Raw genomic sequence first — 288,358 nt, forward strand, 5'->3', positions numbered from 1 at the left:
TTAAAGCTTGCCCCCGTGCTGCCCCATATATGCATACGGCTGGTGTTAAATATAAACCTTCCAAATTGCACTAAAGCCTCTATCATAAGAAGAAGCGGGGACAGCATTTACTTTCCCTACTCGCCTCCTTCAGTATTTGCATCTGTTACTAAAGTGTATGTATGTGTGGTCTCCACAATTTAGTTCGTTCTCCAGAATTGGTTAGAAAGCTGGTGCTGCTTCTGACCGTTTTTGGTACTTCCCCATTTTTTCTGAAAACACCTGTATCTGACTTTTTCCTGTAAGGCCGAGTGTAATTGAGACCCAGAATAACAACCCCTCAGGGAACGATGAGAAGTCTGATCATTGACTGATATCTTTAGAAGTTGGGGATTGGGGAAAACAGAAGCAGTGGTAGATCTTACAAAGAATCCTTTTCAAGGACCAGAAAACCCAAGCAACAACATGGCTGGTGGTAACCATTCCAATCTTGGATGTAAATGTTTCTGGAGATGATCAGTAATATGCACTATATGAGCAGCCTTACGTAGACACTTGACCATCACATCCAATGTATGGGCAGAAGAATGCAGAGACCCCCATGTTTGGCTGTTTCCAAGGAAGGGTACTAATATTGCTGAAGCAAAGATATTTTAGAAAATTGTCCACTTCCACCATCAGTTTGGTGACGACCCTTTTCAGTTCCATCCTGACCGTGCCCCTGTCCATGAAGACAGCTCCATAAAGACATGACTTGACGAGGTTGGTGTGGAGGAACCTGAATGGCCTGCATAGAGCTATGACCTTAACCCTACTGAACACTTTTGGGATGCTCTGGAACATTGATTGTGAGCTAGGTCCTCTAACCCAATATCTTTACCTCACAAATGTTCTTTTGGCTGAATGGGTTCAAATTACCAAAAACATATGCCAAAATCTTTCAGAAAGCCTTCAAAGAAAACTGGAACCTGTTGTAATGAGGGGATGGATGCTGCTCAGACCAACCCAGAGAGTCCAGTGTATGAGATGGCCTCAGCCAGTGCTCTGGCCATGCCCCCTGACATGTTTTGCCCTGCCCAACGGGGATTGGTAACTGGCAAGGTTAATCTGTTGCTTTCCAGCTTGGAGTGGCGCCATATGTCTTCTCTGCAGTTTGGAAGCTCTTGTAACCGCAAAGGCAGTCCAACTTCATATTGATATAAAAAGAAATGTCTTTATGGCGCAAATAGTGTAGGGGTAACCTCCTTATAGTAGAGAAAAAACTTTGGAATGCATAACCATGGGTCCAATAAACCAGACTTTATCAGGTCTGTCAGGGGTTGACTTCAGTATGCTTTCTTTAACAAGCTGCAGCTCCTCTAGGGAGATGACATAAATCTCTAAATCAAGACATTAAAATACACACAGCAGAGTGTGGCATTAAACATTTATTGTATGATAAAAACAAATTTGCAACTCATATGAAGTAAGTTTGTGAAGGCATATAGAGCATAAGAAATCAGACATCCAGGGAATCCTGTAGCAGAGGCATCCAGTCCAGTGATTGTGCAGCACTGCTGTCAATTGGGTAGGCATAGGAAGCTCAGATCACTTCCTGGTCAGGAGGAGACTCTCTAGAGCAGTGGTCTTCAAACTTTTTAAACAAAGGGCCAGTTTACTGTCCTTCAAACTTTAGGGGGGCCAGACTGTGGCCATTGGGAGTAGAAAATGTCCTGGCGTCAGTGGAAGTAAACAATGCCCCATTGTTGGTATTGGAGGGAGGAATAGTGCCCCATCTTTGCTTTCAATAAGAAAAATAGTGTCCCATCATTTTCAATAGGAGGAATAGTGCCCCAGCATTGGTGTCAATGGAAAGAATAGTGCCCCACCATTGGTGTCAATGGAAGGAATAGTGCTCCATCGATTGTATCAATGGGAGAAATAGTGCCCCATCATTGGTATCATTGGGGGGAAAAAGTGTCCCACAATTAGTATCAATGGGAGAAATAGTGCCCCATCCTTGGTATCAATGGGAGAAATAGTGCCCCATCATTGGTGTCAGTGGGAAAAATAATGCCCCATCGTTAGTATCAATGGAAGGAATTGTGCCCCATCGTTAGTATCAATGGAAGGAATAGTGCCCCATCGTTAGTATCAATGGAAGGAATAGTGCCCCATGATTGGTGGCAATGGAAGGAATAGTGCCCCATCGTTGGCGTCAATGGAAGGAATAGTGCCCCATCGTTGGCGTCCATGGGAGAAATAGTGCCCCATCGTTGGCTTCCATGGGAGAAATAGTGCCCCATCGTTGGCTTCCATGGGAGAAATAGTGCCCCATCGTTGGCTTCCATGGGAGAAATCGTGCCCCATCGTTGGCTTCCATGGGAGAAATCGTGCCCCATCGTTGGCTTCCATGGGAGAAATCGTGCCCCATCGTTGGCTTCCATTAGAGAAATCGTGCCCCATCGTTGGCTTCCATGGGAGAAATCGTGCCCCATCGTTGGCTTCCATGGGAGAAATCGTGCCCCATCCTTGGCTTCCATGGGAGAAATCGTGCCCCATCCTTGGCTTCCATGGGAGAAATCGTGCCCCATCCTTGGCTTCCATGGGAGAAATCGTGCCCCATCCTTGGCTTCCATGGGAGAAATCGTGCCCCATCCTTGGCTTCCATGGGAGAAATCGTGCCCCATCCTTGGCTTCCATGGGAGAAATCGTGCCCCATCCTTGGCTTCCATGGGAGAAATCGTGCCCCATCCTTGGCTTCCATGGGAGAAATCGTGCCCCATCCTTGGCTTCCATGGGAGAAATCGTGCCCCATCCTTGGCTTCCATGGGAGAAATCGTGCCCCATCCTTGGCTTCCATGGGAGAAATCGTGCCCCATCATTGGCTTCCATGGGAGAAATCGTGCCCCATCATTGGCTTCCATGGGAGAAATCGTGCCCCATCATTGGCTTCCATGGGAGAAATCGTGCCCCATCATTGGCTTCCATGGGAGAAATCGTGCCCCATCATTGGTTTCCATGGGAGAAATCGTGCCCCATCATTGGTTTCCATGGGAGAAATTGTGCCCCATCATTGGTTTCCATGGGAGAAATTGTGCCCCATCATTGGTTTCCATGGGAGAAATTGTGCCCCATCATTGGTTTCCATGGGAGAAATCGTGCCCCATCATTGGTTTCCATGGGAGAAATCGTGCCCCATCATTATTGTCAATGGGAAGAATGGGGCCTCATCATCGGTGTCAGTGGGATGAATCGTGCCACATCAATGGGAGAACTAGTGCCCCATCATTCGTATCAATGAAAGGAATAGTGCCCCATCGTTGGTGTCAATAGGAGGAATGGTGCCCCATTGTCAATGTCAGTGGGAGAAACTGTGGCACACTGTTGCTTGCAATGGGAGGAATAATGCCTCGAGGGCTGGATAAAAGCAAGCAAAGGGCCACATCTGGCTCCTGGGCCGCAGTTTGGAGACCACTGCTCTAGAGGAACCCAATGAATGATGTCAGGGGATGTCCTGGGGGCGTGGCTATGCGGTTCAAGGCATTCTTTTCTCAAAGTGCTGCACAGTCCTTGGACTGGATGCTTCTGCTACAGGGTTCCCTGGATGTCCTGAATTTGTATGCTCTACACACCTTCACAGACTTGCCAACTTGTTTTTATCATACAAATGTTTTATTGCTGCACTTAGATTGCGCCCTCCACTGTGTGTTTGTACAACTTCATATAAATGCCCATGGTATCAGAATGGGATGTCCAAAATGCTCTTATAGGTGTGGTAGGCAAATGTCCACTTTTTGCCATATAGTAAGGTCCAAAATCAGAACTGATCAACTGAGTGTAAAAAAAATGTATCTTGTATGGTTGATTTCCTTGTGTATCGAAAGACAACTTTTTCTCTTCACACCCTACAATAGCTGGTCACATGGAACATTATGTGGGCCTCAGCGGATCACAACTGAAGTCAAGTGAGAAGTATCTTTGGTCCTCCACAGATATGGGATGGTTTATATACAAAAATGTGAGGGCCGTTATTAGCGCTTTAATTGTGTTCTAGGTTTACACGTCCTAAATTTTAAAGCTGAACTCCTGGCAAGCATTTGAATATACAGTTCAAGTACATAGACGGGAATGAGGCTTAGTAATTCTGTACAGGCAGTCTTGAGATCTCAACACCTCTGCCAGACATTATAGCCAGATCTCTGACTACCAGTGAAACAGTAGCAACATCGTTCGGTCAAGAACACACAAGCAGCCCACTGAAAGAGCAGCAAACTGCTCACTCATGTGCACTACAGCAGAGTCTGATTGGCTCCTATTGCTGGCTCTCCCTCTCCAAGTCTTAATGCTGCTGTACAGGGGATTACAGGAAGCAAATGTCAAAATTCATTCAGGTACTTTCACTAGCATTTAAACCTACATTTCTCTATTGCTCACTGAGGAACACTGCCCAAAGATCATTACTAATGAGTTATGGTGCCCCTGCAGGAGGAGCATGCTAGGTGCAAGTAAAAAAGCAACTAAGTGGATAACACCTTCTAGTGGCCAAACCTCTAACTGCCATGTATTGTCTGGCTCTGGTTCATCTCAAGGAGACTGCCTTGCGCTCATTGGATTAGGATATGGATATGATTGGAGCCATAAGGATGAACCTGAATGCAACCTGTTCCTTTAAGGAAGACTGATTCCTTGATGGTCATGATGGATGACCCATGTGATATCACCTTCCACTTTTTCCAGATTGATCAGTCAGACTATTCTTCAGGCCTGTGCTCTCAATCATAAGGAGTGTTTATTTTATACATCACTACCTTCATATTTGTCATATTTTTTTTAATATATATATTTGCCCAGAATTCAGTTTTAAAGCATCCGTGACCTGATAGGAAATGTTGGCTAATAATATCACCACTCCATTATTTTACCTCTCAATTCCTTTTGACAAATTTTTACATTGCACTTTTTTTTTTTTAATCGAATTTTAAATTCATGACACTCTGGCTTTAAAGGTTTTTGTATTTTTCGTTTATAAAAAAAACAACAAAAAAACACATTTAATGTCTGTAACTGTATATTTTTTGTACAATTTATATTACGTTGTGTCCTTCTTTGTGACCTCATTTTACAGAGGCTTAAAGGGATTTTAATTCCATTCAAGGTCTGTTTACTTGCAAATGAACAAAAATGCCTCCAGTGGTTTAAACCTTAATGTCTGTAAAATAATAATGAAAAAAAGAAAGAAATTAAGTTTATCAATAAATTGTTAAAAAAAAAGGATTACGTTAATGATTTGAAGACCATAAATCTCATAGGCGCTTTTAGAACTTGAGTGTTTTTTCATTTCGATGGCCAGAATAAATTAATATTCTGGCCAATGAAATGAACGCCCAAGTGCTTGACGTGCCTGAACACTTTCCAAAACGCAGCCTAGGTGTGTTTTTTAAGCTGCTTTGCTCCTGGCAGGAGAAAAGCGTTTAGACTCCATTCACACTTGTGTGACTTTGAACACATAGTCGCATGACGATTCGCAGCCCATATACACTATATTGCCAAAAGTATCGGGACACCCCTCCAAATCATTGGATTCAGGTGTTCCAATCACCTTCATGGCCACAGGTGTATACAATCATCACCTAGGTATGCAGACTGCTTCTACAAACATTTGTGAAATAATGGGTCACTCTCGAGGTCAGTGATTCAAGGGTGGTACCGTGATAGGTTGCCACCTGTGCAATACGTCCATCCGTGACATTTCCTGGCTACTAAATATTCCACGCTCAACTGTTAGTGGGATTATAACAAAGTGGAAGCAACTGTGAACAACAGCAACTCAGCCACCAAGTGGTAGGCCACGTAAAATGACAGAGCGGGGTCAGCGCATGCTGAAGCGCACAGTGCACAGAAGTCACCAACTGTCTGCAGAGTCAATAGCTAAAGACCTCCAAACTTCATGTGGCCTTCAGATTAGCACAACAACAGTGTGTAGAGAGCTTCATGGAATGGGTTTCCATGGCCGAGCAGCTGCATCCAAGCCTTACATCACAAAGTGCAATGCAAAGTGTCGGATGCAGTGGTGTAAAGCACGTCGCCACTGGACTCTAGAGCAGTGGAGACGTGTTCTCTGGAGTGATTAATCACACTTCTTTGTCTGGCAATTCGATGGACGTGTCTGGGTTTGGCGGTGGCCAGGAGAACGGTACTTACCTGACTGCATTGTGCCAAGTGTAAAGCTTGGTGGAGGGGCATTATGGTGTGAGGTTGTTTTTTAGGGGTTGGACTTGGCCCCTTAGTTCCAGTGAAGGGAACTCTTAAGGTGTCAGCATACCAAGACATTTTGGGCAATTTCATGCTCCCAACTTTGTGGGAACAATTTGGGGATGGCCCCTTCCTGTTCCAACATGACTGCACACCAGTGCACAAAGCAAGGTCCATAAAGACATGGAGGAGCGAGTTTGGGGTGGAGGAACTTGACTGGCCTGCACAGAGTCCTGACCTCAACCCTGTAGAACACCTTTAGGATGAATTAGAGTGGAGACTGCAAGCCAGGCCTTCTCATCCGACATCAGTGCCTGACCTCACAAATGTGCTTCTGGAAGAATGGTCAAACCTTCCCATAGACACCCTCCTAAACCTTGTGGACGGCCTTCCCAGAAGAGTTGAAGCTGTTATAGCTGCAAAGGGCGGACAACTCAGTATTGAACCCTACGGACTAAGACTGCAATGCAGTAAAGTTCATGTGTGTGTAAAGGCAGGCGTCCCAATAATTTGGCAACAGTATATTTCAGTGTAAACTGTTTAAATCTATGCAACTTGAGCAAAACTTCACCCCAAACGGGAAGTTCCACTGTGCCTCCTAATTCCCCCTTCCTCTGTCAAAATTGTCATATTATTTTGGAGGGGGTGGGGGGGAGGAGCGGGTACCTAGATTTGACAGGTACCTGCTCCCAATTCTGCTCTGACCTAGGCCATCAAAGCTGAAGTTTGCGCCCCCCCCACCCATCTCTCTGCAGCCTCTTGGGACACATCACAGGTCCCAAGAGACTGCAGGACCTTTAACAAGGCTTGCTCATGCACAGTAGCCAGCTGGCTGTGAAGTCACAGTTGGCTGCCCACAGTTAAGAGGCCAGGGACTGAACAAATCTGGTTGATTATGCACCGTGCTGGATCCCTGAACAGGTGAGTGGCTGTTTTTTTTTTTTTTTTTTTTTTGCAAGTACAGTTTTTTTTAGCTGCTGACTTTTAATTTTCACACAGCAGACTGAAGAACAGCTTTAAAGTTGCAGCAGTGGTTCACACTGAATGCGACTTTGAAATCGTGCTACTTCAGCTAAAGCAGTGCAATTTTAAAGCTGCTAGTCTGTGCGATTTCATGTGTGGCTTGCCTACTTCTGTACGACTTCATGCACAGATGTCAATGCAAGTCGCACATGAAATCGGCAAAAATAGTGCAGGAACCTTTTTTAAAATCAATTTTGGGATAGGATATGCTGCTACTAAGAGGCAACAACCCTATATATACTGCTCAAAAAAATTAAAGGAACACTTTGAAAACACACCAGATCTAAATTAGAAAAAATCTCCTGCTGAATCTCTATACTGATATGGACTGGGTAATGTGTTAGGTTAGGAGCGTAAGGATGGAATGAAATGAAATTATCAACATACAGAGGACTGAATTCAAAGACATCCCGAAAATCAAAGTGAAAAAATGATGCAGTAGGCTAGTCCATTTTGCTGAAATTTCATTGCAGCAACTCAAAATGGTCCTCAGTAGTTTGTATGGCCCCCACGTGCTTGTATGCATGCCTGACAACGTCGGGGCATGCTCCTGATCAGACGACGGATGGTGTCCTGGGGTATTTCCTCCCAGATCTGGACCAGGGCATCACTGAGCTCCTGGACATTCTGAGGTGCAACCTGGCGGTGTCGGACAGAAACATATCCCAGAAGTGTTCTATTGGATTTAGGTCAGGTAAGTGTGGAGGCCATTCAATGGTATCAATTCCTTCATCTTCCAGGAACTGCCTGCATACTCTCTCTCACCACATGAGGCCGGGTATTGTCGCGCACCAGGAGGAGCCCAGGACCCACTGCACCAGCGTAGGGTCTGACAACGGGTCCACGGATTTCATCCCGATACCTATAGGCAGTCAGGGTGCCATTGCCTAGCCTGTAGAGGTCTGTGTATCCCTCCATGGATATGCCTCCCCAGACCATCACTGACCCACCACCAAAACGGTCATGCTGAACGATGTTACAGGCAACAGAATATTCTCCACGGCTTCTCCAGACCTTTTCACATCTATCACGTGCTCAGGGTGAACCTGCCCTCATCTGTGAAAAGCACAGGGTGCCAGTGGCGGACCTGCTAATTCTGGTGTTCAATGGCAAATGCCAATTGAGCTCTATGGGGCCGGGCAGTGAGCACAGGGCCCACTAGAGGACGTCGGGCCCTCAGGCCACCCTCATGGAGTCTGTTTCTGATTGTTTGGTCAAAGACATTCACTCCAGTGGCCTGCTGGAGGTCATTTTGTAGGGCTCTGGCAGTGCTCATCCTGTTCCTCCTTGCACAAAGGAGCAGATACCGGTCCTGCTGATGGGTTAAGGGACCTTCTATGGCCATGTCCAGCTGTCCTAGAGTAACTGCCTGTCTCCTGGAATCTCCTCCATGCTCTGGAGACTGGCAATGGCAAGTATTGATGTGCCATCCTGGAGGAGTTGGACTGCCTGTGCAACCTCTGTAGGGTCCAGGTATCGCCTCATGCTACCAATAGTGACACTGACCCTAGCCAAATGCAAAACTATTTATTTCAGGTACTTATATAGCACCGTCAATTTATGCAGCGCTTTACATATATATTGTACATTTACATCAGTCCCTAACCCTCAAGGGGTGTACAATCTAAGGTCCCTAACTTACATTCATACATACACATACTAGGGCCAATTTAGACAGGATCCAATTAACCTACCAGCATGTCTTTGGAGTGTGGGAGGAAACCGGAGTACCCAGAGGCAACCCACGCAGGCACAGAGAGACCATGCAAAATCCAGGCAGGAGGTGCTGTGGCTGGGATTTGACCCAATGACCCTAGTACTGCCAGGCGGAAGTGTTAACTATTTAGCCACTGTGCTGCCCAAAACATGTGAAAAACCATCAGAAAAGATGAGTAGGGAAAAAAATGTCAGTGGCCTCCACCTGTAAAACTATTCCTGTTTTGGGGGTCGTCTCACTGTTGCCCATATAGTGCATCTGTTGTTAATTTCATTAATACCAAAGCAGCTGAAACTGATTAAAAACCCCCTCTGCTACTTAACTGACCAGATCAATATCCCAGGAGTTTAACTTGATGCTATACTGATTAAAAAGTGTTCCTTTAATTTTTTTTAGTAGTGTATATGTAACGTATGTGGTGGTGGAGCCTGAAGCGCTGGGGAAGGCCTCTCTTACAGCTCTGGCTCGGGAGCCCTGGTAAAGTGACAGCACCGGAGGTACTAGTGGCAGGTACTAGTGTGCATCGGGAACGCAGAGATAGCAGAACTGCTACCCCCAGGCTGAAGGACTGGAGCCAGGGAAGAGTGCAGACTGGCTTGGCACTGGAGCAGGATGGCAGCGAGACATGGTCAGACAGTCCAGGTCGGCAACTGGCGAGCAGATCGGGTTCAGACGGCAGTCAGGAGACAGGCCAACAGCAGGAAGGATGAACAGAAGGAGCAGGCAGAGTGTAGTCCAGAGACAAGCCAGGGGTTGGTACAGGTGGCCGTCAACCAGAGTCAGAGGCAGACCAAGTCGGCAACAGAAGATCAATCAGGAACAGATAGCAGGAACACAATAGACCAAACGGCACTGATCCACTGCACTAGTGTAGTTTACATGGCCCTCCTAGCACCAATGTGCGCTTGTGCATGCGCACCCATGATCTGGCCATGGTCAGAGTTCCCCAATCCTGGGTGTGTGTACACGGATATTCCTTTCCTGACAATATATACAACAATCAAGAATACCCTGGACGGAGTGGGACATTTGAAGCTACATCAATAAACATTTTTTGTAAATATAAAAATTCCAAGATATTTAACTGCTTAAGGACCGCCCTATAGCAGATATACTGCACCAGGGCAGCAGCTGTGCGCAGAATCACGTATATATACTTGATTTTGAATTTCCAGGTAGGGGGTGCGCACAAGCCCTACCCGCGCCGCCATTTGCGGCTGCGGATGTCAATCACCGGGTCCCGGCTGGTAATTACCGGCTGGCTCCCTGTTATTACCGAGCATCTCCAATGGCGAAGAAGATTGTTTTGTTTACAAACAATCTTCCGCTCTGTCAGATCGAGCACATTGCTCGGGATGGCTGTGCACAGTACAGCCATCCCGATCAGTGTGCTTACAGTGAAGAACACCCACCCCCTAGTAAAAAAACATTCAGCACACAGTTAACCCTTTTATTGCCCCTGACATTAGCCCCTTCCTGCCCAGTGCCATTAGTACAGTGTCAGTGCTTTTTATTAGCACTGATTACTGTATTTGTGTCACTGGGGATGTCAGTGACACTTACGTCAGTTCCCCCCCAGTGTCAGAATGTCTTCTGCAGTCCCGCTATAAATCGCTGATCGCCACCATTACTAGTAGAAAAAAAAAATTCCAGTATATACCGCCATTTGTAAACGCTATAACTTTCACATAAACCAATTAATTTACACATATTGGGATCTTTTTTTTTAGCATAGACATGGAGCAGAAGAAATTTTGGCCTAAATTTATGATGAAATTTGATTTAAAACATTTTTTTTACTGGACATGTTTATTAGCAAAAAGTCCAAAATATTGTTTTTTTTCTCAAAATTGTTGGTCTTATAGTGCAAAAAATAAAAAGTGCACAGGTGATCAAATACCACCGAAAGAAATCTGTTTGTGGGGAAAAAGAGGACGTAAATGTCATTTGGGTGCAGCGTTGCATGACCGTGCAATTGTCAGTTAAAGTAACGCAGCGCGGTAACGCAAACAATGACCTGGTCATGAAGGGGGGTAAATCCTCAGAAGGGCAAGTGGTTAAAACAGAAGATTAAAAATAGCAGTTAAAAGAACCAGGGACATCCAAAAATGCAGCTACAAACAATATTTATACATATGCATTACTACACAGCAGGGGCGGACTGATCATTTGGAAACTCGGGCACTGCCCAAGGGCCTGGGGTCAGTAGGGGGCCCCATGAGATGCTCCTGGTACCTTTTTCATAGGCTGTTTTGAGTTTGGGCAAGGACACAGGGGCCCCATGATCCCCTATTGTCCGGGGGCCCCATGAGTTGTCAGTCCGCCCCTGCTTTGGAGTCGCACAAGTGTAAATGGAGCCTAAATCAATGGACTTCGTTTCGCACATGTGTTCCCTATATCGACCAATCAGAAGCCATCTGTCATTTTGCACAGATGTGTGAGTTTAATGTGAGAACACAGACCCTTTCTTATATATTTTCTCCATTTGCCTGTTTCTCTTTGATGTCCCTTTCATTGTCCAGGTTCCAGAAGGTGGCATAACAAGACAACAGAACGCCCGGCGCTGTATTACTGCGAGCCTTCCATTACTGAGTCTTATCTGCCGCCTCTCCAGACTCATGAATCATGGATATAATTGGTGTGCAGTTCATTTAAAGGGAGATCATTCTCCGAACGGCGTTGTTTGTTAAGCGGGAGGGATGGGAAAACAGATTTGTGAAAGGTGCAGAATTGGAAAATTAATGAACGCCGGAATGTTTGGCTCCTTCATCTCATTGAAATGCAGCTCAAAACTCCGAGAGATCACATGACCCGGAATTATCAATACCTCCTCCTAATGAATTGTGTAGCCCTGGAGGAAGGGCTGCCTTGGTCAGAGCATCTTCTCTCCAAATGTCATTTTTGTAGAACATTTTTTTTTTTCATTAACACCTTGCCCTCCAGAGGATTCCCCCCCCCCCCCCCTCTTCCTGACCGGACCGTTTTTTGCATTGCGGCGCTGTGTTAATTTAACTGACAATTGAGCGGTCATGCAACCATTCACCCAAATTAAATTTACGCTCTTTTTTTCCCCACAAATTGAGCTTTATTTCGGTGGTATTTGATCGTCGGTGCGGTTTTTATTTTTTGCGCTATAAAAAAAAAAAAGCGACAATTTTGAGAAAAAAAAACAATATGTTTGACTTTTTGCTATTAACCATTTGAATACCGGGCAATTTTACCCCTTCCTGCCCAGGCCATTTTCCAGGTTTCAGCGCTCTCACACTTTGAATGACAATTGCGCGGTCATACAACATTGTACCCAAACTAAAATTTTATCATTTTCTTCACACAACTAGAGCTTTCTTTTGGTGGTATTTAATCATCGCTGGGGTTATTTTTTGCTAAATTAACAAAAAAGACCAAAAATTTTGAAAAAAAAAACCACGTTTTTCTTTGTTCCTGTTATAAAAGTTTGCAAATAAATAATTGTTCTTCATAAATTTAGGCCGAGATGTATTCTGCTACATGTCTTTGGTGAAAATAACCCAAATTAGGATGTATTATTTAGTTTGTAGGAAAGTTATAGAGTTCACAAACTATGGTATAGATCTGAAAATTGATCAATCCTGAAGTACTGACAGCCAATCTCATTTCTTGAGGTCCCAGAATGTCAGAACAGTACAGATATCCCCCAAATGACCACTTTTTGCAGAGTAGACAGTCCGACGTACTTCATAAGAGGCATGGCGAGTTTTTTGAAGTTGTATTTTTTTTGTCATAATTTTTTGGAAAATGAAAAAATGCAAAAAATTATTTTCACTATTCTTTTTTATATACTGTCACCAGTGCAGTACACCGTCATCATATAACTGGCATGGCGGTGATCAGGGACACTGACTGGTGACAGTATGAAAAAAATATATATATATTTTTTTTAATTTTTTTTTTTTTATTATTTTTAATTTTTTATTACTTTTTTTTCTTTTTTTTAAGATTTTTTTTCATATTTCACTATGTCCAAAGTAGTACTATGTTACCATAGTAACATTGTATTACTTTGGGGAAGTGATCAGTATTTGTTTTTTTTTTTTTACACAATTTGCTTATAGCAAAGAATTACTTTGCTATAAGTAAGCATTTACCTGAATGACATCGATTCATTCAGGGTTTTTTTTTTTTTTTTTTTTTGTGCTTAGCTGTGATTTGGCCACAGCTAATCACATGACATGTGCATGTGATTAGCTGTGACCATTCACAGCTAGGCAGTAGTATACAATGGATGGCATGAATGAAGCCATCCATTGTATACAACTGTCATGTGACCTGCTGTGATTGGTCACAGCAGGTCACATGGTACCGGCAACGGGAGCCGGTACTCAGATCTGTCATCGGCCGTGTCCGAGGTACACGGCCGGTGACAGATCGCTCTGCAAGCGCGAAAAGTGTGCATGTGCGGGAGGACGCCACTTGGCGTTCAACCCGGAAATCCAATACATTTTTCCGGCCGCCTTTTGGCTATTCGCTGGGCGTGTATTGGTTAAACATGTCCAGTAAAAAAATTTAAAAAATCAAATTTCGTCATAAATTTAGGCCAAAATGTATTCTGCTCCATGTATTTGTTAAAAAAAAAATCCCAATACGTGTAAATTAATTGATTTACGTGAAAGCTATAATGTTTTCAAATGGCGGTATAGATACTGGAATTTGTTTAAAATTTTTTATTTTTAGTAGTGATGGCGGAGATCAGCGACTTATAGCAAGGCTGCGGCGGGCATTCTGACACTGGGGGGAACTAACTTGGTGTCACTGACATCCCCAGTGACACAAAAAAAAAGCACTGACACTGTACTAATGGTACTGAGCAGGAAGGGGTTAACATCTGGGGACATCAAAGGGTTAACTGTGTGCTGTGTGTGTGTGCTTTACTGTAATCACACTGCTTTCCAAAGCAGTGTGCAGGAGCTGAGAGGGAGGAGAACTGTATTGTATACATACAGTTCTCCCCGTCAGAGATGCTCGGAAATCACTGGGTGCCAGCGAGTAATCAGCATCCGGGACCCGGTGACTGACAGCTGCGGCTGCGAATGGCGGCGCCTCCTACCCGGGAGTGCAAAATCACGTATATATACACATGATTTTGTGCACCCATGCTGCCCTGTAGCAGTACTGTATATCTTCTATAGTGTGGTTGGGAAGCAGTTAAAGAGAGCCTGCTACCAACTTAAAAAAATTGCAGCTAAAAGCACCAAAAAATTAAAGGTAAAACAATTTTTCATAGTTTGTAGTTTTTCGCTTCAGACAGCTTAAAGTGTTACTAAACCCACAACAGTAAAATCAGTCTGTATATGCAGACTGTGTCCTTGCCCAAACTCAAAAAAGCCTATGAAAAAGGTACCAGGGGCATCTCATGGGGCCCCCTACTGACCCCGGGCCCTCGGGCAGTGCCCGAGTTTACAAATGGTCAGTCCGCCCCTGGGGTGAACTTATCCTTTTAAACACATTTTTATCCACTTGCAATGTACTTTTGAACTTGCTGGAGAATTTCAGCACCCCAAGAAAAGCCAATTCCCAGACACTATCACCTCCTCCCTTTTTTTTTTTTTGAAGGTCGTGACCCTCGTCCGTTCTTAATTGCAGTCTATGCTGACCCAGCTCCTCCGCCCCTCTCCTCTCTACATATTTTCTGTAGCAGCCAAAGAAGGTGAAACACATCACATGCATGAGCTCCTCTGTGTTGGTAAATGGTGATGCCACCCTCTGCCTGCACTGACTGGAGCAATTGGACACATTTACAAATCCGGTAAGACATCCTGAATACATTTTTATGTGTCTCTTTGGCGGGAGTCCTGCTTCATTTTTTTTGCCCAAAACTTAATGGAAGATTATTTTTCTTTTCCTAGCAGAGCATGCAAGAACAAAGAGCGAGCAGAAGTAAATAACATTGGATTTTACATATTTATGACGACTTGTGTGTCTCGCCTGCAGTTTCCCGCTAACTACCGTCAAGGAGGATTTGTTGGGTATTTAATCTTCAGGAAAAGAAGGTGCAGCTTGGAGATAACCGATATTAGGATATTCTGATATTCACTCCCATCGGGGATCCGGCAAGATGGGATGGGGGGGGGGGGCGCTCTGTACAAAGGGGTGGACATGAAATGTCTCTCGCCCAGAGCAGTCACTTTATTACAAATCATTCTTCCTGGGCAGGATTGAAAGTAAATCTAGCTGGACTTTTTTTTTTTTTTTTTTTTTAAAGCATATCCATGTAAATGTAAAATTTAATACCAACAAAAACCTTTTCAATAGTTTAGAAATGTGAAACTTCCGTGGGCTGATGATGTACCAACTGTCCCCTGGATCAATGACATCCATGGGCTGCTCCGAAAGTCGTCACTTGCAGCAACATCCCCCCTTATTAATAATGTGTATTTATAAAAAAAAAATGCAGAACCTGAATGTTCATTCATTCTGTGAGAATGGAGACAAAGTCGAATACTATAAGGATCCTGCACTACTTTTCTGCAACTTTGGTGTAATTTGAGAGCCATATGTTAAATGTTAAATCACAAAAGTCCTAAGCAAGTCGCAAGGAAATCACAAGCAAGTCGCAAGTAAGTTGAATGGCTTTGGGGTTGCAGCAGGGTGAACCTAGCCTTAAAGCGGGCCCCTCTACGTTGGTGGTACACCGGGGCCCAATTGCTAGTGCAACCTTTGCGACCCTGGTAGTTCTGCCACTGATCCATGGTCACCCTCAGGGGAAGCAAAGGAAAGATGGGAAAGTGGGCTCCATCTAGTGACCATAATGTGGTAATTTCACAAGCCACTCTTTGTATATGAGAGCATCACATTTACCCTGTAGAGGAAAGAGAAGAACATTTAGGACCCTCACACTGGAATGTGTTGCGGGAAAATTGCGTCCTCCACCGCCTTCTAATCGCACTGCCTTTGTGATCTGCAGTGGGTGTCAATACAATGTTAATGACACCCCAAACGCAGATGGCAAATGCAGTGTGTTTTCCCACATCAAATCACATTTTACAAAAGTACCATGCGATGCAGTTGCAGTGATTTTCAAAAAGTAGTGCATGCACTACTTTTGATGTGGTGTGGTGCAATTTCAGCCCATTCAAAATGAACAGGCTGAAATCGCACGGCACAGAACTGCATGTGAATCGCCATCTTTCCTGGACTGATGGGTGTCCCCCTTCTCTCATAGGAAGAGAAGGAGAGTGGACGTCATCAAGTGGCCATAATGTGGCATTTTTCCACGTCATTCTATTTTTTATGGACAGAAAAGTGGAAATTAAAGTGTATGCTCACATTACAACTAAAGTTCCCCCATCCTCTATCCCAAACCCCCTGAATACACAAAGCTGGTCTGCCCTGACCCCCCCATCCCTCCCAAGTTTGTATGTACCTACTGCAATGATTACGATCTCCCACAATGTTTTGGATTTGAATGGGACACACCCATATAGTAGGAACTGTACTTTAAAGTGGCTGTAAACCCTTCCATATATCCAGTGAAGTGACTGGCCTCAGGTGATACCCAGAGATGAAGCAAATCCTCCTACTTAAGTTGTACCTCTTTATCTGCAGTCTTCTCTTCTCTACAGCCATTCAAAGTCCAGAATGTAAAAGCTTGTCTGAGATTTCAGAAAACGGGCTGGTGCACTGAAGTTACACTCGGCAGAGCTTAGTGAGGAGAGCTCTGAGACCTGATTGGAGGGAAAGGATACCCCCCCCCTCCACACAAGAACAGAGCTGAGGCTGTCAGTCACAGGCTGTGTGCTGGAGCTCCCTCTCCTGTCAACTTTTTTACTCTTGGTGTTAGGAAAACTTGTTAGAAGTGACTCCTGCTGATAGCAGAGGAATGAGGCAGCAGACAGACAGACATGTCCTTTAGTGCTCTAGATTGAAACAAGTACACACTATAGAGGGATATACATTTTTCTTATTTTATGCCTGAGGTTTACAACCACTTTAACCGCCTCCCACACACCATATAAGGAAATGGCGGGAGGGTGGCGGTTCTCTTGTTGTGGGAGGACGTCATATGACACAGGGGGCGCGCACGATCGGTGGCGTGCTGTGTCCCTGGGACAAAGCGGATCACTGATCGCTGTAAAGAGCCAATGACGTATCAGCCGTGCCCAATAACAGCTGATCGCATGTAAATAGGAAATGCTGGTTATCGGCAGTCCTCTCCTCAGTCTGACAGAGTGAGAAGAGGAGAGCCGGTAATCGGCATTCCTCAGAGGGGACATCTACACTGATCATAAGGGCACTGATGATCAGTGCCAACTGTCAGTGCCCATGAGTACACATCAATGCCACATACCAGTGCCCATCAGTACACATCAATGCCACATATCAGTGCCCATCAGTACATATCAATGCCACATACCAGTGCCCATCAGTACACATCAATGCCACATACCAGTGCCCATCAGTACACATCAATGCCACATATCAGTGCCCATCAGTACACATCAATGCCACATATCAGTGCCCATCAGTACACATCAATGCCACATATCAGTGCCCATCAGTACACATCAATGCCACATATCAGTGCCCATCAGTACATATCAATGCCATATACCAGTGCCCATCAGTACACATCAATGCCACATACCAGTGCCCATCAGTACACATCAATGCCACATACCAGTGCCCATCAGTACATATCAATGCCACATATCCGTGCCCATCAGTACACATCAATGCCACATATCAGTGCCCATCAGTACACATCAATGCCACATATCAGTGCCCATCAGTACACATCAATGCCACATACCAGTTCCCATCAGTACACATCAATGCCACATATCCGTGCCCATCAGTACACATCAATGCCACATATCCGTGCCCATCAGTACACATCAATGCCACATACCAGTGCCCATCAGAGCTGCCTTTTTGTGCTATCAGTACCAGTCAGTTCTGCCTATCAGTGCCAGTCACTGCTGCCTATCAATGTTCGCCAGTGCCGACTATCAGTGTTCGCCAGTGCCGCCTATCACTGCCCATCAGTGCTGCCTCATTAGCGCACATCAGTGAAGGAGAAAAATTACTTATTTACAAAATTTTATAACAGAAACTAAGAAAAAAATTTCTTTTTCAAAATTTTCAGTTTTTTTAGTTTGTTTAGCAAAAAATAAATGAACCCAGGGGTGATTAAATACCACCAAAAGAAAGCTCTATCTGTCTCAAAAAAAAAAAAAATTTAGTTTGGGTACAGTGTTGCATGACCGCGCAATTGTCATTCAAATTGCGACAGCGCTGAAAGTTGAAAATTGATCTGGGCTGCCCAGTAGGCTAGTAGTTAAAGCACACTGGTTGCATTGCCCTGTGGGGGTTTTTCTTTTTTTTTTATAATACATATAGAGAGGTGTTTCTGGACTTTTATATTAGGGATAAGACTTAACAATTGTTCCCCTTTGGGGGTTGAGATGTGGACATATGTTACAGTGCTCTGTTCTAGAGAGCCTTTTGTTCCATCTTGCTCCAAGTCTGGAAGGGACAACTGGAATGTGCCGTCAGCTAGACAATTCCCACGTGCGGCTGTTTCCTAAAAACCTGGACTGACTCTCCCTTCAGTTGATTTGCCAACACCAAGAATAGCTACCAGAAATAGTTGGAAGAAGTGTTAGTAATACGATTGGAATAAATCTGCTGTTACAACATTTGTGGAATAGTATTGGACACAGCTGTGTAATAGTGCTGCTGTTAGGCAGTGTTCTGGGAGCACTTTTATCAGGAGGAATTACTACTCCTTAAGGCGCTAATAAACCCAAAACCAAAATATATTGTAGACTACCAGGGCTGGATCTAGCCTATCTGGTCTGGGGGTGCAGTAAAAAAAAACTCAGGGGGCATATTGTCAACACTGTGGGTGAGTCACTGACAGTCTGTCATACAGTGTCACGTCCTGGGAAACACTACTATGTATTAGGCTGATATAGAACCTGTCCCCTTATATCAGATGTCCCTATCAGAGGAGTCCTTGTCAGAGTCCCCCTTTACATTGGGTTCCCATCAGAGTGCCGCCTTACATCAGAGTCCCTATCAGAGTGCTCCCTTACATCAGTGTCCCTAATAGAGTGCCCCCTTACATCAGGGACCCCATCAGAGTGCCTCCTCTTACATCACGGTCCCTATCAGAGTGCCCCCTTACATCAGGGTCCCTAATAGAATGCCCTTTACATCAGGGTCCCCATCAGAGTGCCCTCTCTTAAATCAGGGTCCCTATCAGAATGCCCTCTTAAATTAGGTGTCCCCAACAGAGTGCCCCCTTACATGAGGTGTCCCCAACAGAGTGCCCCTTACATCAGGTGTCCCCAACAGAGTGCACCCTTACATGAGGTGTCCCCAACAGAGTGCCCCCTTACATGAGGTGTCCCCAACAGAGTGCCCCTTACATCAGGTGCCCCCAACAGAGTGCATCCTTACATCAGGGTCCCTATCAGAGTGCCCCCTTACATTAGGTGTCCCCAACAGAGTGCACCCTTACATCAGGGTCCCTATCAGAGTGCCCCCTTACATTAGGTGACTCCAACAGAGTGCCCCCTTACATCAGAGTACCCAATCAGATTGTCCCCTTAAATCAGGTGTCCCATCAGAGTGCCCCATTACATCAATTGTCCCCAACAGAGTGCCCCCTTGTGTATGATCAGTTAGTCTCATCAGAGTGCCCCTTTAAATCAGAGTCACCCCTTACATCAGGTGTCCCATCAGAGTCCCCCCTTACATCAGGTGTCCCATCAGAGTCCCCCCTTACATCAGGTGTCCCTATCAGAGTGCCCCCTTACATCAGGTGTCCCATCAGAGTCCCCCCTTACATCAGGTGTCCCATCAGAGTCCCCCCTTACATCAGGTGTTCCTATCAGAGTGCCCCCTTACATCAGGTGTCCCCATCAGAGTGCCCCCTTACATCAGGTGTTCCCATCAGAATGCCCCCTTACATCAGGTATCCCTATCAGTGTGCCTCCTTTTATCAACTGCATCAGACTGGCTCATGGATCAGTGGATGCACTGTCAGAGACCTGGGGGGGCACAGATAAAATCTGGATGGGCACAGCCCACCCCAGCACCCCCCTAGATCTGGCCCTGTATGTTGCCAATCCTAAAATGTAGTGGATGCATTAGTTTTCTTTTTTTAGGCTTCAGTAATCCAGTAGCACACAGCTTGTCTTTATGTTGGTACACATGGGCCGAATAGCATCCAGTATCAGCCGGTTCAATACAAACCGGCCAACATTCAGCCTGTGTCAACAGCAGCCTGTCTGACAGAAGGTGGTCTAACGAATGGCTTTTATCAATGGCTGTGAGCACTGATCTGGGAAGTGTGGGGGGGCAGTCCCCCTGTCAGAACACAATAGCTCAGTGAGGGAGATTGACGCTCTAACATTGCTTAGGTAGTATGGCGATCTCTTCGTTTTTTTTCATTCAGCCGGTTGAGTTAAACAAAGAAAAATTCCTCCTGCGTACCTGCACTTGGGTGGCTCCTCTACCGATGGAGGAGCTATAGAGTCACCCTTGGACAGCAGCAATATCTGGAGAGGGTAGTTTTTTATCGATCTATTAAAGCATTAGAATCGGAAGTATTGCCTGTTGGCTGTGTATTTCATTGTATCATTTCTCTCGCTTTCACCACGAGTGCTCTGCTTTTCTTGGTTTTATCCATATCACATCACACTCCTGGTCATTGGAGTGGCTGTGGGACACCCCCCCCCCCTCTTTTTTTGCCTTGCTTTACCTAATGTTGGTTGTGGGATTTAGCGCCTAGTGTTTTTTTTATTTTGCTCTAGTAACCAGTACACATTGAATTGTCAGCGCTCTGCTTACTGTGCATGAGCACCTAGGAGGCATTGTATTCATCCTATCTCTGCCCTCATCTGGCCCCCTCCAGCCCTGCAGCTCCCCTTTGGCTTTCCTGTGACTTCCCTCAGATACCTGGAGATTCTATCCTGGGAGTCAGCTGTACAACAAGTCACTCGCCTAGGCGCCTTACAAGAATGAACAGCGAAAGTAACAAGAATAAGGTATTTACTGGCACCAAATGAATGTTTTACTTTCCATAGTTCACACATCAAGGGAAGAAGATTTAACAGCAATAAAGGTAAAAAAATGACTGAAGGTGCGCTTTAAATTCCATACAAGGTCCATGTGAGTGGAAGCCAACCTACCAATGTGTTTTTGGAGAGCATGACCAGTAAGAAACCTACACATACTTGGGTGACTATAAAATGTTCAACTAAAAACAGCTGGTGGAAACAGGATCTAAACATACAAGACCACCACTGTGGGCAGCACAGTGGCTGAATGGTTAGCACTTCCGCCTGGCAGTACTAGGGTCGCTGGTTCAAATCCCAACCATGGCACCACCTGCCTGGAGTTTGCATGTTCTCCCTGTGCCTGCATGGGTTTCCTCCAGGTACTTGGGCTTCATCCCACACTCCAAAGACATGCTGGTAGGTGAATTGGCTCCTGTCTAAATTGGCCCTAATATGTGTATGTATGAATGTAAGTTAGGGACCTTAGATTGTACACCCCTTGAGGGTTAGGGACTGATGTGAATATACAATATATGTGTGTAAATTGATGGCAATATATAAGTACCTGAAATAAATAAATAAACAATGCTAACTACCAAGCCACCATGCTGCTTGACCAGTGCCAGGACAATGTCATCCAGCACCTGAGGCTAAGATGCCAAATTGCACCCCCCTCCCATTGTTCACAATGTGCAAGCTTAAGGGATCCTACACCCAGCAGTTACTCACTTGTCAAAATCTCTGTCACTGTCCCTACTCAGCTTTGTAACAGAAGGAAGGCCCACTCCCATAGCAAACCACTGTGCCCACCCACATGGAAGAAAAAATATTCTTCCCAAATATATTGACATACAGTATATTTGAAATGCTAAAATTTTGGCCATATTCAATATATTTCAAAATATATTTTAATAAATATATCTATATATATATCTATATATATATAGATATATATATATATATATGGTAGATATATATATATAGATATACACACACACACATATACATATATATATACTGCATGTTGAAATGCATTTTTATTACAAAATATATGATAAATATTTTTAAAAATACATTTCTAATATACTGTATGTCATTAAAAATACAAATCTACATTTTTGGAATGCATTTACAAATAAATGTAAAAATATATGTTAAAATTACTTTTTTATATGTAAAAAAAAAATCTGAAGAATATATTTTTAAAAATATATTTTTTTAAAATATATTCTTCAGATTTTTATTTAACATATAAAAAAGTCATTGTAACATATATTTTTACATATCTTTGTAAATGTAGATTTGTATTTTTAGACATACAGTATATTTGAAATGTATTTTTAAAAATATTTTTCATATACTTTGTAATAAAAATGCATGTGTGTGTGTATATATATATATATATTTATATATATATATATGTATGTATATGTGTGTGTGTGTATATATATATATATATATGTATGTACAGTATATATGTGTGTATATATATATATATATATATATATATATATATATGTGTGTATGTATATTTGTGTGTGTATATATATATATATATATATATACATATATAATTAGATATATTGAATATGGCCAAAACTGTAGCATTTCAAATATATTTGGGAGGAATATTTAAAAAATATATTTCAAATATATTTTTCTTCTATATGGGCAGGGCAGCTTCCCCTCCCGGCCACCCCTTGTCGCGGCCCTGTGTTTGACTTGATTGGTGGCTATGAGCAATACATACAGTTCGTATTTAACGCAGTAAATATTGCTTATTCCAGAGCTCACTGGCTGGTGATTGAAAATCTTGACTCTCCTTGACAAAGCTCAGGAGACATTGCAGCCGAATAGTGTTGCATAGTTATGATGGATGTCAGGTCGGCTGACAAACTGAATGATTATGATTCATGTATTGTCACTAAGCTATCGCTTGTTATTTCCTTTACATAGGTCAGGGAAGTAATGTGCTTGATTGAGAGCAGGTAATGTGATTTGTGCTGAGAGAGGAAAAGCGGAACACTTAATATCTTTGTCCTCGTATCAGCAGCGACCTCCATCATCTTACATTCATTTACGTGGCTCTGATTCTTTCCAGCGCTAGGACGTATGAGATAAAGACATAATGACTGCGAGTTATAGACACTGACAGATCGTTAGGCCAATGATCTTTCATTGCAGGCTTGTTCAATAAGGCAACATGCAGAACTGATATCCTTAATCAGCCAATCAGAATTAGTCTTTCAATTATCGGATTTTGGTCAATTGAAATCTAGTTGCTGTTTCTAACTATTCACCAAATCATTGCTTGTTTTCAAAGGTTTGTTGGCCAAGTCTACACTCACCGGCCACTTTATTAGGTCCACCTAGGTCCACATGGCAGCAACTCATTTAGGCATCTAGATGTGGTGAAGACTAGCGATGGGCTTGATGTTCGAGTCAAATGTAAGTTCAACTTGAAGATCGGCCATTCATTTTTCATGAACACATGAACAGTAAGCGCGCCCCACAATGCACTGCACTATCACAGTGCCTTGTGATTGGCCAAAGTAATGCACATGACCATAGGTCAGGTGCAATGCTTTGACCTATCACAGCACAATTGGATGCAGAACCATACAGAGCAGTGTGCAGGAGCTGACAGGGGAGAGATCTGTATTGTTTACATACAGGACTTTTCCCCGTTAGAAATCCTTGGAGATCTTTGGATGCTGGTGGGGAATCACCGGCCAGGACCTGGTGATTGACAGGCAAGGCCACGAATTGCGGCGCAGATAGGGCCCTTACCCGGAACTGCAAAATTACGTACAGTGAAGGAAATAAGTATTTGATCCCCTGCTGATTTTGAATGTTTGCCCACTCACAAATAAATGATCAGTCTAAAAATTAAATGGTAGGTGTATTGTAACACTGAGAGACAGAAGAAATTCAAAAGAAATGCATGTCTAACAAATGATGCTCTGATTTGCATGTTCATGAGGGAAATAAATATTTGATCCCCTTCACAAAACATGATTTAGTACTTGGTGGCAAATCCCTTGTTGGCAATCACAGAGGTCAGATGTTTCCTGTAGTTGGCCTCCAGGCTTGCACACATCTCAGGAGGGATTTTGGCCCACTCCTCATGGCAGATCCTCTCCAAGTCCCATAGACTTGCACTGAGTTCGAAGTTCGTGTTCGAACGCTTGACCGCGGACTGAACATGGAGGTGTTGGACCCATCACTAGTGAAGACGACTTGCTGAAGTTCAAACCGAGCATCAGAATGAGGAAGAAAGGGTATTTAAGAGACTTTAAACATGTAATGGTTGTTGATGCCAGACGGGCTGGTCTGAGTATTTCAAAAACTGCTGATCTACTGGGATTTTCATGCACAACCATCTCTAGGGTTTACAGAGAATGGTCCGAAAAAGGGAAAATATCCAGTGAGTGGAAGATGTGTGGAAGAAAATGCCTTGATGATATCAGAGGTCAGAGGAAAATGGGCAGACTGGTTGCTGCGACATTCAGATGGCAGGGTCAGAATTTGGTGTAAACTTGAAAACATGGATCCATCCTGCCTTGTATCAACGGTTCAGGCTGGTGGTGTAATGGTGTGGGGGAGATTTTCTTGGCACTAGCAAGGTGTACCTAATAAAGTGACCGGTGAGTGTATATATCACAGAGAATTATCAAGAAAGGTGCAAGTAGGGATACAGCTAAACTACAACATAATCATACACGTGAATATGCTGTGGGGGTGTAGGATTATACTAAAAAGTCCATAGGTCCAGAGCTGTCCGTGGCAGCTCATCAATGAGACTGAAGTCATCTCTGCAATATATAAAGGAAACAGTAGAGGTCGCCAACTAAATGCAGTGTATAGGAAAAGACTTTATTAAAAATCACAAGTGGCAACTTTCAAGATTCCTAGCTCCTGAAAAAACACTGAAAAAAACAAACTGGGTGGACTATATGCTTTTATCTTTATGCATCTTGTAAGTTGCCACTTGTGATTTTTAACAAACTATTTTCCTATACACTGCACTTAGTTGTTGTCCTCTGCTGTTTCCTTTGTTGACCAAGTTTAAGAAAGATTATTATTCTCATTATTCTTTGGTTGTTCATAATTTTCCCAATACAAGCAGGCAGTTATTGATTATTATTATCAGCTTGAAAGCAGGTCCAACCCGACCTGGGCACAGTGTGACCTCCTTGGGCACCACAGATCGACATAACACTTGTCTGTGTGAATCTCCACTCCAGCGGCGGACTGACAACTCATGGGGCCCCCGGGCAATAGGGGATCATGGGGCCCCTGTGTCCTTGCCCAAACTCAAAAAAGCCTATGAAAAAGGTACCAGGGACATCTCATGGGGCCCCCTTCTGACCCTGGGCCCTCGGGCAGCGCCTGAGTTTCCAAATGGTCAGTCCGCCCCTGCTCCAAGTGTATAACTTGCAGTTTAGCCATCATGTCATGCTTGCCATAAATTCCCAGCAGAACCAGATTCCTAATGGATAGGCCTTAAATGAAGGAGACATCAGTCTGTTGTGTTTTCAAAACTTTACTTTAGAATTTTGTGAGGGGGACTTGCTATTGACCGAGGTTTGGCGCCAACTGGTACCAGTCCCTGCCCTGCTTCTTCTTGCTAGAACAACAACCTACCTATTTGGCTCCCTATACCATATTGTGCCCCATTCCATGACAGAAGCCTTCACACAACATTCCCAGCTATTTACTTTTATATACCCAAAGGAAGGAATGTCCACACATAGATAAGACTGCACTTTATTGAAAAATGGCACCAAACAGTCACATCACATCGACATACATTTTGGACTCACTTCATGGTATATTGTCAATCACATTTATTGGACGGTCTGCAGAAGTCATATGTGAAAGCATATCTAGCACTTTAGGCAGTCATCTTCCCTCTGACAGTTTCCCTCTCCCTCTCTCCTTCTCCCTCGCTCTCTCTCTCAGCACCACTATGTTGGGGACATCTCCCTGTATACTACAGTGCTGAAAAAAATTGAAGGAACACTTTTTAAAGCATTGTATAGCATCAAGTCAATTAAACTCCTGGGATATTGATCTAATCAGTTGAGTAGCAGAGGGGGTTGTTAATCAGTTTCAGATGCTTTGGTATTAATGAAATTAACAACAGGTGCACTAGATGGGCAACAATGAGACAACCCCCAAAACAGGAGTGGCTTTACAGGTGGAGGCCACTAACACTTTTTTCCCTATTCATCTTTTCTGACTGTTTTTCTCTAGTTTTTCATTTGGCTAGGGTCAGTGTCACTACTGGTAGCATGAGTCGATACCTTGACCCTACAGAGGTTGCACAGGCAGTATAACTCCTCCAGGATGGCACATCAGTACGTGCCATTGCCAGAAGGTTTGCTGTGTCTCCCAACACCGTCTCAAGAGCATGGAAGAGATTCCAGGAGACAGGCAATTACTTTATGAGAGCTGTGTTTTCAAATGTGTTCCTTTAATTTTTTTGAGCAGTGTATATCTGCAGCATTCTGTTCTATTCAAACCAAGATTCACAAGGCTCCTTCTATAGCATACCAGTCTCTCCTTTCAAGTTCCACTCCAGCCAGATATGTTCCTTACAGTTACTCTCCTGATCCCAGAGATTAGTACTCACTCAGAGGTCTCTGACTTTAAGCATCAAACTCACAACTGTTCAACTCACAACTTAGTTTTTCCAGAGACAGAAGTGCTGAAGCTGCTCCAACAGAACTCGGCACACCTCTCTTGGGACTTAGCTATGGGGACTACATCTGCATAGGTATGGGGTACTTGGCAACCATGCCCCATCTTCCCTAAGACTCCTCCACACCTGGCTTATATGTGGGTCCTGACCCAACCATGATATCACTACAGGAAGGACTTCTCTAAAAAGAGGGCCATCACTTGCTTGTAACTCTCCCTTTTACCATGCTATTTTAGGACAGAATCCCTTTAAAAGTAGGCCAGGTGGACAAAGCTCTTTGGAACACCAGCCTGTGTCCCCTTTAGCTAGACCCGCAGCTGACTCCCTAGCACCAGAGGATGCTAAACAGCACAAAGTCTCTAAGATCCTTCAGGGATGTCTGTACTCACAAGGCCCAAGAACAGTTGGATACCATCCTCTGTGATACCAGACCACATCTGCAGTAGACGGCCCCTCAGTCAGCATATCAGAACCCTGAAGGTCAGGTCAGACATACTCCTAAACTATTTGCCTTCGTTGCCTTGTGTTTGCTCCTTCTAGCAATATTTTCCAGCATTCACCAATGTTTTAATTCTCCTTTTTTGAAGTCATAGTAACATTCATCATATATGTAACTTGACCAGTGTTACATCACACATCCAAAGTCTTGGTCGTTTTCAACAGGTGAGTCAACAATTTTGTTACTGATTTCTTATGGAGACTTGTTGCACTCGATCATTTGTACTGCAAATGTTTAGGCTTGAATCTTCATTTGTTTTTTTATGCCAAAGTTAACTTCTGCCAGAAATCTAATCAGATCTTGCAAAAGATGAGGGCTAATGTGAACGAATGGGAGCCAAATGTACCTGGATGTGACTAAAAATTGTTTTAATGCCCCTATCGCCTGAATTTACTGTAACAAGCAGAATTACTGTAGCAAAAAGAACGACTTGAACCGAGTAGAAGTAAACACTAAATCAGGTAGAAGTTTCTCTGAGCATGGTAGAAATACTCCCTATACTGTATATGTTGGCAGTATTCTTTGAGCCTGTTGGAAGTACCATCTGAGCCTGGTAGGAGTACCCCCTGTGTACATTGGAAGTACCCTCTGAATCTGTTGGAAGTACCATCTTAGTCTGGTAGAAGTACCCCCTGTGTACATTGGAAGTACCCTCTGAGTCTGTTGGAAGTACCATCAGAGCCTGGTAGAAGTACCCCCTGTGTACATTTTAAATATCCTCTGCGCCTGTTAGAAGTGCCATGTGAGCCAGTAGAAGTCCCCCTGTGTACACTAAAAATACCCCCTGAGCCTGTTACAAGTACCATGGGATCCTAGTACTAGTACCTCCTGTGTACATTGGAAGTACCCTCCAAACCTCTGGAAAGTAAGCCATGTGCATGTTAGCAGTACCACCTGAGCCTGCAAGAATTACACCCTTGTATGGTAGAAGTACCACCTTGTAGAAGTGTAGGGTTGGGAGGTGCTTGTTGTAATTCCCAAGTGCATGTTAGAAGTACCATCTGAGCCTGTTATAAATACCCTAGTATGTTGGAAGTACCACCTGGTAGAAGTGTGAGGTTGGGACACAAAAGCGACTTTTCTAATTCCCACAACTGGCCACTAGATGTCACCATAATTGGGGGTAAAAGCCTTTAGTGAAGGATAGGCAGTGTAAGTGCCTAAGTAGGCACTAGAGGTCCCCAGATTGGTGAGTGGGGTGTACCATAGATAGCTAGGAAGATTCAGTCCTGCCATTGGCAGGAGTCCACATGAACAGAGCATCGGTTGGTCATGGGAAGCAGTGCAAGGACCAAGGCAACAAAAATGTTATCTTTGAAGACCTAGATTCTTTGAGTGTCCCCCTAAGGGGTACATTATGTAGGAGATGTGCAAGACTTATGGGACTACTTAGATCCCTTTAGTATGGGATGTAGGACTTGGGCAAACCCCTAAAGGTAAGGTCTGCTAATCGATTCAGCTCTCATCTCTGCTCTGATGGGACATCACCATTTGGGATGAATTAGAGCGTAAATAGGTATATCAGCTGTGCACCAGTAAAAAGGTTAAAAGATTGCCAATACAGGGACTCCTACTTCTCTTAACCTCAAAATGGGAACGTCTTTTGGAAACAAAACTTGTGATGGGTAAGGCTGCTATTGGGGTAAGGCCTGAGCAAAGTATGGATCAGAATACTGTGGGTGCTGGGAGCTGTGTATGTTAGAAGAAACCCCAGAGTCTGGTAGACGTACCCCCTTGGGTTGACATACCACTGGTTGGTGAATCCTCATGTAAACTAGACTGCAAGAACAACCAACATAACTGATCACCACCATGACCACAATCATTATATCATTTTCATATTCAGGCTAGATCCGTCCATTTATCGCACTGGGCACTGGTGTTACTTATTGCTAACCTCTGTTTATTCATTCTGAGCCACTGACTGCTCATTTATCAGCAATATTTGCATGCAATCACCCTGGAGTCACACATTAGTCCATCAGTAATACAAATACATCTAAAAATCTGCTATAACAATATTAATGACCCCATTAGTAATTCATTTTATGGAGCAAACATTGTGTGGCCCTTCCAGCTCTGTCAACAAATCTCAGAGCTTTGTATCAGAGAATAAAATCCATATTTTACACTTTCATCATGAATATGTTTCCTTTTCCTGCGCAGCACATATGTAATGCTAACAATCAGTTTAATAATATGGATAAGGATAGATAGATAGATAGATAGAGAGATAGATAGATAGATAGATAGATAGATAGATAGATAGATAGATAGAATGATTGACTGGAATAGATAGATAGATAGATAGATAGATAGATAGATAGATAGATAGATAGATAGATAGATAGATAGAATGATTGATTGGAATAAATAGATAGATACAGTCATGGCCGAAATTGTTGGCACCCTTGATATTTTTCCTGAAAATCAAGTATTTCACACAAAAAAGGTATTGCATTAACACATGTTTTGCTATACACATGTTTATTCCCTTTGTATGTATTGGAACAAATATAAAACAGAGGCAGAAAAGCAAATATGACATAATGTCACACAAAACCCCAAAAATGGGCTGGACAAAAGTATTGGCACCCTTAACTTAATATTTGGTTGCACACCCTTTGGAAAACATAACTGAAATCAGTCGCTTCCTATAACCATCAATAAGCTTCTGACACCTCTCACCCGGAATTTTGGACCACTCTTCCTTTGCAAACAGCTCCAGGTCTCTCTTATTGGAAGGACACCTTTTCCCAACAGCAATTTTAAGATCTCTCCACAGGTGTTCAATGGGATTTAGATCTGGGCTCATTGCTGGCCACTTCAGAACTCTCCAGCGCTTCTTTGCCATCCATTTCTGAGTGCTTTTTGACGTATGTTTGGGGTCATTGTCCTGCTGGAAGACCCAGGATCTTGGACGCAAACCCAGCTTTCTGACACTGGGCCCTACAGTGCGACCCAAAATCCTTTGGTAATCCTCAGATTTCATGATGCCTTGCACACAGTCAAGGCACCCAGTGCCAGAGGCAGCAAAACAACCCCAAAACATCATTGAACCTCCACCATATTTTACCGTAGGTACTGTGTTTTGTTCTTTGTAGGCCTCATTCCGTTTTCGGTAAACAGTAGAATGATGTGCTTTACCGAAAAGCTCTATCTTGGTCTCATCTGTCCACAAGACGTTTTCCCAGAAGGCTTTTGGCTTACTCAAGTACATTTTGGCAAACTGTAGTCTTGCTTTTTTATGTCTCTGTGTCAGCAGTGGGGTCCTCCTGGGTCTCCTGCCATAGCGTTTCATTTCATTTAAATGTCGACGGATAGTTCGCGCTGACACTGATGCTCCCTGAGCCTGCAGGACAGCTTGAATGTCTTTGGAACATGTTTGGGGCTGCTTATCCACCATCCGGACTATTCTGCGTTGCAATCTTTCATCAATTTTCCTCATCCGTCCACGACCAGGGAGATTAGCTACAGTGCCATGGGTTGCAAACTTCTTGATAATGTTGCGCACTGTGGACAAAGGCAAATCTAGTTCTCTGGAGATGGACTTGTAACCTTGAGATTGTTGATATTTTGCCACAATTTTGGTTCTCAGGTCCTCAGACAGTTCTCGTCTCCTCTTTCTGTTGTCCATGCTTAGTGTGGCACAGACAGACACACAATGCAAAGGTTAAGTGAACGTCTCTCCTTTTTATCTGCTTTCAGGTGTGATTTCTATATTGCCCACACCTGTTACTTGCCCCAGGTGAGTTTACAGGAGCATCACATGCTTGTAACATTCTTATTTATCCGCAGTTGTGAAAGGGTGCCAATACTTTTGTCCAGCCCATTTTTGGAGGTTTGTGTGACATTATGTCGAATTTGCTTTCTTTCCTCCCTTTTTTTGTTTTGTCCCAATACACACAAAGGGAATAAACATGTGTATAGCAAAACATGTGTTAATGCAATACGTTTCGTGAGAAATACATGATTTCCTGGAGAAATATCAAGGGTGCCAACAATTTCGGCCATGACTGTAGATAGCAGTGGCATAACAATAACCACAACAGTCCATGCGGCTGTTCTGGGGCCTGGGGGTAGGAGGGGGCCCTGTTAAGGAAGCCCCTTAGGCCAATTGAACACAGCAAATCTGTGTTCATATGAAACTAAAACATATCCTGTATTGTATATTTAACCATTTTCTTCCCCCTAAAAATCTCTGAATGACTGGGGGGGGGGGGCAGGAAGGATCAACGATCATATGACTACTGTGATTAGCTGTCACAGTGGTCACATGATTGGGAACCTGTCCTGCCAACCACCGATCTTTAACCTCCCTAGCGGTCTGATTATGTCAGTATTTCTGTGCTCAAAGTGGTACATTGTTTTCAATGGAAATATGTTGTTTTTTTATTGTAGACCTGTAATTTTTAGGAATAACTCACTGAAATCTGTCCGAACAAGAGTCTAGTAAACATCCCGGATATGATAAAACTTGAAACACAAAATCATAAATTATAATATAATAATAATACATTTAATTCAATAATGTAATCAAACCAAAAACACTGGAATTTGAAATATAGCGCCAAGTTTGCACATCACTGAGCAAAGTCGCATAATCGTTTTCAGTGTCTGATGAGGAATTTCCCCCACAAATCATTATCACTCAATTCTGCAAGTGGTTCTGATTTACTATCGCTGTTCTCTAGCCGGTCTAAAACCACTTTTGACCTAAAGGGAGGCTTTTTGGACTCCATGGCCGTTTCTCAGTTTCCAGGCAGAAAGAACAGTAAAAATGCAGGCAGGGCGCCGGACAAAGCACTCGGGACAAAATGTATGTGAAATGGTTTGATACAGGAATGTAATACTCAGATTTTAGTGTACTGAGTGAATGTCAAATTTTAAAATTTTTTAAATTCCCGCCGGTTCCGTCCCCCGTACATCCCAATGCTTGCATGGAATGGAACCCAGAAGATGGATGCCGGCATCGGCCAGAGGAGATGGCCGGGGATGCTGCAGGGGGGACATCGTCGGAGCGCAGGACAAGGTAAGTGCTGGAGGGATCCCGGAGCAACGCTGCAGTGTATTTCTGAGTGTAGCTCGGGGTCACCACTTCTGGTACTGAAAGTTAACCCCAAATACCGCCAGGGAGGTTAATGGGGACCGAGTGCTGTCAGCGTGACCTATGCTGCCCTGTGACGCATATGTGCAGGTTGTGGGTGTGCCGCCGCACATACAGTATGTGTTATGGATTGCAGAGGATGCTGCTGATATTGACCTTGGGAGAGAGTGTAGATTTATTGCCTTCAGAACTTTTGGTCATCCCAGCCAGCACTGAAATTATCTATTTCCTAATTGATGATTTTAGGTTTGTTGTGCCCATTGTCAGTGCTGTATAAACTGTATGGAGCATTATCTACATATAGCATACAGCACTGTTTTCTGGCAATAGTATGGGGACGTCCCGTTCACAGAAAGAAATTGAGTTGAGCTGCTCAGCCATTCACGGTAAGCTTGGTATTTTTTTTTTATCAATAAATCCAAGGTTTCCTGTGATTGGCCGAGGGGGAAAGGCAGGCAGATGACATCACAATCTCCACATCAGCCAACTGATAATTGCATACCTCCCAACTGTCCCTGATTTGGATAAAAGTCCCTCTGTCCCTCTTTCCTCCTCATTTGTCCCTCATTTTGGTCTGATCTATATAGTTGTATTTAAAATGCACTAAACCTTTTATCCAGTTTCTAAATTGCTGCATTTGTAAACTTCAAAAGCCAATATAAAGGAATAGTAGTGGTAAAAAAAAGCACTTGTTTGTTTAACTTATCCTTTTTTTTGTATAATTCTCATTTAAGGGGGTGTGGCAGGGAATGTGTTTTATTTTATGCCTGCATACATTTGCTAATAGGTGTCCCTCATTCCTATCTGAAAAAGTTGGGAGGTATGATAATTGTATGGGTGTAGCCAGGTGATTGGTTACAAATGGAGATCGAGAGGAACACTGGCTGCAGCTGCTCTCTGTAGTTGCTGCTCTGTGGTGCTGAACTGGTTAACAGCTATATCAGCAAGAGGAGGGAGCTGCTGAGCAGGAGAAGTTCAGGAGATAGGCAGCACTGCACTATGGGAACTGTAGTCTGGAGGAGAGAGAATCGACTGTAATCCAGTGTTAGGTGCCTGGATTTGTACAGTTTGGATAGTATGGCTGTGTTTCTCTGCTTAACAGGGAGGCAGTTTGGTAAATTCAGAGTGGCATTAACAGGGTGCTGCAATTGATTAGTCAGGTCTGCTTATGATGCTCTGGAGTTGTTGGAGTTGTTCTTGATCTTCACGTGCCTACTGGAAGCTATGAGAGCCTTCCAGGACATAGGGAGGAACTAGGCAAATGAACAGCACGAATATGGATACAGGCATGGCCAATTGCAGGGGAGGGTGGCCCCATTGCATGCTGGGAGCAGTATTTACAGAATCTCATGGAAGTGAGTCCACCCCTCACATTTTTGAAAATTTTATTATATCTTTTCATGTGACAACACTGAAGAAATGACACTTTGCTACAATGTGACGTAGTCAGTGTACAGCTTGTATAACATGTAAATTTTTGTCCCCTCAAAATAACTCAACACACCGCCATTAATGTCTAAACCGCTGGCAACAAAAGTGAGTCCACCCCTAAGTGACAATGTCCAAATTGGGCCCCAAGTGTCAATATTTTGTGTGACCACCATTATTTTCCAGCACTGCCTTAACCCTCTGGGGCATGGAGTTCACCAGAGCTTCACAGGTTGCCACTAGAGCAGGGGCAGACTGACCATTTGGAATCTCTGGCACTGCACGAGGGCCCGGGGTCAGTAGGGGGCCCCATGAGATGCCCCTGGTACCTTTTTCATAGGCTTTTTTGAGTTTGGGCAAGGACACAGGGGCCCCATGATCCCCTATTCTATTGCCTGGGGGCCCCATGAGTTGTCAGTCCGCCCCTGCTCCTGTCTAAATTGGACCTAGTATGTGTATGTAAGTTAGGGACCTTAGATTGTACACCCCTTGAGGGTTAGGGACTGATGTGAATGTACAAAATATATGTACAGTCCTGGCGCTATATAAGTACCTGTAATGAATTTTTGGGACTGTCAATAACTAAGACGTCTGATTTGCAGTTCATCGTTTGGTCGCCTGCGTTGTAGCCAGCAGAGCTGCGCCGTGTCTGGGAGAAGCCATGATGATGATGATGATGAGTTGGCAGGCGGCCAGCCTAGTGAAGCAGCTTATATTACAGCCTGGGCCAGCTTCACTCACATCAGGGCTGACATCAGACGAATGTTGGAAAGTCTCTGCTTCCTGCACAGAGTTCACCAGCTCAGCCTGAAAGTTTTTTTTTTTTTTTTTTTCTTCCCTTCCTCTCTCCCCAGCTGTCTTGTTTATGTAGATCTGGACTTCCTCTGCCTCCCTCCACATAGAAGAGAGCAGCATTCAGTCCCTGCCGATGGGAAGGAGACCCTCTGCCGGGATACGAGGACCCTGATTATCCCCGGACTGGATCCATGATCATCTGAAAACCGCTAACAAGTGAGTTGATGCGACACAATACGTAACGTCTTCAGGGAAAGTTTAGTAAGTGCAGCTAAGGCTGACCATAGACCTGATGTGTCACCAAAAATGCCCCATCCTTGGATGACGGGTGCAATGCTGGGCTTGCTGTGCAGTTGGTGGGTAGGTGCAGCATTGCACTTTCCATGGAAAAGGTAACTGTTGCCTATCCGTTAGACACTTTCTTGGTGCCGTAATGATCTCTTCCAGGATCGTTCCGGGATGGCTACATGGCAGGAGATGCTCGCATCAGCTGCTTGTTTTTTTAAAGTTGAACTCCAGACCAGGAGCGAACTGACAACTCATGGGGCCCCCGGGCAATAGGGGATCATGGGGCCCCTGTGTCCTTGCCCAAACTCAAAAAAGCCTATGAAAAAGGTACCAGGGGCATCTCATGGTGCCCCCTACTGACCCCGGGCCCTCGGGCAGTGCCCGAGTTTCCAAATGGTCAGTCCGCCCCTGCTCCAGACACACAAAAAATGTCATTTATCTATATTCCTCAATAGTCACAGAGGATAAAAATTCACTTTGTGCACCAAATCCCCTTGCAAACCCAGATATTACCTTGTAAAAGTGGCAGTGACATCATCACTGTCATAGCTCCCAACTGTCCCTGATTTCGAGGGACTGTCCCTCATTTGGAACAAAGTCCCTCTGTCCCGCTTTCCTCCTCATGTGTCCCTCCTTTTGGTCTGTTTTATATAGTTGTATATAAAATGCACTATTTATCTATCAAAAAAAGGATTTTACAGTGCTAAACCTTTCATCCAATTTCCAAATTGCGGCATTTAAGTATTTCAAAAGCCAATATAAAGGAATAGTATCAGTCAAAAAACTACTTGTTGGTTTCACCAACATTTTTTGTGTGTGTACTTCTCCTTTAAGGGGGGCGTGTCCTATGCCTACAAACTTTTGCCAATAGGTGTCCCTGGTTCCCATCTAAGAAAGTTGGGAGGTGTGATCACTGTGCTGCTCATAGCCAGTGCAGAGAGCTGAGCTGTGGGAGGGCCCAGAAAGCCCACCCACTACAGGCTGCCTGCAGAAAACTACGGGAGGGGGCGGAGACAAGACCAGTCACTCTGCACAATTTGAGAGAGTAGCAGTGAGTGGTCTTTGTTACAGGAATCTCCTGCACCAAGGCAAAGTTTCACACTGGATTACTACACAGATCTATAGGAGCTCTTACAAGCAGGGCCCTCCGATTCCTCCTGTATTCAATTGTATTGTAACTGTAATGTCTGCCCTCATGCTGTAAAGCGTTGCACAAACTGTTGGCGCTATATAAATCCTGTGATAGGTAGACAGAAAGCAAAGGATAAAAATCCACTTTGTGCACCAAATCCCCTTGCAAACCCAGATATTACCTTTTAAAAGTGGCAGTGATATCATCACTGTCATAGCTCCCAACTGTCCCTGATTTTGAGGGACTGTCCCTCATTTGGAACAAAGTCCCTCTGTCCCTCTTTTCTCCTCATTTGTCCCTCCTTTTGGTCTGTTTTATATAGTTGTATATAAAATGCACTATTTATCTATCAAAAAAAGTATTTTACAGTGCTAAACCTTTCATCCAATTTCTAAATTGCTGCATTTGGATATTTGCAAAGCAAATATAAAGGAATAGTATCAGTCAAAAAACTACTTGTTGCTTTAACCAACATTTTTTGTTTGTGTACGTCTCCTTTAAGGGGGGTCGTGTCCTATGCCTACATACGCTTGCCAATAGGTGTCCCTCGTTCCCAATCTCAGAAAGTTGGGAGCAGGTACGGACTGACCATTTGAGCACTCAGGCACTGCCCGAGGGCCCGGGGTCAGTAGGGGGCCCCATGAAAGGCCCCTGGTACCTTTTATAGGCTTTTTTTGGGTGTGCTTTGAGTGTGGGCAAGGAAACAGGAGCCCCATGATCCCCTATTGCCCGTGGGCCCCATGAGTTGTCAGCCCGCCCCTGGTTGGGAGGTGTGATCACTGTGCTGCTCATAGCCTGTGCAGAGAGCTGAGCTGTAGGAGGGGCTCAGAAAGCCCACCCACTACAGGCTGCCTGCAGAAAACTACAGGAGGGGGCGGAGACAAGACCAGTCACCCTGCACAAGGAGAGAGGGCAGCAGTGAGCGGTCTGTATAACAGGAAGCTCCTGCACCAAGGCAAAGTTTCACACTGGATTACTACACAGATCTATAGGAGCTCTTACAAGCAGGACCCTCCGATTCCTCCTGTATTGAATTGTATTGTAACTGTACTGTCTGCCCTCATGCTGTAAAGCGCTGTGCAAACTGTTGGCGCAATATAAATAAATAACAAATAATGAATAAATAATAATAATAGATACACAGAAAGTGAAGGATAAAAATCCACTTTGTATTTATCAAATCCCCTTGCAAACCCAGATATTGCCTTGTAAAAGTGGCAGTGACATCATCCCTCTGCTACACATGTGCAGACAGGTGTGGGAGGGGCCAGGTAAGTCTGCCCACTGCAGGAAACTACAGGAGATGCGGAGACAAGACCAGTCACCCTGCACAAAGAGAGAGATCAGTGGTGTTCAGTCTTTATTACAGGAAGCGCCTGCACAGAGGGGATGTCTCACTCTGGATTACTGCACAGATCTGGAAGAAATACACAAATCACACCAAGGGGTGTATTTATTAAAAAAAAATGAGCTTAGTGTTCATCTATTGAGGCTGTATGTAAATTTGTTCTGTGCAAATGGGGCAATATCGAATGTTCCCAGGCTATAACCTCTGCAGCTTGAATGTGTGAACGCAGAAAATCGCTCATTATGGCCACTAGTTGGCACTGAGGAGCATACTTATTTCCTATGACAGTCAGCACCATCTGGTGGCTATAATGCAGTACAGCCTCTAGTTGGTGCTGACTATGAAATAGGTTTGTTCCTCAGCACCATCTAGTGGCCATACTGTGCTATTTTCCACATTCATACATTTGAATGGCAGAGGATATAGCCTGACATTCAATTTTGCCTCATTCACACAGAAGGAATTCACATGAAGTTTTGATGATGAAGTTTTTTTTTTATAAATATACTCTATATGCCTCTTATATTTAGGATTATTTGCTCTTCCTGGAGTTCAGCTTTTACAAGTTTTACATGGCACACCTCAGCTATTGTAGAACTACAGGTTGCAGCATGTCTAGCTGCCTCAAGGCTGCCAAGGCTCGCTGGACATTTTAGTTGGATAACAAATGTGAAGTTGATATATTTGATCTTCCAGAGGTGGTTAATGGATGATGAATCAGCAACGTAGGTCAGCTTTCATAGAACCGATCGCAATAAACTCAAAGCGACATAGTGCCCTGCTATGAAAGTGGCTCTAAAGCCTGCATTTTTTTTTTACCTTCATGTATTCTGTGTATGAAGGTAAAAAAAACCTCTGTGTGCAACATCCCCCCCCCCCCCTTAATACTTACCTGAGCTCAATTTCAATCCAGTGCTGTTCACAAAAGCAGCTGCTCTCTCAGCTCTCTCTCTCCTCATTGGCTGAAAGACAGCAGCAGGATCCATTGGCTCCCACTGTTGTCAATCTCAACCACTGAGGAAGGAGCAGGGGCGTGGCCAAGCCGCACTCTGCGTGTCAATGGACACACAGAGCGGGGCTCAGGAGCAAGCTTGCATGAGCGCCACCATAGCAAGGGGGCACTCAGCAGGGGGGGAGGAGCCAGACCCAAGAAGAACCGGGACCCAAGAAGAAGAGGAGGATCGGGGCTGCTTTGTGCAAAACCATTACACAGAACAGGTAAGTATAACATGTTTGTTATTTAAAAAATTATAATGTTTACTTCAACAACCTCCCGCTCGCCGTATAGGGAGATGATGGACAGGCGGGAGCTCTCTTGTTCTGGGAGGACGTCATATGATGTCCTCTCACTGTAGCTACGCATGCACGCCCATGGCGTGGTGATCAGTGGTGTGATGTGTCCCTGCGACACAGTGGATCACCGATCGTGGTAAAGAGCCGATGATGTAGGCTCTATCCTGTGATCAGCTGTGTCCAATCACAGCTGATCGCATGTAAACAGGAAATGCCGGTTATCAGCAGTCCTCTCCTCACACTGACAGCTTGTGAGGAGAGCCAGTAAGCTGCATTTCTCAGAGGGGACATCTACACTGAAAATCAGTGACTGATTATCAGTGCAGCCCCATCAGTGCTGCCTTTCAGTGCCCATCAATGCCAAATGTCAGTGTCCATCAATGCCACATATCAGTGCCCATCAGAGCTGCCTTTCAGTGCCCATTAGTGATGCCTGTCAATGCCCACCAGTGCCACCTATCAGTGCCCCCTCATCAGTGCAGTCTATCAGTACCCATCTGTGCCACCTATCAGTGCCCAACACTGCCACCTATCAGTGCCACCTATCCGTGCCAATCAGTGCCCATCAGTGCCACATATCAGTGCCTATCAGTGCTGCCTTTCAGTGCCCATCAGTGCCACATATCAGTGCCCATCAGTGCTGCCTTTCAGTGCCCATTAGTGATGCCTGTCAGTGCTCATTGTTGCTGCCTATAAGTGCCTCCTCATCAGTGCAGTCTATCAGTACCTATCAGTGCCACCTATCAGTATCAATCAGGGCTACCTATAAATGCCAGTCAGTGCCAGTCAGTGATGCCTATTAGTGCCCGTCAGTGCTGCCTATCAGTGCCACATATCAGTGCCCATAAGTGCTGCCTTTCAATGCCCATCAATGATGAAAAATTACTTATTTACTAAATTTTATAACAGAAACAAATAAAAAAAAATTTTTATTTTTTTTTCAAAATTTTGTCTTTTTTAGTTTGTTTAGCAAAAAATAAAAATCCAGTGTTGATTAAATGCCACCAAAAGAAAGTTCTATCTGTCTCAAAAAAAATATAAATATTTCATATGGGTAGAGTGTTGCATGACAGCGCAATTGTAATTCAAAGTGCGACAGTGCCGAAAGCTGAAAATTGGCCTGGACAGGAAGGGGGTGAAAGTGCCCGGTAGACAAATGGTAAAAATCACGTTAAATATGCTACATGCCAAATGTAGAGATTATGGTGTCCGTTTATGACACACAGAATAGCTGAGATTCAGAGGATCGCAGCTATTCTCTGGTCATTCACAGTTTATGACACTCAGGAGATCAGCGGAGAACATGTTCAGCCCTTCACTGGAGATCTGTGTTCTCCCTGCAGATTCTCCAGCCCAGAGCTGGAGAATCAGAGGAACTGCAAACTAAGCAGAGATAATTTACCTCTGTTTAGTAAACTGATCTTTTACTGTAATCTCGCGAGATTGTAGTAAAATCAGCCGTTTTCCACCGTTTGTAGACCGTTCTCCAGCGTTTGGAGACTGTTCTCCCTTCGTTCGGAGAACTGCTTCATAAAAGGCATTCAGAGAATGCCGGAGAACTGAGCAGCGATTCATTACCGCTGGTTCATAAACGGACACCTATCTTAGTGAAAGCCACATGGCAAAACAATCAGCTAAGCCTCAGATATGGACAGATGAATTTGTGGGCAAACCTAAAAAGTCCAACTTTGGGAAAAATAAAAGTCCTCCTTTGCAGTAGAGCTGCCTCTGCACTGCAAGGGTTAAATGCTTGTTTATGTCTAGGGGGGCTGGGTAAAGCAGTTTTACCTACCTGATCCTCTGCTCCCGCAGGCTCCTCCATGCTGTCCCTGCAGCCTCTTCTCCCCTACACTCCGGTGGTCCCATGCCTCTGATGTCATTAAGACGGATGTAGGGCCCATGTCCCTGCACTGGATGTGAAAACATTGAGATGCAGTCTACTGCTGGAGCATGGTGGGGGGGGGGGCATCTGCCCGGGGGGGAGCGAAGGATTGAGTAAGTAAAATTGCTTTTATTGTCCCCAGGGGCGGACTGAGAACTCATGGGGCCCCCGGGCAATAGGGGATTATGGGACCCCTGTGTCCTTGCCCAAACTCAAAAAAGCCTATGAAAAAGGTACCAGGGGCATCTCATGGGGCCCCCTAGTGTGCCTGAGTTTCCAAATAGTCAGTCTGCCCCTGATTGTCCCTTAGACATTAACATGCATTTACCTGGACTCGGGCTTAAAGTTTGGTCCTGCCCAGGGTTGTGCCGCCCATGAGGACAATGGAGACAAGTACCTCAGGCGGCACCCATGAAGGTACGGTGTGGAAGGAAGGGGTGGGGGGTCCCTGTGGCCAGAGAGTCCATACTGGTTACTCCATCTTCAGTGTAGCTTAGTAAGATCACACCTGTTAGCTCACGTGTTATTACTATGTACATTACAGGGCATTGCAGGGCTATTCATTATGAATGGCATCCCACTGCAATTCACCAACCTTCAGTCATGGCCAAAAATAATGGCACCCCTGCATTTCTGTCAGATAATGCACCACTTCACCCAGAAAATTGTTGCAGTTACTAATGTTTCAGCATTCTCACGTTTATTTCTTTTGTTTGTATTGGTATGACACAAAAAAGTGGAGAAGCAAAAAGCCAAATCTGACACATTCCGCGCAAAACCCCAAAAATGGACTGGACAACATTATTGGCACCCTCAATTTAATATTTGGTAGCACACCCCTTGGAAAAAATAACTGAAATCAATGGCTTCCTATCACCATCAATGAGTTTCTTCCACCTCTCTACTGGAATTTGGACCACTCTTCTTTTGCCAACTGCTCCAGGTCTCTCAGATTGGAAGGGTTCCTTTTCCCAACTGCTGTTTTGAGATCGCTCCACAGGTGCGCTATGGGATTGAGATCTGAACTCATTGCTGGCCAGATCAGTACTTTCCAGCGCTTTGTATGAAACCATTTCTGGGTTCTTTTTGATGTGTGCTTTGGGTCATTGTCCTCCTGTAAGACCCATGACCTCTGACGGAGATCCAACTTTCTGACACTGGGCCCTACATTGTACTCCAGAATTGTTTGGTAGTCTTCAGATTTCATAATGCCAAGCACACGGTCAATACATCCAGTGCCTGAAGCAGCAAAGCAACCCCAAAACATCAGTAACCCCCCACCATGTGACTGTATTCTTTTCTTTAAAGGCCTCATTTCTTTTTCTGAAAACAGTAGAATGATGGACTTTACCAAAAAGCTGCCATTTTGTTTCATCTGTCCACAGAACATTCTCCCAAAAGGATTTTGGCTTCTTCAGGTAAGTTTTGGCAAACTCCAGTCTGGCTTTTTTTTGTTTGAGTTTCAGCTGTAGGGTCCTCCTGGGTCTCCTATCATAGTGTCCCTTTTCATTCAGATGGTGACGTATAGTGCGAGATGACACAGTTGTACCCTGTGCCTGAAGGTCAGCTTGAATATGTCTGGAAGTTGATCGAGATTCTTTATCCACCATTTGAAAAATCCTTTGTTACGATTTATGATAAATTTTTCTCTTTCGTCCACATCCAGGTAGATTAGCTACAGTGCCATGGACTGTAAACTTCCTGACAATGTTGCGCACAGCGGACACAGGAACATTAAGATCTCTGGAGATGGAGTTGTAACCTTGAGGTTGTCCATGCTTTTCCATAATTCTTATTCTCAAATCCTCAGACAATTCTTTGCTGCTCAGTCTCTTCTCCATGCTCCATGTGACACACAGAGACACACAACAGAAAGGTTGAGTCAATTTTTCACCATTTTAATTGGTTGCCAGAGTGATTTCTATATTGTCAGCACCTGGTAATTGATACAGATGAGTTTAATTACAAATTACAGGAGCATCACAAACTTGGAATGCAATTATTTCCTACTATTTTGAGAAGGTGCCAATAGTTTTGTCCAGTCCATTTCTAGAGTTTTGGATGGAATGTGTCAGATTTGGCTTTTTGTTTCTCCACTTTTTTGCGTCATACCAATACAAACAAAATAAATAAACATGGGAATGCTGAAACATTTGTAATTGCAACAATTTTTTCGGGAGAAGTGGTGCATTATCTGACAGAAATGCAGGGGTGCCAATGTTTTTGGCCATGACTGTACATTGCCTTAACATTTTTGGTGGTCAGAAAATGCCTCCTTCATCAGGGCCTATGATCAAATGATTTTGTATACTGGATTGGATAAAGATACTTAAAGATACTTAAAGTGGACATTCAACCCTATCCTTACAGCAGAACGTAAGGCACAATTGTTTTTTTTCATTTTGAAAAGAGTAAGGGAGGGTTATAACCCCTGTCAGGTTTATTTTTACCATTTGTGTTTCATTGGAGAGATTTCCCTTCACTTCCTGTCCCATAGCTAAAACAGGAATTGAGAGGAAATCCCTCCAAAGTGAGGGAATCCCTGGTTGTCACCAGAACTAGTGTGTCCATTGAAAGATTTCCCTTCTCTTCCAAAATATGGGATGTTATTTCACTTTGATTCAAAGTTTTAACAGTAAACAGGACAAAAAGAGAGGGTGAATCTCTCTAATGGGGTCACGGAGAGCGATAAAATCTGACAGGGGTTCTAATTCCTCTCCACTCTACCCAAAACTAAAAAAATAATTGCCTTCAGTTATATTTCAAGATCCTCTCGCTTGCCCACTACCACCTCTCCCCCTTCCTTAGACAATTGCAATTTTTTTTAAAGGGAAATACCTTTTTTAAAATCTCTTTTACTTTATTTTCGCAATCCTCGCCTAGGTGAGGCGTAATCGGTCCCTGGGCATGTACAGAAATGTCTTGGGTCTTTGACAGTAATCTGATGGAGCTCCTGCATTGTGTAGACCTTGTGAACTGCCTCCTTGGATGTAGATATCTCAGGAGGCAGTTTGCAAGATTTTGCGCATTTACTAACACACTGCGAGAAGCCCTCCATATTACTGCCAAAGACCATTTCTGCGCATTTGCTGGAAATCCAGTTAATGCACAGAATGCCGCAAGTCTCTTTGCCACATCCCATAACCCACCGATGACCTGCAACATGTCTGCTCAAATCTCTATTCAAGCTGGAGATGCTGGAGAAGATCGATGTAATGAGAACTGGGCCTGTGAGCAAAACAACTCTGGACTTCATGTAATAGTTAGTATGTTTTTTTATATTTTATACAGGGAAATGTGATAATATTAAATTATTTTTGATAGGTAGGGTGGAGCTCCTTTGAAAATTTTGATAGATATGGTGGAGTTCCTCTGGATATTTTTATAAGTAGGGTGGAGTTCCTCAAATTTCTTTTTTATAGGTAAGGTGGAGGTTTTCTGGATATTTTGATAGGTAGGGTGGAGGTCCTCTGGATATTTTGATAGGTAGGGTAGAGTTCCCCTGGATATTTTGATAGGTAGGGTGGATTATTTTGATAGGTAGGGTGGAGGTCCTCTGGATATTTTGATAGGTAGGGGGGTGTTCCTCTGGATATTTGCTAGGTAGGGTGGATTATTTTGATAGGTAGGGGGAATTCCTCTAAATATTTTTGATAGGTAGGGTGGAGGTCCTCTGGATATTTTGATAGGTAGGGTAGAGTTCCCCCGGATATTGTGATAGGTAGGGTGGATTATTTTGATAGATAGGGTGGAGTTCCTTTGGATATTTTGATAGGTAGGGTGGAGTTCCTCTGGATATTTGCTAGATAGGGTGGATTTTTTTGGTAGGGAGGGGAAATTCCTCTAAATTTTTTTTGATAGGTAGGTTGGAGGTCCTCTGGATATTTTGATAGGCAGGGTGGAGGTCCTCTGGATATTTCGATAGGTAGATTAGAGGGATATTTTGATAGGTAGGGTGGATTCTTTTGATAGGGTGGAGTTCCTCTAAATATTTTTGATATATAGGGTGGTGTTCTTCTGGATATTTTGATAATTAGGGTGGAGTTCCTCTCAATATTTTGATAGGTAGGGTGGAGTTCCAGTTGTGGATTCACAGTTGTTGAAGAGGGTGAGTAATAAAACATACATTACTAATGTAGAATAGATGTCCATCCCACTTTTAACCACTAACTGCTTAAACATTGGATATTTTGATCGGTAGGATGGAGTTCCTCTGGATATTTTGATAGGTAGGATGGAGTTCCTCTCAATATTTTGATAGGTAGGGTGGAGTTCCAGTTGCGGATTCACAGTTGTTGAAGAGGGTGAGTAATAAAACATACATTACTAATGTAGAATAGATGTCCATCCCACTTTTAAACACTAACTGCTTAACCATTTACCCTTCAAGCCATCCTCATGAAAATAAGAAACCACGCCAAGATGTTGGAGTAAAATGGCCATAGCAGCCTTTCATTAACAAAATTCAAATCGACATAACATTAACATAATTCCCTAAAACAGAAAAATACCAGAGCTCGATGGTTTTTGAGGGCAATGAAACAAACAGCTTTCACTGTGGACACCTTCAGTTATACTAGGCCCCCAGCAACAACACACTGGCTCAGAGACAATCATCCCCATCTGCAGCGACTTCCATTTTTCTATTCCGAGTTAACCATCGTTAACAGGAATGCACCCGGTAAATCCCGAACCATTGTATTAGGCTTGAATTTTACCTCCTCCAAAGACCAACAATCCCCAAGCTGCCATGACGACTGTGGCACCGAACCAATATCCAGGCGGGAGGGAAGGAAACTTCTTCTTCATCCGCTGGAGACCACTGACCTGCCCAGGTCACATCCCTGCCTGTAAACAAGCCACACCTTGCCATGACTCCCACCCCCACCAATCAGGTAAGGTAACTTCCTTTGAACAATGCCCCAGCGTTCCTTAACCCCTCACCTCCTGTACTGTCCCCTATACCCACTGTCATGTATGCCCTACGCTTATTTTTTGATTTTTTTTCCTTTTGCTTTGGGCCTTACTGTTTGTCTGCAGCTGGTTAAAACAGCAAAGGCTTGGCACACATCCAGTCCAGTATCATTCATTCATAAGCTCAGACGAAGGGGACTTTCTCTGACCCCGGAAACACATTGGCTCTGTGGAAAACTCTTTTATTTCATTTTGGAAAAAATCTCTGGACAATTAGATTTTTTTTGTGGAAAGCTTCAATCTCAGTTAGAGCGAATCTCCCGAATGGGGCACAGACAGCACTAAAAACCTGACAGCAGCTCTAACCCCTTGGTATCCAAATCTTAAAAAAAACTCAAAAACGTTTTCCCTTTAATATGACAATAATAACTTAAAAAGTATCTAGATCCAAAACTGTCAGATTTTTATAGCAGTCTGTGTCTTCACTCTTTATATTTTTTTCCTAGTGACCATTGTCATTAGGGTCACTGCTGCTCTCCTCTTGTGACGGGTGACTGGTCTGGTCTCCGCCCCTCCTGTTGTTTTCTGCAGGCATCCTGTAGTGTGTGGGGCCTGTTTGGCTCCTCCCACAGCTCTGCTTCATGTACAGGCTATGTACTGCATACTAATGATGTTGCTGCCTATTTTACAAGGTAACATGGAAGAAAAATATATTTTAAATATGTTTTAAAAATATTCTTCCCAAATATATTGACATATATTTGAAATACGACAATTGTGACCGTATGCAATATATTAAGAAAAAATAAAAAATTATATATATATATATTTATTATGTGTTTTTTATATATTACAAAATATGTGAAAAATATTTTAAAAAATATATATTTTTTTAATATATTCTTCAGATTTTTTTTAACATAAAAAAAGTTATTGTAACATATATTTTTACATATATTTGTAAATGCTTTCCAAAAATGTAGATTCAAAGTATTTTTAAAGACATACAGTATATTTGGAAATGTATTTTTAAAAACACTTTTTTCATATATTTTGTAATATATAAAAAACGCATTTCAGCATAGTATACTCTTTATTTCAGGTACTTATATAGTGCCGTCCATTTACACAGTGCTTTACATATATATTGTAAATTCACATCAGTCCCTAACCCTCAAGGGGCGTACAATATAAGGTCCCTAACTCACATCAATACATACACATACTAGGGCCAATTTTCACACGATCCAGTTAACCTACCAGCATGTCTTTGGGGTGTGGGAGGAAACCGGAGTACCTGGAGGAAACCCACGCAGGCACAGGGAGAACATGCAAACTCCAGGCAGGAGGTGCCGTGGCTGGGATTTGAACCAATGACCCGAGTACTGCCAGATGGAAGTGCTAACCATTTAGCTATACTAATATATATATATATATATATATATATATATATATATATATATATCAAAATTGTAGTATTTCAAGTATATGTCAATATATTTGGGAAGCATATTTTGAAAATATATTTAAAATATATTTTTCTTCCATGTGGGAATATCTGGGTATGCAAAAGGTATTTGATGTACACAAAATGGATTTATATATATTGAGGCTATTTAGAAATATAGGAAAGTTTTTGTGCCAAGAAATGAAGCTCTGAAGTCTATTCATACTAGTAATACACTTTCCCATTTCTTCTGATAAAACAAGAAACTTTGGATGCAGATTTCTAGTAATATCTTACTAAGTATCAGTAGGTGGCTGGCTGACCTGCATACTATATTGGGATGAGAAGTGAGTGGTGGGGGGTCGATGTACACTCTACACTATACAGATGGATGGTGACTAACCTGCTGGATAATCCCGGGCCGTACGGTGGATGGTAGATGTACAGTAGGTGGGAGGTAGATGAATAAGGGGCACTAAGTACTGGGAGGTAGATTAGGCGATGGAGATCCCAGAAGGCAGGAGGTAGATATGAATACATGATGATAGAAGACTCCCTCTGCTGTCAGCATCTCTACATACAACTTTCAGGTTTGTTTCTGCAAGTTCCAGTCTGAAAAAAAAAAATCCAAATTACATGAACACACAACCACCAACAAAAAATGAAGGGATCCTGCCAGCTGAAACTGATATTTTGGTTTTGGACAAGAGAGACTCTTTGCTTGGGCAGGAATCCGAAAGGCAAGGATATCCTGGCTGGGAACCCATACAAATAGGTTGTGGGTGCGTCAGCTTAATAGCTTACACCTCTAAGGCTACGACTATTTGCATGGCAAGATTATTGCGCCTCTAAAAAGCCATCTGTGCTCAAATCGCTTTTCAGAGGCATTCGACAGGCAATAAGGAGGCAATACAGTATGTCACTTCCTTACCGTCTGTTTTAACCCTGTAAATGCCACACCACAGAGCTGCAAACGTGATGTGACCCTGTTCACTTGAATAGGTCACATTTGGCAGCAGTACTGCCTGCTGAATGCAATGGGGGATCACTTTTGTAACAGAATGTAATCATCCCTGTCTGCTGCCTTTTGAAACTTAAGAGGGGAGTGGTAAAAATGCAGCTCAATGGCGTGATTTTACTGCCCCTAACTGCAAGCGTTAAGGAGCCCTAACTGAATTATTAATTATGCGCAGATGCACCTGTTACATGCTGATATAAAAGATGCCATTTAATGCATCTAAAGAGCAGGGCCCTCTGATCCCTCTTGTATTAATCTGCATTGTAATTGTACTGTCTGCCCATATGTAGTACAGCACTGCGTAAACTGTTGGTGCTATATAAGTCCTGTATAATAATAATATTAATAATAATAATATTGCAGCTCTATAATCAAGAATAAATCATTAAAGTGGTATTAATGGTTCACATTTTTTTTAAAATAACAAACATGCTCTATGTAATAGTTTTGCACAAAACAGCCCCAATCCTCTTCTTCTCGGGTCTCCCGCCGGTACTCCTGGCTCATGACCAGTGCCCCCCAGTAGCAAGCTGCTTGCTATGTGGGTACTGGTGTGTGCTTGCTCTTGAAGCACATTGAGCCACGGCTTGGCCTTGCCCCTGCTCTCTCTTTATTGGCTCAGTGGCTGTGATTGACAGCAGTTGGAGCCACTGACTCCCGCTGTTGTCTCAGCCAATGAGGAGAGGGAGTCTTGGGACAACCGAGGCTCTTGTGCACAGCTCTGGATTGAGGGGGGGGGGCTCTCAGGTAAATATTAGGGGCACTGAAAAATAAAGGGGCCCTAACTGAAAAAACTACTGGGACTTTTTAGGTACCATACCAACAACAGTACATACAAATATTATAAAAAGTGCCACTTACCCTTCAGAGGATCACCTATCATCTGTTCTACCCTGATCCAATTGAGAGGACATCTTAACCCATATTTATATGCGCATTTAAGTGCGCATCTGGTGAGTGCGCAATTTTACTATTACCATCTGCACAAGCACCGGAATATATTTGAAGCTGGCACCTTCAGAGCACTATTGTCACTTTTGGAACATTTTGAATTTTTGATCGTTTATCTATGAATTCTATTATTTTTATCACAAAGGCACCTTGTTAGATGTATTCTTTTTAGTGCTGCACTATGTTGTTTTATTCTGATTTACAGGTTTTATTTGGTTACCTATTGTGCATAGCTGCTACTTGTAGTGCGCTCACATACCATTTACCTTTTGAAAGAAAGAGTATTGGTTGGTTCCATCATACAATGCATGCATCAGCTATATTGGTCACCACTGGGAACTCTATGGGAACCTAATCTCGATCCATTATGACAGGATTGGCAAATCTTTTTTGACCATATGCTATATATTTTCTTCAATCTTAGATGGAATGGTCCTTCCCTAATTGAGTGAACACGGCCTTCCTTTGCTGTGTGAATTAAAAAACAAAACAAAACAGTGATGTACATCAGATTTCCCTGAGGAAGCAGGCTTTTGTCCTGCGAAACGCGTCGGCGATACTTAGGAGCTGTTTATATTAAAGAATTCTATACATTTTGTTCTTCGTATGTACTGTATCTGGAATCCTGGAGATATTTATACCAAGCTTGATGCTTGTAATGCCACAACATGCAATGGTTTACTGTGTTTTTATAAAAAAAAGAGCCAGTTATAGCTCAACGTTTGTACTACAATCATGTCCAGGGGCGGACTGACAACTCATGGGCCCCTGGGCAATAGGGGGATCAAGGGGCCCCTGTGTCCTCACCCACACCCAAAAAAGCTTATGAAAAAGCCAATGAAAAGGTACCAGGGGCATCTCATGGGGCCCCCTACTGACCCCTGGGCCCTCGGCAGTGCCCGAGTGCTCTAATGGTCAGTCCGCCCCTGATCATTTAACATTGTATAATAAAGTTCTGATTTTAGTTAGGGTCTCTCTGTTTTTCAGTATCTTTATAATAAGGGACATGGTACCAGTAAAATCCAGTAGCAAGGTAGAGACCACTAGATATATGGGTCTCCTTCCCTTTTTTTCCTAGTATTAGGGGGCGCTGTGGGGGGGACAACACACAGGGTTTTTACCTTTAATTTATAGAATACCTGAAGATAACCTTCTGCCTTTACAACCATTTAATATATTGCTTTAAATGCAATCAGTGTAATTGACTGAGTTTGACCCGGTATTAGCCTCTTGCAGTCTCTCTACAGCTACAGCTTAGACTTGGAGTGGGAGAAGCAGCACAAGGAGCCAATCGGTTGCCTTGCAGGATTCCTGTGCTAACAAGGTGCAAGTTGATAGGAGGAGAGAGCAAAGTGACAGAGAGATGAGCTCATTAGTCTGCTGCTTTTCTTTTCACTGTTCTGTCACAGGCTTGGGAAAAGACAAGACCTGTAAGTGTTACTTAAAGCGGAGCTCCACCTAAAAGGGGAAGTTCTGCTTTAAGCCTTTGTCCCACGCTTCCCATTCAGGATTGGCACCTTTGGGGGGCGGGGGTACCCGAATTTGACAGGTACACTCTCCCACTTCCGCTACGATTGCCTAGGCGATTGGAAGCAGAAGTTGTTCTCCCCCCTCCCTCCCCGTAGTCTTCTGGGACACAAAGCGCAGCACTTCTTGCGCATGCGCAGTGGGTACCCGGCTGTGAAGCCGCAAGCTGTCACAGCCGGGTGCCCACACTGAAGATGTCGGTGCCAGGGAGAGAAGATGGCCGGTGAAACCAGCCCTGGTGAGGACACCGCTGGACTGAGGGACAGGTAAGTGGCTGTATTTTAAAAGTCCGCAGCTACAGTAATTGTAGCTGCTGATTTTTTTTTTCCAGGTAGCACTCCGCTTTAAAGTATATGTGAACAGTGACCTTTTAAAACAACCCATTCAGTCTAAAAAAGAAATGAACGGCAAAACATTTATGTATAGGTATAAAAAACAGTATAAATACTTTTTTCTCCTTTTTAAAGGTGATCACATACCCTTTGTTCTTGGCTGCATAAGAGCTGAGGGGAAGAGAAACAGCAGCACACTGATCTTCCTAGTGAATGGCTGTAAAGGTGGGGTGGGGCATGTCAGGAAAGGTGGAACTCCGCTTTAAAGTATATGTGAACTATCACCTTGTAAAACAACCCATTCATTCTAAAAAAGAAATTCACGGCAAAACATTTATGTACAGGTATAAAAAACATTATAAATACCTTTTCCTCCTTTTTAAAGGTGATCACATACCCTCTGTTCTTGGCTGCATAAGAGCTTAAGGGAAGCGAAACAGCATCACACTGATCTTCCCGGTGAATGGCTGTAAAGGTGGGGTGGGGCTAGGGGCGGACTGACAACTCATGGGGCCCGTCGGGCAATAGGGGATCATGGGGTCCCTGTGTCCTTGCCCACACTCAAAGCATACCCAAAAAAGCCTATAAAAAAGGTAACAGGGGCATTTCATGGGGCCCCCTACTGACCCTGGGCCCTCGGGCAGTGCCCGAGTGCTCGAATGGTCAGTCCGCCCCTGGGTGGGGCATGTCAGGACAAGTCTGACACTTGAGGAGAGCAGGCTGAGTTTCTAGCAGAACTAGAGAACTGACCACGCTGTGCTCTCATGCCTAGTGTGGTCGGTTTATAATAGGAAAGCAGAGGGACTGGCAGGAACACCAGGGGTTTCATGCAAAGGAAGCAATACAAAGAGAACAGGAGACTCTTTCATACAAGTACATGGTACAGCAGGGATATATCAGGAATATGAAATTTTGGGTTTATTCAGTCTGTGTCTTCAACTGCTGGACTGAAGTTCAGCTTAATGCTAAAGATTTCCTCTTTATGTTATGTGGGCAGCACAGTGGCTAAATGGTTAGCACTTCCGCCTGGCAGTACTAGGGTCGTTAGTTCAAATCCTAACCCCAGCACCACCTGCCTGGAGTTTGCATGTTCTCCCTGTGACTGCGTGGGTTTCCTCCGGGTACTCCGGTTTCCTCCCACAGTCCAAAGACATGCTGGTAGGTTAATTGGATCCTATCTAAATTGGCCCTAATATGTGTATATATGAATGTGAGTTAGGGACCTTAGACTGTACACCCCTTGAGGGTTAGGGACTGATGTGAATGTACAATATATATGTAGAGCGCTGCGTAAATTGATGGCACTATATAAGTACCATAAATAATATATTGTATTTTTTTCATAAACTCCGATACAATTCAAACACCAGATAGAGTAACACATTCTACTTGTGATATTTACTTCTAAATGATACATCTTCATCTAAAACACCTTGTAGGAGCCATCGTGTATCAAGGAAGTCATTTGAATGACAAAACCGCATCATTATGGTCTTCACTGTCAGTGTAGCACAGTATAGCTTCTGTCTGGGGATGGCCGGTGGGGCCGATGATGTATTTTTATTACAGGAAGTCATTTTCTTCATAGGGATGTGCTGAAAGTCATTGCTGTGATTATTGTTGTGTTCTCGTCTGGATGCCTGGACTGCGCTTCTCTCAACACGTTCTTATAATACAGGGCAAGTCATTGCACCGGGAACCGGCAACAACATTCCCCCCAGATTTCCGGGCTTTATTCCTCTTAGTCGGCTTGCTTTCAAATGTCAAATTAATTTCAGTGTAAGTGGCCATTAACAAGCCTATGTTGTTCATTTAGGGCTCATCAACGTGGCTGTAAAAATACTGTAATTTATCAGCCGGGATACGTTTAGACTCGCAGTTGGTGGGGCAGGCCGGACTGGGGCCAGACATAGGCCCGGACTGGGACCAGGAATAGGCCCGGACTGGGACCAGACATAGGCCCGGACTGGGACCAGACATAGGCCCGGACTGGGACCAGAAATAGGCCAGGACTGGGACCAGAAATAGGCCCGGACTGGGACCAGAAATAGGCCCGGACTGGGACCAGAAATAGGCCTGGACTGGGACCGGAAATAGGCCCGGACTGGGACCAGAAATAGGCCCGGGCATTTTGGACTGGGCAACCCCAAGCCTGGGGACCCTTTCCTCGGAGTCTGGTGGCGGAATGACAGGGTCTGCTCACAAGAGCAACCTTTGCGACACTGGTAGTTGCTGCACTAGTGTCAGTAGGCTTTTATTTTGATTAAATTGTTTACAATTTTATATTTTATTATTTTTTTACTTTTTTTTGTAGGAGAGAAAGAAGGAAGGAGGGGAGGAGGGGAGGAGGGAAAGAAGGAAGGAGGGGAGGAGGGAAAGAAGGGAGGAGGGGAGGAGGGAAAGAAGGGAGGAGGGGAGGAGGGAAAGAAGGGAGGAGGGGAAGAAGGAAGGAAGGAAGGAGGCAAAGAAGGAAGGAGGGAAAGAAGGAAGGAGGGGAGGAGGGGAAGAAGGAAGGAAGGAAGGAGGGAAAGAAGGAAGGAGGGGAGGAGGGGAGGAAGGAAGGAGGGGAGGAGGGAAAGAAGGAAGGAGGGAAAGAAGGAAGGAGGGGAGGAAGGAAGGAGGGGAGGAGGGAAAGAAGGAAGGAGGGGAGGAGGGAAAGAGGGGAGGAGGGAAGGAAGGAAGGAGGGGAGGAGGGAAAGCAGGAAGGAGGGGAGGAGGGAAAGAAGGAAGAAGGGGAGGAGGGAAAGAAGGAAGGAGGGGAGGAGGTAAAGAAGGAAGGAGGGGAGGAGGGAAAGAAGGAAGGAGGGAAAGAAGGAAGGAGGGGAGGAGGGAAAGAAGGAAGGAGGGAAAGAAGGAAGGAGGGGAGGAGGGAAGGAGGGGAGGAGGGAAGGAAGGAAGGAGGGTAAGAAGGAAGCAGGGGAGGAGGGAAGGAAGGAAGGAGGGTAAGAAGGAAGGAGGGGAGGAGGGAAGGAAGGAAGGAGGGAAAGAAGGAAGGAGGGAAAGAAGGAAGGAGGGAAGGAGGGAAAGAAGGAAGGAGGGGAGGAGGGAAGGAAGGAAGGAGGGAAAGAAGGAAGGAGGGAAAGAAGGAAGGAGGGAAGGAGGGAAAGAAGGAAGGAGGGAAGGAGGGAAAGAAGGAAGAAGGGGAGGAGGGAAAGAAGGAAGAAGGGGAGGAGGGAAAGAAGGAAGGAGGGGAGGAAGGAAGGAGGGGAGGAGGGAAAGAAGGAAGGAGGGGAGGAGGGAAAGAAGGAAGGAGGGGAGGAGGGAAAGAAGGAAGAAGGGGAGGAGGGAAAGAAGGAAGGAGGGGAGGAGGGAAAGAAGGAAGAAGGGGAGGAGGGAAAGAAGGAAGGAGGGGAGGAAGGAAGGAGGGGAGGAGGGAAAGAAGGAAGGAGGGGAGGAGGGAAAGATGGAAGAAGGGGAGGAGGGAAAGAAGGAAGGAGGGAAAGAAGGGAGAAGGGGAGGAGGGAAAGAAGGAAGGAGGGAAGGAAGGAAGGAGGGGAGGAGGGAAAGAAGGAAGGAGGGAAAGAAGGAAGGAGGGGAGGAGGGAAAGAAGGAGGGGAAGAGGGAAAGAAGGAAGGAGGGAAAGAAGGAAGGAGGGGGGGAGGGAAAGAAGAAAGGAGGCAAGGAGGGAAAGCAGAAAGGAGGGAAGGAAGGAAGGAGGGGAGGAGGGAAAGCAAGAAGGAGGGAAGAAAGGAAGGAGGGGAGGAGGGAAAGAAGGAAGGAAAGAAGGATGGAGGAGAGGAGGGAAAGAAGGAAGGAGGGAAGGAGGAAAGAAGGAAGGAAGGAAAGAAGGAAGGAGGGGAGGAGGGAAAGAAGGAAGGAAGGGAGAGGAAGAAGGGAAGATGGGAAAGAAGGAAGGAAGGGAGGCGGGAAAGAGGGAAGAGGGGAAAGGGAAAAGAGGAGGGGAGGAGGGAAGAAGAAACCGAAGGAGGGAGGAGGGGAAGGAAGGAGGGAAAGAAGGAGATGAGAGAGTAGGAGATGGGAGGGAGGGCAAGAAGTAAGGAGGAAGGAAGGACGAGGGAAAGAGGGAAAGAAGGAAGAGAGGAGGAGGCAAAGAAGGAAGGAGGGAAAGAAGGAAGGATGGGAAAGAAGGGATTGATGGGAGGAGACAGAAGGAGGGAAAAAAGAGGGAAAGAAGGAACGAAAAGAAAGAAGGAAGGATGGGAGGAGGGAGGGAAGGAGGGGAAGACTGAAAAGAAGGAAGATGGAAAGACAAGGGAGGTTCCCGCCTGCTTCCCCTCCCTCCGTCCGTCAGTTGTCTTCGGTGCCTTCGTCAAGAAGGAAGATGGGAAAGAAGGAAGGAGGGGAAGAAAGAAGAAAGGAAGGAAACAGGAGACGGGGAGAGAGAAAGAGAGAAGTAAAGAAAGAAAGAAAGAGAAGGGGAGAGAGAAGACCACAAGGCTGCCGGGGAGTGTGGGCAGGGCAGGCACAGGAGGAGAGGGTGTGAGGAGGAGGGGCAGCTTTTTCTATCCTCCCCCATCTATGATGGGCGGGGAACTGTCAACACTGGGGATAGAATATGCTGACATATGCTCCACAGCAGCCGCGGGGGGGACCAGCGGCAGCGCAGCAGGAGATGAGAGGGGGGGGCCACCATGTGGGAGCATACAGGAGTCTATGCCATGCAGGAGATGATAGGAGGGGCAGCCAGGTGGCACATAGAAGAACCGAGAAATGCACAGTCCAGTTACTCTATGTCCCGCCTGGCTGCCCCTTCTATCCAGGTGGCCCCAGCAAATGTCTGGTGTGCCCTATGGCCAGTTTGGGCCTGGGCAGCAGAGTGTTACAAATGTGCAGTTGAGCCTCATTTTTAGCACCCTCAACTGCCTCCCCTCCTGAGCAGCAATGTTGCTATTGCAATGCTTCACTTGTGGCTGCGCCAAAATCTGCCAAATATATTGTGAATGGCGGGTGGCCAAATGCGACCCATTCAAGTGAATGGGGAAGTGCCACCAATGCCCCACAAATTGCATGCAATGCTTGTTGTTGTGGTGCATTCGTTCGGCGTAAATGGAGTTAACACAACCTGCCAGTTGCCTCTGAAAAGCAATCCAAACACAGATCATGTTTCAGAGGAGTGGCAGGTTTAGGCGCACGTCTAAATGTAGCATAACTTTTTTATTTATATGTAGATGTATTGTTTCCATTGGGTTCATGCACACAGCTGTGTAATGATCGGTGATCTTGCTCTGCATTGAGCTGCATGTGGGCCTTATTTTAGGCTCTACACTTTTAAGCATTTGTGATAATGTCTACATGTGTACAGCGCAAATGTACTGGAGTTAGAGACATTACATTTCTGGAAATTTTGAAGCCATGAGAAAAAAAAACTAAATAAATATATTATTTATCATTGTAAAATAACATATTCCACACTACTTTTCTTTTCAGTTTTTTTGGGAAAAACCCCCCAAAAAACAGGTTTGGAAAAAACCCTGTTTTTTCCCCAAATGTTTTGAATTTTCCAGGCCATCCCATTTCTAATTGGAGTACCAGACCTGCCTACATCCTAGTTAAAGAAGATCGCTTTCCTGAGAAGCCACCTGTGTCCTAGCAACAGAGAATGCTAGGTGGCTTTTTTGAGAAGCCACCTGAGTCTCTGCAAACGTAGGACCATAGGGGCAGAAGCTGCTTGAGTACTAGCAATGAAGGATGCTAGGCAGCTTCCTTCAGAAGCCCCATGCATCCTAGCGACAGACAGACGCTAGGCAGCTTCCTTGGGAAGCCGCCGGTGTCCTGGCAACAGAAGGACACACTAATCATCTGTGTCCTAGAAACAGAGGGATGCAGCAGCCTTCTGTGTCCTAGCAACAGAGGGACGCAATAGCTGTCTGTGTCCTAGCAACAGTGGGACACAATAGTGGTGTGTGTCCTAGTAACAAAGGATGCTAGCTAGCTTCTTTAACAAGCCACGTGTGCCCTAACAGTAGAAGCGATGATAAACCACTTGTGTGGAAGTAGGTATGAAAAATTGAAGTACAACAGCGCTAGGTGTCTAGTAATTATTCAAATAAAAGAGTGTATGGATTATAAAGATAATTAGTTAAGCTGCTGGCATAGGAAGTAAACCTCAAAAAACTTCGGATAATATGTCATAAAATATGCAGCGCTCATAAACAGGTCTCATGGTCCACATAGACCTAATAGCATACAATTGCTCTAAATTAAGTATACCATTAAATATAAAGCATATATAACTCGTGACTTCTGTGGTGCATCCAGGGTTGGGAAACCGGATAAAAGTTTGTGACTCTTGTGTTGAACAAGCTGAAAGAAGTTTGCACTAACCAGATATCTCAGCACATGGAGCATGGAGTAATTAAGACCTACTCCTGGTACTCTGAAAGGAAGCCACTGGAAGGGATGATGTCATCTGGTCTCTCGCCACTAGATGTCATGTTCCCAGGACAGCAGGACGATGATTCCAGAAATATACATCAGCCAATATAGAGATGAATCCAGCAAGCCAGCCAGCAACACACAGAAGACCAAGAGGAACCAGGCACCTTCAAAAAGCCCAGGCTCCAAAATAAAGGTCACAGGAACAAGGGGCAGCTAAAAGATATGTCCAGACAGTGGGGGGGCACCTCCATGACGCGTTTCGTGTCACACACACACACGTTTGAAAACGTGTGTGTGACATGAAACGCGTCAAGTAGGTGTCCCCCTACTGTCTGGACATATCTTTTAGCTGCCCCTTGTTCCTGTGACCTTTATTTTGGAGCCTGGGCTTTTTGAAGGTGCCTGGTTCCTCTTGGTCTCCTGTGTGTTGCTGGCTGGCTTGCTGGATTCATCTCTATATTGGCTGATGTATATTTCTGGAATCATCGTCCTGCTGTCCTGGGAACATGACATCTAGTGGCGAGAGACCAGATGACATCATCCCTTCCAGTGGCTTCCTTTCAGAGTACCAGGAGTAGGTCTTAATTACTCCATGCTCCATGTGCTGAGATATCTGGTTAGTGCAAACTTCTTTCAGCTTGTTCAACACAAGAGTCACGAACTTTTTTCCGGTTTCCCAACCCTGGATGCACCACAGAAGTCACGAGTTATATATGCTTTATATTTAATGGTATACTTAATTTAGAGCAATTGTATGCTATTAGGTCTATGTGGACCATGAGACCTGTTTATGAGCGCTGCATATTTTATGACACTTGTGTGGAAGGACCAAGCAGCTTCCCAATGGAAAGATCAAGCGGCTTCCCAATGAAAGGACAAAGTGGCTTCCCAAAAGAAGGACCAAGCGGTTTCCCAATGGAAGGACCAAGTGGCTTTCCAATGGAAAGACCAAGCTGCTTCCCAAGGGAAGGACCAAGCTGCTTCCCAATGGAAGGACCAAGCTGCTTCCCAATGGAAGGACCAAGCTGCTTCCCAATGGAAGGACCAAGTGGCTTTCCAATGGAAGGACCAAGTGGCTTCCCAAAGGAAGGACTGAGCAGTTTTCCAATGGCAAGACCAAACGGCTTTCCAATGGCAGAAGTAAGCGGCTTTCCAATGGAAGGACCAAGTGGCTCTCCAATGGAAGGACCAAGCGGCTTCCCAAAGGAACGACCAAGCGGCTTCCCAAAGGAACGACCAAGCGGCTTCCCAATGGAAGGACCATCCTTGAGAAGCCACCTACATCAAAGCGACAGTAGAATGCTAAGCAGCTTCTGCCACCTGGGTCCTAGCAATGGAGTGGTCACCGAGGATCTCACAAGGAGGCAGAAAGACACAATAAAAAAAACAGTTTCATGAACAATAGATGACAAGGCCATTAAGCAGGAGATGTGTATGGATTATTTTCGGAGAATAAGGATGTGGTTTAATATCAGCGAGGAGCAAGATGTTTCTTTACAGGTCTGGCATGTCATATGGCGTGTACCCAGAAGCCTTTTCTCCTCTCGGAGAGGTTTATTTGCAATGTAAACAGAGGGAAGTGATTGGTTGCTGTAAGCAGTGCAGATGCTTTTCAGGTCATACATTAGAGCCATATGTTCTCAGCTCCTCTCTCCTTCCAGAACAAAGAACAAAGCCCGGTCTGGGCAGGTTTAGGAACGTCATCTGGAGCGCTGGGTGTGAAGGTGACACAACAGCTGGAAACAATTAAGCTGATTTATGCTGGCGGTGGGACAGAACACACTCCAGATTTCAGCTGTCATTTTTCTAAAGTCTATTGGAAAATGAAAGTAAGGATCTCATTGGCTGCTGTGGGCAACACAAACAGTTTTGTTTACTCGTTTGTATATCCGCCCAAATGAATTGCATCAGGAATGAAAAGAGAGCCCCAGTTTGGGCAAACATCGCCAATAAATGTACAAAACATCACTGGCATTTCTTTGTTATGAACATGAGCATTGGGAGTAGTTGCACTGAAGTTGACAAGACTCTGCACACCTATTGATTTGTATATTTTGTGTCTGGGTGTGTCCACTATTGGACAGGATAGTGGGAAATGGTTAATGCAGAAACATTAGACCGATTTATCGCTGGTCATTTTCGGCTGACACGTGGATGGCCCCCACTTACCGTGGTTATAAGATCAGGAGATTGCCACAATGCATAATCATGAATGGGCCCTAAAGGAAAATAAAGGTTACCGCTTTCCCGCCGCCCTATAGCAGATATACTGCTACAGGGCAGTAGGGGTGCGCAAAATCATGTATGTATGTATGTATATATATATATATATATATAAACATACACCCAGGGGCTGACTGACAACTCATGGGGCCCCTGGGTAACAGGGAATCATGGGGCCCCTGTGTCCTTGCCCAAACTCAAAAAGCTTATGAAAAAGGTACCAGGGGCATCTCATGGGGCCCCATACTGAGCCCGGGCCCTCGGGCAATGGCCGAGTTTCCAAATGGTCAGTCTGCTGTTGCATACACCTGATTTTGCATTTCCGGGTAGGGGGCACGCGCCCTGCCCGAGCCGCTATTCACGGCCTCGGCTGTTGATCACCGAGTACCAGCCGGTGAGTACTCGCCGACACTCGGTGGTCAAGGAGCATTACCAACAGAGGGAGAGAGCTGTATGTAAACAATACAGTTCTCTCCCCTGTCAGCTCCTGCACACTGCTTTGTATGGCTCTGCATAGCACAGCCATACAAAGCAGTGTGCTTACAGTGTAAAGCACACACACGGAACACCATAAAACAGCAGTTAACCCTTTGATCGTCCCTCATGTTAACCCCTTCCTGCCCAGTGCCATTAGTACAGTGTCAGTGCTTTTTATTAGCACTGATCACTGTATTGATGTCAATAGGGATGTCATTGACACCAAGTCAGTTCCCCCCCAGTGTCAGAATGCCTGCCGCAGTCCCGCTATAAGTCGCTGATCGCTGCCATTACTAGGAAAAAAAAAAAAAATTTCAGTATCTATATCGCTATTTGCAAACGCTATACCTTTCACGTAAACCAATTAATTTACACATATTGGGATTTTTTTTATAGTAAAGACATGGAGCAGAATACATTTTGGCCTAAATTTATGACGAAATTTGATTTTTTTAAAAAAAATTTTACTGAACATGTTTAGCAGCAAAAAGTAAAACATATTTGTCACTTTTTTTTTTTTAGTGTAAAAAATAAAAAACGTACAGATGATTAAATACCACCAAAAGAATGCGCTATTCCTTGGAAAAAAAGTTCACTTATGTACAGCGTTGCATGACCGTGCAATTGTCAGTTAAAGTAACGTAGCGCCGTAATGCAAAAAAATGGCCTGGTCAGGAAGAAAGTCCCTGTTGAACCAGCTGAATTTTGATACATGTATGGCCACCTTAAGAGTAATTCCTCATTTGCTGGGAAAAAAACAGTCCCCTCTGAGTGATCTATGTATGTTGCTGGGATTTCATCAAACTTTGTTGCAGATTTCTACCTTTTTGTTGCTGTTTGTTTCACCATTTTCTTTACAAACTTATTCTGAATGGGAGGATCTAGTTCATTATAATCACCTGGTGCACTCTCGGTGTTCTGATGAGAAAAGCTGCAGGGTCAGCATCCCTTTAGAAGTATTTAATATTTGGGGAGTTTCTCTCCAAAACTGAAATTCCTGTTGCAGGAGGGTGCCTAAAATGCGACATTGGTGTCAGTGGGAGGAATTGTGCCCCCTCATTGGTGTTATTGGGCCCTATTGTTGGTGTCATTGGGTGGAACTGTGCCCCATCGTTGGTGTCATTGGGAGGAATTGTGCCCCATCATTGGTGTCATTGGGAGGAATTGCGCTGCTTCATTGGTGTTGTTGGGAGGAATTGTGCCCCATCATTGGTGTTATTGGGCCCTATCGTTGGTGTCATTGGGTGGAACTGTGCCCCATCATTGGTGTCATTGGGAGGAATTGCGCCACTTCATTGGTGTCATTGGGAGGAATTGCGCCACTTCACTGGTGTCAGTGGGAGGAATTGTGCCCCCCCATTGGTGTTAGTGGACCCTATTGTTGGTGTCATTGGGAGGAATTGTGCCCCATCATTGGTGTCATTGAGAGGAATTGTGCCTCATCATTGGTGTCATTGGGAGGAATTGTGCCCCATCATTATTGTTATTGGGCCCTATCAATGGTGTCATTGGGTGGAACTGTGTCCTATCGTTGGTGTCATTGGGAGGAACTGCGCCTCTTCATTGGTGTCAGTGGGAGGAATTGTGCCCCCTCATTGGTGTTATTGGACCCTATTGTTGGTGTCATTGGGTGGGACTGTGCCCCATCGTTGGTGTCATTGGGAGGAATTGCGCCACTTCATTGGTGTCATTGGGAGGAATTGCGCCACTTCATTGGTGTCAGTGGGAGGAATTGTGCCCCCTCATTGGTGTTATTGGACCCTATTGTTGGTGTCATTGGGTAGAACTGTGCCCCATCATTGGTGTCATTGGGAGGAATTGCGCCACTTCATTGGTGTCATTGGGAGGAATTGCGCCACTTCATTGGTATCAGTGGGAGGAATTGTGCCCCATCATTGGTGTCATTGAGAGGAATTGTGCCCCATCATTGGTGTCATTGGGAGGAATTGTGCCCCATCATTATTGTTATTGGGCCCTATCAATGGTGTCATTGGGTGGAACTGTGTCCTATTGTTGGTGTCATTGGGAGGAACTGCGCCTCTTCATTGGTGTCAGTGGCAGGAATTGTGCCTCCTCATTGGTGTTATTGGACCCTATTGTTGGTGTCATTGGGTGGAACTGTGCCCCATCGTTGGTGTTATTGGGAGGAATTGTGCCCCATCATTGGTGTCATTGGGAGGAATTGCGCCGCTTCATTGGTGTCGTTGGGAGAAATTGTGCCCCATCATTGGTGTTACTGGGCCCTATCGTTGGTGTCATTAGGTAGAACTGTGCCCCATCATTGGTGTCATTGGGAGGAATTGCGCCACTTCATTGGTGTCATTGGGAGGAATTGCGCCACTTCATTGGTGTCAGTGGGAGGAATTGTGCCCCCTCATTGGTGTTATTGGACCCTATTGTTGGTGTCATTGGGTAGAACTGTGCCCCATCATTGGTGTCATTGGGAGGAATTGCGCCACTTCATTGGTGTCATTGGGAGGAATTGCGCCACTTCATTGGTATCAGTGGGAGGAATTGTGCCCCATCATTGGTGTCATTGAGAGGAATTGTGCCCCATCATTGGTGTCATTGGGAGGAATTGTGCCCCATCATTATTGTTATTGGGCCCTATCAATGGTGTCATTGGGTGGAACTGTGTCCTATTGTTGGTGTCATTGGGAGGAACTGCGCCTCTTCATTGGTGTCAGTGGCAGGAATTGTGCCCCCTCATTGGTGTTATTGGACCCTATTGTTGGTGTCATTGGGTGGAACTGTGCCCCATCGTTGGTGTTATTGGGAGGAATTGGGCCCCATCATTGGTGTCATTGAGAGGAATTGCACTGGTTCGTTGGTATCGTTGGGAGGAATTGTGCCCCATTGTTGGTGTTATTGGGCCCTATTGTTGGTGTCACTGGGAGGAATTGTGCCCCATCATTGGTGTCATTGGGAGGAATTGTGCCCCATCATTGGTGTTATTGGGTCCTATCGTTGGTGTCATTGGGTGGAACTGTGTCCCATCGTTGGTGTCATTGAGAGGAACTGCGCCTCTTCATTGGTGTCATTGGGAGGAATTGCACCTTTTTATTGGTGTCAGTAGAGGGAATAATGCCTCATTGTTGGTGTCATTGGATGAAGTAGTGCTCCAAGGGCCAGATAGAAGCAAGCATCCGGGCCACAGTTTGGAGACCACTGCTTTAGAACAAAGTCGTGAGTGTCACTGCCAGTATGAATGAGGCCTTACCAGGCTGTCCTCAGATTATTTTTGCTCCACTATTGATTTATTTATTTGTACATTTGCCCATTTGCCATGCAATAGATAATTTTAGCCCAAGAGATCTGTAAAAAAAAATAAAAAAACAAAACAAAGCAAAACTGTGCATGCTCCAGAAATTAAAAGCGAAATAATAGATCTTTTTTAATTGTAACAGATGACTTTAATAACGCGGGTTCCGGCCGAGGTGTTTTATGTTGGCTTGTTGTGCAGAGTTGTATTGTATTGGATATGTTAATTGGAATCCGTCACACAAAGGTCCCTGGACAAATGTAAAAAGAGAATTCTGCTGTGTAAGCGCCACTCCCGTTATTCACTCCAAAGGTCATGTGACAGTCACGGTGCGCCGCAGATCTGCACAGGCTATTGTGTTCTATTGTGCCTGCATCTTCTTTATGAAATATTGATGCCGTGATCTGAACGGAGCAGAAGAACGACTTACGCCGGCGAAGTGTGCGCTTCTTCTGTGTTTGGTACAAATGGGATCGTTCTTAAATGACAGGCAAGAGTGAAAGTAGGGGAGAATGTCACCAGCACACCGAGGATCACCAATATGGGTCCAAACGGTTTAATGAACGATCATATAGTTCAAGAGTTAAAGTAGAACTCTGGCCTGGGTTCACATACACCCTGTTCCAAATTATTATGCAAATGATATTTTTCTCATTTCCCTAAATAATTGATGTAAATAACAGTCAGCATAATTCTCATGTTATCAACTATTAAGAGTACAATTCACATTTTATTGAACAAATCTCCGAATGATAACAGGATTTTTGTTAAACATAAAACACTTACAATGCACTGTTCCAAATTATTTCGCACAGTAAGTTTCAAAACACTTTATAGGTTGTAAAGAACTGAAAATTGTCATTTGTTGTGTTTGCAGCATATTTACTGAAATCAAAAGCTATTTCAATCAAACTTTTAACAACATTTTAACTTTTTAAACATTTGAGCAGGTCACGTTACATTGTAACATAGGACCCCTTATTTGATAGCAGCTTCACAAGTCTTGCATCCATTGAACTTGTGAGGTTTTGGATAGTTTCTGCTTGAATTTGTTTGCAAGATGTCAGAATAGCCTCCCAGAGCTGCTGTTTGGATGTAAACTGCCTCCCACCCTCATAGATCTTTTGCTTGAGGATGCTCCAAAGGTTCTCAATAGGATTGAGGTCAAGGGAGGATGGAGGCCACACCATGACTTTCTCTCCTTTTATCCCCATAGCAGCCATTGATGCAGAGGTATTCTTTGCAGCATGAGATGGTGCATTGTCATGTATGAAGATGATTTTATTACGGAAAGCATAGTTCTTCCTTCTGTACCAGGGAAGAAAGTGGTCAGTCATAAACTTCACATATTTTGCAGAGGTCATCTTTACACCTTCGGGGACCCTAAAGGGGCCAACCAGCTCTGTTCCCATGATTCCGACCCAAAACATGACTCCACCACCGCCTTGCTGACGTCGCAGCCTTGTTGGAATAGGGTGGCCGTCCACCAACCATCCACTACTCTATCCATCTGGACCATCCAGGGTTGCACGGCACTCATCAGTGAACAGGACTGTTTGAAAAGTAGTCTTCGTGTATTTTTCTGCCCAATGCAGCCATTTCTGCTTGTGAGCATTGGTTATTGCTGGCCGAATAGAAGGTTTACGCACAGTTGCAAGAGTCTGGAGGACTCTACACCTTGATGTCCGTGGGACTCCAGAGGCACCAGCAGCTTCAAATACCTGTTTGCTGCTATGTAATGGTATTTTAGCAGCTGCTCTCTTGATCCGATGCATGGATCTGGCAGAAATCTTCCTCAATGTGCCTTTATCTGCACAAAACCGTCTGTGCTCTGAATCAGCCACAAATCTCTTAATAGTGCAATGATCACACTTAAGTGTTCGTGAAATATCGAATGTTTTCATACCTCGTCCAAGGCATTGAACTATTTCACTCTTTTCAGCAGCAGAGAGATCCTTTTTCTTCTCCATATTGCTTGAAAATGGTGCTCTGCTTAATAATGTGGAACATCCTCCTTTAGTAGTTTTTCCTTAAATTGGGCTCACCGGCCAATCTAATTATCACAGGTGTCCGAGATTGTATTCAGTGATCAAAAGAGACCTGACACACAATGCCATCCATGAGTTACACTGAAAAACAAAATATTTAATCTTTGTGACACTTAAATAGAATTTGCATAATAATTTGGAACACGGTGTATATGCGGTGTGGCATATCGCATGTGATTCGCACAGGAACCGCACCGCATTTCACATGTGATTTGTGTGCGGTGCGATCGGAGCCATACATTTTGTATGGCTCTAATCGCGCCGCACCCGCACCAGAAAGGTTCAGGACCCTTCTTTTGGTCCGCACTAGAATCGGATTGCATGGGTGTTCTGTCTCTCCAATCTATGCATTGAAAGTGTGATTTCTGTAACTTACAGTTGTGATGAGATAGCGATAACTCCAATCTTAGTTGAATAACACAGCCAGCGACTCGATCCAGACGACACCTTGTAGATCTTGTGATGTTTATTCCATAAACTGAGAGAATCTTACAACAATGAACATCGGATAGGTCAAAAGATCATAATGTGATCTGCTTCCATAAGACATGAGGCTAGAAGCTGAAATGCATTACTGGGAAATGAATAAAAGGGTGGAGCTATTTATACAGCATGAACTAAACCAAAGGAAAGGGAGGAGCAGAGACAAAATACAAAAAACACTTAAAGGCATATGACAGTCATGTGAAACATGACAATGGGTATTCCCATCTATGCGATCCGATTCTGCACATTGCATCGCGTTTTGCAGACCGTTCTCGGGGTGTTCTTAGCTTAACATACACACCCACAGCGGTTCGCATGAATGGGGTGCGATTCTGATGCGGTGCGGAATTCACACAGAAAACGCCACATCAGTGTGAAACCGGGGCTAAAGGTTTTACTATCCCGTGTTTTCTGCTATCTGTATCCACCATTAAATCCTCATTTACACTTGGCAATATGGAATTGCTGGCAGAAATGCCTTGATTCCAGCCATGATGCCAAATGGTGGTAAAAGAGGTGGCCCGCATTTTAGTGTCATGATACTTAATGGTACCCCAAACGTGGTGCAATTTTGTTGCAATTGTTGCACGACAGAACGTGTGAAATCATGGCAATAAGCACCTTTAAAAGTCGTGCAAAGCTTGTCACTTAAAAGCTTCTTTTGGGTGACAACCGCGTAGAGAGCAACCCATTGGGATGAAAGGGTTGCCCTATGCGTGCCATGTGAAAACGTATGTAAATGACGCTTATGAAATCGCGATCGGGAATGCTTGTTCTTGCTATTTAATGGGGCTTAAGAGATTTTATATTACTTTCTTTCCTTTTTAACAACTGTCCATGTGGAGAGGTGAATCATTTTCTCAAGGGGCCTCATGAGAAAGTGGAAGGCTGACTTTAAAGTGTTACTAAACCCACAACAGTAAAATCAGTAAAGTAAGCATGCTTGTTATACTCACTGTGGAACCTAATGGGTTAACCCTCTGTATTGTGTAAAAAGGATGTTTGATCCTGTCTTCTCTGCTCCTCCTCTTGTTCAAATGTCCATGGCCCAACCACACCACTAAAGCTCATGGTGCTGATCCAAGGCAGAGCCATCCAGGGCCATTCCAGCATTCTGAAGGAGACATGCTCCACCTCTCGCATGCAGTCCAGATCTGCTTCACCTCCTGTCCTGTGCCATGCTGTTACTGTAAAGATTGTAAGGTACAGGAGGACTGAGGACTCTGATGTCAAGTGGGGGGGAATCTGATGTGTGATTGGGGGGCTTCTGATTTACAGTTAGTTCTTGGTGCATTTTTATTCATTCATTATTTATCGTATTAATTTATAAAACTGATTTTTTGGAGGGCCCATGAAGATTTGTAGAATATTGTAAAATATATAGGCCTCTGCTGAGTGAATGACTCACTTGGGGCGGGATGTAAACATCAGCAGCGAGCAGGCAGCGGTGGCAGTGCAGGCACAGAGTGACCTTGACCTTCAGTCCTGATAGAATTCAGACAATTATGAATGGCCTAGGGCTGAGGTCATTCTGCGTCTGAAACACTTGAGTGACGCTATCGTGTTGCGTTTTTGCACTTTTGTAAATAGTGTTTTTGGAGCTGCACCATTTATTTGAAAGGGCCTCCCTCCTCTCCAAAAATGGGCTAAAGAAGCTCATGTGTCGAATTTTGACCTTGAGCCAAGCGCATTTTTTGCACTGTGCGTTTTTCATGCATATTATATTAAACACCCGTGTTTGGGTTCCCAGTAGGAAATAATGGTACCGCAACCGCGTCGCACATTTGCAGAAATGCTAGTCATTTCTATGCCCGAGTGTGAATAGGGCTTCAAGGGGTGATGTGAATATCAGCAATGTGTGGGCAGCAGCAGCAGTGCAGAGTGACTGCACATAGAACATATCTCAACTCGTACAGACAGAAGTACATACTGTATATGTCTGTATGAGTGGAGGTACAGTTCGGAGACCTTTTGCACAGGATCTTGCTGCCAGCAGTGCATGGCCATGGGCAGGAGGCCTAATTGAAGGGTGAGCCCCCTTGCTGCCAGCAGTGCATGGCCATGGGCAGGAGGCCTAATTGAAGGGTGAGCCCCCTTGCTGACAGCAGTGCATGGCCATGGGCAGGAGGCATAAATAAAGGGTGAAACCCCTTGCTGCCAGCAGTGCATAGCCATGGGCAGGAGGCCTAATTGAATGGTGATCCCCCTTGCTGCCAGCAATGCATGGCCATGGGCAGGAGGCCCAATTGAAGGGTGAGCCCCCTAGCTGCCAGCAGTGCATGGCCATGGGCAAGAGGCCTAAATGACGGGTGAAGCCCCTTGCTGCCAGCAGTGCATAGTCATGGGCAGGAGGCATAATTGAAGGGTGAGCCCCCTTGCTGCCAGCAGTGCATGGCCAAGGGCAGGAGGCCTAATTAAAGGGTGAGCCCCCTTGATGCCAACAGTGCATGGCCATGGGCAGGAGGCCTAATTGAAGGGTGAGCCCCCTTCCTGCCAGCAATGCATGGCCATGGGCAGGAGATCTAATTGAAGGGTGAGCCCCCTTGCTGCCAGCAGTGAATGGCCATGGGCAAGAGGCCTAATTGAAGGCTGAGCTCCCTTGCTGCCAGCAGTGCATGGCCATGGGCAAGAGGCCTAATTGAAGGCTGAGCTCCCTAGCTGCCAACAGTGCATGGCCATAGGCAGGAGGCCTAATTGAAGGGTGAGCCCCTTTGATGCCAGGGGTGCATGGCCATGGGCAGGAGGCCTAATTGAAAGGTGAGCCCCCTTGCTGCCAGCGGTGCATGGCCATGGACAGGAGACTAATTGAAGGGTGAGCCTTCTTGTTGCCAGTGGTGCATGGCCATGGGAAGGAAGCCTAATTGAAGGGTGAGCCCCCTTGCTTCCAGCAGTGCATGGCCATGGGCAGGAGGCCTAATTGAAGGGTGAGCCCCCTTGATGCCAGCAGTGCATGGCCATGGTCAGGAGGCCTAATTGAAGGGTGAGCCCCCTTGATGCCAGCAGTGCATGGCCTAGGCAGGAGGCCTAATTGAAGGGTGAGCCCCCTTGATGCCAGCAGTCCATGGCCATGGGCAGGAGGCCTAATTGAAGGATAAGCCCCCTTTTTCTTTACATAAAGTCCCATGCACAAAATGTACAGACGTATTCTTGTAAGATAGCAAATGAGGCATGCAATTACCATGAAATGGTTGTCAGCCATGTCATTTTCGCATGACAAAGCCATTTGTTTTTTATTTTGTGCCGACAAAAATGGATGTTGAATTTACAGCTGCTTGGATTGTTGGTTTATACCTGTTACAGGAGTTGTAGTACCCAATGCACAGTAGAGAAAAGCTCGGATTTTGTTTCTTGCCATAGAAGTCTGCGGTTGGCTGCTGGTTTCTATGGAATGTCACGTTGGCGCAGCATTCCATGTCTTAGCAGCTTTGTTTCTCATGGCTTTAGGCAATTCTGAACATTTCCAATGGACAAAAAGGATACTCTGAAGCTACCTGACGAAAAGCCATTCATTTCAGCACTACAGTCAAGCAGCAGATAGGGTTGTATTTTCCTTAAAGGGGAACCATCATCATCAGAAAAAAAAAGCTTGCTAAATGTTCACACAGCACTGTCCCCCTAACAATCTAAGCAATAGAAGTTTAATAAAATGAATATTTATTTTTTGTAATTGCTGGCTGTAGCTCCACCCCCCGAAGCCTAAAAACATGGACATTCCCATGGGGAGGAGCTATAGCCAATAGTAAGCCCCACCCCCACTCCATTCTGCAGGGTTGTATCTCCTCATCTCTCTTGTTTAGTTCACACAGAGTATGGACTTGCATAGCACACTTGTCTGAGACAGCTGAGTGCAGTACCTGGCTTGTGCTGTTGTCAGCTTGTGTTTTTGTGAATGAAAGCCCTTTTCTCTAGCTGCATGATGGCTTACTGGTTAGAACTTATACCTTGCATCACTAGGGCCCCCGGTTGAAAGCTCAGGCACGACACGGCATAGAGTTTGCACACTTGTATGGGTTTCCTCCCACACTCCAAAGACATGGTGCAGTGGCGTAACTAGAACCTTCAGGGAAGAAACCATGTAGGGCCCCCCTGACCTTCGGCCGTGGCCCATGCCTCTGAGTCCTGTGGCAGAATGCCAGGGCCCAGTCGCAAGTGCAACCTTTGTGACCCTGGTAGCTTCGCCACTGGTGTGAGTCAATTTTGGGTTTTTTTAACACATATTTATTTATTTTTTTCAATTTTTTAGGAGCCACATTAGGGGGCTTAAGTGAGATATCGGGGGTCTAGAAAGACCTCTGATGTTCCACCTATGAGACAGAGAAAGGAGATTAAGGACACAGCCTTCAATCTCTATCTCTGTAGCCTCAGCTGCACTGAATGAATGGACAGGAATAGTTCTGTACAGAGCTTCCTCTCCATTCACAAACTGATACAGAGCAAACACACCGTATGGATCACTGACTCTCCATTCAGAAAAAGAAGGGGCCAGTAAATTACACATTTCCTTGCTCTCCATCCTGACACATCCCACAACGGGGTGGGGGTAGGAAAGAGATGGATAGGAAGAGCAGCGGGTTGGGCTGCATATAGAGGAACCGATCTCTTCATGTTCCTCCTGCAGCCGCTGAATGTCGGCTTCTCCTCCTTTCCCCCTGCAGCATGGGGCCAGTTGCAAATTGCTACCCCTGTGACCCCTGTAGGTACACTCCTGTCCAGGGGTAGACTGACAACTCATGGGGCAATAGGGGATCATGGGGCCCCTGTGTCCTTGCCCACACTCAAAAAAGCCTATAAAAAAGGTACCAGGGGCATTTCAAGGGGCCCCCTACTGACTCTGGGCCCTCGGGCAGTGCCTGAGTGCTCGAATGGTCAGTCCGCCCCTGCTCTTGTCATGATGGTAGGTTAATTGACCTTAGCATGTGTATGCATGCATGTGGGGTAGGGGCCTTAGATTGTAAGCTCCTTGAAGGCAGAGACCGATGTATATGCAGGCCGCAGACCCAAGGTACCCAGTGAGGCAGAGTCTACACACAGTTCTTGATTGTTGTAATGATCTGGTATATTGCATACAGTATATAGGTTAACAGTAATGAATGATGACAGCTCTTGTAGGCACTGATATATAGCAATGCAGCAATTGTAATTTCACAGTATTACCAGGTTTGGGGTCTGTAGGCCCTATGGACGGCTTCTGCTGTAGGGGTAGCAGATTGCAGTGCAGTGGATGGCACTGTATAGCTGCTAAGGAGAGCCCCATGTGGTTTTTCCAGATGCGATTTCCTCTCTGCAGGTGTATTCCTTGTTCTGACCCTACTCACCAAAATCCTCTCCCTGTGCTAATCACTTTTCTTAGCCAGCGGGGTCTCTATCCCTGACTTACCACTCACTCCAGGCATGCCCATAGCTCAATGACACTGGAGACCCTAAATAAAATGTTCTCAGTCAAGATGACCGACTGAGGTCTTCAGAAGATGCAGCTTCGAATCGGATGGCTGACTTCTCTGAGACCCTGACGCATCCACAAGGGGACAATTCCCCGAACAGACTCCACTCCATCTGTAATAATGGCGCAGTACCACCTAAAGGATGGAGGACAAACCTGCATGTGCCCCCAGTTGTGGAAAATGTATAGCGCTGGGTAAATTTTCAGTCCGAATATAAATAATTTCTAAGAACAGTTTTGCTCCTTACTAAGACTTTGTACCTTTTGACTACTTTATCCATAAAAAATACTAAAATAATTCAGGCGGTGGACAACCTGAAGTAGGAGTTATCTCAATTTTGTGGGTATCGTATTGTGCGCTACTGAAAACACTATAAATATGAAGGACTGGAGAGCGGAGAGATTTAATGAAGTGTGCGTCTACCGGGAGCATTGACGGCTCACAAACGAGGGGGATGTATTAATCCATGCATATTGGGTAATGCGAAGCTCCACACAAAGCTTGGCAGTACTTTATAGCCCAAAGCCCTGAGATGACCTTCCCACTGGTACAGCCTTTATGGCTGATTTAGCTTTCTGATAAAACTCATGTTCCTCCTGCCATTTTATGAAGCTCTGCTGTTGTGTGATTCACGGTCACAGCTGGAGAACTTCAGTATCCACGGGGCTGAACATTTTTACTGGAAGACTGGAGTGCATGCAGATTAAATGCTTGTGTAAGTTTTCAACCACTTTTTTTTTCTCAGAGCCTTGTTTATAACAGATGCTCATAATGTTCCGATTTGTTAAATGCCTAAAGTTTTATTTTCTTCTTTGCATTCATGCATAAAAACACACTTCCAAAGAAAGGTGGACAAATATAGGCATAGAATCTCATGACGATGTATGTTTTTGGGTCGAATGAATATATATATATATATATATATATATATATATATATATATATACACACACACACATATATACACATATACACATACATACATATATATACACATATATATATGCAATTTTTTTAACATTTTATATATTTGTTATATATATATTTTATTAAATTATTTTATATGTTTATTTTATTATTTTGATATATTTACTTTATTTATTTTATATACAGTATTTATTTTTTCATGCCGCGGTACTATTTTCTTTTTCTTTTTATGATAAGTTCATGCCCAACTCTGTTTGTTTGTTTTTTTGCAAATTTAGGAGTTGCTGTTTGTTTAGGCTACAAGGATTCCCTTGTATTAGTTGTGGTTTTATGGTTATTCTGTGTTTATTTGATTAAACTGTGCATAGCATAGCAAAGATTCTTTCCAAGACCAGTAAATAATAAAAATGCAGGCAGGAGGTATCCACCAATTTAAAGTGATATTAAATCCAAAAATATACATTTATTATATTGCAGCTTACCAAGTTTTAGATGTGGTGGTTTCTTTTTAGATTTTTTTCCTTTTTTTTTCACCTGGTGATCTGGCCAGTAAGTTTGTTATCTTTTCAACTTCCTATAACTGATTAAGCCACCCAGCAAAAGTAGCAGTCAGAGAGTTGAGAGAAACCATTTACCGCTGAGAGGGGTGCTTAAAATGATCAGCTTTTATTTATTTATTTATGTAAAACCTTTATTCCAAAAAGAAAATGCTGCTTATAAAGTGTTAATTGGAGTTCGGCTTTAATTTGTTAGTCACGTCTATATAATTAATCTGCGAGTGCATGTAACACTATCACTGACTCTGTTGCTCTTCTAACCATTGTGGAGACATCCTAAGACAGAAAATATGTTACTGGCAGGATCACCAGGTGAAAAAAAAGGGGAAAAATCCTAAAAAAGAAAACCAATGCAGCCAACACATTTAGCCCGGGTTCACATATGTGCGGTGCGGTATATCGCATGTGATTCTCACAGAAACCGCACCATATTCCTGCACAAATCCCATGCGATTTGTGTGTGGTGCAATTGGAGTCATACGGTTTATATGGCTCTATTCACACTGCACCCGCACCAAAATGTGCAGGACCCTTTTTTGGGTCCGCACTAGAATCGGATCGCATAGGTATTCACACCTATGTGATCCAATTGTGCACATCACACCGCTTTTTGCGGTGTTGTTAACTTAAAATACACACCTGCAGGGGTTCGCATGTATGGGGTGTGATTCTGATGCGGTGCGGAATTCACACTGAAAACACTGCAAATTCCACATTGCATCAGTGTGAACCAGGACATACAGTGAGGAACAGAAGTATTTGAACACCCTGCGATTTTCCAAGTTCTCCCACTTAGAAATCATGGAGGGGTCTGACATTCACATTGTAGGTGCATTCCCACTCTGAGAGACAGAATTAAAAAAACAAATTCAGGAAATCACATTGTATGATTATTAAAGAATTTATTTGTCTTGCACTGCTGAACATAAGTATTTGAACACCTAAGAAACAGCAAGAATTCTGGCTCTCAAAGACCTGTTACTGTGCCTTTAAAAAGTCTACCTCTACTTCACTCATTCATCTAACTTAGTAGCACCTGTCTGAGCTCTTTAAAGACACCTGTCCACCCCACAGTCAGTCAGAAGCCAACTACTACCATGGGCAAGACCAAAGAGCTGTCAAAAGACACCAGAGACAAAATTGTGGACCTCCACAAGGCTGGAAAGGGCTACGGAGTAATTGCCAAGCAGTTTGGTGAAAATAGCTTAACTGTGGGAGCAATTGTTAGAAAATGGAAGAGGCTAAAGACGACTGTCAGTCTCCCTCGGACTGGGGCTCCATGCAAGATCTCACCTCGTGGGGTATCACTGATGATAAGAAAGGTGAGGAATCAGCCCAGAACTACAAGGGAGGAGCTGGTCAATGACATGAAGAGAGCTGGGACCACAGTTTCAAAGGTCACTGTCGGTAGAACACTACGCCGTCATGGTTTCAAACCATGCATTGCACGGAAGGTCCCCTGCTCAAGTCATCACATGTCCAGGCCCATCTGAAGTCTGCCAATGACCATCTGGATGATCCAGAGGAGGCATGGGAGAAAGTCATGTGGTCAGATGAGACCAATGTAGAACTTTTTGGTCTAAACTTCACTCGTCGTGTTTGGAGGAAAAAGAAGGATGAGTTGCATCCCAAGAACACCATCCCTACTGTGAAGCATGTGGGTGGCAACATCATGCTTTGGGGGTGCTTTTCTGCGAAGGGGACAAGATGACTGCACTGTATTAAGGAGAGGATGAAAGGGGCCATTTATTGTGAGATTTTGAGCAACAACCTCCTTCCCTCAGTCAGAGCATTGAAGACAGGTCATGGCTGGGTCTTCCAACATGACAAAGACCCGAAGCACACAGCCAGGATAACCAAGGAGTGGCTCCGTAAGAAGCATATCAAGGTTCTGGAGTGGCCTAGCCAGTCTCCAGACCTAAATCCAATAGAACATCTTTGGAGGGAGCTGAAATTCCATGTTGCTCAGCGACAGCCCCGAAACCGGACAGATCTAGAGGAGATCTGTGTGGAGGAGTGGGCCAAAATGCCTGTTGCAGTGCAAACCTGGTCAAGAACTACAGGAAACGTCTGACCTCTGTAATTGCAAACAAAGGTTTCTGTACCAAATATTAACACTGATTTTCTCAGGTGTTCAAATACTTATGTTCAGCAGTGCAAGACAAATACATTCTTTAAAAATCATACAATGTGATTTCCTGAATTTTTTTTTAAATTCTGTCTCTCAGAGTGGGAATGCACCTGCAATGTGAATTTCAGACCCCTCCATGATTTCTAAGAGGGAGAACTTGCAAAATCGCAGGGTGTTCAAATACTACTGTTCCTTACTGTAAGGATTGGTAAACTGCAACTGTGCAGTACATTTTTATTTTCTATTTTATTGGACAGTGAGTGCCATATAGTAATAACAGTGAAGAAGTCGTATATTCGAGGGTTTCTGGCTTTTTTGTAAAGCATAATATTGTATTTCAAAGGATGCCATATGTACTTTCTGAGACCCAGTCTACATGGCTTGGCAAAATAATGAAGGAGGAATGGAGTGGGGGTGGAGCAGTGGCATGGATAATCACAGCACATGTAGTGCACCACGGCAAATGGTGGTTGCAACCTAACCTAAGGGTGAACTACTCATTTAGTCTAGGTGACGGTGAGAGCACTATTTCTTTCTTGTTCATCTACTTTCCTAGCAAATGGCATTCCCCACTTCTCTGGCAGTGGGCTGTCTCTTGGCACCCCCATGTCCACTGTAGGGCTATGGTCCCTTCATTGGTGTTGATGAGATCAACATCAAATCGCTGGCGCCTAGGGAAGAAGGGGCTGTGGGGAGCAAAGGATCAGGTAAGGAAGACTATTGTACCCAGTCCCCTAGGCGCAGTTAACCCTTGCAGTGTGGGCACAGACCTGTTTAGCTTTCCTGGGGTTCAGCTTCAAATAAAACCTGAGCCTACTCTGCTTTGGGTCAAGAGTGCATAACACACAGAGTGGAGGGGTCAGGAGGGAATGTGTCAGGAGCATGTAATGCACAGTTCAAGGGTCAGAAGTGTGTAACGCACAGAGTGCAGGGGTCAGAAATAGGTAATGCACAGAGTGGAGGGGTGAGGAGTAAGTAATGCACAGTTTGGGGGCGGGGTCTAGAGTGCATAATGCAGAGAATGCAGGGGTCAGGAGTGTATAATGCACAGAGTGCAGGGGCCATGAGTAAGTAACTCACAGAGTGTGAGGTCAGGAGCAGGTAACACGCAGAGTGCACGGTAATGGAGTGTGCAATGCACAGAGTGCACGGTAATGGAGTGTGCAATGCACAGAGTGCACGGTAAAGGAGTGTGCAATGCACAGAGTGCACGGTAAAGGAGTGTGCAATGCACAGAGTGCATGGTAAAGGAGTGTGCAATGCGCAGAGTGCACGGTAAAGGAGTGTGCAATGCGCAGAGTGCACGGTAAAGGAGTGTGCAATGCGCAGAGTGCACGGTAAAGGAGTGTGTAATGCACAAAGTGCGGGGATCAGGAGTGTGTAATGCACAAAGTGCGGGGATCAGGGGTGTGTAATGCACAAAGTGCAGGGGTCAGAAATAGGTAATGCACAGAGTTGAGGGGTGAGGAGTAAGTAATGCACAGAGTACAGGCAGCTTAAGCAGCTTGTGGACTAGCAACCAGGGATGCTAGGCAGCATGAGCTGCCAGTGTCCATTTCCTAAATATGGAACAAACTGTGTCCTGTATAGAATGAATATAAAATAAGTGGAAATCCTAACAGCATTCCACAAAACTCACAGGCAGTGTCAACTTACCAAGAAGACTCAAAAGTAGAATCTGATATAGTTTATTTCAGATGGGTACATTACAAAGTATGTTTTTCAGGGTTTTTCTTGCAGGTGAAAGGACATTCCTATCTAAAAGCCTCCTGGAGCCCCTTACATAGCAGAGGTAATATTAAACTATCGCTGGAGCATGGGGAGGCTGGGAGTTTTAAACTAGGGGCTGTAATAACTTACACCAATTAGGAGGGGTTAAACAAAGGTACCCAATGCACACAACTCACTATTGCCCTCTGTGACTCATTCCCTCCATAGGTTGCAGTGTCTTCCAGCTGCTCTACTGTGGATGTGTTACAATGCACTGCTGCCAGCAGAAAGGTTAGCAGGATATGAGTGATTGTGATTGATAGGAGAGCTGTGTGAACAACGATAAATGGACAATGATGAGTGAAACATATATCTCTGGCTTCAATGGTAAAGTAGGGTACACACTATGAAAAAAATCAGAAGAAACATTTCGTACGAGGAACCATCATTTAATTTTCATATAGTGTGCACACAACTTCAGACTTTCAAAATGAAAATTTCCAAAGGGACAAACTCCAAAATTTTTCTCGTACATGAACTGAGGATTTTTGTATAATGCGCAGTTTTTTTATGGTTTTCATACGAGAAAATTGGATACGAACAACTGCGCATAACCGAAAACAATAAACAACAATAAGAAGCCTTTGCCGTTCGATTTTTCATCCAAATAGTACCATCATCGGCTTTGGCCTGTTGTCGACAATTGGATGATTGTTTGTCCGATTTTCTTATAGTGTGTACTGGGCTTAACACAGAGCAATCTGTTGACTATGTCTTCTTATTTTCCATACACCACCCCTTAAAGAGAAGCTGGGCTTTGCTCATTAATGTTCCCCTCTCCAGCAGAATATACACATCTTTCCTTCACATTTTAGTCACTAGGAGCAAAGAAAGAATGTTCTTCACAGGTCATGTGAGAGGTAGATGAGTGAGAGTCATGCTTCTGGATCCTGGTTACATTCTAATGGGGGGGGGGGGAGGGGGGGACTAGAGAAAAATGCATTAAAGCAAAAGCACAGGTTTGCTCTATGGATAGATGTTGTAAAGTGTTTGGTGTTGGTTGGTTTATCCCAGTAATCACTGTATTGATTGTCTGTTAATTAATGAAATCTTGGAGCTGTAATGGGATTAGTGTTGGTCAGAAATGAACGGGAGGGGGGGTTGGGGTGTATGTATGTATCTGTTAATTAACATGATAGTGTCTGTTTACCACAGACAAATGTGCAACTTTGAGACACCCAATAGCAACCAATTAGAAATAAACGTTTATGTATTGCCTTATGTTATTGCAGTGGAACTCAACTTACACTATAAAAAAATTGCTAGCCGGTAGCATTTTATGGCAGGAGAGGCTCTGTATATCTCTTAAAACGTGTGCAAAAATGTCATAGAACTTGGGCAATTTCGGTCCAGTCCTGTTCTACAAATGGAGCCTGAATGGTGTAATTGCCATACACATGTTTGATCATCCATGGCCAACCAATAACTGAAGACAGAAGACTTCAGAACTGGAGGAAGACAAGGAGAAGATGGTGGCATAGAGTGGCAAGGGGGTGCATGGACCTGTCATTGCTGGAGGAGGGTACACTGGGAAAAACAAGAGGGAAAGTCAAGCTTTGATACAGGTATACTTTAAACTTCCCCTGCTTAAACTGCAAGTACACCTTACTTGAGTTATGGGGGCCAGTCTGGCCCTTCTTCTGTAGGCCATGCCGTAAATTTAGGCTAGGACTATGCTACCTCATGACCAGTCCTGAGATGGCCCACAAACTGGTCTAATGTCAGAGGATTTGGTGCAGTTCCATTGGCCAGGTTCCAATAAGAACATATCTGGAGGAAATCTGTGTGGACAATTACAACGGGCTAGGCCAGCAATGGGCAAACTACGGCCCGCGGGCCATATACGGCCCGGCGGACCTTTTAATCCGGCCCGCGGAGCGTGATACTGTCAGGATGGCTGTCAGGATGTGTGTAGGCGGGGCAGCAAGACAAACGTGAGGGGAGCTAGGCTCCTCTCACAATCCGCCCTGAAGACCGGAACGGCGCGGGAACACGGCGAGAGGAACGCGCAGAGCAAAGGTAAGTAAATTGACACAGGGGGGACTTAATATGGGGGATGAATTAATATGGGGAATGAATTACTATATGGGGGATGAATTACTATGGGGGATGAATTACTATGGGGGATGAATTACTATATGGGGGATTAATTACTATGGGGGATGAATTACTATATGGGGGATGAATTACTATATGGGAGATGAATTACTATGGGGGATGAATTACTATATGGGGGATTAATTACTATGGGGGATGAATTACTATGGGGGATGAATTACTATATGGGGGATGAATTACTATGGGGGATGAATTACTATGGGGGATGAATTACTATATGGGGGATTAATTACTATGCTTACTATGGGGGAATATTACTATACTTACTATGGATGACACATACACATCATTCATCTACTCTTGGTCCGGCCCCCGGGTCCAATATATGAACCCATTGCGGCCCTCAAGTCAAAAAGTTTGCCCACCCCTGGGCTAGGCACACATGTGAATTAGAGTGCCCCCCTCACAATCAGCTAAAGGAGTTATTTTTGTGGCACATTAAAAAAAAGTATACTTTTTAAGTTTGGATAAAGTTGGGGGTGGGGGTTAAACCACGTTTTTAATTGCTGTGTTCTTGTTAGGGAGCTGTTCCTTACCTGCCTGTACTGGTGACACCTTCCTACACCTTGATCCACAGGTGTCAACAGGACAGAAGGTGAGCGGACATCCCCCCAATGGGGACAAAAACAGTAATATAAAGTTATCAAAGTTTTTAACTGTTGCCCACATACACACTAGAGTTGATTTACTAAAGGCAAATCAACTGTTCACCATGCAAGGGAAGCTGCACTTTGCAAGGGAATTATACTCTTAGCATAGTGAATGAGAAGACACTCTGCTGACTTCCATCATCCAATCATGTGCAAGCAAAAATTTTTTTTTTTTCCTTGCATGTGCTTGGGCATTCATTGCAAAGTGAATTTTCACCATGTTCACCAAGCTCTGGGAAAAATTCTCTTGTAAAGTGCAATTTCCCTTGCCAAGGAACAGCCTCTTTGTCTTTAGTAAATCAGCTACAAAGCATTTCTGGTTTGTATTTCTTTTGGAGAAATATCCCTTCACTTTCTGCCTTGGTAGAGCGTCTAATATTTTGGTTGGAGAAGAGCTTTAAAAAAATTAAAATATCCAGGGTCGTAGAATTTACATCACATTTGAATTTAAATGAAATCCAAAAAACTAGACTGGCCTTTTGATCTATATCAGCGGCCTCCAAACTGCTGCCTGCAGGCCAGATGCAGCCCTTTGCTTGCTTTTATCCAGCCCTTGGGCACTGTTATTCCCACTGATACAAGGCACTATTCCTTTCATTGACACCAACAACAAGGCATAATTCCTGCCATTGACACCAACAGTGGAGCATAATACCTCCTACTGACACCAACAACAGGACACTGTTCCTTGCACTGACACCCAAGGATGGAGCATGATACACTGATACCTCCATCTATCACAAACAATGGGGCACTATTCCTCCCACTGACACCAATGTTGGGGCACCATTCCTCCCACTGACACCAATGTTGGGGCACCATTCCTCCCACTGAGACCAACAATGAGGTACTAGTCCTTCCACTGACAACAATGACGTGGCCTTTTTCTTCCTACTAACCACAGGTGGTATAATTGTTTTTTTCTCCCACTGACTCCGGGACATTTTGTACTCCCATTGGGCACAGTCTGGCCCCCCTAAAGTCTGATGGACAGTATATTGACCCTTCGTTTAGAAAGTTTGGAGTCCCCCATTCTATATAGATAAAAAAAAACTCTTCTTTGGTCTTAGCCTTTCATTCATAGTGTCACGATAAGAAAATTCATATGATGAGAGAACTGTTACTTGGAAGCTGAAAAACTTGTTCTGTGTCTTAGAAGTACGGTGATGAACATAGTGTTCTACACTACATTGCCTAAACAACTTTCCTTCCTCTTCTCTTGTAAGTGGAATGCAAATTATTATCCCTGCCCTCATTTCTCAGCCCTGTTTAGCTGTTTTGCTATTTTTGGAAACATTTCCAGTGTGCAGAATTTCAGCCAGTTCTGTACTTGTCGTGTCACTTGATTATTTTTTTTTCCGTATAAAAAAAAAAGCTATCTTAATAAATTATAGCAAGGTAGCAAGCCAATGGATGAGTTTTGGAACTGGTCTGGTCCTCTTGCATAACTTGGCTCAGACTTCATTATACACCAAATTATTGAAATGTTCCCACAATAGTTTTTCTTCTCCCTTCCAGAGAAAGAGGAATGTGCTGACAGAGAGAGACTGTTAGCTGCTGTTTGCATTGTGTTATTAAAGGGTCAGTCCACCCAAAAGTGATATTTTTAGATATAGGTTGAGTCTGGTGGTCTGAGTTAGCTTCTGGCTTCTAAAATGATTTGGAAACTCTAACAGTGACATCTCCCTGCCATAGTTAATCAATCTGTTCCTTTCTCTTGGGAGTTTTATGTGTTTCTGGCCACATTTGCATCTTTGAAGAACCTCTAAACAATCTAACAGGGAGAATGTATTATTTATGGTAACAGTGTGCAAACCTGAAAACCTCAACTTGGCTATCTGACCCCATGAGATACAAGAAATTGCCCATGGTTTACTCTCAGTTTTGGGTGCATTGATCCTCTAAGACAGGGGTTTCCAAACTTTTTAAACAAAGGGCCAGTTTATTGTTCTGCAGACTTTAGGGAGCCTGAACTGTGGCCAGCAGGAGTGGACATTTTCCTAGCATCAGTGGGAGTAAACGTCACCGCATTTGGTATATGGTGCAGGAATAGTGCCCAATTGGTGGTATCATTGGGAGAATAGTGTCCCATTGTTGGTGTCAATGGGAAAAATGGTGCCCCATTGCTGATGTCAGTTGGCGGAATAGTGTCTCGTATCAGTGGGAGACTTGTGCCCCAGGGGCCAGATAAAGGCATCAAAGGGCCGCAGTTTGGAGACTACTGTTCTAAGGATTTCTAGATTAAATGCATTTGTTCAAAACAGACATTTGTAAATTTCTATATTTTTTTTAAAGGTTAAAGTGAATGTTCACTACTGTTCCTAAAACCGGCCATAGATGTATTGAATCTCAGCCAGCTCAACAGGGACTGGCCAAGATTTGATCCATCTATGGGCAGGTTGATTGTACCAAAGTCAATTCACTGAGCAACTTGGGTACAACCAGCATGTGGGATTTTTAGCATGCAATTATTACCGGCAGCTATAGCTGCAAGCAGCAATCCCTGTGTTTTCCTGGTAGGGACTTCTCCCTGCTAGGAGAACACAGTAGCTCAGTGGGAGGGATTCCCCCATTAAGACTAACAGTGTTGATGGGGGAATTGAGTGATTGCTGCAGGATGGTTGCAGGAAAGAAAATCGTATAATCTATAGCCAGCTTCACTGTTGACTTTTAACAAACAGGTGCTTACCAACCTGTGGAGTGCAATACTGCCTTCCTCGAAGCTCATTCTTCACCTGGCTTTCAATCCCCAGTACTATCATCTTGGATGTTGGAGCCATCTGTGACTTCCTGGTGTCTCAAAGCTGGCTCCCCCTGCACATGCGCAAGATCAAAAGACTGGTTTGCGGCCTCTTGGGACACATGATGAGACAGAAGGCTGTGGGCAGGGGAAGGGAAGGCCAAGCTGATGTCATCCTACCCTAGGCAAGGATTGAGGAAGTGGGAGTGGGCACCTGCCAAAAATGTACCTGCTCCATAAAAAAAAACCACTGCAAATCTGTTAGAGGCTGAGGGGATGGGGAAGAAGTTAAAGTCAGCTTTGAAAGATACTTAGTCTAAAATAATACCCCCACCAAATCTTGCTACCTTAAATTCAGAAATGGTAACCTAAACATAAAAAAAGACTTTTTTTACATGTACAAACTGGTTTTCTAGGCTTCCATTGGAGCTGCCCAAGTGACAAAATGCCAAAGCATTCATCACATGATCTCTGCTGTGGGTGAAAACCAGGTATTAGATAGACCTGGTGTTTGGGTAGCTCTCTCAAAAGATAGCCTCCATCTCTTGTATTTTATATACTGTAGGTTCAGATAGCCAGCAAATAAGTTAATCTGTCTATTTACAGCATACTTTTGTTTGGCTTGTGTCTATTTTTCTGTCTTGTAGAGGAAATCAGTATGGATCTTTCAAATTAAACAGTTTGTTTCCTGTTCATATGGGATGTAATAAATCTCCATGTGAGAAGAATTGTAGGAAAGAAAGTTTTGTCCTGTAAGCTGAAACTTCTCAGAGTAAACAGGAAAATTAAGGTTATCAATTAGGATATAGGACCGACTATAAAACATTACCCGGGTTTTGGATTTTTTAAAATGATTTATTGTGTTTATTGTCCACCATTTGACCTTGCAATAAACCCCTTGGATTAAGAAACAGTACAATTGTGTGTCCCCTGTGCTCCCATGCATAGTGGTGCTGCTTCTCAACACTTTGTTTATGGTTTCAGCTGTGGACTCCCTTTTTTGGGTGGCACCCATGTAAGAAGGCCCCCTAGACTCTGCATTGTTAAGCCATTCCGCAGAGCTATAGTGGGCCTCTCATTCAACAGCTTTGCCAAAGCACCATCACGTATCACCGGTTCCCAGTACAGTCACTTGTTAGATGTCTTCTCAGGCTCTAGGTCTGGATAGAGGTACTACACACTTTCTACAGAGCCATCTTTATCATGGTGGTCCAGATACAATTAACATTCAGTCATGACTACAGTTGGGGCCAGTGTGATACAGGTAACCAAGCATTTTAAATGGTGCCCTGGGGAACCTAACCGGTCATATTTTCCAACTGACCCATGTAATTACTCACCACCACGTCTATCCCCTAACCAACTGCTTAAAGGATGGACCCAGCCTGAATGTTAGTGAATCTTCTTGGAGTTTTACTGCCCTGTCCAACTGCCTGCAGCCTTCAAGCAATTGCACGTACTCTGTCAGCATTTGATTATACTCAGTATTTCATGAAGGCAAACTGGCTTTTTTGAATTCTTTTACTGTGCAAGATTCCTTTATAAATAGTAAGAATGTGGTACAAAACTCATGCATAATTCTGTTCAACTAGTAATGTACTGTCCCAAATCTCGTGTCCAGGGGCGGACTGACTATTTGGAAACTCGGGCACTGCCCGAGGGCCCGGGGTCAGTAGGGGGCCCCATGAGATGCCCCTGGTACCTTTTTCATAGGCTTTTTTGAGTTTGGGCAAGGACACAGGGGCCCCATGATCCCCTATTGCCCGGGGGGCCCCATGAGTTGTCAGTCCGCCCCTGCTCGTGTCACATTAGTCTAATATATATGGATAGAGCCCAGAGTTATGCAAGAACAATTCACAGTTTGTACAGTTGAGCTCAAAAGTTTGCATCCCTTGGCAGAAATCATGAAATTTTGGCATTGATACTGAAAATATGACTGATCATACCAAAAAAATGTCTTTTTTTTTAAGCATAGTGATCATAAGAAGCCAGTTTTATAGCATAGTTGTTTGGCTCCTTTTTAAATTATAATGATAACAGAAATCACCCAAATGGCCATGATCAAAGGTTTCCATCCCCTGGAATGTTTGGCCTTGGTACAGACACACAAGGTGACACAGACAGGTTCAAACAGCAATTAAAAGGTTAATTTCCCATATCTGTGGGTTTTTAAATTGCAAATAGTATCTGTGTAAATAGTCAATGAGTTTGTTAGCTCTCACGTGGATGCACTGAGCAGGCTCGATACTGAGCCATGGGGTGCAGAAAAGAACTGTAAACAGACCTGCGTAACAAGGTAATGGAACTTTATACAGATAGAAAAGGATATAAAAAGATATCCAAACCCTTGAATATGCCAGTCAGTGCTGTTCAATCAAGCCAAGGTCAGGTAGACCATGAAAGATTGCAGCCACAACTGCTAGAAGAATTATTCAGGATACTAAGAAAAACCCACAGGCAACCTCAAGAGAAATACAGGCTGCTCTGGAAAAAGACAGTGTAGTTGTTTCAAGGAGCACAATACGACGATACTTGAATACAAATTAGCTACATGGCTGAGTTGCCAGAAATAAGCCTTTACTGCACCAATGCCAAAAAAATGCCTGGTTGCAATATGTCCGAAAACACCTTGAGACGCCTCACCGGGCTTTTTTTTGCCACACTCTGTAAACTCTAGAGACTGCAGTTCATGAAAATCCCACAAGGTCAGCAGTTTGTGAGGCCACATCTGGCACCAACAGTCATTTTATAACCAAAATCGCTTAGTAAATCATGCAATATCCCCATTATAATGTTTGGTTGAACAACATCCGATCCTCTTGAACATGTGTACATACATCATGTACAGACACAAAGCCACAAGAAGCGTTCTTTGGCTTTTTGGGTTAACAGGCAAATGTCTTCCAATAAAGTACTCAGTGTACACAACAATGTTGATCCTACATGTCTGACCATTAAGGGCCTTTACATTTCCCAATATTTCTATAATTTATAAGAAGATCCACTTATGTCTATGTAGATGTAGTTGTTTGGCCACCTGAGCAGACACATCTAATTAGTTCCGTAGTTTGGAGAAAATCAGATCTAATAAGAGTTTGTTTTGTGTGGGATTTGAAAGCATTTTTCTGCTTTTCTGTGTGCTGTACCTGGGGAAACAAAGGCAGTCATACATTAATTACGCTACAAAACACCATGGAAACTTTGCTCGTCTCACTCCTACTGATTCCACAAAATGTCCTCATAGAGCTGAAGTCATTTTATAGCTAATTAACATGGCACCATTTTGAGAGGAGCAGTATGCGGCAGTGGCAAAATAATTGGACAGTGTTCCTGTTATAAATGAACTCTAAATGGATTAGTAAAGCAGATCGTACTTGCATAGTACCTTTGCTTCTCCAGTTCTCATTACAATGAACCTGAATTGCCTTCAAGATTTTGGATTTAACAACAACAAGTTATTCAGTGTGCGCTGTTAGGATTACAAGACATACTTTTTGATGTTGAGCTTTAAAATGGAAAGCGTTCACACCATGATCAGTGGCATAGTTACAAATGAATGGCCCCAGTGCCAGTTTGGGACCAAGTCTTCCTGTTTACTGACTGCTATCCCCCTCCCGCTTTCTGTCTTACATTATTAATACAGTAACATATCGGGCTTTGCGCAGTCATGCAACCAGCTAATCCTGCAGACACGATAAAGGAAGCCTCTTGCACCATTGTAGAGTGCAGGGACCCCTCCAGTGGTGTATTTAGGTTTCCTGCTGCCCTAGGCAACACAAAAATTGGCTACCCCCCCACAGAGAGACCCGTACACCGACCAACACCCCCCTCCCCCATGAAGAGAGCCTGACTTCAACCAACAACTCAGCCCCCCCACCCCCACCTGAGAGAGCCTTCCACTGCCACCGCCCCCCATACACTGGCACCCCCCCACCCCAGCAAGAGATAAGACACCTTCACAGCTCAGGACATCCCCTGTATGCAGATACACCATCAAGCATATTGCAGCCTCTCTCAGATCCCACCTGGTGTGTGTCCCTTCTTCCATTCCCTCTTTCGGGGGATGGCACTTCCCCCCCTGAAAAATTCTGCTGCCCACTTGAAAAATGCCACACTAGGCAAATACCTTGTTTGCCTTGTGGTAAATACACCCCTAGACCCCTCATTGTGCATTCCTGTGCTTGGTAATGTAATGAATGAAGACCAGGGAAGTCATGGGGAAGAGGCCATGTGCATTTTTGGGCCCAGGCACTTTGCAGCTCTGCAGATCTCTCCCTCCTAGGTGCACTCTGCTATATAAAATGAATGGTAAGATGGTAATTTTTGTTTCACATGTAGAAATCCTTACCTTTCCTCAGTGTATCTTAAAGTATTGCTCTGTGGCCAACATTTGGTATATCAGACAGTATATCTTGGTCCTGATCTGGGTAACAGTTCCAATGGTGGAGTACTATGCCTAGTTTTGATACATAAAAAGAGCAATAGTTCTTCTATCTCTGGTGTCACTATGGCTCAAAGTATGATTTGCCCTATTGTCCAACTTGGGGCTTGAGGGGCGCATGCTGTCTTTTGGTACTTGTTGTGTATTACTTGAACCCCAGGAACCAGTAGTGAGATCAGATGAAATTATCTCTAACAGTCTCAAGTAACATGTCCCCAGGCCTTGACTATCTGTTATAACATGTCTGAAGTCTCCAACCACACCTGTAGCAATCCACAGTCTCTGACTATCTCCTGAAGAATGTCAACAGTCTCTTCTGCGCTATAGCACTATATGACCTGAATATTAAGTGCGGCCCTTTAGTGATCTCCCCTATAATCTTGTAATTTAATCACAACTGGTGCAATGGAAGTGGAACCTTCTAACAGAACCCCTCTGTCTCCCTCTTTGACCATTGAGACTTTGTCTTACATTATTAACACAGTAACATACCGGGCTTTGTGCAGTCACGCAACCAGCTAATCCTGCAGACAGAAAGGAAGCCTCTTGCACCATTGTAGAGTGCAGGGACCTCTCATTGTGCATTCTTGTGCTTGGTAATGTGATGAATGAAGACCAGGGAAGTCATGGGGAAGAAGCCATGTGCATTGTTTGGCCCAGGCACTTTGCAGCTCTGCAGATCTCTCCCTTCTAGGTGCATTCTGCTATATAAATCTTAAATTGGATGGTAAGATGGTAAGTTTTGTTTCACATGTAGAAATCCTTACCTATCCTCAGTGTATCTTAAAGTATTGCTCCTTAGCCAACATTTGGTATATCAGACAGTAAATCTTGGTCCTGATCTGGGTAACAGTTCCAATGGTAGAGTATGACTAGTTTCGGTACATAAAAAAAGCAATAGTTCTTCTATCTCTGGTGTCACTATGGCTCAAAGTATGATTTGCCCCATTGTCCAACTTGGGGCTTGAGGGGAGCATGCTAACTTTTGGTACTTCATATTTATTGGACCCCAGGAACCAGTAGTGAGATGGAAGTGGAACCTTCTAATATCACCAGAACCCCTCTGTCTCCCTCTTTGACAATTGAGACTGCATCTCTGTTTCATGCCTATTGAGCTTTTGATTGAAGAAATCTGTACAGGAAATACCAAAGAGAATTGCCCGTGGTGCTCATCTACAACCAAAGGTTCACAAACCCCAGAGGAAAATAACCAAAAGGTGATTGAATGGGATCTGGAGGATAGACTAAATGTTTCAAATGATACAAATAGAAATATGATACAGGTTGTCATTAGACTACCAGCTCTGTAGTCAAAAGGTAACAGTTTATCTGAATGAATCAAAATAAGTCAAATCCCGGAAGCGTAGCAACAACTAGACAAGAAACACTAGTGCAGAATGAAGCTTGGCTGCCGCCTCACATCAGGCTTGGGAACCAAAATCTGCAAAAATCAAAACGACGGAGGGGTGCAAAGCAGCCACATAGTGTAGTAAGTCAGTTTATTTAAAAAAAAAAAAATTAAAATATATAGTATAAAAACAATCATGTATGCACTCACAAGAAAAGGGGAGTCTTTTACAGTCACGATATTGATGATGTCATAATTATCTGGCAGGGCATTCAAAACACCATCATGGATTTCTGGGAACTGTAGTCCTTAATGGGGCATAGTGCAATAGCTAAGCAGTAAATCGCAGGGCCAGAGTTTCTTGCAGCCCAGCGACCAGGGGGTGCAGATCCATCACTGGGTATGCCAGAGAGGACAGACCTGTTGCTGGTTTCTGAACATAGCACCAGTGAGACTAAGTCACTAAGAGATGGCTTGCTGAGCTGGGGCTGGACCTGAAAGGACCCGTTACCGTGAGTGTCTACAGCAAGACAGAACCAGCGAGGACCAGAGCGGAGAGGCTGAGCCTTGTGATGATTTGCTTGTGAGAACTGAGTCATTGGGTCCCAGTTACCTAAAGACAGCAGACCGCTAAATGATCTGGACCGGATTCCTGTGCACCCGGAGGGGTGAGCTGAATCATCTGTGTGTATCTCAAGATTGACACAGTTAATGTAATAAAGACTGCTCCTTACTTAGCAGCTCATCGTCCATCTATTGCACACTGTTAAAGGGAAAGCTTCATGTGCACCGCCTTACAGTAGGTCCCCATTATCAGCTGGCTGAACATTTCATTCTAGGCGCGTATCACTACAGAATGCACTCCAGGACACTTTTTTTGAATTGGTTATTACAGAGTTACGGTGAAACTTCCTTTACTGATGTTATATACCACAATGTTTATGTGGTCCTGCATTAATGCTGTGGAAACCATGTGAGTTTGGTTTAGCTTTATTATGGTCTAACCTAATTGCGATACTTTTATTCAATTTAGTTAACTGAACGTATTTTAGCATGATCTTTGCCCATTTATTGGTTTGTGCTTCATGTTACCTTGCCTTGCCTTAATACACACATTATATCCACCACCAAGTTGCTTGTGACCTATTTTCTGTGTACTGTTATAGAGTGGGGACATACTAACGCTTAAGTTACACAGGTGTGACCAGCCTTCAACTTACAACTAGGTGTGTCAATAGAGACCGAGGAGTTTAGCGAGTCGTGGCAGAACAGAGAACCCACCATACCAAGCAGCACCTGTGGGGGAGGGGGTAAGCGCTACATAGTTATTAGTGTCGTTATATTCCCTGTGCTGTTAGTTTGCCTCACCTTGTGATGATGGGCTCAAATGTTGTGGCTGCAGTTTGTACTTCAATGGACAATTAATTCCCCTATGTCCAGGGGCGGACTGACAACTCATGGGGCCCCTGGGCAATAGGGGATCATGGGGCCCCTGTGTCCTCACCCAAACCCAAAAAAAGCCTATGAAAAAGCAAATGAAAGGTACCAGGGGAATCTCATGGGGCCCCCTACTGAGCCCGGGCCCACGGGCAGTGTCCGAGTGCTCAAATGGTTAGTCCGCCCCTGCCTACGTCCATTTATTTATTCACTTCCACTAAAGGGACAGACAACCGTTTGTTCTGGGTTAGAGCGTCCAGCGAATGCTTTACCATCCGCTGTCTGTCTCATCAGAAATGTTAGAGTGCTAATGTAATTAAAAAAAAAAAACATTTTTCAGCTGCATGGTCATCTCCCTATGTGTCTACTATTTGCTTCATCTGTTTGTATCTGTGTCAGATCTAATTCCTATGTAGCTCTCACCTTCAGAACAGTAGACTGAGAGACCCAGGGATTGTGGAATATATAGTTTCTTCAAAGGAAGTGTCAGTTCTCAGACCACAGACAGGGGCCATGCATTAACCTGTGCAGTGCTATGCCACATGCCTCATGTTTGAACACAAAACAGAAAACTCTGACACTGGAATGTGAAGATGTATTCTACTATAGGTTGTGTGTAAAGGGCAACAAATGAGACCATGAAATTACATCAATGCAAATGCAAATCCTATCAATGCAAATCCTATGCAGATGAAAAACACAAGGTGCAGGTAGGTTTATAATGTCTTTGGGCTCTTTCACATGGGTGGCTGAGAGGGTTGGTAAAAACAGGTGGCTGAGCTGTGGTTTTTCTGCCCACCCAATTCTGACAATACAGCCTGACACTTCTGTACGCATGCTGTGGTTGTGACAAAGAAAAAAAAAGCAGGAGTCAGGAGGTGACAGTAAACATTTGTCAGCTGCTTCTATACTGCCCACTGAGGCTTGCTTTTTAGAGGGCAGTAAGCTTACTGCCTGTCTAAAAGAACCCTTTAAAACACATTGATGAGCAATACCAGACAGCACTAGGCAAACACAACCAATCAAGCAAAAGTGTTTACCAGGGCAGTTCATATGGGTTAGCGGCAATCACTGCTGTTTGCATACAATTATATAATAAATGCTGACCTAATAAGGCATTTAAAGCCCAACTCCAGCAAAAAAAGTTCCCCAGTGGGGCTGTACACATACTGCACTGGTCAACTACTTGTTTTGTCCAGGGAAGAGTAGAAAGCAGTATACTCACCTGATCCTCCACTGACAACCGGTGCTCCCCTACGATCCAGCAGTGGACTGTTCCTGACATCCTCACGTCCAGAGCAAGTCTATGGGCTGATGACATCAGGAACAGTCCACCGCACGAGACTGCTGGACTATGGGGGTGGGGGCAGGAGCCACAGGGAAAGATCGGAGGATTATGTAAGCATATCTCTGTTCTGCAATCTCTTAGACAAAAAATAGCCGGTAAACGGTGCAGTGTGGGCACTGCATGGAAAAACTTTTTTTCTTTTTTGCTCAGAGTTGGGCTTTAGATGATTAACGACGACTTGAACCTGCAGTGACACCCAAAACGATTTCAGTTCAGTATAGGCAGCTTAGCAAAAAGATGAATTCCGCTATGGGTTGACGCATATTACTTTCTTGAAAGCAGAGTTTCTCCAGTTCCTAAAGTCCAGGATACCATCTTAGATATCTCTTGTGCTCATTATCAGTTAATAATTCCATTCCTAAGTATCTAGTACATTAGTGACGTCTCTGCAGCGGGCTTAACAGCTTTTGCCGCTAGCCAACTAATTTTTATACCCTCATTGTGTAGTCAGGCTCCCAGGAAAACTTCATCACTTCTCGCTCTTCTCTTTCTTATTTTCAAATGCTGTGCTATTAGCTGAATAGGCTCCAGACATACGTAATCCAGTAAAATGCTCAGTACTTTATGTCTGCCACTGTTTTGTAATAGCTCAAGGCTGAAGTTTAACTTCAGAAACTATTATCATTGACAGCAGAATGTGCTCTTCTAGGCTCAGGACTCACACCAACCTATTAATTCCCCCTGAAACATTGAATACAATTGTTCCAGTTGTGGGCTTAGGTCTAGATTTACGGGGAGTCGCATTAACTGATGCTGTGGTTATTATTTTCAAGGCTTTTAGGTATTTATTTCAACTTTATACAAAAAAAAAAAAAAAATAATAGAATGGTAGTATAAAGTTCTCTGAATAGAAAAAGAAATCTGATACAAGATAATACAGCTTACTGGCTGAGCCATAATTAAAGCTGAACTCCAGAATAAACAAATATTGTTTTAATGCAAAATTCAGGTGTAATCCTCCTTAACCCCAGCTTCACACCTAAGCGGTTTTTGAGGTGTTTTGCAGAACCGCGGTAGAGTCCATTTAAAATGATTTCCTACGGGACAGGTTCACATCTCCGCGCTTTCACCCGGTGCCAGGGGCGGACTGACCATTTGGGAACTCGGGCACTGCCCAAGGGCCCGGGAGCAGTAGGGGGCCCCATGAGATGCCCCTGATACCTTTCATAGGCTTTTTTGGGTGTGGTTTGAGTGTGGGCAAGGACACAGGGGCCCCATGATCTCTTATTGCCCGGGGGCCCCATGAGTTGTCAGTCCGCCCCTGTCCGGTGCGTTTTTTGGAAAGTGTCAGGGAATTTTTTTGAACGCAAAAAGTTGCATATTTCGTTCTATAGACTTCAATGGAAACACTGCAGGAAAAGCATGCAGTGCGGTTTTAAAATGTTGATGTGGTTTTGATGTGTTTTGAGGAGTAAACCCCCAAAAACCACAAAATGCATCAAAAACGCTTAAAAAAAGTAGGTGCAAAAACCCAAAATGCAGCGCAAAATGCAGTGCAGAAATGGGTCAAACGCAAACTGCATAGGTGTGAACCTAATGAGGAAAGAACAAAGAGAGGGCGCACAGGCCTAGTGCATTACCATAAAAAATATTTAATAAGAAATAAAACAGGTGTTGTACTCACAAACGAGAATAAAGTCAAGGCACGTCATAAAAGAACAGCTGGGTCAACACCGCGCTGAGTAAAAGTCCGTAATGGGGAATGTAGACATCCAATAGGCTGACGCGTTTCGAGGACTTGCCTCTTACTTGCCTCTTCCTCAGAGCCACTAGGTGTGAACCTAGCCTGAGGCTCCATTCACACCTATGCAGTTTGCTTTTTGTCCATTTTGCAGTTCGTTTAGCATTTTTCTGCATGCGTTTTTGTCGTGTTTGTGCTGCGATTTGTATCTTGTTCAGCTCTTTTTTTTTTTTTTTTAACCACTTCCCGACCGGCCGTTGCATATAAACGGCCGGACGGTGGCACTGCAGGGTCGGGTGGCCGTTTATAAATGGCCTCCCCGCACCCTGCTTGTGCGCGCTCCCTGGGAGCGCGCAGCACTGCGATCCGGTGCCCGCTGTGTCCTCCGGACACAGTGAAACACCGATCGTCGGACGGGACCTCTGTACGAGGTCCCGATCATGTGATCACTAATTGGCCAATCAGTGATCACATGCAAAGTAGTAAGCAAGATGTCACTTGTGACATCATTGCTTACTATGTGTGAAATCTGTGAATGATCACAGAGGTCACATGGTACAAGGCTATTCACAAAAGCCTTGTACCATGTGACAAGCTGTGACCAATCACAGCTCACTCAGTACTTCTCAATGAGTGCAAGAATGCAGAGAGAAAGAGAAATGATTGCTTTTACATCCTATATGGGCGTAAAAGCAATCAGTGTAAAAAAAAAAAAAAAATCTTCATCACCCCCCACAAGTAATACAGTGTCACCATGGTGACACTGTACTGCTAGGGTGACAGTATGTATAAAAAAAAAAAAAAAATAATATAAAAAAATAAAATAAAAATGTAAAAAAAAATGTTTAAAAATTATAATTTTTGGTTATAAACTAATTTGGATTTTTTTTTTTTTTACAAAAAAAGATAACAGAATCAATTTTGGCTAAGATTTATGGTGAAATATTATTTATTTGCAAAATTTTATTAAAAAAACAATTTTTTAAAAATTTTTTGGACATTTCATTTACATAGCAAAAAAAAAAATACAAATCCCAGTGGTGAATAAATACCACCAAAATAAAGCTTTATCTGTCTCAAAAAAATGGTAAAAAATTCATTTGGGTACAGTGTTGCATGACTGCGCAATTGTCATTCAAAGTGTGATAGCGCTAAAAGCTGAAAATTGCCCTGGTCAGGAAGAGGGTGAAAGTGTCCGGTCTGGAAGTGGTTAAAGGGAATAGTTTTTTTGCTGGGCAGAATAAAAATACAAAATGCGTCAAAATTGCAGAAAAAACACACTACCATGCATTTCAGCAGATTCTCCATTGAATTCTATTGTAGCAAAAACACTGCTTTTTGCTTTTAAAAAAGTCCCGACCCTTTCCAAAAAACACAGCAGCTCAAAAAAGCATAGATAGAACGTGTCCCATGGAAAACCATGTTAAATAGACTGTAGTGAGTTTCAGCAAAAAGCACTAAAATTCGCATTGGTGTGAACGGAGCCTGATTCTTGGTGTGCTTTTTGTATTTCTGCCAGATCTGTGCAGTAATCCAATGTGAAACTTCTGTGCAGGAGCTTCCTGTAATAAAGACCGATCACTGCTGCTCTCTCTCCTTGTGCAGGGTGACTGGTCTGGTCTCCGCCCCCTCCTGTAGTTTTCTGCAGGCATCCTGTAGTAGGTGGAGCTTGATGGACCTCTCCCACAGCTCTGCTCTCTGCACTGGCTATGAATGGCACAGTGAAGACATCACTGCTTCTTTTACAAGCTAAAATCTGGGTTTGCAAAGGCATTTGGTGCACACAAAGTGGATTTCTATACTTGAGGAATAATGAGGAATCTATTTGAATAAATGCTTTTGTGCTTGTGGTTCAACGTTAGGATATTTGAGTTTGTCATGTGGTTTTGTTGGGTTTTTCTTCTTTTTACTAAGTATGTACACTTATGGACTCATTGTTGTGTGAAAGTTATATACAGCATCCCGGTCGTTTTATCTGCCTTTGCTTCCCGATTGCTGTTGGTGACTTGGCAACTAGCTGCAAAGAACCTGGAAGGGATGTGTATAAGGCTAGATCCACACCTATGCAGGTTGCGTTTGATCCGTTTCTGCATTGTGTTTGTGTTTTTGATGCTTTTGGCATTTTAAAAAAAATTGTAAACATTTTTCTTGTTGCTAGGCAGATTTAAAACGCAAAATGCATCAAATATGTGGCAAAACTGCACAACATTTCTGCAGCGTTTCCATTGAAATCTATAGAACCAAAAATGCAACTTTTTGCGTTCAAAAAAGTCCCCGACCGTTTCTAAAAAAAAACACACCGGGTGAAAATGCTGAGATGTGAACTCGTCCCGTAGGAAATCATGTTAAATGGGCTGCAGTGCGTTTCTGAAAAATGCTGCGGAAAACGCTTAGGTGTGAACTTAGGGTTATGTAGCCTCTGGTTTCAGGTGTTGTCAGGAAATAAGCTATAAAATGTAACCTGGGCTGGTGAGACTCCTGATGTCTAATTAAAGAGAACCTGTCATTAAGAAATTACTGCATATCATACAAGAGACATTTTGTCTCCTATATCAGGGCTTAAAATTTTAAGTCGTGAGCTACTAGCCAGGCTTTAGAGTTGCTCGCCACCAACAAACACACACAAACAGAGACACCTGTACACACACACACAGACATGTCCATACACACACAATACACACACACACAGAAACATGTACACACACGCACATAGACACGTGTATACACACACAGGCACGTACAGACGCGCATACAGACAGATACATGTACATACACAGAAATACACACAGACACATGTACGTACATACACACACATGTACACACACAGATACATGTACATACATGCAGACACATGTACAGATACACACATGTACATACACACAGACACATGTACAATTGTACATGCAGACACACAAACACACACATATGTACACACACACACACCCTATAAAAAGTTGCAGTACTTTGTTGTTCACTCACAGAGCCGGGTACTGCACTATAGGGGGAGGCAGAGAGCACAGCACACACTCTTTGCTTTGCTTTCACTGCGCTCAGCTATTGAGCAGTCTGATGGCTCCCAGTGCTAATGACAGATCCAGCCTGAGCTCCGAGCCTGTTCAACAAGACGGTCCTGAGGGACACACTCGCCCCCACCATAATTTCCACTCGCCATTGGCGAGCAGGCAAGTGGAAATTTCAAGCCCTGTCCTATGTGATATAAATAAATGTGAAAGGTTAGTGAAAAAAAATTTAAAAAAAAGAAGTTACACCCAAGTGCTTAACCCCCACCCCCCCAAAAAAAAGGTTTTGCCTGTCCTGCCCCTGTACATGCACATATGTGTGTAAACACACCCATCAGGGCGCCTGCTCTGCTGTTCTACATTCCCAGCTAGTTGGCTGGCCCTTGGGGTACTCTTTTACAACATAGGACTGCTGGTCCTGCATTGTATGAGAAGATGTCAGAGAGCTGCAAATGCTCAGACAGTGAATGGAAGTCGTATTAGAAGAGGAAGACTGTGAGAGCGAGGAATAAGTATTAGGCCTCATGTACACTGCTGTTCCTGAACAGAAGTTTAGAAGCTTTTGGTATTTTTTTTTTGCCAAAGCCCCTGAAATCAACTCAATAAAAGCCTTTATGTCAATGCACACATAGACCTTTATCAGAGTTTAGCAGTAGCAGCAGTGTTTAGGGGCAGTTAAAAGTCCCTCTCCTGAACGCAGAAGAATCGCGTTCAGAAGAGAAACGTTTTGGCCAAAAAAAGCAAAACATGGGAAAAATGCATGTAAAAACACCTAAGCGCAAGCTGCATTTAGCGCTTGGGCATTTATTTAAATGGCAAGTACTCTGGTCAATAAAAAGAAAAAATGTCCAATCACGAAACGCAGGTAAACGCAGTACTGCGTTTACACGCATTTTTGTCGCATTTAGCATTTTTCAGCTGCCGGGAGAGCTTGGTGTCCAAGGAAGCTTAGTGTACATGTAGCCTTATTCATCATTCTCTGGGCAAAATAAGCAGTTAACCCTTGCATTGGGGAGGGGGACTTAGTAGAAGTGCAACGGTAAATCTTTTTTTCCTGTAGTTCAGCTTTAAAGTGGATGTAAAACCAAAATTTTTTTTGGATAGAGTGGGGGAAGGGTCAGAACCAGGGGCAGACTGACCATTTGGAAACTCGGGCACTGACCGAGGGCCTGGGGTCAGTAGGGGGCCCCATGAGATGCCCCTTGTACCTTTTTCATAGGCTTTTTTGAGTTTGGGCAAGGACACAGGGGCCCCATGGTCCCCTATTGTCCGGGGGCCCCATGAGTTGTCAGTCCGCCCCTGGTCAGAACCTCTTTTAGTTACTGTCTGTATCCCCACTTGGGAAATTCATCCTTTCTATACGTAGTGCTACCCCTGCAGGTGATGCTGGAATTAAGTTGGTTCTTTAACAAAATTTGTCCATCCACAGTCTTTACATGTACAGCTGGGGGACATAGATAAACTGCAGCTCAGGAGATTGGGCTCTACCCAAGATTTCCAGTAGAAGCAAGGCCATGGGCTTGATCCAGGGAAGAGGGAGTAGTTTAGCTGCCAATCAAAAATGCCTTAGGGCTTAGCAGCACCCCGGAAGCACAGAGTTCCCCTTCCTTCAGGGAAGAACTGATCTCTCTAGGCTCCTGGCTTTTTACCTGCCTCCCACCCACCATCTGGGCACACCTCCACAAGGATTGGCTGGGACAAGGTAAGAGCCCAGCCTGGGCATTTGAATTTCCTGCCCTGAGTTCTGGAATTGCAGATCCTCTGACTACAGAGAAAGGCGTGCTAAATTTCCCTAGCGTCCCTTGACTAGGATACTGTATGTTCAGGTGACCGTTTTCTCTGGTACAGAAGTTATAAGAAATCCAAAATTATTGAGTTGTCACTAGAACAGGAGGTAAGAAAAAAACCTCCCAATATGCAAGGCCATTTTTTGTTTTTTTGTGGAGTCCAGCTTTAAAGTATGTTTTTGTTTTTATTTTTTTCAGTAGAGTGGGGAAGGGTCAGAATCTCCTTTTAGGTTGCAGTTTGTATCCCCACTGGGAAGACTCACCCCCCCCCCCTTATATGTTCTGATGACCATTTTCTCCAGTACTGAAAATTATAGGAAATCCATAATTATCGAATCACAAGACAAATAGAAATTTTCCAATATAGACACTTGTTTTGATCATCAAACTGGTCTTTATATAAACTAGAAGCTCCTAAAACTTGTGGGTATGTGCAGCTAGGTGCAGCATCAGTAAACACACTGATTCCGGATGCAAATAAATTGTAATGTAGACTTGGATTGAAGAAACATCCCAAATATACAAACAGCCCAGTGGGAAGGCACCAAACTTGGAAACACTCACAGTTCCATATAACTTATAGAGTGGAGCTGGTTCTGATGCACCGACAGCGTCTGTCTCCATGGGCGGAATGCAGCCTGGCCAATCTGAGCTCAATGGCGAGGATTCCATTGCAGGATGGCGTGTCCCTAATCATCCAGAACCTTTCCTTACTGCTATTCACTTTCCCTAATAGACAGGTATTCTGTCCCTAAACTGTCCACTTGCAGAAATGCGACAACTGCAGTGAGCCAGGGCTGTTTGTAAGCTTTGCACTCACTAAACATAGCCATCAGAATCACATGGGACAACGACATCCAACCGGATCACTTCCCAGTGACCCAGAAAACCATAGAGGAAGAAGTTCCGCCATACTTCCTCTACCTCTGCAATGCTGCTGCAGTTTGTGTACCACCTACAGTGGAGAAAAGAGACTGCAACTACATGCAGACTGATTTGTATCTACTTCTATACCAGAAGTCTCAATATGTAGCTGGGTGGAGATGCTTTAATGATAGCATATGTAGGGTTTTCCAGCACATAGTTTGATTACAGCAAAATTTACCTTTCAAAGGACATTGATGGGAGCTAAAGCCATCTGCAGATGGCTGGCATTTAAATTAACATATTTATTACTTTTAATTACGGCGATTGCTGCTAGGGTCTGGTTTTTACTTGGGTTAAGTTTGGCAGAGTTCCACGCTTGCCAGTGCCGATTCCATCGGGGCTTCAACATTCAAGCTCCAGGCTTTCCTGGATCCTAACAAGCTCTGAACTCTAGCCTCAGGTGGCTTCAGAAATGATAAGTCCTTCTCCAAAACTATTCTGTTCCACTACTTTTCCAAAGTCTCTGCAGTTGCTGAAGAATACAAAAGAAAAGATGTGACTTCTTTCTTGATACCTTTACTTTGATATAAATATACCAGTTCACATTCATCTTTAAGTGTAAGAATATGATACATTTAGATCATACAGGATAATAAGTCTACGTGACAAAAACTTTGTGCTCTTCATGTTTCTCATTTTCAGAAATTGCACAGATAAAAGTGGTATATTCAGAATGGTAACAATTGGAAATGGAATATGTTCGCATAGAAGGGTTTCATGAAACTATAAAACTAGGATAATCAACTCTAGAACCAAGTAAGAATATTCATTCAAATATAAACTTACTCCATCTATTCAGGCATTTTGTGCCAATACATTTATTTTGCTACTAGGAAAATTATTTTCACACTTTCCCATGCTATTTTAGTGTATGATAGGTCTGTAAAAGTGTGCACAGGAACAGCTGGAGAGTGTCAACAATAATGTCAAACTCCACTTCAGCCTGGTTTTGGCTCCAAGCCATGGAGTGATCTCACAGGCCATATTTGTTGGACTTTTTTTTTATACATATGAGTGCATCTAGAGAATCACTTTAAATATGATGCCAAGGTGTTATGAGACTGTCTATGTCAGCCTTTTTCAACCTTATTATCCCCAAGGAACAATTGAAACAATTTCCAAGTCTAGAAGAACCCCTGCTAAATTCAATTCATAAAGGGTCAGTGGGGAAAATGCATCTTACATTGGTGGTTATTGGGAAGAACTCCAGTGGTCAAATGCCACCCTTTCAGACAACTAAACAGATCATTGGCGTCATATTGCTGCCGATTTTGAATGGTGTTGGCCCCAGAACTATGCAGGCACTATCAAATGGTAGGTAGATCAGTCACAACTCAAGAAACCCCTAGAGACCTCTGGAGGAACCCTAGGGTGCCAGGGATCCCTGGCCGAAAATGGCTGATCTAGGAAAAATTAGGTCCATGTCATCTTGGGGAGAGATTCCCACTTCTAAAACTGTATGTTCATCTGATAGTAATGCAATTGCGGGGTTAGCAAAGAATAAGAGCACCCATACCTCCAATGTAGACGACTGGCTAAAATCTAAGATTCACCAACGAGGTGACTCCATTGCTCCCAAGTACTGGAAACTGGGAACCATGGCACACCAGAGTCTATCCTTTCATAGAAAGGGGTCTAGGTAATATAGTAATGGGGACCCACAAAACCCATATAAAGTGTCTCTAAACCAGGGGTCTCCAAGCTTTCTAAATAAAGGGGCAGTTTACTGTCCTTCAAACTTTAGGAGGGTTGGACTGTGGCCAGCAGGAGTAGAAAATGTCTTGGTGTCAGTTGGAGCAAACAGAGCTCCATTGTTGGTGTCAGTGGGAGGAATAGTGCCCCATCATTGGTATTCGTGGGAGTTATAGAGTACCATCATTTTTGTCAGTGGGAGGAATAGTGCCCCATTGTCTGTGTCAGTGGCAGGAACTATCCCCCACTGTTGCTGACAGTGGGGGGAATAATAGCTCAAGGGGCAGATAACAGCAAGCAAAAGGCCACACCCAGCCCCTGGACCGCAGTTTGGAGACCACTGCTCTAAATTCTTAGCATACCTGAACTAAAATATCAGTTGTTATTTTTGTATAGCTAGTGTACGGCTTTAAACTGGACTTACACTAAAAAAATGAAGATTTGCTTTGTTATATGGAGGATTCAAAATGGTAATTGTTCATAAACAGTACTTTGAAAATGTTACCTTTAATGCCTCATGAAAAATGGCAGTGCACTTCCTAGTATGTGAGGGTGCCTAGGCACTACTGTGCCTAAAGTCTAATAGCTGTATATCTAAAGTCTAAGTCACTGCTGCCTCCGACCACTAGCCTTATGAGATTTGGAGTGAGATTTGGTGATGTCGCTGAGGTGGTGCTCAGTGTTCTTCATGCTGAAGGCTCTGACTTGAGGAAGCAAAACCCTGCCTGTACCAAGATGGCCACCTCCAAAATGTGACACGGTGCAGAAAAAGGCATGGCAAGTCAGTAATTAGGGAAAGATTACCTACAGGGAGACTTTAGGCAATATTGGTGACTAGTTATATGCCCTCTGCTTGCCTTTAAGTTCCTCTTTAAAGTGGACATTCACCCAGAAGGGAGAGTGCAGTGCATCTTCTTGAGTCCCCTAGCCTTTAACACCTTTGCAGACTTTTGTTTTTTTTTTGTGTGACACATCACAGGAGGCTTCAGAACCTCAAGTCTCATGAGCTTAATGCAAGTGCACCTGTGAGACATCAGGCAGTCTGCAGTTTGCGTTTCCTCCCAAATCCAAGATGGCAGCACTGGAGAGCTAAAGCGTAATTAAAAATTGGCTGCAATAGGAAAAGATGTTCCCTGGAGAAGAAACACTTAGGAGGGATATGATAGTGATATACAAATATCTTAATGGTGATTCCAACACTGGGAGTAAACTTTTCAGTCTCAGGTCACTCAACAAGACATGTGGCAACTTAATGAACGTGGATAAAAAACTGTTTAACCTTAAACTGCGTTGGAGGTTCTTTACTGTTAGAGCGGCAAAGATGTAGAAATCCTTTCCATAATTGGAAGGAAGTGTCACTAAGTTAAAAAAAAAAATTGTAGATGTGCATCATATTGAACACAATATACAAGGATATGGGAAGTGATACAGACAGAGCTACACACATACCAACACTGGTGGAACTAGATAGACCCAAAAAGTTTTTTTAAAATTCTCCTTATTCATTTTTGTTAATAAGAGATAATACAAAACAAAGCCTTTTGGGCATACCCAGGCTTAACAATTACATAGAAAAAGACAAAACAAAAAAAAAGGTTTAAATAATATTAAATTCAAGTGCTCGGCAACCTAAGCATTTATGGTAAATATGGCTCACCAATATTTATCATAGTAGAAAATGTAGGCAGTAGGCTCATTCCACCCGAAAGGTAATGTACCAAATACAATATTAGGACATTTAGGATACAATATAGATCACACAGTAGTGTTGCTTGAGGGGGTTGTCACGGAAGAATCAACCCATATATCCCAAATTTTGGAGAACTGTTTGGGGCAACCCCTAGACTCGTAGGTACATTTGTACAATGCTCAAAAAAATTAAAGGAACTCTTTGAAAACACATCAGATACTGATATGGATTGGGTAAAGTATTAGGAATGTAAGGATGCCCCATTGTTTGATGGATATGAAAATGATCAACCTACAGAGGACTGCATTCAAAGACACCCCAAAAAACAAAGTGAAAAAATGATGCAGCAGGCTAGTCCATTTTGCTGATATTTTAATGCAGCAACTCAAAATGGTACTCAGTAGTTTGTATGGTGCTTGTATGCATGCCTGACAACGTCGGGGCATGCTCTTAATGAGACGATAGATGGTGTCCTGGGGTGTTTCCTTCCAGATCTGGACCAGGGTATCACTGAGTTCCTGGACAGTCTGAGGTGCAACCTGGCATCGTCGGATGGACTGAAACATGATATCCCAAAGGTGTTCTATTGTATTTAGGTCAGGCGAGCGTGGGGGCCATTTAATGGTATCCATTCCTTCATCCTCCAGGAACTGCCTGCATACTCTCACCACATGGGGTCGGGCATTGTCGTGCACCAGAAGAAACCCAGGACCCACTGCACCAGCGTAGGGTCTGACAATGGGTCCAAGGATTTCATCCTGATACCTAATGGCAGTCAGGGTGCCATTGTCTAGCCTGTAGAGGTCTGTGCATCCCTCCATGGATATGCCTCCCGAGACTATCACTGACCCACCACCAAAACAGTCATGCTGAACAATGTTACAGGCAGCATAATGTTCTCCACGGCTTCTTCTGACCCTTTCACATCTGTCACATGTGCTCAGGGTGAACCTGCTCTTATCTGTGAAAAGCACAGGGTGCCAGTGGCGGACCTTCCAATTCTGGTGTTCAATGGCAAATGTCAATCGAGCTCTATGGTGCCAGGCAGTGAGCACAGGACCCACTAGAGGCCACCCTCATGAAGTCTGTTTCTTATTGTTTGGTCAGAGACATTCACTCCAGTGGCCTGCTGGAGGTCATTTTGTAGGGCTCTGGCAGTGCTCACCCTGTTCCTCCTTGCACAAAGGAGCAGATACCTGTCCTGCTGATGGCTTAAGGATCTTCTACGGCCTTGTCCAGCTCTCCCGGTGTAACTGCCTGTCTCCTGGAATCTCCTCCATGCTCTTGAGACTGTGTTGGGAGACACAGCAAATCTTCTGGCAATGGCACGTATTGATGTGCCATCCTGGAGGAGTTGGACTGCCTATGCAACCTCTGTAGGGTCCAGGAATCGCCTCATGCTACCAGTAGTGACACTGACCCTAGCCAAATGCAAAACTAGTGAAAAACAGTCAGAAAAGATGAGTAGAGTAAAAAAATGTCAGTGGCCTCCACCTGTAAAACCATTCCTGTTTTGGGGGTCGTCTCATTGTTGCCCATCTAGTGCACTTGTTGTTAATTTCATTAACACCAAAACAGCTGAAACTGATTAACAACCCCCTCTGCTACTTAACTGACCAGATCAAAATACCAGCAGTTTAATTGACTTAATACTATACTCTGATTAAAAAGTGTTCCTTTAATTATTTGAGCAGTATATAATGGGATAGCTGAATTGATCAGATTTTTTCCAGAAGTCAAGTGTGGGGACAAATGGCGACTTAAGTAATATGGCTTTGCAAGTGTCAGGAATGGACTGGCCAGCAATGGTGGGACTCACCTGCCTTTTGATCTGCAGTACCAGGGCTGGCCAGCGGGTGCTCCCAGCAATCAGAGACTCAACCTTTCAGCCAGCTAACACCTGGAACTGATGATACTGGTGTATTTAAGGGATGGCCAGACTTGCAGACTCTGCCTTGGTGTTGTGTTTGTCCTGGGCCCTGTATCTGTCCTGCATCCTGTTTCTGTTCCTTTGCTACCTGTTCTGATCCCTGGCTTGTGACCCTGACCATCCCTCTGCCTGACCCTCTGTACTACGCTGCTTGCTACCTGTTCTGATCCCTGGCTTGTGACCGTGACCATCCCTCTGCCTGACCCTCTGTACTACGCTGCTTGCTACCTGCTGAACCTGGCCTGTGACCCCGACCATTCTCCGCTTGCTCCCCCTGTACCTACCTGCCCAATTGATATTGACCCGGCCTGCCTGACGACGCTTGCTTGTATGTACTGTTATCTGTGGGTGGTTGGTTGGGTTTGTTTGCACTGTATTATGTTTAGTATTGCACTGCGTTTATGTTTGTATTGTTAGTGTTAATAAATTACATTGTTAATCACATATCTGAAGTCTGCGTTTCCCTGCTTCAGTCACACACCTCTGGTCATACCTGGGAGCCCTGACAGCAAGCATAGAATAATAATAACCTATCAATGTTCTCATAACTCTGGACATGGCTAATAAATGGACAAGACTTAAAATGCAAACATCCACCATTAATGGCACAGATATCCGTGTACATTTAAGAATACACTCAGATACATAATTCTAATAGGACTGGACCATTGGACACTGCCAACAGATATGTGTAAATGTTGCTGGATCTTCGGAGCAATGCCAGCATGTGGCGGGGAGGTTAGGGTAGATCGAAGTTATTCTTTAAGTTCTTTGTCTTATGTAATTTGCTCTAAAGGTAAGTAGGCAAAACATAAGAGACTGCATCTATTTCATTCATTTGTGTAAACTGGGTTCTGCGTTACGCTGTGAAGACATTGCAGCCCCATGTTGGTCTGATTGCCATTTATATTGCTGGTTTGGCAAAATTTAGAGGTACTCATACCACTAAAGTAAATGATTGTACATATTTCAACCCAACATTCAGCAATGGGTGGTATTACATGTAAAATGAGAGACCATGGCTGTTGGATCCTGGAAGCTGGGATCCAGAAACGCCAGGGTCTACCTTGTCTTAGGGAGGTCTAGGTAGTCTAGTAATGGGTTCACCAAGAACATGAAAATACCATTCAAGCTTTGGTTGAACTGGTGTCTTTATTCAGCCTTACCAACTATGTAACTAGCTTTATGAACATAATCTTTCCAATCGGCTTTCATGCTTCTATAACCTGTGTATTGTATTAAGATTTTTTTTTTCTTAGGGCTTTACCTTTTAGTCCATTTTTAACATTTAAAACTGCACACCATTGAATTGGATCAAACTCAACCAATGTAATTTGTTTCAAAAGGAATTAAACTAAACATAAGAAAGGGACTAAATCTATTCTACCCCCAACTGTCTGTGTAATGACATCCCTGAAATAAGCCACAGTTTACTTCCTTTCATTGCTGGAATTCCTGAAATTGTAGACTTTTTGCTATTTTTTTTCCTGCAATTGCTCTTAAGCCAGAAAAATGCCAATTGAAAAGCTATTTAAGCAAAATGTAGCTTATTTCTTCCAATTTTCTCTCTTCTCGTTCTGAAGGTGATCTAACTGTGGATATGTTAAGCTGATTACTCAAAACCAGTTCTGAAATTCGTGCATGGAACAAAAAAAAATTATATATATATATATCAAAAGATGGTGCATATAATAATTTTTTACGACTATCAGGACTGTTTCAGCTGTACAATCTTAAAGAAACGTGTGCCAAATATATCAGAAATCTCCTGTTTCCGTGTTTATATTCAAGCAAGCCTTCTATAAAAAAGGGATGAAATGTTCTAAAGAAAAAATAATATTCTCTAAAGCAGATTTTGTCTTCATTTTATTTGGGGCTGTGGAATGGTATTTCCTGTTGCATTGCTGAACTAAATACCACACATGTTTGTGATTAGATGAGTAAATGGGAACATGAATGATATTTGGTCTGGAGATTTATGTTACAGGCTTAAAGTAGATGTAAACTCTCTTTAACAAGTTTCATATGTAGCATGTTACCTTAAAAAAAGTGCAAATACCATGTGTTCCTTCTTCCAATGTTCCTCATTGCTGTGCAAAGTGCCTTCAGATCATTGCTCCTGGCTAGAGCAGATCAGAGATCTTCATGAATGCTTCTTGTGTCACCTTGATGTGCAGGCAGCCATGGGCCTACAATTCCCATGAGCACTGGGGTTAGAGAAATGAGCAGATTCCTAGGATTCTCTCACTTATGTTATCTCATAACACAGATACAAAAAACACTAAGCTGACTTTTGAGGAACCCAGGAATTATTATTATTATTATTATTATACAGTATTTATATAGCGCCAACAGTTCGCTCAGAGCTGTACATTACAATGGGGGACAATACATGAGACAGTACAATAACAATACAATGCGATACAAGAGGGGTTCGAGGGCCCTGCTCCTTGGAGTGGAATTTACAACTATATTCAGTGAATGAACATCATTTTTTATTTTATTACAGGTACTTATATAGTGTCATCAATTTACACAGCACTTTACATATATTGTACATTCAGATCAGTCCCTAACCCTCAAGGAGGTTACAGTCTAAGGTCCCTAACTCACATTCATACACACACATACTAGGGACAATTTAGACAGGAGCCAATTAACCTTCCAGCATGTCTTTGGAGTGTGGAAGGAAACCAGAGTACCCAGAGGACACCCACGCAGGCACAGGGAGAACATTCAACTCTGTGCAGGTTTACAATAATAACCTCCAGCATGGGTGCCAGTAACTACAATAATAACCCCCAGCAACGGTCTCAGAGACCACAATAGTTACCCACAGCATTGTTGCCAGTAATCACAATAATAACTCCCAGTATTAGTGTCTAGTGTTAGTGACCACAATCTTAACCCCCAGCACTGATGTCAGAGTCCACTTTAATAACCCCCAACATTGGTACCAGTAACCACAATAATAACCCTCAGCACTGGTGTCAGAGACCACAATAATAACCTACAGCATTGGTGCCAGTAACCACAATAATAACCCCCAACACTGGTGCCAACAACCACAATAATAACTCCCAACATTGGTACCATTAACCACAATAATAACCTCCAGCATTGGTGTCAGTAATCACAATAATAACCCCCAGCACTGGTGTCAGAGACCACATTAATAACCCTCCAACATTAGTACCAGTAACCACAATAATAACTCCCAACATTGGTACCATTAACCACAATAATAACCTCCAGCATTGCTACCAGTAATCACAATAATAACCCCCCAGCATTGGTGTCAGTGACTGCAATAAAAACCCTCAGAATCGGTGTTCAGTGACAGTGTTATTTAAAACACCCCCCTCATTGGTGGGAAGTGGTAGTATTAACTACCCATTTTCCCCCAGCATTGATAGTCACACACACACACATTGGTGGTTAGTGGCAGTATTACCTACAACCCCCACCCCAGCTGAATTGGTGGTTAATGGTAATGTTAACTACCACCCTGCAGCTGAATTGCTGGTCAGTGGCAGTGTTAATTAACTTCCTCCCCCCGCAATGGTGTACAGTGGCAGTGCATGTGCTGTTAAACCCCCTTCCTCCAACACTTTTGTGGCACTAGCCTGTCTATGTAATGTGCAGGCCGGGACTGCAAGCTGCCCTGTCCTGGTCTGTATGTTGGGTACCCAGACTTTAGTAGGTCAGTTAGTAGTGGTGCTACTGTGAACAAGTTTTCCCCAAGGTAACTGCTGTGCCTGGGGGCAGCTGCCCCTTTTGCCCACATCCTGTACTGGCCCTGGTTGAAGTTTTCATGTATAATATTAGCATTGCTGTAAATGTTTTAGTGAAGGTACCTAAATATAGGCTGCCATATATAAATTTTTTTTTATATATATATATATATATCTATCTTTTGTCCACATCCAGGGAGATTAACTACAATATAGAAAAATATATAGGAATGCGCTAAATTACATATAACAATATAAAAAGGGTCCATAATAAATATATGAAAGTCCAAACACCATAAATAAATCAAAAATTCATCTTGTGAAACTCATAACACCGTGATCAATCCACCACCAAATAAATTGGATAAACTCACCAGAGCTAAATGCTGATCAGATTATAGACCAGCACAAGCACTTTTGCTCTGGGAGCGATGAATACAGCGATATCCAGACTATAGATGCAATATTCTGCAGTGGTATTCACATTTCCAGGTATTAAGTAGCAATACTCCACAATGATGGACAATATCTCAAAGTAAGGAATACTCTGCAGCCAAATCTCCCAGGATGAGCCTATCCGTGTACCAACGTATCTCCATAAATATAGGGACCACACTCAGGGACAAAGGAAAAGAAATGATGGTGCAGCACGTTTAAAACAAATTGACATTTATTAAAAAACTCATAGCACTCACAAGTAAGGTGTCCAGACCAGGGGCGGACTGACAACTCATGGGGCCCCCGGGCAATAGGGGATCATGGGGCCCCTGTGTCCTTGCCCAAACTCAAAAAGCCTATGAAAAAGGTTCTAGGGGCATCTCACGGGGCCCCCTACTGACCCGGGCCCTCGGGCAGTGCCCGAGTTTCCAAATGGTCAGTCCACCCCTGGTCCAGACCGACACCAGCTTAGACAGAGTTACACAGCACTGGTGAGCGGGGTTCATCCATTATCAGTGCTGTGTAATGCTGTCTAAGCTGGTGTCGGTCTGGACACCTTACTTGTGAGTGCTGTGAGTTTTTTAATAAATGTCAATTTGTTTTAAACGTGCTGCACCATCATTTCTTCTCCTTTGTCCCTGAGTGTGGTCCCTATATTTATGGAGATACGTTGGTACACGGATAGGCTCATCCTGGGAGATTTGGCTGCAGAGTATTGCTCCTTACTTTGAGATATTGTCCATCATTGTGAAGTTTTGCTACTTAATACCTGGAAATGTGAATACCACTGCAGAATATTGCATGTATAGTCTGGATATCGCTGTATTCATCGCTCCCAGAGCAAAAGCGCTTGTGCTGGTCTATATTCTGATCAGCATTTAGCTCTGGTGAGTTTATCCAATTTATTTGGTGGTGGATTGATCACGGTGTTATGAGCTTCACAAGATAAATTTTTGATTTATTTATGGTGTTTGGACTTTCACATATTTATTATGGACACGTTATTATATTGTTATATTTAATTTAGCGCATTCCTATATATTTTTCTATATTTATGCCAAAATTTTTTTGGGTTTGGGATTGCTGCTATAGTGGTTTATTTATTGATTAAGGGTAAAAGTGTGGCGCTTTTCTAAATTTATTTTATTAGATTAAGGGCTCGTTCACACTTGGCTGTTTTACCAACGCTTGCCAAACGCCCCTATAGCAATTGGCAAGCGTTGGTCTGGCGTTTTTTAACGCTCGGCAAACTCTCCGCAAAGGCTGCATGCGTGGTTTAGCGGCGGTTGCTAGGCGTTTACCGAGCATTAATAACGCCCCACAAATGCCTATAATGAAGTTTGAATGGTGTTACCGCTCTGCAAACGCCCCGCAACTGCGTCGCAACCGCACCACAAACGCCGGCTGGGCGTTTGCAGAGCGGCACCATAGACGAGAATAGGAGGCTTCAACGCCTCCTGACTCGACCAGAAGCGTCCGTTTTGCTGCGACGCAACGCAAACGCTCCCGTTAGAACAGCACCATGTGCTGTAATGTGCAGAATTGGCAGAGGCATTTGGGAAGCGGTAAAAATGCTTCCCAAGCGCCTCTCTGCCGCCTGCACACAACGCTAGTGTGAACGTAGCCTTACTACAATGCCATGGGCTGTAAACTTCTTGATGATGGTGCGCACATTGGACACAGGAACAATAGGATCTCCGGAGATGACTTCAAACCTTGAGATTGTCCATGCTTTTTCATAATTTTTGTTCTCAAATCCTCAGCCAATTATTTGCTGCTCTCTCTGCTCTCCATGCTCCATGTGGCACACAGAGACACACAACAGAAAGGTTGAGTCAAATTTTCACCATTTTAACTGGTTGCCGGAGCGATTTCTATATTGTCAACAACTGGTAATTGATACAGATGAGTTTAATTACAAATTACAGGAGAATCGCAAACTTGGAATGCAATTATTTCTTACAATTTTAAGAAGGTGCCAATTATTTTGTTCAGTCAGTTTTGTACTTTTGGGTGGAATGTGTCAGATTTGGATTTTTGTTTCTACACTTTTTTGTGTCATAGCAATACAAACAAAAGAAATAAACATGAGAATGCCTAAATATTTGTAATTGCAACAGTTTTCTGGGTGAAGTGGTGCATTATCTGACAGAACTGCAGGGGTGCCAATGTTTTTGGCCATGACTGTGTAAATATATTTTTTGTACTTAGACCTACTGTATAGACCTATGTTGATCCAAAGCAATTTCTTTATTAGTGCGTCTGATGTCAAATGTGCCAGTTATCAACTCTTAGGGGTGTTATACTCTGTATGGATTGTTTAAGTCACCATGTTGGCCAGAATTACTTTTTATAAGATCCAGGGCTGGTGCTAGACTATTTTGTGCCCTAGGCAAGACCAGTTACTTGAGCCCCCCCCCCAAATAGAAACATAAATAAATACATTTTAGAAACAGTAGCAAATATTAAATCATTAAATCAAACATTTGCAAAAATAAGTGCCATAAGATGCCTCCAGGACCAACATTAAAGACAAAATCAGTGTCACGGACGGACTGTATCTGTGACTGGCAGTGGCAGGGTAACAGTTGCAGTGAGTGGAGGATGATGGATCCACACTCTGACAGATCCCAGGCTAGAATTCCCCAGCCAATGGGGGGAGATAATACGCTGTGACAGCAGGCAGCTGAACTGAGCGATCCCACACAGTGACAGATCCGACACAACACACCACTGCAAACACTGACACAGATCAGCAGGCCCAGCAGGCAGTAGAAGGGCAGGCTGTGGGATCATGATGATGTCATCACTCACTGACACATTGCACATGTTATGGATGGCCGGGTCACACTCACACAGACACTAGACAACAGAGTCAGACATTACCTTCCTCTGCAGGTGCAGATCTGCCTCCACTGATCAATGGGAAGAGGAGGGCTGGAACTCCACAGTGATCAGCAGTCGCCAGCTGCTTGCAGTAAGAGACGGAGTCTGAGAGGAACACTGGAAGGAGCAGCAGTTTTAACTTCCTCATGACGGCGCCTCCTGGCCCTTTAAGGGGTTTCAGACACCAAGGGGTTTTAGGGTCATGTGACCACCGTGATTCGCTGTCATGGCAGTCACATGATCAGAAAAGTTGACACCGACATATGCGCTGGGAGCATGCTCTCAGCACGTGTTTTCAAATTGTATGCAAATATGCTGTGTCAAAGGCCCAGCCGCTGAGAGGCTGCATATTTGGCATCAAGGGATTAAAAGAAAAATAAAAGCTGAACAAAACACGGTAAAAGTGCATCAAAACCGTATGTAGAAAAACGCAAAATGAACTGCGAAAAGCACTGCAAAACGGACAAAAAGCAAGCTGCATAGGTGTGAATGGAGCCTAAGTGTATATATGAGAAGCAGGCATGTAACAGCTGTTATAATATGATAGCATTTCGAACCACTAGCTGGCAGTAGATGGCTGCATTTCATACACCAAAAAGCATAAAAAATGGAATTAAATGTTTCTGAAGCCGTCAAATGAAAGCAAATTCAGGACTCAATTTTTAGGAATTTGTCATTATTGAGTTGTCATAGGTGGGACCATACCACTGTGTTGTGCAGACAGCACCAGGAATTAGTAACTGTAGATATTATGCCAGGTCTGTGGGGTTTTTTTTTTTTTTCTAATTCAGACTTGTAATGGAAAAAGGTTTCTCATTTGATTTTTGTTCCAAAGTAAGCAGAACAGGATTTCTGCAGAGCTTACATTAACCTTGAATATCTTGGATAGAAAGCTGTGTTCTAATATTAAACCATATTGTTCTCTGGACCTTCATAACATGAGAACTCTATCCATTATAGGTATAGACGGAGCAGCTGTTTTGTGGAGGAGCCAAAGCTATCGAGTATATGGAGCCGTAGTAGTCATAGCTTTGTATTGCTAAAGTGGCCAGTAAGGTTGAAGCAAGGTGAGAACGTGAGAATCTTGAAGCATGCTACCCTTATGCACTGCTGAAATCAAAATTCTTATGCTGGCTGCTGGTAGGAATTTTTCCTGCTAACAATAAAGCATTGGAATTGATTAATAGACATTTGATAGATATGTCTGAACTATATGTTGCAACAGCATCAGTATGTTGTACCATGTTGGCCATTGACAAAAGCAGAAGTTTGGATTTAGGGTGTTACCATTTATTGGCCAAACTGTAGCACACGCATTCATGCGTTGGCCTCTTATTCAGGGCTTATATACATTTTTTTACAGGCCATTCTGCAAATTAAATTGTCAGAACCTATGGTGCAGATTTACTAAAAGTGATGCGTGCAGAATCTGGCGCAGCTCTGTATAGTAACCAATCAGGCAATAGGTTTTATTGTCAAAGCTTAATTGAAGAAGCTGAAAATAGAAGCTGATTGGTTACTATGCACAGCTGCACCAGATTCTGTGTGCATCTATTTTAGTCAATCTCTCTCTCTCATATATATACGCAGGGCAATACTATTGATGCTGGCTGCTGAGGCATCTATTGTCACTGGAGGAGATATATTTTTGAGTGGGGTCTATTGTTGCTGGGGGTCCATACAAATTACTTGGTTCTGTATTCTCTAAAAAGGGTGGTACTGGAAGGTGGGTAGGGGTGGAAAGAAGGAACGGTGCTCAGAGGTGGGTAGGGGCCAGAGACTAGGGGTGATTCAGAAAGGGGGAGTTCCTTCACCTATTCTCTGGGGGAAAAAAAGCTATATATATATATATATATATATATATATATATATGTGTAAATTGCTTACCTATACACTAGTGGCTGTTGCCATCTTCAAAGCAGAGCCCTTGTGAATCAACACACTTTTCTAGATGACTGTGCCACTGCCAGACATATTCCTGGAATTTGTTTTTCCAGAACACCTCGCAGTATCTTTGTCACAGCATGCTGAATGTCCAGACTGTCATCAAATGAGTGCTAAATCAGGAGAATAAGGTGGTTGGTCAAGTTTCAGAATGGATTTCTAAGCCAGGACCTTGCAAACATTTAATGCATCATGTGCAGGAGCATTGTCCTGGTGGAGAATCCATTGGTCAGGCCCTTTCTTCAACGTCCAAGCAGTACTGCTTGGACCTTGAAGAAGGGGACACTCCCCGAAAGCTTATTTCGACAGGTACCTGCTCTAACTCCTGCCTGCAACCCCCTGGGATCCAAGAGACTGCGGGAGCATTAAGAAAGCACAGCACATATTGCACATATGCAGTGGGCAGTGGGCTGCGACGTCACAAATGGCTTCCCACAGTCAATATGGTGGTGCCAGTGACCTGAAGACTGGCAAAAAACCTGCCTGGGTACAGACAGTGCTGGATCCCTGGGCTGGAAAATGTCTGCATATTGAAAGTCAGCCACTACAGTATTTGCTGCAGCTGACTTTCATGTATTTATTTATTTCTAAATTAAGTTCCTCTCTAAGTGTGGATTCACACATGTGCAGAGCGAATTGAAGCTCCATTTTCATTAATTAATTAAAGTAGTTGTTCAGTGGTTTAGGTCAGGTTTACATCAGGGCCAGGAGAGAAAACCGGCCTGAAATTCTGTTCGCAAACTCACGATATGTGTGATTCAGACATGGTTCGCTTAGAAGTCAATGAGCCTATAATCCACACCTGAACAGGAACGCACTGCTCAGAAATTGGACAGGACTCTTTTTCAATCTGCATTGAATACCGGACGTATGTGAACAGGCACCATAGAAAGCAATGTTATTTCACATGTCATGCGGATCGGATGCAATTCAAACTGCATCCAATCCACACATATGCCAGCAGGCTCTAAGCCTGTAATCCGCATCTGAACCTGACAGCACTACTCAGAAATTGGGCAGGACTCTCTTTCAATCTGTAATGAATCCCCACTGCCAGTACACCGGATGTATGTGAACAGGTACCATAGAAAGCAATGTTATTATTCATGTCATGCAGATTGTGTACAGTTCAAACTACATCCAATCTGCATTTATGTGAAACGGCTGTAATGAATGAGGTGAGGCTCTGTTGACTTCCATCATCCAATCATTTGCAAGCAAAAATGACATTCTTCTGTTTTCCTTGCACTTGATTGGGCATTATTTGTAAAATGAATCAAAGCTCTGGGGAACATTCACTTGCAAAATGAATAGCCTTTATGGCTTTAGTAAATCAGCCCACACTGTGGGGTTGATTTACTAAAGGTACTGTAAATAGATTGTGCACTTTGTAAAGTGCAGTTGCTCCAGAGATTAGTAATTGAAGTGAAGCTTCACTTTGCGAAGAATACCCAATCATATGCAAGGAAAATAAAAAAAATACAGCATTTCTGCTTGCACATGATTAGATGATGGAAGTCAGCAGCACTTCTGCTCATATACTAGTATTCAGTCTATTTGACTTTAGTAAATCAGCCCCCTGTATCTAGAAGCAGGGACATTACCATGAAGTAAAATTCCTCTGTGTGGAAGCTTTGATGGACATAGCCATTTTTCCGACTCAGATGTTGTATACAAGGGCATATTGACTCATTTGGCTTCAACTCCCAAAACTATTATGCAGCACCTGCGTTGGTAAATGCTTCTGTTAGAGCCTTCTCACACAGGAATTTTGCTGACTGACAGATTCACTTTAAATACAGCACATCTGTCAATAAGTGGATGGTGCTTTTCATTGTAAATATCATGTAGGTTAACAGTTACTAACCTCATTCAGATATTTGGCATTCTGTGTATTTACAGCAATCACTTGGCACGTCTAGGATTTAATCCCCTGATGGATCACTTATTGACAACAGTGAGTGCTACTATTCCTGCCAAAGCCTCTATTGTAAGAACTTTCCATAAGACTCAATACTATTAGACTCGCGTGAGTATGGTGCTGGAGATAGTGCAAGTTCATTATAAAATACTGCCGTATCCTTCCCTCCGCTCATTAATCCACCCTCTTCTCTCAATAAATAAATTATTGTTTTTCACCAGCAGGTGGGATTCAGTCTTGGCTGAGGCACTCTTCTCAGTCCTGTTGTAGAACAATGACAGACTCACCTTTCACAGATCAAGTCTTTGAAAAAAAAAAATAAATAAATAAAAATAAATAAATATATATATATATATATACACACACTCACAAACACACACTGTATGTGTGTATATATATATATATATATATATTTTTATATATATATATATATATATATACATATATTTTTATATATATATACATACACACTGTATATATATATATATATATATATATATATATATATAAAAAAATTTTCCTGCAAAAAAAATAAATATTGGGAAAGATGAAAAATTTACCACAATTTCAATATAATCTCATTGTGTCATGATGTAACTTTCCAGTAGAATGCGGTGGTAGAATTCTTAACAATCTGATGAAATGATTATTCGTAGAGGCACTCTTCTCAGTCCTGTTGTAGAACAATGACAGACTCACCTTTCACAGATCAAGTCTTTGAAAAAAAAATAAAAATAAAAAAAAAATATATATATATATATATATACACACTCACAAACACACACTGTATGTGTGTGTATATATATATATATATATATATGTATATATATATACACATATATTTTTATATATATATACACATATATTTATATATATATATATATACACATACACACTGTATATATATATATTTATATATATATATAAAATTATTATTATTTTTTTTTCTGCAAAATAAAAATTTTTGGGAAAGATGAAAAATTTACCACAATTTCAATATAATCTCCTTGTGTCATGGTGTAACTTTCCAGTAGAATGCGGTGGTAGAATTCTTAACAATCTGATGAAATGATTATTCGTAGAATCAGACAAGATGATCTAATCTATACATATTTAATAACATACATACCGTGTCTTTGATTAATTATGAGGAAAAACTATCAATTCCATCAAAATTATTCTGATTGGGCTGGACAGAAAATTCAAATGCAGGAAAATAGATAAATCAAGATGATTGTTAAAGCAATACTAAAGATGAATTTTTTTGTTATACTTACATACTCTGTGGCACAATATTGCACAGACCAGTCCCTTAACTCCTTTTTGGTGGTCCCCCACTGACAATGTCTGCTCCTCCCTCCTCTGGGTGCCTCCTTAGCAAGCCAGGTGCTATGGAGGCACCAGTGCTCCCAAGCTAGGCTGTGTGCATCCATAGACACACACACAGACCTGGTAAGCCACACCCCCACTCATGCCTTACAGGAGGAGTTTGACTGACAGCAGCAGGAGCCTATGGCTTCCAATGCCCTCAGTGTCTCCTGTGAAAGCAGAAAGAGAAAGAGAAAGAGAAGAGAGCGGTGCTGCCACTGAGACAGTGCTGGATCAGTGAGAGGAGTCAGGTAAGTGTTTAGGGATGAGGGTGGGTAGGACAGATAGTGGGGAGTTTTTACCTCAATACAGAGAATTCATTAAGGTAAAAATAACCACTTTAAATGTGTAGCGGATTGAACAAACTTTTCGATCTTCGGATCATGATTTTCTCCTAGACAGTACATTGATTGATGATGCAATTGTATATAAAATTGTTCCATATACAGCCACAATTGCATGCACACAAATCTATATTAAAATGGCTGATTGTCCAACTATAACTTGCTGTGCTCTAATGAAAGGCTGAATGAAAAAAAAAAAATGAACTAATTCCTCCATCTAGTCTCCCCCGTTGTGCCAATTGACAGTCAGCTTTGCTGGTTACAGCCAATTTTGATCAACAATTGCCCGACTCCTTTGATTTTTCTAAGCCCTCGTTCACATCGATGCGACTTGTCATGCATAATGAAGTTTAAAATTCCATGACAAGCTGAACCCTATTGTCATCAATGGAACTGTTCAAATTGGTGTGACTCCGACTTTGTGGTGCCGCACTGATTTGAAAAAAAGGTTCCTACATTATTTTTCCGATTTCAGGTGCTACTTGCATAGACATCTGTACATGAAGTTGTACAGATGTCTTACAAGTCGCACCTGAAGTCACACTGACATACCACTTTGGTCCCCCACTGATGCTGTCTGCTCCTCCCTCCTCTGGGTGCCTCCTTAGCAAGCCAGGTGCTATGGAGGCACCCGTGATCTCAAGCTAGGCTATGTGCATCTAGAGACACACACAGACCCGGTAAGCCACACCTTCGCTCATGCCGCACAGGAGTTTGACTGAAGTCGCATGATTTCAAAGTCGAATTCAGTGTGAAGCAGGGCTGAGGGATGTTGGGTTGGAGCAGGGGAGGACTGACCATCTGGAAACTCGGGTCAGTAGGGGGCCCCATGAGATGCCCCTGGTACCTTTTTCATAGGCTTTTTTGAGTTTGGGCAAGGACACAGGGGCCCCATGATCCCCTATTGCCCGGGGGCCCCATGAGTTGTCAGTCCGCCCCTGGGTAGGAGGCAGCCTACAGGGCCTCACACTGAGTGAATTTCAGCTGGTCCATGAAATTCATATAGTGGACTTGTTTCAGGAACATTTGGTCTGTTTTTAAATTGTTAGTGAGGTCAAACCAATGTTAACCTCTTCACGCCGGCCGAACGCAAATGTGCGGCTTCCCAGCATCTGGACCTAGACGTCAAGCGGCCGTACATTTGTGTTCTATTAAAAAAAAGACATATGTACTGGGTGTGTGCGCCCTGCGCACTCCCAGCACACATCCGGTACTCACGGAAAGGTCCCGATCTCCTCTTTCGATCAGGACTTTTCCCGATCATGTGACGGCGTTTCACGGCGGTCACATGACCATAAACCCCACCCCGCCTCCCGGCTTCTGAAACCCTTAAAGGACTGGGAGGCGCCGGCGTGAAGGGGTTAATTTTGATGGGAAAATTTGAAGAGGATGGAACAAGGTTGGGCATATGCAGTATAAATGACTATGTGAAAATAACGGGCTATAAATTGCATCATTGCCTTAAAGAGGTTCTTCACCCTAGACAAAAAAATGACAGTTACCAATACTGTAGCTGCTGAAGTTTAATAATAGGACCCCTACCTGTCCAGGGATCCAGCACCGTCCTCACCCGGGTTGGTTCTTTGCTGTTTTTTGGGTCTCCGATGCCGGCATGTTTATTGTGGGAAGTCAGCTATGACTCCTTGTGGCTTCACAGATGGCTTCCCACTGCGCATGTACAAGCCCGCAGCCATCTGGGACCTGTGATGTGTTCTAGAAGGCTGTGGTGCGGGCAAAGAGAGGGGGCCAAATCTAGCGAGATTGCACGTTCTGGCTATCACCCACCCCCCCCTTAGAAAATATTAAAAATATGATATGTCAAATGTGAAGGGGGAGGGGGGATTACATAACTTCCCTTTTAGGGTGAGGTTCAGCTTTAATGCAGAATACTTATATCAATAAAAACCAGCGCAAACCCACATAATCAATTGCATTACTCAACTTATTAAACAAACTTAAAGACTGTGACAAAAAAAACCACTTTTGTGTTAGTAAAAATTAAATTATAAAATATATAAAAATAAATATATAAATATAAAAAATTAAATTTCATAAGTCCAGTGACAAAAAATTCCCAAAAACTTAAGTAGACAGTCCCGTGACAAAATAAATCAATTAATAATTAAATTATATAAATCAAAAATGCAGCGCTACAGAACCAAAGTATTTAAATGAAGGCAAATGAATGATTCAAATGAATGAATGAATGAACCAATAAATGAATAAATGCAACAGTTCATGAAATAAGGTGACTTTTAGTGTTCTCCTCTATGTCCTGTCCTTCTGATGCTCTGGCGTTGTGCAAAATAGTGCTGAAAGAATGCACACTCACCAGAACGCACAGGAAAATGAGCGTTTTGTCAATATATGTTCCCCTTAGAGTCATCAGCTGGTCAGGATAGGGTAGTATGCTGGCCTCCCTTCAGAGCTCCTGGATATTCCTGTGTGATCCCTTGGCAGGTAGCCTATGGACCTCTCCTCGAAGCTTACATGCGTTCCTTACCCAGCGGAGAGATGAATGACTGTAAATAAATACTCCCCAAGGGAGTCAAAACAAGGACGCCTCCATAGTGTAGTAGGTGATTAAAAGAGGGTTTATTAACAACTCAAGCATCCGAGATACACGGCAGTGTATGTAAAACAACGGACTGACCGTCCAATGGTAAAGATGGCCACCGGAGCTCCACGATGCTCCGGCGGCGTGACGTCACGACGTTCCTGGCTCCTCCTACGCGTTTTGTGCACACGCACGTCGTCTGGGGGGATTTGCCAATGAACGCCAAGCCGTGCGACGTCCATTTATATGCTAGGCGCATGCGCAGTAAAGAGGTGCCATATTTTAGAGGTATAAACCAGAGACATCCGGATAATGATACGGGCGCCATTTTTCGTTGGTTTTGTTGCTTATACATACTGTTATAACGGCAGTATGTATAGTCGGCCGGCTGTTATTATCGATTACAACACTATAACCCCATAACAACCTCTCTTCGGTATTTAACCTAAAAGCCAATTTCATATATAGTAATTTATGTGGTAGTGAGGTAAATACGTTCCAATTGACCAAATTAAAGTGCAAATCGAATCAAGATTGTATATATGGCACTAGCATATAAACCACTTCATGTAAATACATATACATATGATATTCGTTAAAATTGCATCTTAAATATAGACCAGAATATCTAATATTAAGAAATTAAAACAATGGACATACATAAGTCCATACTAAAATATAAAATATAAAATGGTGCATATAGCTATATCCTTTTAATTGTTGCATAATTTGTATTTGTAGCCAGTCCCAATCAATGACACTAGATATATAAAAACAAAGGTACAGTAAAAAAATAACAATCAAATAACATCATCATATCCTATTCTCTTAATCTGGCGATAAAACATAAATAAAATAATGTAAAAAGACGATCCATAGAGTTTTAGCTATTATTAATGAAACTATTTAGATCTATATCTATATTGTGGCCTTTTGGGTGTAGAGTCTGGAGCTCATATATCCAGCGTGTTTCGAGTTGTGAGACTCCCCGCAATTTATTCACCCCCCTCCAATGGGGTTGTACTATATCTATCCCAACAAACTGCAGAGATGATGGGTCATTATTGTGCTTACGTTTAAAGTGATAAGACAGTGAGTGATCTTTATATCCCTTTTTGATGTTGTTGATATGCTCTCTCAGTCTATCACGTAGGCGTCTAGTAGTACGTCCCACATACTGGAGTTTGCAAGAACATTCCAGGAGATATACTACATTTTTGCTATAGCAGGTTATACATTTGTCTAATTTATATGTTCTTCCTGTAGTACATGAAGAAAAAGTGAATTGTTTCTGTTTCCTTACGTTATTCGTCGTACAGATAACGCACTTATTACAAGGAAAAAAACCTTTTACGTTTGGTGCAAAAGAGATCTTCTCTGGGGGGTTAATGACATTCGGTGCTATTCGATGTCTCAAAGCCGTAGCCTTTTTGTATATAACTTCCGGCTTCACTGGAAGAATTTTAGAGAGGATGGGATCCGCCAACAAAACATTCCAATTTTTATTAATGATGTGTTTAATGGCCCTGTGCTGTATAGAATATGTGGTTAAAAAAGGGCAAGACAATGACTTATTGGTCATTCTTTTATCCTCCAGTAATGCGCTTCTGTCAATATTAGCCACTTCTTGGATAGTATCATCGATTCTATGTTGGGGATATCCTTTTTCCAGGAATTTTATTTTTAAAGTATCAGCCTGCGTGTAATATGTATCCAGTTTGGTACAATTCCTACGTATTCTTGTAAATTGACCTTTCGGAATGTTTGCAAGCCACGCAGGGTGGTGACAACTTTCTAGCGGGATGAAACTATTCCTATCGGTTTTTTTGAAAAAGGATTCAGTAATGATCATACCATTATCATTTAATAATGTCAAGTCCAAGAAATGAATATCTGTATTACTATATGCATAGCTAAACTCAATATTAAGTGTGTTATCATTAAGTGTTTTAAAAAAGTTGTGCAGAGATTCCTCATCCCCACTCCATAATAAAAACACGTCATCTATAAATCTTTTATAAAATATTAACTCTGGCCACTCTCTTGCATAAATTAAAAACTCCTCCCAATACGCCATAAAAAGATTTGCTAGGCTGGGGGCAAACTTCGCCCCCATCGCTACGCCCTTGGTTTGCAGGAAATAATTACGATCAAACCAGAAATAATTGTTCTGCATTACGAACTGCAGTAATATTAAAATATACTCAATATGTGGAGGGGATAAAGTGCTATAGGCGTCCAAAAAATATTTGGCGGCGTCCATCCCATCTTCATGTGCAATATTGCTATATAAGGATGTGACATCCGCTGTGACTAAAAAGGTTTGAGATGAGATTCTAATATCTTTGATGTCATTCAAAATGTGCTTTGTATCCTTTAAAAACGACGGGGTACGTGTGACCAGTGGTTGTAGGAAATAATCTATATATTCTCCTACTTTAGAAAATAATGAGCCTATTCCACTTATAATAGGTCGTCCTGGTGGTTTCGTCGGATTTTTATGCACCTTTGGGAGTATATAAAACACTGGAAGCCTAGGGGCTGATGGACACAGAAATTCTTTTTCTTTTTTATTTAATATACCACTCTCAAATCCCTTTTTTATAATACTTTTCAGACCTTTTTTAAGGGTTGATAAAGGATTCCCAGGAAGGCGGGTATAAGTAGTGGTATCATTTAAGATTCTATAGGATTCCTCTAGGTAGTCAAGTTTATTAAGTATAACTACCCCTCCTCCCTTATCCGCTGGTCTAATGACCAGGTCTTTCCTTTCTAGGAGAAGGTCAATTGCTTTCTTGGTACCTGTATCGGGGGCTTTTTTAATATTTAGCTCCTCCAGATCTTTTAGTACCAATTCCTTAAAGATATTAACATAGGATCTAGATTGGGGTGGGGGATTAAAAGTTGAGGCATTTCTTAATGTTGAGTGATTGATATTGTTACTCTGGTCGTAATTATATGGGTTAGAGTGGAAATATCTTTTCAATGAAAGTTGTCGTGAGAATCTGTGAATGTCAATATAAGTTTGAAACTTATTTAACTTTTGTTTAGGGGCAAATTTCAGCCCCTTATCCAGAAGCTTTAATTCAGGTTGCGTAAGTACTATATTACTCAGATTAAAAATCCCTTGACCAGCTACGTTTTCCTTCTCTTGCCTGTTTCTGTTGACCCTTTTCCCACCCCTTTTCCCTCTCCGGAACCGCTTCTTTTCCGAGACCCTCCTTCCCCGAAAAAATGAACCTGAGGTGTTCTATTAGAGTCATAGTTATATGGAACTCTTGGTGGTGTCTGTTGATAATTCCGATTATCATAATAATCCCTATTAAATTGTGGATTAGGTGGTTTATTTGAGTACGAAGGCCCCTGGTTATAGTGCTTAGGAGGTACTAATGCTCCCTGGTGGCGCGGATAGTGATTAGTGTTTGAGTAATAATTCTGATGATGTTGCCTAGGAGATGCTACTACTCCTTGCTGATGGAGGTGAGGATTCCTATTATGATAGTATTGCCCACTATTAGGCTGATTATGTTGGTCATATGATGGATGCCATTGCATATTCCGTGTCCCCACATTTGGATCATTTAAAGCTTTATATCTATTTGATGTTGGTACATTGTACTGATTAGACTGTTTGTTATATTTAGGAGATTGATGTTGTGAATGTGTAGATTCATATCTTGTATTAGACTGTGTCTTTTTAGGTTTCTTCTTATTAATATCAGTGGGATTGGTTACTATTTGTAAATTCTCCTCATCTGATTGCCACCTAAACACTACATTCTCTTGATAGTCTTTAAAATCTCTAGCATATTTTTTCTTTTTCTTTATTTTTTGTTCTTTTTCTATATTGTCAAGTTACTTCTTGACTTTATCAGATTCTTTGTTATACTCTTCCGTACCTTTAAATGGAATGCGTTTCTCTCTAATAACATTAATTTCAGAGTCTAGATAAGTTAGTTTTTTCTTTTTTCTGGTAATCAAAAATTTAATTAGATCCATCCCAGCTTTATTAAAAAATTGGAACCATTCTAAAAGACTAGTGTCATCCATATATTCAGGGGGCACATCCCACCTAAGTGATCGGGGAACCATACCATCCTTGAGATATTTGTCTAAAAATGATACATCCCATAGGGTTCTAACCTCAGCAGAGGTAAGGTTCTGTAAGTGTAAGAAAGTGTACTTTATTTTCTAAAGTAGGAGAATATATAGATTATTTCCTACAACCACTGGTCACACGTACCCCGTCGTTTTTAAAGGATACAAAGCACATTTTGAATGACATCAAAGATATTAGAATCTCATCTCAAACCTTTTTAGTCACAGCGGATGTCACATCCTTATATAGCAATATTGCACATGAAGATGGGATGGACGCCGCCAAATATTTTTTGGACGCCTATAGCACTTTATCCCCTCCACATATTGAGTATATTTTAATATTACTGCAGTTCGTAATGCAGAACAATTATTTCTGGTTTGATCGTAATTATTTCCTGCAAACCAAGGGCGTAGCGATGGGGGCGAAGTTTGCCCCCAGCCTAGCAAATCTTTTTATGGCGTATTGGGAGGAGTTTTTAATTTATGCAAGAGAGTGGCCAGAGTTAATATTTTATAAAAGATTTATAGATGACGTGTTTTTATTATGGAGTGGGGATGAGGAATCTCTGCACAACTTTTTTAAAACACTTAATGATAACACACTTAATATTGAGTTTAGCTATGCATATAGTAATACAGATATTCATTTCTTGGACTTGACATTATTAAATGATAATGGTATGATCATTACTGAATCCTTTTTCAAAAAAACCGATAGGAATAGTTTCATCCCGCTAGAAAGTTGTCACCACCCTGCGTGGCTTGCAAACATTCCGAAAGGTCAATTTACAAGAATACGTAGGAATTGTACCAAACTGGATACATATTACACGCAGGCTGATACTTTAAAAATAAAATTCCTGGAAAAAGGATATCCCCAACATAGAATCGATGATACTATCCAAGAAGTGGCTAATATTGACAGAAGCGCATTACTGGAGGATAAAAGAATGACCAATAAGTCATTGTCTTGCCCTTTTTTAACCACATATTCTATACAGCACAGGGCCATTAAACACATCATTAATAAAAATTGGAATGTTTTGTTGGCGGATCCCATCCTCTCTAAAATTCTTCCAGTGAAGCCGGAAGTTATATACAAAAAGGCTACGGCTTTGAGACATCGAATAGCACCGAATGTCATTAACCCCCCAGAGAAGATCTCTTTTGCACCAAACGTAAAAGGTTTTTTTCCTTGTAATAAGTGCGTTATCTGTACGACGATTAACGTAAGGAAACAGAAACAATTCACTTTTTCTTCATGTACTACAGGAAGAACATATAAATTAGACAAATGTATAACCCGCTATAGCAAAAATGTAGTATATCTCCTGGAATGTTCTTGCAAACTCCAGTATGTGGCCTACGTGATAGACTGAGAGAGCATATCAACATATCAACATCAGCATATCATAGATATAGATCTAAATTGTTTCATTAATAATAGCTAAAACTCTATGGATCGTCTTTTTACATTATTTTATTTATGTTTTATCGCCAGATTAAGAGAATAGGATATGATGATGTTATTTGATTGTTATTTTTTTACTGTACCTTTGTTTTTATATATCTAGTGTCATTGATTGGGACTGGCTACAAATACAAATTATGCAACAATTAAAAGGATATAGCTATATGCACCATTTTATATTTTAGTATGGACTTATGTATGTCCATTGTTTTAATTTCTTAATATTAGATATTCTGGTCTATATTTAAGATGCAATTTTAACGAATATCATATGTATATGTATTTACATGAAGTGGTTTATATGCTAGTGCCATATATACAATCTTGATTCGATTTGCACTTTAATTTGGTCAATTGGAACGTATTTACCTCACTACCACATAAATTACTATATATGAAATTGGCTTTTAGGTTAAATACCGAAGAGAGGTTGTTATGGGGTTATAGTGTTGTAATCGATAATAACAGCCGGCCGACTATACATACTGCCGTTATAACAGTATGTATAAGCAACAAAACCAACGAAAAATGGCGCCCGTATCATTATCCGGATGTCTCTGGTTTATACCTCTAAAATATGGCGCCTCTTTACTGCGCATGCGCCTAGCATATAAATGGACGTCGCACGGCTTGGCGTTCATTGGCAAATCCCCCCAGACGACGTGCGTGTGCACAAAACGCGTAGGAGGAGCCAGGAACGCCGTGACGTCACGCCGCCGGAGCATCGTGGAGCTCCGGCGGCCATCTTTACCATTGGACGGTCAGTCCGTTGTTTTACATACACTGCCGTGTATCTCGGATGCTTGAGTTGTTAATAAACCCTCTTTTAATCACCTACTACACTATGGAGGCGTCCTTGTTTTGACTCCCTTGGGGAGTATTTATTTACAGTCATTCATCTCTCCGCTGGGTAAGGAACGCATGTAAGCTTCGAGGAGAGGTCCATAGGCTACCTGCCAAGGGATCACACAGGAATATCCAGGAGCTCTGAAGGGAGGCCAGCATACTACCCTATCCTGACCAGCTGATGACTCTAAGGGGAACATATATTGACAAAACGCTCATTTTCCTGTGCGTTCTGGTGAGTGTGCATTCTTTCAGCACTATTTTGCACAACGCCAGAGCATCAGAAGGACAGGACATAGAGGAGAACACTAAAAGTCACCTTATTTCATGAACTGTTGCATTTATTCATTTATTGGTTCATTCATTCATTCATTTGAATCATTCATTTGCCTTCATTTAAATACTTTGGTTCTGTAGCGCTGCATTTTTGATTTATATAATTTAATTATTAATTGATTTATTTTGTCACGGGACTGTCTACTTAAGTTTTTGGGATTTTTTTGTCACTGGACTTATGAAATTTAATTTTTTATATTTATATATTTATTTTTATATATTTTATAATTTAATTTTTACTAACACAAAAGTGGTTTTTTTTGTCACAGTCTTTAAGTTTGTTTAATAAGTTGAGTAATGCAATTGATTATGTGGGTTTGCGCTGGTTTTTATTGATATAAGTTTTTTTGGTTTTTGCACCTGTGTACAGCAGCATCTCACGGGGAATTGTGTGTATAATAGGAGAGTCCTGGGCGCTGAGGTTTTGTCTTTTTTACATTAATGCAGAATACCTTGCAGTCTCTATTGCAGTTCTATATTGCCTTGAGTGATCTGCCCCATGTTCCTCTGCATCACAATGAGCGATCGGTGGGCAGAACTGGAGGGCAGTGTGTGACACGTCCCAATGACATCACTGTTGCTGTATTTCTGCTGCTGAAACTGCCGCAAAAGGCATTGGTAGTCACATAGGGCGGCTAGATGGGGAGAAAAGAGGAAGGAGTGAAAACTGGAGCATGCTCAGAGTGGCAACACAGAAGACTCAGGATGGTCCCTTGTGGCGTCACCCCTCTAAATAAAGAGGAACTGGGAACTGGCAGGATTAGCTGTGTAAATTCACATTAAAAACATGAGTTTTCAGATTTTTTTTAGCGTTTTGCTGCGTTTACTGGCGTTTTCCTGCCTTTTTCCACGTTTGTTAGCTTTTTTTTTTTACCAAAAAAAATCCAAAAATGCCGGTTTGCGGTGTTTTATCGCATTTTTCAGCGTCAGAGCATTTTTACAGCTAAAAAAACTCCTCTAGAAACCCACTAGTTCTGGGGGTTTTTTCCAACCAAAAAAACGTCCCAGTCAAAAAATGTTGATTACTGTCTATGTGTGAATGGACGCATAGGATAACATGGTGGGGGGTTTACTGGCTGTAGAAAAAAACATCAAAAGCCAAAAACAGCCGCTGTAAAAACGTCCCGTGTGCATGAGGACTCATGAATCAGCTACTGCAGAGAGTGAACTGCTATACAGAATTGATACAGAGATGTTGCAGAGGCTGAACACCCTTGGTTACCCCAGGTGATCTGTAAGTCCCTGTTCACATTCCGGTATAGAAAGATTGCGCATTCTGGCTAGCGATTTTTTTTGGAGCGATTTACACGCATTTCTGCATGTTGTGCAAAATGTATCAAATGCATCAGAATGACAGCCAGGGAAATAGCAATTTTAGAAGCAAAAGCCAGCATGGGCAGCCTTCATGATTTTCTCATGACACGTTTCCTTTTGTGTTTATTCACACTTATGTGTTTTATTGCAGGTTAGAGCGCATGCAGAGGTTTGCCAGTGTTTTTAATGGTACAAGTTCACATGCATGTGCTGACCAAAAAAAAAAAGCAAACATTCCTATCTTTTTTTTTCATCTTTTGAAATTTTTTTTGTCAGTAATAGCGGTGCATGGCAATATAAAACATGAACCTCCCTAGTGGTCTGATTATGTCCATATTTCTGTGCTCAAAGCGGTACCATTTTTTTGCATGAAAATATGTATTTTTTTTATTGTAGGCCTGTAATTTTTAGGAATAACTCACTGAAATCTGTCCGAACAAGAGTCTAGTAAACATTCCGCGTATGATAAAATTTGAAACACGAAATCATAAATTATAATTTAATAAATAATCATAAAAAATAATAATATAATAATAATACATTTAATTCAGTAATATAATCAAACGTAAAACACTGAAATTTGAAATATAGCGCCAAGTTCGCACATCACTGAGCAAAGTCGTAAAATCGTTTTCCGTGTCTGATGACGAATCTCCCCACGAATCATTATCACTCAATTCTGCAAGTGGTTCTGATTTCCTATCGCTGTTCTCTAGCCGGTCTAAAACCGATTTTGACCTAAAGGGACGCTTTTTGGACGCCATGGACGTTTCTCAGTTTCCAGGCAGAAAGAACAGTAAAAATGCAGGCAGGGCGCCGGACAAAGCACTCGGGACAAAATGTATGTGAAATGGTTTGATACAGTAATGTTATACTATGTGATTTTAGTGTATTTAGTGAATGTTACTTTTTGTCATTTTCAAATTTCCCGCCGTTCCGTCCCCCGTACGTCCTGGCACTCGCAGGGGATGGAACACAGCAGACAGATGCCGGCATCGGCCGGAGGACATTACAGGGGACACTGCAGGGGGACATCGCGGGAGCGCAGGACAAGGTAAGAGAACAGATCCCGGAGCAACGCCGCATGGTAAGACTGAGTGTAGCTCGGGGTTACCGCTTGTGGTATTGAAACTTTACCCCGAGCTACACTCCCGCCAGGGAGGTTAAAGAAAGAACTTTTGAAAATGAAGACTCATAGTGAAGTCAACCTCAATGTGGACTTACCCCTGGTTCACATCTGTGCGGGTGGTGCTGTTGAGGATCCGCACAAAAATCCATGCGGCCGCATCACCCGCACAGAGGAATGTGGACCCGCGGACGGGTGCCATTAATTCTAATGGTATGCCTCCTACACTGGAAATCGCAACCGTATTGGGAACCGAGATTCCTGTGTGGGCTGCGTTTTCAGAAGAAGTGCAGGGACTTCTTCCCTGCGTGTCCCGAGGCATGGGAGTCCATTCAAATGAATGGGCTCTTGTGCCCACGCAAAACGCTGACCACGGGTAAGCGGAGATGTGAACCTAGCCTAAAACTTAGGGAGCTACTTGGTGAATGCCAATAACTCACATCAAGATGGATTTTCCAATCATTCATACCCATAGAGATTACTGAATTCCTCTGCAGATGTGTAGACTTTGTGTGCTTGATGATTCCTGTGAATCTCATGGAATATTTACAAAATCAATAATGATTTTATAGATGGTTATAGATCAAACATGAACTGCAAGCTTTTCAAAATAACATATAGCAGCAGGAATAACAACCTAGGTTATTATTACATCTAAGCATACCAAGAAAAATTATATATATATATATTCTTTATTGACACAGTATGTTAAAGCAACAGACCTTGTTTTTAGTCTTGTGACTTTATTTATTTTAGTAGATTGCATCATATTTATTTTTTGTATCTAAATATATTTTTCTTTGAGGAATCCAGCCTCGATGAACATTGCTGTAAATAAACCCTCTCCGGCCATTTTATTAGGTACACCTTGCTAGTACCGGGTTGGACCCCCTTTTGCCTTCAGAACTGCTTTAATTCTTCGTGGCATTCAACAAGGTTCAACAAGGTGTTGGAAACATTCCTCAGAGATTTTGGTCCATATTGACATCAGTTACTGTTGCCTTTCTATCAGCTTGAACCAGTCTGCCCATTCTCCTCTGACCTCTGACATCAACAAGGCATTTCCATTCACACAACTGCCGCTCACTGGATATTTTCTCTTTTTTGGACCATTCTCTGTAAACCCTAGAGATGGCTGTGCATGAAAATCCCAGTTGATCAGCAAATTTTGAAATACTCAGACCAGCCGTCTGGTACCAACAACCAGCCATGTTCAAAATCACTTAAATCAGCTTTCTTTCCTTTCTGATGCACAGTTGGAACTTTAGCAAGTCTTCTTCACCATGTCTAAATGCATTGAGTTGCTGCCATGTGATTGGCTGATTAGCAATTTGTGTTACCAAGCAATTGAACAGGTGTAACTAGTAAAGTGAGTATACATATTCATCTCAAGAGTCATCAAGTGTGATCTGTGAGTGGTGGTGGAAAATCATCCGCATGTGTCAACATCCATTTTTTGAAATGGATCAAAGTTCAATTTTTGGATGAAGACGGACAAACAGTCTGTTTTTGCATTGGTAGTAGATGTAGAAAACTGATGGAAAAACTGATGAAAAGCCTGATGTAAACTTCATCCGCTTTCTTTCTTTGAAAAAATGTGACAGAACTTATGAAACGAAGGGTCTTGTGAAAGGGGCCTAAAGGAGATGTAGCTTAGTTAAGGGATCAATACATTTTTAGAGAAAACTGAAGGTCTTCATTACATCCAACCCCACCTGAAAATAATTTAAAGTAACACACTTTGGTAAGAAAAAAAAAACCCTTCTTCTCAAGTATACTGTATATTCTTAACTGAAAAAGTCCCATCTATTGCCCTCAACCTCCTCCACATCTCCAAATTCTTTTTTTTTTTTGGCTGCTGTGATCTGACTTCCTGTTGATCGGTGTCTGTGTTTGTTCTCCACAGTCCACGGTCCACGGTCCCACGGTATGTAGGAACATAACCCCTATTCTCCTTGTTCCCGAGATGGACTACAGACTATGAGATTTGTATTGTGCATAGAGGTAGTCCACACTCTCGCAGTGTGGTGGCCAATAGAACCTAATGAAATATCTCTGTGTGACATTTCAATAAAGTTTGTTTTAAAAAAAAAGCGAACAGTGTGATGTGCCACGATTGGCGCATGAGTACTGCTGTCATCCCACCGTACACCAATCGCTGCGTTGTAACTCAGCAGCTGGTGAGAATGTACCCTAAAGGCTCCTTCACACCACTGTCCTTCAGGAACAAAGCCCAATGCAGTCCCAACACAAGGACAAGGCATACCAGATTTTCAATAGCTTTGGTTCACAGCAATTCATTATTTTGGTGTGTGCTAAAAAAAGATAAAAAAAAGGACAGGTAGCATTTTTTGCCAAGGTGTTGCGGCACACTGTAATGCATCATCATGTGCACTGCAGCACATGAAAAAAATATAGAAGTCCAAAAAGGAAGAAATGAAAGGGTAAAAAAGGATCTGGAACATGTGTTAAAAATGCATTGTAGTGCAACACAATTTAAAAGCTAGCCGCCCAATGACATACCTGTACGTCATCTGATTTGAGTGATTTTACCGGGATCATGGCTGCAGCTGCATCTTTTTTTCAGCTGGCAATGCTGAACAAAGTATAAGTGATCAGAGAGGCTAATTAGCCACTGGATTGCTTTTACATGTGGCACAAGGGGGTCCTCCCATTCCTCCAGCTGACCATAAAGATGACAGGGGACTGGAACGTCCACGATCATCTCTGTGGTCGAAGGAAACGGGGAGTGACAAGCTATTTTGTCACTTCCAGTTTTGGTCTAATGTAAACAGATTGTTGTGGCCTGTGAAAGCATCAGATCAAATCGATCTGGGTTTGATCTGATGCTTTGAAGGGGACAGGAGAGATTTGGGGTCTAATAGATCTCTACAGAAAGAGGACCTGTCCATCTATAACAAGGGATGTTGTTCATCCATTGTGATAGTCAAAATGTGATTATAAAACAGACTGTAAAAATAAAAAAGTTAAAATAAAATAAAAAACCTTTAAAGTGCCCCTGTTATCCAGTGCTCATACGCAAAGGCGGACGCATATGTAGGTTGAGCGCGCATATGTAAATGGTGTTTGCACCACACATGTGAGGTATCACCACAAACATGATAACAAGAGCAATAATTATAGCACCAGACCTCCTGTGTAACTTTAAACTGGTAACCTGTAAAGGCTTTTAAAAGTTCGCCTATGGAGATTTTTAAGTACCGCAGTTTGTCGCCATTCCACGAGCATGCACAGTTTTAAAGTGTGACATTTTAGGTATCTATTCAGTCGGCATAGCATCATATTTTATATTTGTACCAAACAATTGGGTATTATATTGTGTTTTTGTGCATAAAAAACCTTTAAAGTGTATTTTGTTCCAAAAAATTGTGTTTGAAAAACCACTGCGCAAGTACCATGTGACATAAAAATTGCATCACCCACCATTTTGTTCTCTAGGGCCTCTGCTTAAAAAATATAATGTTTGGGGTTCTAAATACAGTCATGGCCGAAATTGTTGGCACCCTTGATATTTCTCCAGGAAATCATGTATTTCTCACGAAACGTATTGCATTAACACATGTTTTGCTATACACATGTTTATTCCCTTTGTGTGTATTGGGACAAAACAAAAAAAGGGAGGAAAGAAAGCAAATTCGACATAATGTCACACAAACCTCCAAAAATGGGCTGGACAAAAGTATTGGCACCCTTTCACAACTGCGGATAAATAAGAATGTTACAAGCATGTGATGCTCCTGTAAACTCACCTGGGGCAAGTAACAGGTGTGGGCAATATAGAAATCACACCTGAAAGCAGATAAAAAGGAGAGACGTTCACTTAACCTTTGCATTGTGTGTCTGTCTGTGCCACACTAAGCATGGACAACAGAAAGAGGAGACGAGAACTGTCTGAGGACCTGAGAACCAAAATTGTGGCAAAATATCAACAATCTCAAGGTTACAAGTCCATCTCCAGAGAACTAGATTTGCCTTTGTCCACAGTGCGCAACATTATCAAGAAGTTTGCAACCCATGGCACTGTAGCTAATCTCCCTGGTCGTGGACGGATGAGGAAAATTGATGAAAGATTGCAACGCAGAATAGTCCGGATGGTGGATAAGCAGCCCCAAACATGTTCCAAAGACATTCAAGCTGTCCTGCAGGCTCAGGGAGCATCAGTGTCAGCGCGAACTATCCGTCGACATTTAAATGAAATGAAACGCTATGGCAGGAGACCCAGGAGGACCCCACTGCTGACACAGAGACATAAAAAAGCAAGACTACAGTTTGCCAAAATGTACTTGAGTAAGCCAAAAGCCTTCTGGGAAAACGTCTTGTGGACAGATGAGACCAAGATAGAGCTTTTCGGTAAAGCACATCATTCTACTGTTTACCGAAAACGGAATGAGGCCTACAAAGAACAAAACACAGTACCTACGGTAAAATATGGTGGAGGTTCAATGATGTTTTGGGGTTGTTTTGCTGCCTCTGGCACTGGGTGCCTTGACTGTGTGCAAGGCATCATGAAATCTGAGGATTACCAAAGGATTTTGGGTCGCACTGTAGGGCCCAGTGTCAGAAAGCTGGGTTTGCGTCCAAGATCCTGGGTCTTCCAGCAGGACAATGACCCCAAACATACGTCAAAAAGCACTCAGAAATGGATGGCAAAGAAGCGCTGGAGAGTTCTGAAGTGGCCAGCAATGAGCCCAGATCTAAATCCCATTGAACACCTGTGGAGAGATCTTAAAATTGCTGTTGGGAAAAGGTGTCCTTCCAATAAGAGAGACCTGGAGCTGTTTGCAAAGGAAGAGTGGTCCAAAATTCCGGGTGAGAGGTGTCAGAAGCTTATTGATGGTTATAGGAAGCGACTGATTTCAGTTATGTTTTCCAAAGGGTGTGCAACCAAATATTAAGTTAAGGGTGCCAATACTTTTGTCCAGCCCATTTTTGGGGTTTTGTGTGACATTATGTCATATTTGCTTTTCTGCCTCTGTTTTATATTTGTTCCAATACATACAAAGGGAATAAACATGTGTATAGCAAAACATGTGTTAATGCAATACCTTTTTTGTGTGAAATACTTGATTTTCAGGAAAAATATCAAGGGTGCCAACAATTTCGGCCATGACTGTAATTTCCTAGCAAAAAAAATGCTGATCTTTGAATGTAGGTGAGGAATGTCAGAAATGGCCTGGGGCTCAAGTGGTTAAAAACGCATGCCAGAGTGGTATACGCATGCTAATGCGTGTGCTATGGTTGGGATGAGAACTAAAGAATATTTCCGCTCTGTCTCTTTAAGATCACTGAGCCGTAATTGTAGTTGTTGTACTCACAGTTCTCAAAGTCACAACATCTGCTGCACATTTTAAGTCTTTATATTTAGATTTAATTATTCTTCTTATTATGACTTTATTCTTATACTGCACTGATGGCTTACAATTAGAAAGGCATACTGCGCATACTAATGTGCTTTGTGAGGAGTTCTACTATTTATTTTACCAAAGCTGAACCTTCCTGCAGATTTTTACTGCATACAAAACCATGTGTGAAGGACAAACAGTACAAGTTGTCCCTTTCTAGAGGGCTCTGAGTCTCTACGTGTGTCAGGTAGCCTAGATGCAGTCAGGGTCATTTAGGACATAGCCCAATATTCATATTTCATTTACTGCCATTGCCATTATTACTTGGCCTATTATAGTACATTTAAACGCTACTATGACTTTGTGAAGAAGTGTGCTTATAAAGCCATATTGTAATGCTGTAAGACATGGCGACTCTCGCACGCTACTTCAACTTAAGGTTGAGGATATTGTCCATAGGCAGATTGCTCCTATGCATTTGTAGGGCTACTCAGGGACTGGGTAGTTTAGACCAGGGGCGGACTGACCATTTGGAAACTCGGGCACTGCCCGAGGGCCCAGGGTCAGTAGGGTGTCCCATTAGATGCCCCTGGTACCTTTTTCATAGGCTTTTTTGAGTTTGGGCAAGGACACGGGAGCCCCCTATTGCCCGGGGGCCCCATGAGTTGTCAGTCTGCCCCTGGTTTAGACCCACATTGTCTGCTTCTGTGAGTACAGATGGCAGGATCAAAAGCACACCATGCCATCCCCTTGGTATATCACAGCACTGACCCCCTCACTTCAGCCAGGGGCTACTTACAGCTCAAGGCCTTGCGTTCTTCTTGTGGTTCCAGGCCAAGGCTCAAAGGATCCAACTGTGCACACAAATTCTGAATTTGTACAAAAGAGTTTCATTGTTTAGGTTTATGTTGAGCAAATGTGTAAATATGGCTGAGGGGATTGTCTCCAGCTTTACAGAATCATCCTGGTCTGTGTGTACCATATTGGCACTCTTGGGCCAGAGCTTAGGGCAGAAAGGGCAGGCGGTAGCAGCACCAACCTCAACACTTGTGCAGCACTCTTTTGATCCCCAAAGCATACGAGGTATCTCATAGGTAGGGTGGGCAAGGATATCACCTTAGGTGTTAGAGCCTGGAATCGAACCAGGGCCTTCTGCGGTGAGAGACAGTGTTTCTTCTCACTGAGCCACCTGGAATGCTGGACAGCTCCCTTGACAATTCTTTGGATGATCCTGCCTTTTCCCTGTTTTGTCTTGAACCTTGAACTCCTTGCTCCTCCCATGAACTTCCTATAAAAGCCATGTCTCTGCACTTCCTGGTTGCCAGATTATTGTGCCTTATCAGCCAATATCCCGCTTACTGTTCCTGCTGCTGTCTTCATCTACGTTACTGACCTTTGGCTTGCTACTGACTACGATTCTGCCTCATCCTATCTACTACCATTGGTGACCGACCCTTGGCTTGTGACTGACTCCGCTTCTGTTTGATCCCTGAACTGTTTGATCCGCTTTTGGTTTCCAGCCTACTCATTCCCTGGTGGGGTGATCCTGAGATCTGCGACCTGGCATTCACACGCAGCCAAATCCATCTCCACCATTAGGAGCTCTGGGGAAGACCGGTGGATGCTTAGACCCCGCACCTCAGGTGAGCCTGCGTCATTCCCAGGGTGGGCCGCTGGTGTACCAATCCTGCTGGTTTCAGGTAAGCCTTATAACTGCTGTAGCAACTGGTCTCTGAACCTGACCCTATATCGTGACAGAATAATCTGGCCCAAACATGGAGGCCGCTATAGCAAGTGTTGTGAATCCTCTTAGGCAGCAAATTGCTCAGCTGCAGGAATTTGGGGTTACCCATCAGGAAAAAGTTGCCAAACTGGAAAACATTGTGGATAGGCAACAGGGAGAGATTCAGGCTCTGCAGAGGCAACTGCTGAACCGTGATGATCCTAGCTCACATATGCCCCAGCCCCAACCATCTAAGTTTAATGGAGACCGCCGCCAATACAGGGGTTTCCTTAATCAATGTCGCATATATTTTCAAATGTACCCTGCTGCGTTTCCTTCAGAGAAAAAGAAGGTAATGTTTATTATTGGGCTTCTTACTGGGGAAGCTTTAGCTTGGGCCTCCCCTTTATATAGAGCAAAACCATGGCATTCTAAATAATTTTGATACCTTTTTGACCGCGATGAATCAGGTTTTTGATGATCCCAACCGTTGTGCTTCTGCCGAAGCAAAATTACATAGTCTAAGGCAGGATAGACGCTTGGTCGCTGAATACACAGCCGAGTTCAGAAGTTGGGTTGCAGATACCACTTGGAACCCTGCAGCACAAAAGAGCCAGTTCCGCCAAGGGCTTTCTGAACAGGTAAAGGATGAGCTTGCCAGAGGTGATACTCCTAATGATCTTGAGGAATTCATCCAATTGTGTATCCGAATCGATCAAAGACTTACAGAAAGGAGAAGGTGGGAATACTTGAAAGTAATAGGGGCATGCATCTCTCTGCTAGTCCGTTTGTTCAGCAGGATTCAAGAGTCTCTCTGGGTTCTAACACTCCTGAGCCTATGCAGGTTGATGCAATCAAGAGATCCATCTCCATTCAGGAGAAAGAGAGAAGACGTTCAGAGAATTTATGTCTTTATTGTGGGGATTCTGGTCATTATGCAATTAATTGTCCTAACAAGGTTAAAAGAACTGTTGCTGTGACTGATGTGATTGAGCCTGAACACAAACTCTATAAGCCAGTCTGTCTCCCCACTGATTTCTGAAGAGAATAAAGTGAACTCCCTACTTTCTCACTTTGTTATCCCTATTAAACTTGTATTTGAGGGCCATGAAATCTCCTGCTCAGCTATGCTGGACTCCGGGGCAGGGGGGAACTTTATGGATATAGAGTTTGCCAACAGCAATAATATTGAAGCAAGAGACACATCTACCCCTATTGATATGGAGACAGTTGATGGGTCACCCTTATCTTCAGGACCTGTTACCCATAAAACGGTCCCCCTGAAACTGTTGTTTGAGGCTGACCATTGTGAGACCATCAGCTTTCAGCTGATTACATCACCCAAGTTTCCCATCATCCTGGGCATTCCTTGGTTCTCCACTCACAATCCTTCCATCAACTGGGGAGCACGGACTAGAGATTTTACGTCCTCCCACTGTGGAAAAACATTGCAAAAAACCTTGCCGACCAAGTTCATCACCGACGAAGGAAGCGCAAGGTGATATAGTGGCTACCCAGTCATATGACAACTTGCCCACACATTACCATGAGTTCCGGGAAGTCTGTGACAAGAAGAATGCAGATCTATTACCCCCTCATCGCCCATATGATTGCCCCATTGAGCTGCTCCCAGGGGCAGAAATACCTTTTGGCCGCCTCTTCAATCTGTCGGAACCTGAATTAAAAGTACTCAGGGTGTGGATCGATGAGAATTTGGAGAAGGGCTTTATTAGACACTCAACCTCTCCAGCGGGGGCAGCCCTGTTCTTCGTTGAAAAGAGAGACTCCACCTTGCGTCCATGCATTGACTACAGAGACATGAATAAAATTACTATTAAAAACTGCTATCCATTACCTTTGATCTCTGAAATGTTGGAAAGACTTCGCTCTGCCAAGATCTTTACTAAGCTTGATCTACGAGGGGCATATAACCTTGTCCGCATTCGTCAAGGAGACGAATGGAAGACTGCCTTCAGAACTAGGTATGGGCATTTCGAGTCCTTGGTGATGCTGTTTGGACTTTGCAATGCCCCTGCAACATTTCAACATTTTGTCAACGATGTTTTTCGTGATCTACTGGACCAATTTGTGATTGCCTATCTAGATGATATCCTTATCTTTTCCAATAATTGGGAGGAGCACCGCAAACATGTTTGCACAGTCTTTGAAAGATTAAGGAAGAATAGACTCTACATTAAATTGGAAAAATGTGAGTTTGAACAAACCCAGATCCAGTTTTTAGGCTATATCATTTCTCCAAAGGGCGTGAGCATGGATCCTGAGAAAATCAAAGCAGTGGTAGATTGGTCAGCACCTGGAAATGTTAAGGAAATTCAACGTTTCGTTGGGTTTGCCAACTTTTACAGAAAATTTATAAGAAACTTTTCTAAAGTGATAGCTCCAATCACACAGCTTACAAAGAAAGGGGTACCCTTTGTGTGGACCTCTGAGGCACAAGCTGCGTTTGAAAAACTAAACTCTTTTCACTTCTGCACCAATTTTGGTACATCCGGATCCTGAACTACCCTTTACAGTGGAAGTGGATGCCTCCAATTCTGCCGTGGGAGCGATCCTGTCTCAGCGAAGTGGTGAAAAGATGCAGCTTCATCCTTGTGCCTTCTTCTCCCGTTTGATGTCCTCAGCCAAAAGAAATTACGACATTGGGAATAAAGAGCTACCGGCAATTAAGGAAGCCTTTTCTGAATGGAGGCATCTGCTAGAAGGAGCTAATTATCCTGTAACTGTTCTCACAGACCATAAAAATCTGGAATTTATTCGTTTGGCCAAGAGATTGTCTTCTAGACAAGCTCGCTGGTCTCTATTCTTTTCCAGATTTAATTTTGTTATATCATATCGACCGGGATCGAGGAATGGTAAGGCTGATGCCTTATCAAGGATGCTGTCCGAGCCTCTCCTGGAGGGCAACTCCAAATATTCCATCCTAACACAAAAGAACTTCCTAGGGGCCACAAGTGCAAAGACATTCTTGAGTCTTCTCAAAGAGGGGTATGAGAATGACCCACTTCTCAATGATCCTCCTAGGGACATGAACCTGGTGTACAAAAATGGCTTTTGGGTTCAAGAACATCATCTTTATGTACCTGAATCTGTTCGGGTGGAAGCTCTCAAGTTGGTTCATGATTCCAAACTTGCTGGGCATTTTGGAGTTACTAAGACCGAAGAACTGTTGTCACGTTCCTTTTGGTGGCCGGGGTACAAGAAGGATGTCAAACGCTATGTGGCCTCATGCTTGACCTGTGCACGCAATAAAACTCCCCGAGCCTCTCCTTTGGGGTTGCTTCAGCCACTCCCTGTTCCATCGAGACCATGGGGGTCTATTTCTATGGATTTTGTGGTAGATTTACCTCCCTCAAAAGAAATGACCACCATTGTGGTGGTGGTTGACCGTCTCACAAAGATGGCCCATTTTGTTCCAGTGAAGTGGGTGCCCACTGCTGAACAGACTGCAGAACTAATGGTTCGAGAAGTATTTAAACTGCATGGAATCCCTGATGATGTGGTGTCTGACAGAGGTGTGCAGTTTACTTCGAAATTTTGGAAAAGCTTTTGCTCAGCCTTGGGTGTTACAATCTGTCCTCTGCTTTTCATCCCCAGTCTAATGGTCAGACTGAGAGAACTAATCAAACAATGGAGCAGTATCTTCGATGCTTTGTCACTTATCTTCAGGATGACTGGGTGGACTGTCTTCCCACTGCAGAGTTTGCATACAACAATTCTAAACATAGTTCCACCTCTCAAAGTCCCTTTTACTTAAACAACGGTTATCATCCAGTTTTTATTCCTGATCTCCCTATCACAACTCCAATTCCTGCTGTTACCAACAGACTAACTACATTGCAGGAGATTCGGGAGAAATTGATTGAGACTTTGAGGGAAGCTCAGGAATATTACAAAAAGGCTGCTGACAGACACCGGGGAGCACTTCCTACGTTTCCTGTGGGTGACAAAGTTTGGTTAACAACGAAGAATCTGAAGGTGCATGTGCCATCTGCTAAGTTGGGTCAAAAGTTTGTTGGTCCTTTTCAGATTTCTGCTCAGATCAACCCAGTTACCTTTCGCTTAAAACTTCCTGACAGTATGAAGATTCACTCGGTTTTTCATGTATCGCTTTTCAAATCATTTCATGAAAATCCTTTCTCTGGAAGAATTCTTCCACCTCTCCACCTGTTGAGGTACAGGGCGAAGAAGAATATGTGGTGGAGAAGATTCTTGATTCTAGGATGTTTAGAGGAAAGTTGCAATATCTGGTCCAATGGGAAGGATATGGGCTAGAGGAAAATTCTTGGGAGCCTGAGGAAAATGTTCATGCTCCTAGACAAGAGAATTCCATCAGAGGTTTCCCCACAAGCCTGGTCCTAAGACATCCAGGGGACGTCCTGTGAGGAGGGGAGTACTGTCAGAGCCTGGAATCGAACCTGGGCCTTCTGCGGTGAGAGACAGTGTTTCTTCTCACTGAGCCACCTGGAATGCTGGACAGCTCCCTTGACAATTCTTTGGATGATCCTGCCTTTTCCCTGTTTTGTCTTGAACCTTGAACTCCTTGCTCCTCCCATGAACTTCCTATAAAAGCCATGTCTCTGCACTTCCTGGTTGCCAGATTATTGTGCCTTATCAGCCAATATCCCGCTTACTGTTCCTGCTGCTGTCTTCATCTACGTTACCGACCTTTGGCTTGCTACTGACTACGATTCTGCCTCATCCTATCTACTACCATTGGTGACCGACCCTTGGCTTGTGACTGACTCCGCTTCTGTTTGATCCCCGAACTGTTTGATCCGCTTTTGGTTTCCAGCCTACTCATTCCCTGGTGGAGTGATCCTGAGATCTGCGACCTGGCATTCACACGCAGCCAAATCCATCTCCACCATTAGGAGCTCTGGGGAAGACCGGTGGATGCTTAGACCCCGCACCTCAGGTGAGCCTGCGTCATTCCCAGGGTGGGCCGCTGGTGTACCAATCCTGCTGGTTTCAGGTAAGCCTTACAACTGCTGTAGCAACTGGTCTCTGAACCTGACCTTATATCGTGACATTAGGCTCTAGAAGGGAAAGGAAGTCCTAAAAGTTACACATCACAGCAAATCCCTATGAGGAGGTATATGACAGCCTCAAACAAAAAAAACCCAGCGCCAATCAAAGAAAGTATACAATTATGCAGCTGTGCACCAGTGAAAACCACCAATAATAAATAACACAAAAAACAGCGCAAAAATTAAATACATAAAAATAATCACAAATAAATAAATGTCCGTGCAAAAATATGTATATAATATTTCAAACATAAGTCCTTATTTTCCCAAAAGGATTTTCAAAACAATGTTCCAAAATGTGCTTCCACCTAATCACCACGTGAAAAATAATATTGACCGCACTCACCAGATGGAGGTTAGTACTAAGCCTCATAGGATATAAGGGATCCTATAGCCCCTCAGGAGGAACTCAAATCGCCTTCACTCTGCTTAGATACAGCAATCGACTCCACTCTACTTCTCCATGGAATCCTCAATAATGTGCAAGGAAAGAAAGGCTACATAGTGTAATACTGCCACTCAATACCATATAAATCAATAGAATAAGGACACTCACATGTTTCAATAAAATAACAGGCCTTGTTTAATAGCCTCAAAGGCTTCAAAGGAACAAGTTTCCAAATTTTTAAATATAGGGATCTCACGCTTTAAGGATCACTGTAGAGGATGATCAGCTTTCCACCTCAAAAATGACTGCTTTAACCGCAAAAGTCAGCGTTTTCAAGCTTGAAAACGCCCTGTGGGTGGGGCGAAATGCATTGATACACTTCTGGTCTGCCGTCTTCTTGGCCTACGTCACTTCCGTTATTTGGAACGCACGCCGACTTTTGCGGTTAAAGCAGCCATTTTTGAGGTGGAAAGCTGGTCATCCTCTACAGTGATCCTTAAAGCGTGAGATCCCTATATTTACAATTTGGAAACTTGTTCCTGTGAAGCCTTTGAGGCTATTAAACAAGGCCTGTTATTTTATTGAAACATGTGAGTGTCCTTATTCTATTGATTTATATGGTATTGAGTGGCAGTATTACACTATGTAGCCTTTCTTTCCTTGCACATTATTGAGGATTCCATGGAGAAGTAGAGTGGAGTCGATTGCTGTATCTAAGCAGAGTGAAGGCGATTTGAGTTCCTCCTGAGGGGCTATAGGATCCCTTATATCCTATGAGGCTTAGTACTCACCTCCATCTGGTGAGTGCGGTCAATATTATTTTTCACGTGGTGATTAGGTGGAAGCACATTTTGGAACATTGTTTTGAAAATCCTTTTGGGGAAAATAAAGACTTATGTTTGAAATATTATATATATATATTTTTGCACGGACATTTATTTATTTGTGATTATTTTTATGTATTTAATTTTTGCGCTGTTTTTTGTGTTCTATATGACAGCCTCAGCCTGGGCTCTAACCAGGCCTCCCCAAACGTTTTTCACTCCACTCCCAGAGTTTAATCATAGGGAATCAAGAGTGAAATGCTTTGGGTGGCGTGGCCTGGTTGGAGCCTGGGCCATACACCTCCTCACAGGGTTTAGCTGTGATGTGCGACTTTTCCCTACTGGATATTTATAGCTGGGGGGAGCTCTGTCCTTGGTGGCACTCCTAGCGCTTTGTCATGCAAGAGGACCTGGTGAAGCCTTGAATGGCACCTGTCATTTTTGTTGTGGACCTTAGGGTCTAGTATGACAAGATTGGATTAATGTAAACAGATGGGTGCCAATCACCACATCAATGCAAGAGTTTATTGACTTGTGCTCATCGCACCTTGTAGAGCAGACTAGGGCAAAGGACACCTATGGACATGACAGACTCCAGGTAACAGACAGGAAGTACTTACCGTCTTCACAGATAGAAGATCTGTAAGGCAACCCAGCCTTCTGTGAAAGGAGCTCCTGACAAGACACTAGTTGGTTTAGCTACTGACTCATTGGGGAGAGGCCACCACATTTCAGTTGTGGATCAAGCTTCACACAGCTTCCCAGGTACGCCAATTAGGCTGAAGCCCCTGTTTGTTCCCATTGCTCAGCATGCTAGGCCTCAAACTTCTGTCAAGGCACATCGTCATCCTACCCAGGCAACAAGCCTAAGAGTATTCAACAGCCACTACATCCCTCCCCTTGGCAGGAGATCTGGGGGGGACTGGCTTCCCAAGGTCAATCTCAAATATTGATACCCTCTCTCAGCCTGCACCACCTCCTAATGGTTGGCCAGGAAGATATTCCTGATTAGTGCAGCATCTCACACTATTGCGAGGGGTACTCCCTAGAAGACCAGAGCCAAGGACAGACCCAAGAAAGCTGAACTATCAGTCCAGCTCAAGCTGACCTCAGCCTTGCAAATACTTCATTTGCATGGACACTCCTGCTTAAAGCAGGGCAGCTACACTTGGAATCAGTGCTAACTTTTAATTTCCTCATCTGATCACCTGTGCACATATGTGGATAAATTCAGTAGGGATAACATCAGACCAAAAAGAAGGCCAGTTGAGGAGGAAAGAGGGAAAATCCCTCTAAATGAGGGACAGAAGCTATGGGAAATACGTGCAAGGAATCTTTAAAAATGTCTCTTAATTGTCCAGGAATAGTTCCTTTCCCTTATTTGGTGGTCTGCACACCGCCTCCAATAATTCAGTCTAGATTTAGTTTGTACTAAAATACTTATATGAAATAAGGGGCAGAGCTTGTACAAACAGGATTCATAGTTTACATTTACTTAGAGCAGCAAGATGTGTAAATATGGCCCCCGAGAGCATCTCTCGCTTTACAGAATCGTCCAGGTCTGTGTGTACCACAATGGCTCTCTGAAATCAGTTCATGACTGCATGACACTAGTTAGAACAGCTACTAACTCTTTGGGGAGAGGCCACCACACATCAATTGAGGATACATTGCCACCCAGATTCCCAGGTACCCCAATAAGGCTGACGTTCCTTCATGGTGCTTGGGACAGCAAGATGTGTAAATATGGCCCAGGGAGCATCCACCCTCATCTCCCATCACAACCACAGATATCACCCATCTGGAGAAGACTTCTAAATCACAAGGCAGACATAATTTGATTCTAATGTTTGTAGCACCCTCTTAGGTTGCTAGACTAGGTAAATTTAGTTGTTTGGCTCCTCTGTAGCCATTGGAGCAAGTTTTGCTTACTTTTGACCGTTCTGGGTTACTTCCCCCTGTATTCTGGTAAGTTCTGGAACATAGTGGGTTGGAAGAGGCAGACCCTAGGATGAATATCCATGCAGCCTCAGACAATCCCTGGTGTAGAGAGTGGCCAGCAGGGGGCAGAAGTGGGCATAAATAGTCGGGGGCTGGAACAGCAGTGTTCTTGTCTTGAGGGAGAAGATCCCAGCCTGGACAGCCATGTAGGCAAGTCAGATGAAGCCTACAGAGAGATCACTGAGGACTCAGCTATGTGGAAGGTGGGGGGCTATCTTCCTGGAAGCAGTGCAGAGCCAAGTAAAGGGGTGCATTGAGGATATGACCTCGAGATTTACATTGTCTAGCCAATATTGAACAAGATGTATCTGGGAACAGGATGAGCAGAGGCCTGGAATAAGGATCCTAGTGACTCTTTGCTGATTAATCCCTTGTGTGACTGTGTCAGTGCTGCTAAATTGGGATTTTGCTCTGCTGGGAGCCCCAGAAGTGTTTGTGTCTCTAGTATTTGCAATGAGATGGGTTGCCTCCTGTCACATTTCTCCATCCTCAAAAGAGGACTAGCCAGGTCCCAGACCTCCACCTGGTCTGGACATGTGTTAGTTGGTCCACATAATCTCCATTCTTGGCCGCAGGGAAAAGTTGTCATTGGTAGGGGAGGAGCCATTACTTCAGCTGGGAGGTTTTTATTGTTCCAGGGCTTGGCCTGCTGCTGGGGAGATGGGCGGACTGCCCAACTCCCAGGAACTGTAAATACATGGTAGGGGTCTGGACAAATGCCAGCAGCACTCTGCCCTGTTGTTAGCACTTCAGCTGGGGACCCCATATCCTTCGCTCTGGATGAATATTGGGTAGGGAGGATGACCACCTCCTCCTCTGGACTGTGGAACTGCCACTGGGGAGGGAAGACAACCACCTCTTCTCCCAGACTGTGGAACTTCTGCTGAGGAGATGAGCTGGTTGCTCCAACTCCTGGATTCCCGGACTCCCGCTGTGGAGCACTGACAACTTCCTGCACTCCCGAATCACCACACTGCTGCACGGGATGGAGGATGACCACCTCCTCTCCTGGACTGTGGATCTGCCGCTGGGGAGGGAGGATGACCACCTCTTCTCCCAGACTGTGGAATTGCTGCTGGCGAGATGAGCTGGCTGCTCCATCTCCTGGACTCTCAGACTCCTGCCGTGGAGTGGGGACGACTTCCTTCGCTTCTGAGTCCCCGAACTGCCACTGGGGAGGGAGGACAACCAACTCTTCTTCCTGACTGTGGAACTGCCACTGGGGAGAGAGGATGACCACCTCCTCTCCCAGACTGTGGAACTGCTGCTGGGGAAAAGAGCCGGCTGCTCCATCTCCCATATACTCATGCAGTTCCTGGGACGATATTTCCCTGATACTGTCTCCCAGATGAACTGATCCTTGCTGGGGAGGGAATACAGTTTCATCTGTACTGGCTGACTGTTGGAGAGGGAGGACAACCACCTCCTCTCTCGGACTGTGGATCTGCTGCTGGGGAGGTAGGACGACCACCTCCTCTCCCAGGCTGTGGAACTGCCATTGGGAAGATAAGCTGGCTCCCGCTGTGGAGCGTGGATGTCTTCCTGCACTCCCGAGTCAGCACACTGCCGCTGGGGATGGAGGACAACCACCTCCTCTCCCAGACTGTGAATCTGCTGGTGGGGATGGAAGACAACCACCTTCTCTCCCGGACTGTGGAACTGCTGCTGGGGAGAAAGACTTCCCACCCTGGCTCCCTGGAGCTCCGGAAGTGCTGTTGGTGATGAACTGAAGCCAATGGCACTCTGCAGTGATGACAGCTCTTCCACTGGGAAATAAAATGAAAAGCCTCCAAGAGGACTTGCCAACAGACCTACAATAGGTGACTCAATTAACAATGGGAATGCACACTTAGGAGGCACACAATGGGAGAAGATAGTAAACACATAACACCTTAATAAACACATTAGAGCAAGAGTCTTCACATCAGGTCATTTTGCTAATTACATCAACTTTTTAGAGCCTCTGAGTCTGGGAAGGAGGGGGTTGAAGCAGTCAATGCTAGTTTGGGCACAGAGATCCCAAATCTGTATGTTGGTCCTCCAGTTCTCAGAGTCTGTGTGTTTTGGGGAGACATGGACTTGAATCTCAAGTAAACTACTCCAAAAGTCGCCCCAGGTGCACATTCAAGAATAGAGCCCCCTCAGATGGCCATAGTCAGTAGGCAAGAGGCTAGCTTGCAGTCCCCTCCAAAAGCCCCTGTCCCGTTTGGGTCTGTCACACCTCCCTGAACAGAATAGACCGAATAGAAAGAGTCCTCCAAATGTTTATGCACTAAATTCTGGAGTATCCCAACGCTTTCCCTGCACCCCATTCAAGTTTAACCAGCAATAAAACCAAGAAAAGACATCCATTGTCTGGTTATTGTAAGAGAGACTGTGCAGTCATCATGTGCTTGGCTGTCTGGGGACCCAGAAGAGATTAGAACCTGGGACAAAACAGTTGGACCAGTCAGAAGGTCTGTACTACGTGTTATAATAGTTTGTTGGTTCCTCAACCCCAGGCTGCTGCTGTCAAGGCACACATCTCTTATGTTCCTTTTCTTCTCATCGGTTCATCCGGAGGTCTCACACTCCTAAACACTCACACTAAGCCCCCGTTCACACCGATGCGACTTGTGCGATTGTACAGTTTAAATCGCATGACAAGTTGCACCTTATGATTGGCAATGGAACCGTTCCTGCACTACTTTTGCTGACTTCTGGTGTGACTTGCATTTATATCTGTGCATGAAGTCACACAGATGTCTTACAAGTCACACCTGAAGTCGCACTGACATGTGACTTTGAAATCGTGAGATCTCAAGTGAAGTCGCACAATTTCAAAGTCGTATTCAGTGTGAACAGGGGCTAAAGTTCTTTTATACCACAAAGGAACCTTTTCTCAAGGTAACATGATTTGTGTCTCTCTTAGGCAGCATTCACATCTGAGTGGCATTTTTTTGACCGTTGTTTTTGGGCATTTTGCTGCACGTTTTTGTGCATTTTTAAAGCATTTTTGAGCATTGCTATTTTTTAAATAGCCAATAGAAAAAAATCTAATCTGTTTCACCATTTGTTGCTAGGGTTTTCAGCATTTTAGCCAGGTTTTATTTAATTTTTTTATTATAATTTTTTTTCTTCTTCGAGTTAAGTTTAGGTGTTAGGGTTAAGATTAGAGGTTGGGTTAAGGGTTAGTATTTATTTATTGTATTCTTCTTATTTAGTTATTATTTATTGTTAGGGTGTTATTATTATTAGTAGTATTAATAATAATAATAATAATAATAATAACAACAGTAATAATAATTTATTTATTTAATTTTAGTTTTTTTTAGGGGTGGGGGGGGGGGTTAAGGTTAGGGGTTAATTATTATTTATGTATTTATTACATATTTATTTATTGTATTCATTTATTTTGTGCATTTATTTATTTCTTTAACATTTATTTATTAATTTATTATTATTAATATATTTTTTTTTTTTCATTTGAGCAGAAAAACACTTCAAAAATGTGTTTTAAACCTTATGAATTGCGCCTTTTTATTAAATTCTATTGAATTAAAAACGCTGAAAAATGTGCAAATCTGCCCAATTTGACAGAAAAAAATGCTCCAGAACTTGTTTGAGCTTCAGTTGTTTAGCTTTAGGCGACTTGGAGTGGAGATATGAACCATCTCCATTGAGAATAATTGATTTTTTTCTCCTGAAGTGTTTTGGAGCTTCGAGCTACATGTCCCTCAGGTGTGAATGGGGCCTTAGACTTATGCAGGCCATAGATGGGTCGAAAACCGGACGTTTTTTTTTTTTTTTTTTTAAACGAAAAATCGGTCGTTCAATAGGCCAACGTTACCACCAACTTTAAAAAAAAATCAGCCGATTTTCGGCCCGTCTACGGCCCCCATTTAATTACTTCTGTCCCTGCAGAGAGCTCCACTATTATATTTGACATTAAAAAGTATTGCGGTTGCAACATTGTATCTATCTATAATAGCGACTGGAATTCTTCTTCTATAATAGCGACTGGAATTCTTCTTCTTCTATAATAGCGACTGGAATTCTTCTTCTTCTTCTTCTGCTTCTTCAATAGCGACTGGAATTCTTCTTCTGCTCCTTCAATAGCGACTGGAATTCTTCTTCTTCTTTTTCTTCTTCAATAACGACTGGAATTTTCTTCTTCTTCTATAATAGCGACTGTAATTCTTCTTCTGCTTCTTCTTCAATAGCGACTGGAATTCTTCTTCTGCTTCTTCTTCAATAGCGACTGGAATTCTTCTCCTTCTTCTTCTACTTCAATAGCGACTGGAATTCTTCTTCTTCTTCTATAATAGCGACTGGAATTCTTCTTCTTCTTCTTCTTCTATAATAACGACTGGAATTCTTCTTCTTCTTCTGCTTCTTCAATAGCGACTGGAATTCTTCTTCTTCTTTTTCTTCTTCAATAACGACTGGAATTTTCTTCTTCTTCTATAATAGCGACTGTAATTCTTCTTCTGCTTCTTCTTCAATAGCGACTGGAATTCTTCTTCTGCTTCTTCAATAGCGACTGGAATTCTTCTCCTTCTTCTTCTACTTCAATAGCGACTGGAATTCTTCTTCTTCTTCTTCAATAGCGACTGGAATTCTTCTACTTCAATAGCGACTGGAATTCTTCTCATTCTTCTTCTTCTACTTCAATAGCGACTGGAATTCTTCTCCTTCTTCTTCTACTTCAATAGCGACTGGAATTCTTCTTCTTCTTCTTCTTCAATAGCAACTGGAATTCTTCTACTTCAATAGCGGCTGGAATTCTTCTTCTTCAATAGCGACTGGAATTCTTCTTCTTCTTCTTCTTCAATAGCGGCTGGAATTCTTCTCCTTCTTCTTCTTCTTCTTCAATAACAACTGGAATTCTTCTTCTTCACTGATTTGCCCATCATTGCCGCGAAAATCGGCCGATCGGCAAAATCGGACAATTTTTTTCCAACTTTACCGATTAAAAAAATGTGCCAAAATCCAGAAAAAAGGCTGACCAATTAACCCATTAACGGTGTGAAAATCGGCCGTTTTTTTTTTTTTTCAGCCGAAAAATCGGCCGATTTTCGACCCATCTATGGCCTGCATAAGGCTGTTGACTGTAACCAAGCTACTTGTAGAGTGCTGGACTTTTCATCATTTTCTGCTTGTACGGAGTTGCTGTTGACTGCAGCACCCCCATAGGGTACAGAGTATGAAGAGTTTGTTACAGTGTGTTATTAAAACATTCCTCTTGATCCATCTTTGATCTTGTTTCAAGCAAGTATATCTTTTCCTGAAATGAATGGTTCTGTATCTTAAACAACATTCCTACATGTGTTTTAAAGAGCAGTTGAGCCTTCTTTTTTCATCACTGTAATGCAGTCAAGCTGCATACACAGTAATAAACACGCTTGTGGTTCTGTGGGCCACAGCAAGGATTTAAATACCTTTTGCTGTAGCACTCTGGAGAAATAGACCGCTGCACTCACGCTCAACCAAGAGAGCAGTGCACAATAGTTTGTGTTGGACCACTAGAGACCCAGGCCACTGCAGTGTGTGTGAGAGCAACAATCCAACTCTCTGCAGAAAAATGTATTTTAACACTTGCAGCCGCACAGTGTTTAAAAAAAATAAAACAATGTATATAAAGCCTGATCGCATTATAGTAATAAGTACAGCGGATAAAAAAGTCTACACACCCCTGTTAAAATGTCAGGTTTCTGTGATGTAACAAAATGAGAAAAAGGTAAATAATATCAGAACTTTTACCACCTTTAATGCATCTTATAAACTGTACAACTCAATTGAAGAACAAACTGAAATCTTTTAGGTAGGAAATAAACAAAAAAACTAAAATAATGTGGTTGCATAAGTGTGCACACCCTCTTATAACGGGGGATGTAACTGTGTTCAGAATTAATCAACCACATTCAAAATCATGTTAAATAGGAGTCAGTACACACCTGCCATCATTTAAAGTGCCTCTGATTAACCCCAAATAAAGTTCAGCTGTTCTAGTAGGTATTTCCTGACATTTTCTGAGTCGCATCCTACAGCAAAAGCCATGGTCCGCAGAGAGCTTCCAAAGCATCAGAGGGATCTCATTGTTAAAAGGTATCAGTCAGGAGAAGGGTACAAAAGAATTTCCAAGGCATTAGATATACCATGGAACACAGTGAAGACCGTCATCATCAAGTGGAGATAATATGCCGCAACAGGGACATTACCAAGAACTGGACGTCCCTCCAAAATTGCTGAAAAGACGAGAAGAAAAGAGGTCTTGGAGGCTGCCAAGAGGCCTACAGCAACATTAAAGGAGCTGCAGGAATATCTGGCAAGTACTGGCTGTGTGGTACATGTGACAACAATCTCCCGTACTCTTCATATTTCTGGGCTATGGGGTAGAGTGGCAAGATGGAAACCTTTTCTTATGATGAAAAACATACAAGCCCGGCTAAATTTTGCAAAAGTCTCCCAAAAGCATGTGGGAAATGTGTTGTGGTCTGATGAAACCAAGGTTGAACTTTTTGACCATAATTCCAAAAGATATGTTTGACGCAAAAGCAACACTGCACATCCCCAAAAGAACACCATACCCACAGTGAAGCATGGTGGTGGCAGCATTATGCTTTGCGTCTGTTTTTCTTCAGCTGGAACTGGAGCATTAGTCAAGGTAGAGGGAATTATGAACAGTTCCAAATACCAGTCAATATTGGCACAAAACTTTCAGGCTTCTTCTAGAAAGCTGAACATGATGAGGAACTTCATCTTTCAGCATGACAACGACCCAAAGTATACATCCAAATCAACAAAGGAATGGCTTCACCAAAAGAAGATTAAAGATTTGGAATGGCCCAGCCAGAGCCCAGACCTGAATCCGATCGAAAATCTGTGGGGTGATCTGAAGAGGGCTGTGCACAGGAGATGCCCTCACAATATGACAGATTTGGAGTGTTTTTGCAAGGAAGAGCGGGCAAATATTGCCAAGTCAGGATGTGCCATGCTGATAGACTCATATCCAAAAAGACTGAGTGCTGGAATCACATCAACAGGTGCTTTAACAAAGTATTAGTGTAAGGGTGTGCACACTTATGCAACCAAACTATTTTTGTTTTTTATTTTTACTTCCCTCCACCTATGATTTCAGTTTGTTGTTCAACCGAGTTGTACAGTTTATAGGTCACATTAAAGGTGGAAAAAGTTCTGAAATGATTTATCTTTGTGTCATTTTTTTTACATCACAGAAACCTGACATTTTAACAGGGGTGTGTAGACTTTTTATATCCACTGTGGATGTGGTTCAGTTGGGCCTAGTGTGCAGAGCTGCATGTCAATGCATCAAAATTACACTTGGAGTCAACCTGTTGCACATTCGCGCAATCGAAAGTAAGCCTCAGGTGAACACATGCATAAGCAGAGGATATCTTCAGACACGACTGCATGTCAAAACAATTTGGGGGAATTTGGTGTTGGTTGACACTGATGCGATTTCTGATGTGACCTGAGTCGCACAGAATTGCATGACAAACGAAATTGTCACATATCTGGTTGAGGTCGAGCTGACGAGAGGGCTCTCCCTTACATCTCCTGTCCTGTTTTCCTGAAGATGGTGACAGGATATAATCGGGCATGGAGTGGCATGGGTGCCTTGTAGGAGATCCTGGCCAGAAGAACCTTACAGCATGTGCTGAACAGACGGCGGATCGATGAGTTGATCAATGAGAGGACACAGCAGCAAGCAGATGCAGGATCTCAGGTAGTCAGGCACGCAGGAGTCCATATCAGCCAAACAGTGGAGGTGCAGAATCAGAAACCAAGACAGAGTCAGAGCCAGGCCGGGGTCAGTATTGGTGGAGCAGGAAAGAAGACAGGGTCAGGTCACAAGCTAGAGTCATAAACGAGGTATCAAGACAAGCCGGATAGTAGAGGATCAGGTCACAAACAGTAGACGCTGATGACCACTCAGCAATCTTCTAGTCTCTGGAGCCACTTTAAATAGGTAAGTGAGCGCCAAGTATTCACACTAATGTGCATGCACACGTGCGCAGATTTGTGGGGGCACGTCTAGTTGTCACTCGAGAATTATTAGGAGCATGCCCACATCTTCATGCAAATACGATTTCCCTGACAGAAAAAGCATTATTTTCAGTGGGACCTGTTCACATCACCTTGAAAAAGGTTCCTGAGGTTCTTGTGCTGCTTTGGTGTGATTTCAGTGCGATTTGGCGCCATAGAATATGCTAACCACATCTAAAGTTGTATCAAAATCGCGCTACGTAATTGCACTGAAAATTGCATAGAAATTGCATCTTAGTATTGTGAACCAATCCCTAGAGAACCAATTCCTGATGTGACCTGAGTCGCACAGTAGATCTCCTACAAGGCACCCATGCCACTCCATGCCTGGTTATTTCTTGTCACCATCTTCAGGAAAACAGGACAGTATTGTGAACCAATCCCTCCACTTTCTTCCGATTGCCCAACGGATCAAATTCAGACTAACACTAAAGTACAAAGCTGTCCATAATTCTGCCCCAAACTACATCACCGACCTAATATCCAAATGCCACCCAAAACACACTCTCCGCTCTTCACAAGACCTCCTTTTCTCTAGTTCCCTGATCTCCTCCTCCATGCCCGCTTCCCAGACTTCTCCAGGGCATCACCCATCCTCTGGAACTCCCTACCCCAATCCATCAGACTATCACCCACTCTCCTCTCCTTTAGGCGCACCTTAAAAATCCACCTCTTCAGGGAAGCCTACCTCACCCTCTGCTAACTGCCGATCTCCTCCACTCTTCCTACCACTCCATCCCCCACAGCTTTTCCTCCCGTACCACTATCCCCTCCCTCCTAGATTGTAAGCTTCAAGGAGCAGGGCCCTCGAACCCCTCGTATATCACACTGTATTGTTATTGTACTGTTTCATGTATTGTCCCCCATTGTAATGTACAGCGCTGAGCGAACTGTTGACGCTATATAAATACTGTATAATAATAATAGAGAGAAAGGCAGCTGGAATTATATCACATTATATATTAGCCTGCAAAAACACAATTGGCCCTGTCTAACCAGTCACTAAAAACAGAGGGTTTAATTGCACACATTTGCAAATACACATGGATGCCGCAGGGCCTCATCAAGGCTCCTCTGTACACTGTGGTCCCAATTCTACACTTGAGAGTCTCCAAACTGGAGTATACAATATATAGTGGAATAAATTAAGGGCAGGTTTGCCTGGAGGGTAGCTTTTTGTGTAGCTTGTTTGCTAGATTTGGCATGGGAAAACATTGGATGCCTTAAGCTGCCATTGTGCTTGTCAGGACCCAGGTCTGAACCTGCAACCTCTGCTGTGTCTGGTGATGTGTCTTCTTGCTGAGCCACCTGGGATTCTGGACAATTCCTTGAATGATCTTACCTTGAACCATGTTTCCCTTGAACCCTTTGCTCTTCCCATGAACTTTCTATTTTAGCCATGCCTTTGCACTTCTTGTATGCCAGGTTATTGTGCTCTCCCCATCCAATATCTTGCTCTTGTCACTCCTGCTACTGTCTGTATCTCCACTACCATTTGGCACAGACCTTTGGTTTGCTCCTTGACTATGCTTCTGCTTAATACCAACCTGTGACCACTTGTTACCGACCGTTGGCTTGTTTACTGATTTACTGACTATGCTCCTTTTATCTCTACCTGCTATGTCTGCTACTGGACTCTGGGTTGCTCATCTACTTGTGGGGTGATCCTGAGGACCATAACCTGGTATTAATTACTTAGCAATACCCATCTCCACCATCAGATGATCTGGAGAACCCCGGTTAGTGCTTAGACCCTGCACCTGAGGTGGGCCCATGTCATCCACCAGAGTGACCTGCTTTTGCACTTATCCAGCTGGTCAGTGGGAACCCTCTATTTAAATAGCTACTGGTCCCTGAACCTGATACCTGACCATGACAGTGCTCTTGATGGGCATCTAGTGTGTCCTAACCTGCCCTTATTATATCCACTGCGATATATGGACCAATTTGGAAATTCTCAAGTGTAGAGTTGGGACCACAGTATACAGATGAGCCTTGACGAGGTACTGTGACATCCACATATACATTGTTAAAAAAAATTAAAGGAACACTTTGAAAACACATCAGAAATATCTCATGCTGGATATCTATACTGATATGGATGGGGTAATGTGTTAGGAACATAAGGACGCCCCATCGTTTGATGGAAATGAAAATTATCAACCTACAGAGGACTGAATTCAAGGACACTCTGAAAACCAAAGTGAAAAAATAATGCAGCAGGCGAGTCTATTTTGCTGAAATGTCATTGCACCAACTCAGAATGGTAGTCAGTAGTTTGTATGGCCCCCATGTGCTTGTATGGATGCTTGACAACAACAGGGCATGCTCCAAATGAGACGACGGATGGTGTCTTGGGGTATTTCCTTCCAGATGTGGACCAGAGCATCACTGAGCTCCAGGATGCAACCTGGCGATGTCGGATGGACTGAAACATGATATCACAGAGGTGTTCTATTGGATTTAGGTCAGTCAAACGTGGGGGCCATTCAATGGTATCAATTCTTTCATTCTCCAGGAACTGCCTGCATACTCTCGCCACATGAGGCTGGGCATTGTCATGCATTAGGAGGAACTCAGGGCCCACTGCACCAGAGTAGGATCTGACAATATGTCCAAAGATTTAATCCCGATACCTAATGGTAGTCAGGGTGCCATTGTCTAGCCTGTAGAGGTCTGTGCATCCCTTCATGGATATGCCTCCACAGACAATCAATGTCCCACCACTAAAACGGTCATGCATAGTGTTCTCCACGGCTTCTCCAGACCCTTTCATGTCTGTCACATGTGCTCAGGGTGAACCTGCTCTCATCTGTGAAAAGCACAGGGCGCCAGTGATGGACCTGCCAATTCTGGTGTTCAATGGCAGATGCCAATCGAGCTCTATGGTGCTGGGCAGTGAGCACAGGGCCCACTAGAGGACATCGGGCCCTCAGGCCACCCTCAGGAAGTCTGTTTCTGATTGTTTGGTCAGAGACATTCACACCAGTTGCCTGTTGGAGGTCATTTTGTAGGGCTCTGGCAGTGCTCATCCTGTTCCTCCTTGCACAAAGGAGCAAATACCGGTTCTACTGATGGGTTAAGGACCTTATTTAGCCCTGTCAAGCTCTCCTAGAGTAACTGCCTGCCTCCTGGAATCTGCTCCATGCTCTGGAGACTGCTGGGAGACACAGCAAACCTTCTGGCAATGGCACGTATTGATGTGCCATCCTGGAGGAGTGGGACTACCTGTGCAACCTCTGTAGGGTCCAGGTATGGCCTTATGCTACCAGTAGTGACACTGACCCTAGTCACAACTAGTGAAAAACAGTCAGAAAAGATGAGTAGAGAAAAAAATGCCAGTGGCCTCTACTTGTAAAACCATTCCTGTTTTGGGTTTCGTCTCAGTGTTGCCCATCTAGTGCACCTGTTGTTAATTTCAATAACACCAAAGCAGCTGAAACTGATTAACAACCCCCTCTGCTACTTACCTGACCAGATCAATATCCCAGGAGTTTCACTGACTTGATGCTTTACGCTGATTAAAAAGTGTTTCTTTAATTGTTTGAGCAGTGTGTTTGCAAATGTGTGCAATTAAACCCTCTGTTTTTAACATGATTTGTTAGACAGAGTCAATTTTTTTTTTGCAAGCTAGCTGGTAAATGTGCTGGGAAATATTTTGTTTGTCATGTGCAAAACCCTTCTACTGCAAAGGCTAGTTATAAATTGGGGTGGTTGCCATCTTTTTGTATAGCTTGTTAGTTGGAATTTTTTTTTTTTTCATTTTCCTGTAGAAGTGAAGCTTGATCTTGCCTCCTCCTCCTCCTCCTAACCAGGCATTCCTGTTGGTCAAAACAAGTCCACCTATTACGTTTAATTGCCAATAAGCAAGCTAATAACATTGCAGGAGGGTGTGTTTATACTCCAGTAGACCCCTTGATGTCCACATAAAAAGTGCCTGTTAAGTGCAAAAAAGTGTTTAAAAATTAAAATATAATAATAAAAAAAAAAATTGAAAGCCACTCCTGTTGACCCCGTGCCCACACACGAATAAAAGTGGTGACCATGTAAAATGCATGCATGTATTTAAACAATTGAGACACGTATGTTGTATATTGCCGTGATTGCTAAAGTGAGAGCAATAATTTGCGGTTCCTCAGTTTATAGTCAGCTCTATATTGATGAGCTGTAAAGGTATTTAAAGGGTTTGCTGTTGATGATTTCTGAGTACTGTAATTTTCTGCTATTTTGCAGGCGCGTGCAGTATTGAGGCTCGACAAATTTGGCAGCTATTTACTCTCCACAACATCTTTTATTTTGTACAAAAATTGGGATGAAATAGTGTTTGTGTGCATTAAAATTCATTCTAGCATTGTTATTTTTTTCTTAAAATCTAGATGTGATAAACAGTTGCACAAATATTGTGAACGTAAAAAAAAAATTTGCAGCTATCTTTTTTTTATTCTGCAGGGTCTCTGTGTTCAGAAAATATTTAACATTCTGGGGTTTTGAGTAATTTTAACAGCCAAACATTCAGATTTTAGGATATGTGTATAAAAAAAAAAATCGGTGGCTAAAAAAATATATCTTATATGCTTGGAAACAGCTTTGAGGAAGAGGGTTCTCCCTTGAAACATTTAGTCCTCATGCACACTTGGCGTTTTGATAATGCTTGTAACCAGGGGCGGACTGACAACTCATGGGGCCCCCGGGCAATAGGGGATCATGGGGCCCCTGTGTCCTTGCCCAAACTCAAAAAAGCCTATGAAAAAGGTACCAGGGGCATCTCATGGGGCCCCCTACTGACCCCGGGCCCTCGGGCAGTGCCCGAGTTTCCAAATGGTCAGTCCGCCCCTGGTGCTAAATAAATCCTCCTGGTTATGCAGAGATTCAGATGTAACCAAATTTCTGAATTACAACGGTAATTAATTTAAATGATTCTGAAATAATGAAACAAAATTTCCTCAAATCAAATTCATTTCAAATTGAATTTGAATCAAATTTGAAAACAAAACAATTTCGAAATATAAACATATCACTGACTAGTACTGATTTCCTACAAAAAATATGGGCGAGATCAGGGGCGGACTGACAACTCATGGGGCCCCCAGGACTGACAACTCATGGGGCAATAGGGGATCATGGGGCCCCTGTGTCCTTGCCCAAACTCAACAAAGCCTATGAAAAAGGTACCAGGGGCATCTCATGGGGCCCCCTACTGACCCCGGGCCCTTGGGCAGTGCCCGAGTTTCCAAATGGTCAGTCCGCCCTTGCTGGTAACGTTAGCTGTGTAAAGTCATGTTAAAAATGTGAGTTTTTAAGTGTTTTTGCTTTAGTGTTTAGCAGTGTTTTTAGCGTTTTTTTTTACCAAATGTAATTTTTTGGGTATAACAAAAATCCAAAAACGCCAAATTAGGGCGTTTTACCACACATTAGAGCATTTTTACAGCTAAAAAACTCCTCCTCTAAAAACCCGTTAGTTCTGTTTTTTTTTTTCCAGCCAAAAAACGTCCCAGCCAAAAAACGTCGATTACAGACTATGTGTGCATGGACACATAGGATAACATGCTGGGGGGTTTACTGGCTGTAGAAAAAAAGTCAAAAGCCAAAAACAGCCGCTGTAAAAATGTCCAGCATGCATGAGGACTTAAGCATAGCCAGGTGCGTGCACATCGCTGTCCAGTGTGCACTACCACTGCTGCATAGCGGCCTGTACGGGATCCAGAGTGCTGGGTCCAGGTGTGCCGAGAGCCAGAGTCACCTGGGTTCAGAGTAGAGAATGAACTAATCGCTGTGTGTGACCGGATGTGACTGGTGAACTGCTGCTGTGGGGATTTATCTGCTGCTAGACAGACTAAGCTCTTTAGGAACTGGCCTTCCATCCATCCAGTAGCCTTATTGCTGTCTGCAGGTTTCACTGGGACTCCACGGCACCAACAGTACAATTGGGCTCCAGTGCTAGCCGGCTGAAGAGCTAGGACTAAGGACTGTCCCTTTTATAGCTGCCACACAGAGACCTTCACCTATTGCTCATGCTAAGAGGCACCTCTCAAGAGGAATTGCACCGTGTCCTAGCCATTCTCCTAGACTGCACTCTTGACTAGTTTTAGTATTACTATGCACATTACTACACATTATATTCTGTTCGTTTTTACTCAAACCACCATTTATTCTAACCCGTACCAATACATTGAGTTCATTTACCACTAAACGGTCTTGTGTTAACCCACATGGAAGAAAGATATATTTGAAATATACATTTAAAAAATATTCTTCCCAAATATATTGACATATATTTGAAATGCTACAATTTTGGCCATATTCAATATATTTCAAAATATATTTCAATAAATAAATATATATATATATATATATATATACCGTATTTTCCGGCGTATAAGACGACTTTTCAACCCATAAAAATCTGATGAAAAGTCGGGGGTCGTCTTATACGCCGGTATACGGCGAGCCGGTGTCAGGACGGCACTTTTTTGAGGGGTGGCGCGGTGTCGCCCCCCCTCCTCCTCCTACGGACACTAAGTACAGGGGTGGGCAGAGGGGCTGCTGTACCTTACCTGGCTCCGGTCCCGGTCCCACGACGATCCGGTCCAGGAAGCGCGGCTGCTCCTTCTTTCAATTCGGCCTCTCGATGATCGCGCAGCCGCTCGGCTCCGCCTCCTCACCGGTGATTGGTCGCCAGCACTGGAAAGGCACACAGGCGACCAATCACTGGTGAGGAGGCGGAGCCGAGCAGCCCCACGAAAATAAAGCGGCCGAACGGAAAGAAGGAGCAGCCGCTCCTCTCCCCCACTGACACTAACGATGGGGCACTATTCCTCCTCCACACTGACACCAACGATGGGGCACTATTCTCCCCACTGACACCAATGATGGGGCACTATTCCTCCTCCACACTGACACCAACGATGGGGCACTATTCTCCCCAGGGACACCAATGATGGGGCACTATTCCTCCTCCACACTGACACCAACGATGGGGCACTATTCTCCCCACTGACACCAATGATGGGGCACTATTCTCCCACTGACACCAACGATGGGGCACTTTTCCTCCTCCCCACTGACACCAATGATGGGGCACTATTCTCCCCACTGACACCAACGATGGGGCACTTTTCCTCCTCCCCACTGACACCAATGATGGGGCACTATTCTCCCCACTGATACCAATGATGGGGCACTATTCCTCCCACTGACACCAATGATGGGGCACAATTCCTCCCACTGACACTAATGATGGGGCGCTATTCCTCCCACTGACACCAATGATGGGGCACTATTCCTCCCACTGACACCAATGATGGGGCGCAATTCCTCCCACTGACACTAATGATGGGGCGCAATTCCTCCCACTGACACTAATGATGGGGCGCTATTCCTCCCACTGACACCAATGATGGGGCGCAATTCCTGCCCACTGACACCAATGATGGGGCGCAATTCCTGCCACTGATACCAATGATGGGGCGCTATTCCTCCCACTGACACCAATGATGAGGTGCTATTCCTCCCACTGACACCAATGATGGAGCACTATTCCTCCCACTGACACCAATGATGGAGCACTATTCCTCCCACTGACACCAATGATGGAGCACTATTCCTCCCACTGACACTAATGATGGGACACTATTCCTCGCACTGACACTAATGATGGGACACTATTCCTCCCACTGACACTTATGATGGGGCACCATCATTGGTGTCAGTGGGAGGAATAGTGTCCCATCATTGGTATCAGTGGGAGGAATAGTGCCCCATCATTGGTGTCAGTGGGAGGAATAGTGCCTCATCATTGGTATCAGTGGGAGGAATCGTGCCCCATCATTGGTGTCAGTGGGAGGAATAGCACCCCATCATTGGAATAACATACTGAAATAGCATACCATATTGAAATCAAATCTGATGTTTTTTCATTTTTATTTGGTGTGCGTTGGAAGAGGGGTAGTCTTATACGGCGAGTATAGCTCAAACCCTATATTTTAACAGGAAAAGTAGGGGGTCGTCTTATATGCCCAGTCGTCTTATACGCCGGAAAATACGGTATATATATATATATATATATATATATATATATATATATATATATATATATATATATATATATATATATTGCATGTTGAAATTTCAGAATATATGAAAAATATTTATAAAATTACATTTCAAATATACTGTGTGTCTTTAAAAATACAAATCTACATTTTTGGAATGCATTTTTACAAAAATATGTAAAAAAATATATTAAAATGACTTTTTTATATGTTAAAAAAAATCTGAAGAATATATTTAAAAATATATATATTTTTAAAAATATATTTTTTTAAAGTATATTCTTCAGATTTTTTTAACATAAAAAAATCATTTTAACATTTTTTTTTTACATATTTTTGTAAAAATCTGAAGAATATATTTTAAAAAATATATATTTTTAAAAATATATTTTTTAAAAGTATATTCTTCATATTTTGTTTAACATAAAGTCATTTTAACATATATTTTTACATATATTTGTAAATGCATTCCAAAAATGTAGATTTGTATTTTTAAAGATATACAGTATATTTGAAATGTATTTTTAAAAATATTTTTCATATATTCTGAAATAAAAATGCATTTCAACATGCAATATATATATATATATATATATAAAATTATTAATATTATTATACAGTATTTATATAGCACCAACAGTTCGCTCAGCGCTGTACATTATAATGGGAGACAATACAGTAACAATACGATTCAATACATGAGTTCGAGGGCCCTGCTCCTTGGAGCTTACAATCTAGGAGGGAGGGGATGGTGGCACAGGAGGAAATAGCTGTGGGGGATGGAGTGGTAGGAAGAGTGGAGGAGTTCAGTAATTAGGTGAGGGTGGGGTAGGCTTCCCTGAAGAGAGGTTTTCAGAGTGCACCTAAAGGTGAGGAGGGTAGGTGACAGTCTGATGGATTGGGGTATATATTATTATTATACAGTATTTATAAAGCGCCAATAGTTCGCTCAGCGCTGTACATTACAAAGGGGGACAGAACATGTGACAGAACAATACCAATACAATGCAAAACATGAGGGAATTGAGGGCCCTGCTCTTTCGAGCTTACAATCTAGGAGATATATATAAAAGGTAAGTTGTAAAGAAAGCCGATGATCCCCGCAGGATGGATCAGATCTGTGGACTGGGGAACGTAATCGATCGGATCCATTATGCTCAATCCGCAGATCCGAACCATCCTGCGGGGATCATCAGCATGCAACCTATATGGGGTGACACTGCACCCGCTCCACGAAAAAGGTAAGTTGTAAAGAAAGCCGATGATCCCCGCAGGATGGATCCGATATGCGAACTGGGGAGCATAATGGATCAGAGTCCGATCCATTATGCACAATCCGCAGATCCGATCCATTCTGCGTGGATTGTCAGAGGGGGTGTCACCAAGTGTTACCGCACCGGGTGACACCAACCCTAGGGACGCCTCTGACGGTCGAATGGTTTTACTTAGGTGCGAAGCATCATGACCGCGTTATGCAAACACCCCCATCTAGTGCTATTTGCAGCCTAATGGGGGCAGTTGAGGGCGCTAAAAATGTGGCCAAACTGCGATTTTTACTGCTGCCAAGCGCACGTCTAAACCTAGCCTTAGGAAAAATGTCTTGTGCTTTCTTTAAACAGATAATGCGCTGCCTTACAATATTCTACTGCTATTGTATTGTTATAGAATATTTATTGGTCAATAGGTAGTGTATATTGATGCAATTTTCCCTAGTTATCTTTTAAGGCTTTCTCTATGAATTATATTGTTTCTGAGACGGTAACTCCGACTACAAATCAAACGCCAGTTACCAAGGCAACAAGTGTTTTCGCTAATGTTCTACACTGTCTTCCAAATTAAGATGATGTGTATTTATATAGGATTTTGGCTTTGAAAGTATGACTTGAAGGAGAGCAAGTGAAAATATAATCACAAAGCATGATGTACTATCACGGCGAACCCTTACCGCTGTTATATGATGGAAAGTGTCTTTTATATGCAGAACAACTTGTCTAATAAACCTGTGAATCATCTGTAAAATTCAAGCTGAGCATCCAATTAAAAAAAAAAGAAATCGCCCTTGGTGAAAACTGCAGGTCAACATGATCAGCGTATCACCAGATCTAGGCTGATAAAGTCATACATACAGCTCAAACCATAGACACGCAGGAAGGAGAGCCGGACCAAAAACAGATGAAAGAGACCAAAATCATTGTAATTGTTGGTAAGTTATAAAAATAACCAACGCGTTTCGTGAGAACATCACTCCCCCCTCCCCATCATTAGAAGAAACATTAACCTCTGTAGGACCACCTTGCTGCACTGTATTGCGGACAGGCGGCCCTACAGGCACAGCCAGGGGCGGACTGACCATTTGGAAACTCGGGCACTGCCCGAGGGCCGGGGGTCAGTAGGGGGCCCCATGAGATGCCCCTGGTACCTTTTTCATAGGCTTTTTTGAGTTTGGGCAAGGACACAGGGGCCCCATGATCCCCCTATTGCCTGGGGGCCCCATGAGTTGTCAGTCCGCCCCTGGGTGTGAACCTGAGGTAAAAGACACTGGTGACGTAGTCTTCCCAGGGGACCACTGTGAGGTCTTGTTTATATCACCGGTGTCTCCATTAACCAAGAAATGCCAAACATATCAAAAGTAAGAAAAATCAAATAGCCTTTTATGGCTGCAAGATGAAAGATTTACTTTAAGTGAATTTAATTCTTGGGATAGATCTATACTATACTATAAAAAAAAATAAATCAGAAAAAGGGACAGACTTGATGGACTATGTCTTTTACTGCCGTCATGTTTCTGTTCTGCCACCCTGTCCCTACTGGTCACTACATCACTATAGGGCAATGTAGTGATGTAATGGCCCAGTGCCTGTTTGAGTTCCAGGTTCAGGGCATGTGCCCCTGCCTGCCAACTAATTCATGGCTGGAACCTGCTTACCGGCTGTGCCCAATCACAGCCTAGAGCTCTGTGCTGACAAACAACACAGGGTATAGAGGGAACAATCTCTTTGTTTCTTCTCCCAGCACAGTTGGCTAAATGGTTAGCACTTCTGCCTGGCAGCATTAGGGTTGTTGGTTTGAATCCCAACCATGGCATCACCTGCCTGGAGTTTGCATGTTCTTGCTGTGCCTGCATGGGTTTCCTCTGGGTACTCCAGTTAAAAATATGCTTCCCAAATATATTAACATATATTTGAAATACTACAATTTTAGAGAGAGAGGGGGGAGAGAGAGAGAGGGGAGAGAGGGGGGAGAGAGAGAGGGGGGGGGGGGAGAGGGGGGGAGGGGGAGAGAGAGAGGGGGGGGGAGGGGGGAGAGAGAGAGAGAGAGAGAGAGAGAGAGGGAGGGGGGGCGGGGGAGAGAGAGAGGGGGGAGGGGGAGAGAGAGAGAGAGAGAGGGGGGGGCGGGGGAGAGAGAGAGAGGGGGGGAGGGGGAGAGAGAGAGAGAGGGGGGGGAGGAGTAGGGGGAGGGGGAGAGAGAGGGGGGAGGGGGGGAGGAGGAGGGGGAGGGGGAGAGAGAGGGGGGAGGGGGGACGGGAGGGGGAGGGGGAGAGAGAGGGGGGAGGGGGGACGGGAGGGGGAGGGGAGAGGGGGAGGAGAGAGGGGGAGAGGGGGAGGAGAGAGGGGGAGAGGGGGAGAGGGGGAGGGGGGAGGAGAGAGGGGGAGAGGGGGAGGGGGGAGGAGAGAGGGGGAGGAGAGAGGGGGAGAGGGGGAGGGGAGAGGGGGGGGGAGAGGGGGAGGAGAGAGGGGGAGGAGAGGAGGGGGGGAGAGGAGGGGGGGAGAGGGGGAGGGGAGAGGGGGGGGGAGAGAGGAGGGGGGGAGAGGAGGGGGGGAGAGGGGGAGGGGAGAGAGGAGGGGAGGGGGAGGGGAGAGAGGGAGGGGGGGAGAGGGGGAGGAGAGAGGGGGAGAGGGGGAGAGAGAGGGGGAGAGGGGAGAGGGGGGGGGAGAGGGGGAGAGAGAGAGGGGGAGAGAGAGAGGGGGAGAGAGAAGGGGGGGAGAGGGGGAGAGAGAGGGGGGAGAGAGAGAGGGGGGGAGAGAGAGGGGGGAGGGGGAGAGAGAGAGGGGGGAGAGAGAGAGGGGGGGAGAGAGAGGGGGGAGGGGGGAGAGAGAGAGGGGGGAGGGGGGAGAGAGAGAGGGGGAGAGAGAGGGAGAGGGGGAGAGAGAGGGAGAGGGGGGAGAGAGAGAAACCAGTGGCTAAATGGTTAGCACTTCCATCTGGCAAGACTAGGGTCGTTGATTCAAATCCCAGCCACAGCACCACCTGCCTGGAGTTTGCATGTTCTCCCTGTGTCCGGGTAAGCCAGTTTCCTCCCGCACTCCAAAGACATGCTGGTAGGTTAATTGGCTTCTGTCAAAATTGTCCCTAGTATGTGTATGTATGAAGGTAAGTTAGGGACCTTAGATTGTACGCCCCTTGAGGGTTAGGGACTAATGTGAATGTACAATATATATATAAAGTGCTGCGTAAATTGACAGCGCTATAAAAGTACCTGAAATAAATAAATACATTTTAGTCAGTCAGCACATAATACACATTAACACTTGTTAGTCACACATTTAACCCCTTGATTATTCCAAGATGTTAACCCCTTCCCTTCCAGTGTCATTAGTACAGTGACAGTGTATAGTATTATTACAGATCGCTGTATTAGTGTCACTGGCAGGGTCGGAGCTTCCACTAGGCATACTAGGTGGCACTGCCACCTAGGGGTGCCTGGCAGCAGCACAGGCCGTCACTCACTCTGTGTGGGACGCCGCCACATCATGAATGATCCTTCAGCTGAGAGGAGGGGTGTCAGAGGGGAGGAAGAAAGGACAGAGGAATATGCCGGGTGTCTGGGGCAGTGTAGCAGCTGAGCTGCTGCTCTTTCCAGTGTTCCTCTTAGACTCAGTCCATTACTGCAAGCCGGCTGGTGACTGCTGATCACTGTGGAGTTCCAGCCCTTCTCTTCCCATTCATTAGCAGAGGCAGAGCTGTGCCTGTGGAGGAAGGTAATGTCTGACTCTGATGTCTCGTGCCTGTGTGAGTATGACCCAGCCGGCCATCCATCACATGTGCAATGTATCAGTGAGTGATGACATCATCACGATCCCAGAGCCTGCTCTTCTAGTGCCTGTTGGGCCTGCTGATCTGTGTCAGTGTTGGCGGTGGTGTGTTGTGTCGGATCTGTCACTGTGTGGGATCGCTCAGTTCAGCCGCCTGTTGTCACAGCGTTTTATCACCCCCCAGTGTCTGGGGATTTCCATCCTGGGATCTGTCAGAGTGTGGATCCTTCATCCTCTACTCACTCCAACTGTCACCCTGCCACTGCCAGCCACAGATACAGTCCGTCCGTGACACTGATTTTGTCTTTAATATTGGTCCTGGTGGCATCTTTTGACTTATTTTTGAAAATTAAAAGAAATTTAGCAGGTGCATGTTTTGTTAATGTTTTCTACTGTTTTTAAATGTATTTATTTATTTATTTTTGTGTGGTGGGGGGCGCAAGTAGCTGGTCTTGCCTTGGGCACAAAATAGTCTAGCACCAGCCCTGGTCAGTTAGTCAGTTCCCACCCAGTGTTAGTTAGTGTCAGAGTCCCATTATAAGTCGATGATCACTACCATTACTAATATAAAAAAAAATAACTAAATAAAAATTCCATTATAAATACCATAGTTTGTAGGTGCTATAATTTCCAAACAAACTAAATATACATTTTCTGGGATTTTGTTTTATCAAAGACATGTAGCAGAATACATTTTGGCTTAAATTTATTAAGAATTTTGATTTGATATGTTTTATAGCAGAAAGTAAGAAAATTAATATTAATTATTATTAATTAATATTGTTTTTTTTTATAAAAACAAAACAAAAAAACAAAAAAACATTGTGATCAAATGCCACCAAAAGAAAGCTCTATTTGTGTGGAAAAGTTAAAATTTTTTAATTTGGGTAAAGTGTTGCATGACTGTGCAATTACCAGTTAAAGTAGCTCAATAAAAAAATGGCCTGGTCTTGAATGGGGTAAAACCTTCCAGAGCTCAGGTGGTTAAACATAATCTTTCCTGACCGCTCCATGTCAGCACAGCTGGGGGTGGGGGCCCTTATTATTATTATTTATTATTATTATACAGGATTTATATAGCGCCAACAGTTTGCGCAGCACTTTACAAAATGAAGGTAGACATTACAGTTACAATACAATTCGGTACAAGAGGAAACAGAGGGCCCTGCTCATTAGAGCTTACAATCTAGGATGAAGGGTTGAGTGATAGAAAAGATAATAGTTGTGGGGGGATGAGCTGATGGAGAAAATAAAAAGGCAGTTTACTAGTTAGAAGCAGGATAGGCTTCTTTAAATAGAAAGGTATTCAGGGATTGTCTACAGGTGGATAGATTAGGAGATAGTCGGACAGATTGGGGTAGGGAGTTCCATAGGATGGGAGAAGCTCGGGAGAAGTCCTAGAGGCGAGCATGGAAGGAGGCGACACGGGAACTACAGAGCAGAAGGTCTTGAGAGAATTGAAGAGAGCGGTCTGGTAGATATTTTGAGACCAGGTTAGTGATGTAGCTGGATGGCTTTGTAAGTTGTTAGTATTTAGAATTTTATTTGTTGGACGAGTGGAAGGCAGTGGAGGGATTGGCAGAGAGGGGTAGCAGACACTGAATGGTTGATAAGGTGAATGAGCCTGGCAGCAGTATTCATGATGGACTGGACTGAAGGGGGGATAACCTTCATGATGGACTGGAGGGGGTAAGCCAATGAGGAGGGAGTTGCAGTAGTCGAGGCGAGAGATACCCAGGGAGTGAATTAAGAGCTTTGTGGTATCATTGGTTAAAAAAGGGCATATTCTGGAGATGTTGCGGAGGTTGAGGCGACATGATTTGGACAAGGATTGGATGTGGCCTGAAATCATAGTTCAGAATCCAGGGTTACACCTAGCACCCTGGCATGCGGGGATGGGTTGATGGTGGTGCTATTGATCCTGACTGAGAAATCAGGGGAAGAGGCACGTGGCGGAGGAAATATTATGAGCTCAGATTTGGATAGATTGAGGTTTAGGAAGTCGTGTGACATCCAGTCTGATATGTCTGTTAGTAAATCGGTGATACGTGAGGAAACTGATGGGGTGAGCTGAGGAGTAGAGAGATAGATTTGTGTCTCATCAGTATAGAAATGGTATTGGAAACCATGGAAAGCTATCAGCTGACCCAAGGAAGAGGTGTAGATCGAGAATAAGAGAGGTCCAAGGACAGAACCTTGGGGGACCTCGACAGTAAGAAGAGAAGGAGAGGAGGAGGTAGAGCTGTAAGTGACACTGAAGGTGTGGTGAGATAGGTAAGATTCGAACCAAAGGAGAGTACAGTCACGGAGACCATGTAAATAGAAATTTTTGAGAAGGAGGGGGTGGTCAACTGTGTCAATGGCAGCGGAGAGGTCCAAGAGTAAGAGTACGGAATAGTGACCATTAGTTATAGTGGTTAGCAAGTCGGTTGTGAGTTTTAGGAGAACAGTTTCTGTGGAGTGTTGTGGGCGAAATCCAGACTGAAGGGGATCGAGAAGGTTATTCTCAATAAGGTGGCAGCACAGCTCAAGGAGTTTGGAGGCAAAAGGTAGTAAGGAGATGGGTCTTAGGTTGCTAAGATTGGTGGGATCCAGTGACCCCAATTATGCTGACATGGAGCTCATCAGGAGCGGAAAATTATGCTAAGGATCTGTCATTCAATTTTCCTTTTTCCTGACAGCTCCATGTCAGCACAATTGGGTAAGGGCCCTGCCCCAGCTGTGCTGACATGGAGCTCATCAGGAAAGGAATATTACGGGAAGTATCTGTCATTTAATTTTCCATTTTCATGATTATGACTATGTTTTTAAATGTATTCTTGTAGCCCCGATGAAGGGTGTTGTTTCCGAAACACGTTGGATGACCTATTTAACCATTTTTCATCCGTTTTTGTCTGGTGTTTCTTTCTGTATTTCTATAGTTTAAACTACTGTCTGGTGCTATTATTATATGCAGTTTAAACTGCAGAAATGCAGAAATGAGTGCAAAACTAAAAACAGAAACTGACAATACAAAACATTTAGTGTATGTCATTACCTGCACACTCTGTTCCATCCAATGGTGGCCACATGACCCGCAGATTGAGAGATCAATTACATGACCATCTACACTATATTGCCAAAAGTATTGGGACGCCTGCCTTTACACACACATGGACTTTAATGGCATCCCAGTCTTAGTCCGTAGGGTTCAATATTGAGTTGGCCCCGCCCTTTGCAGCTATAAAAGCTTCAACTCTTCTGGGAAGGCCGTCCACAAGGTTTAGGAGGGTGTCTATGGGAATGTTTGACCATTCTTCCAGAAGTGCATTTGTGAGGTCAGGCACTGATGTTGGAGGAGAAGGCCTGGCTCACATTCATCCCAAAGGTGTTCTATGGAGTTGAGGTCAGGACTCTGTGCAGGCCAGTCAAGTGCCAGTCAAGGTGATTTATTTTACTGCTTTTCTTGTTATCATTAACAAATTCTATACAAATTACTTACCACCCCAAGATGATACTTGACTCTGTATTTTCTAAAAGGAGCGGTAGTTGGAGGTAGGTAGGGGGTGGAACCAAGGGCTGGTGCTCAGGGGTGGAACCAAGGGCTGGTGCTCGGAGGTGGGAAGGGGCAGAGACCAGAGGTGACTTAGAAGAGGGAAGTTCCTGCACATATTGTATGAGAAAAAAAGCCCTGCAGATCAGTATTGCTGATCTTCTGCAGCCTTTTTTGACAGTGAAGGGGCACCTGCAGTCTGATGAGTTCATCCCTCCACTCACTCTGCTCCTTCCTGCTGTCAACATGTTCTCATTCAGCTCGGCTCCCAGTGCTGTCCCTCCTGCTCCCAGTCTGAGTGCTGCTGTGCAGGGGATTACAATAGGCTTGCACTAGTTGTAATTAAAAATTACACTATCTACAATTAAAACATGTTATAATATTTTAAACACATTTATATCAATTTATACTTCTTTGTACATCTGCCTGAAGTTGAGCTTTAAGTCATTAATAATACAAAACTCCAGTATCCACCGCCAGCTGTTTAAATTACTTTTTATTTCAGCATATTGTTTCTAGAACTATTTTATGTTCTTGCATTACTGCTCATTATGGAGAAATATATTATGCAGTATCTAAAGAGAAGAAAAAAAAATGTATCTGCCCTGGAATCCTCCGTATTACTGTTGTACAGATTTGCTTCACGCTTTAATAAACTTGGCAATGAAAAGCTTCTATTTACATACCAGGACCCAGGTGCAGCCATCTCAGCTTCTAGCCTATCGCTTTGTGATTTAAAGAGATTTGCCTCTAAATAATTGATTGTGGAGATATTTCATATATTTTGGATGGAAAAGACCAAATACTTTAAAAAAAAAAAAAAAAAAAAAAAGAGGAGCGCATTGAAAAATTTATTTCCAGCACTTGTTATTCCGCTCTCGCAACATGCCTTTATGTATGTGAAAATAATTTAACAGTTTGGTATTATGTATTATGACTGTAAGGAAAATCAACTTTCTAGTCACTAATGGGGTAGCATTAGCTGCATTAATATTCATGCATATGGCTCTTTCTGATGGTTGTATATCTGGGCCATTTCATTATTGTGTCTGCTCGTTTTCCATTAAACACCACTGATAAACTGAGCTTTTTTTCCCCCCCCGGTTTACATTTAAACACGCTTTCCTGCAGGGATCGAAATTGTCCCTTTTGAAATGATGGTTCTGAAATGTAGCCGTAGCCATGTTTTTAGTACAACAATCGGGGTTAGAATATATAATATCGCTTAACATAGGAGACGCATGACATGTAATTATGGGAAATTATATGTGGGCTTTAAATGGCATAGACCATGTTGTTACTCTCATCCTGTGTGTGAATGTGATCCGTTTAATGTATATTTTAGCATAATTATGCAATAAAAAGATTTATGTTGATGGTTCCGTGGATATTTTTATAGTACTAGTACCGGCGTACGTTAACCCCTTCAATACCAAGCACTTTCACCCCCCTCCTGCCCAGGCCAATTTTCAGCTTTCAGGGGTGCCGCACTTTGAATGACAATTGCGCAGTCATGCAACACTGTACCCATGTGAATTTTTTATCTTTTTTTTTTTTAGATAGATGGAGCTTTCTTTTGGTGATATTTAATCACCACTGTTTTTTCTTTTTTTTTTTTTTTCTTTTTTTGCTAAACAAACAAAAAAAGACTGAACATTTTGAAAAAAATTACTTTTTCTTTGTTTCTGTTATAAAATTTAGCAAATAAGGAATTTTTTCTTTTTCACTGATGTGCATTGATGATGCTGCACTGATGGGCACTAATAAGCTGCACTGATGGGCACTGATAGGCTGCACTGATTGACACTAATAAGCTGCACTGATGGGCACTGATAGGCTGCACTGATTGACACTAATAAGCTGCACTGATGGGCACTGATAGGCTGCACTGATTGACACTAATAAGCTGCACTGATAGGCTGCACTGATTGACAATAATAAGCTGCACTGATTGACACTAATAAGCTGCACTGATGAGCACTGATAGGCTGCACTGATTGACAATAATAAGCTGCACTGATTGACACTAATAAGCTGCACTGATGAGCAATGATAGGCTGCACTGATGGACACTAATAAGCTGCACTGATGGGCACTGATTGGCTGCACTGATGAAGCTGTAATTATGGGCACTGACAGGGCCATGGATAAGGGGGTATCACCAGTCCTTCTGTACCAGGCCCAGGCCAGCAGAAGGGCCCTGGCAGCCGGGTGAATTGGATCTGGGCAGAGAGGGTGATCGGTGTGGCAGGGGGGCAATTACTGGAACCGATCCCCTGTATGTCTCTCTGTGCAGCAGCTAAAAGCTGGCTTCTTCTCTGGCTTTCAGCTGCTGCAGAGAGAGCCATAAAGGGTATAGGTTACAGTAATACCCTTCCCCCACACCCATCACCCTCCCTGTGTCAATATGTTTCTCCTTGCTGCCCAGGCCCTCCTGTGTGCCCCCACCCCCCCAGTGTTGCCGGCTTCCCTCCTCTCCTTTCCAGCGGCAGCTGATGAAGGCTGCAATGATAGGTGGCACTGATGGGAACTGATATGCTGCTTTGAAGGGAACTGATTTGCTGAACTGATGGAGCTGCACTGATATGCTGCCCTGATGGGCATTGATAGCTTGCACTGATGGGAACTGATATGCTACTTTGATGGGCACTGATTTGCTGCACTGATGGGGCTGCACTGATATACTGCACTGATGGACATTGATAGGCTGCACTGATGGGAACTGATATGCTGCTTTGATGGGCACTGATTTGCTGCACTGATGGGGCTGCACTGATATGCTGCACTGATGGGCATTGATAGGCTGCACTGATGGGAACCGATGGGGCTGCACTAATATGCCGTACTGATGGTGCTGCGCTGATAGGTACTGATTTGCTGCACTGATGGGGCTGCACTGATAATTAGGGCATTGATGATCAGTCCCCTTATTATCACTGTAAATCTCCTAGATTGTAAGCTCGAAAGAGTAGGGCCCTCTAACCCCTCGTGTGCTGTTTGTAGTTGCTGTAATGTTTCATGTATTGTCCCCCCCTCTATTGTACAGCGCTGAGCAAACCCTTTGGCGCTATATAAACTCGACGTAATAATAATAATAATAATAAATGTCCGCTGTCACAGGAAAGACAGTTGTCAGCTTTCCTTTTTTGGACAGTGACAGCACTGAAGAAATAAAATGCCAATAACCGGCATTAGTTTACATGTGAACAGATGAGATTGGACACAGCTGATCACATGGTAAAGAGCCAACATCATTGGCTCTTTACCCCGATTGGTGATGTGCTGTGTCTAAGGGACACAGTTCACCACCGATCGCCGTGCTGCGCATCCTCGGGAACCAGTTAAAGAGTAACTCTGTTTTTATTGAAAAAAAACACTTCCCTCTGGGAGATCTATGTACTGTACATTGCAAAGACTTTAAAGTGATTGTAAAGGTAAAAATTAAAAATATTTACTCATTTATTTCAGGTACTTATATAGCGCCGTGAGTTTACGCAGCGCTTACATATATATATATTGTACATTAACATCAGTCCCTAACCCTCCAGGGGCGTACAATCTAAGGTCCCTAACTCACATTCATACATACACATACTAGGGCCAATTTAGACAGGAGTCGATTAACCTACCAGCATGTCTTTGGAGTGTGGGAGGAAACCAGAGTACCTGGAGGAAACCCACGCAGGCACAGGGAGAACATGCAAACTCCAGGCAGGTGGTGCCAAGAAAAAAACCCCCAAACATATCCTACTTACCTGCTCTGTGTAATGGTTTTGCACAGAGCAGCCCCGATCCTCCTCTTCTCAGTTCCCCCGCTGGCACTCCTGACTCCTCCCCCCTGCTAAGTGCCCCAATAGTAAGCCACTTGCCACAAGGCTGCTCATGTGTGCTCGCTTCCAAGCCGGCTCTGTGTGTCCATAAGGCCTGGTGCACACCAATGTAGTTTGCATTTTGTCCTTTTCTGCAGTGCTTTTTGCTGTGCGTTTTTGCACAGGCGTTTTTGATGCTTTTTTTATGCTTTTTGCATTTTTTTATAGTTTTATTTTTTTGGGCCAACTTGTTGCTGGGCAGATCAAAAATGCAAAACGCATAAAAAACGCACTACTTTCGTTTTCTGCAGCATCTCCTTCTGAGCATATTGGACCAAAAAATGTACCGTTTTGCATTTAAAATAGTCCCTGACCCTTTCCAAAAACGCAGAAGCTAAATAATGCATAGAGGTGAATGTGTCCCATAGAAAAACATGTTAAATGGACTGTATTGCATTTCTACAAAAAGCACTAAAATGCATTGGTATGAGGTCTAAGACCCACAGTACACAGATCAGTCCCGCCCCCTCTCCTTCCTCACTGGCTATGATTGACAGAAGTGGGAGCCAATGGTTCCCACTGCTGTGTCTGAGCCAGTGAGGAGGGAGAGAGCCAGGAGAGCCACAGCTTTTATGCACATCGCTGGACTGAGATCGGGCTCAGTTAAGTAATGGGGGAGCTGCACACTGAAGGTTTTTTTACCTTCATGAAAAGAATGCATGAAGGTAAAAAAACCTCCGCCTTTAGAACCACTTTAACAAGCTTTGTTGCAGATTTATACCTTTTGTTATTCTGAAACAAATCTAATAAATACTGCTACATAAAAAATGTGCATACATTAATTTGAAATGATATAAGTTCACATTCATATATTAAATAATTAAAAAGTCCCAAAATCCAATAACACAGTGCTGTGTGCTAAAGAAGTGCATAGGTGTCCACAAATGCTTGACACAAAATCAGCCTCTTACCAGACAATTTGATCTCCAATCAAGAGATCAAACAAGCAGATGGTGTTCAGATCCCACACTGATGGAGGCCATACATTTATTTATTTCAGGTATAGCTCTGTCAATTTACGCCGCGCTTTACATATATATTGTACATTCACATCAGTCCCTAACCCTCAAGGGGCGTACAATCTACGGTCCCTAACTCACATTCATACATACACATACTAGGGCCAATTTAGACAGGATCCAATTAACCTACCAGCATGTCTTTGGAGTGTGGGAGGAAACCGGAGTAATTGGAGGCACAGGGAGAACATGCAAACTCCAGGCAGGTGGTTTGCATGTTCTCCCTGTGCCTGTGTGGGTTTCCTTGTGGTACATGGGTCGAATTCCGAACAATTTTTCATCCGCAAAGTGAAAACGTCGTTCACTCAGTAATCCGATGGTGCCATCAGTGAGTTCGAAAATCAGCAGACCAAGACATAAAGTTCACCCCATATAACAGACGAAACTTCTGTTCCTTCCAGGTCACGGCTCATGGCGCATATTCTTTTTGGAAAAACGATCGTACAATTTGACCATCATTGAGTCAAAAATCGGTCATTTTTCACGAATTTTTCAACATGCCCGATCAATGAAAAGGGAAGGAACCACGAAAATCGGCCGGTGCCATTGACCCACTAACAGAGTGAAAATCGGTCGATTATTCTTAGGTCCGATTTTCAGGAGCAAAATCGGTCAAATTTCGACCAATGTATGGCCGGCCTGACACCCTAGTTAGCCATATCAAGGAGATGAATAGGAGATGAATGGACAACGGCAGGTTCACTTGAACGAATCCATCACATCAGACAGCTCTCCACATCATGCAAGGAAAGGTTTAAAACAGAAGAAAACTTCATAGTTCGACCCGATAAACCAGCAAAGAATTTATTAAAGTATTGCACTTACATAGATAAGACGCATAAAGGCCGTGTAAACAGTTAAAATTCCTGCGGTGTCAGACCACCGGCCGGAACAAGGTGACGTCACAGAAAGCTCTGCCCGCCGCGTGTTTCTCCAAAAATGGCGTCCTCTGGGATTGGAGCAGGGGCGGACTGACCATTTGGAAACTTGGGCACTCCCCGGGGGCCCCATGAGATGCCCCTCGTACCTTTTTCATAGGCTTTTTTGAGTTTGGGCAAGGACACAGGGGCCCCATGATCCCCTATGGCCCGGGGGCCCCATGAGTTGTCAGTCCGCCCCTGGATTGGAGAACTCAATTTTTATGTTTTGTATTTTCTGGTGTTCAGGGAAAGAGTAGCAGCAGTTCACTAATTGTTTCACTATTGTTTCAGAATCTATATTTTTTTCACACATTTATTCACATATTGTACTGTCTGGGGTGTAGCGCAGGTTTTTTCCCCCTTTATTCTGAAGAAATAGCTGTTTGTTTGTCTGTGTCCATGTGCAAAATGATTGTAGATAGGAGTGATTTTATCATTATAAATCAGCTGCTGTACTTGCAGGGCTCTAATGAGGAAAGTGGCAGGGTCTGCATCCCTTTAGACATGATTTCCCTTTGGGTGTATCTCGCCAAAACTACTTTTGTTGCAGGGGATGCCCAAAATCTGACTTGAATATTAGTGCTGACCTCTGGGAAAATCAGTGAGCAAATAACACAAGCAGGAAAAGACATTTCTGGGGGGGGGGGGGGGGCGCTCTGTACTTCATTTGTGTGTGCAGAATGCCTAAAGATTGCCATATTGCATTTTACAGAAAATTACAAAGGCTACAGATTGATTTTTTTTTCTGAACACGTTTAATAGCAAAAAGTGGAAATCATTGTTTTTTCCTTAAAATTGTCGGTCTTTTTTTGTTTATAGCGCAAAAAATAAAAAATACCAGTGAAAGAAAGCTCTATTTGTGGGACAAAAAGGACGTAAATTTCATTTCGGCACAGTGTTGCACGACCGCACAATTGTCAGTTAAAATAACACAGCACCGTATTGCAAAAAATGGCCTGGTCAGAAAGGGGGGGGGGGGATCCTCTGGAGGGCAAGTGGTTAAGCCATAACACATAATAATAATTAATAAAAATAATAATAAATAATCCTGAGCTGATATCTGAGCACTAAAAATGACTGATCTCCTTTCACTTCACCTATGGGAACATTTTTAACATCAACATCAAACTCATGCAGACTCCACCTCCGCAACATCACCAAAATCCGCCCGTTCCCAACCCCAGAAACCACTAAACAGCTCATCCACTCCCTCATCATATCACGACTTGACTACTGCAACTCCCTCCTCACTGGCCTGCCTCGCCGCTGGCTATCCCCGCTTCAGTCCATCCTGAATACGGCTGCCAGACTCATTCACCTTTCCAACCGCTCCATTTCCGCCACCCCCCTCTGCCAATCCCTCCACTGGCTTCCGATTGCGCAACGGATCAAATTCAAAATCCAAACACTGACGTACAAAGCTGTCCACCATACTGCCCCGAACTACATCACCGACCTAATATCCAAGTACCACCCAACACGCACACTCCGCTCCTCACAAGACCTCCTTCTCTCTAGTTACCTGGTCTCCTTCTCCCATGCCCGCCTCCAGGACTTCTCCAGGGTGTCACCCATCCTCTGGAACTCCCTGCCCCAACCCATCAGATTATCACCTACTCTCCTCTCCTTTAGGCGCACCCTGAAAACCCATCTCTTCAGGGAAGCCTACCCCACCCCCTGCTAACTTGCCGACCTCCTCCACTCTTCCTACCACCCCATCCCCCACAGCTATCTCCTCCTGTACCACCACCCCCTCCCTCCTAGATTGTAAGCTCCAAAGAGCAGGGCCCTCAATCCCCTCATGTTTTGCATTGTATTGGTATTGTTCTGTCACATGTTCTGTCCCCCTTTGTAATGTACAGCGCTGAGCGAACTATTGGCGCTTTATAAATACTGTATAATAATAATAATAATAATTTTTGCCATAAACCAAGTTTTTATCTGGGTCAGTTTCTTGCATCTACGGGATCGTTATGGGATCAGCGTAATCCTCATTAACAATAAAAATCAAAGTAATGTTTTGACCTGAATAGTATGAAGCCTGTATAATCATTGTGCCGGGGCTGCAGCATTGTAATAAGGTATAATGAAGAAAGCGCCTGGAGCGTCCTATTCACAGAAGATGGAAAAATACAACGTACAGAAAATAATCCAATGAAGTTTTGCTACAAAGTAATAGAAGAGAGGGAAACTATTACTATTTGTAGAGAAGGAGATTTCCCGGTTGAAGCTGATCTGTCACTCCGCCATTCTCGATAGCCCCGCCCTCCCCTGTCCTGCGGATACTTACCTTCCCTGCGTTTCCGGCCGCATGGCTTTACCTGTCGGAGCCCTGAATAGAATGCCAAGCTTGCCCTCATGTGACTGTGTTCAGGTCTTGATTGCTCAGGCATGGAACACTGCATAGTGGGAGGAAGGGGAGAGGATCCCATGGACCTCCATTCTTGGGAGCATTGGGGCTGATTTACTAAAGGCAAATACGCTGTTCACTTTGCAAGGAACATTTTCCTTGGCTAAGGGATCTACTTATACAACATTCACTGAACAAATGTCACACACATTCATGCAAACCCCAAAAGCAAATATTTATTATATTGCAGCTTACTGGTTCTTAAATGTGATGGCTGCATTTGTTTTCTATTTTAGGCTTTCTTTCTTCTATTTTCATCTGGTGATTCAGCCAGCAAATCTGTTGTTTTTCAAAAATCCAAGCTGTCTTCCAGATCAGGGGTGTCCAAACCTTCTAAACAAAGGACCAGTTTATTGTGTTTCAGACATTAGGGGGGCCAGACCATGGCCACTGGGAGTAAACAATGTACCATCATTGGTATTGGGGGGATTATTGGTGCCTCATTGTTAGTGTCAGTGGGAGCAATAGTGCCCCATCATTGGTGTCAGTGGGAGGAATAATGCACCATTGTTGGTGTCAGTGGGGGGGGGGGAGTGCCCCATCCTTGGTGTCATTGGGAGGAAGAGTGCCCCATCCTTGGTATCATTGGGAGGAAGAGTGCCCCATCCTTGGTGTCATTGAGAGGAAGAGTGCCCCATCCTTGGTATCATTGGGAAGAAGAGTGCCCCACCCTTGGTATCATTGGGAGGAAGAGTGCCCCATCCTTGGTGTCATTGGGAGAAAGAGTGCCCTATCCTTGGTGTCATTGGGAGGAAGAGTGCCCCATCCTTGGTATCAGTGCAAGGAAGAGTGCCCCATCATTGGTGTCAGTGGGAGGAATAATGCACCATAGTTGGTGTCAGTGGGGGGAAGAGTGCCCCATCCTTGGTGTCATTGGGAGGAAAAATGCCCCATCTTTGGTATCATTGGGAGAAAGAGTGCCCCATCCTTGGTTTCATTGAGGGGAAGAGTGCCCCATCTTTGGTGTCATTGGAAGGAAGTGTGCCCCATCCTTGGTATCATTGGGAGGAAGAGTGCCCCATCCTTGGTATCATTGGGAGGAAGAGTGCCCCATCCTTAGTATCAATGGGAGGAAGAGTGCCCCATCCTTTGTGCCATTGAGAGGAAGAGTGCCCCATCCTCAGTATTAGTGGGAGGAAGAGTGCCCTATCCTCGGTGTCATTGCAAAGAAGAGTGCCCCATCCTTGGTGTCATTTGGAGGAAGAGTGCCCCATCCTTGGTATCATTGGGAGGAAGAGTGCCCCATCCTTGGTGTCATTAGGAGGAAGAGTGCCCCATCCTTGGTATCAGTGGGAGGAAGAGTGCCCCGTCCTTGGTGTCATTGGAAGGAAGAGTACCCCATCGTTGGTGTCAGTGGGAGCAATAGTGCCCCATCACTGGTGTCAGTGGGAGGAATAGTGCCCCATCACTGGTGTCAGTGGGAGGATAAGTGCCTCATCACTGGTGTCAGTGGGAGGAATAGTGCTTTATCATTGGTGGCAGTGGGAGGATTAGTACCCCATTGCCATTGTCAGTGCAGGAACTATTGCCCCATTGTTGGTGTCAGTGGGAGGAATAGCGCCCAGAGGGCCAGATAAAGGCAAACAAAGGGCCACAGTTTGAAGACCACTGTTCCAGATGTATAGGTTTACATGGATGGGACAAGCCATTTACCACTTACAGGGATGCTTGCAATGATCACTAATGGGAAGAAAGAACTGTTTGCTGTAACTGATTATAAAGTGTAAGCTGGAGTTTGGCTTTAGTTTGATATTGTATTAATCTGCCAATACATCTAACACTCCCCTCCCCCCAAATGGACAATGCTACTATCTGCTGTACCTGCTATGCTCCTTCATCCAGAATGGAGGCACTCTAATACAGGAGGTGTGTTACTGGCCAGATCGCCAGGTGAAAACAGGAGGAAAAAAAATTGATGCAGCCACCATGTAGCAGAATACATTCTAAATTCTAATTCTAAACTCTAAATTTGATTTTTTTTATTGGATATGTTTTAAAGCAGAAAGTAATTTTTTTTTCAAAATATTTGGTCTTTATTGGTTTATATAATAAAAAAACAAAAAAAAAACAAAAAACAGTGGTGATCAAATATCACCAAAGAATGCTCTCTGTGTGTGAAAAATATATACATTTCTTTTGAGTACAGCATTGCATGACCATGCCACTACAAGTAAAAGTTAAAGCAGCACAGTACTGAATAGCAAAAAAATGGCCTGGTCATGAAAGGGGGTAAAACATTCCAGAGCTGAAGTGGTTAATCCCTATGATAGTCAGCTTTGTCTAATGGCCAAGATGCGATACATTTCTCATTGAGGTGTTTCAGAAAACTATACAGCATTTTGGCCACTCAATGGAGCTAAAGATCATAGGAATGAATTTACAGCCAAAGTTCGTCCAGCCTGCACAAATGTATGTGACATTCGTCCAATGAATTTTTTAGAAGTTTCCTTAGTGAATGTGGTGAAAAAGAAAAGTATACCCAATCCCATTCATTAATTGTACGTGAGTGGTTGATGGAAGTCAACAGAGCTTCAGCTCATTTACTAAACCTAAGGGAAAATTCCCTTGCAAAGTGAACAGCCTGTCGGCCTTTAGTAAGTCAACCCCGTTGGGTTTTTCCAAAGGCCTGGTCAGGAGTGTAGAGAGACAAGGGGCTTGGGGAAGAGAAGAGGGAGGTGACAGGTTTACCTTACCATCAATCTTCCTGATGCCTCGATCCCACTTTTCAGCTTTCTGTGATGACACTCTGGGATTGCTATTCCAAAGGCAAATAGACAAGGAACTTGCACTTTGCAAGGAAATCATGCCCTGAGCTTCGTAAATGAGGTGAATGCTCTGCTAACTTCTATCATCCAATCATGTGCAAGCAAAAATGCAGTTTTTATAAAACGTTTTCCATGCATGTGATAGTGTGTGATGTGTAGGGGTGATGTGATGGGGTGTTACAAACAAGTGCGAGCAGGGCACCCCAAAAACATTTGTTTTCTATGTGTGCTTGCATTGGGTCTGTGTTGATCTATGTAGATCAATACAGTTCAATGGGTATGGTGTGAAGGAGAGGATTTCTCTTACTATGGAATGAAGGGAAATCTCCCCAATGACAGAAAAAAAGGGGTTTTAACCCTGTCCTTCTCTTTCCAAAACTGTAAAAAGTTTTGATATAAAGTATTTTAAAGTAGAACCAGGGGCGGACTGACAACTCATGGGGCCCCCGGGCAATAGGGGATCATGGGGCCCCTGTGTCCTTGCCCAAGCTCAAAAAAGCCTATGAAAAAGGTACCATGGGCCCCTTACTGACCCTGAGCCCTCGGGCAGTGCCCGAGTTTCCAAATGGCCTGAGTAGAACTAAAGGCAAACCTTTTTTTTTTTGGGGGGGGGGGGGAATAGAGTAAGGAAGAGTTATAACCTCTCTCATTTTTTTTTCCTATCTGTATCCCATTGGGGAGATTTTCCTTCACTTCCTGTCCTATAGTCAAAACAGGAAGTGTCAGGAAATCCCTCCAAAGTAAGAGAATCCCTGTTGTCCTCAGAACTAGTGTCCCCAATGGAAGATTTCCCTTTTATTCCTGTTCTGGTGACAACCCAACATTTGTGGCTTTTTTTCTCTTCCACTTTTGGTGATAACAGCGAACAGGACAAATAGAGAGGGGGAATCTCCTTAATGGGGACACAGACAGCGATAAAAACCTGACAGGGGTTCTAATCCATCTCCACTTGATCTAAAACGGAAAAAAAAAGTTTTGCCTTTTAGTTATAATTTACATTTTATAACAAAAATTAAAGAGTATGTAAACTCAACATTTCCTATTCCTGATATGTGCCTGCTGTACCATGTACTTGTATGAAAAGTCTCCTGTTCTCTTTGTATTGCTTCCTTTGAGGTGTTCCTGCCAATTCCTCTGCTTTCCTATTAAAAACTGACCACACTAGGCATGAGAGTACAGTGTGGTCAATTTTCTAACTGTGCTTGGAACTCTGCCTGCTCGCCTCCAATCATCAGACGTGTACTGACATGCCTTCCCCCTCTGTGCATCCATTCACTGGGAAGACCAGTGTACTGCTGTGTTACCTCCCTCACCTCTCTAAGCTCTTTTTGCAGCTGAGAATGGAGGATGTGTGATCAATTATAAGGGTTCATGCACACTAGCGTTTTTTTTTAACTCAAAAAACGCTGGATAAAAGAATGCTGGTAATAGCGTTTTTAGTAGTGTTTAGGGGCATTTAGGAGCGTTAGCCTTTTATTATTGTTTTTACAGTACATGTAGGAAAAAAAACCAAGAAAAAAGATGTTAAGACCAATTTAGTACTGTTTAGCAGAATTCTGGAGCAATTAGCGTTTTTATTCAGCTGGAAAAACTTTCAAAAAAACTCCACAAAAACGATTTTTTTTCCCGCTCCTAGATGTTGAAGCTCAAAAACTGCTAATAGCCTAAAGTAGTGTGTATGGATACATAGGACACCACTATTTAGCTCCTACGAGCAGAAAAAAATGCTAATAAACAGCTTCTAGGAGCTTAAAAGAACACGTGCATGGAGCCTCAGATGGGAAAAAAGGTGTTTATAATGTTTTTATATGTATAAACAAATGTTTTGCCTTTCATTCAGGGCAGCTGTTAGAAACCACGGGGCCCCATACAGCCAACCTGACAGGGCCCTCCACAAAAAACGCAGTTTACTATGCTTCAGTTATGGACACAGTGATTGATCAGTACTGATCACTTATTGTGTTCATTCAAGAAAGCAAGGGGCTGGTAAATTTGATATATTTACTGGACTCTTCCCCCATTTTCCATCCTGAAAGATCTTAATGTGTGCTTGCAGCTGCCAGTGGGCAGGAGAGGAGGGAAGCTGGCGGCGCTGCAGGGGTGGGGGCACACAGGGGGGCCTGGGCAGCAGGAGAGAATGTATGGTGCACAGGGAGGATGACTGTGGGTGGGAGCAATTACTGGAAATGATCCCCTGTATGGGGCAGCTGAAAACCAATGGGAGGGAGAGAAGAAGCTGCTGCAGAGAGAGCCATACAGGGGAAAGGTTCCAGTAATTGCCCCCTCACCTTGCCGATCATACTCACTTTTGCCCAACCAGGGGTTAAAAGAATGCATAAAGGTAAAACGCCTTCCCCCTTTAGAACCACTTTAACAAGCTTTGTTGCAGATTTCTACCTTTTGTTATTCTGAAAAAATCAAATAAATACTGCTACATAACAAATGTGCATAAATTAATTGAAATGATATAAGTTCACATCAGGGGCGGACTGACCATTTGGAAACTCAGGCACTGCCCGAAGGCCCGGGGTCAGTAGGGGGCCCCATGAGATGCCCCTGGTACCTTTTTCATAGGCTTTTTTGAGTCTGGGCAAGGACACAGGGGCCCAATGATCCCCTATTGCCCGGGGGCTCCATGAGTTGTCAGTCCGCCCCTGCACCCAACTGCCTGGGTCCCATACAGGAGGACTGGTGGTATCCCCTTATCCACAGCCTGGCTTTCATTTCTATTTTAAACTGAATGGAATAACAAAGTGAGGGTTCACATATATTTAAAATGTTATCTTCTTGTGTTTCCTAGGCAATTCTGACGTTCAGACTACCAACACAACAAAATGTGCTCAACCAATCCGGAAAGCTGGGTGACCTTTGATGATGACAATCCATTCCAAACTCCGCAGAAGTCACTGATCTTTCCACAGGACAACCATTACATTCCTAGATCAAGAGGACTGAAACTGAGTCTGCCCCATGACCAGTCCAGTGTGTCTTCTTCCAACTCCAACACTCCTCACACATCCCCCATCATTGACTTCACAAGCCCTGGAGCTCCATTTAATTCCCCTCTGTGTACACCTATTAAAGACAGTCCAGCTACTCCATGCACTCCAAAGGCAGGGTCTTATAACTTGTACCCCATTCCAGAGGTTTCACGGGTTCAATCTTCTACGTTATCTGAGACATCGACTTTGCTAGCAGCAAACCAAACATCAAGCATTCCATCACCCGTGTTTTCAAGTCTAAATGATTCAAGTCCGAAGCTGAAAACTATGAATTATTTAGGTAGCTCAAGGAGTCCACATTTCCAACAATCACAAAACGACTGTGCGTTTTCAAGCCCATTTTGGAACAATGACATCACAGATATCATTTGTTCCGTTGACGCAGGTAATGTGATAGACTCTCAGATAAAAGATACAATTCTTACAAAACAAGAACACAACACAACAGAGAAAGACACATCTAATAACCAGAGAAGCCTTAACCAGTGTTCCTTCAGCTACGTGTGTGAAAGGCTTCAGCATTTAAAGACTGACCCACCTGACAATTTGAAGCCTCATCTTGCTTGTTCTGAAAGAAATAGGCCTTCATTTATTCCGCAAAGCCTCTTTAGAAGTCAGAAAAAAGATGGGTGGCCTTTCATGTTGAGGATTCCGGAAAAAAAGAACATGATGTCTTCCAGGCAGTGGGGACCTATTTACCTGAAAGTTTTGTCTGGTGGAATTCTGCAAATGTATTATGAAAAGGGCCTTGAGAAACCGTTCAAAGAGTTTCAGCTTCATCAATTCTGCAGGCTTTCAGAACCCAAGCTGGAAAACTTAGGAGTTTCAGAGAAAATACACTCAGTTAAGATAGAAAATGTAACTTATGCCGAGAAAAGGAAATACCACCCAAAACTTGAAGTGGTCCACGAAGCTGAAATTGAGCAAATGTTAAAATTAGGCACCACTGATTACTGCGATTTAACAGATTTTATTGTAACGATAGAAGAAGAGTTGATGATGCTCTCGCCGGTACTGAAACAAAAGAGAACTTTCGAAGATCCGGAAATGTCAGTGGAATTAGTGGACAATTTTTGGGCAGAAGTCACCAAAGATGGAAAACTACAGGACAAGGCAGTGATGTCTCAAGTGTACTGTCTTTGTTTCATTAACAGTGGTGTAGAGTGCTTTTTAACAATGAATGACTCCGAGTTGCAAAGACTGTCAGTAGATTATTTTGGAAAGGATAATGATGAAAAACTGATCGATATTTCTGAGTATCATTTCCATAAATGTGTTAAAAAACAGGAATTTAGTAAATCCAGGATAGTTAAATTCACCCCAGTAGACGGATGTAGGTTTGAGTTGATGCGGTTTAAAACTCCTTGTATAGTAGAAGAACTTCCCTTTTCTTTGAAGAGCTTGGTTGTGGTCCAGGGGGCCTACGTGGAGCTCCAAGCTTTCCTTAACATGTCTTCTAGTGTGGTGGCTTCTCCGCAGATACAGTTTTGTGAGAATATAACCATCCATTTCCCAGTTCCTGCACCATGGGTAAAAGCGCTATGGACAGCAAGTCTTCAGAGACAAAGGTCCCTGAAGACTAAGATGAACCGCAGAGCTTGCCTGGGGTCCACATATGAAATTGAATCTGAGCCAGTAATACAAGTGACCATTGGGACAGCTAAGTACGAGTATGCTTACAAGGCTGTTGTATGGAAGATTGACAGACTCCCAGACAAAAATTCTAGTAAGTACACTTTCTTTTATTTCACAAAAACTTTATTGGAAAAAAAAAACCAGTAAAACATACAGAAATCAATAATACGGTTACAAAGGCATGCATGCCCATAATGGCCTAATACAAAGATTTGTCCATAAAGTGGAGCTCCAGTGTCCATAACAATTTTTTTAAAAAGCTCTCCTGTTATTATTTCGTCTTTCCCATAAATAATTGAATAAAGGTATACAGTATGTGATATCCTGATTTTTAGTTGATAAAAATTTATATTTTACCTCGATCTAGGAAGAAGGCAAACGCCATGAAGAATGTGGGCATCTTTAGCCCGCAGGTCTATATTTTCGGGACTAGGTGCTGCTGGCTATCCCAGCATGCACCTCCCGATCTCGCGCCTGCGCAGTAATGACACTGCGTGATGCACTTCATTCCTAACTAGGATTCGCAAGGACTCCTGGGATAGAAGACCCAATATCCCAGGAGACCTTGCGAATCGCCTCATTATGTCATCGCCTAGTCCAGTGGTCGGCAAGCCGCGGCTTGCGAACCACATGCGACTCTTTACAAACTTAAATGCGGCTCTTCTGTGTGCCGGGCGCCCGCTCCCCTCCCTCCTCTCGGGCGGCCGCCCCCTCCCCTCCCTCCTCTCGGGCGGCCACCCCAAAAGTCAGGACTCTGCAGCTGTCAGGATGTAGGCGGGGCAGCCAGGATGTAGGCGGGGCAGCGTGACGAACTCCTCTCCTCTCACAGTCCGCCCTGAAGACCAGAACGGGAACACAGCAAGAAGAACGCGCGGAGCAAAGGTAAGTGAATTGACACAAGGGGGACTTGGGGACTTAATATTGAGGATGAATTAATATGGGGAATGAATTACTATAGGGGGGATGAATTACTATGGGGGATAAATTACTATGGGGGATGAATTACTTAATGGGGGATGAATTACTATGGGGGATGAATTACTATATGGGGGATGAATTACTATGGGGGATGAATTACTATATGGGGGATGAATTACTATATGGGGGATGATTACTATGGGGGATGAATTACTATGGGGGATGAATTACTATGGGGGATGGATTACTATATGGGGGATGTATTACTATATGGGGGATGAATTACTATGGGGGATGAATTACTATATGGGGGATGAATTACTATGGGGGATGAATTACTATATGGGGGATGAATTACTATGGGGGATGAATTACTATATGGGGGATGAATTACTATATGAGGGATGAATTACTATATGGGGGATGAATTACTATGGGGGATGAATTACTATATGGGGGATGAATTACTATATGGGGGATTAATTACTATGGGGGATGAATTACTATATGGGGGGATGAATTACTATGGGGGATGAATTACTATATGGGGGATGAATTACTATGGGGGATGAATTACTATATGGGGGATGAATTACTATATGGGGGATGAATTACTATGGGGGATGAATTACTATATGGGGGATGAATTACTATGGGGGATGAATTACTATATGGGGGATGAATTACTATGGGGGATGAATTACTATATGGGGGATGAATTACTATATGAGGGATGAATTACTATGGGGGATGAATTACTATATGGGGGATGAATTACTATGGGGGATGAATTACTATATGGGGGATGAATTACTATGGGGGATGAATTACTATATGGGGGATGAATTACTATGGGGGATGAATTACTATATGGAGGATGAATTACTATGGGGGATGAATTACTATATGGGGGATGAATTACTATATGAGGGATGAATTACTATGGGGGATGAATTACTATATGGGGGATGAATTACTATGGGGGATGAATTACTATATGGGGGATGAATTACTATGGGGGATGAATTACTATGGGGGATGAATTACTATATGGGGGATGAATTACTATGGGGGATGAATTACTATATGGGGGATGAATTACTATATGGGGGATGAATTACTATGGGGGATTAATTACTATATGGGGGATGAATTACTATGGGGGATGAATTACTATATGGGGGATGAATTACTATGGGGGATGAATTACTATATGGGGGATGAATTACTATATGGGGGATGAATTACTATGGGGGATGAATTACTATATGGGGGATGTATTTTCAGTTTTAAAAATGTGGCTCTCAAAATAAATTTCAATCGTGGTTTTGGCGAGATTTGGCTCAGTTGAAAAAAAAGGTTGCCCACCACTGGCCTAGGCGGTAGGGAACGGAAGCGCCGTCTTTACCCACTATTTAAAGGTATTTACAAACTTTAAAAAAAAAAAAAAATATATATATATCCAAATCCAACAGTACAACAAAAGGGCATTGCTAATAGAGGGGAAAAAAATGGGTGGAACTCCACTTTAAGAAGTACCACATAACTTTGTCCAGATACGGATCTCAACCACAATTAGAGAAATGGTAAGAAGAAGGGGAGAAAAAATTACAAAAATTATGCATATGGAACATAAACAGTAAGTGTACGAAAGCACTATATAGACATATCGTCCTGATCAGCATGAGTGTCAAAAGCCTCTGCTCCGCTCCCAGAGGTAAGTACTAAAATACCCTGAGAGGAAGCAGCCATTGAGTGACAAAGAGACAAAGCCAGTGTCCATCCACCGAAAGGGGGCCAACCATGGGAGGGATATGTCTCTTCACAAAAAAAAGGAGGTTACTAAGCTTAGGGAAGAAATGTAAGAAAAATAGCAAGCAGGAAGAGAGTAGGGACAAAAGATGGGGGCCACAGGCCATGGGGTTAGCAACTGGGATAGGCAAGGAAAAAAAAAATTGGAAAAAATGGAGGGGTGAAGGGACACACTGTTGCACCTCCCTGGTGTAAGTTCCAAGAGCCCAACACTCACAGTAAAAGAATCTAGGAAGTGCAAGGTCCTTCGTGGTCACACCAGAAACTCTATTGGCTATATAAGCATCAGTTCAATCTTGGCATTAAGAAGCGGTTCCCATTAATAGAGTATATTCATTAGTCATTTGAACCCAGCAGGCCTACGTACGTGAGAATTTAGAAGGTGAGTCTCGAGCAGTCTGGATTAGTTCTTCCATCCCTACTACTTTTTGTAGTAAGTATATTTTCAACATAAAAAAATCGTTAGTCGTATTTATTTATTGGTGTAGAAAAGCTGATGTGCCGAAGTGTATTTACTGTGATGCTCACTTATGTGTTCTGGATGCTTTGTACTGCCTCACTGTACAGTTACAGTACATATATACAGTTGCAAGAAAAAGTATGTGAACCCCTTGGGATTACGTGGAGTTTTGCATGAATTGGGCATAAAATGTGCTCTGAAAGTCATCTAAGTCACAACAATAGAAGAACACAGTCTGCTGAACATAATACTACACAAACATTAGATGTTGCCATGGTTTAATTGCACATAACATGTAAACATTCACAGTGCAGGGAGGAAAAAGTATGTGAGGCCCTAGCTTAATGACTTCTCCAAGAACTAATTGGAGCCAGGAGTGAGCCAACCTTGACTCCAATCAGTGTGATGATATTGGATGTGTTGCTGACAGCTGTCCTGCCCTTAAAAAACACACACCTGTTTTGGGTTTACTGGTTTCAAGAAGCACTGTCTGATGTGAACCACGCCTTGCAGAAAAGAGCTCTCAGAAGACCTACGATCAAGAATTGTTGACTTGCATGAAGCTGGAAAGGGTTACAAAAGTATCTCCAAAAGCCTTGATCTTCATGTTTCCACGGTAAGACAGACTGTCTACAAATGGAGAAAGTTTAGCACTGTTGCTACTCTCCCTAGGCGTGGTCGTCCTGTAAAAATGACTGCAAGAGCACAGCGCAGAATGCTGCATGAGGTAAAGAAGAATCCCAGAGTGTCAGCTAAAGACCTACAGAAATCTCTGGCACATGCTAACATTTTTGTTGACACATCTACAATAAGGAAAACATTAAACAAGAATGGAGTACATGGGAGGACACCACGGAGGAAGTCATTGCTGTCCAAAAAGAATATTGCAGCACGTTTGAAGTTTGCAAAAGAGCACCTGGATGTTCCACAGCACTACTGGCAAAATATACTGTGGACAGATGAAACCAAGATTGAGTTGTTTGGGAAGAACACATAAAACTATGTGTGGAGAAAAAAAGGCACAGCACACCAACATCAAAACCTCATCCCTACTGTGAAACATGGCGGAGGGAGCATCATGGTTTGGGGCTGCTTTGCTGCCTCAGGGCCTGGACGGATTGTTGTCATTGATGGGAAAATGAATTCCAGAGTTTATCAAGACATTTTGCAGGAAAACGTACCACCATCTGTCCGCCAACTGAAGCTCCACAGAGGATGGGTGATGCAACAGGACAATGACCCAAAGCATACAAGTAATTCAACAAAACAATGGCTGCAACAGCACAGAATACGCCTTCTGGAGTGGCCCAGAGTCCTGACCTCAACCCGATTGAAATGCTGTGGCATGACCTTAAGAGAGCGATTCACACCAGACATCCCAAGAATATTGCTACACTGAAACAGTTTTGTGAAGAGGAGTGGTCCAAAATGACTCCAGATCGTTGTGCAGGTCTGATCTGCAACTACAGGAAACGTTTGGTTGAGGTTATTGCTGCCAAAGGAGGGTCAACCAGTTATTAAGTCCAAAGGTTCACATACTTTTTCCTCCCTGCACTGTGAATGTTTACATGTTATGTGCAATTAAACCATGGCAACATCTAATGTTTGTGTAGTATTATGTTCAGCAGACTGTGTTCTTCTGTTGTTGTGACTTAGATGACGTTCAGAGCTCATTTTATGCCCAATTCATGCAAAACTCCACGTAATCCCAAGGGGTTCACATACTTTTTCTTGCAACTGTAGATGCCTGAAGAAAGAACAACTTTTGTTGCCCCTATTGGAACAGTAGTGACAGTAGTCTTCCATTCAAGTAGACAGCCTCAAGTAGGGGAATTTGAACTAGTAATTGGAAGCTACAAAACAGGTAAATGGTATTTCCACTTTTGAAGTCAAATTTGAGAAAACCCCACTATAAGTTTGTTATATTTCCAATCACAGAGCACACCTAAAAAAGAATGTTTTTAACCCCTTGGCGTCCGCGCCTCCCGACCCTTTAAGGGTGTCAGAAGCCGTGAGGCAGGGCGGGGTTTTAGGGTCATGATTCGCTGTCACGGCAGTCACATGATCGGGAAAGGTCCAGATCGAAAGAGGAGATCGGGACCTTTCCGTGAGTACTGGACATGTGTGCTGGGAGCTCGCAGAGCGTGCGATCTCAGCACATATGTTTTTCTTAATTACACGCAAATGTGCGGCCGCTCGGCGTCAAGGCCCAGACGCCAGGAGGCCGCACATTTGCATGCGGCCAGCGCCAAGAGGTTAATGAAATTATTTCTTACTTTTACATTTTTCAGAGGAGAAGATGCCATGATTGATTCCAAAGCTAACCATAGATTAGTTAGTCTTTTTCAATCGACCAGCAGGTTAAAAAAAAAAAAAAACCTAACCTGATTCCCCCTTCCACATATTTGAGGTGGATGGGGGAATCGTTCCACTACATCATTGTGTTCTGACAGTGGCAGGTTTCTCCACCATCAGAATACATTGATCAAGAGGAGAGTTTGAGAGGAACTTTTCCAGCAGGGCAGTTGTACAGAAGTCATTTGGTAGATCAACTTCTGTACAACCACAGTGCCCACACATGGATCAAAATTCAGCCAGTCCATGATAAATTGGCCACATTTCGATCTATCTATGGGCAGCTTAAGGATTTCTGGATAGTCTTTGTCCCCACACAGCATGAGCTATACTTCATTAAAGTGGTAGAACCCTTACATATACTCAGTGAAGTGACTGGCCTTCACTGGTCATACCCCGAGATGAAGCAATGCCTTCTACATAAGTTGTACCTGTTTATCTGCAGTATTCTTTTCTCTACTTTCATCCAAAGCAGGGGCGGACTGACCATTTGGAAACTCGGGCACTGCCCGAGGGCCCGGGGTCAGTAGGGGGCCCCATGAGATGCCCCTGGTACCTTTTTCATAGGCTTTTTTGAGTTTGGGCAAGGGCACAGGGGCCCCATGATCCCCTATTGCTCAGGGGCCCCATGAGTTGTCAGTCCACCCCAATCCAAAGTGCTGAATTTACAAAGCTGAGAGTTTATATAAAAGGGGGCAGAGAGCTGAAATGACACAATGTAAAATTCAATGAGGAGAGCTCTGAGAGCTGATTGGAGGGAAGAGACACCCCCCTTCCACACAGTACACAGGAACAGAGCCGAGGCTGTCAATCTGCTGGAGCTCCCTTCCCTGTCACCATTTTTCTCTTAGTGTCAGAAGTGATTTATGCTGATAGCAGAGGAACGAAGCAGCAGACAGAAATTGCATTTAAGCCAGCCACAGATGGAGTGATTTTCTTCCCTGCAACTATGGGTTGCAGGAAAGTAAATCTATCGATTCTCCCATCACCACAGTCAGTGTTGATGGGGGAATCTCTCCAGTGGAGCCACTGTGTTCTCCTGAAAGGGGGGGGGGGGGGCAACAGAGTGATTACTGCTAGTGGCTATAGTCCCTAGAAATAATTGCATATAAAATCAGAGAAGCTGCTTGTACTCAAGTTGATTGATCGATCATTAAACTTAGGTACATTCAGCCTGGCCATACATGGTTCTCTGCCAGTCCCTGCTGAACCGGCCGAGATTTGAACCGTCTATGGCCAGCTTTAGTGCCTTCAATTGAGCACAGCAAGTACACACTATAGATCAGTGATGGCGAACCTTTTTGAGCCCGAGTGCCCAAAACTGCAACACAAACCAACTTTTTTATTTCAAAGTGCCAACACTGCAATTAACCACTTGCCTACCTGGACGCATTGACAGACGGCACTGATCGGTGGCACTGCTGGGCATCATTGATGGGTGGCACTGATGGGCAGCACTGATGGGCGGCACTGCTGGGCAGCACTGACAGGTGGCACTGCTGGGCAGCGCTGACAGGCGACACTGCTGGGCACTGATGGGTGACACTGCTGGGCACTGATGGATGACACTGCTGGGCATCATTGATGGGTGGCACTGATGGGCAGCACTGATGGGTGACACTGCTGGGCACTGACAGGTGGCACTGCTGGGCAGCACTGACAGGTTGCACTGCTGGGCAGCACTGACAGGCGACACTGCTGGGCACTGATGGATGGGACTGCTGGGCATCATTGATGGATGGCACTGATGGGCAGCACTGATGGGCGACACTGCTGGGCACTGACAGGCGACACTGCTGGGCACTGATGGATGACACTGCAAGCAATCTCACCTCTGGCAGCATCGGTGTGGCTTCCAACCCAGCAGCTCATTCCCATCCACGCTGAACACGTTGCCCCTGGCCCCGGAGCAGTGTGGGAGCAGTGTGGGAGCCTCTTCCTCTCTTCCGCGCCCATCCCCGGGTACATCACCCCTGGTGCCAGAGCCGCATTGGAGCCGTTTCCTCTCGTCCACACCCACCCTGGCCCCAGAGACATGTGGGAAATGTAGTTTGATGGGGATCCAGTGTGGACGAGATCTGGATGGCCGGTCCATGCGCGCTCATCATCCTCTTCTTCCTGGCGTGCCCACTGAGATGGCTCTGCGTGCCAGCTCTGGCACGCGTGCCATAGGTTCGCCATCACTGCTATAGAAGGATATGCTTTGTTCATATTTCATGTCTGAGATTTACAAACACTTTAACATACAACGCAGGAGGGCGGTTTCTAAATTTTTAGCCCTTTGTTAGGACAGACAGTGATGAAATTACAGCTGATAATGAAGACTGCGATCTCATTACAGACAGGGTTAATTATGAAGATCATTACTCTACAGCCCAATCCTATGCATTACAATCAGGATTTTTAAGCAAATAAAAAGCACTTAAAAAGGCAACCAGCAACTTTTATTTTTTTTTTATAGTTATGCTATTTTAATGGGAACAGGTAACAAATTTAAAGTAGGTGTTATCTCAATTTGGCTGCAAAAGTGGAAATGCACTTCAAGCCTCAAACTGACCTCAACCAGCTTTATTATGTGTCCAATATCAGAAATATATATAGTGTGTGTATGTGTATATATATATATATATATATATATATATATATATATATATAAAATAAAACTTGTCCCTTCTTCTTGCCCTACTCACATATGAAGTACAATACTAACAAAAACCAGACGGATGAAGCTACAGTTATTGGTTGTATTGTTTTCCAATGTAATATCTTTTGCCTCTGTGTAGTATGTAAAGCTCAGCGCCAGGGTAATGCTGGTAATAAGTCTTTGTCTTCCTAGCTCTGGGGGAAAACAATCCAGAATTATAGTAATGATTGACTCATCTGATCTGGGTCCCACCACACCGATGGACCTTGACAAGCAGTCAAAATATAATGAGATCCAGAATAACAGATTTATTAAAAAAAATACCCCGCTGGTTTTGTGATTTCAGCTAACGTTTTTAGAACAAAAAAAGGTTAATACAAGAATAAAAGAAGAAAATTAGAGCAACTTCACACAAAACATAGTTCTCTGTATGGTATAGTAAATGTAAAGTAATGCTAAACTCTGGTTTAAAAGAAAACCAATTTTAATAAAGTATGTATTCTTAAAGTGATTCTAAAGTCTCAAGGTTTTTTTTACTTTCATGCATTCTATGGATGAAGGTAAAAAACCTTCTGTGCAGGGGCGGACTGACCATTTGGAAACTCGGGCACTGCCCGAGGGCCCGGGGTCAGTAAGGGGCCCCATGAGATGCCCCTGGTACCTTTAATAGGCTATTTTGGGTGTGGTTTGAGTGTGGGCGAGGATACAGGGGCCCCATGATCCCCTATTGCATGGGGTCCCCATGAATTGTCAGTCCGCCCCTGCTTCTGTGTGTAGCAGCCCCCCCTAACACTTTCCTGAGCCCCCTCTTGATCCAGCAATGTCCACGAGAGCCTTGGTTCTCCGGGGGCTCTCACTCCTGATTGATTGAGCCATTGCTGTCAATCACAGCCAGCGAGCCAATCAGAAGAGGGAGGGGGCGGGGCCGAGCTGTGACTCTGTGTGTCACACAGAGCAGCGTCTCAGACATGCACCTGCTCGGGTGCCCCCATAGCAAGCTGTTTGCTATGGGGGCACCTGACAGGAGGGAGGGAAGTTTCTCTGTGCAAGACCACTACATGCAGCAGCTAAGTACATGTTTGTTATTTTTAAGAAAACAAAATAAGACTTTAATATCAGTTTGACTTCCTGTTAGAGGGTGGCTCTACATCCTTTCTCCATGTATGTATGTAAGAACGTAGCCAACCTCTCTTGATTGCTCCTGAAATGGACTGCGGATGATGGATTTTGTAGTATGCATAGGGCAGTGCATATGACTGCTACTTATGTACGCGGCTCATTCCAAACAAATGGAAGTGAGAGTAAAAAGGAGGGGTTCAGGAGCTCACAGAAGATATTACAAGGAGGCAGAAAAACACAGTAAGAAACTATTTAATGGAATATAGATTCCAGGGCATTAAGTAGTGGATGTGTATGGATTATTTTTGGAGAATAAGGATATTGTTCACTGTCACATTCAGTTTGACCCCTTGCCAGGCCTTGCTGTCTTCAACCCTGGTTAGTAGCTCTTGTCTCCTCTTGCCCCTACATTATTGTGATGTCCAAGCTGACCGTTGTCCCTGGCCTGTGGCTTATTCTCTTATCCTAAGGAGAAACCTATTGCGCTATAAATTTTCTGCTGAGCTTGTAGCCTCTTATCACCATAAAATGGGTCTGGGTTGGATCTCCCAGTGACCGGTGCAGTTCTGTGCAGTTGGGATAACTAGACTAGGAATCAAACCATTCCCTTCCAGCTAGAACAAAGTAAACACATAGATATCCTATATTGAAAAGTTTTTATGAATATATTCCTGATGTGTCAAAATATTTTCAAAGGGAGAAATATACTAAAACTGGTGCAGCTGTGCATGGTAGCCAATCAGCTTCTATTATTATTATTTCAGGTACTTATGTAGTGCCGTCAATTTACACAGTGCTTTACATATATATTGTATATTCACATCAGTCCCTAACCCTCAAGGGGTGTACAATCTAAAGTCCCTAACTCACATTCATACATACACATATTAGGGCCAATTTAGACTGGATCCAATTAACCTACCAGCATGTCTTTGGAGTGTGGGAGGAAACTGGAGTACCTGGAGGAAACCCACACAGGCACAGGGAGAACATGCAAACTCCAGGCAGGAGGTGCCATGGCTGGGATTTGAACCAATGACCCTAGTACTGCCAGGTGGAAGTGCTAACCATTTAGCCACTGTGCTGCCCCACTTCTAACACAAGTTTCTTCAATTAAGCTTTGGCAATATAACCTGGTAAATGATTGATTCCATTGGCAATTTTCATTGAGTTGTGAGCACACAGTAGCAGGGGCAGAGTCTTTGCAGATTAAAGCCTCTGCACAAGGAAATTCAGACCAACAGTAAAAATTTGGACAGTCCTGCACAATCCGAGACTGTTGGGAGGTATGGAACACTCGTGCAGATTATGGTGAGAAAGGACTCAAGATATCAAAAACCCTCTAACGTAATCAGTGTGAAACCTTCATAGAACAGAAGGTATTCACATGTCTCATTTCATCATATATCCCGAATGTCGTCATAAGTAACACGTACTTGAGTTTGCTCTCTTTCATTTCCTATTAAGGGCTCATACACACAGGCATATGATTTTATGTAGGATCCTACTGACAGCAAGATCCTATGTAAGATTCAGTCCATACACTGTACACATGTGACAACATTTGTGCTATTGTTACATGTGTACAGCATGCAATACAAAGGGGCCCTATGGGCTAAGACACAGCCTTCTCCTAGGACCTAGTAACCTAGGTTGCTGGGACGCAGGCATCTCCTGACACTTGACATCCTTAGTTTCTAGGATACAAGTGGCCTCTGATGCCTAGTGATCTAGGTTGCAAGGACACAGGTGGCCTGGTTGCCTAGGTTGCTGGGACTCAGGCGGCTCCTGACACTTGGCATCCTTGGTTTCTAGGACACAGATGGCCTCTTCTGCTTAGTGCTCTAAGTTGCCAGGACACAGGCAGGCCTAGCAACCTAGGTTGCTGGGATGCAGGAGGCTCCTGATGCCAGGCATCCTTGGTTTCTAGGACACAGGTGGCCTCTGCTTACAAGTGCTCTAGGTTGCTAGGACACAGACAGGCCTAGCAACCTAGGTTGCTGGGACACAGGATACTCCTGATGCCAGGCATCCTTGGTTTTTAGGACGCAGGTAGCCTCTGCTTCCTAGTGCTCTAGGTTGCTAGGACACAGACAGGCCTAGTAATCTAGGTTGCTGGGAACCAGGTGGCTCCTAACACCAGGCATCCTTGGTTTCTAGGATGCAGGTAGCCTCTTCTGCTTAGTGCTCTAGGTTGCTAGGACACAGACAGGCCTAGCAACCTAGGTTGCTGGGACGCAGGATGCTCCTAACACCAGGCATCCTTGGTTTCTAGGATGCAGGAAGCCTCTTCTGCTTAGTGCTCTAGGTTGCTAGGACACAGACAGGCCTAGCAACCTAGGTTGCTGGGACGGAGGATGCTCCTAACACCAGGCATCCTTGGTTTCTAGGATGCAGGTAGCCTCTTCTGCTTAGTGCTCTAGGTTGCTAGGACACAGACAGGCCTAGCAACCTAGGTTGCTGGGACGCAGGATGCTCCTAACACCAGGCATCCTTGGTTTCTAGGATGCAGGTAGCCTCCTCTGCCTAGTGCTTCAGGTTGCTAGGACACTGGTAGCCTAGTACCCTAGGTTGCTGGGACCCAGGTGGCTCCTGACAGCAGGCATCCTTGATTTCTAGGACATAGGTGACCTCTGCTGCCTAGTGCTCTAGGTTGCTAGGATGCAGGAGGCTCCTGTTGCCTAGCATCCTAGGTTGCCAAGATGCAGGCCATTCAGAACCAATGTTAGCACAAACTTTGACATGTATACAGCGTTAAATACAGTCCATACGCAGGACCATGGATGGTGATTTTTCTATTTTGTTTACGCAGGTGATTTCAGCTCCAGATTATAAACCTGCACACAGGCGCATGGATCCATAGCATAACATACAACTCTGTTCATGAAAATCTGTAGATCTATAAAAATAAAAAGTACACATTACAGATCTGAACACAATGTAATTTGTGCCAGTGTGTATGAGCCCTAATAATTGCTCATTTCATTGGTATCATTCCAGCTTACCATATGTGCCCACCATAGGAAGAATTCTCCTGTTGGATCCTATTATTTCCTGTCTTTGCAGGTCCAGATCAACCACACAGTTTATCCTGCAAGCTTGAGCTGGGCTCAGACCAGGAGATCCCCCGTAACTGGAATTCTGTGGCGACGGTACAGTTTGTCATGCCGGCTACATGCGTCTCCGGGGCGGAGGTGAAATCGATGGGCATCGAGAGTGATATCCAGCCCCATAAACATGTCTTGCAGAAAGCTTGCTACAACATACAGGTATTATTGATTTGCACATTTATTTCGAATGGTTTACATTACAGACGAATGGCTATCGAGAGAGTCATAAGAATGGCAGGTGGAGCATTATGCATTCTGATTAGATCCAGACAGTTGTAATTTTACTACCGGTGAGAATATCAGATCAATGGGAGATTCAGAGGCAGCCACTTCTCAACAGGCAATTCTGCCGGAGACGCGGCGATGCAATGCTCTCTAATATAAAACATTCACTTTATGCTTTGCATAAATATAAGCAGTTCATCATCGCCTCTGCATTCCTGTGTCAGCTGTTTCCATGTTCAAAAACAAGTGCAAAACATACAGTTCAGCAAATGTGTACAAACCTCGCAAGCCTGTCAACTCCAAAGTGTCTGTAATTTTAATGTGCGCAGGAACGCTGAAGATACAGCTCTCCAAACACTTAAACAAAAACACGAAACCATTGTTTGGGATCAATAGAGATAGACAATTTGAGAACCATTCTGCCATTTTATCAAAGCATTTGTATTGTTAAGGTGGTTTAAAATGGATGGGGGAAAAAAAACGTGTACAAGATTTCTGCTACTGCAGATAAAAAAGCAGAAAGTACAATGAAAAAGGCTTGAAACATACAGCAGCATATGGTGCCCGCCGATGTGTAGCAAGCCTATTTAAGTTTTATTCTAATCATAGTTACATAGTTAGTCTGGCTGACAAAATGACAAAAGTTCATCCAGTTCAACCGTAAAAAAAAAAAAAAATGTTATAATCCTACACCTACAGTTTGATCCAGAGGAAGGCAAAAAACCCAGCATAGCATGATTCAATTTGCTCCTGCAGGGGAAAAAATTCCTTCCTGATCCACCGGGAGGCAATCGGATATTCCCTGGATCAACTTTACCTATAAATGTTAGTATCCAGTTATATTCTGTGTATCTAGGAAAGAATCCAGGACTTTTTTAAAGCAATACACTGAGCTGGTCAGAACCAACTCTTGAGGGAGTCTATTCCACATTTTTACAGCTCTCACTGTGAAGAAACCTTTCCGTGTTTGGACATTAAATTTCTTTTCCTCCAGATGTAAAAAGCATCCCCTTGTCCTCTGTGATGACCTCAGGGTGAATAGCTCTACACCGAGTTCACTATAAGAACCACTGATGTATTTATACATGGAGATCATATCCCCCCTTATGTATTATACATGGAGATCATATCCCCCCTTATGTATTATACATGGAGATCATATCCCCCCTTATGTATTATACATGGAGATCATATCCCCCCTTATGTATTATACATGGAAATCATATCCCCCCTTATGTATTATATATGGAGATCATATCCCCCCTTATGTATCATACATGGTGATCATATCCCCCCTTATGTATCATACATGGTGATCATATCCCCCTTATGTATTATACATGGAGATGATATCCCCCTTATGTATTATACATGGGGATCATATCCCCCCTTATGTATTATACATGGAGATCATATCCCCCTTAATTATTATACATGGAGATCATATCCCCCCTTATGTATTATACATGGAGATCATATCCCCCCTTATGTATTATACATGGAGATCATAACCCCCCTTATGTATTATACATGGAGATCATATCCCCCTTATGTATTATACATGGAGATCATATCCCCCCTTATGTATCATACATTGAGATCATATCCTCCTTATGTATTATACATGGAGATCAAATCCCCCCTTATGTATTATACATGGTGATCATATCCCCCCTTATGTATTATACATGGTGATCATATCCCCCCTTATGTATTATACATGGAGATCATATCCCCCTTATGTATTATACATGGAGATCATATCCCCCCTTACGTATTATACATGGAGATCATATCCCCCCTTACGTATTATACATGGAGATCATATCCCCCCTTATGTATTATACATGGAGATCATATCCCCCTTATGTATTATACATGGAGATCATATCCCCCCTTACGTATTGTACATGGAGATCATATCCCCCCTTATGTATTATACATGGAGATCATATCCCCCCTTATGTATTGTACATGGAGATCATATCCCCCCTTATGTATTGTACATGGAGATCATATCCCCCCTTATGTATTATACATGGTGATCATATTCCCTCTTAAGTATTATACATGGTGATCATATCCCCCCTTATGTATTATACATGGAGATCATATCCCCCCTTATGTATTATACATGGAGATCATATCCCCCCTTATGTATTATACATGGAGATCATATCCCCCCTTATGTATTATACATGGTGATCATATCCCCCCTTATGTATTATACATGGAGATCATATCCCACTTTATATATTATACATGGAGATCATATCCCCCCTTATGAATTATACACGGAGATCATATCCCCCCTTATGTATCATACATGGAGATCATATCCCCCTTATGTATTATACATGTAGATCATATCCCCCCTTATGTATCATACATGGAGATCATATCCCCCTTATGTATTATACATGTAGATCATATCCCCCCTTATGTATCATACATGGAGATCATATCCCCCTTATGTATTTTACATGGAGATCATATCCCCCCCTTATGTATTATACATGGAGATCATATCCCCCTTAATTATTATACATGGAGATCATATCCCCCTTAATTATTATACATGGAGATCATATCACCCCTTATGTATTATACATGGTGATCATATCCCCCTTATGTATTATACATGGTGATCATATCCCCCCTTATGTATTATACATGGAGATCATATCCCCCCTTATGTATTATACATGGAGATCATATCCCCCCTTACGTATAATACGTGGAGATCATATCCCCCCTTACGTATAATACGTGGAGATCATATCCCCCCTTACGTATTATACGTGGAGATCATATCTCCCCTTATGCATTATACATGGTGACCATATCCCCCCTTATGTATCATACATGGAGATCAAATCCCCCCTTATGTATTATACATGGTGATCATATCCCCTCTTATGTATTATACATGGTGATCATATCCCCCCTTATGTATTATACATGGAGATCATATCCCCCTTATGTATTATACATGGAGATCATATCCCCCCTTACGTATTATACATGGAGATCATATCCCCCCTTACGTATTATACATGGAGATCATATCCCCCCTTATGTATTATACATGGAGATCATATCCCCCTTATGTATTATACATGGAGATCATATCCCCCCTTATGTATTGTACATGGAGATCATATCCCCCCTTATGTATTGTACATGGAGATCATATCCCCCCTTATGTATTATACATGGTGATCATATTCCCTCTTAAGTATTATACATGGTGATCATATCCCCCCTTATGTATTATACATGGAGATCATATCCCCCCTTATGTATTATACATGGAGATCATATCCCCCCTTATGTATTATACATGGAGATCATATCCCCCCTTATGTATTATACATGGTGATCATATCCCCCCTTATGTATTATACATGGAGATCATATCCCACTTTATATATTATACATGGAGATCATATCCCCCCTTATGAATTATACACGGAGATCATATCCCCCCTTATGTATCATACATGGAGATCATATCCCCCTTATGTATTATACATGTAGATCATATCCCCCCTTATGTATCATACATGGAGATCATATCCCCCTTATGTATTATACATGTAGATCATATCCCCCCTTATGTATCATACATGGAGATCATATCCCCCTTATGTATTTTACATGGAGATCATATCCCCCCCTTATGTATTATACATGGAGATCATATCCCCCTTAATTATTATACATGGAGATCATATCCCCCTTAATTATTATACATGGAGATCATATCACCCCTTATGTATTATACATGGTGATCATATCCCCCTTATGTATTATACATGGTGATCATATCCCCCCTTATGTATTATACATGGAGATCATATCCCCCCTTATGTATTATACATGGAGATCATATCCCCCCTTACGTATAATACGTGGAGATCATATCCCCCCTTACGTATTATACGTGGAGATCATATCTCCCCTTATGCATTATACATGGTGACCATATCCCCCCTTATGTATCATACATGGAGATCATATCCCCCTTATGTATTATACATGGAGATCATATCCCCCCTTATGTATTATACATGGAGATCATATCCCCCTTATGTATTATACATGGAGATCATATCCCCCTTATGTATTAAACATGGAGATCATATCCCCCCTTATGTATTATACATGGTGATCATATCCCCCCTTATGTATTATACATGGTGATCATATCCCCCCCTTATGTATTATACATGGTGATCATATCCCCCCTTATGTATTATACATGGTGATCATATCCCCCCCTTATGTATTATACATGGAGATCATATCCCCCTTATGTATTATACATGGTGATCATATCCCCCCTTATGTATTATACATAGAGATCATATCCCCCCTTATGTATTATACATGGTGATCATATCCCCCCTTATGTATTATACATGGAGATCATATCCCCCTTATGTATTATACATGGTGATCATATCCCCCCTTATGTATTATACATGGTGATCATATCCCCCTTATGTATTATACATGGTGATCGTATCCTCCCCTTATGTATTATACATGGTGATCATATCCCCCTTATGTATTATACATGGAGATCATATCCCCCCCTTATGTATTATACATAGAGATCATATCCCCCCTTATGTATTATACACGGAGATCATATCCCACTTATGTATCATACATGGAGATCATATCCCCCCTTATGTATTATACATGGAGATCATATCCCCCCTTATGTATTATACATGGAGATCATATCCCCCCTTATGTATTATACATGGAGATCATATCCCCCCTTATGTATTATACATGGTGATCATGTCCCCCTTATGTATTATACATGGAGATCATATCCCCCCTTATGTATTATACACGGAGATCATATCCCACTTATGTATTATACATGGACATCATATCCCCCCTTAATCTCCTCTTCTCAAGAGAGAATAAATTCAGTTCCTCTAATCTTTCCTCATAGCTGAGCTCCTCCATGCCTCTTATCAGTTTGGTTGCCCTTCTCTGTACTTTCTCCAGTTCCCCAATGTTCTTTTTGTGAATTGGTGCCAAATACTGACTAATTGCACATCATTCGCATGCAGGGTACAGGCAGGGGCGGACTGACCATTGGTGAACTCTGGCACTGCCCGAGGGCCCGGGGTCAGTAGGGGGCCCCATGAGATGTCCCTGGTACCTTTCATAGGCTTTTTTGGGTGTGATTTGAGTGTGGGCGAGGACACAGGGGCCCCATAATCACCTATTGCCCGGGGGCCCCATGAGTTGTCAGTCTGCCCCTGGGTACAGGTATGAAAGTTGTTATTAGGAATGGATGGAACTTTGGGTTCTTTTGAATTGAGAATCTGTTTACCCTGCAGTACTAATCTTTAGGTTTGTAAGGGGTCCCAGTAGGGTTGCCGCCTCATCCCTTTAAACCCGAACACATATGAATTGCGCAGGTTCCGGGGCTGATTAAGGTGGTAATTAAACTCACTTACTGCCTTATCTGCAATAAATTAGCCTGAGAACCTGCGTAGACAAGAGAGGAAATCGAATCAAACAGCTGCTCAGAGAATTCCAACAGATCAACACACTGCAGAGCTGGAATACTGAATGGAATTATTGACTTTCTTTGTTCCATGTTGTACGGTTATCGAGGAGGTTTGTGGGAACAGAGACATCTGAGAAGCGTTAAAGATTAAAGTGTTACTACCCACAACAGTACAATCAGTCTGTATATGCAGCAAAGCATGCTTGTTATATTCACCAAGGAACCTAAGGGGTTAATCCTCTGCACTGTGTAAAAAGGCTGTTTGATCCTGTCTTCTCTAATCCACCCTTTCTTCCAGTGTCCCCCTCTTATCTCCTGATAAGACATATCACTTGGAGACACTCTGCACATTGCTCAGTTTGGTGTATATTTCTAGAGAGATTTTTTTTCTTCTTGGGAGAGTGCATGTGATCAGCAGAGGGCCAACCAGCACTGTCCGGACAGAGGTCAGGGGTCCTGCATTCTACTAGAGCAGAATGAAAACTCCTCCTACAAGCTTTAACCAGTGCTCTGCTGTACACTGATAGAAGTCACAAGACGCTCTAACTGCTGATGAGAAAAGGTATTTAGCAGTTTATATTTACTAAAACAATTGCATTTCCATGTTCTGTGTACTGTGGGAGACCAGACATAGTGAATGCAGGGTCTGAGGAGACCAGATATAGTGAATGCAGGGTCCGGGGAGACCAGATATAGTGAATGCAGGGTCCGGGGAGACCAGATATAGTGAATGCGGGGTCTGGGGAGACCAGATATAGTGAATGCAGGGTCTGGGGAGACTAGATATAGTGAATGCAGGGTCCGGGGAGAGCGGATATAGTGAATGCAGGGTCTGGGGAGACCAGATATAGTGAATGCAGGGTCCGGGGAGACCAGATATAGTGAATGCAGGGACCGGGGAGAGCGAATATAGTGAATGCAGGGTCAGGGGAGACCAGATATAGTGAATGCAGGGTCCGGGGAGAGCAGATATAGTGAATGCAGGGTCCGGGGAGACCAGATATAGTGAATGCAGGGTCTGGGGAGACCAGATATAGTGAATGCAGGGTCCTGGGAGACCAGATATAATGAATGCAGGGTCTGGGGAGACCAGATATAGTGAATGCAGGGTCCGGGGAGAGCGGATATAGTGAATGCAGGGTCCGAGGAGACCAGATATAGTGAATGCAGGGTCCGGGAAGAGCGGATATAGTGAATGCAGGGTCTGGGGAGACCAGATATAGTGAATGCAGGGTCTGGGGAGACCAGATATAGTGAATGCAGGGTCCGGGGAGACCAGATATAGTGAATGCAGGGTCCGGGGAGAGCGGATATAGTGAATGCAGGGTCTGGGGAGACCAGATATAGTGAATGCAGGGTCTGGGGAGACCAGATATAGTGAATGCAGGGTCCGGGAGAGCGAATATAGTGAATGCAGGGTCTGGGGAGACCAGATATAGTGAATGCAGGGTCGGGGTTTAGTAACACTTTAAGCATTACTCAAATTGCTGCTGCCCTCCAAACAGTCTTTTAAAAACAGTTTTTGCTTTCTTACAAGTCCTCCAGGGCAGTGCCCAGCCCCCATACCACTTGTTTGACAATACCTTGCCTATAGAAAATGGTCATCATGTTTTTTTAACATTTAGCTCCCAATAACATCAGTGGGTTTGGTTTTACCACCTGAACTTTAGTCAAACTCGCCGAACCTGCCCTAACCAAACCCAAGTACATTTGGCTCATTACTACTGGTCAGTGGTCAGTATGTTCTTCCTGTGCCTGTGTGGGTTTCCTCCGCGTAATCTGCTTTACTCACACACTCCAAAGACATGCACCAAAGGACGAAGTCACGTGTCGTGTAATTCACGTTGAGATTGTGGGAACACAATGTTGATGCTAGCAGATGTTCACTTTGATTGAATTACACAATTTATTGTAGATAGCGCAGGAGTTTTATTCCACTAGTCAAGTGTAGTATCTGTTCTTATCAGTGTCCAGTAGGGGTGCCATCATTCTGGCCTTTGGGCTGGGATGGCTGGCTGTGTAGTATTCCTGCTGGTATGCTGGGGGTCCTGAGGGATCTCCTTTTGTGGGAAGGAACCCGAGTCGAGTGCCCACCACCTTGATTTGGGTTCCTCGTAGGAAGGAACCCAAATAGTGTGTCCCTGTTGTGGGGGATTCTGAGGGGCCCAGTGCCTCCTGGTCTGAACGATGCTGCCTTGTCTGGCTAGGGGTCGGGGAAGCAAAGAGTCTGCGGTGTTAAGTGCCTTCTGGAAGTGATGACCCAGAGGTGTCCTTTGTATCACTATGAGTTTGGGAACCCCACTGTAAGAATGAGCACTTGTCCACAACGCTTCTTGATTTTTTTTCTACATATCACCAATTATCTAGGCCTTTTGAACGGGGCAATTTTTGTTACAGGCCACAAGGCCTAGCCATTGTGCACACATCAGCATTTTTTATTATTTATTCACTTTTATCTTTGTCACTGCACTTTGTAGACACTCACTGGCTTCTTTATTAGGTACACCTGTTCAATTGCTTGGTAACACAAATTACAACTCAGCCAATCACATGGCAGCAACCCAATGCATTCAGGCATCTAGACGTGGTGAAGACAACTTAGTGAAGTTCAAACCAAGCATCTAAATGGGGAAGAAAGCGGATTTTAGTGACTTTGAACGTGGCATGGTTGTTGGTGCCAGACGGACTGGTCTGAGTATTTCAACAACTGCTGATCTCCTGGGATTTTCACGCACAACCATCTCTAGGGTTTACAGAGAATGGTCAGAAAAAGACAAAATATCCAACGAGCGGCAGTTGTGTGGACAAAAATACCTTGTTGATGTCAGAGGAGAATGGACAGACTGGTTCAAAGTGATAGAAAGGCAACAGTAACTCAACAATTCGTTACAACCAAGGTATGCAGAATACCATCTCTGACTGCACAACACATCGAACCTTGAAGCAGATGGGCTACAGTAGCAGAAGACACCTGGTGCCACTCCTGTCAGCTAATAACAGGAAACGGAGGCTATAGTTTGCATAGGCTCACCAAAATTGGACATTAGAAGATTGGAAAAAATGTTGCCTAATCCAATGAATCTCGATTTCAGCTGTGACATTCAAATGGTAGGGTCAGAATTTGGCATAAACAACATGAAACATGGATCCATCCTGCCTTGTATCAACGGTTCAGGCTGGTGGTGTAATGGTGTGGGGGAGATTTTCTTGGCACACTTTGGGCCCCTTAGTACCAATTGATGATCTTTAACACTATCGCCTGCCTAAGTATTGTTGCTGACCATGTCCATCCCTTTTGACTACAGTGTCCCCATCTTTTGATGACTACTACCACCAGGATAATGCACCATATCACAAAACTCAAATCATCTCAAACTGGTTTCTTGACCAAGACAATGAGTTCACTGTACTCCAATGACGTCCACAGTCACCAGATCTCAACCCAATAGAGCACCTTTGGGATGTGGTGGAACGGAAGATTCACATCATGGATGTCCAGCTGACAAATGTGCAGCAACTGAGTGATGCTATCATATCAATACAGACCAAAATCTCCAAGGAATGTTTCCAACACCTGATTGAATCTATGCCACAAAGAATTAAAGCAGTTTTGAAGGAAAAAGGGGGTCCAACCCAGTACTAGCAAGGTGTACCTAATAAAGTGGCCGGTAAGTGTGGGTGGCTTTTTCCTTTACAGAAGAAGGGTGTGGGTCTTCCCTGAAGTCTAGGGGGAGGATATGTGGCCATCGAATTCCTTCCTTCCCTGCCTTCGGGGTGGGTTCTTTTTCAGGATGACCTCCACCCAGTACACAGTGGTCAGCTTTGGCTGATCATGAGGAGTGGGGTCCACCAGACCTTTTGGCTAGGTGGACCTGAGTATATCTTGCCCCTGTTAGGACTCTTGTGCCCTGGGAGGGGTCTTTCAACCTTGTGAAAGGACTGAGACACACCCCAGTGCATTTTTTGGTTTATTTAGGTGTTTTATTTTAAAAAAAAATGGTTAGTGGTACTGATGAGGTTGGGGGTCTGTGGCTCTAAATTAATCATTGCATGAGGCTCATTGTTCTGTGGTTTACCCTTTGATTAATAAAACATCTGTCAGGGTAAGAGTGTTGTCTAGGAAACTCTTAGGTGTTATATAAGGTGAAGCTTCCAGAATGCATTAGTAGATCGTGCGCAGACTGGTAGAGGAACGAATGTCCAGCCAGACAAAATGTAACAGTGGGAGCGCAAGGACAACACGCTTCTCTTAATGAAACGGTAACTAGAAACTTGCTTGAGTCATCATTTTTTGAAAGATGATATCATTCAGCAAAACTGCTTGCGTTGGAGTATTCGGCCGAAGCTGCTTAACGATGACCCAAAATCTGATTAAATGTTAATGCCTAACCCTTCCGCCTTATCGGGAGGAAAGTTTTCATACGGCTAGAACTATGGAATTCTCATCACTGTTACAAAATGAATCGCTTGTTTTATATCAGGTTAACTTATTGATTACATACAGTACAGTATCCATGCAAACCCCATGTTCTATCTGTCTGCATTAAGGAGAATATATGTAAACATTTTATAGCCATACATGATTATCATAATACGATGCGTCACCTGCAGATTATAATGTCGATCTGAAGAGAGCTGAGTTACACCTGCAGTAGAAAAATTGTATTTGGAGACTGTAGATGTGTAGTATGACTTACTACAAAAAGTGATACCAGAATATGCAGGTATTGATTGACTAAGGGCTCATGTACACGGGGCGTTTGTAAAACTCTTCTGAACGATGGAAACTGACTGCTGGAAAACATAGGTTAAAAAATGTCAGTTTTCATACCACATTTATGCACGTTTGCGTTTAGAAGCATTTTAAAAGATAACCTCGGGAGACCTTGAGAAATGCCCAGAATGCACTGAAAAATAGTAAAAAAGGAACTATTTCAGACATTTTGAGAGGACTAGAGAGAGCAGAAGCAGAGAGAGCAGTATGTGCTGAGATGACCTGTCTGTTCTGGTTGTATTCACTATGGATCCCATCATGAGTATAATGCGGCACATTCTACCATTTTTTCCTTCACGTGAAACCTGGAACTGACTGCGCTGGTGTACCGGGTCCATTTGAGTACCTTGAAAATGCTTTGCATGCATTTCTGATGGTGAAAAAAGGCTCTGGACAGCATCTGGATATGGAACAGTTAAAAACCGCTTCTAAACGCAAACGCTTATAAATGTGGTTAACCACATATGCAAACTGATTTAATTCCTACACTGTTCACCTGATTTGGATGTAAATACCCTCAAATTAAAGCTGACAGTCTGCAGTTAAAGCACATCTTGTTCGTTTCATTTTAAATCCATTGTAGTGGTGTATAGAGCCAAAAATGTTAGAATATTGTCGTTGTCCCAATATTTATGGACCTGACTGTAATGGATATGGGATGAAAGTGCACACTCTCAGGTTTAATTTGAAGGTATATACATCCAAATTGGAGGAAGGGTTTAGGAATTACAGCTCTTAAGAGTAGCCACCCCCTTTTTCAAGGGACCAAAAGTAATTGAAAGATTGAATATAATCATAAATAAAATGTTCATTTTTAATATTTTGTTGAGAATCCTTTACTGGCAATGACTGCCTGAAGTCTGGAACCCATAGATATTACCAAAGACTGGGTTTCCTCCTTTCTGATGCTTTTTCAGGCTCTAACTGCAGCTGTCTTCAGTTCTTTGTTTGTGAGTCTTTCTGCCTTTAGTTTTGCCTTCAGCAAGTGAAATACATGCTCAATTGGGTTGAGATCAGGTGACTGACTCGGCCATCGCTTAATATTCCACTTCTTTTCCTTTAAAAGCTCCTGGGTTGTTTTTGCAGTGTGTTTTGGATCATTGTCCATCTGTACTGTGAAAAAAATCTAAAATTGTGCCTGTGTCCAAATATATATGGACCTAAACTGTATGCGGGTGCAGCTGTTCTTAATATTTCACTGATTTGCTAATTTTTGTTTCACATAAATTTTCCAGCACTAAGCACAATTTTTTTTGTTTTATATAAAAGTGCTTTGATGGGTGGATGTCAGACTGGAGGAGCGAGCGATCCTAGGCAAGCTGTATTTGAATGCAGACCACCCTATATAACACAGACATGTGATGCTGAACCTCCATGATAGAAAGAACTGAAATCCAGTGAATGAAGGCTGTGGGTCAGAGACAGATAGGTGGGGAGGGAAGAGCTAGATGACACTAGACATCCTCCACCCATAAAATGAGGCAGAGCTCTATCTGACTTGCAGCTTCTAATGCACATTGTGAGAAGCTCCCAGTGTGCAGTGAAATCAGAGCAAGTAATTTCCATACAGGAGAGGAGCTTTTACAACTGTGTGTTACAGGATTATCGGCGATCTGAGTGAGAGATATGATAAAGATCCGTACCGGGACAAGTTCATCTAGTGCCCAGGGCAAGGATGTGGAACTGTACCCCCTCATCCACTATTAATGCATGCCATAGCATGGGTTTCTATTCTTTGCCCCCCTTGCTCTGCTGGGCCCAGGGCAGCTGCCCACCCCTTGTCCTGGCCCTGACAAGGATGCGGTATCTGTATTTAAAGAGGAAAACAGAAAACACATGTTGCTCACTTGCATTCTGAGTTTAAAGCGGAACTTTACCCAAAAGGGGAAGTTCCATTTGTCTGCAATTCCCCCCCCCCTCACTCACTGCTATATTTTCACTTTCTGGGGGGGAGCAGGTACCTGGTTTTGACAGGTACCTGCTCCCACTTCTGGTCAGATTGCTGCAGCAATTTCCCTTCCTGCTTCCCCCAGCAGCCTTACCTTTCCCTTACCTAAGATGGTGGCACCTGCACCCGAAGCCAATTGAAGAATCGGCTCGGGTAAGGACATCGCTGGATCACTGGACAGGTAAGTGTCCTTATATTAAAAGTCAGCAACTACAGTATTTGTAGCTGTTAACTTCTAATTTTTGGGGGAGACTGGAGCTCCTCTTAAATGTGTTAAACAGAAATTGATCACATTATACAAATAATTACATTTTTTATAGTGTCAGCACAGGCCGCAAGGAAAAGTGCATCAATTTGTATTAGAGAATTATCAGTACTAATATATAGGATACTAAGCAAAGACAGTGAGTATCAGAACAAACACAAAAAAACAACAAAGATAACATAAACAAAGTGTAGCTAACCTGTACTAAGAGGAGAGCAGAAAAGACGTTGATCACTTGCATTCCGAGTTTAATGTGCGCTTGTTGGTATTAGTCTCCTGAAGTCAAATTTCAAATCATTAGAGCTCTCTCCTGCTGAGGCCTAGTAATAGCATTACTGGTAGGTTTATTCATTTACTTGCTACATGGCAAGACAGTAATGCCCGTAGCGAAAAAAGGAAAGGAAAATTAGCGCAGGGCAGGCATGACTAGGCCTAGAGTGGGAAGGAGAATAAGAAAGGGTTAATGATGTGCCAGGGGGGTGTGGAAAAGTATAGCTGGGTGTGTTGGTTGGTGGAGAGAGAGCGTGGGTGGGCTCTGCCGCACCTTAGGGTGGGGTGTCCCGGGGAGGGGAGGCATCATTTCAGAGCTGGACGTTGGTGAGTGAGATTCCCTCCCGCCCTCCCATGTTATAGGGGGTATTGTGTTCCTCTCGGGGGACAGGGGGTTGTTTCGGTCTTGGGCGGTTGTTGGTCTTGGAGGCGGTTCTTATCTTGGAGGTACAGATAATGGTGTGGGACCCATCGGTGGTATGGTGTGCCCGGGGACATTCCAGTTAACCAAGGTTTAACTGGAAGGTGGTGGTGCTGCACTGCGGACAGTATGGTTGTCTCCGAGCTGGTTGGTTGCGGCTGGAGGCCTTTGTGTAATATGGTTGTCCGCAGGTGCATTTCAGATCATTTTTGTGGGGTGCCTTCGAAGACCAACAACAACAACTCTGTATGTTTCTGTTATAAGGAATGGTTGGTGTTAAAAATGTTTGTTAATAAAAGGCCATGTTGGCCATTTACTCCAAAATTGGTGTCATGGTTTTATTTAAGTATAGTAAGGGGGGGGGGGGGATTTGGATGACCTATCTCTGGTGCTCTAGTCATGGAATTTGCTTTAGCAGATCTTACTAATTATAAACCATGTATGCTAAATAACATTTTTTGTAACCCATAATTCCCTGTACAAACTTCTTTGTAAAGTGATTTACATGCATGAACATTTATATTTCCTTTTATTGCAGGTGGAGATTGAAAGAAAACTTATTCCAGTGAGCGGAGAAGATATGGACAAAGCCGGGGAGTGTATAACACAGTGATACCAGAGAAAGTGATTGAGACATTGTATTCACTTTATACATGTCATGGCGCCTTTATGGCAGCTGCTGCAATGCACAGGTCTCCCTGTTCTGTGTATTCTGTACAGGTGTAAAGACTTACAATGTGACTTACTCTTCAACACACAGATGACAATGATGACACGATCGCCCTGTACATGAAAATCTGAAATGTAATTCTTTCTACTTTTATTATATATGACACGCAACATTATGTATGTATTTATCCAAATGTGCTGTAATAAGATATGATGATTGATGGTGCGCATTGCTACAGTTCAACAATAAATATATACAATCCTTAGTAATAATTACAGCCTTATATTGAGAAATTGAAATCTGTCTGTATTTAATTATAGTTATCCTTTCTCTGTGTGTTGTAATGGAAGGTAGAGTGGTTTTGTACATATTTTCTTTAATGGTCAAGTTATAGTGGTATTAACCACTTGCCAACCAAAAGACTCGTCTAGTTTTGGGAGGGTGTCTATAGACCAATCACAGCTGATCACATGTAAACAAATGCTGGTTATCGCCATTTCCTTTCCTCACGCAATGCTACTGTGTGAGGAAAGGAAAGCTGATAACTGGCAATCCTGTGACAGCACACATTTACACTGATAATCAGTGCCCTGATTATAAGTGCAGCCCCATCAGTGTCCATCAGTGCAGCTTATTAGTGTTCATCAGTGCAGCATATCAGGCCCACCTATCAGTGCATCCTATCAGTGCCCACTTATTAGTGCAGCCTCATCAGTGCTCACCAGTGCAGCCTCATCAGTGCCCACCAGTACAGCCTCATCAGTGCCCATCAGTACAGCCTCATCAGTGCCCATCAGAAACCAGAAACTTGCAGAGTGCCCCCTTACATCACAATCCAGCAGAGTGCTCCCTTACACCAGAAACCAACAGAGTGCCCCCTTACATCAGAAACCAGCAGAGTTCCCCTTACATCAGAAACTGGCAAAGTGCCCCCTTATGTCACAATCCAGTAAAGTGCTCCCTTACACCAGAAACCAGAAGAGTTACCCTTACACCAGAAACCAACACAGTGCCCCCTTACATCAGAAACCAGCAGAGTGCTCCCTTGCACCAAAAACCAGCAGAGTGCTCCCTTACACCAGAAACCAGCAGAGTACCCCCTTACATCAGGATCCAATGGAGTGTCCCCTTACATCAGAATCCAATAGCGTGCCCCCTTACATCAGAATCCAGAAGAGTACCCTCTTACATGAGAAACCAGCAGAGTGCCCCCTTACATCAGAAACCAGCAGAGTGCCCCCTTACATCAGGAACCTACAGAGTGTCCCCTTACATCAGAAACCAGCAGAGTGCTTCCTTACACCAAAAACCAGCACAGTGCCCCCTTACACCAGAAACCAGCAGAGTGCTTCCTTACATCAGAAACCAGCAGAGTGCTTCCTTACATCAGAAACCAGCAGAGTGCTTCCTTACACCAGAAACCAGCAGAGTGCTCTCTTGCACCAGAAACCAGCATAGTGCCCCCTTACATCAGAAACCAGCAGAGTGCTCCCTTGCACCAGAAACCAGCAGAGTACCCCCTTAAATCAGAATCTAATGGAGTGTCCCCTTACATCAGAATCCAGTAGAATGCCCCCTTACATCTGAATCCAGAAGAGTTCCCCCTTACATCAGAATCCAGAAGAGTGCCCCCTTACATCAGAAACCAGCAGAGTGCCCCTTACATCAGAAACCAGCAGAGTGCCCCCTTACATCAGAAACCAGCAGAGTGACTCCTTACACCAGAAACCAGCAGAGAGCCCCCTTACACCAAATACCAGCAGAGTGCCCCCTTACACCAGAATACAGCAGAGTGCCCCCTTACACCAGAATACAGCGGAGTGCCCCCTTACACCAGAAACCAGCAGAGTGCCCCCTTACATCAGAAACCAGCAGAGTGACTCCTTACACCAGAAACCAACAGAGAGCCCCCTTACACCAAATACCAGCAGAGTGCCCCCTTACACCAGAATACAGCAGAGTGCCCCCTTACACCAGAATACAGCAGAGTGCCCCCTTACACCAGAATCCAGCGGAGTGACCCCTTACATCAGAATCCAGCGGAGTGACCCCTTACATCAGAATCCAGCGGAGTGATCCCTTACATCAGAATCCAGTGGAGTGACCCCTTACATCAGAAACCAGCGGAGTGCCCCCTAACATCAGAAAACCAGCAGGAGGGGGGGGGGGGGGGGTTGGAGATAGAATGGGGAGAGAAATGAAGGAAATTGGGAGAGTTTAGTGAACTGCTCACTCACCCCAGGCTGGTATCTGTAGGCTCAGACAGTCTTGCAGCCCCAATGGATCTGCAGGCTGCTGTACTTCCAATCGCCCTCCCCCACATTCCCTGGGCTGGCTTGTTGGGCTGTGTGAGGCTTCACAGCTGCAGCCAGCCCACCTCAAAGTTTATGGACAGCTTCCTCCTGATGGACGATTGGCAACCTTGCCTGGGTACAACATCCGTGGGGAGGGGGGAGTTGCCTGGGTGGGCGCAACTGAAATCTGGGGGGGGGGGGCGCAGCCCTCCACAGCACCCCTTAGATCCGGCCATGCCACACATTAGCAGGATGGATGTACTGCAAGTGGAGAGTTGTACTGCTGAGCAGCCTGGTAGGAGGAGGAGGAGGAGGAGGAAGAAACAGCAGCAGCATGACAGATTGCCAGTGCTATGAGAAGCTTTTTCCTGTACAATTATGGACAATTACAATTACCAGAAAGTAATATCTTTGGGTTTCAGACCCCCCTGACTCCCCCCCCATCTGCGCTCCTGATGCCAAGTTAAATATGCAGTACCATAAAGCATGGTGGTCGTAACAATATGGTCGAACCTGAGCAGCAGCCATGTTGTTGTTAGGTAGGTGAACAGGAGGTTGTAAAAAATGCAGATCAATCACCTGTTTTAACTGCCCCTTTGCCATGTAAGCTCACCCTTAGACAGTTGTCCCCGGAACAAGTGTCCCCGTTGGATGCTTTCCCCATACCTCTTCTAGGATTTCTTTCACTTTCTTTCTCAGAGACAATGGTCATCAATACAAATAGAGGGGGTTATATCCCTAATGTGGACAAAAAGAGGATTAAAACTAGAGATGAGCGAAGAAATGAAAAATTCGATTCGACTGATTCGGCGAATTCGTGGACAATATTCGATTCGAGTCGAATAAATTCGCTGTGAATTTAACTTAAAAAAGGGTGTTTCTAGGCTTCAGAGAGACTTAATATTAGTGCAGAACACTGTACCTTTAATTTAAATGCCCTTGGAGTCTGCTGGGGAAGAGAAATAATACTGTCAGTCAGTATGACATGCAGATGAGTGCCGTCGATCTTAGAATCACCGCACACTTCACTCATTTGGGCAGTCACGGGGCCAAAACCAGAGTGTGGAGCCACAGTGTGGCGGTGGAGGCAGCAGCAATGGGAGGCCATACAGCACCCTATGACAAAAATGGAAACCACCAGCAGTGTGAGGAGACCTGAAAGTGGCACATGGCAGAGTGTGGCGATAGAGACAGCAGCAATGGGAGGCCGTACAGGGACCCATGACACACTCTGGACCTGGCAGCAGCATGAGGAGGCGGTACAGGGGCCCATGACAGATTACGGGCCTGGCAGCAGCATGAGGAGTCGGTACAGGGGCCCATGGCAGATTACGGGCCTGGCAGCAGCAATGGGAGGCCGTACAGGGACCCATGACACACTCTGGACCTGGCAGCAGCATGGGGAGGCGGTACAGGGGCCCATGACAGATTACGGGCCTGGCAGCAGCATGAGGAGTCGGTACGGGGGCCCATGACACACTCTGGACCTGGCAGCAGCATGAGGAGGCGGTACAGGGGCGCATGACAGATTACGAGCCTGGCAGCAGCAACTTGGACAGGAGGACGTTCAGCTTCTGCACCGTCGGGTGCGTGCTCGCAAACTGTTGTCTCTTGGAAACGGATTCCAAGAAAGACTGCTGACGGAATCCGTGAAGAGGAGTAGCAGGAGAAGGAGCATCTGAACGAGCGGAATATGCCAACAAGCGACAACAGTGGCCCATGACAGATTACGGGCCTGGCAGCAGCATGAGGAGTCGGTACGGGGGCCCATGGCAGATTACGGGCCTGGCAGCAGCTATGGGAGGCCCGTAATCTGCCAGCACCCTATGACAAAAAATGGAACCCACCAGCAGTGTGAGGAGACCTGAAAGTGGCACATGGCAGAGTGTGGCGATGGAGACAGCAGCAATGGGAGGCCGTACAGGGACCCATGAGAGACTCTGGACCTGGCAGCAGCATGAGGAGGCGGTATAGGGGCCCATGGCAGATTAGGGGCCTGGCAGCAGCTATGGGAGGCCCGTAATCTGCCAGCACCCTATGACAAAAAATGGAACACACCAGCAGTGTGAGGAGACCTGAAAGTGGCACATGGCAGAGTGTGGCGATGGAGGCAGCAGCAATGGGAGGCCGTACAGGGACCCATGAGAGACTCTGGACTTGGCAGCAGCATGAGGAGGCGGTATAGGGGCCCATGGCAGATTAGGGGCCTGGCAGCAGCTATGGGAGGCCCGTAATCTGCCAGCACCCTATGACAAAAAATGGAACACACCAGCAGTGTGAGGAGACCTGAAAGTGGCACATGTTTGGGGCATGATTCATGGCGGATTTAGTCAGTTGTGTCAGGAACTGGTGGTTTGAAATCCAGACTAATCCACGCCTGATTCATTTTCACAAACGTCAGTCTCTCCACACTTTGGGTGGACAGTCGTGTCCTCCGCGGAGTTGCAATACCTCCTGCCGCACTAAACACGCGCTCCGATGCCACGCTACTGGCCGGGCATGACAGCCTTTCAAGGGCAAATTCAGCTAGTTGGGGCCAAAGGTCAAGTTTCGTTGCCCAGTAGTCAAGGGGATTGTCTACCTCGGTTGGCAGGGTGCTGTCCAAGTAGGCCTAAGCCTGTTGTTTGAGGTCCTGCTCCAGGTCCACCTGATGCTGCTGCTGCTGCTGCGGCTGGTTAGTAGTTTCCTCACTGCGCTGGTGAAGAAAGCTACTCATCATCGACTGCAGACTGAGGCAGCCGCTGCTGGTGGAGCTGCCACTGCTCCTACCACCCCACCCCTCCCCTGCTGCCATGGCAGCGGAACACGAGCGCACAGGGCCCACAGTGTCTGAGGATGGACGTTGGCGCAGACAGGCAGAGACCAGCTGACTACATAGGTGTTTTTTATAGTACGTTATTTTGGCCTCCCTCTCAGCAGGTGTGAAAAAGGCCACCATTTTTGAACGGTAGCGAGGGTCCAACAAGGTGGACAGCCAAAAGTCATCCCTCTGTCTGATGGTTATTATTCGGCTGTCGCTACGCAAGCAACCGAGCATGCTATGGGCCATTTGTGCCAAGGAATGCGAGGGACTCCCTGCCTCCATCTCCACAGCATACTGCCACGGTGCGTCTAGGTCCTCTGTCTCCTCTTCCTCCTCCTCTACCAGATGCTCCTGCTCCTCCACTCCTGTCCGCTGAGTGGAAAAACCACCCATTTCACTCAATAATTCCTGAGCACCAATGTCCTCCTCTACCTCCTCCTCTTCTTCCAGTCCTGCCCCCACAGGGGCCATGTGGCGTTGAGATCTGTGCGCCACGTCTACCGCACCCTGACCAGCCATTGTTAACAGCATTTGTTCCAGGACGTGCAACAGAGGAATGACGTCGTTCATCCCATAGTCCTGCCGACTCACGAATAGCGTGGCCTCCTCAAAGGGCCTGAGCAAGCGCAGGTGTCACGCATGAGCTGCCAATGGCTGACATCTAAGTTACACAGGGAGTACCTTTATCTGCTTTTAACATCAGGAAATCTGTGATGGCCTTTTGCTGTTCGTAAAGGCGGTCTAACATATGTAGGGTTGAATTCCACCTTGTTGCAACGTCACAGCATGAGGAGTCGGTATAGGGGCCCATGGCAGATTAGGGGCCTGGCAGCAGTTATGGGAGGCCCATAATCTGCCAGCACCCTATGACAAAAAATGGAACACACCAGCAGTGTGAGGAGACCTGAAAGTGGCACATGGCAGAGTGTGGCGATGGAGACAGCAGCAATGGGAGGCCGTACAGGGACCCATGAGAGACTCTGGACCTGGCAGCAGCATGAGGAGGCGGTATATAGGGGCCTACGGCAGATTAGGGGCCTGGCAGCAGCTATAGGAGGCCCGTAATCTGCCAGCACCCTATGTCAAAAAATTCAACACACCAGCAGTGTGTGAGGAGACCTGAAAGTGGCACATGGCAGAGTGTGGCGATGGAGACAGCAGCAATGGGAGGCCGTACAGGGACCCATGACAGACTCTGGACTTGGCAGCAGCATGAGGAGGCGGTATATAGGGGCTTATGGCAGATTAGGGGCCTGGCAGCAGCTATAGGAGGCCCGTAATCTGCCAGCACCCTATGTCAAAAAATTCAACACACCAGCAGTGTGAGGAGACCTGAAAGTGGCACATGGCAGAGTGTGGCGATGGAGACAGCAGCAATGGGAGGCCGTACAGGGACCCATGACAGACTCTGAACTTGGCAGCAGCATGAGGAGGCGTTATATAGGGGCCCATGGCAGATTAGGGGCCTGGCAGCAGCTATGTGAGGCCCGTAATCTGCCTGCACCCTATGTCAAAAAATTTAACACACCAGCAGTGTGAAGAGACCTGAAAGTGGCACATGGCAGCAGAGTGTGGCGATGGAGACAGCAGCAATGGGAGGCCGTACAGGGACCATGACAGACTCTGGACTTGGCAGCAGCATGAGGAGGCGGTATATAGGGGCCCATGGCAGATTAGGGGCCTGGCAGCAGCTATGTGAGGCCCGTTATCTTGCAGCACCCTATGTCAAAAAATTTAACACACCAGCAGTGTGAAGAGACCTGAAAGTGGCACATGGCAGCAGAGTGTGGCGATGGAGACAGCAGCAATGGGAGGCCGTACAGGGACCCATGAGAGACTCTGGACCTGGCAGCAGCAGGAGGAGGCGGTATATAGGGGCCCATGGCAGATTAGGGGCCTGGCAGCAGCTATGTGAGGCCCGTAATCTGCCTGCACCCTATGTCAAAAAATTAAACACACCAGCAGTGTGAAGAGACCTGAAAGTGGCACATGGCAGCAGAGTGTGGCGATGGAGACAGCAGCAATGGGAGGCCGTACAGGGACCCATGACAGACTCTGAACTTGGCAGCAGCATGAGGAGGCGGTATATAGGGGCCCATGGCAGATTAGGGGCCTGGCAGCAGCTATAGGAGGCCCGTAATCTGCCAGCACCCTATGTCAAAAAATTTAACACACCAGCAGTGTGAAGAGACCTGAAAGTGGCACATGGCAGCAGAGTGTGGCGATGGAGACAGCAGCAATGGGAGGCCGTACAGGGACCCATGAGAGACTCTAGACTTGGCAGCAGCATGAGGAGGCGGTATATAGGGGCCCATGGCAGATTAGGGGCCTGGCAGCAGCTATGTGAGGCCCGTAATCTGCCTGCACCCTATGTCAAAAAATTAAACACACCAGCAGTGTGAAGAGACCTGAAAGTGGCACATGGCATGAGAGACTCTGGACCTGGCAGCAGCAGGAGGAGGTGGTATATAGGGGCCCATGGCAGATTAGGGGCCTGGCAGCAGCTATGTGAGGCCCGTTATCTTGCAGCACCCTATGTCAAAAAATTTAACACACCAGCAGTGTGAAGAGACCTGAAAGTGGCACATGGCAGCAGAGTGTGGCGATGGAGACAGCAGCAATGGGAGGCCGTACAGGGACCCATGAGAGACTCTGGACCTGGCAGCAGCAGGAGGAGGCGGTATATAGGGGCCCATGGCAGATTAGGGGCCTGGCAGCAGCTATGTGAGGCCCGTAATCTGCCTGCACCCTATGTCAAAAAATTTAACACACCAGCAGTGTGAAGAGACCTGAAAGTGGCACATGGCATGAGAGACTCTGGACCTGGCAGCAGCAGGAGGAGGCGGTATAGGGGCCCATGGCTGATTAGGGGCCTGGCAGCAGCTATGTGAGGCCCGTTATCTTGCAGCACCCTATGTCAAAAAATTTAACACACCAGCAGTGTGAAGAGACCTGAAAGTGGCACATGGCAGCAGAGTGTGGCGATGGAGACAGCAGCAATGGGAGGCCGTACAGGGACCATGACAGACTCTGGACTTGGCAGCAGCATGAGGAGGCGGTATATAGGGGCCCATGGCAGATTAGGGGCCTGGCAGCAGCTATGTGAGGCCCGTTATCTTGCAGCACCCTATGTCAAAAAATTTAACACACCAGCAGTGTGAAGAGACCTGAAAGTGGCACATGGCAGCAGAGTGTGGCGATGGAGACAGCAGCAATGGGAGGCCGTACAGGGACCCATGAGAGACTCTAGACTTGGCAGCAGCATGAGGAGGCGGTATATAGGGGCCCATGGCAGATTAGGGGCCTGGCAGCAGCTATGTGAGGCCCGTAATCTGCCTGCACCCTATGTCAAAAAATTAAACACACCAGCAGTGTGAAGAGACCTGAAAGTGGCACATGGCATGAGAGACTCTGGACCTGGCAGCAGCAGGAGGAGGTGGTATATAGGGGCCCATGGCAGATTAGGGGCCTGGCAGCAGCTATGTGAGGCCCGTAATCTGCCTGCACCCTATGTCAAAAAATTTAACACACCAGCAGTGTGAAGAGACCTGAAAGTGGCACATGGCAGCAGAGTGTGGCGATGGAGACAGCAGCAATGGGAGGCCGTACAGGGACCATGACAGACTCTGGACTTGGCAGCAGCATGAGGAGGCGGTATATAGGGGCCCATGGCAGATTAGGGGCCTGGCAGCAGCTATGTGAGGCCCGTTATCTTGCAGCACCCTATGTCAAAAAATTTAACACACCAGCAGTGTGAAGAGACCTGAAAGTGGCACATGGCAGCAGAGTGTGGCGATGGAGACAGCAGCAATGGGAGGCCGTACAGGGACCCATGAGAGACTCTGGACCTGGCAGCAGCAGGAGGAGGCGGTATATAGGGGCCCATGGCAGATTAGGGGCCTGGCAGCAGCTATGTGAGGCCCGTAATCTGCCTGCACCCTATGTCAAAAAATTTAACACACCAGCAGTGTGAAGAGACCTGAAAGTGGCACATGGCATGAGAGACTCTGGACCTGGCAGCAGCAGGAGGAGGCGGTATAGGGGCCCATGGCTGATTAGGGGCCTGGCAGCAGCTATGTGAGGCCCGTTATCTTGCAGCACCCTATGTCAAAAAATTTAACACACCAGCAGTGTGAAGAGACCTGAAAGTGGCACATGGCAGCAGAGTGTGGCGATGGAGACAGCAGCAATGGGAGGCCGTACAGGGACCATGACAGACTCTGGACTTGGCAGCAGCATGAGGAGGCGGTATATAGGGGCCCATGGCAGATTAGGGGCCTGGCAGCAGCTATGTGAGGCCCGTTATCTTGCAGCACCCTATGTCAAAAAATTTAACACACCAGCAGTGTGAAGAGACCTGAAAGTGGCACATGGCAGCAGAGTGTGGCGATGGAGACAGCAGCAATGGGAGGCCGTACAGGGACCCATGAGAGACTCTAGACTTGGCAGCAGCATGAGGAGGCGGTATATAGGGGCCCATGGCAGATTAGGGGCCTGGCAGCAGCTATGTGAGGCCCGTAATCTGCCTGCACCCTATGTCAAAAAATTAAACACACCAGCAGTGTGAAGAGACCTGAAAGTGGCACATGGCATGAGAGACTCTGGACCTGGCAGCAGCAGGAGGAGGTGGTATATAGGGGCCCATGGCAGATTAGGGGCCTGGCAGCAGCTATGTGAGGCCCGTAATCTGCCTGCACCCTATGTCAAAAAATTTAACACACCAGCAGTGTGAAGAGACCTGAAAGTGGCACATGGCAGCAGAGTGTGGCGATGGAGACAGCAGCAATGGGAGGCCGTACAGGGACCCATGAGAGACTCTGGACCTGGCAGCAGCAGGAGGAGGCGGTATATAGGGGCCTATGGCAGATTAGGGGCCTGGCAGCAGCTATAGGAGGCCCGTAATCTGCCAGCACCCTATGTCAAAAAATTCAACACACCAGCAGTGTGAGGAGACCTGAAAGTGGCACATGTTTGAGGCATGATTCATGGCGGATTTAGTCAGTTGTGTCAGGAACTGGTGGTTTGAAATCCAGACTAATCCACGCCTGATTCATTTTCACAAACGTGAGTCTCTCCACACTTTGGGTGGACAGTCGTGTCCTCCGCGGAGTTACAATACCTCCTGCCGCACTAAACACGCGCTCCGATGCCACGCTACTGGCCGGGCATGACAGCCTTTCAAGGGCAAATTCAGCTAGTTGGGGCCAAAGGTCAAGTTTCGTTGCCCAGTAGTCAAGGGGATTGTCTACCTCGGTTGGCAGGGTGCTGTCCAAGTAGGCCCAAGCCTGTTGTTTGAGCTCCTGCTCCAGGTCCACCTGATGCTGCTGCTGCTGCTGCGGCTGGTTAGTAGTTTCCTCACTGCGCTGGTGAAGAAAGCTACTCATCATCGACTGCAGACTGAGGCAGCCGCTGCTGGTGGAGCTGCCACTGCTCCTACCACCCCACCCCTCCCCTGCTGCCATGCCAGCGGAACGCGAGCGCACAGGGCCCACAGTGTCTGAGGATGGACGTTGGCGCACAAAGGCAGAGACCAACTGACTACATAGGTGGTTTTTATAGTACGTAATTTTGGCCTCCCTCTCAGCAGGTGTGAAAAAGGCCACCATTTTGGACCGGTAGCGAGGGTCCAACAAGGTGGACAGCCAAAAGTCATCCCTCTGTCTGATGGTTATTATTCGGCTGTCGCTACGCAAGCAACCGAGCATGCTATGGGCCATTTGTGCCAAGGAATGCGAGGGACTCCCTGCCTCCATCTCCACAGCATACTGCCACGGTGCGTCTGGGTCCTCTGTCTCCTCCTCCTCCTCCTCTACCAGATGCTCCTGCTCCTCCACTCCTGTCCGCTGAGTGGAAAAACCACCCATTTCACTCAATAATTCCTGAGCACAAATGTCCTCCTCTACCTCCTCCTCTTCTTCCTGTCCTGCCCCCACAGGGGTCATGTGGCGTTGAGATCTGTGCGCCACGTCTACCGCACCCTGACCAGCCATTGTTAACAGCATTTGTTCCAGGACGTGCAACAGAGGAATGACGTCGTTCATCCCATAGTCCTGCCGACTCACGAATAGCGTGGCCTCCTCAAAGGGCCTGAGCAAGCGGCAGGTGTCACGCATGAGCTGCCAATGGCTGACATCTAAGTTACACAGGGGAGTACCTTTATCCGCTTGTAACATCAGGAAATCGGTGATGGCCTTTCGCTGCTCGTAAAGGCGGTCTAACATGTGTAGGGTTGAATTCCACCTTGTTGCAACGTCGCAGATCAGGCGATGCTGTGGAATTCCGTTCTGACGCTGCAGCTCAATGAGGGTGTTCTTTGCGGTGTAGGAATGGCTGAAATGCATGCACAGTTTACGTGACATTTTAAGGATGTCTTGCAGTGGGATGGTGGATTTTAGGAACCGCTTGACAACCAGATTGAACACGTGAGCCATGCATGGCGCATGGCACAACCTTCCTTGACGCAGAGCAGACACCATGTTCTTTCCGTTGTCAGTCAACATGGTTCCGATTTTTAGTTTGCGCGGAGACAGCCATCTGTCGATTTCTCTGTTCATTACACTCAGCAGTTCCTCCCCTGTGTGACTACGTTCGCCAAGGCATACCAGGTGCAGCACAGCGTGACACCGTTGCGCCCTGCACATGTGATATGCCGGTCGGGTAATGGGACTTGGCACGGGGGTGGCGGCTGAGGACACGGCGGAAAAAGAGGTGGTAGAGGCGGACATGCTTGCTGGACCAAGGACGTGCAAACGTGGAGGCAAAAGCGTCGTGACCTGTCCAAGTTGCTGGTGCGGCTGTGCCGGCACCACGTTCACCCAGTGGGCCGTAAATGACATGTACTGTCCCTGACCGTAGTTACAGCTCCACACGTCGGCGCTGCCGTGCACTTTGGCAGAGACCGACATGCTCAAAGACTGGCCCACCATCTCTTCTACATGTGAATGCAGGGCTGGCACTGCCTTTTGGGCAAAGAAATGACGGCTTGGCACTCTCCACCGCGGCGCGGCACAAGCCATCATTTCTCGGAAAGGTGCTGAGTCCACCAGTTGGAAAGGGAGGGACTGCAGCACCAGCAACTTGGACAGGAGGACGTTCAGCTTTTGCACCGTCGGGTGCGTGCTCGCAAACTGTTGTCTCTTGGATACGGATTCCAAGAAAGACTGTTGACGGAATCCGAGAAGAGGAGTAGCAGGAGAAGGAGCATCTGAACGAGCGGAAGATGCCAATGAGCGACAACTCCCCTCAGCAGAGGTGTTGGAGCCTTGACTGGCTGATAGAGGGCGATTGACGACGTCGGGTGACGGAGCAAGTAACGGAGCGGGTGATGGAGCGGGGGCTGGGGCAGGCAGAACCGCCGTATGTTTATCACGGTTTTCCCAGGCCACCGAATGGTGACGCTGCATATGCTGACGCAACGCTGTAGTCCCAACATGGGCCCCCTGGCCACGCTTGCATTTCTGGCCACATAGTCGACATACGGCTACGTTTACTTCCTCGGGCGGCTTGAGGAAAAATTGCCACACCACCGAGTAGGAAACTTTGCCCCCGCTACTCTTCACTGGCTGACTGCTACTTCCTCCGTGCGCACCGGCACCACTACTGGCCGTGGTGGTAGGCTGCAGTGGAGCTGGTGCTCTACTCCGTGGACGTTTGGCTCCACTGACACTGATGCGACCCTGCTGCTGTCTCCTGGGCAACCCACCGACTGTTTTGCTCGCTGCCAAGCTGCCACCCTCTTCTCCTGATGATGCGGAAGAAATTGCCTGATGACGACGAGGCTGCCAAGTGCGATCAACCTCCTCATCATCAAGTAGGGTCTCCGCCTCACTACTAGCCCCCTCGGCTGCGTCTGGGTCAGGAGACAGACCTGTCTCTAGACCGGCTACCGAGCCACTCTCCTCGCCAGTACTTGTTCGCTTGGCTGCTGAAAAGGCCGATGTCTCCCCCCGTTCCTGACCGCCCTCTGTTAGCTCTTCCTCACTGTACAGTGGGGCTGAGCCCACAGCATGCGATACTTCGCTTGGTGAGGGAACAGCAAAGGACAGGGGCAGGTAGAGGACACGTGATTTCAGTGGGCTTGGTCCCGGGCCATGCCAACTAACGGTTGTGTCTGACGTACCCACCGACCGTTGGCTGTAGGTGTCAGAGGTGACCTGGGAAGAGGAAGACGACCGAGCCAACCAATCAATGACGGCAGGGTTGTCGGTGGAGACACGACCGCTGGATGACACCGGGAGCACTGGCCTCTGGCTGCGAATACTGCTGCCTCGACCCCTTCCTCTGCTGCCACGTCTGCTCGCTCCTAAAACATTGCCTCCTCTGCCACTCCTCTGCATGTTGTCTGACATACTATTTAATTCAACGATTAGGTGTCCCTGAGTAACAATTCTCTGGCACTCAGTAACAATTCTGTCTGTCCCTGAGTATGAATTCTGTGGCCCTGAGTAACAATTGTGTGTCTGTGCAAGTAACAATTCTGTGTCTGTGCAAGTAACAATTTTGTGTCTGTGAGAGTAACAATTCTCTGGCACTCTGTAACAATTCTGTCTGTCCCTGAGTAACAATTCTCTGGCACTCAGTAACAATTCTGTCTGTCCCTGAGTAACAATTCTGTCTGTCCCTGAGTATGAATTCTGTGGCCCTGAGTAAGAATTCTCTGGCACTCAGTAACAATTCTGTCTGTCCCTGAGTATGAATTCTGTGGCCCTGAGTAACAATTGTGTGTCTGTGCAAGTAACAATTCTGTGTCTGTGCAAGTAACAATTTTGTGTCTGTGAGAGTAACAATTCTCTGGCACTCAGTAACAATTCTGTCTGTCCCTGAGTAACAATTCTCTGGCACTCAGTAACAATTCTGTCTGTCCCTGAGTATGAATTCTGTGGCCCTGAGTAACAATTCTGTCTCTGTGCGAGTAACAATTCTGTGTCTGTGCAAGTAACAATTTTGTGTCTGTGAGAGTAACAATTCTCTGGCACTCAGTAACAATTCTGTCTGTCCCTGAGTAACAATTCTCTGGCACTCAGTAACAATTCTGTCTGTCCCTGAGTAACAATTCTCTGGCACTCAGTAACAATTCTGTCTGTCCCTGAGTAACAATTCTCTGGCACTCAGTAACAATTGTGTGTCTGTGCAAGTAACAATTCTGTGTCTGTGCAAGTAACAATTTTGTGTCTGTGAGAGTAACAATTCTCTGGCACTCAGTAACAATTCTGTCTGTCCCTGAGTAACAATTCTCTGGCACTCAGTAACAATTCTGTCTGTCCCTGAGTATGAATTCTGTGGCCCTGAGTAACAATTCTGTCTCTGTGCGAGTAACAATTCTGTGTCTGTGCAAGTAACAATTTTGTGTCTGTGAGAGTAACAATTCTCTGGCACTCAGTAACAATTCTGTCTGTCCCTGAGTAACAATTCTCTGGCACTCAGTAACAATTCTGTCTGTCCCTGAGTAACAATTCTCTGGCACTCAGTAACAATTCTGTCTGTCCCTGAGTAACAATTCTCTGGCACTCAGTAACAATTGTGTGTCTGTGCAAGTAACAATTCTGTGTCTGTGCAAGTAACAATTTTGTGTCTGTGAGAGTAACAATTCTCTGGCACTCAGTAACAATTCTGTCTGTCCCTGAGTAACAATTCTCTGGCACTCAGTAACAATTCTGTCTGTCCCTGAGTATGAATTCTGTGGCCCTGAGTAACAATTCTGTCTCTGTGCGAGTAACAATTCTGTGTCTGTGCAAGTAACAATTTTGTGTCTGTGAGAGTAACAATTCTCTGGCACTCAGTAACAATTCTGTCTGTCCCTGAGTAACAATTCTATGGCACTCAGTAACAATTCTGTCTTCCCTGAGTAACAATTCTCTGGCACTCAGTAACAATTCTGTCTGTCCCTGAGTATGAATTCTGTGGCCCTGAGTAACAATTCTGTCTCTGTGCGAGTAACAATTCTGTGTCTGTGCAAGTAACAATTTTGTGTCTGTGAGAGTAACAATTCTCTGGCACTCAGTAACAATTCTGTCTGTCCCTGAGTAACAATTCTCTGGCACTCAGTAACAATTCTGTCTGTCCCTGAGTATGAATTCTGTGGCCCTGAGTAACAATTGTGTGTCTGTGCAAGTAACAATTCTGTGTCTGTGCAAGTAACAATTTTGTGTCTGTGAGAGTAACAATTCTCTGGCACTCAGTAACAATTCTGTCTGTCCCTGAGTAACAATTCTCTGGCACTCAGTAACAATTCTGTCTGTCCCTGAGTAACAATTCTGTCTGTCCCTGAGTATGAATTCTGTGGCCCTGAGTAAGAATTCTCTGGCACTCAGTAACAATTCTGTCTGTCCCTGAGTATGAATTCTGTGGCCCTGAGTAACAATTGTGTGTCTGTGCAAGTAACAATTCTGTGTCTGTGCAAGTAACAATTTTGTGTCTGTGAGAGTAACAATTCTCTGGCACTCAGTAACAATTCTGTCTGTCCCTGAGTAACAATTCTCTGGCACTCAGTAACAATTCTGTCTGTCCCTGAGTAACAATTCTCTGGCACTCAGTAACAATTCTGTCTGTCCCTGAGTAACAATTCTGTCTGTCCCTGAGAATGAATTCTGTGGCCCTGAGTAAGAATTCTCTGGCACTCAGTAACAATTCTGTCTGTCCCTGAGTAACAATTCTCTGGCACTCAGTAACAATTCTGTCTGTCCCTGAGTAAAAATTCTGTGGCCCTAATAACGTTTCTGTGGCCCTAAGTAACAATTCTCTGGCACTGAGTAACAATTCTGTCTGTCCCTGAGTATGAATTCTGTGGCCCTAACTAGCGTTTCTTTGTCCCTAAATAACGATTCTGTGGCCCTCATTAACAAGTCTGTGTCCCTGAGTAATGGTTCTCTGTCCCTAAGTAACTTCTCTCTGTCCCCAATTCTCGTTTCTGTGGCCCTAACTCTGTCCCTGTCCCTAGTACAGAGCGGTCTGCCTCTGTTCAATGACTGCAGGCAAATGAAGATTTCCAAAATGGCCGCTATATATACCTCGACCATTACACAGTGCTGGCTGGCTGGCTGCTGATTGGCTGATGCGATCACATGTCGTTGAGGAATGCATTATGGGGCAGCGCGCCTTGTCTGCGCGCCTTCCCCGACATCCCCGCTCCGTCGCCGCACATGTCAGCCGCCATTTTCGGAAAAATTTCGATTCGCGCGTCCGAATTAGGCTGTTTTTCGGATTCGGCACGAATCGAAATTTTTCCGAAATTCGACTCGAATTCCACTTCGGATACTTCGATTCGCTCATCTCTAATTAAAACCTTGACAGAATGTCTAACTTGTCTCAATTCTATCCAAAAACCAAAAAAAAAGCCTAGAGATTCCATTTAGATCAGGGTTTCTCAAGCAGGATTCCATGGAACCCTAGGGTTCCTCCAGAAGTTGCTAGGGTTCCTTGAGCAATGAGCAGTTTCTTCTTCACAGATATTTTCTCAGCGACACCATTGATCATTTGTTATCTGTAAAATAGTAATTCTTCCCAATGTCTATAAGTGGAAGGAGCATTCTTCCCACTGACCATCACACGAATGTATCACGAGTTGTAGATAGGAGGGGTTCCCTGAGACCATAAAGTTATTTCAAAGGTTCCTCTGTGTTGAAAAGGTTGAGAAAGTCTGCTTCAGATAAATACAGAGAGAAGGAATTCAACCAATTTAGTTTTTTTTAAGTCCTGACAAAATATATACATCACCACGGTACATTCCCTTTAAGGCTGTATATTGTGAACCTCCCCAGTCCTGTTCTCTTGCATCCTCCATATTCCATGGTGCCCATCATGTACTTGGTGGTTACACTGCTCCTCAGAGGGAACCTTAGAAATCTCTCTTACTTCAAACAGAAGCCAGAGCCAGCAGTGCCGAGGCACACCATGAGCTCCTTGATACCGGAGCCCTTGAAAATCTTGAAGACATAATCTTTATCTCCCCTCTTGATGTATGGATTGCCTGGCTGAGTGGATGGATTCCAGTCTCTGCTAGAAGACATGATTTGAAAGCAGATTGAAAACTTCAGAGATAAAAGATAAATGAGATGTCCTCCGCTACCTGGGCGTAGTGTTTATAATCACTTACATACTTGATACCAATGTGGAACCCTTTATCTGAAAGGCTTGACATAAGATGGATCTGGTGTTTAGGTGATGCAGGTGTATACATAGGAAGAGGAACACTGAAAACTTGTTTTACTTTATAGTTTGTATACTGCCTGCTGTATATATGGGAAGGATTTTAGGAGGCCAGCCAACCTTGGATTAATTGTACCTTGGACCCTGTTCTTAGTTTATGGTCCTCCTGCCAGTTTAATGGGATCGCGCATAAAGATTACTTGTGTTATGCTTATGATATGTGTTGTGAAACATTTCTTTGGAATTCAGCCGGGGAATTTTTGAAAACTGTTGTTGTGTTTGTGGTTATTGAAATCTGTTACTAAGAACCATGTAAACGTCAGGTGCCTCTCCAAGCAGTTATCCTGTAATGCTCTGAAGACTCACACGGGTGCCGGCGTTGAAAGAGCTTGTTGCTGCTCACACATAGGAAGAGGAGAATGAAATGCTGCCTTCCAGGGAAACAGCTCAAGTATAGAAAGAAATGAAAGTGGCTTCCCAGGCCATGTCACCAACGCGTTTCACCCCACCCTCGGTGCTATAACTAAGCCCTATGAGCAAGGTGAAATGCGTTAGAAGTGTGGCCTGGGAAGAGTCAGGCTGAAGATGCTTTTATCTCTTTCTGTATTTAGGCTGTTTCCCTTCATCCTTCCTTTCCTATGTTGGAATCTTTGCGTCTCTTCCTTTAAATGCAATATAGGGACAGATTGCATTTTTGTATTTATTTTGGGCGCTAAATTATACTTTTCTTTGTCTCCTTGCACACTGGCTGAGCTGCCACCAACAGCTCCTGGTCACTGCTTGTGATCAGGAGCCAATGTGATGGGTTCCTTCTGTGGCAGCCAATCACAGCAAACATGTTATCAGGACGCAGCTGCTCCCTGCACACCGGCTGAGCTGCCACCAACAGCTCCTGGTCACTGCTTGTGATCAGGAGCCAATGTGATGGGTTCCTGCTGTGGCAGCCAATCACAGCAAACATGTTATCAGGACGCAGCTGCTCCCTGCACACTGGTTGAGCTGCCACCAACAGCTCCTGGTCACTGCTTGTGATAAGGAGCCAATGTGATGGGTTCCTTCTGTGGCAGCCAATCACAGCAAACATGTTATCAGGACGCAGCTGCTCCCTGCACACTGGCTGAGCTGCCACCAACAGCTCCTGGTCATTGCTTGTGATCAGGAGCCAATGTGATGGGTTCCTAATGTGGCAGCCAATCACAGCAGGAACCCATCACATTGGCTCCTGATCACAAGCAGTGATCAGGAGCCAATGTGATGGGTTCCTGCTGTGGCAGCCAATCACAGCAAACACGTTGTCAGGACGCAGCTGCTCTCTGTACACTGGCTGAGCAGCCAATCGGGAGCCAGCAGGATGGGCTCCCGACAGACAATCACAGGGATCATGTGATCACAAAGCCACCTCTGCTTCCCGATGTTAACTCCCACCTAAAGGGCTTCCGGGAACTAGCCAGAAAGGGTTAAAAAGTGCTCCTTAGAACATCTAAGCACTGTCATGGATGTTTGTGCTTGGAAGACAACCGTGAAGACAGGCGCACAGTTGTTATTTGTCAGCATGATGGAAATCTTCCTCTGCCCCCAACCCCAACAAACCCAAACATGAATGCTAATGTATTTTTACATGACATGTATATGCAAAGTGCTGAGTTGAGACGCCTTTGCATTAATCAATGTTCCCATGTGTATGACTTGTGTATGATTATTATTATATGATTTATATATCATTTGATTATCTTAAAGAAGAATTCCAAGTATGGATATTTTATACACAGTTACAATGGTCCAGTTCCAGCTTGGAGTAATGTAACTATGTAACTACCTGGCCAATGCCCCTGGAAATCACTGAAGTAGACTCCAGGCAAGTAGACTATGGCTCCTGCAGCCCTCAGTGTCTCAGAGCTGTATCAGAGCCATGCTGAGCCAAGACAGCTCTGGATGAGTGACAGGAGTCAGGTAAGTTTTTAGGGATGTGGGGGGCAGAACAGGTAGTGGGGCATTTTTTTTTACCTTAAAGTGGTTGTAAACCCTCACATACAGTCAGGTCCATAAATATTGGGACATCGACACAATTCTAACATTTTTGGCTCTATACACCACCACAATGGATTTGAAATGAAATGAACAAGATGTGCTTTAACTGCAGATTGTCAGCTTTAATTTGAAAAGCATACTGCAAAAGCAACCAAAGAGTTTTTTAAGGGAAAGAATTGGAATGTTATGCAATGGCCAAGTCAATCACCTGACGTGAATCCAATTGAGCATGCATTTCACTTGCTGAAGACAGAACGGAAAGGAAAATGCCCCAAGAACAAGCAGGAACTGAAGACAGTTGCAGTAGAGGCCTGGCAGAGCATCCCCAGGGATGAAACCCAGCGTCTGGTGATGTCTATGCGTTCCAGACTTCAGGCTGTAATTGACTGCAAAGGATTTGCAACCAAGTATTAAAAAGTGAACGTTTGATTTATGATTATTTTTCTGTCCCATTACTTTTGGTCCCTTAACAAGTGGGAGGCACATATGCAAACTGTTGTAATTCCTACGCCGTTCACCTGATTTGAATGTATATACCTTCAAATTAAAGCTGACAGTCTGCAGTTAAAGCACATCTTGTTTGTTTCATTTTAAATCCATTGTGGTGGTGTATAGAGCCAAAAATGTTAGAATTGTGTCAATGTCCCAATATCTATGGACCTGACTGTATACCCAATGAAGCGACTGGCCTCAGGTGATACACAGTGATGAAACAAGTCTTCCTACATAGGTTGTACCTGTTTATCTGCAGTCTTCTCTTCTTTACATCCGTTCAAAGTGCTGAATTTATAAAATTTGTCTGAGAGTTCAGCTTTAACTAGTAAAGTTAAATAGTGAACATGACAGCCAGAAAGCAATGGCAACACCTTAAATTTCTTCCAAGACAGGTCCACTTTTGTTCCTGATGGTTGGTATCAGTTCTCTGAGTGTGTATACCTAGCACAGTTGTGAGACTCATTACTGTCAGTTTTCTAGAGAAGCTAAAAATATTTCCTTCTATTCTTGTAGCAATTAGTAACCACAGGTGTGATTCATTAGTGAAGCCGAGTTGTATTGTGACAGGTCTACAAAACTGTCACACAGAACAATGAACTTCCAGAGCTGCAGGTGCTTGTAACCTCCGGGCACACGTCACACGTATGCTACGTATGAGGAGGTCTAAATTTCCCATAAAATCTGCCCTGATGAATTAGTGTAAAGGAAAATGGGTGACCACTCTCAGCCTTGATACTTACCGTGGTTGTAAACCCTTACATATACCCATTAAAGTGATACACAGATATGAAATAAATCCTCCTACATAAATCAGCACTCCTCTATAACCATTCAAAGACATATTTTACATAGCATTTCTGAGCTTGACAAGGCGGGGGGATCTAATGTCACACACTTTACAGCATAGAGCAGAGAGCTGAGTGTAATCTGTGACCTGAGTGGACGGAAAGGATCACACACACACACACACACACACACACAGAGTCTAATAGGAAAGCATGCAAAGCTGAGGCTGCCAATCACAGGCTGTGATGGACACCCCTTTTCCACCCCATGGAGTGCAATGTCAGGCTCCTGCAAACATGTCCTCCAGTTTTCTAAGTTAGAAAGCAGGAGGAAGTGTGAATAAATTCACTAGAGCACTCGTAGTCCATTGAGAATTACAAGTCCCCTTTTGAGCTGACTAGTTTATTCATCCACAGCTTGACAATTTTAAAATGTTGAAACGGCTGCGGGGGGAGAAGAACCCTCTGCCCACTGTCACAGGGAGGTGCCTTGGGGGTGTACTGGAACATATTACATTTGTAGTACTACCCTCGAAGGAGCCTCCCATTTTTAACAAATTCTTCCCCTAACAGTGCAGAGGCTGCCAATCACACAGGCAACAATATATTCGCTCTGGCTAGGGGGTGCTTTTTTAAATCCTGGGCACAGACGGTACACAAATATGCAACCTCTTGGCGGCTGGGCCTTGATGCTGAGCGTCCGTATATTTGCGTACCCAATGTAAACAAACATGTACCGGGAGCTTACCGATCATGTGACCACTGTAACAGCCAATTACGATGGTCACATGACTCTAAACCTCATCCCGATTCCCAGCATCAAAAATCCCTTATAGGGCTGGGAGGCGCAGGCGCCAAGGGGTTACATTTTCTTTGTTTGTGGAACTTCTAGTAAAAGAGGGGTTGGGGTGGTATGGGATATTCCAGAACTACAGACTTGTAGCAGTCTGACACGCTCCACTAGATGAAACTTCTTTGACCAATCTTGAAGCCCGAAACACATGGGCAGATCAGAACGGAGACCCAGTAGGAACAGGAATAGCTACTGCTGGCACCCTAGGAGCACACAATCACTAAATCTTGAACTTAGGGGTTGCCAAGGGGTTACATTTTCTTTGCCCGTAGAACTTCTAATAAGAGAGGGGTTGGGGTGGTATGGGATACTCCAGAACTACAGACTTGTAACAGTAGTCCATGCTCCACTAGATGAAACTTCTTTGACCAATCTTGAAGCCCAAAACGCATGGGCAGATCAGAACAGAGACCCAGCAGGAACAGGAATAGCTACAGCTGGCACCCTAAGAGCACAGAATCACTAAACCTTGAACTTATATTCCAGAGCAGCTAAATATCTTAGCTTCCACCAGGCATTCTTCATTGAATTATGCAGACCAAATTCTCAGCTCCAGGCCAGGGGCGGACTGACAACTCATGGGGCCCCCGGGCAATAGGAGATCATGGGGCCCCTGTGTCCTTGCCCAAACTCAAAAAAGCCTATGAAAAAGGTACCAGGGGCATCTCATGGGGTCCCCTACTGACCCCGGGCCCTCGGGCAGTGCCCGAGTTTCCAAATGGTCATCATTCGGGATTCTTGGACAAAAAATGCTCAGCAAATGCTTAGGCTTTTAGGCCTCTTTCACACGGTCGTTCCGTATGTCCATTTTTCATCTGGCCGTTTATGGATGAAAAACGGACTCCCATGTATTTCTATGGGCTTGCGGATGTAAACGCATGAACATCTTTTTTACATCTGTTAATGTCTGCATCCGTTAACATCCGTTTTTTTTAATGGAAAAAAAAGGAACAGATGAAAAACGGATGTCAACGGATGAAAACGGACCAAAAATGGATGTAGACGGATGAAAACGGATCCAAACAGATGAGAAACGTATGTAAACAGATGCAAAACGTATAAAAAAAAGATGAAAAAATGGATGAAAAAAACGGATGTAAACTCATCCGTTTTTTCTTTGAAAAAACGTGACTGAACTGAAGAAAAAAAAACCCAGAATACTCGTGTGAAAGGACCCTTAATCACCTGATTTCTGGTCTCTGATTAACCAATCTATCCAGCAGAGTCTACATCACCAACAGGGGCGGACTGACAACTCATGGGGCCCCCAGGCAATAGGGGATCATGGGGCCCCTGTGTCCTTGCCCAAACTTAAAAAAAGCCTATGAAAAAGGTACCAGGGGCATCTCATGGGGCCCCCTACTGACCCCGGGCCCTCGGGCAGTGCCCGAGTTTCCAAATGGTCAGTCCGCCCCTGGTCACAAGACTACTCTAACTGCTGATTAGAAAAGGTATTTAGCAGTTTATATTTACTAAAATAATTGCATTTCCATGTTGTGTGCACTGTGGGAGACCAGATATAGTGAATGCAGGGTCCTGGGAGACCAGATATAGTGAGTGCAGGGTCCTGGGACACCAGATATAGTGAATGCAGGGTCCTGGGAGACCAGATATAGTGAATGCAGGGTCCTGGGAGACCAGATATAGTGAATGCAGGGTCCAGGGAGACCAGATATAGTGAATGCAGGGTCCGGGGAGACCAGATATAGTGAATGCAGGGCAATAAACCAAAAAAGATTTCTCCTGCGCTCCGAAACCCAGGCCGGTGGCGAGTAGATGGAATTAAAACCTCCAGAGAAGCAACCACCGGAGTATCCAAGGTCGTGTAGCTCCAAACCAAGGCTGGGGAAGCCCGAACAAACTGCGAAGTGAAACAACAAGAAGCGCACCAACCTTGTGCATTACCTCAGTAACAAAAATTTATTAAATGAAGGAAAGGTACTCACAAACAGCGAATAAAAATAGGCATGTAAGTCCACCAAGGGACTTCAAAGGTAAGAGGCCAGCGCAAATCCCATCATGGGTATAGGTACTCAGTCCAGCTGACGCGTTTCGAAGGTCATGCCTTCTTCCTCTGAGCTCTGAGGAAGAAGGCATGACCTTCGAAACGCGTCAGCTGGACTGAGTACCTATACCCATGATGGGATTCGCGCTGGCCTCTTACCTTTGAAGTCCCTTGGTGGACTTACATGCCTATTTTTATTCGCTGTTTGTGAGTACCTTTCCTTCATTTAATAAAAATTTTTGTTACTGAGGTAATGCACAAGGTTGGTGCGCTTCTTGTTGTTTCACTTCATAGTGAATGCAGGGTCCAGGGAGAGCAGATATAGTGAATGCAGGGTCCAGGGAGACCAGATATAGTGAAAGCAGGGTCCGGGGAGACCAGATATAGTGAGTGCAGGGTCCTGGATTTAGTAACACTTTAAGAGAAAAGGAATGCAGTTTCCCCATGTTGGGATGCGCAGGGAAGAGAGGTCAGCCTGATTGGCCCATCAAAGATTTATGGCAGCTTAGTAAGGAGTTTTCAGTGATATCTAGGAATGATCCTTATAAACTTGAGAGCAAAGCCTAAGAACAGCTAGACTTGAGCTGAGCAAAAATCTATTTAGGGACCATTTCCTATGGGATTGTAGTCTACCCATTTGTACATTGTCATGAAGTTGTAAAAGCACACAAGGGTTAGGCTTCTTTCAAATAGGTGGTCAGGGGGTGGTAAAAACAGACAGTTAGGTGGTTGTTTTTACAATCCCCCTGACCTAAAACCTTCCATTCAGCCAAAAGGGGTTGTACACATGTCACAGCCACAATGCTTTGCTTTGCAGTCATAGCTTGCTGAGTTGACAGGTGTTAACACTTACCCATTCAAGTTATGAAGGCCAAGCTTCAACTGCAAGCCATTAGTTCCATTTTTAAATTGCCTTTCGACCAAAAAAAAAAAAAAAAGGTTGACATTCACTAGGTGGCAAAATCGCCTCCTGAATGCCTTTATCAAAGACTAGCTACATCTGAACTACTTAGCCTCTGAGCTTTAGACAATGTTTTATTACTACCTGTGACTAATGATAGATAAATATGCATGTGTTGCACCATCAAGTGTGTTACTAGAATAGTGTAGGGGTACTGTGTCATGGTAACTGTGTGAGTCTGTGATTGCGGTTGGGTTATTGCAAGTCATGGATGACTTAGGTTTTGTTTCTATTGCCTCCTCTTTTACTCTGGAGGACCATGGAACCTTCCAGAAGTCGGTGAGCAGGAAGCGGTGGAGACCTAATCTGGCCTCCAGGCTGGGCTTGGGCTGGCTCAGGAGGATACATTCAGCAGTGAGGCATGAATGTGATAGATACCTGGAGCAGCAGGAAGCACAGAGGACAGAGTGAGTACAGCAGCAATCTCTGGAATCTAGAGGAAAAAAAAGACCTGGTTATACCTTGTTGGAATGTTGTCAGATACAGTTTATATTACTTAGCCTCTGTGTGACCTCTGCCACCAGAACACCATGCTGCACCCTGCACACATGCGTGAATGGAAGGAAATGCCAACTGATCAATTAAAAGTCCATATATCCTTTATTCTTGGCAGCAAATTCACAACCAGTAGAAAGAAGGAAGCAAGAGTATTGAGAAATGAATATTGAGAGTAACATCTGTGTCGGCACAATGAGAACTTGTGAATATCTCTGGGATGGAAGTTTGAAGGACACTTCAAAAATTGAGAGAGAAAAATTAGAATCATGCATCAATTACTCTCTTTCAACGCCTACTGTCTGTCTAAGCCCTGACTGGGTGTTAGGTGCTCAACCATTGCAAGGACTCCAGGACAACATACTCAAAGAGGCGCTGGGAAATTTTCCACTTTTGTTGTCAAATGAAGGAAAACTTGACACAAGCTCTCGTGAGGCAGCTCATGCACAGCAAGGCTTCCCTAGATGGGCATCCAAGAGTAGCTCAAGCCATAGAAATACAGTAAGGAGCACCAGACTAAAACCAGATAAAAAAGTCCAAGATAAATGTAACTGTTGGTAAAAAAAGTCATATACATAAACAATGAATGTGTTTTGGGGGCAACACAATTCCCCCTTCATCAGGGTTCAACACAGAATAAAACTTGGATAGACTCACAGATCTACATTATAATAGAACCAGTACTGAACTCTCCACATGGAGTAACAACTTGACAGCAGTCATTGAGCAGCAATGGAATCTCCATATGATTTATATAACAATGATCTTGGACATTTTCATCTGGTTTTAGCCTGTCACTCCTTTTTGTATTGCTATGGTTTAATCAAATGTAGCACCCTCCTACCATAGTGAAGGCTGGTAGGTAAATTTAGTTGGCTCCTCTGTAGTTGGAAGAACAAACGTTGATTATTTAGGGCTGCTCAATGTCTCACTGGCTGCTGCTCTGATCACTTCCCCTTGTTTTCTAGAGGATTCTAGAAGTATAATAGGAAGAAGGACAGGGTAGGTAGACTGAATATTTATGGGACTCTATCTAATCCCTGGGAAGGTGTGCCCATTAGGTGATTAGAGACCTTAAATAGTCTGAGGCCTGAGGAAACAGCTTCAGAGTTCCTTGGCCCAGTCCTGCTGGGGGAGACTGTTGGATTGCAGACACATATAATACTTCTTTTAGTGTCTTGAGGCGATTATGAATGAAAGAGCCATTGAAATAAAAAATAAAGTATGATTTTATTTTATCACACAATGGCTTAAAATAACAATGTAAAGCGTATCATGAACAGTTCCATGTAGATAAAACTACTGTAGAAATATCAAGCAGAAGTTTAAAGAAAAAGTCACTATTATTGTCATAAGTGTCTGACCATGTGCAGCGTCCATCTTCTTCTTGTCCTTCACGAGACTTTGGGAAGAAACCGGAAATAGACAGAAGTGACGATCTTGTCTTGCAGCAAGCACCTGTTCCAGCTTCTCATACGTGTGTGTGCGTGTGTGTTATGTATGAAAGAGTGTCAGTGTTAGCGTGTGTGAGCTCTCATCCTCTGTCCCTTATGGATCTTTTATACAGAATGAATGTGTCGTAGCGAGAGATTCTTAATATCTTGTATGGCATAGAAGGGAGGAGACGACACTCACATAATGTTTTTGATGCACAGGAACATATGTATGCTGATGTACATAATACTGTAAGCTGATGATGAAACCTCAGCTATTCATATTTAAATGATAATAAAACTTAAGAACATATCTTTACAACATATCAATGTATAATCACTAATCTATATATGTATCAATGTTAGAAACGTATACTAAATACACACAGATACTATTAAAATACATTAATAGTAAGTCTATAATGAGTACTCCTAATACCCTTGACATTTACTAGAGACTTAACCAGCTGTACCTTAACCTCCCTGGAGGTATTCCCGAGTGTAGCTCGGGGTAAAGTTTCAGTACCAAAAGCGGTAACCCCGAGCTACACTCGGGCTCACCATGCAGTGCTGCTCCGGCATCTGTTCTTCACTTACCTTGTCCTGCGCTCCCGCGATGTCCCTCCTGCAGTGTCCCCGGCAATGTAATCCGGCGGATGCCGGCATCTGTCATCTAGGTTCCGTCCCCTGCAAGCGTCGGGATGTATGGGGGACGGAACGGCGGGAAATTTGTAAATGACCAAAAGTGACATTCACTCAATATACTAAAATCACATAGTAAAACATTACTGTATCAAACCATTTCACATACATTTCGTCCCGAGTGCTTTGTCCTGTGCCCTGCCTGCATTTGTACCGTTCTTTCTGCCTGGAAACTGAGAAAAGTCCATGGCGCCCAAAAAGCATCCCTTTAGGTCAAAATCGGTTTTAGACCAGCTAGAGAACAGCGATAGTAAATCAGAACCACTTGCAGAATTGAGTGATAATGATTCGTGGGGAGATTCATCATCAGACACTGAAAACGATTTTACGACTTTGCTCAGTGATGTACGAACTTGGCGCTATATTTCAAATTTTAGTGTTTTTGGTTTGATTATATTATTGAATTAAATTTATTATTATTATATTATTTTTTATGATTATTTATTAAATTATAATTTATGATTTTGTGTTTCAAATTTTATCATACCCGGGATGTTTACTAGACTCTTGTTCGGACAGATTTCAGTGAGTTATTCCTAAAAATTACAGCCTACAATAAAAAAACTATATATTTCCATGCAAAAAAATGTACCGCTTTGAGCACAGAAATATGGACATAATCAGACCACTAGGGAGGTTAATATAGAATTTGTAGCCTTCAGCTGGATAGCCATTCAGCTAACTCACTCATATTTTTCAGTCTCAGATATATCTGAAGAATTGTAATACTACCATTTGTCAAAAGACCATTCACACATATTAATATTAATTATGATTAATCATAAAAACCAAATATTTTGCAAGCTTGCCATCAATATAATTGCAGAATCATAATTTGGATTTGATTTCTTACAGAGACCCTGTGCAGGGGGCTCTGCCCCTGGGGCAGAATGCCAGAAGGAGTCACCAGGAAGACACTGAGGCCCCAGCTAGGCTTAGCCTGTGGGGCCTATTTGCATGCCTAGTCCTAGAATCAAGTTGGGTCTGGAGAAGCTCACTGAAGAGAGCCAGGGGGAAGCTGGTGGGAAAGAGACCAGCTGTTCTATGATGGTGTGAGCATGCATCTCCTTCACTAGGAAGAGCCTGGTGGATGTTAATGGGAGGCAACCGAAGATCCTGTGGCTGTGTTAGTAAATGACCCCAGTGCTGGAAAGTCAGGGACTCTGTGACCTCAAGTGGTCCAGTTCTTAAATTTTGGGGTATCCCATGCTTCCCTCATCCCAATCCCAGCTCTAAGCTGCAATTAATCCTCCCCAAAAAAGACAACCCTAGACTGTTGCTTGAGCCAGTGGAAGAATGAGAAAAATGCTGTGTGCCTGGCTGAGAACGCTCTACCTGGGGGGATGGGACCAAGTTTAGCAGTTTAGGGGGGTGCACTACACTACCATTGCTAGGAACAGAGCTGGAGGACATAATAGTTTGTATTCAGTAATTTCTGGAGCTTCTCCTCCTAAAACAACGTTCTTCTCTTCCACATCTCTGGAGATACTTCAGTGCCTTTCTTCAAGTAGTGACAAGTATACCTGACCATGGACCAGGTCTGCCTCTCTTCCAGACCGACTAATTGGAGGAACTTAAGATCTGAAGTACGTACTTTCCTGCCGGCTTCATTGAGCTCCAACACGCTTATGAAGGAGTGGGATGTGTTTAGTATTCACATTTTAGCTTGATCAAGTGCACACGAGATGGTTGGTGAGAAAAGCTATCAAAGTAAAAGTAGGCACTTTATCAAGCAAACAATAAGTGATTGGCATGAACATTGTAGTAATAACCCGACTTTGTTACATACAAATTAGCCCGGCGCCTGGATAAGTGGTGGGGCGGGCGAGGAGCTTGGAGCAGCTTCCTTTTATTCCATTAATTAAAAAGATATATGGGTGTTAGCCAATGCTTCTATTCATCAAGGTAAGATGGGGAAATACTACCGGCCCAACCACACAGGACAGTAGTGCAAAATCTGAACAATTCTTCATGTATGGAATATGCCAGCTACAGGGTATTTGGTCTATACTGGTGTAATTTCAACTGCTCTCCTGATTACCAATCACAATCTGTAACTGCGGCACAGAAAATGTCATTATAGCAAACAGCCACAGTTAAGCTAGTCATTTGTGGTTGGGGCAATTAAAAAAAAAACAAAAACAAACACAAAAAAAAAACAGTTGAGCCTTGTTTTTACTGCTCCTCCTTTAAGTTGCAAAGGCAATGGACAGGGTGTACACATGGGAAAAATGATCCCTCCTAGTCATGTTTGGTGAACACCGCTGCCACTATGATGCAACTGTCCTGCATCCACGTACAATGCATATGGCTGCAGCACGGTGGTGTTGGTTGTTAGGGGTAACAACAAGTGGCGATAAATCCACTCTTCACCGTCTGCCAAACTTTCCCTGAAAAGTGATCCACTGTGGTTTGCTTTTAATAAGGCTCTGCTATCATAAACGTGTTCTTACAGCTCATACACATGGGTGTGCAGGGGACAGTAAAAGCAGGATGTTGCTGCGGTTTTACCATCACGTGACCAGGGGCGGACTGACAATTCATGGGGTCCCCGAGCAATAGGGGATCATGGGGCCCCTGTGTCCTTGCCCAAACTCAAAAAAGCCTATGAAAAAGGTACCAGGGGCATCTCATGGGGCCCCCTACTGACCCCGGGCCCTCGGGCAGTACCTGAGTTTCCAAATGGTCAGTCCGCCCCTGCACGTGTCTGTCTACCTAACCAAGGGTATGCAGGTCGCTCAGTGTGTACTCATGTAAAAATGAAATGTCATGTTGCATTCGATGGGTGGTACTGCTGCCAAATGTGACCCATGCAAGTAAATAGGGCAGCACCAGGGGCAGACTGACCATTCGAGCTCTCGGGCACTGCCCGAGGGCCCGGGGTCAGTAGGGGGCCCCATGAAATGCCCCTTGTACCTTTTTTAATCGTTTTTTTTGAGTGTGGGCAAGGACACAGGGGCCCCATGATCCCCTATTGCCCAGGGGCCCCATGAGTTGTTAGTCTGCCCCTGGGCAGCACCATAACCGCCCTGCAACCGTGTGCAATGCAGTCAGTTGCAATGCGGTGGGTTGGCAGAGATAAAACAGGAGATAAGGAGATGACATATCGCCACTTCATCGCCTGTCAAATGCCTCTGAGAACAACTGCAGATCGCTTTTCAGAGGGGCAGCAAGGAAGGGCTGCAACATGCATGAATGAGATCTAAAAGCTTACTTTATACAATACGTGTTGTTTAAAGCCTGCTGTTAAAAAAAAAAGGTATGGATTTCCCCATTCACACGTTCAATCTGGATGGTGGAATCCTTTCTGCTGCTCTATTGTATTTTGACAGCAGGATAATACTTTACCTTCAATACTGAATTCTGAGTCTTTGACTTACAAGCATAGGAATAAGGAACTCTGATACTCTTCTGTCACATATATGCAGCATACATGTCCTGGGTTTTATTAGAGCTCTTTCAGAGAGGTGGTAGTGCATAACACCTACTGAAAAATGATACATGGTGGATTACTTTTCAGAGGATGGTATAGCAGCGGCTGGCAGATTTTCAGGGGGTGTTCCTCCTAACGCCTGTTTTTTTTTTTTTTTACTTTTTCTGCAATTGACGAACGGCAGTTCTACATCATGGGACAGCGCGGAATCTGCAAGCCAGGCATTTGGCTTGCAGTTGCTGTGCAGCCCCATTGATCTTAGTGGATAGGTTTGAAAGGTGCTGCCACCTGTGAAGCTCTGAAGCATGGGGTAAAATATTCATGGTCACAGAGCACTGCGACCACGGCATGTGTACAGCCCTGTCAGGCGATAATATTAGAATTCTGTTGGACTACAAAACCGTGGCTCAGCCACCTGTTGTACTGCCACCTGTCCTCCAGTGTGAAAGAGCCTTAAGTCAAACTGGAGCCAGAAACAGCAAGACAAACAAAAGGCCCAGCAATGGCAGCTCCCATCTTTTTAGATCAATGTAAGATCAATGAGGTAGCATACGAGCTCGCACTGCCCGAATCTATGAAGGTTCATCCGGTCTTCCACGTGTCCCTATTGAAACCAACAACTCCAGACCCCTTCCCAGATCGAGGGTCTAAACCACCGGAGGCAGTAAACGTGGATGGGGAGGAGGAATTTGAAGTTGAAGCTATCTTAGATTGTAGGAAAAGGGGAGGCCAAACTCAGTTTCTGGTTAAATGGAAGGGATATGGGGCAGAGGAAAATTTGTGGGAGCCGGCCCAAAATGTGCACGCCCCAAGACTTGTGCAGGAATTTTTTCAGAACCAGCCGTTAAGAAGGGGTCGGTTGGGCATCCGGAGGCTGCCCGTAGGGGGGGGCAATGTCAGGGATCCCAGCCGCTCGGCAGTGCGCGCATGCGCAGATGGCCGATTTGTCCAAGCCAGCGAGCACGGAGTTCTCGGCGATCGCGGCGGCGGCCGCACATGCGCACTAGCGATCGCGGGCGCACCGATGAGAGAACAGGGCGCCCTATTTAAACCTGCCCTGTGCATCTCCAAATTGCCGCAAGGTCTTGTTCCTGTTCCTGTGTTCCTGTTAGTACGTTTCCTTGTTGCCAAACTCTGTCTGTTCTGATTTATGCTGACCCTCTCCTGCTCTGACCCCGGCTTGTCCCTGACCATTCTTCTGCCTGTAGTTACTGTTATTTTGGACCCTCTGTTACTGAACCCGGCGTGTGACCTGACTACTCTTTGCCTGCTGCTTGGTACAGCACCTGTCCCCACTGTTACCGACCCTAGCAGTCATCCACCCATCCCGCTCGGATCGGGACCTGTCAGCCCCTTCACAGCAGGCTCATCCCGGGCACATACCCTCAGCGGGACCCCTCTACCACCGCCGGGGGTGCCCAGGGACACGACCTGGTTCCAGTCTTGCACCAAGTCCATCCCCACCATCAGGGGCTCTGGTGAAAAGGCAGACTGGGACTTAGACTCTGCGTCCTGGGAAATCCCGTGCTGTGGACCACTAGAGATCCCGTTGGGCGGAGCCTGACAGTGGGTGCGCTTTCTTTTGTTCTTATTTGCATGTCCTCGAGTGGGCCAGTGCAGAGGCCAATGGTGTCTAATGGAGCCGGGCCCCGGGAGTGGGATGCAAGGTGAGCTGTCAGAGGGAGATGCCAGGACTAACGCTGTAATCAGCGTGGAGCGCACCGCCCTGTCCACCCTATCTTCCAAAAGAGCGACTGCCCAACCATTCAATCAGGTCAGAAGAAAAAGTGAAAGCTTTGAAACGCGTCACCTGAAACACCACCTGACCTGTCCTCACATCCCCATTGGTTGCCCTTCTGGTCCAGACTTCCGTGCGCTCCATGCTGGTTACAGCGCTAGTCCTTACGTCTCCCGCTGACAGCTCACCTTGCATCCCACTCCCGGGACTCAGGCTCCATTAGATACCATTGGCCTCTGTAGTGGCCCATTCGAGGACATGTTCCAACACCTTATTACCTTGTACACTTGTGAGTAGCTATTGGCTATATTTTTTAATAAACCTTTCATACTACTGCACTTAGGTTGGCACCCCTTGTGTTTTCTTATATTTCCTACAGAGCCTGCTTCACTCTATGGTGGCTTATGCTGCTAGTGCATAAGCCACGGACTTTATGGACTTGTTTTTATATGCCTTTATATGCTTTTATTTTAAGCTTTTAATTATTTACATTTTTGTTGTAGCGTCACAATACTAGTGTCTCCTCTCAGCGCAAATCATTTACACTGTTTTCTGAATGGCCTTGTGCTGATCAAATGCATCCTCCCAAAGGAAAAAAAAATTAACCTTTCTAGCAATACACACCAAACTGAGCATGTGCAGAGTGATTCCTAGCTCTCTGTGCTATCAGCAGATGGATTGAAGACTGTGGAAGAAGGGGAAGATCAGAAAAGACAGGCTCAAGCAGCCTTCTTACACAATGCGAAGGATTAACCCCTTAGGTTCTACAGTGAGTTTACTACATTTACATATATGATTTTACTGTTGTGGGTTTAGTAACACTTTAATAGACAGGTCACCAGCTGGCCATGAACTTATTATAGCTCCTTGCATCTAGGATGTTTTTTATATTTCTCCTAGATTGTAAGCTCGAAAGAGCAGGGCCCTCAATCCCCTCATGTTTTGCATTGTATTGGTATTGTTCTGTCACATGTTCTGTCCCCCTTTGTAATGTACAGCGCTGAGCGAACTATTGGCGCTTTATAAATACTGTATAATAATAATAATATATGTTCAGTGGACAGCAAGTGGTTAAAAAATATGTTTAGAGATCTATTAATGATGATCAGCTTTAAAAATACAGTAACCCGCCTACAGAATGCTGCAATTGTGCACAACTAATTGAGGCCAGCTTGGAATTCTCACAAATGTGGCCACTGTTTTACATTCATTGATCACCTGCGGTTTTTGATTGCCCAGCTGTAAAGTACAAGCTGACCGACCAACAAAACACACAAAAGCATGCAGTAAATTGTACCAAAAACCAGAAACATTTAGTCTTAGAAGCTCTCAGGCAGATTTCTGTCTCATTTTCAGAAGCCGTTCAAAAAAGGAGCATCACATCACTTATCGCCAATGCTGCAAACAGGCACCCTCTAATGAGCTCCTGGTGTTTTGACAAGAGGCGCAGGGGGTGAATGCAGGGGTCTTCAGCTATTCTTCTTTCAGCTTTACATCTCTCTTCCACAAAGCAGAGAACTACAGCGTATCTAATGTCATGACTGACCCCCCCCCCCAGTGATGGTGGAGCTGAAATTAATAAAGCAGAATGGGGGTCCCCTTCAGTCCTTCAGTCTTCCTTGTACCCCAAACTTGAAAAAATAAAAAGCAAACATTTAAAGTGGAATTCTACTCTATACAGTTGCAAGAAAAAGTATGTGAACCCCTTGGGATTATGTGGAGTTTTGCATGAATTGGGCATAAAATGTGCTCTGAACGTCATCTAAGTCACAACAATAGAAGAACACAGTCTGCTGAACATAATGCTACACAAACATTAGATGTTGCCATGGTTTAATTGCACATAACATGTAAACATTCACAGTGCAGGGAGGAAAAAGTATGTGAACCTTTAGACTTAATAACTGGTTGACCCTCCTTTGGCAGCAATAACCTCAACCAAACGTTTCCTGTAGTTGCAGATCAGACCTGCACAACGATCTGGAGTAATTTTGGACCACTCCTCTTCACAAAACTGTTTCAGTGTAGCAATATTCTTGGGATGTCTGGTGTGAATCGCTCTCTTAAGGTCATGCCACAGCATTTCAATCGGGTTGAGGTCAGGACTCTGACTGGGCCACTCCAGAAGGCGTATTCTGTGCTGTTGCAGCCATTGTTTTGTTTAATTACTTGTATGCTTTGGGTCATTGTCCTGTTGCATCACCCATCCTCTGCGGAGCTTCATTTGGCGGACAGATGGTCGTACGTTTTCCTGCAAAATGTCTTGATAAACTCTGGAATTCAATTTCCCATCAATGACAACAATCCGTCCAGGCCCTGAGGCAGCAAAGCAGCCCCAAACCATGATGCCCCCTCCGCCATGTTTTACAGTGGGGATGAGGTTTTGATGTTGGTGTGCTGTGCCTTTTTTTCTCCACACATAGTGTTGTGTGTTCTTCCCAAACAACTCAATCTTGGTTTCATCTGTCCACAGTATATTTTGCCAGTAGTTATTATTATTATTATACAGTATTTATAAAGCGCCAACAGTTCGCTCAGCGCTGTACATTACAAAGGGGGACAGAACATGTGACAGAACAATACCAATACAATGCAAAACATGAGGGGATCGAGGGCCCTGCTCTTTCGAGCTTACAATCTAGAAGGGACGGGATAGTGGTACAGGAGGAGATAGCTGTGGGGGATGGAGTGGTAGGAAGAGTGGAGGAGGTCGCCAAGTTAGCAGGGGGTAGGGTAGGCTTCCCTGAAGAGATGGGTTTTCAGGGTGCGCCAAAAGGAGAGGAGAGTAGGTGATAATCTGATGGGTTGGGGCAGGGAGTTCCAGAGGATGGGTGACACCCTGGAGAAGTCCTGGAGGCGGGCATGGGAGGAGGAGACCAGGGAACTAGAGAGAAGGAGGTCTTGTGAGGAGCGGAGTGTGCGTGCTGGGCGGTACTTAGATATTAGGTCAGTGATGTAGTTCGGGGCAGTATGGTGGACAGCTTTGTACGTCAGTGTTAGGATTTTAAATTTGATCCGTTGCGCAATCGGAAGCCAGTGGAGGGATTGGCAGGGGGGGGTGGCGGAAACGGAGCTGTTGGAAAGGTGAATGAGTCTGGCAGCCGTATTCAGGATGGACTTAAGCGGGGATAGCCAGTGGCGAGGCAGGCCAGTGAGGAGGGAGTTGCAGTAGTCGAGGGAGGGAGTGGATGAGCTGTTTAGTGGTTTCTGGGGTTAGGAACTTGCGGATTTTGGCGATGTTGCGGAGGTGGAGTCTGCACGAGTTTGTTAAAGATTGGACTTGGGGCTGGAAGGATAGTGTTAGGATCCGCCAGGCGGAGCCCTCCGTCTGCCAGCTGGTAGACCCACCCAGAGCGTGGGGTCTAAGCCCGGGCTGTGCTTTCACCAGGGCCCCTGATGGTGGGGATGGACTTGAAACAGTCCCGGGCCAGGTCACGACCTCTGAGCGGGCCACCAGCGGCCGAGGAGGCCTCCGGGGATGTATGTAGGTACCAGGAGAGCCAGCTGTGAAGAGGATGGCGGCCCCAGCAGGGTGGTACGGATAGTGGCCCCGTGGGGTAAGCGGGGTACCGAATCGGCGGGCTAGGAGTAGTCGGGTCACACGCAGGGTCAGCCAGGTAAATCAATCCGTAGGAACAGTCAGGATAAGCCGAGTCAAAACGCAGGAGCAGGCAGAATAGTCAGAACAAAGCCGGGTCAATCACAGGAGCGGGTAGAATAGTCAGAACAAAGCCGGGTCAATCTCAGGGGCAGGCAGCGTAGTCAGGGTCAAAAAACAGGGTCACAGCAGGAGCAGGTATTCAGGATCACATATAGACCTTGCGGCAATTTGTGACAGTGCAGGGCATCTTTAAATAGTGCGCCCTGCACTGTCATTGGCTGGCTAGGACGCGCCCCCGGCTGTCATTGGACGCCTGAGGCGCGCCCGCGGTTTCTACTGCGCATGCGCGGCGTCCTGTCAGCCGCGGCTCGCCGGGACCTAGTTCCTGTGTCCCGGCGTGATCTGCCGCCAATGCGCATGCGCGGGGGACAGAGCCGCGATTGAGGCAGATGGAGCCGGGATCCCTGACATTGCCCCCCCCCAACGGGCACCCTCCGGGAGCCCCACTGATCTCTCCACCGCGGGTGAGCACGAAAAAACTCCCGGATGAGCCTGGGCGCGTGAACGTCCTGGGCGGGTTCCCAGGAGTTCTCCTCAGGACCATAACCCTTCCATTTTATCAGGAACTGAGTCTGGCCCCCCCTCCTTCGGCAACTGAGGATAGCCTCCACCTCAAATTCCTCCTGGTCACCTATGGCGATTGCCTCGGGAGGTCTGGATTCTCGGTCTGGGAAGGGATCCGGTCTGGACGGCTTCAGGAGAGATACATGAAACACAGGATGTATTTTGAAAGTCTGCGGAAGCTCGAGTTCGTAGGCCACCTCGTTGACCATTCGTTTAACAGGAAATGGGCCAATGTACTTGGGTCCCAGCTTCTTTGAGGGGCACAGCATCTTCAAGTTGGCTGTTGCCAGCCAAACCAGATCTCCTGGTTGAAGCAGTAAATCTCCTCTTCTCTTTCTGTCGAAAGCCTTCTTACTGTCCTCCTGGGCCTTAGCGATGGCTTCCTGAATAGTCTTGTTGTTGACGGAAAAGAAGTTCAAGATGTCCTGCGACGCCGGTACCAGATTTTCAGGCATTAGATCAGGGAGGAATGTGGGGTGATACCCGTAATTAGAAAAGAATGGCGATTGACCCGTAGCTGAGTGACTTGAGTTGTTGTATGAGAACTCCGCAGAAGGCAACAACGTCAGCCAGTCATCCTGGAGATAGGAGGTGTAGCATCGTAAATACTGTTCCAGCGTTTGGTTGGTCCTCTCGGTTTGACCGTTGGTCTGCGGGTGGTAGGCGGATGAGAGCGACAGCTTGATTCCCAGCGCTTTACATAGGGCGTTCCAGAACCTGGAGGTGAATTGCACCCCCCGATCCGACACAATGTCTTCGGGGACTCCATGAAGCCTTACCACTTCCCGAATGAAGATCCGTGCCGTTTCCGGTGCCGATGGGGTCTTCTCCAGGGGCACGAAATGCGCCATCTTCGAGAAGCGGTCGACGATCACCATTATCGCTGTGTGGCCTTGGGATGGTGGGAGTTCGACCACAAAATCCATGGCTATCATTTGCCAGGCCCGCTTGGGTATAGGTAATGGACGTAACAATCCCCATGCCCTACTCCTGGAGGGTTTGTTCCTTTGACAGGTGGGACACGTCCGGACGTAACGCTCACAATCCTTGATCATGTCCGGCCACCAGAACGAGCGCCGTAGCAGTTCTAGAGTCTTCGTCACCCCGAAGTGACCTGCCATTGGATGGTCGTGGCAATGCCCTAGGACCAAGGTTCGCACCTCTTCTGGGACCATGATTCGGTCTTCCTTCCAAAACAGGCCACCGTGGCTCTGGAGGGGTGACCCAGACGGAACGGGTAGTCTTACCGAAGCATCAAGAAGCCGGGAGCGCAGTTCCGTTTGTAGCGCGAGGAAGCTTCCAGAAGGCAGGATGGTGTCTGGTACCGCAGCGTCGTCGGGGTCCTCAAACATGCGGGACAGGGCGTCTGGTTTGGTATTCTTAGTACCGGGTCGGTACGTTATATGGAATGAGAATCGAGAAAAGAAAAGAGCCCATCTCGCTTGGCGTGGTCTCAGTCGTTTTGCCGTCCTTAAATATTCTAGGTTTTTGTGATCTGTAAATATTAGGATGGGGTGAGTGGCCCCTTCCAGTAAATACCTCCATTCTTCCAGAGCGGTTTTAATGGCCAGGAGCTCCCGATCTCCAATGTCATAGTTGCGCTCCGCTGGTGTCAGCTTCCTGGAGAAGAACGCCACAGGGTGCAGTAGTTCCTTGGTACCATTCCTTTGGGACAGAACCGCTCCTACCGCGTTTTCGGAGGCGTCAACTTCCAACACATATGGGAGCGAAGAATCCGGATGGCAGAGAATGGGAGCAGAGGTGAACAGTCTCTTGAGCTTATCGAAGGCCGACTGAGCTTCGGAGGTCCACTTAAAGCGGACCCCTTGTTTCGTCAGTTGCGTGATCGGGGAGACCAGGCCGGAGAAGTTCCTAACAAATTTTCTGTAAAAGTTAGCAAAGCCGATGAAGCGCTGTACCCCCTTTTTGTCGGCGGGTATTGGCCAATCTAAGATTGCCGTGACCTTCTGGGGATCCATCGCGACCCCCGCGGAAGAGAGAACCAGTCCCAAGAATGTGATCTCGTGCTGTTCAAAACAGCACTTTTCAGCCTTAGCGTATAGCCCGTGTTGGCGCAACCGTTCTAAGACCCGTGACACGTGACCCCGATGAACCTCCAGTGAGGGGGAAAAAATTAGGATGTCATCCAAGTAGACTACCACGAAAATATCAAGAAAATCGCGAAAAACATCATTGATAAAATGCTGAAAAGTCGCCAGGGCATTACAGAGCCCGAACGGCATCACCAAATATTCGTAGTGACCGAATCTTGTACGGAACGCCGTTTTCCACTCATCCCCCTCCCTGATACGAACAAGGTTATAGGCCCCCCGCAGGTCTAATTTAGTGAATATCGTTGCTGATCTCAGTCTCTGGAGGAGCTCGGGGACTAGGGGTAAGGGATAACGATTCTTTACCGTAATTTTATTTAGGTCACGATAGTCTATGCAGGGCCGTAACGATTTGTCCTTCTTCTCTACAAAGAACAACCCGGCCCCGGCTGGGGATGTGGAAGGACGAATAAAGCCCTTCCGAAGGTTTTCGTCGATATATTCCCTCAGCACCCCCGATTCCATTTCGGACAAGGGGAAGATACGGCCGAAAGAGATTTCCGACCCGGGTAGGAGGTCAATGGGGCAGTCGTAGGGACGGTGTGGAGGTAGAACGTCAGCTCCCCGCTTACTAAAGACGTCCAAGAAGTCATGATAGGCCGGAGGAATCACCTGGGATAGATTGGTGTCTCCGTCCAAGCACAGGAGGAACCGGGGAACCATGGGTCCTGTGACGTGGCAGTGACTCAAACAATAGGGTGACCGAAAGTGAATCGTTCCCTTTTCCCAGTCAATCTGGGGGTTATGGGCCCTCAGCCAAGGGAGCCCCAGAATGACTGGAAAAAGGGGGGAGGCGATGGCGTCCAAACGGAGGAACTCCTGGTGATGGTCTGCCATAGTGGTGAAAATGGGTGGTGTCTCCTGGTCCACCACCCCAGATTTTATACTGGACCCATCTGCCAAGAAAATGTTGAACCCCCTTTCTTTGGTCTGGAGAGGGATTTTTTGCCGGTGGGCAAAAGTCAGATCAATAAAACAGCTACAGGTTCCTGAGTCAACGATCGCGGTCACCGACAATATTCCTCCGGGGAGCTGTAAAGACACAGGAATGGCCAGGTAACTAGACTGATCATCCCTGCTTGCAGGTAAGGAACAAGAAACGGGCGTGGACTTACTCGTTTTTGCAGGACAGGAGCGCACCTGGTGACCAGCTTCCCCGCAGTACAGACACAGGTTCAGTGAGCGCCTCCTCTGGCGTTCCTCGACCGATAAGTGGGAACGGGCCAGTCCCAGTTGCATGGGTTCCGAGTTGTCTCCCATCTCCGTGTTTCGCGGATGGTTCCCTGGGGCTGGAGTTGTATCTCTTGATGGAATCCATGCCACCCTTTGACCCTGGCCGCTCCTTTCCTGTCGACGTTCCCTTAGTCTACGGTCAATTTGAATGGCCAATTCAATCAATCTTTCCAGGGAGTCAGGTAGGCCTACTCGTGCGAGTTCGTCCTTGAGAGGCTCAGACAGTCCAATGCGGAACTGGTGACATAAGGCCGCATCGTTCCATCTGGTGTCTCCCATGCTACGCCTAAAATCGGACGCGTATTCTTCCGCTGCCCGGCGGCCCTGTCACAGAGAGTATAGGGTAGCCTCTGCGGAAGCAGCCCGCTGAGGGTCGTCATACAAAACGGCCATGGCCTGAAAGAACTCGGTCACGGAGTCAAGATGGGGGTCACGCCTCTCCATCAGACGGTGGGCCCAATCCTGGGGCTCATCCTGAAGGAGAGAGACTATAAACCCCACCCTGACGGTCTCGGAGGAGAATGTGCGAGGCTGCAAGTCAAAATATAGTGTGCAAGCGTTCCGAAAGGCTCGGAAGCGGCTCCGGTCCCCACGGAACCGCTCCGGCAGGGGAACGCGGGGTTCAGGAGCTAAGGGTGTGGCAACCGCTCCGGATACCGGGGTAGCGGGAGGTTCCACAGACGGGGAATTCTGAGCAGGGGGAGTCTGGGGGGCTAATGTCTCCATGCGGTCTTCCAGTCGGGCGCAGCGACTGTGGAAGTTCTGGAAAGCCTGGGTCAAAGTTGCCAGGTGCTGGCAAATATCCTCTAGGGACGCCGGTCCACTTCCTGGCTCTGTCATGGCCGCAAGGTACTGTTAGGATCCGCCAGGCGGAGCCCTCCGTCTGCCAGCTGGTAGACCCACCCAGAGCGTGGGGTCTAAGCCCGGGCTGTGCTTTCACCAGGGCCCCTGATGGTGGGGATGGACTTGAAACAGTCCCGGGCCAGGTCACGACCTCTGAGCGGGCCACCAGCGGCCGAGGAGGCCTCCGGGGATGTATGTAGGTACCAGGAGAGCCAGCTGTGAAGAGGATGGCGGCCCCAGCAGGGTGGTACGGATAGTGGCCCCGTGGGGTAAGCGGGGTACCGAATCGGCGGGCTAGGAGTAGTCGGGTCACACGCAGGGTCAGCCAGGTAAAACAATCCGTAGGAACAGTCAGGATAAGCCGAGTCAAAACGCAGGAGCAGGCAGAATAGTCAGAACAAAGCCGGGTCAATCACAGGAGCGGGTAGAATAGTCAGAACAAAGCCGGGTCAATCTCAGGGGCAGGCAGCGTAGTCAGGGTCAAAAAACAGGGTCACAGCAGGAGCAGGTATTCAGGATCACATATAGACCTTGCGGCAATTTGTGACAGTGCAGGGCATCTTTAAATAGTGCGCCCTGCACTGTCATTGGCTGGCTAGGACGCGCCCCCGGCTGTCATTGGACGCCTGAGGCGCGCCCGCGGTTTCTACTGCGCATGAGCGGCGTCCTGTCAGCCGCGGCTCGCCGGGACCTAGTTCCTGTGTCCCGGCGTGATCTGCCGCCAATGCGCATGCGCGGGGGACAGAGCCGCGATTGCGGCAGACGGAGCCGGGATCCCTGACAGATAGGTTGGAGTCCAGAATGACACCAAGTACTCTGGCCTGCAGGGCGGGTTTGATATTGGCGTTGTTGGATGTGATAAAGAAGTCAATGGGGGGTGGTGTCCGGGCTGGGGGGAAGACAAGAAACTCAGTTTTGGAGAGGTTCAGTTTAACCATTAGCCGCCCGGCCAATGGCCGTTTGGCGGCTTGAAAAGCGCTGCAGCTTTCCGGGTGCACGCCATTTGGCGTGCTCCCGCACATGCGCGGTTTGCGCGGTTGCAGAGCGACGCAGCAGTGCGATCTGTCACCGCCCGTGCACCTCGGACACGGCCGATGACAGATCCGAGTACCGGCTCCCGTTGCCGGTACCATGTGACCTGCTGTGACCAATCACAGCAGGTCACATGACAGTTGTATACAATGGATGGCTTCATTCATGATGCCATCCATTGTATACTAGTGCCTAGCTGTGAATGGTCACAGCTAATCACATGCACATGTCATGTGATTAGCTGTGACCAAATCACAGCTAAGCACAAAAAAAAAAAAAAAAAAAAAAAAAAAAAAAAAGCTGAATGAATCGATTTCATTCAGGTAAATGCTTGCTTATAGCAAAGTAATTCTTTGCTATAAGCAAATTGTGTAAAAAAAAAAAAAAAAAAAAAATACTGATCACTTCCCCAAAGTAGTACAGTGTTACTATGGTAACATTGTACTATTTTGGTCATAGTAAAATATGAAAAAAAATCTTAAAAAAAAAAAAAAAAAAAAAAGTAATAAAAAATTAAATATAATAAAAAAAAAAAAATAAAAATATATATATATTTTTTTCATACTGTCACCAGTCAGTGTCGCTGTTCACCGCCATGCCAGTTATATGATGACGCTGTACTGCACTGGTGACAGTATGTAAAAAAAAAATAGTGAAAATTATTTTTTTAATTTTTTCATTTTCCGAAAAATTATGACAAAAAAATACAACTTCAAAAAACTCGCCATGCCTCTTATGAAGTATGTCGGACTGTCTACTCTGCAAAAAGGGGTCATTTGGGGGATATCTGTACTGTTCTGACATTCTTGGACCTCAAGATATTAGATTGGCTGTCAGTACTTCAGGATTGATCAATATTCAGATCTATACCATAGTTTGTGAACTCTATAACTTTCCTACAAACTAAAAAATACATCCTAATTTGGGTTATTTTCACCAAAGACATGTAGCAGAATACATCTCGGCCTAAATTTATGAAGAACAATTATTTATTTGTAAACTTTTATAACAGAAACAAAGAAAAATGTGGTTTTTTTTTAAAATTTTTGGTCTTTTTTTGTTAATTTAGCAAAAAATAAAAACCCCAGCGGTGATTAAATACCACCAAAAGAAAGCTCTAGTTGTGTGAAGAAAATGATCAAATTTTAGTTTGGGTACAATGTTGTATGACCGCGCAATTGTCATTCAAAGTGTGAGAGCGCTGAAACCTGAAAACTGGCCTGGGCAGGAAGGTGTAAAATTGCACGGTATTGAAACGGTTAAGGAAGTGGAGCGACATCCAATCTGATATGTCGCTCAGTAGGTGTGTGATTCGGGCAGAGACCGAGGGGGTGAGGTGGGGGGTTGAGAGATAGATTTGTGTGTCGTCGGCATAGAGGTGGTAGTTGAAGCTGTGAGAGTGTATGAGTTGGCCAAGGGAGGAGGTGTAGATGGAGAAGAGAAGGGGCCCGAGGACAGAGCCTTGAGGGACCCCAACAGAGAGGGGGAGTGAGGGGGAGGTGGTAGCATTATAGGTAACGCTGAAAGAGCGTTGTGACAGGTAGGATGAGAGCCAGGAGAGAGCAGAATCTCTGAGGCCGAGGGAGTATAGTATTTTGAGGAGGAGGGGGTGGTCAACTGTGTCGAAGGCCGCAGAGAGGTCAAGGAGTAGGAGCACTGAATAGTGGCCATTAGCTTTGGCGGTTAGAAGGTCGTTGGAGAGTTTGAGTAAGGCGGTTTCGGTGGAGTGTAGGGGACGGAAGCCGGACTGTAGGGGATTGAGGAGGTGGTTGTCGTTGAAGTGAGAGCATAGGCGGGTGTAGACGAGGCGCTCGAGGAGTTTAGATGTAAATGGGAGCAGGGAGATGGGTCTGAGGTTGTTCGGGTCATTGGGGTCCAGGGAGGGCTTTTTAAGTATGGGGGTGATGTGTGCATGCTTCAGAGGGGAGGGGAAAGTGCCGGAGGAAAGGGAGAGATTAAAGATGTGGGTGAGGGAGCGTAGGATGGAGGGGGAGGGAGGTCGTAGGAATTGTGAGGGGATAGGGTCGAGGGGGCAGGTGGTGAGGCGGGCATCAGAGAGGATCTTGGAGACTTCCTCGATGGTAGTAAGTTCAAAGGTGTGGAGTGTTGGGGGAGCTTCAGTATGAGGAATGTAGGGTGGGGTGGAAGTGGAGGTCAGAGCAGTGGTGGGACCGTGGGAGAGGGGTGATGAGGGGGTAGCTGAGTGAGGGGGAACGGGGTTGGAGGGAGTTTGAGCAGTAACGAAGTCCCTGTGGGTAATGTCGAGGGGGAGGGGGGATGAGGGGGTAGCTGTGTGAGAGGGGACGGGTTGAGAGGGCGTGTGAGTTGCGGCAATGTCCTTGCGAATTGTGTCAATCTTGTTTTTGAAGTGATTGGCAATCTCAAGGGCGGTGAGTGAGGTGCTGGGTGGAGGTGGGGGTGGAGAGAGTAGAGAGTTGAAGGTGGAGAAGAGTTGGCGAGGATTGGAAGAGAGGGCCTTGATGAGGGTCAGGAAGTAGGCTTGTTTGGCTGCGTGGAGGGAGGAGGTGTAGGTGCGGAAGGCAGATTTGTAGCGGGTGAAGGCTTGTTGGGATTTTGTTTTGCGCCATAGTCGCTCCAGGGCACGACTGTGTCGTTTGAGGGTTTTGGTGTGATCAGTCTGCCAGGGCTGGAGTGGTCGGGGTCTGATGTTGCGTGTGGTTAAAGGCGCTAGTGAGTCAAGGGCTGTTGACAGCGCGTTGTTGTAGGCAGTCATAGCCAAGTCGGGGCAGGACAGGGGGAGGATGCTGTCATGGAGTTGATCAGCCGCAGAGAGGAGGGGGGCAGGGTTAAGGTTGCGGCTGGTAGTAGTGTGACATTTGGAGGGGTAGGCGTTGGAGGACGAGGAGATAGAGAAGGTAATCAGGTTGTGGTCAGAGAGAGGGAAGGGGGTGTTAGTGAGGTTGTGGGAAGTGCAGCGGTTGGAGAAGACAAGATCAAGGATATTACCGTCAGAGTGGGTGGTGGATTGTATGCACTGTGCAAGTGCAAGGGAGGAGGTTAAGTGGAGGAGACGGGATGTGTCCGGGTTGTCGAGGTTGACAGGGATGTTGAAATCCCCAAGGATGATGGTGGGTAGCTCAGAGGAGAGGAAGAAGGGTAGCCAGGAGGAGAAGTCTTCCAGGAAGCGGGGTATGAATCCAGGAGGCCGGTATATCACAGCAATCTTCAGGGGGGTTGGGGAGAATAGTCTGATGCAGTGGGCCTCGAAGGAGGAGAAGGATAGGGAGGGGGGGTTTGGGAGGACTCGGAAGGTGCTCTGCGGTGACAGGAGCAGACCAACCCCACCACCTTTACGACCGTTAGGCCTGGGTGAGTGGGTCCAGGTGAGACCTCCGTAGGAGAGTGCAGCAGGGGAGGTAGAGTCAGTGGCCTGGATCCAGGTTTCCGTGATCGCTAGGAGGTTGAGGGAGCGGGAAACAAAGAGGTCGTGGATGGCGGTAAGCTTGTTGCACACCGATCGGGCGTTCAGGAGTGCACATGAAAACGGGGGGGAGATTTTAGGGAGCAGGGGGACAGATACTAGGTTGCGAGGGTTGCGGCAGGACGTGGAGGCAGGAGGGTGTTGTGCGGGTGAGGGAGGTGGTGGAGGGCCAGGATTTGGGAAGATGTCCCCTGCGGCTAGGAGGAGGAGAAGGGTGAGAAAGGTGGCATGGGAGCGGGATGTGCAGGAGCGTGAGAAACTCCTAGTGGAGGTGTTCGGGTCAGTGTGAGAGTGGAGTAATAGGAGGAAATGGTGGGTGCCGTAGAGGGGTGAAGGAAGCAGTGAGGACACAATATACAAATGTTTGGGAGGAGCAGAGGGATATAGTGAATGGATTTTGGGAACGGAGGAGAGGAAAATGAGAAGGAGGAGTGGAAGAGGCATTTTGGGGAGGTGATGAGAGCAGTAGTAGGGAGCTGATAGCAATGAGGGGGAGATGTACAAGTTTTGGGGTGGAGCAGAGGGGTAAAGAAATGAGATTTGGGAACAGAGGATAGTAATATGAAGAGGAGAAGAGGGGTGTATTATATAAAGGTACACGGAGTGGGACTCAGGTATGTGAGAGATGTTTCCCAGGGTGTTAGCTTGCAGTCTGTCCAGCGTGCAGTAGAGTTTCTTGTTGTTGTTGTTGTCTCTTCCTGCTGCTTAAGTTCTCCTGCTTTAGTTCAACTGTAGTGCTGTGGAACATCCAGGTGCTCTTTTGCAAACTTCAAACGTGCTGCAATATTCTTTTTGGACAGCAATGGCTTCCTCTGTGGTGTCCTCCCATGTACTCCATTCTTGTTTAATGTTTTCCTTATTATAGATGTGTCAACAAAAATGTTAGCATGTGCCAGAGATTTCTGTAGGTCTTTAGCTGACGCTCTGGGATTCTTCTTTACCTCATGCAGCATCCTGCGCTGTGCTCTTGCAGTCATTTTTACAGGACGACCATGCCTAGGGAGAGTAGCAACAGTGCTAAACTTTCTCCATTTGTAGACAGTCTGTCTTACCGTGGACACATGAACATCAAGGCTTTTGGAGATACTTTTGTAACCCTTTCCAGCTTCATGCAAGTCAACAATTCTTGATCGTAGGTCTTCTGAGAGCTCTTTTCTGCGAGGCATGGTTCACATCAGACAGTACTTCTTGAAACCAGTAAACCCAAAATAGGGGTGTGTTTTTTAAGGGCAGGACAGCTGTCAGCAACACATCCAATATCATCACACTGATTGGAGTCAAGGTTGGCTCACTCCTGGCTTCAATTAGCTCTGGGAGAAGTCATTAAGCTAGGGCCTCACATACTTTTTCCTCCCTGCACTGTGAATGTTTACATGTTATGTGCAATTAAACCATGGCAACATCTAATGTTTGTGTAGTATTATGTTCAGCAGACTGTGTTCTTCTATTGTTGTGACTTAGATGGTGGTGAACCTATGGCATGCGTGCTGTAGTGGGTGAGCAGAGCCCTCTCTGTCGGCACGTGAGCCAAGTCACCCCGGCAGCCGAGCATTGGATAACAGCGCACACAGGGGCCATGTGCATGCTCGGAAAGGAGTAGCGGTGCCAGGCGATCACGCCACGAGCTGCGACTCATCCGAGCTTTTGCATGGCCGGTCAGTGCGCTGCCAAGGAGATATATATATTGGACTGGCTGTAAGTTTTAATACATTCGTTTTTATTAACACAAGATTTTAGCTTGTGCTGGGGGACAGTGTGTTATTTTCTATTTACTATTCCTCCAAATTACACCAATGATGGGGCACTATTTCCTCCCACTGACACCAATGATGGGACACTATTCCTCCCACTGACACCAATGATGGGGCACTATTTCCTCCCACTGACACCAATGATGGGACACTATTTCTCCCACTGACACCAATGATGGGACACTATTCCTCCCACTGACACCAATGATGGGGCACTATTCCTCTCACTGACACCAATGATGGGGCACTATTCCTCTCACTGACACCAATGATGGGGCACTATTCCTCCCACTGACGCCAATGATGGGGCACTATTCCTCCCACTGACACCAATAATAGGGCACTATTCCTCTCAATGACACCAATGATGGGGCACTATTCCTCCCACTGACACCAATGATGGGACACTATTCCTTCCACTGACACCAATGATGGGACACTATACCTCCCACTGATACCAGTGATGGGGCACTATTCCTCCTTCTGATACCAATGATGGGGCACTATTCCTTCCACTGACACCAATGAAGGGGCACTATTCCTTCCACTGACACCAATGAAGGGGCACTATTCCTTCCACTGATACCAATGATGGGACACTATTCCTCCCACTGATACCAATGGCGGGGCACTTATCCTCCCACTGACACCAATGATGGGGCACTATTCCTCCCACTGATACCAATGATGGGGCACTATTCCTCCCACTGACACCAATGATGAGGCACTATTCCTCCCACTGATATCAATGATGGGGCACTATCCCTCCCACTGATACCAATGATGGGGCACTATTCCTCCCACTGATACCAATGGTGGGGCACTATTCCTCCCACTGATACCAATGATGGGGCACTATTCCTCTCACTAATACCAATGATGAGGCACTATTCCTCCCACTGATACCAATGATGGGGCACTATTCCTCTCACTAATACCAATGATGAGGCACTATTCCTCCCACTGATACCAATGATGGGGCACTATTCCTCCCACTGATACCAATGGTGGGGCACTATTCCTCCCACTGATACCAATGATGGGGCACTATTCCTCTCACTAATACCAATGATGGGGCACTATTCCTCCCACTGATACCAATGATGGGGCACTATTCCTCTCACTAATACCAATGATGGGGCACTATTCCTCTCACTAATACCAATGATGGGGCACTATTCCTCCCACTGATACCAATGGTGGGGCACTATTCCTCCCACTGATACCAATGATGGGGCACTATTCCTCTCACTAATACCAATGATGAGGCACTATTCCTCCCACTGATACCAATGATGGGGCACTATTCCTCTCACTAATACCAATGATGAGGCACTATTCCTCCCACTGATACCAATGATGGGGCACTATTCCTCCCACTGATACCAATGATGGTGCACTACTCCTCTCACTAATACCGATGATGAGGCACTATTCCTCCCACTAATACCAATGGTGGATCACTATTTCTTCCATTGACACCAATGATGGGGCACTATTCCTCCCACTAAGGATGGAGTGTTTCTTACGCCCACTGACACCAGGGCATTTTCTACTCCCACTTGCCACAGTAATCTCCCCTAAAGTCTGAAGGACAGTAAACTGGCCCCTTGTTCAGACAGACCCTTGATTTAAAATTAAATATCTACCCAAATGGAAGAGATCTGCATAGCCTGCCAATTAAATGAAGTGCCTGGTCACTGAGCCCTTTATCTTAAGGAGGGTTCCCTTTTCACATCACTTTAGCACTGCAGTGTTGGCTTCATGCACCTTTTAGAAGCAAACAATTACTAGATTTCAGGAGAGACCCAATCAATCAAGCTCAGGCTGACTACAGCCTAGCAACTAGTATAATTAAATAGATACTCCTGATTAAGTTGGGGTGGCTACATATATAAGAACATTCTAGCTGCTGCTGAAAAGGTTTCTTTTAACTGGTTAAATTCTTTTTGCTGTTGTTCGCTTTTATCTGTAACTGCTGGAAGTTTCATGAAAGATTAAAAAAGACGCTTTATTTGGTATTCCAATTTTTTCGCAGTAACTTTGTAAAGGAAGAATATAAAAAAGGAGCAGAGCAACAGTAAATTTCCCATTCCGAAAAGTTCACACGGCATAAAGCAGGGTAGACTGTACTGGGAACTAAAGATAATAACCAGAACATTCCACCGTAATACACAGACTACAAAGCCTCTGTGCCGGAAGATGTGAGCGTATTATTCCTGTCTCCTGACAAGCACTGCTCTCAGCTCGAGGAATTATTTTCAGACCTACGCAACAAACTTGAAATAATGGAAATCAACATGCAGTGTAAGCTGGACGATCGCGGCAACCTGCAAAGACAATTTTTCATGATTAGTGTGACCAGAATTCTCTAAGGCATAATAACTAAACAATGAAAAGCTGCAGATTTCATCCGGCAATTCCTGGCATAACCTTAGAAGCATAAGTGATCACAAAGCACATTATTTAGGAGTGTTTCCACCTAGGAAATTGAGATTTAAATCCCTAACACTTCAAAACATCTATATAGTAGACACAATCAGGGACGGACTGACCATTTGGAAACTCGGGCACTGCCCGAGGTCCCAGGGTCAGTAGGGGGCCCCATGAGATGCCCCTGGTACCTTTTTTATAGGCTTTTTTGAGTTTGGGCAATTACACAGGGGCCCCATGATCCCCTATTGCCCGGGGGCCCCATGAGTTGTCAGTCCGCCCATGGACACAATCATACACAGGGGGCAGCTACAGTATAAGGCAGGGGTCTTGAATTAAAATTTACAAAGGTCCGGTCAGCAGAATTTCCTTCCAGCAGAGGTCCGAATCTCGTTAGTGATATAACACATTACAGTCTTTAGTGTACCTTTCATACTGTAGTCCCCTCTGCATCACAGTCCCCTCTTTAACCACTTGCCTACCAGGCACTTATACCCCCTTATTTACCAGGCCAATTTTCAGCTTTCAGCGCTACCGCACTTTGATTGACAATTGCGCGGTCATGCAACATTGTACCCATATGAAATTTTGATCATTTTTTTCTCACAAATAGAGCTTTCTTTTGGTGGTATTTAATCGCCACTGGGCGCTTTACTTTTTGCGCTATAAATAAAACAAGTGCAAAAAATTTGAAAAAAAAAAAAAGTTTCTTTGTTTCTATTATAAAATTTTTCAAACAGGTATTTTTTCTCCTTCACTGATGTGCGTTGATGAGGCAGCACTGATGGGCACTGATAGGCGGCACTGATAGGCAGCACTAAAGGGCACTGATAGGCAGTACTAATGAGGTGGCACGGATAGGCGGCACTGATAGACAGCATTAATGAGGTGTCACGGATAGGCGGCACTAATATGCAGCACTGATAGGCGGCACTGATAGGTGACACTGATGATGGGTACTGATAGACGGTACTGACTGGCATCACTGCTGGGCACTGACTGATGGCACTGACTGGCACAACCCCTGGGCACTGACTGGTGGCACTGACTGGCAGCACTGCTGGGCTGCACTGGTGGGTGGCACTGGTGGGCAGCACTGGTGGGTGGGCACAGGTGGGTGGCACTGGTGGGCACAGGTGGGTGGGCACAGGTGGGTGGCACTGCTAGACACAGGTGGGTGGGCACAGGTGGGTGGCACTGCTGGGCACAGGTAGGTGGCATTTCTGGGTACAGGTAGGTGGCACTGCAGAGTGGTGCAAGGTGGGTGCACTGCTGGGCACAGGTGGGTGATCTGGGCACAGGTGGGCGGAGCTAGTGGGCGCACTGCTGGGCACAGGTGGGCGGAACTTGCGGGTGGCACTGCTGGGCACCGATCATCAGGGCACTGATCATCAGTGCCCTGATGATCGGTGCCGATCCCCGCTCTGACAACTGCCGATCCTCGGCAGTACTTTCCTCACGATCTGACAGTGTGAGGAAAGTGCAGCCGAGAACCGGCACTTGCATTTCCCTCTGATCAGCGTGTCATTGGACACCGCTGATCACGTGGTAAAAGGCCGCTGTGATTGGCCTTTTACCACATCACATGATCAGCTGTGTCCGTAGGACACAGCGATCACGGAGATCGCCAGGTGCGCGCCCCCTGGGGCGCGCAGGAGAGCGCGTTCTGGGAGGACGTCATATGACGTCCACTCAGAACTGGCCGGCCGCAGTGCAGCCGTCATTCGGCTATCTGCGGTCGGCAGCTAGTTAAAGAAGTCCCAGAGGGTGCTCAGCTCCCCTTCACTTCACTGCATCCCTTTTTGTTGCAGTCCCCTTTACATCGCAGCACCCCTTTAAACATCACAGTACCCCCTAACACAACACAGCGCCTCCTAACATAACAGCACCCCTTAACATAACACAGCGCCCCTTAACTCAACACAGCGCCCCTAACTCAACACAGTGCCCCCATAACATCACAAGTCACCCCTAACACAATACAGCAGCCCTTAACAAAACACAGTGCCCCTTAAGACAGCAAAGCACCCCTTAACACAACACAGCACCCCTTAACACAGCACAGCACCCCTTAACACAACAGAATGCCCCTTAACACAACAGAGCGCCCCTTAACACAACTTAGTGTCCCTTAACACAACACAGCGCCCCTTAACACAACAAAGCACCCCTTAACACAACTTAGTGCCCCTTAACACAACACAGCGCCCCTTAACACAACTTAGTGCCCCTTAACACAACAAAGCACCCCTTAACACACAAAGCACCCCTTAACACAACAAAGCACCCCTTAACACAACACAGCGCCCCTTAACACAACAAAGCACCCCTTAACACAACACAGCGCCCCTTAACACAACAAAGTGCTCCTTAACACAACACAGTGCTCATTAACACAACACAGCACCCCTTAACATGGCAAAGCACCCCTTAACACAACACAGCGCCCCATAACACAACACAGCGCCCCATAACACAACACAGCGCTCCTTAACGCAACAAAGCACCCCTTAACACAACACAGCACCCCTTAACACAACAAAGCACCCCTTAACACAACACAGCTCCCCTAACACGACACAGCACTCTTTTAATGCAATCCTTCCCCTGCACAGTCCTATGGTACCTTAGGCAGAGTAGAGGCACTAATCCTTCTGGGGTGTCCTCTCCTGGGCCTCCAGACCGCCACCGATATCATCCGCATAGCAGGCGGGGGTGGGAGGGGCTGCAGATCGGACTGAGGGGCGGGAGCTGCCTAAGTTATTATGTTAACAAGTGGGTATTGCCTGGCTTGCTAATATGAAAAGACTCCGGCTTTCTGTCTTGAGCTACAGAGAGCGGAAGTCTTTACATATTAAGAAGATGGGTCATTTATTTATTTTATTTCAGATACTTATATAGCGTTGTCAATTTACGCAGTACTTTACATATATATTATACATTCACATCAGTCCCTAACCCTCAAGGGGTGTACAATCTAAGGTCCCTAACTTACATTCATACATACACATACTAGGGACAATTTAAACAGGAGCCAATTAACCTACCAGCATGTCTTTAGAGTGTGAGAGGAAACCAGAGTACCTGAAGGAAACTCTCACAGGCACAGGGAGAACATGCAAACTCCAGGCAGGTGGTGCCGTGGTTGGGATTTGAACCAACGACCCTAGTACTGCCAGGCGGAAGTGCTAACCATTTAGCCACTGTGCTGCCCATCACAAGCTCCTGCCCCTCAGTCCTAATCAGCAGCTCCTCACATCCCACCCACTGTGAGGATGACATCGGTGGCTGGGTGAGAGGCCCAGAAGAGGACACTCAGCCGTGGCATGCCTGCGGTCCGGACAGGACTGTACTTCGGTTCAGTTCCAGACTTAAAGGTGGTCCTGGCCCCTTGCCAAGCCTCCTGTTGGGGATTGGCCGAGCTCCTCTTCTTCTAGATCTTTCTCCAAAGCTCTAGAGCAAGGGGAAATTCCAGAGAGCTGGTCTGCAGAGCCTCTCAGCTCTGACCAAAATTTGACCTTCTAACTATTGCACCCAGGCTGCTACCTAACCAATAAAGCTAGAGCTCCCCCATTTGGGTGCTACAAATGAAATATGATCAAAGCATATCCCTCTATAGTGTGTACTTGTCTCAATCCAGAGCACTAAATGTCATTTCTGTCTTCTGCCTCATTACTCTTTGCATGAGTCACTTCTCACAAGTCTTCCTGACACTGAGATAAAACAGGGGAGTGAGCTCCAACACAGCCTGTGATTGACAGCTTCAGCTCTGTTCTTGTGTGCAGTGTGAAGGGGGGTGTGTCCCTTTCCTCCAATTAACTCTCAGTGAGTTCTGCAGAGTGTAACTTCAGCTCCCCGCCCCCTTCTTTCTGAAAGCTCAGACAAGCTGTATACATTCTGCACTTTTAAAGGCTTTAGAGGAGAGCTGCAGATAAACAGGTGCAACTTATGTAGGAAGATTTATTTAATCTGTGTATCACCTGAGACCAGTCTTTACAGTGGCTTTACAACCACTTTGAAGTAAATGCCTTTTGTCCGTTAAGGGACACTTGGGTTTAAGCGATGCTTACAGGATGAAAAGACACTAAGAAGATGCAAGACTGTAGGTTGGCTTAATAATTTGTAACTTTAGGGCTTTCAGCCCCTCCCATGCCAACCATGTATCAGTTGTAGCAATTAGTATGAAAACATGGCAGAAAAAGGGGTTGTACCAGGGGCGGACTGACCATTTGGTATACTCGGGCACTGCCCCATGAGATGCCCCTGGTACCTTTTTATTCATAGGCTTTTTTGAGTTTTGGAAAGGACACAGGGGCCCCATGATCCCCTATTGCCCGGGGGCCCCATGAGTTGTCAGTCCGCCCCTGGGTTGTACCCGTGTCTTTCAAAGGAATTTCACGGTTAATAAAGCAGTAATAACCTCAATATTAAATATTTTATTGTATTGCAGCACTGTCTAGACAGAGGGTCAGCAGTCATGCAGCTTTATAGGACAGTCAAAAGAGAATGAAAACTCCTACAAGCAGTGGTGTATGTAGGTTTTGTGCTGCCCTAGGCAACACAAACATCCTCAACCCTCATGGTTACTGACCAACACAACCCCCCCTTCCCTCTCCCTCAGAGAGAGCCTGACATTGACCAACAACACCCCTGCCCCCCACCTGGAAGAGCCTTCCACTACCCCCCCCCCCAGTGATGGAGAAACACTTGTCTTTACAGCTCCGGACATCCCTGGGAACGAAAGTCAGGCTCTACATACACCATCAAGCAGTCTTGGATCTCACTTGGTTCCCACAGTGTGTATGTCTATCCGTTCTTTCATCCCTTCTTCTGGGGGGAGGTGCTGCCCCCTTGAAAAATGCTGCCCTAGGAAAGTGCCTTGTTTGTCTTGTGGTAAATACGCCCCTGCCTACAAGACTAACCAGTGCCAAGCCGGACAGTGATGAGGAAAGGTAGTTAGCCATTTTAGCAGTTTATATTTACTAATATATTGCATTTCCATGTTGTGTACTGTGGGAGACCAGATATAGTGAATGCAGGGTCTGGGAGACCAGATATAGTGACTGCAGGGTCCGGGGAGACCAGATATAGTGAATGTAGGGTCTGCGGAGACCAGATATAGTGAATGCAGGGTCCGGGGAGACCAGATATAGGGATTGCAGGGTCCGGAGAGACCAGATATAGTGAATGTAGGGTCTGCGGAGACCAGATATAGTGAATGCAGGGTCCTGGGAGACCGGATATAGTGAATGCAGGGTCCTGGGGGACCAGATATAGTGAATGCAGGGTCTGGGGAGACCAGATATAGTGAATGCAGGGTCTGGGGAGACCAGATATAGTGAATGCAGGGTCCGAGGAGACCAGATATAGTGAATGCAGGGTCCTGGGAGACCAGATATAGTGACTGCAGGGTCCTGGGAGACCGGATATAGTGAATGTAGGGTCCTGGAAGACAAGATATAGTGAATGCAGGGTCCGGGGAGACCAGATATAGTGAATGCAGGGTCCGGGGAGACTGGATATAGTGAATGCAGGGTCCGGGAAGAGCAGATATAGTGAATGCAGGGTCCTGGGAGACCAGATATAGTGAATGCAGGGTCCTGGGAGACCAGATATAGTGAATTCAGGGTCCTGGGAGACCAGATATAGTGAATGTAGGGTACGGGGAGACCGGATATAGTGGATGCAGGGTCCGGGGAGAGCAGATATAGTGAATGCAGGGTCCGGGGAGACCGGATATAGTGAATGCAGGGTCCGGGGAGAGCAGATATAGTGAATGCAGGGTCCGGGGAGACCGGATATAGTGAATGCAGGGTCCGAGGAGACCAGATATAGTGAATGCAGGGTTCGGGGACACCAGATATAGTGGATGCAGGGTCCGAGGAGACCAGATATAGTGAATGCAGGGTCCTGGGAGACCAGATATAGTGACTGCAGGGTCCTGGGAGACCGGATATAGTGAATGCAGGGTTCGGGGAGAGCGGATATAGTGAATGCAGGGTCCGGGGAGACCAGATATAGTGAATGCAGGGTCCGGGGTTTAGTAACACTTTAAGTTACACAGAATTCAAATATATATCAGTTGGATGCCAGTGCATAAAAAGGGTGAAAACAGCCCACACTCCTACAGACACTAAACTAAACTGAAGTATGCCTAGCATAGAATGGATTATAAACCAAATTCAGTCTACAATCTGTTTATTGTCCATCCTTCCTGTAGGTGGCACTATAACTCACAGTTAAAGGATTGGTCTTGTGTCCCTCGATGGCTCTTGTGTCTCTCAGTGGATGAGACACATTTGTGTCTGGGGTTTGGGAGAATTTACCTTTTTAATTGTAGTGTCTACATTTGAGTGTCTATTCTCCATAAATTCTAAACTAACAGTAAAAATGTGTGTAAAATCCATCTCTTGGGAAAAACAGTAACAGCTTTTAATTCACCACTAGTAATTGCAGACAGAAAAGGTCTAAATAGGTGTACATTAGGTGTTTTCCTTTTTCTTTAGGTTGAAGAAATTGAAAAAAGTCCTTTACTCTTAAGCTCCATTCACACCATGCAGGTGCATATCCGTATGTAGTGTTCATTTCAATGAACTGCCCTACGCACGAGAAATGCGCAAAAGGAGTTCAACTCTTTTTAAAAATTGGGCTGCACCAAAACACATGGTGCTGCGGCAGATGTGTGAAGGTGTCATTAGCAATTAATAGCGCTGCCACGTTCTTGCTAAATGCATCGTGTGTGTCTGGAAAGTGTGCAATTTTGCGTGAATTCCCGGCCTTGGTCTGGGTGGTTTTGGGGAAGATAGGGTGCTGTGAAGCACATCATTTATTGTTTCTAAAATAGACGACCAAACTGCCTTCTTTTCATTGCCGTCTATTTTTTTCTTATTTATGCACCTTCATGTCAGGACATAATTTTAAATAAACAAGCAGGTAAAAAATAGGATTTATATAGCGTGTGTTCCTGTCGGTACTTATATAATTCACGCAGTTACACATTCCTAAGGTGCAAAGTAATTAACATTTTCTAACTAAAGTTAAAGAACAGAATTTTGATAATGTGGGATTATGGTTAACTGCCTCGTCTGCTTCCATAAATCAGCAAATGTGTCATTTATACAATGTAGGTGGGGTGGGCTTGGATGCGCCTGGAAAAAATGTAAGGGGCCTCAGCTGCTGAAACTAGTCTGCCTAACAAGGTAATCTGTTGGTTCTGCACATTGATAATTGTATCTGTGGGGTGGCAAATGTTTCCAATGAACTGATTGTCATTTTTGTCATATTATCTGTGCTCTAATAAAATTTATTTTAGAATTTGCCAATTTAGCCTCTGTTGTATGATCCTGGCTTGTTACAGAGATTCTCCTGCAGAAGATATCACATCTATAGGCTAACCTTCAGCCCCCTGGGGTTGGTGCAAAGACCAGTGCTCTAACCTAGGGTTCCTCTGTTGTATGATCCTGGCTCGTTACAGAGATTCTCCTGCAGAAGATATCACATCTATAGGCTAACCTTCAGCCCTATGGGGTTGGTGCAAAGACCAATGCTCTAACCTAGGGTTCCCGTTATACTAATCTTCCATGAACCCTAACACTAGCTTTCCCTGTACCTTAACACCCAGTGACCTAACACTCCTGGTGCCCTAATATTAACCCTCCCTGTAACCCTAACCCTCCCGGTAACCCTAACACTAATGCTCCTGGTTCCCTACACCAGCCTTTCTCAATCAGGGTGCCTTGAGGTTTCTTCTGGGGTGTCTTATCAAAATGTCTAAAAGTTACAAAAAGTTTGTATACAAGCTAGCTGGTGGAAGAAGCCCTCCTTTTAGTTACACAAAGCCCCAGGTTTTCATAGTGTGCCATTATGACCTTCTAGCCACTGGTGTCCTGACAACCAATAACATCATCCGTTGATAAGGAGGATGCCGGTTGCCTGCACATCATCCTTGTTTGACCCTTTCCTGCCCTTCTCTGTCAGTGCTGGGGTCACATTAGCTCATTGATAGAAAAAAAAAACTAGAAATACTGTAGTACTAGTCAGGACCAGTGTGCAAAAGTGTATTTGATTTGGAAGAATAAATCACCTCTAGCGTTGGGTGTCCTACATGTGTGGATGTTGCTGCGTTATATTAAACTATTAGAATAGTCTTTTACATTTTAGAATGGGGTGCCTCAAGACTGTCCATCCTTTTAAAGGGTGCCTCAAGACTGTCCATAATTTTAACCTCCTTAGCGGTTTTCCTGAGTGTAGCTCGGGGTAAAATTTCAATACCAAGAGCGGTAACCCCGAGCTACACTCGGGCTTACCATGCGGCATTGCTCAGGGGGTCCCTGCAGCACTTACCTTGTCCTTCGCTCCCGCGATGTGTCCCCTGCAGCGTCCCCGGCCATCTCCTCCGGCCGATGCCGGCATCCGGCTTCCGTGTTCCGGTCCCTGTGACGTCGGGACGTACGGGTGCCGGAACCGGCGGGAAATTTGAAATTTTTAAAAAATGTCATTTTTGCTGTCATTGCTGTTTCAATGCATTTCACATATATCTTGTCCCTACTGCTTTGTCCGGCGCCCTGCCTGCATTTTGACTGTTCTTTCTGCCTGGAAACTTAAAAAAGTCCATGGCGTCCAAAAAGCGTCCCTTTACGTCAAAAGCGGTTTTAGAACAGCGATAGTAAATCAGAACCATTTGCAGAATTGAGTGATAATGATTCGTGGGGAAATTCGTCATCAGACACTGAAAACGATTTTGTGACTTTGCTCAGCGATGTGCGAATTTGCCTCTGTATTTCAAATTTCAGTGTTTTTGGTTTGATTATATTATTAAATTAAATTTATTATTATTATATTATTATTTTTTATGATTATTTAATAAATTATAATTTATGATTTCGTGTTTCAAGTTTTATCATATCCGGGATGTTTACTAGACTCTTGTTCGTACAGATTTCAGTGAGTTATTCCTAAAAATTACAGCCTACAATAAAAAACGACATATTTCCATGCAAAAAAATGGTACCGCTTTCAGCACAAAAAATCGGAAAGAATCATACCGCCGAGGAGGTTAAAGGGTGCCTTGACTGAAAAAAGATTGAGAAACACTGTCCTACACTGACCCTCCCTTAACCCCTATAACTGACCCTTCCTATACTCTAATACCAATCCTTCCTGTACCCTAAGACATACTCTGTACCCTTAACATTACCCTTCCCTGTACCCTACCACTAGTCCCACTTGTTCCCCAGCGCTAACCATTTCTTTAGCCATAACACAAACCTCAGTGTTACCCTATTACCAAACCTCCCTGTAACAACATACTTGTAATATACTTTTAACCCTAACACTAACCCTCCCCGTACCTTAACACAATTCCTTCCTAAACCCTATCACTATCCCTTTTCGTTTCCTAACAGCAATACTCTATGTAACCCTAAATCTAATCCTCCCTATAACAATAATACTCACCGTTCCTGTAAACCTACCATTAGCCCTCCCTGTACCCTAACACTAATCGTCCCCTTAACCCCCAGCTATCATGTAACCATAACAAAAAGTCTTCCTGTATCCTGATGATCACACTTACCCTCCCTGTGTCATGGTCAGGGGTTAGGCTCAGAAGACAGTAGCTATAGCAGTAGAGCGGCACCCACCATCCAGCTAGATAAATGTAGAAGCAGGTCACCCCGGCAGATAACACGGACTCACCCGAGTTGCAGGGTCTAAGCACCAACTAGTATTCATCAGAACTTCTAAAGGTGGAGTGTTAGTAGCAGGTCACGGTCCTCAGGAATGTCCCACTAGGAGGTGAGCAAGCTGGGGTCCAGTAGCAGATATAGCAGATAGTGATAAGCAGAAGAAACAAGCCAAGGGTCAGTAATGAGAGGCAGGAAAGCTAAGGCAGCAGGAATGACAAGAGCAAGATATTGGTTGGAGAAGAGCAGAATAAAAAGGGCAAACAGCAAATGCAATGACATGGCTTAAATTGGGAAGTTCATAGGAGGAGCAAAGAGTTCAAGGTTCACAAAATAACAAGAGACAAGGCAAGAAAGTCCAAGCAATCAAACAGGCAGCTGTCCAGCATATCAGGTGGCTCAGGAAGAAGAGTTACTACCAGCCACAGCAGAGGTCTTGGGTTCAGATTCAGGCATGGATGTAGCAACGAGAGTCGCAATTGCAACCCTGTCCATACTCCAGAGGGCCTGTGTGGAATCCCTGTCATATTAGTATACCTAGACAACTCCACATATTTCTGAGTCTGGCTCAGATCTGGTTTGTTTCTCGCAGCCAAGTGGTGGGATGGTTTCGGCACTGGGTTTCCACTTTGCCTTCCAATGCATACCCCTTGGCTCCCATTGGCTCAAGAGAATATGAGTTTCTGGCACCATTTACAAGTCCTGCGCTGGAGAGGAGATAGTGGAGGGAGGACGGAGAAGTGTCAATGCTGACAGCTGGCTGAGCTGTCACAGGGCTGAGCGAGGAGGAGAACGCCACCCGGGAGACAGGACAGTGACGTAAGCCACCACTCCGGTCCATGTCACTTATTGGCAACCTTCTGTACCCCCCACTCACCGGGGATGTCCCATCCCTCTCACCTCACAACACCGACAGCTGGAAGAAGACAAACGCTGACCCCCACCCCTCCACACACCTACTGACACTAACAGAAAAATCCCCCAAAATTACTTGAAAATCCCTTAACACCTTCTGAGGGGCCCACAAGGGCTGTGTTTGGACTAGTGCGGGAGGGGGGCAGGGTGGGAGAATTTGTGATTACATGGGGGGGGGGGGAGTGTGTCATTTCTAGGATGGGGGAGCATCTGTATTTACGGGGGGGGGGGGGGCATTTGATCTTTTACTGGAGGGATGTGTCATTACCAGGAGGGGAAGTCCTCTGAGATTACCTGAAGAGGGGCACTGCCCAAGGGCCTGGGGTCAGTAGGGGGCCCCATGAGCTGCCCCTGGTACCTTTTTCATAGGCTTTTTTGAGTTTGGGCAAGGACACAGGGACCCCATGATCCTCTATTGCCCGGGGGCCCCATGAGTTGTCAGTCCGCCCCTGTATGTAATGTTATCAACTTGTGACCAGGCGTTGTTATAATGTACTGTTTATTATTTAATTTTGTGAAATTTGTTTCAATTTGAAACATTTTTGACAATCAAAACTTTTTGGTATTTTAATGAAGTTCGGGTTCTGCCATAAAAATCCCGCCAATTTACTGTATATGCTTTCTTTGAATTTCTATTAATTAGTAACGTGGCACATTTATGCCAGTTTGGTAGTTCTTTATGATCCTGTAGTCATTTTTATCATTAGGTTTCTTCTATTTACAGCAGCCATTATCAAACTTTTTACTCCAGAGTAACCTTTAAAATAATTTTCAGGTCTTTGGCAAAACTTTCCTAAAACCATTTCATGGGGTAGGAAAAAATTTCCCTATAGATTGGTGTTCAGTACGAAGAAGGTCAACTCGCAGTGGTGGTCAGAATGCCACCTTTACAGACAGGAAAAGGTAATTGATGTCATTCTGCTGGTTTTGCCAAATGATATTGGTCCTGGAACTATGCACAGTGGCACCATCAAATAGGAAGTCAGTCAGTCAGTCACAGCTCAAGGAACCCCTTGCAACCTCAACAGGAACCCTAGGGTTCCGTAGAACTCTGGTTTAAAATACAGTGGGGATCGAAAGTTTGGGCACCCCCGCTAAAAATTTGTATTAATGTGCATAAAGAAGCCAAGGAAAGATGGAAAGACATTCTTATAATATGTCATCAAAAGTTAGATTTTATTTCCATCATTTACACTTTCAAAATAACAGGAAACCAAAAAATGGCGTCTGCAAAAGTTTGGGCACCCTGCAGAATTTATAGCATGCACTGCCCCCTTTGCCAAGCTGAGACCTGCCAGTGTCATGGATTGTTCTCAATCATCGTCTGGGAAGACCAGGTGATGTCAATCTCAAAGGTTTTAAATGCCCAGACTCATCTGACCTTGCCCCAACAATCAGCACCATGGGTTCTTCTAAGCAGTTGTCTAGAAAACTGAAACTGAAAATAGTTGACGCTCACAAAGCTGGAGAAGGCTATAAGAAGATAGCAAAGTGTTTTCAGATGTCAATATCCTCTGTTCGGAATGTAATTAAGAAATGGCAGACATCAGGAACAGTGGAAGTTAAAGCAAGATCTGGAAGACCAAGAAAAATATGAGACAGAAAAGCTCGCAGGATTGTGAGAAAAACAATTCAAAACCCACGTTTGACTGCACGATCCCTCCAGAAAGATCTGGCAGACACTGGAATTGTGGTACACTATTCCACTATAAAGAGATACTTGTAGAAATATGGTCTTCATGGAAGAGTCATCAGAAGAAAACCTCTTCTACGTCCTCACCACAAAAATCATCGTTTGAACTTTGCAAATGAACACATAGACAAGCCTGATGTATTTTGGAAACAAGTTCTGTGGACCGATGAGGTTAAAATTTAACTTTTTGGCCGGAATGAGCAAAGGTACGTTTGGAGAAGAAGGGGCACAGAATTTAATGAAAAGAACCTCTGTCCAACTGTTAAGCATGGGGTTGGATCAATCATGCTTTGGGGTTGTGTTTCAGCCAGTGGCACAGGGAACATCTCATGAGTAGAAGGAAAAATGGATTCAATAAAATTTCAGCAAATTTTGGATGGTAACTTGATGCCATCTGTGAAAAAGCTGAAGTTAAAGAGAGGGTGGCTTCTACAAATGGATAATGATCCTAAATACACCTCGAAATCCATGGGGGATTACATCAAGAGGCGTAAACTGAAGGTTTTGCCATGGCCTTCACAATCTCCTGACCTCAACATAATTGAAAATCTATGGATAGACCTTAAAAGAGCAGTGCGTGACAGACAGCCCAGAAATCTCAAAGAACTGGAAGACTTTTGTAAGGAAGAATGGGCAAAGATACCTCAAACAAGAATTGAAAGACTCTTGGCTGGCTACAAAAAGCGTTTACAAGCTGTGATACTTGCCAAAGGGGGCAGTACAAGATATTAACTCTGCAGGGTGCCCAAACTTTTGCAGACGCCATTTTTTTGTTTTCTGTTATCTTGAAAGTGTAAATGATGGAAGTAAAATCTAACTTTTGTTGACATATTATAAGAATGTCTAATCTGTAATTTGATGCCTTTTTGAGATTTTTCCATCTTTCCTTGGCTTCTTTATGCACATTAATACAAATTTTAAGTTGCGGTGCCCAAACGTTCGATCCCCACTGTAGCTGATTTACAAAGCATTACTCAGTGTCTTACATTAATACTCTCAGTCGTAGAAACTGGATGGCAACTACCTTGAAGGGTTCCATGATCTGCAAGGCTGAAGACAATAGTTAGAGAATTGAGTTTAAAGGTGATTCATTGCTCTGCCCTTTCCTGTTATTCCGCCAGCAATAAACGTTGCTAAATGATACTGTGCATTTAATATTCATTTCCACTAAAGCTCCTATTTATACTTTCAAATCTATCTGCTTTTACATCAATTTGACATTCATTCATCACACAAGTGTTTTTGGAATGAGAGACTGTGCATGCAAGTCTATGCACAGTTAACGGGAGTATTAATCAGTGGTGCAGCCAATGGGATCAACAGTGGATTGAATTTCTTCATCGTTTCCTCAGTCGGATGCTGACCTTTTTCTGTCTACTAAAGCAGATTACAAAAGAGAGATTTATATGCTTAAGCTACCATTATGGCAAACTGCAAAGTGGACAGAATTTTCTTTTTATCCCTAAATGTATGGTAATGTAAACAGCTTACTGTATATATATATATCTGACATATTTAGGGATATAAGAAAAACGTATGTCCATTTCTTCCTTGCTATCTATATGTGTATAAATCCATTCTGTGACAACAAACAGGAAGAGTATGGCTCAGACTAGTTCCTGATCACCTTCTGCTTACCGTGCAGCCTACACAACTCCGCACTCCAGAAATTACATGGGAGATAATTACAGATAGCAACTTAAATTCATGTTTTGGTATTAGATTTGCTGGGAAATTGCTTCCATGTTTTGATTTATTTTAACAAAGAAAGCTTTAACTGACTCGTCAGTGATTTTCCTCTTCGAAAGCCACAGAAGAGTTTTGAAACCAGAATTTTAATCTACACTGCAGGCAAACAGCTAATATATATACATATTTAGCGTTGAGTACACTGTAATATCTACTTATGTAGTGTGTATATGTGTGTGTGTGAATATATATATATATATATATACTGTATATAATTTATTACACGTATTTATATAGTGCCATCAATTTACGCAGCGCTTTACATATATATTATACATTCACATCAGTCCCTAACCCTCAAGGGGTGTACAATCTAAAGTCTCTAACTCACATTCATACATACACATACTAGGGACAATTTAGACAGGATCCAGTTAACCTACCAGCATGTCTTTGGAGTGTGGGAAGAAATCGGAGTACCCGAATGAAACCCACGCAGGCACAGGGAGAACATGCAAACTCCAGGCAGGTGGTTCCATGGTTAGGATTGCAACCAGCAATCCTAGTATTGCCAGGCAGAAGTGCTAACCATTTAGCCATTGAGCTCTGTATGTGTGTGTGATATATATATATATATATATATATATATACTGTATATATATATATATATATATATATATATACCCATTCTTTCACAAATAGCAAGTAGCAAGGAAATGTCACGGATGGATTTATTGCACAGGTGGCAACCTATCATGGTACCACGCTTGGAGTCACTGAGCTCCTGAGAGCGACCCATTCTTTCACAAATGTTTGTAGAAGCAGTCTGCATGCCTAGGTGCTTGATTTTGTACACCTGTGACCATGGAGGTGATTGGAACACCAGAATCCAATGATTTGGAGGGGTGTCCCGATACTTTTGGCAATATAGTGTGTGTGTGTATCTATATATATATATATATATATATATATATATATATATATACACACACACACTATATTGCCAAAAGTATCAGGACACCCCTCCAAATCATTGGATTCTGGTGTTCCAATCACCTCCATGGTCACAGGTGTACAAAATCAGGCACCTAGGCATGCAGACTGCTTCTACAAACATTTGTGAAAGAATGGGTCGCTCTCAGGAGCTCAGTGACTCCAAGCGTGGTACCATGATAGGTTGCCACCTGTGCAATAAATCCATCCGTGACATTTCCTTGCTACTAAATATTCCACGGTCAACTGTTAGTGGGATTATAACAAAGTGAAAGTAATTGGGAACAGCAGCAACTCAGCCACCAAGTGGTAGGCCACATAAAATGACAGAGCGGGGTCAGCGCATGCTGAAGCACGCAGTGCACAGAAGTCGCCAACTGTCTGCAGAATCAGTAGCTAAAGACCTCCAAACTTTGTGTGGCCTTCAGATTAGCAAAACAACAGTGTGTAGAGAGCTTCATGGAATAGGTTTCCATGGCCGAGCAGCTGCAGCCAAGCCTTATATCACAATACAAAGTGTTGGATGCAGTGGTGTAAAGCACACCGTCACTGGACTCTAGAGCAGTGGAGACGTGTTCTCTGGAGTGACGAATGATGTGTCTCTGTCTGGCAATCCAATGGACGTGTGTGGGCTTGGCAGTTGCCAGGAGAACGGTACTTGCCTGACTGCATTTTGCCAAGTGTAAAGTTTGGTGGGGGGGGATTATGGTGTGGGGTTGTTTTTCAGGAGTTGGGCTTGGCCCCTTAGTTCCAGTGAAGGGAACTCTTAAGGTATCAGCATACCAACGCATTTTGGAAAATTCCTTTCTCCCAAATTTGTGAGAACAGTTTGGGGATGGCCCCTTCCTGTTCCAACATGACTGCACATCAGTGCACAAAGCAAGGTCCATAAAGACATGGATGAGCCAGTTTGGGGTGGAGGAAGTTGACTGGCCTGCACAGAGTCCTGACCTCAACCCAATAGAACACCTATGTGATGAATTAGAGCAGAGACTGCGAGCCAGGCCTCATCTGACATCAGTGCCTGACCTCACTAATGCGCTTCTGCAAAAATGGTCAAACCTTCCCATAGACACCCTCCTAAACCTTGTGGACGGCCTTCCCAGAAGAGTTGAAGCTGTTATAGCTGCAAAGGGCGGGGCCAACTCAATATTGAACCCTACGGACTAAGACTGGGATGCCATTAAAGTTCATGTGCGTGTAAAGGCAAAAATACCTTTGGTAATATAGTGTGTGTGTATGTATATATATGTATATATATATACAAAACTGGTTTAGAGGCACTCACGGGTCTTGCAGAGGAGGAGGATCAAAAACAGCAGTGTTTTTATTGTCTTGAGAAAGATGCATTGAGCTCCATCCAAAAGTTGACAATAAAAACACTGCTATTTTTTATCTTCCACCTCTGCAAGACCCAAGAGTGCTTCTAAACCAGTTTTTAATTTATATGGATTTCTTTGTGGGTGAGCACCTAGGCATTATCTCAAACGTAGAGTGCCATGGCTACCTGTGCAAATATATACTGTATACACACAGTATATATGTATTATGTCAGTGTAGAGTAGAAGTGGGCCACCACACATGCTTATAAGGATATTGGCCTAGGTGCAATCCATGAAGAAGGTACAGTATGTAGCACTACCCCCCTCAGGAGTTTTGGGTCCCCCTACAGCTCTTCACAGCCAGGCAGCACACATTTTCTTCCACATGTTGCACTCAGAGTCAGTAAACAGTCCTTGAGCTTTTGTGATTTTATTAAAGGGGTTAATACCTTGGATGGTGTTGAGGGGTTTATGGGATGCCCAAGGAAACTCTGAACTTGTGGACAAACTCCTTAGCAACTATGTACAGATGTGGACAAAAATAATCTCTCCTTTATGAGCCTTCCAGCTCTCTGGTGTACTCCGCTTCTCCCAGCTGCATTGAGGGTATTCCCTGCCCTCTCCTTCACCCCCCTTATCCAGTCCAGGGGCTGTAGGATTGCTCACTCTGTCTCTCCTATGAGCTTTGTGGTTTGGTGGCTGCCTTCAGGACTTACACTGAGCTGGCTCCTTCCCTGCTCCACAGGCTGTCCTCTCTCAGGGGATGGTGAGGCAGAGAGATCCTCCTTTCAGCTTCTGAGGGTTTCCCTGGACACCGTGCCCAGCCTCCTGCTAAGGGTTCAGCCACGGTCCCTCAAACATGCAGATCTGGGCCTCCTCCACCCCTCTCCCAAAAAGTTCTCTAAGTTTCTGGAAAAGTGGGAGGGCTTCAGAAGCCCCTTCCAGCCTGCCCTGAGATGAACTCCTGTCTCACTCACAGGCTGACTCATCCCCAGGCTGCTACTCTCTAAAAAGAGAAAAAAACAAACAGCTGTCTAGCTAACTGGAATGGTGTAAGTTGCTAGGATGATAGGTAAATTTGGCTCCTAATTGGAACAGCTAATGATTTCCACAGGCTGTTCTAGATCTCATGGGCTGCAGGTTTTATTGCTTCTCCTCACATTCTGGAGACTTCCACAACATAGAGGGCAGGGAGAATCAAATGGGCAGCTTGAATATTTATTTTGCTGCAGCCAGTCCCTGGGGGCACACCACCCAATAGGTGGTGGAAGAGAATAAGTAATCTGGGGTCTGGAGCAGCCCGGTTCTTGTCCTGCTGGAGAAGTTCCCAGCCTCATGAGCTGCTGCCTTTTTGAGGCAGATCTGCTGAAGGAGCTAACCAAGCAGTTTCACCTAAGGATCTGATATGGAGAACTCACTGAAGAGTGTCTGGTGAAAGCTGAAAGGTGTGTAGTTGCTCTGGGGCAATATGATAACTGACTTTGTCAGGATCCTAGTAACTAGTGGTGTTCTACTTTTGGGGTGCCAGCAGTAGCTCTTTATCTTAGACAGCTCTCACAGGGTTTCAGATGCTTGCCATTACCCCATCCTCAGCAAGATTTTGGGCTGTAAGCTTTGTGAAGAGTGCCCTCCTGTAGTGTACAGTGATCCTGAAGTTGCAGTGGTTACCTAAAGCTGTGCAATTGTGCTGGGTAAGAAGGTGAAAAAGAGACTTGCTTCATGGTCCCCAGCTGTGAGGCTTTAAGACTGTTCAGAAGACTGTTCAGAAAGATAAATCAAGGTCCCCAGCTTGGAGGTTTTAGACTGTCCTCCCTTTGATGTTGCTAGCCATTTTGAAGTACCCCAAACCACCCCAAGCTCTCTCCTGTTATCAGTTTCGACAAGCAATAAATGTTGAAAACACATTCCTAAGGCTGTTTAATGGAGACAGACTGAATGGACTGTTGCTTGTGTGATTGGTAGCCTCTGCACTGTTTGGGGAAGAACCAGCTAAAATCAGCACCTCCTACGGAGGGTAGCACTATAGGCAAGGCTGCAGTTAGAAACCATGGGACCCCATACAGCCAACTTGACAGGCCCCCCCCCCCAAAGTTTACTATCCTTTGTTTATGAATGAACACAGTGAGTGATCGGTACTGAGCACTCATTGTGTTCATCCAGGAAAGAAAGGGGCTGGTAAAATGTGCCATATTTACTGGACCCCTTTTCCCACTCTCCATCATGAAGGATCCTATTGTGTGCTTGCAGCTGCTGGTAGGAAGGAGGGAAGGATAGCTGGCAGCATTGCGGGGGTGGGGGCACACAGGGGGCCTGAGCAGCAGGGGGAAATGTATGGTGCACATGGAGGGTGATAAGGTGCGACAGGGTGGCAATTACTGGAACCAATCCCCTGTATGGCTCTCTCTGCAGCAGCTGAAAGCCAGTGGGAGGGAGGGGAGAAGAAGCCAGCTTTCAGCTGCTGCAGAGAGAGCTATACAGGGGATCGGTTCCAGTAATTGCACCCCCCACTGTGCCGATCACCCTCCCTGCCCACATCTGATTCACCCAGCTGCCTGGGCCCCCCTGCTGCCTGGGCCCCCCTGTTGGCCTGGGACCCGTACAGGAGGACAAGTGCTACCCCATTATCCGTGGCTCTGGCTATAGGTATGTAAAATATGAAGAAACCAGCAGATGCACTCTGGACTTGTAACAGGAAGAATTTCCAGTGCTGTATTATTAATATCAGCATAATGCCATTAATAATACCATGTTGGAAATTGCTCCTGTCACTTCCTGTGTCGGTGTGCGTGGTGACATCACATCCGCTGATCCGACGCATTTCATCACAGAAGACATCCTCAGGGGGAATGGCCGGGACAGGAAGTGGTACTGCTTCACAGCGGCTGATTGGATGGTATTATTTATGTCCTCAGATGGCTTTCTTGCCATTTTAATCATGTGAGTACATCTATCTGCAATCTTAATAAATTCATATATCGATAGGCAGCACTTCAGAAAAGAAAAAGTTAAGACTAAGGTTACTGCCAGACATGAGGAGGAAACGAGTTCTCTGGCTGATTAAACACAGCTAAAACATTTTCTAATTAATCACAGAACTTGTATAATTAATATTTGTCAAGTTTGAAATGGATGAAGTGGCAATCCTTGGTAAGACTCCACAATGAAGTTTGATAAAACCCGTGCAATGTCTGGAGGTCCCCTACGTGATGGGTTGATTTTTTTCACAGCAAAATTTTGCTTTATACAAAGAAAATGAAATGTGTACGTTGATACTATATGGTTTACCAAAGCAGAAATTGTTACTTTTTTCCATTCATATGCAGCTTAAACAAGTAAATTCAAGCGATCGACTTTTGTTGAGCAGGGACGGCCACACACTTATTGAAAATTCAGCCAGTCCCTGACTAGCTTTAGCTGCATGGGTGATTTTAGGGCCCTTTCAAAGTGATTGGTTTTTGATGCATTTTTAGGGTTAAAAAAAGTGGAACATAAAAGCATGAAAAATGTATCCCTTTAAATCCTATGGCACTCTTCACACAAGTGCGCTTTAAAAGTCCTGCATTTTTGATGCATGTTTAATTGCTTCTTGCCCAGTCTATAGACAAATGATGGCCAAGTGGGAGCACTGCTTTTCCGGGTGGATGTCATATGACTTTCTCCCAATCAGGCACCTTGTGTGCACCCTAAGGGCCACACTGTAGCACGATCTGTCACCTGCTGTGTTCACAGATCGTTGCACCAGGCTGGGCCCAGTACCATGTGATTGCTGTGACCAAACACAGCAATCATATGGGAGTTGTACACAATAAATGGCTTCCATTCATAGCCATTCATTGTATACTATTGTGATGATCTCTGTGATTGGTCACAGTGATCACATGGCACAGACAGGGCCAGTCGCAGTGCATCTGTACCATGAGATGGCTGTGGCCAATAGCACTCACAATAGTACTCAATGAATAACTATGAATTAATGGATGGCAATCATAAAATGATTGCTTACAACTATAACAGTAATCATCACTTTATAAGCAATCATAGTGTAAAAATAATGTTTTTGATCACTTCCCCAGAGTAGTACACTCACGGGTCCTTAAAGAATTGAGCTCTGTCATTTCAAAGCCATTGTTTATAATTTTTAGGAACTCTTTAATGACTGGCATAGTACCACTGGATTGGCGTAAGGACAGCGTGGTACCTACCGTATTTCGTGCTCCATAAGATGCACCTATATTTTAGAGGCGGAAAACAAGAAAAAAAAATAAACCAATGAACTGCAGACATAGTACAGGAAATGACCAGAGACTGCGGACACAGTACAGGAGATGACCAGAGACTGCGGACACAGTACAGGAGATGACCAGAGACTGCGAACACAGTACAGGAGATGACCAGAGACTGCGGACACAGTACAGGAGATGGCCAGAGACTGCGGACACAGTACAAGAGATGGACCAGAGACTGCGGACACAGTACAGGACATGACCAGAGACTGCGTACACAGTACAGGAGATGACCAGAGACTGCGGACACAGTACAGGAGATGACCAGAGACTGCGGGCACAGTACAGGAGATGACCAGAGACTGCGGACACAGTACAAGAGATGGACCAGAGACTGCGGACACAGTACAGGAGATGACCAGAGACTGCGGACACAGTACAGGGGATGACCAGAGACTGTGGACACAGTACAGGAGATGACCAGAGACTGCGGACACAGTACAGGAGATGACCAGAGACTGCGGACACAGTACAGGAGATGACCAGAGACTGTGGACACAGTACAGGAGATGACCAGAGACTGCGGACATAGTACAGGAGATGACCAGAGACTGTGGACACAGTACAGGAGATGGATCAGAGACTGCGGACACAGTACAGGAGATGACCAGAGACTGTGGACATAGTACAGGAGATGACCAGAGACTGCGGACACAGTACAGGAGATGACCAGAGACTGCGGACACAGTACAAGAGATGGACCAGAGACTGCGGACACAGTACAGGAGATGACCAGAGACTGAGCTGAGCACTGACATTTCCCCCCCTTTATTTGGGGGAAAAAAGTGCGTCTTATGGTGCAAAAAGGGGTCAAAATCTTTATCAAGTAATTATAGACCTGTTAGTTTAACTTCTATAGTTGGGAAGATACTGGAGAGTTTAATAAAACACCACATCAGGGACGGACTGACCATTTGGAAACTCGGGTACTGCCCGAGGGCCCGGGGTCAGTAGGGGGCCCCATGAGATGCCCCTGGTACCTTTTTCATAGGCCTTTTTGAGTTTGGGCAAGGACACAGGGGCCCCATGATCCCCTATTGCCCAGGGGCCCCATGAGTTGTCAGTCTGCCCCTGCACCACATAGATGAGTTCTTGCTGGAAAAAAATACTTTAAGCAACAGACAGCATTGATTCATGAAAGACAGAAGTTGTCAAACAAATCTGATTTCTTTTTATGAGGAGGTGAGCAAAACCTTGGACAGAGGGGTGGTGGTGGATGTGGTATGCTTGTACAGAGGGGTGACGGTGGATGTGGTATACTTGGACAGAGGGGTGACGGTGGACATGGTATACTTGTACAGAGGGGTGGCGGTGGATGTGGTATACTTGTACAGAGGGGTGGCAGTGGATGTGGTATACTTGTACAGAGGGGTGGCGGTGGATGTGGTATACTTGGACAGAGGGGTGACGGTGGACATGGTATACTTGTACAGAGGGGTGGCGGTGGATGTGGTATACTTGTACAGAGGGGTGGCAGTGGATGTGGTATACTTGTACAGAGGGGTGGCGGTGGATGTGGTATACTTGGACAGAGGGGTGACGGTGGACATGGTATACTTGGACAGAGGGGTGACGGTGGATGTGGTATACTTGTACAGAGGGGTGACGGTGGATGTGGTATACTTGTAAAGAGGGGTGGCGGTGGATGTGGTATACTTGTACAGAGGGGTGGCGGTGGATGTGGTATACTTGTACAGAGGGGTGGCGGTGGATGTGGTATACTTGGACAGAGGGGTGACGGTGGACATGGTATACTTGGACAGAGGGGTGACGGTGGACGTGGTATACTTGGACAGAGGGGTGACGGTGGACATGGTATACTTGTACAGAGGGGTGGCAGTGGATGTTGTATACTTGGACAGAGGGGTGACGGTGGACATGGTATACTTGTACAGAGGGGTGGCAGTGGATGTGGTATACTTGGACAGAGGGGTGACGGTGGACATGGTATACTTGTACAGAGGGGTGGCAGTGGATGTGGTATACTTGTACAGAGGGGTGACGGTGGACATGGTATACTTGGACAGAGGGGTGACGGTGGATGTGGTATACTTGTACAGAGGGGTGACGGTGGACATGGTATACTTGGACAGAAGGGTGACGGTGGACGTGGTATACTTGTACAGAGGGGTGACGGTGGACATGGTATACTTGGACAGAGGGGTGACGGTGGACGTGGTATACTTGGACAGAGGGGTGATGGTGGATGTGGTATACTTGGACAGAGGGGTGACGGTGGACATGGTATACTTGGACAGAGGGGCAGCGGTGGACGTGGTATACTTGGATTTTGCAAAATCGTTTGACACAGTTCCCCACACCTTGCTAATGTGTAAGGTAAAGTCTACAGGCTTGGAACAATCCGTATGTAAATGGATAGAAAACTGTCTAAAAGATCGTATTCAGCGAGTAGTGGTTAATGATTCATACTCTGAATGGTCTAGGATTATCAGTGGTGTACCCCAAGGTTCAGTGTTGGGACCCTTTTTAATATATTTTATAAACAGTAAAGGTTCTGGGATTAAAAATCCCATTTCAGACTTTGCAGATGACACCAAGCTGTGCCGGGGAATAACGTCCTTACAGGATGTCTCCAATTTATAAGCCGACCTCAATGCTCTGTTTAATTGAGCAACTATGTGGCAAATGAGGTTTAATGTTGATAAATGTAAGGTTATGCACTTGGAGGCTAAGAATATGCATGCATCATACATACTAGGGGGGGTACAGCTGGGGGGATCAATGGTGGAGAAGGATCTGGGAGTTCTGGTAGATCACAAGCTTAATAATGGCATGCAATGCCAAGCTGCGGTTTCTAAAGCGAGCAAAATCCTCTCTTGTGATAAAAGAGGTATAGACTCCAGAGAGAGAGAGATATCATATTACCCCAGTACAAATCATTAGTAAGACCTCATCTGGAATATGCAGTTCAGTTTTGGGCACCAATTCACAAAAAGAACATTGGGGAACTGGAGAAAGTGCAGAGAAGGGCAACCAAACTGATAAGAGGCATGGAGGAGCTCAGCTATGTGGAAAGATTAGAGGAAATTAATTTCTTCTCTCTTGAGAAGAGGAGATTAGGGGGGGATATGATCTCCATGTATAATACATAAGGGGGGATATGATCTCCATGTATAATACATAAGGGGGGATATGATCTCCATGTATAATACATAAGGGGGGATATGATCTCCATGTATAATACATAAGGGGGGATATGATCACCATGTATAATACATAAGGGGGGATATGATCACCATGTATAATACATAAGGGGGGATATGATCTCCATGTATAATACATAAGGGGGATATGATCTCCACGTATAATACATAAGGGGGGTATAATCACCATGTATAATACATAAGGGGGGATATGATCTCCATGTATAATACATAAGGGGGATATGATCTCCATGTATAATACATAAGGGGGATATGATCTCCATGTATAATACATAAGAGGGGGTATGATCTCCATGTATAATACATAAGGGGGGATATGATCTCCATGTATAATACATAAGGGGGATATGATCTCCATGTATAATACATAAGGGGGGATATGATCACCATGTATAATACATAAGGGGTTATATGATCTCCATATATAATACATAAGGGGGATATGATCACCATGTATAATACATAAGGGGGGATATGATCACCATGTATAATACATAAGGGGGGATATGATCTCCATGTATAATACATAAGGGGGGATATGATCTCCATGTATAATACATAAGGGGGGATATGATCACCATGTATAATACATAAGGGGGGATATGATCACCATGTATAATACATAAGGGGGGATATGATCTCCATGTATAATACATAAGGGGGATATGATCTCCATGTATAATACATAAGGGGGGATATGATCTCCATGTATAATACATAAGGGGGGATATGATCTCCATGTATAATACATAAGGGGGATATGATCTCCATGTATAATACATAAGGGGGGATATGATCACCATGTATAATACATAAGGGGTTATATGATCTCCATGTATAATACATAAGGGGGATATGATCTCCGTGTATAATACATAAGGGGGGATATGATCACCATGTATAATACATAAGGGGGGATATGATCTCAATGTATAAATACATCAGTAGTTCATATAGTGAACTCGGTGTAGTTATTCACCCTGAGGTCATCACAGAGGACAAGGGGGCACTCTTTACATCTGGAGGAAAAGAAATGTAATCTCCAAATACATAGAATAAATAATAGAAGAGAGCCCATATAGGCCAAAATATCAAGTTTACAAGATTTGACATTAAGGGATTCACCAAATAAAAGAAAGGTTTCTTCACAGTGAGAGCTGTGAAAATGTGGAATAGACTTCCTCAAGAGTTGGTTCTGGCCAGCTCAGTGGATTGCTTCAAAAAAGTCCTGGATTCTTTCTTGAATACACAGAATATAACTGGATATAACATTTATAGGTAAAGTTGATCCAGGGAATATCTGATTGCCTCTCGGGGGATCAGGAAGGAATTTTTTCCCCTGCAGGAGCAAATTGGATCATGCTTTTGCTGGGTTTTTTGCCTTCCTCTGGATCAACTGTTGGTGTAGGATTATAACTTTTTTTTTTTTGTGGTTGAACTGGATGGACTTTTGTCTATTTTCAGCCAGACTAACTATGTAACTATTTTGCAAATGTTCTTCCAAAAGAATTTCTAAAAAATGTATCCTGTGACATTATGGGTTTTTTTTTTTTTGTAATTAAAAAGTTGTTGACCTTGCTGAAGTTGTTTTATTTTATGTTTTTTAGGATTCTTTTGTGTTGTCTCCATCCTGACACATTGATACAATATTGCATCTACACATTGGGGGAGATTTAAAAACTGATGCACATGGAGTCTTCAGACTTTAGAAGCTGACTGGGTACTATGCACAGCTAAACCAGTTTTAAATACCCCCATTGATGTACAGATTTAGAAACTTTTACACAGAGTAACCAGTAGACGTTCTCTCGGTGACACAGAGTCCCTTTAATTGGTGTCTTGCTGTTGCAGATCAGGGGACACAATCTCCAGAAGATGATCAAAGCTATTATGGAAGAGAAATTCTGTGAATTTGTGTAGATTGTGATACGCACACACAACACATTCCATGAAAAGCTTCTCATATTGCTCACTATACAAATACTGTATATTGCAAACATCATCTTACCTTTGAACTGATATGCGGACATATTCATAAAATTTATGGCACTGTAGGCAGTATGCTTTTTTAACCAATAAAAGATATAACAACTTATTTTGGATAAATAATTTGGCCGTTGCCGTTTTATTATTGGTATATATATGTTTTAATAACTCTTTATTTGTACATAGTAAAGCAATATGAATATATTAAACATTTTTACTGAAATTATCACTGCACAACCACAGCTTAGTCACTACGACTCCAGCTTTACATTAAAACAACAACTTATCAACCATACTTACATACTGATACAGTCTCACTCCCACTGAATAATTGCACTGACTTGTCCTCCTAGAAGTAAAGCTCACCAATAATGAGTGACCGCGACAAAAGGGGGCAAATGGGAGGGGAGCACCACAGAGATGCCTCCCAGGTGGCTGATCCCAGAGGATCGGAACCTCCCTTTTATAGCCCCCTCATCTCTCATGGTCCTTCTCTGATTGGATAGTTTGTCATCCAGGTATTACCCCATGCGCCCCAGGTGCAGCGGAGGTCTTAAAACTCCCCATTTTTTAGAAGCTTCCCCCATTTTTTAATAGCATAACAGAAACATACAGAGTTGTTGTTGTTGGTCTTCGAAGGCACCCCCCAAAAATCATCTGAAATGCACCTGCGGACAACCATATTCCACTAGGCCTCCAGCCGCAACCAACCAGCTCGGAGACAACCATACCGTCCGTAGTGCAGCACCACCACCTTCCAGTTAAACCTTGGTTAACTGGAATGTCCCCGGGCACACCATACCAACGATGGGTCCCACACCATTATCTGTACCTCCAAGATAAGAACCGCCTCCAAAGACCAATAACCGCCCAAGACTGAAATAACCCCCCTGCCCCCCGAGAGGAACACAATACTCCCTAAAATAGGGAGGGCGGGAGGGAAGCCCACTCACCAACGTCCAGCTCCGACTGACGCCCCCCCCCCACCGGGACACCCCACCCTAAGGTGCGGCAGAGCCCACCCACGCTCTCCCTCTACCAACCAGCACTCCCTGGCACATAATTAAGCCTTTCTATTCTCCTTCCCACTCTAGGCCTAGTCATGCCTGCCCTGCGCTAATTTTCTTTTTTCCTTTCCGCTACGGGCATTTCTTTCTGGATGCATTTTAGAAATTTTGTTTTTGTCTTTATGTGCCTTTAAAATCCCTCAAAAAACAAGGTTTATTTCACATGTTGCTCTAGATCTGGAGGGAAGGTCTGAAATGAAGGGAAGCTCTGCTGATTTCTATCATCCAGTAATGTGCAAGCAAAAATGCTGCTTTTTTCTTTTCCTTTTACGTGATTGCGTATTCTTTGCAAAGTGAAGCTTTACCTCATTTACTAAGCTCTTGTCTTTAGTAAATCAACTCCATTGCACATAGATTCAGCAGACTCCTGTCTTTCTGAAAAGGACCACAACATGTTGTTATATGATCCTTGGCTTGGCATCCTCTCTTTTGTTCCACGGAATTTGTGCAAGGCTGCGTTGAGTTTTGTGAGGTTGCACTAAAAATGAATATAATAACTATAAGGATTTAACTAGCATGGAAGTCAGGGTGAAAATAAAAGCCACTCAGCAGCAAGGCTGTATCTGCAAATTTGAATGCCTGATTGTAGGCAATGTTCTGGAAAGATAATAGAACTACATGAAATAATAGCTATTAATAAAAATAGTAACAAAGGGTTGTTGCACATAGTCACCAATTGCAATGCTATATGATCATTTCTAATTTTCGTAATAAATTAAAAGCAGCACGACAGAACAAATTTGCAGAGTAGATGTTTAGCTGAACATGTATTTAGCAATGGTCAGTGACAGTCAGCAAAACTGTTTTGTTAAGGCCCGGTTCACACCAATGCATTGTGCTTTTTGGCCATTTTGCAGTGTGTTTTGCGTTTTTGCTATGTTTTGAGTTTTTTCATTTTTTTTTTTGTTAACCACTTGCCCTCCAGAGGATTTACACCCCTTCCTGACCAGGCCATTTTTTGCGATAAGGAGCTGCATTACATTAACTGGCAATTGCGTGGTCATGTAACACTGTACCCAAATAAAATTTATGTCCTTTTTTTCCCACCAGTGGAGATTTCTTTCTGTGGTATTTGATCACCTCTGCATTTTTTATTTTTTGCGCTGTAAACAAAAAAAAGACTGACAATTTTGAGAAAAAAAACTATATTTTTGACTTCTTGCTATAAAACATGTCCAGTAAAAAAAAAATGAAAAAATCAAATTTCGTCATACATTTAGGCCAAAATGTATTCTGCTATATATCTTTGCTATAAAAAAATCCCAATACGTTAAATTAATTGGTTTATGTGAAAGTTATAGCATCTACAAATTGTGGTATATATACTGCAATTTTTATTTTTTTATACTAGTAATGGCGGCGATCAGCAACTTATAGCGGGACTGCGGGACAGCAGCGGGCATTCTGACACTGGGAGGGAACTGGCTAACTGTCACTGACATCCCCAGTGACACTAATGCACTGATCAGTGCTAATAAAAAGCACTGACACTGTACTAATGACACTGGGAGGAAGGGGTTAACATCTGGGGCGATCAAATGGTTAATTGTGTGCTGTGTTTTACTTGGGAGACATGCTGTGCAGAGAAATACAAAGCAGCATGTCCTTGCTGGCAGGAGAGAGACCTGTGTTGTTTACACACAGGTCTCTCCCCTGTCAGTTTTTCCCGATGATTGCCGGATGGCGGCGGGGAATCTCCGGCTGGGACCAGGTGATTGACATCCTTTGCGCTCCCTACCTGGAAGTGCTAATCACGTATATATATATATATATATATATATATATATATATGATTTTGTGCAACCCTGCTCAGCTCAGTAGGTTACTTTAAAAAAGTCCTGGATTCTTTCTTGGATACACAGAATATAACTGGATACTAACATTTATAAGTAAAGTTGTTCCAGGGAATATCCGATTGCCTCTCGGGGGATCAGGAAGGAATTTTTTCCCAGCAGGAGCAAATTGGATCATACTTTGCTGGGTTTTTTGCATTCTTCTGGATCAACTGTGGATATAGGATTGTAACCTTTTTTTAATGGTTGACCTGGATGGACATTTGTCTTTTTTCAGCCAGACTAACTATGTAACTAACTATGTAAAAAAGCATAGATGTGAACATGTCCCTTAGGAATCCATGGTAAATGGACTGTTGTGCGTTTCTGCAAAAAAGCATTAAAAAATACATTGATGTGAACCAGGCCTAAAGCTTGCCATACACGTATAGGTTTTCATTTGAGAATTTTCGTTTCAAGAATAGTTGTTTGATTTCCTAATCATCAGTTGGGTCATATTGATTGTTTTTGACAGCAGTGATGGGGAAATTCGAAGGGGTAGGAAAGGAAATTCAAACAAATTTTCGGTCGGTGTATGTGGTTATTGTTCTGAAATTACATTAATTTTAAAATCAAATGTTAAAACAAAAGACAATTTTCGAAGGACATTCCTCCATTCATCAAATGTTCAAAGGAGCTGTGGCTCCTCACAGCACTCCATCTTCCACCGCACCACACCGCAGGCTCCACAAAATGTATGGGCCCATCTTACCACCCTGCAGGCCTCCTGCTGGGGATTGGCCAAACTCCTATAAATATTCAGATCCTTGCCTCTGCACCTCCGC

General features: G+C 44.5%; 1 protein-coding gene across 2 annotated transcripts; it reads left to right on the forward strand.

Annotated features, from left to right (window-relative positions):
* Positions 1-34,475: 34,475 nt before the first annotated feature.
* Positions 34,476-209,958, forward strand: STON1 (stonin 1). 2 transcript variants are annotated; one of them, XM_089676437.1, is made up of 4 exons: positions 34,486-34,749; positions 181,317-183,244; positions 195,528-195,730; positions 209,555-209,958. In XM_089676437.1, the coding sequence occupies exons 2-4, from the start codon at positions 181,351-181,353 to the stop codon at positions 209,627-209,629; spliced, it is 2,172 nt and encodes a 723-aa protein (XP_089532563.1). In that variant the 5' UTR covers positions 34,486-34,749; positions 181,317-181,350; the 3' UTR covers positions 209,630-209,958. The 2 variants fall into 2 exon arrangements, with proteins under 2 accessions (XP_089532564.1, XP_089532563.1); XM_089676438.1 differs by lacking the exon at positions 195,528-195,730 and having other exon boundaries at positions 34,476-34,749.
* Positions 209,959-288,358: the final 78,400 nt, after the last annotated feature.

Source organism: Staurois parvus, unplaced genomic scaffold, assembly GCF_062004578.1.
Source record: "Staurois parvus isolate SC_StPar_1 unplaced genomic scaffold, SC_StPar_1.0 ptg000169l, whole genome shotgun sequence".
Taxonomy (NCBI): Eukaryota; Metazoa; Chordata; class Amphibia; order Anura; family Ranidae; genus Staurois; species Staurois parvus.

What these genes read in the sequence shown, in the direction of transcription:
- STON1 (XM_089676437.1), top strand. Translation starts at nt 181,351, where the DNA reads ATGTGCTCAACCAATCCGGAAAGCTGGGTGACCTTTGATGATGACAAT. An exon ending in ACTCCCAGACAAAAATTCTA is followed by an intron (nt 183,245 to 195,527) that starts GTAAGTACACTT and finishes CTGTCTTTGCAG; the next exon opens with GTCCAGATCAACCACACAGT. An exon ending in AAGCTTGCTACAACATACAG is followed by an intron (nt 195,731 to 209,554) that starts GTATTATTGATT and finishes CTTTTATTGCAG; the next exon opens with GTGGAGATTGAAAGAAAACT.